The 288358-nt window shown below is 39.7% G+C and overlaps 9 protein-coding genes across 26 annotated transcripts; 6 read left to right on the plus strand and 3 right to left on the minus strand.

The window, feature by feature from the left end:
- The first annotated feature begins 2708 nt into the window (after positions 1-2708).
- LOC128736187 (uncharacterized) lies at positions 2709-14293 on the plus strand. The gene is made up of 8 exons (XM_053830668.1): positions 2709-2847; positions 3261-4743; positions 4805-4963; positions 8885-12632; positions 12716-13077; positions 13138-13418; positions 13482-14104; positions 14189-14293. The coding sequence occupies exons 1-8, from the start codon at positions 2709-2711 to the stop codon at positions 14291-14293; spliced, it is 6900 nt and encodes a 2299-aa protein (XP_053686643.1).
- Positions 14294-21142: 6849 nt separating this feature from the next.
- LOC128737086 (uncharacterized protein MAL8P1.12-like) lies at positions 21143-28831 on the plus strand. Of its 3 annotated transcripts, XM_053831647.1 has the most exons (5): positions 21143-21396; positions 26048-26233; positions 26291-27598; positions 28166-28374; positions 28438-28831. In XM_053831647.1, exons 2-5 carry the CDS (start codon positions 26126-26128, stop codon positions 28622-28624), a joined length of 1812 nt encoding a protein of 603 aa, XP_053687622.1. In that variant the 5' UTR covers positions 21143-21396; positions 26048-26125; the 3' UTR covers positions 28625-28831. The 3 variants fall into 3 exon arrangements, with proteins under 3 accessions (XP_053687622.1, XP_053687621.1, XP_053687623.1); XM_053831646.1 differs by having other exon boundaries at positions 26048-27598; XM_053831648.1 differs by lacking the exon at positions 28166-28374 and having other exon boundaries at positions 26048-27598; positions 28438-28540.
- Positions 28832-35355: 6524 nt separating this feature from the next.
- On the plus strand, positions 35356-44642 carry LOC128734128 (FAS-associated factor 1). Of its 5 annotated transcripts, none has more exons than XM_053828153.1 (14): positions 35356-35484; positions 35555-35756; positions 40757-40825; positions 40892-41192; positions 41279-41317; positions 41587-41813; positions 41879-41982; positions 42044-42394; positions 42683-42807; positions 42877-43022; positions 43083-43237; positions 43301-43437; positions 43496-43971; positions 44037-44642. In XM_053828153.1, exons 2-14 carry the CDS (start codon positions 35718-35720, stop codon positions 44115-44117), a joined length of 2250 nt encoding a protein of 749 aa, XP_053684128.1. In that variant the 5' UTR covers positions 35356-35484; positions 35555-35717; the 3' UTR covers positions 44118-44642. The 5 variants fall into 5 exon arrangements, with proteins under 5 accessions (XP_053684128.1, XP_053684129.1, XP_053684130.1 ...); XM_053828154.1 differs by having other exon boundaries at positions 42047-42394; XM_053828155.1 differs by having other exon boundaries at positions 41882-41982.
- Positions 44643-52280: 7638 nt separating this feature from the next.
- LOC128738729 (rho-related BTB domain-containing protein 1) lies at positions 52281-137178 on the plus strand. 5 transcript variants are annotated; one of them, XM_053834063.1, is made up of 14 exons: positions 52281-52783; positions 109528-109842; positions 119148-119251; positions 119386-119791; positions 119854-120035; positions 120128-120398; positions 120540-120677; positions 129996-130019; positions 130741-130854; positions 130920-131090; positions 131157-131399; positions 131462-131726; positions 132382-132562; positions 137066-137178. In XM_053834063.1, exons 2-13 carry the CDS (start codon positions 109663-109665, stop codon positions 132537-132539), a joined length of 2256 nt encoding a protein of 751 aa, XP_053690038.1. In that variant the 5' UTR covers positions 52281-52783; positions 109528-109662; the 3' UTR covers positions 132540-132562; positions 137066-137178. The 5 variants fall into 5 exon arrangements, with proteins under 5 accessions (XP_053690038.1, XP_053690036.1, XP_053690040.1 ...); XM_053834061.1 differs by having other exon boundaries at positions 52282-52783; positions 132364-132562; XM_053834062.1 differs by lacking the exon at positions 52281-52783 and adding an exon at positions 52858-52988 and having other exon boundaries at positions 132364-132562.
- Positions 137179-151675: 14497 nt separating this feature from the next.
- LOC128738099 (inositol 1,4,5-trisphosphate receptor) lies at positions 151676-239057 on the minus strand. 7 transcript variants are annotated; one of them, XM_053832947.1, is made up of 16 exons: positions 238849-239057; positions 238709-238760; positions 231706-232004; positions 192286-192631; positions 192038-192224; positions 183176-185104; positions 182642-182973; positions 182280-182578; positions 170278-171417; positions 169990-170219; positions 169225-169929; positions 160255-162781; positions 159852-160189; positions 159042-159788; positions 158822-158983; positions 151676-153346 (listed from the first exon to the last, which is right to left on the minus strand). In XM_053832947.1, the coding sequence occupies exons 4-16, from the start codon at positions 192384-192386 to the stop codon at positions 153260-153262; spliced, it is 8784 nt and encodes a 2927-aa protein (XP_053688922.1). In that variant the 5' UTR covers positions 192387-192631; positions 231706-232004; positions 238709-238760; positions 238849-239057; the 3' UTR covers positions 151676-153259. The 7 variants fall into 7 exon arrangements, with proteins under 7 accessions (XP_053688922.1, XP_053688923.1, XP_053688920.1 ...); XM_053832948.1 differs by lacking the exon at positions 238709-238760 and having other exon boundaries at positions 238936-239057; XM_053832945.1 differs by lacking the exon at positions 238709-238760.
- Positions 180167-180533, minus strand: LOC128738101 (60S ribosomal protein L36-like). Its single transcript, XM_053832951.1, has one exon. The coding sequence runs from the start codon at positions 180506-180508 to the stop codon at positions 180167-180169; it is 342 nt and encodes a 113-aa protein (XP_053688926.1). The 5' UTR covers positions 180509-180533.
- A 17242-nt stretch (positions 239058-256299) lies between the features above and the next one.
- On the plus strand, positions 256300-258289 carry LOC128733394 (dnaJ protein homolog 1-like). Of its 2 annotated transcripts, none has more exons than XM_053826953.1 (2): positions 256300-256498; positions 256566-258289. In XM_053826953.1, the coding sequence occupies exon 2, from the start codon at positions 256585-256587 to the stop codon at positions 257647-257649; it is 1065 nt and encodes a 354-aa protein (XP_053682928.1). In that variant the 5' UTR covers positions 256300-256498; positions 256566-256584; the 3' UTR covers positions 257650-258289. The 2 variants fall into 2 exon arrangements, with proteins under 2 accessions (XP_053682928.1, XP_053682929.1); XM_053826954.1 differs by having other exon boundaries at positions 256569-258289.
- Positions 258290-259881: 1592 nt separating this feature from the next.
- On the plus strand, positions 259882-266567 carry LOC128738761 (patj homolog). Its single transcript, XM_053834115.1, has 3 exons — positions 259882-260512; positions 260627-262112; positions 264230-266567. Exons 1-3 carry the CDS (start codon positions 260012-260014, stop codon positions 264994-264996), a joined length of 2754 nt encoding a protein of 917 aa, XP_053690090.1. The 5' UTR covers positions 259882-260011; the 3' UTR covers positions 264997-266567.
- A 9724-nt stretch (positions 266568-276291) lies between these two features.
- Positions 276292-277473, minus strand: LOC128736188 (protein starmaker-like). Its single transcript, XM_053830669.1, has 2 exons — positions 277300-277473; positions 276292-277242 (listed from the first exon to the last, which is right to left on the minus strand). The coding sequence occupies exons 1-2, from the start codon at positions 277471-277473 to the stop codon at positions 276292-276294; spliced, it is 1125 nt and encodes a 374-aa protein (XP_053686644.1).
- Positions 277474-288358: the final 10885 nt, after the last annotated feature.

A 288358-nucleotide genomic window follows, 5' to 3' on the forward strand; every position in this document is an offset into this window, starting at 1 on the left:
GGGGGGGGGGGCGGAGAGGTATGACAAAAACATTTGAAATTATTTGCAATGGCCTAATTGGATTCCACTAAGTAGATTCAACGGTTTAAAGATTCAACGACGCATCTAAGCTGGAAATCGAGCCTGCTTTTCCCTCCGCAAGACGTTTCAATCTGGGAGCATACGCCGCGGCACAAAGCTGACGATGTACAAAACGCTAATCAGACCGGTAGTTCTCTACGGACTTGAAACAATAACTTTTCTTACGGAAGCAAAGCAATACGAGCACTTTTCGTATTTGAACGAAAGGTGCTGCGTGTGGGAGATAAGGATAACATAATAAATAATTATAAATAAATATATATGAATTCCATTAACAGGCATAGGATAATAATAATCCAGTTCCATTGGTATGTTCTGACAATGCTGCCAATACAAAATATAGTCCAATACGGCAACAGCTCGTCAATTGGAAAATATGCTGCCGAGCGATACTATATAAGCAGAAGACCGCCGAACAGATGCTGATTCTTGTGACGGATTTCGGAGAGGAAGGATCACCCTCATGGACCAGCAGCAGAAGCAGCAGCAGGCAGCGAAACCAGTGGCCCCTTTGAGGGTAAAACCACTGCTCTAACGAAGGAGGCAGAACCACACCGGCGGCGCGGTACTCTGCTGTTCACCCCCGAACAGCAGAAGGAGTGGACAGCAGCACTGGCAAAAATAAAGGCTGGCTGAAGGACAGCAGCAAATCTGTCTCGGAGCACGACACTGCGGACTATTTTTGGCAGAGTACAAACGGATAGCGGAGAGTGGCGTAGGCGCATGAACCACGAGTTGCAGGCACTGCTTGAAGAAATTCCCATCGTACACCTGGTGGAAGTTAGGAGATTACGGAGGTCCGGTTAGGTCGCAAGGAAGCCGGGCGACTGTGCAGTGAAGTCCGTTCTCTTCAAGGACCCCACCGGCACTAGAAACAGAGGGGCCCAACGTGCTAGATGGCTCCACCAGGTTGAAACCGACTTGCGTGTGTGAACACGCGCAACGAATCCAGCTTTTCGCGTGCGTAATGGCGGTTGATGGGTACAACTTTCGGAAAATAGCATGCCTTTAGCAACTTTATTCACGTCAAGTTAACATTTCCACCTTTGATTGTTGTTGTAGAAGTATCAAGCGTACGTGAGCGGAGTTGCCAAAAGCAAATAAACATTTTCGGAAAGTGAGTACACTTCCGCCTCCCGCCATTCTAGCCGCCATTAAGCGCGCGTAAAGGTCGATTGGCAATGAGTAGCCCAGGACCGAGTACAATGGAGAGGAATTCTTGATACGGCAAGAGCCACCCCGGCTCTCGTCTATATGGGGATTCCATCAACGTATCCCCCAGGTTGGGTAAAAAGGAACTGCTTCACTTCAATGACCCTATCTTACCTGATTTCCGCTCCTTCCCCTTCACGTCTTGTCACTCTGTTTGAGTACTGTAAACACCATTGTTTCATTGCTTTTTCCTACCGTTTTCCATCCGTCGATTGTAAAAAAAATATGGTTGACCTCTTTTAAGAGAATAACTCAGAAGTTCGTGAGTACTTGTCATCATTAAACCAAATGTCGATCAACAGGAAAAGGTCAATAAGCCAAAAGTCAAACAAACCGAGTGAGAGTTATTTTTTGCTGGAGCAGCATAGGAAAATGAACTCTCGCTCGATTTGTTTGTTGGTTGATTGGCCCTTTTCGACAGCTCCCCTCTTTGATCTTGATGCTTCGCTGGATCTTCCTATAGGGGTATGAAAGAGAAGGAATATAATACAACCAACGTTTCGTGGCGAATCGATAATTTATTTTGGAATTCTTCCGAAAATAAATAAGTAAGAAAACAAAGATAATCGTGATCTAGATCGTGAAAGACAACTTTAATTTCAGGGGAAACCATTTGATCACAGACTAACAGACGTAACACCTCGAACAAATTTTCTAACAAAACATCATTTCAATGACACCCCTAAAACTTGGAAAAAAACAGTAGCATCACCTGGTGCAGTCTTCGCGCTACCCAGAGTAGGGTAACCAACCTATTTTGGGTCCCATCAGCAGCTGTACATAATTTGGACACTTCCATTTGATTTTGCTGTAAGTGTCCAAATTATGTACAGCTGTTGAGGGGGTCCAAAATACGTTGGTTACCCTAGGTTTTTATAAATTTAGCAATGCTATAAATTTACTTGTATATTATCTGACAACAGCGCCAGCGCAGGCTAGCGGTGTTCTCGCGCAGCGACTGTTGTTTGAGTCTTGGCTTGAGTGAAAATTTGAAATGATCGTTTTTATTGACGATGGAATGAGGCTCCAGTGTTACGTCTGTTAGTCTGTGATTTGATCATCCGTTTCGTTTAGATGTGTGAAATTCGCCCTTTTGGTATTTTTATCTAGATTTTTGTTTGAAGTTTCTTCTACTGTGAAATATTTCATCCAATTAGATTTTGTTTTCTGAAAATATCACGTTTTTACTTCAGTGGTTCAAAACAACACGATAAAATATTCATAAAAGCTTAAAATAGATCGTTTTTCGGTTACGCCTGCCGCAACCGCAGTTATTATTAAAAAAGACTTCAAATTGAGAAGCTGAAGTGTGTAAATGATCGGTATTTTGTTTCAAGTTTAGTTACGTACGTTTCTGTAATTGTTTCAATTGTGTGTGGTAAACCCGGTGGCCGTCACACCGGAACAAGTTGACAATGGCCGACAATATAACCGTTTCTATTAAAGTTCGGCCACTGATAAAACGTGAGAAAGACTTGAAGCTTACCTCGCAATGGCGGATCCGGGACAACACGATCGCTAACATTGATGGCAACGGAGAACCGTTTGTGTTCGGTAAGTTTGCATGTGTGCCAAAAAACTGCAAAATTTGCGGAAAAAATTGTCTATAATTAGAACACATTGGAGCAGCGTATACACGGTTTTAAGTAATTTGTTACACCGGCAATGCTGGCAGACGGATAGACGACATGTATTATAATGTTACATGATATTTGCATTTTGATCCTTATAGCTGCTATTATTTTCTCGAATGAATAAGTTAGTCGTTTTTTGTGATACATATATGAATGTGATTACTAACAATTACTGTTACATGTTACAGTTAGTCTGCTAATTGCGAAGAAGTGTTTCCGTTAATGCTTCTTGAATGATACCCTTTTTCTGGTACGGTAAAAATTGACAAATAACCTGTTAAAACGAGTTAGGTAGTTTAGCTTTTAATAAAACATTTAATTTACATTTCACAGATCACATTTTTGATGAGTCGGTTCACACGAAGGATCTCTTCGAACGTGTGTGCAGGCCGATTGTGCATTCGACGTTGAATGGCATCAACGGTACGATATTTGCCTACGGCCAAACATCGTCGGGCAAAACGTACACTATGATGGGCGATGGTGCCGGAGAGCTTGGAGTAGTGCCGTTGACGGCACAAGAAATTTTTCGGCAAATTGAAAACAATAAGGACCGCCAGTTTTTGATCCGTGTCGGATACATTGAAATTTACAACGAGAAAATCTTCGATCTATTGGATAAAAGTAATACCAATTTGAAGATATTGGAAAGTCAGTGTGGTGATGTGCAGTTGAACTATAAGGAAATTATAACGAACTGCCCGGAACAGATAATGAAATATTTAGAGGAAGGTAATAAGGTGAAGCGAATCGGTGATACCAATATGAATGAGCGTTCGAGTCGGTCGCACACGATTTTCCGGATAACGATAGAATCAAGCGACGTTGGCCGGACTGAAGGCGATGAGAATGATGCGGTGCAAATTAGTACGCTGAATTTAGTAGACTTGGCTGGCAGTGAAAGAGCAGATCAGACAGGAGCAACAGGTTCTAGATTGAAAGAGGGGGCTCATATTAATAAGAGCTTGCTTTCTTTGAGCTGTGTTATTCAGAAGTTGAGTGAAAATGCAGATAACCTGACGTACATTAACTACAGAGACTCTAAATTGACGCGCATACTGCAGGCTTCACTGGGAGGCAATGCAGTGACTTCCATGATATGCAACATCACACCAGCTGCGCTGGACGAAAGTTACTATACTTTAAGTTTTGCGATGCGTGCGAAAACAATCAAAAACAAACCGATAGTGAATGAGGTAATATCGGAAGCGGCAATGATGAAGCGTTTGCAGCGGGAAATTAAGCGTCTCCAAGATGAGCTTAAATCCGAACAAAGTAAAAATAGTAAAATAAAAACTTTGGAACTACAGAACGCAATTACCATGCGTGCTAATCAAATTATCAACTCTCAAACTCACATACAGTTTGACAAAGCACGACGGCGTACATGGTGTCCTTCGAGCTCCGGCATCCCTAAACCGGTCGGTTATGCCGAAAGGGATAACCGCCTTATGCCGCCGCCACCGCCATTTTTATCCAGCTTATCCACACTTTCGGGCAGCAGTTTGAATTCGTCCTCCGGCGAGGAGAAATCTCCACCGGCCACCGTTCGGCCCGAGCTGGTCAATTACAACGCATCGGCAGAGCTGCTAGCAAGAAAGGTGCGTTCGACTACACCCACTCGCCAGTATCTGAGTGCTATCGCTAGACCCGACGACAATGGTGACGAGTTTATACCGGCCGAGCTGGTCGATTTTGGAGAACGATCACCGGGAAACATTGCCAGGGACATTCATACGCCCAACGGCTTCAAAGCTAAGCGAAGATCACGTCGGTCTTCTACTGGGGATGCCGGGGTTATGGATTACGAAAAAAGGTAGAGTAAAATTGGACGTTCAAAAAGATACATTGTATGAATTTCTTTGTTTTTTTTTCAGATGTAAAGAGCTCGAACAAGAGTTACTCGAATTGCAGGAGTTTACTAACCTGGAAAAGAATTTAGATCTGGCGAATATTAAACAGCAGCTGTACTCCCGAGAGCAGATGCAGGGTTTTCTGAAAAATAGAGAAGAAAAAATAGAGTCGCTGGAGGAACGGTAAATATTTACATATCAGTTTGTGTCCATCATCGTCTTCCAACGGATTGTATATCATTCTCTTAACAATCATTCTTCAGAATTTCATACCCAGAATGACCCATGGCCCATATTAGTGCGACAGGATCTTGCAAGTGAAGCTTGGTTCGAAGATATCGTTGTTCACGAATAAATCTGTTGTACCGCAAGGCAGTAAAATGGGACCCGGGGGGACTCCGTAGTCGCAAGGTTACCGAGTCTGCATTAATAAGCGAATGGTCGTGGGTTCGAATCTTAGTAGAATCAGACCATTCGATGTCAAGTGACTTTGGCATGAGTTTATTTTCAGGCCCCTCATTACCCTTCCTTCATGGTCAGTTCTACATTACCCCGATGAGACCTCTTGAAGGTGCAAAATTCACTCTTATAGTCGCTGGTGATGAGTGAAAGGTATTTTGATTTGATGCTTTTATTCCGTGCAAGAATAAGACCAGTACGGGGACCTCTGGTAAATAATGTAGCATTCTTCAACTCACTAAAACACTTGTTTATCGGACCACTGGTTAGCAACGAATGAATATTTATTCTCTATAACATAACACGGACCACTTGGATAATGACTACATCTCTCTTCCTTTCCAAATTAATTATAAATTTTATATAATGTATAATCCTGTAAATATTTCGGCTTGCGGGTTCGTCTTCGGTTTCTTATTTCCAATGATCCAGCATTTGGTGAGCTATCCATGTCATGATCGGGAATGTTATTTGCATGGCATAACACATCGTCAAAAGATGCATTAGATGTATTTAATGGATTACTTTAATGCACGGCAACGCACTGCTATTTGCCATATTCAAAAATTTGACTACACTTAATTTTTCAGCGGAATATCCAGAGAGTAGCGAACATCTTCCATTTTCTATGACAAAGAACGTTGTACGATGTGTTTCACTTCCGATACTGATTTCAGCATCAACTTCGCCTAGCACCGTTAGAGGTTGATGTGAACCGTATCCTCGAAAAATTTTATTACTGCCTTTACGTACACCAAATGCCTTGAGTCCTACATGCTTCAGAGTTTTCCAATCTGAAGAACTAAGAATGTCCTCATCTGCTCCTGTGTCGATAACGAATTGAAGTTTCACACCACCCACTGCAGCTTTAATAAACCGTTTACCGTTTAAGTGGAATAATTCCCGTATTTCCACTTTGTCGGTTGTGTTGTCTATCTCTCTTATAAACTTTTGTTGTTTATCTGCATCGTTATTTTGAGCCCGAAAACTTTGTTGAGTTGCATAACCTTTCCTTCCACTTTGCCGACTGTATGGATGAAACACATTACGAGTTTTCCAGCAACAACGTGCAAAATGTCCTTTTCTCCTGCAATTATTGCATACAGAGTTTCGAGCGGGACAATTCTTATTATTGCTGAAATGTTTTCCTGAACATTTGCTACACGTTGTTCCACTATCTTTATCAGTTTTAGCAAATTTGCTGATGGTATTCAAATTTCTATCCTCGATTATCTCATTAGGCTTTTCGCGGAGCTCTTGAACTTGTGCAGATACAGACTCGAAGGTTCGTCCAATCGTTATCATTTGATCTAAGGAAACATCAGCTTCTAAATATTTGGCCCTTAATTTGTCATTATTCTGCGTAGCGAAGACTATTTGATCCATAATGATCTCATCAACTTGATCGTTAAAATTGCACAAATTAGCTTGAACCTTGAGGCGCAAAACAAACTGATCAAGTTTTTCAAATGGTTTGAACACCAGTTGTCGAAATTTATTTCTCTCATAGCGCAATGACATTCTGGGAGAAAAGTAATTGTCTAAAACCTCAATCGCAGCTCGATACCGGTTGTCAAGAATGCCATCAGGTTCTTTGGCATTTTTAGCGATCTTTCTCACATCTGATCCGCCAAAACACATTAGAGCTTTATACTTTTCTTCGTGATCATCAACACCTTTTAATTCCATGTAAGCTAAGAATTGACCTTTCCACTCCTCCTAACGAACAGACGTGGAGCCTTCACCATTCTCATAAAATGATGGTATGTTATACGATAACTAAAACGAGAAATCTTGTGATATCTCTCCATATGCTGTTCTTTCGGTGTTGTTATTAATTTCCACTCGTTGCTAAGTAACTCTTTTTTTTTCACTCACAGCGGACTGGAATTCTATTTCCCTACGCATCATACCTCAATTTTTTTTGGGCAATCAAATGGACTGAACTTTTTCCTTCATTTGATTTTCTAAATGGACTAGAATCAATATTCTCTTCATTTAGATTGCAACTTTTACAGATAAATGGCCTGGAAACTAAATTTCCCTACATTTATCTACCTGAATAGACTGGAACATACGTTTCCCTTTATTCAGAAGACCACAAATTTTTTCAGACAATTAAATTTGAGTTGCAAATTCTTAGCCAGCAGAAATTAATAAATTGTACAAAAATTATTTTATTACCATCGACATTGCTACAGTTTAGAATTTTCCTGATCAATGATTCCAATGAAAATCGTTTCGTCCGGCTTGAATTTGAATTCGATGTGCTGTTTCGAGAACTTGACAAAATAACGACTTCAAGACTTCAAGTTTTACCAGACTTCAAGAAATTCTTCAAGATTTGAGCTTCCAAAAATCTCCAATATTTTATAAAACTTTGCTCCTCGTCGCCAATGTAGCATTCTTCAACTCACTAAAACACTTGTTTATCGGACCACTGGTTAGCAACGAATGAATATTTATTCTCTATAACATAACACGGACCACTTGGATAATGACTACAAATAATAGATGAATGTTTCTCGGACTCGTCCCTATTTATGACAGCTATCACAAATACCTCCGAAAAATGTCGGATTGATTGGGTAAGCCAGGGGCGTAGGGTTAGTAAGGAAATATAGCGAGTACCAGACCAGGTTTGGGTGCCAAAGGAGCATTCTACAATGATTACGGGCAATGATAGAGGTGTTAAGGAAGCAGATGTGAATATTAAGTCAGTTCTTATACTATATTACATTCAATTCACAATAATAATATTTCTGGGGGTCGGCTTTTGGGGTTTGACGACGAATTCCCGTTATAAATACTGCGACTAGCTCTTTGGTCTCGAGGGTTAGGAGGCGGGTGCGACTCTATGGCTCAAAGCTTCTGTCGACTACCGCGAATGCCCAGCTCGTACTGCGTGCAGTTTACCCTATTTTGGGACAGTGCATAAATGCCAGGGGAAGAAAGATTAAATTTGTTCCATGGGTCGAGGCCTGATAAGTTGATAATTACTGATAGTTCGAGAGTTGCCTTCCTATTGCTTCATTTGTGGTTGTTTGTATTGGAAAATTGATGGTGTGAGGACAACCGATGTTAGGCGGCGCACACGAGATCTTCACTTTCTCACTATACTACATTTTACGACTCAAGTAGTACAAAAATGTACCAAGGCAAAGCACATTTTCAAATTCCATTTATCATTTTTCCTCCTATCGTCATCATCATCATCATCATCATCATTATATTTAAAATATGTCATTCCGGCCTATGGTAGAGAGATCTCAGAGTCAGTTCGTGGAGTCCGCGCAGGGCCGTAGGCGTGTTCGGCTATGCTTGGGGCTCTACCTGTGTTTTAGTGGGCGACATTGCCTGTCTCGTCAGGTAAAACTGGTGTTTGAGGTCTCTCTGATACTTTGGTGATGACAACACAAAAGGGCTATTATGCGAGCAGCTGGACAAAAAAAAGACAACTTTCTTTGAAATGGTTCTTTCGGGGAAATGATTTTCTAGAGAATGATTCGTTCTGGGCAATGGTACGTTCGATGGAATGATTTGCTGGAATTCGTGATTTCTCGGGAATGATTTTCCAGAAAATAAGCAGGGTTTCTGGGGGCAATGGTAAACAATCCTTCCAACGAGTTTTATTTCCATTTTTAGTTGTCGAGATTGTGAGGAAGAGCTACGCCAAAAACAAGAACAAATCTTTGACATGGAAAAGGAACTGATAGTTGCTCGCAAAGAGTGTGAAGCGTCCGTAAAAGAAGCAGAACTGTGCCGTAATTTGCAAAATAGTGTTCAAGTTGAATATGAACTATTCCAGCAAAAGGCTAAAAATCGAGAAAAGGAGTTGATCGAATGCCTAGAGGAGGCCCGTGAAAGTAGTTTGAACGGAAGTGGCAAAAAGATAAGCTCGGTTGACAACAATTCGACATTGCTAGAAAGCACCAGAAAGGAGTTGAAAAACTTGGAAGTGCAGAACTACGAGTTGCAGTTGCAAGCAGAAGAATGTAATGTCAACATGGAGAAACTCAGAGTAGCAGTAAATGATGGAGCGGAGAAGATTGCTAAGTTGAAAGAAGTACTTGACAGAGATGTAAGCAGGAAAGATGCAACGAAGCTGTTTCGAATGTTGACTAGACTGAGGAGCATTATAGCAGATGAGGATCTGCTGGTAAATACCAGTATAGGCACAGATGAGCTGGTTGACAGCATAAGTGAAACGAGCTTTACCGACAGTACGGGTCGTTCGTCTCCAACGAAAATTGTGCTGGTAAACGACGAGGGAAAAACAAATGTTATCTATGATAGCAATAACTGCCATACGCTGGACATGACCATCGAAAACGGTGAGCTGATGAAGAAGATAAAACTACTGGAAGAAGAAAGTAAGCAAATTAATGCACTGCTAGTAAAATATGAAGGCGAAATTGAGAAAGCAGCGACTAAAGATTCGCTTTTGAAGCAATTGACTGAGAAGCTAGAGCATGAGCGTGCTGCAGTGGTTGTTTTGGAGCAAAGTGTGCAGAAAAAGAAGTTGGAATTTGATAAGCTAACTAGCGAATACAATGAACTATCGACACAGGTCTTAGACTATGTTCAGGATATCGATAATTACAAGGAACAGATTGAGAGAATGAACAACACGTTGGAACGAAGCAAAGAAATTGCTGCAAGCCTTCAGTCAGAGAAGGAACAGCTTTCGCAGGATGTATTCCAAATTCAAGAGGAAAAACAAAAGCTCGAGGAGAAAATCAAGGAACAAGAAGAGAAATACAAGATGTGCAAAGCTGAACAAGATGATATTGAAAGAAATTTCGAGCAAAAGCTGGAACAAAATAAAGAATTTATCGCCAGTCTTCAATCAGAGAAGGAACAGCTTTCGCAGGATGTATTCCAAATTAAAGAAGAAAACAAGAGTCTCGACGAGGAAATCAAGGAACAAGAAGAGAAATACAAGATCTATAAAGCTGAACAAGATGATATTGTAAGAAATTTTGAGCTAAAGCTGGAACAAAACAAAGAATTCATTGCAAGTCTTCAAACAGAAAAGGAACAGCTTTCGCAAGATGTATTCCAAATTCAAGAAGAAAAACAGAGGCTCGACGAGAAAATCAGGGAACAAGAAGAACAATACAAGAGCTATAAAATTGAACAAGATGATATTTTAAGAAATTTTGAGCTAAAAATGCAAAAACTGGCCGATGACGGTGAGAGTCAATTACGAGAACAGATTTCAGCTGTTGAGAAAGAATTTGACGAGTGCAAAAAAAGATATCAGCAACTTGAAAAACAAATTTTAAACATGCAATCTGATAAGAATGAATTGGAAGCTAAAGTCGCTGAATTTGAGCGAGAAAAGGTCACAGATTCGATCAAACATAAAAATGAATTAGATGAGATAAATACAATGCTGCAAGAGACGGTGGCTAGAAATAATGAATTGCAAAAAACTGCTTTAGATACAGAAAATGAGTTGACTACAAGAATATCACTACTTTCTGAAGAAAACTCTGACTTACAGATGCAGCTTGCTAATATCGAAAATCATTTGAAAAGCACCGCCGAAAATTCCGAGACACAGTCGGAAACATTACCCAAGTTGCAGCAAACCTTGGATGAGTTGAATACACTGAAGTTGGAAAAAGAATCTCTACTCCTACAGTTGGAGGATACAAAACAGAACTATCAAATGATCCTGAATGAAAAGGAAAAAACAGACGAGAAGTGCGATAAATTGTGCAACGAGCTGTCTCTGCTGGTTTCCGAAAAAGAACGAACCACCGAAAGCGAGAGACTTGTGCTTAAAAATGAAATCAATGATCTGCGGCAGGTAAAATACGACCTGGAGCAAACAGCTGCCAGTACGAAGGAACAGATTAGCACTTTAACAGAGAGCCTTGCCGACGCAGATCAACAGAAAATGAAACTCATGTCGCGAGTTCAGTCTTTGGAAGCCGAAATCGAGGAATCCTCCAGCATTCGCGAACACCTAGATCGGGAAATTCACGCTTTAAAAACAGATCTCGGAAATCTGGAGCAACAACTGCAGGACAATAACGACAAGGTTGAGCAATATCAAAAACAAAACGACAACTATGAGCAAGAGCTGATTAAAAAATCCGAAGTCATTCAGCAAGGTATAACAGAGCAACTTACATTGCGAAAATCGATCGTTCAATTGGAAAAACGTCTATCTCAAATAAACGAAAAAGAGTTTAAGCGACAACTAGAGGAAGCAGAAAGTCGTTGTCAAGAACAAAAACAGGTTGTCCTTACCATGGCGAAGCAAAAGACAGACCTTCTAGTACAAATTAGGGATGTCACTTCTGATCGTGATTTACTGAAACAGCAAGTTGCTGAAAAAGATGAACTATTAGAAAAAGCCAAGTTGCAGATAGTCTCGTTGGAAACCAATGTAAATGGCCTTGTGAGTAAATTGGACCAAACTGAAAGCTGTTTCGCCGACGCGAAACAACTCAAAGAAGAGCTAAACGTACTAGAAAAGCAAAAACTAGTAGTCTCCGATCAGCTACAGCAGATCGTCGCTGAAATGACTACATTGAAAGAAGAAGCACAATCTAAAGATCAGGAACTAGAGCGAGCTAGACTTCAAATCATTTCGCTTGAAAATCAGGTAACGGAACTCAAGTTGGAGATTGATTATGCAGGACAGGCTCTCATTGAAGCAGCAGCACTTAATAAAGATTTAAAGCTACAGGTCACCTGCTTAAACTTGGCAGTTGAAGAACTAGAGAAACGCTATGGTGCACACTTAATGGAGACAGAAATACTGCAAGCAACCGTGTCTGAATTGGAAAGCAACTCGCAGCATTTTCAACGTGAACTATCGGAAAAAACGAAATGTCTTGAATTGCGGAAAAACGAATCTGTTGAGATAAATTTGCTGCATGAACAAATTACCGCATTGACAGCGCAATTAAAAAAAGAGAAAACTCAGTATCAAATTGACCTTGATTCTGAAAAGGAACTGTCCTTAAAAATGCAACAATACATTAAAGAACTTGAGCAAGCAAAGTTAGACTTGCAGACAAAAATGAACGCACTTGAAAACGATCACAAAGATCTCTTGGAAACACATTCCGCTGTTATCGAGAAAAACCAACAGTTGGAAGCAACGAATACTAGACAGGAAGCACAAATTGTGAATCTCAACACCGATCTGGTCATTCACGAAGAGAAGCTCAAAGCTGTAAGTCGTGATTTAGCCGCTAAACTAATAGAATTAGAAAAAAATCGGCAAGAACACAATTTAAAGCTGGAACAACTATGTGCCCAAATCCAGGAAAATGTTCAACTTAACAATAGCAATGATCAACGAATAAAAACTCTTGAGCAGGAAAACGACAAGCTGCGATCCAAACTTAACCAATTAATTGACGTTGAGGTAGGTGACCAAATTTTTTATTTACTGGCAAACTTGTTGTTTCAACTGGAATTTCTTTCCATTCATTCCTTATTTCTCAATAGATGGGCCCCTTGCAGTCAACTATTAAGCAGTTAAATGAACAACAAGAAGATATTCAGTCTAAACTGGCACACAGTGCTGAAATGCTGAATCTCAAAAGCTTGGAGTTAGAACAGATGGCGGATCTTTTGAAGCAAGAAAAATCGACTACCGAACAATTGCATCAGCAGCTGGTGGAGGCCAAATTGAGAATTGCGCCAGATGGTCGACCTTCGCTCGGCGATAGTAAAGTGGCGCAAGCTTTGAGAAAGGAAAACGATGACCTACTAAAGCAGTTTAATGAACTACAGAAGACGTACGCATCTAAAACTAGTCAGCTGCAGGAGAAAATCGATGAACTAAAAGAAGAAATCTCCACTATGAGGTAATTTAAGTAATGTATCGTGATTGCTTTAGAGATCCTAATATGTACGTTCATTTTTAGACATGAGACAAGTTTTCAGGAAAAAGAAATACAGATCGTTGCACTGGAAGGAAAGATAAGTCACTACGAGCAAGTTTACGAGGATACAAAGATCAGACATCGATCACTACAGCGACAGAATGACGAGTTGCGAGTCAAGCATCAAAACCTAGTAATGGAAATGGATGATCTTCGTCGGCTGGCGGACAAAGACCGTCGATCGCGGCGACAAAGCACGCACGATGATCGGCGAGGTGTGTGGTTCAACACTAAGGATAGTTCCACGATGACGGACCCAAGCTGTAAGTTGCAATCGAGTAAAATTCAAACTTTCAGTTCAATAATATTTTTTATCCCTTTATTAGCAAGCGACTGCAGTTGTGTTGATATGGATATTCAAATCAAGGACTTGCGCAAGCAGCTAACAATTAAAGAATGTCAACTAAATACAGAGAAAATGATGGCCGCCGCAAACCCGTTGAAAAACGAAGTTGTTGAACTTCGCCGGTTGATAAAAGAACGGGAAGGTGAAATCTTCAAGCTGCATGACGAAACCCGAACGCTTTCGGTGGCGTTAGATCGGGAGCGTCAACAGCTGACTAAAAACTGCAATAACTGCATCCGACAGCAGCGAATGCAATCGCTACGTAGTGATAAAGCAATGAACACAGACCCTGCAGAAAATAACTCGGAAGTTTCTCCATTGTTGCAAAGTACAGCCAAAAAGCTGGAAGATTCCCAGGAAGAACTGCGTAAACTAAACAGTAAATATCAAGATATGAAAAGATTATGCCGGATTAGAAACGAAAAGATTGTTAGTCTTAATCAAGATATAGTGGAAAAAGAAAATGAAAGCAGTATTGCCAATAGAAACGTTCAACAAGAAGTTTCACTGTTGAAACGACAGTTGAAGGAAAGTGAGGATAAGTATTCGCTAATGCTAAGGAAGTGCCAGAGCAATCATTTCGTGAATAAAACAGAAAAGCTGGTACAGACTGATTTGCCTTCGAACGTAAGTATCATCTTTTAATCAAACTCTCAGAAAAAAATATGAACATTCTTTATTTTACAGGATGATGCTGAAATGCTACGTTTTAAGTACGAAAAGTACAAAAGCATGGCCATTGCACTGATGGAACAAAATGAAGAGTTAAAACGGAAGGTGGCTACAACATAGACTAGACTAGACCAGTGCATTGTAAAGGTGACTAGTCTGTGATATTGTGACTGACAGAAATGACTGATTCAGTTTAAGGTAATCTGAGGATGGGGAACTGTGTACTCTTAAATGTGATATTATGTGTATCAAATAATGAAGCCATTGAATGTTGTATTTAGTCACATAAAAACGTATATTGGTGCAACTGCAACACTAGTACTTGTCTTATGAAGTATTGTCTCACTGGAATAACCATTCAATACAAGCTGGTATTACAATTATTTGTTTTCAGTCTAATGCATTTCTAATCACAATTTACTATTTGTTTATTACAATATATGCGCTACATATCTATTATTTTTGCAGCAAGGTTGTTATTTTGAAATGAAATATCACCATCCTGATGTTATGGGACTAAAATTGATGCATTGATGTAAATCAAGGAAGATGCCTATCAAATCATATTCTTTGAGTCTATATGACACACTTAAAAAAACTCCGCAAAATTTGCCACGATTTGGACAGCCGAGCGCTCGGTGAAAATTTCGGGGCCGCAAATCGACATTTACGGATCTTTACTAACGTTTGGTATTATAAAAAATTTTACCGAACGCTCGGCTGTCCAAATCTCGGCAAAATTTTGCCGACTTCGGTGCTTTTTAAAGTATGGACGATATTGTTTTATTGTTATTTCTGGTTTCCTCTAAGGCTATAATATTGGGTGTTCAACTGTGTTTTAGGCTTTTAGGCCAGGAAGGAACATACGCTATCAAATTTAAATTAAGCTAAATTGTTCGCTATTGGTTTACCGTCACACAGCTTCCGTCGCACGACATTTCGTTTCATCAAACATGGCACTTACGTTTTTCCTTCCATAAAGTGAAAGAAAACCAGTGCCATATAGGATTATTTTTTATTGGTCCACTGGTCCACCGGTTTTGCATAACAAAGGGATTAAATTAGATATCTCCACTGCCCACAATGAATTTCACCTGTCGCCAGCACACTTTGTCGTCAAGAGCCCGGATGTCGTTGGCTAAGCTACGTGGCTATGAACTTCTGAGTCTGCCTCTTCTACGCTGCGGATTCCAGTCCAGTGCTTCTCTGCAGTTCTCGTTCGCTCCTTTCCCCAAGGTGTGTCCGATTCACTTCCACCTCCGTTCTCGAATTTCGGTTGCTATCTGCCGTTGATGACATCGACGATAGAATTTCTCGTTGGATATCCAGTTGTCAGCCCACAAGGTAAAAATGGTATATTGCAGGCAGCGATTAATAAAGATTTGTAGTTTTTGCATTGTTTCCGCTGAGATGCACCACGTTTTACAGGTGTACAGTAATACGGACTTAATGTTTGAGTTAAAAGTTCGGGTTTTGGTATGTAAAGTGATCTGGTTTGAGCGTCAAAAGTTTCATAGACTTGCAAAGGCACCTCTGGTTTTGCTGATCCATGTGGCTATATTAGTCCTGGTATTACCATTGGGTGTTGTCTAGTTACCCAGATATTGAAGGGTTTCCACCTGTTCAACCTTTTGTCCCGATACTATGAATATGGCCGTACTTTCAGTCATACTGTCCGCCGTCGATCTTCCTCCAACTTTCATCTGAAATCCACTCCTTCCGTCAGCTGCGTTTCGTCACTGGTCGTAATGAAGGCGTTCTTGATGACGGTCCATTGCTCTTCGACAGCTCCACCAGACGGCAACTCCGAGGCTCGGGATGCAAGTAGTTCGACAAAGGCCCTTTTCACCTCAAGATTTCCCAATCGGCGGGCCCAATTTTATTTTCCCGCCGTAGGACTTGTGCGACGCGCAAACGTATGTGAGTAAAAACAAGATGATGGTTGGATGCAATATTAGCGCTGCGTTTGCATTTTCGGCTGATGCAGATGTGGTCGATTTGGTTTTCTGTTCGGCCATCGCAGGAAACCCACGTGACTATGTGCTGGTCTATGGGGAAAGAGCCACCCCAGTTGGCCTCAAGGTACGATGATAACCTAATAAGCCAGTCGTCGTATGGTCGAATCTCGGCTGGGAGTGGCTGTACGAGTTAATAGGATCGTAGCATTGGCCCCGCAATTGTCCTGTACTCTAACAGCTGGCTGCGAAGTCTGTCGTATAAAAACAGAAGGTCAAGTTTCGATAACGGAATGTAGGCTTTGCTATGGGGAAGGAGCGATCCACCAATGAGCATGTTGTTATTACCACAGAATTCTGTAAACAGCTCCCCGTTTTCGCTCATGTCTCCTAGGCCATGGCGTCTCATGACGCGGTTAAGTCCGCGTTGTTTGAGCAAATCAGCGCGTTGAAGTCGCTAAAGTTGATTAGGATTTCTTCCTTCAGGATTTTCTCATCTTCGCTGCTCAGCTGGCTGTAGAAACTCTTTCACCTGCAGGTCCGCAACATCTGTTGGCGTTGGATTACTGTTAAGTTTCTAACCCGTGTTCTGAATTTGGCAATGATTATTCTTTCGTTTATTGGTCCCCACTTCATCAGGGCGCATGCGAACCTGGGCTCAGTAGGAATACTCTTTCTCGAGTAGCGTTTTCACCTCTTATGCCAGAGTAGAGCAAGACTTGCCCGCTGATATCTTGTATTCGCCAGTACCCGGCCAGCGGACCTCGTTCAGCCTCAAGATTTTAAGCTTCAGGCGGCCAGCTTACCTTACAAGTTGAGCCAGCTTGCCCTACTGGGCAAGAGTCAGTATATTCCATATCCTGACTCGTGTCCATGTTTTTTTGCTAAAGGTCGTTGCTAATAATCCAGATTGATTTCTTCTTTCGTTTTCATTAACTTGTTGTATGTTTTCGACTACAGTAGGTTGATAGCCCTTAGGTCCCTATCTCGCTGATGGGGCCGTCATCTTAAGGTGGACGGGAACTACTGTGCCCCCTTCCCTATAAGCGTACGACAACTGAGGGGAGGTTCCGTCCCTCCGAGCCGGCACCACGTAGAGGTAGGGATAGGAGGTAGTGAACAGAGGTTATGGAATGCATATGTTCATTCATTTAGATACTGTACAAGTGTGTATTAATATAAGTTTCTGAGTATGGGGCATAGTCGTGATACTTTGACGGTGGTATTATAATTCGTTTGTCTAGATTACCTAACAGGTTTTTTTTAGTGCAGTTAGGAGTGTTTTCTGTCTCTGCTGGGTCTAACATATCATTTGTTGCTTCGTCAACAAAAATATGCTGCTGTTCTCCTATTTTTTAAAGATGTGCTGAGGTCCGTCTATATTGTTTGCCATTGTCCTTTGACTGAATTATTGTATCTGGCCCTTTCTTCTGGCAAATGATAAATTTCTCATTATTGAAGTCTCCGTCAAGTTTATTAGATTTACTGATTACCCTGATTTTAGAATCTTTTTTGCCCCACGCCTTTGATCCCTCGTTTCCTAATCCCTGTATATTCTTGAAAAGATGAAGTTCCCAGCAATTTGCTTATGATGCGCCGATTAAACATAACCTCACCCGGAAATTTTTCTATCGTTGGATGTTTGGAGGAATGATAGGATAGTAAATACATGTAAAATTCTTAACGCCAGTCAAGTCCAAGTTCTTGGGCTATACAAAGGCGCTGATAGAACGGTTCTAGCGCTCAACCTCCCCGTTTGCGGCCAATAGGGAATAGTGTTCATAAGCTTGATGCCATTCGCATTACAGAATTATTTGAACCCAGCATTATCTTCACTAAGTTGGGATGCGTTGTCTGTTTTCAATGTAAAAGGAATTCCCTCCCAATTACTGAACATAGTGGAAAGCTGTCTTATGATATCACGCGCAGTTGTGCTTTCCATTTCGCATATCACCATGAAGTGGGTATAGTAAACTATAACAACCATCAGATGTTGCCCTTCCGGTAGAGCACCGAAAAAATCCAATGCTATCGTATGCCACGGATAACTAGGTAACTGACTCGCTGCAATGGCTCTGCAGGTTCTGGTGCGCCTAGTAAAGTGCATTCTCTACAGTTCTTCACGATTTTCTCTATTTGAGTATCCAACTTAGGCCACCAAAATTTAAACCGTAAATGGTTCTTTATCATCGTGACTCCTGGGCGGTCTTCATGAGCGGAGCAGTACTTGTTTTTGGAGAAAGCACCGAATAACAATTCAAACTCCTCGGATAGGGACGCCTTGAAAATCACAAAGTTCATTGGTGATTACACGGTATACGATTGGAAGCTTTTAATTTTCTCCTGATTTCAGTATCCTAAGCACTTCTTGAATTTCTGAATCAGTTCTGCTCGCTTCTCCGATATCTCGTCACATCACCGCCGCTAACATGGGAGTGCTCATAAATGAAGTCCCCGGAAAGGAAAGAAACCCGCAAAACTCTACAGACATGTCAAGGAACAATGAAGGGGTGGTTTATTCCATGTCAAGAAGGAAGATTAACACATCAGCTAGAGAAATCGTAGAACAATATCAGGGGGGATTCACAGGAGCTTGCGCTATTTCTGATCAGATATTCACAGTTCGACAAAGGAGTCTGGAGTATAACGAAACCATATAACATGTTTTTGTCCTTTCGGGGCGCGCAGAGCTTTACGGTAAAGGGGTGTCTGTTCTGTATGTTATTGAACATCATTCATGACATTCAGTGTGATCCGCCGAGTGGGAATCGAAATAAACATATTAGCTATCTCCTAGGAATCCTACTAGCTTCATTGCCATCCGCAAGACATATCGTACAAAAAGCGTTTTCCGCCGCATGGAGTTGACGATATACAAAACGTTATTTAGACCGATAGTATTTTGCGGACTTGAGGTTGTCACTTCTTTTATGGAGAATTCTCTTAAGACGTACGTGCACCTGCCGTACCCGAATGAATGGTGTTGCGGGCTGTTTTAGGTGGAGTACAAATGGAAAAGGGAGAGTTGTGTAAGCGCATGAACCACGTGCTGCAGGCACTCTTTGAAGAGTATCCGTCGTACACCTGAGAAAAGTCGGAAGGTTATGGACAAAATTTGTTCTCTTCAACGATCCCACCAGCACCCGAAATAGACGGTCCAAAAGTGCTAGATTGCTCAACTATATCGAAGCTGACTTGCTAGTGTCGGGACGGTCAAGGAATTAGCGTCGAATGGAGTGGAGACGAGTTCATGATTCGGCATGGGGTATGCTTCAACGGTTGCTTATGATGAATGTTTCTTTTGTGTAATTATTCGTTTAATTATAATAGAGTATGATAGAGTAACATTTGTTGTTGACTACATGATCAATTGATAAAAGATTCCTAAAACCAAAACCGCAGACTTTCGGTTTAAAAATGATGAAACAAAAACAATATTTGATAGCTCTGATGGAAAACTAGGATGAATAGGAGTCACTTCAGGTTGACTGCGTGCAGGCTTCCATTCCATCAATGAAGATTGAATGGACAATATTCGCCGTGAACTTGATCTGTATATAGAAAATGCCGAGCCGCCAAATCTATGGATAGGATTGTTCTGCGTAAACATTCGCATCGATTTATGAACCTGTGAAAACAGTAGCGACGCTTCTATAAATAATGACCGTAATGTTTTTTTACGACACCCCTTTCCAAAGTTTGAATCACCACCAGATGCTTTCGGGGAAATCGTTGGTGTCGGGAAACTCGACTCACTACCAGCTCAGAGACATGATAACTTCTATTTTCTTTTTTTTTCATTATTGACACATATGTAAACAATTTTCTTGTATCGATACTTTTAGTAATGCCAGTAAAGTTTTCGAAATAAACTTGTGACTTCATTAACATATCAAGACCAAAACACGAATTTAAGTCCAAAATGACTATGTTGCTATTAACAGGAAATGAATTGAAACACTGAACTGAAAGAATACAGATAATATCAGAAGTGATTTCAATTCATCTAACAACTGCATAATAACAGAATTATGAATCTCCTAAAAACTCGAACAGAAACCTTGCGTGCTTGGGATAGCATTTTTGTCAGTCTTCTATCTCTTTAGCATTATGTGCTTGCAAATCTCAATAGGTAGCCACAAAACAGATGTGGAAGCAATGTATCAATTAGTGCCAATGAGTGATAGTGATATTTTCCGTAGAACCTGGAAAATAGTGGGCGAGCCCAAAACAGTAAATTGTTCTTATGACCTATGTCGTTGCTGACAGCAAATGGTTTTCAGTCGGGGGTTACAGAAAATAATTATGTATTCCATAAATAGGTACCAGGTTTTAAAAAAAGATTATATTTTTAAAACCGTTGAAACATCGTTAATTTTTTTTAGTTACCGTGATATCCGTCACTTTTTCCAAACGATAACATGAGTAATCCAAAATCGAATGAATGATTACGGCTAGTTCAGCCCAGGGGGCTGATATGACGTCACATTTTCGTTGCTCACATGAAAAAGGCGGCAAACGCAAAGCGATTTCACAAAACGAATTTATCTAACCATTTACACAGTTTCACGTATTTCGCATTAATTGTCTGCCTGAAATTGGCTATGTGATGCTAAAACCTTGACTAAAATCGAACTAAAACTAACAAAATTTAACAATTTATACATCCGACTCGGTTGTCAGCTTGAGCCCATCTATGAAGCTGTCAGCTTGGGCCCGCTCTATGTTGGCTACGTTTTTTTTGTATAGGTTGGTATTGGAAGTGTCATTCCCGTGGTTCAGCCAGTTCAGTGCATTGTATTCGGCGAGTGATTGTTGTATACGTACGTACTCGCTGTAATTCTGTGGCAGTGCCGCACATCTGCAGTCTGATGTCTGACCTCTGCGACGCATACACAAGCTCCACGAGGCCTCTGGATGGTTGTATAATAGTAGGTTGAGAATAGTATACGTAGTGAGTCGCAAGGGGGAGAGGTGTGAATAGATTGTTGATCATCATTTCGCTCTCTTTCTTCAGTCTTGTTGCAGTATCTACTATAAGATCATCGATATTTTATTGCACGATATCTTTGTTATTAGGTATAAGTGAAAGAAAAAACACTCGATATTCGTTACAATAGTTAGAAAAGTGTTTTTGGTGGTCACTATTATCATTTGGTTACCTGTAAAAACTTGATGTGTTTAAAGGTGTGTTCGAAGAAGTTTACTATGCACTTAGCAAGAGAGATGCGCGTATAAAAACAAATCGAGTGCATAATACCTCTATTGGTGAGTGGTGATACAAATCCGTGTTTTGTAACTTTTCCAAAAGTTTTAAGCATTGGTACCTACATTAGTTTCAGTTGCAGTTTTTAGTTCTCTTTTAATTTTATTAAATATTACCACGTGTTAGGTCAATTTATCTATAACAATTTACTGTGGTGTGGGTGGCTAGTGACCAGTTATTAACGCTATCAGTAGGCATCAGTATTGTATACAGTTTAGATCATGTAAACAGACTTTAAAAATAAAACAACGAGATAAGGTAACGTTAGCAGAATGTTGTCAACTCCTCGAAATCAATGATTGACTGACGCTTTATACGATCTCTAATCGATTTATTTAAATGTAGGTTTATTTTGGGATCAGTCTATAATAACGTCTATGATTTGAGGGTAGAGGGGCGGGGGGTATCAGTTTAGTGACACGTTATGACAGGTGGAGGCTCTAGGAGTTTTTTTTTTCTATAATGCGAAAGAGGAATTGATTCGAGTTTTTTGCATTTTAAACATTGCACGTTAGACTGGCATTAACAGTTCTGTTTTCATATGGGAACCTCTTCTCTCCTCCCCTACGGCTTGCGGCTTCACGAAGATGATCATACAGAAACATAAAATGGACAGAAACACCAAGGATTGACGCTCGGGAAATTATTTGAAATGAAAAATTCAAAAGCGAAGTTAAAGAATATGAAATTATCTCGCGTTTGACCTATCTTTTTTTAAAAACTCGAGCGCATAACCAAATGGCGGACATTCAAACTTAAAAATTTGCTTACCTAAAAAATTGACAAAATTTCACAAAAAAAAAATACAAACTTTCAATATCGCAAAAAGGATGGGTTGAACACTAAATAATTTTACAAACTCACAACAACAACACAAAACAAAAAATGAGTGAATCGTTTAAACCTTTCTTGAGATATTTATGACTCTACCGGCTTTAAAAATCTGGCTTCGAGAAAAACGGCGTTGCAGTTTTTATTGGCTCTGTAAATGCTTTGGACATGTTCTGCAAATAGCTGTAACTTTGTCAACTTTTGGAGTATTTCCAAATGACTACACACCTATACACTCAAGACGTTAATTTTTTGAAATAATCAATGAAAAAATCGATTTTTTAAACTACAAAGCTCCTAGATAAAAACTTTATGATAGGATTAGTTTCCGTCTGAGTTTGACCATAATGGATCGATTTTCCTGAACACTACTGCTAAAAATCACATCAGGAAATAAGGAACATCGTATACACACTTGAAAAAAGCACCGACTTCAGTTAAATTTTACCGAAATCTGAGCAGCTGAACGATCGGTAAAATTTTTTATGATACCAAACATTACTAAAGATCCGTAAACGTCGATATGCACCACAGAAATTTTTACCGAACGTGCGGCTGCTCAGTTTTTGGCAAAATTTTTCCAAATTTTTTAAATGTGATAGAACAATTTTTTTTAATAAAGATGCAATCAAATTGTCTCAGCAATCCAGGATAAAATATTATCGGGCTTTAGCCGATATCGGCATTATAGACACGTCATGAATCAAGTTTTTTAGATATATAGACGAGCTCCCTCCGTATGAGCAGCTTTGTATGCTTGTCGATCTGGACACCGTGACTGCCAGACATAAAATAACGGATGTTATCTTCTTTGTCAATGTATTAAATGGTCGAGTAAGAAACCAGGTGTTAAGCGACAAATTGAGTCTGAACAGGAGCCCAGCTGTCCTTCGTCGGCGCAGAACTTTTAAACCTCCTCTACGAAGCAGAAATGATTCGCAACATGAAGCGACATGCAGGTTCATGAACAAGTTTAACGGGCTTCAAAATATAATAACTCTAGATATGACAACGAATATGTTACGACGAAGACTTAGCTTGCACTTCAGAGGTCAATTATATAGTGCTTAGTTTTTATGTATATAGAATTTAGTTAAGTAAATGTTTTTATTACTGTAGTCTAATTAGTGCTTAAGGGCAAAAAAGCCTACAAAGCCAGAACAAATACAAATACAAATAATCAAGCTACGCATAATCATATTTAATACAATAATCTGGAGGCTGGTCATTTATTACTATTTCAACCTTTATGATGCAAACAAGTGATTTTTAAAAGAAATCTTCTATGTCAAGATCGTAAGAGCGATCAGATTCAGATTCATTGATATCACTACTTGTATGCGACAAATACTTTGTCGCGATCTGTACAGATTATGATAAACCTCATGTCATGTCATGTCGGCTACTGCACAGCTGCACACCATTCATCGTGGCCAAAATCAATCTTGTCAGCTTTCCAAGAAAGCCGTTTTCGTCCATAATTTTTCATAGAGCTTTTCAGTCGATAGTATCGTAGGCTGCCTTGAAATCTATATGAAATCTATATAGGTGGTGAGTTGGGATTTGGTTTTCGCAATACTCTTGGAGAATCTGTCGCAGCATAAAGATATGATTCGTTGTGAATCGCCCGATCCTATTGATTCTAACAGCCTCTCCCATTCGGGATTCGGGAACATGCGACGACTGGTTTATTAAGCCAGCATCATACCTCGAGGCCAACTGTAGCTCCGGTAGCTGTTCTGTTTCTCAAATCATGATTATCAGCCGGTGCAGACAAGTAGCCATGCTATCCGTGCCGGTCTTGATAAACTCCGCAGCGATGCCATCTTTGCCAGCAGCCTTGTTGTTCTTGAGCTGCTTGATCGCTTCGATCACATCAAGTATTGTGGGAGTCGGCACATCACCATCATCTGCCGCACTGATATAGCCATTACCTCTATTGTCTTGGCATGTGTGGAATCCGCAAAAAGACGAAAGCCACTGAACTCACTCGAAAGACGCCGGAGATCGCCACCACGTCTTACCTGACGGACTGCCTACGAAAGAAGAGGACGATGGACTTTGCCAGAAAACCGAAGAGCCCAGTTCATAGGAACGCGCTAGTGTTTGTGTCATCTCGATGATGTGCATGTGCTGCACAAGTATCAATGTATACTGATGCGAGGGGGATTGATTGGTGCTTAATGTTAATGAAGAACTATAGTTAACTCGCACTGGATAGTCTCTAAGGTATCCCACAGCCTGCCGTCTCCGCGCCATTCAGGCGCTCATTGTAGTACTGCTTCCATTTTTATCCGACAAGATCCCTCCGTCTTTATCCCGACATGTTTTGGCTCACGTCGCGGCACAAAGCCTTTGCGGAATACGTCCAGTTTCTTGTAGACTTTGCACGTTTCCTAAGATTGACAGAAAATCCATGGCAAAACTGACAAACTGTAATAAAATCATGTGTAGTGTTTGGGCATTAAATCGAAATGTCTTGTGGAGGGCAAAGAAGGTTTGATTTCCAGCTTCAATGTGTAGTTGAATCTCCTTACTGGTGTTGTTGTCGGCGCTGGTCAGAGACCCTAAATATACGAACTCGTCAGCCACTTAAAGTTCATTGCCGCCTAGTAACTATCTGTGGGAGGCTAACGTTGTTTGTTCGTGAACATAGATATTGCTAGTTTTGTTAAAAAGGATAAATTAGAACTACATTTTTTACATAGGCGTTTTTGATTGAAGAATTGGTCTCACCCCGTTTTATTTTTCAATACATGATATAGCATATCTTCAATCTACAATTCTTCAATCCTCTTTGCAGAATGGTATGGCTTTTCTCATGCAACATTTTTAATCGACATATGCGAGCTTACCAATTGGCCGCGAGTCACAAAACTGGTCTAACAAACCAGTCGTCTTATGATTATGAGTAAGTCTGTTGAATAGGAGTAGATGGTCAGGTTCTGTAAACGGAACGCGTTTGAATGCAGTTAAGTGACAATGTTTTCGAATTGCATGAACCGCATCCAAAACAAGTTATATTTGCCTTTTTCATTATTTGCGAAAACGGGTTGTTTCGCAACAGAAGAACCTGAATAAGTAATATACTTGTATCACTTCTACAAATAATCATTTATTGGATTTTTTTGTTTTAGTACAGTGATGGCGCAAATTGCGGTCCTGCAAGATAGATCGTGCGGCCCGCGGACTGATTTGAGAGATTGTAGATTTTTGATTTTTTTTATGACTCAAGGGTCACCCAGTTTTGTCATGATGCCTCGTGCATGTTGTGAATCTGAATGCCTTCCCGTAGAAATATTGTGATGAGCCCTGGAAAACAGTTATGCGCAGAAAAGGCCAAACGTGGCCAAAGGCCCGCGGCTTTCATGGGGTGATCTGATTTGGCCCGCACCTTAACTACAGCAGGGTACCACTATTATAGAAAATAAATAGATACCAAAGCTAAGCCGTTTTTAAGACTTGACACGTATTCACATAACCAAAAAAAGTAAAGTTAACAACATAGTGTTAACGAAAAGTTCAGCAACTTATACGCAAATTATCTATCGTATACTTTCTATAAGAACTCTTACTATATACATACTTCACGAGATAAGGCACTTTTCTTCCAGCAAGATAAGATTTAAGGCCGAGTTTCGATTCGACTTGTTTAACACGTGAGTGGTCGCCCAGAATAATCCCCATTATTTATTTAGATAATAAATATACATAATTTTTCTTAATTTTTATTTTGTCAAAGCGATAGAATTAATTACAAAAAAAACTATAGAAAGTATTGTGACTCTCAACAATTATTCCGTTTATTTAAACTCATTTCAGTCACATAATTGATGCACCATAACGATGGCTTGGCAGCAGGTTATACCTTAATTTCACAAATATATGTGATTTTACAGAATGATAGACATGGAACTATCATCAGCTAAAGCAGTAGAAAGTTGCGTGAAATTAAAACAAATGGCATTTGAAATCGCAGAATTGAAGCCAACACTCCCGATCCCGGAGGTAAGTAATACTTCTCCAGAAGAACGATGTAAGGAGCAAGCTGAATTATTATCTCAGGCAGAACAAAAAATCAAAGACCTCACTAAAAAGCTTGAGCAAGAAACACTCAAAGTTCAAAAGCTGAACAAAAGTTTGCAAGACAAAAAACAAAGGTTAGATAAGAGAACAGCTCAATACAATGAATTATCAGCACAGGTAATGGACAATGTCCAGGAGATTGATAATTATATTGAATACATTCAATATTTGGAACAAAAGCTGCAGCAACAGTCACATACCACAGTAGATAATCTTCTACAGGATTTCAAGGCATTCAAAATGGACTATCCGTTGCCGGTGCAGAACGGGAAAGGTCCCAACTGTACAAGTAAGGTGATTTCAAGTGATGAAATTAGTTCCGAACTAGCCATAAAACGCCTGGAACAGGAGAAGCTTGAAATGATAAAGCTACAGCACTGCTACCAAAAGCAAATTAAACTTTTGCAACATGAAAACCACGACCTGATTGTGGCAGTTCAAGAGCTTTCGAGCAAAATAGTGGCGCTCGAAGAGCAGCTTGTTAAAATAGATGATACAATAAATAATGAAGCTACACACGATATCATTGGCGATAACCTAGAACCAAACTTAATCGTAATAAAGGAAGAAGACGAGCAGTCATTGGTGAATGATGATGTGGAAACTGATAGAGTGAATGTTGGATTACACATTGAAGAAGATATGTGTAAAAATGAGCATTGGATTTCATTGGAGGATGAGATACGGTGTCTCAAAGCATCACTTGAAGAATGCATCAATGAAAAGAGATCTCTAATGGCGAAATTGCAGTTAATGAAGCATGATATGGAGGAATCTTCTGAAGTTCGTAAACATCTAGACCAGGAGGTAACTACTCTAAAAAGTGATATCAGCAATTTGAAGCGTAACTTTAAAAAATATAATGAGAAAGTTGAGCGATTTAAAAAGCGAAACGAAGAATTTCAAAGAGATGAGACTGAATCTGTACTGACGATGTGTAGTACAGACAATCAATTTTTGTTACGGAATTCAGTTACCCAACTCAACCAAGTACATAGCCAGCTTGGAAACGAGGAAAACACTAGAGCCCGAGAAACGGAACAGTCCGTGTTAATGAATGCTTTAAAGATGGAAAACGAGAAGTTGATAAAAAAGCTTCGTGATGCGTCAGAGCAAAAAGAATGTTACAGAAGTCAAGTAATAGAACTACAACAAGAGGTCAAACATCTTTCTTCTCAAGTTACCATTCATGAAAAACAGCGATTGCCTTCTGAACTGAAGAAACCTCTGCAGACGAAGGAACAACGACGGAACAAATCCCAATGCAGTGAAGCAGAAGAGAATCAGGTAATAAGACATAGTTTTATCTATCAATTGGACTAATTCCACACAGAGAACAGACTAAAAACGGTGCTTTAGCGTTCATTTCAATATTCAAGCTTATCCATAAATGAATGCACCTATTGATGATTATTGTTAATACGAATCTGAATTGCAGCTATGAGAAAAACTAATCTTATCTTGGTTCTCTAAGGTTGGCGAGCACTAAAATTCCTAGTTTTAATTTAACGTATTTTTACATTTTATGAATTTAAATTTACCATTTTAATGCTTTTTTCCAATATTACCTAAGTACGTTGAACATTTTAGGCAGTTTTGGTTTTAGAATTTAGTCTTGAATAAAATTATAGTAACGACTAACGACTGAAGGTAATTTTATTTCGAATGATTTATTCCAAGGAATCTAACATTTTTTTTAATTAATCGTATGATCAAAGCGCCACCTTATTATTTACAAATTTTCAAACTTAAATAAGTCCACCCTAGTTTGCAAGTACGTTTTTTGTGGTAAAATAACTTCCATTATTCATATGATATTCTATGATGTTGAAAGATTACTTATGTTTTGTATAGGTGTCTTCATTGACGCGTGATTGTGACTTCTCTGAGCAGTTAATAAACGGAATAGACAACAAACTGAATAAAATTCATCCCATGGAAAAATGTCTGAAAGACGACGATATTCATGGAGTGCGAAGCAGTCAAAAAGAAAGTCCTATGAGGATACTTGTCCAGTCAAAAGTAAACGATACAAATAGCTGTTATCAATTGGAAAATTATGCGTAAATTTATAGATGATTTGTCATATCATTCTCTTGTTAAATTATTGATTTCTATCGTTACAGAACACCGAACGGAAAACTTGTGAATCAGCTACATACGGCAGATAATGTTAGTGGAAACATTTCATCGCAATTAATGAAACATAAGGCTAACGCTAAAAGTGGGAGTAAAAATCGTAAGTCGCGGAGGCATAGTACTTACGATAGAAATCGTGAAATGTACACAAATAACGTCTTTTCGGGCCAATGAAACAAGCCATTTTCGTTGCGGTAATCATTTATTAACACCTACCTGATATGCGTAAAGAATAAGGAACCAAAGAGATAGCGGTAAAAATCTATTGCAAGCTAATTGGTTAGAACTACAATTTCGAATCGTTTTCTAGTCAAGAAAGATGTCTAACAATATCGCGCAATTTTGTGCAGTCGTCTTTTACGAATTTCTAATAAATACTGTCTTCCTATCAACAGGATAGCTACTGTATCTTGTGAACCAGTTGTTTCTTCTCTCATGTATTGGATAATAAACCCTCCTTGCTAATTGGAAGCTCAATTTCTTTTTTACTTGACGCCTTTATTAACTAAAATTTGGATATCGTTTCTTTGACCCATCATGTTGTATTTTGTTCAGAAAATTTCCAGCCCGAAATGTTCCACTACCTATTCGGAAATCGAACCCAATGCCACTATAGAGAGAGAGAGCTACCCAACCGACACGTCGCTATTCGCAGAGCCAACGGATTTGTTGGTTCTAACTCATTTTTATGTTTTTACATTTACCGTGCAAGCCAGAGATGCCATATTTTCTAATAGATCATTACACGGGAGCTCCTAACCACACTTTTTTGACAGCACTTGGTGGTTTGTTTACATGGTGTTAAATTTTGAATTGAGTTTTCTATCTTTGTCCGGCAGATAATAATAAAAATTTATAGTTTTTATTTAAGAGAAAGTGCCGTACATGCATTTTACAAAAACTGATGCAATAATCCTTCACGAAATTTCATATCGAAACTGCTGGATGTGACAAAAAACATGTAAACAAACCACCAAGTGGTGTCATTTGATGGAAAAATGACGTCATCGCAAAATGATCTATGTCGTTTTCGGTTTTGCGGTGTAGCTTGTTTTGCACCAAAACTGTTCATTTTCGATTTTTGTGCTACACCATTGCTACATTTTTTCTGCACCAGCTACACCGGAAAAAAGAGAGTGTGGCTGGTGCAGATAGGAGAACACCAACACACCCATATCAAACTCAGCGGGGTGGTGTGGCTGTCAAATCACATACATTGTCCATGTCCCACTTATTGGTTTTGGTATACCTTTGGTACTGGGACCTACTTAAAGGTTGATTCGTTTTAAAACAACTGAAACTAATTGGAAAGCAGTTAAACACAGCCTTTTAGTTATAATTTAACTATTGTTAGCTGTTATTTTGGATTGGAAATTTTGACAATTTCACAACCCTGATCAAACCATTGCTGCTGCTCCGCGAGCGTTCGCTTATCCCAAAGTAAATTGATATATACCAGGTATGTGACCATCGAGGGTTGCATTAGTGTGTGTAGAAAGAAGAAGAAATAGTTCTGAAATATGGTGGAACTTGCATGAAAATTAAAACTAAATTAATTGTAATTAATGAATGCAGCTATATTATTCCAGAGAAATATTTGAACATTTACAATGAAATGTAAGGAATATATTTTAAAGTCATTTGCACTTGTAGCCTTCTTTATTATGCGTAAAAAATTTGAGAACATGGGTGACTAACTATTTCGATGTGCAATTGAAAAATGAATTAATGTTTCTAATACTTCACGATCAATACGGTATACGGTTGCTTAAATTAAAACACGTTCCATCCAACATTTTGCTTGGATGATGCTCTTGAATATGCCTTTGATGTCTTCTTTTAAAAAATAGTTTTATTCGAATAGATGCTTGTGCTACTGCTTGAAAATCCTTAAGTTGAAGTCACTGTTCCAAGATGATACCTGATTTTTATCATAAATTTACCCGTCTCAACACTACGTAGAAAACCATAAAAAGTAATCTTAGATTGCTACAAAACGGTCTAAGAAGATAATTAACACTTTAAAAGCTTACCAGAAATCAGACGAAAAATATCGCGGGCGGATAACAATGTTGCTCATGCTGCTTATTGAACAATCATGTCCGAGCATTTTAAAAAAAATCTTTTTTGTTTTACTACTTGTAGGAAAGCGATATAACGACATTTCTTTGAGACATCTTGATACCGTTTTGACGAAAAAATTTCCGCTTGCAATTTGGAATGTTGCACTTCATTGTATTCATGAAAATACATACTAGAAATAATGTTCTAAGCATAAACATAAAAACTGTGAGAAAAAAAATAGACAAATCTTGCGTATCCAACGATTTTTTAAAAAAATTAACTAATTTTCCATATAAAATGCTCGAAATCTCAACACTAGTGTAGATGTGTTAGTGCAAAGTGTATATGACAGCTCGCATTGTCATATACCTGGTATATATCAATTTACTTTGCGCTTATCCAGCGAAATGTGTAGCACCAAATGGAGTAGCTACACCACAAAGCAACACAGTTTCTAATGTCTTTTTCGTTTTTGCGGTGTAGCTACACCGAGGCTACACCGGTGTAGCTTTTTTGCACCAAAATCGTTTTCGATTTTGGTGCTACACCATTGCTACACTTTTTCTGCACCAGCTACACCAGCAAAAAAGAGAGTGTAGCTGGTGCAGATAGGAAAAAAAACCCCCATACCACAGAACAGAAGTGGAAGTCCGAACGATTCGGCGATCAAAACTGGTAACAGAGACTTTTTCATTTTTCTTTTTCTTTGGGAAGGTTTTCGCATAGAAGCGAATAACAGCAATATAAGCAGAACGCTCGCTGCCAATCGCATAGCAGATTTCACATGCTTTCGTGTGCATTCGTATGCGTTCGTGTGTTTTCGTGGGAAAAAGTGACCCGCTACCGCCAGGTTCGCTAGTATTTGTAGAAAGTAGCATGTACGTGTTTGGATTTCTACTTCCACTTCTGTTCTGTGCCCATACCACATCACTGCAGCTGAACTGTAAGCGTTCGTTTATCCAGCGAAAAGTGTAACACCAAACGGTGTAGCTGCACCACAAAAACGAAAACGGTATAAAAAAGTTTTTTTTTAAAAAACTGCTCGAACAAACCACGGTGATCTAAACAAAACAAAAAAACAACAATGTAGAATGTTTGTTTTGGGAATGTTATTCAATTCAATACGGCCCGCGATCAATGAGGTTTAAAATGGCGTGGCAGATGAAGACATTTGATAATATTAGTAGCGAAAAATCAGAAAACGACTTCAAACTACAAAAACAAACCGCGTCGGACAATGGGGTTTATTTTTGGAGTTTGACGTCACGCTTCATTGTGATTGGTCGATTTACGATTCCACCCACACCATGATGAAATTTGTCGACCAACATTTGAAAGGGGCGGAAGAGCCAACTGTCAAACAGACCGAGCGAGAGTTATTTTTTGCTGGAGCAGCATAGGAAAATGAACTCTCACTCGTTCTGTTTGACAGTTGGCTTATCCGCCCCTTTCAAATGTTGGTCGACATTTCTTCATTTCACTAACACGACTTAACCAACATTGCCACATCTGTATATATCACATTGGCCCGCGATATGTGCGTTGCTGACGATGTGTAGTAGTAGAGGTGTGGAACAACGTACCGTTTGTTTGTGTTAGCAGCGCAAATGATGTAAACAGCAACGTCAATCTCGCCCTATTCTTCTACGGGCATAAAAAGCATAAACATAGGGCTTTTGCTACACACACATGCAAGACGTCTGTTAGGCACACATTGCATCTTTTCCCATTCGATGCAGCAAAAACGCGTTGGATAAAATGATTATTTTTTCTGAAACTATTCATCCATTCAAAACAATTAATGTTTAAATCAACCAAGAAATGTACCCTGATCAAGGGGTCGGTCACTCGGCACAGCCGTTTTTATGTTAGGCGACTTGAAACGAACCGAGCTGTGCCGATGCTGTACCGAAAGTGCCGAACTGCAAGATTTGTTAAATTCGTTAAAATCTGATAGATCTGGCAACCGTGCGAGATGATTTTGACAACTGGCAGTGCTCCCATTTCATATGTGAACCGGAGGTGTGTAAAGCCCTATAAATGTAATTTTTATAAGGCTTTAGAGGTGTGCCGTTTGATATCTCTGCAGTGCCGGGGCACTATGTGCTGAGTGTCCGACCCCTTGACCCTGATATACATATTAACATTTAGCAACTAATATTTTAGGGAGTTAAGTTAGGGAGTCTTAAATCGGTGACCCAAAAAATCGGACGCAGCATGCCGCATAGCCCAAGTTCAAAATAACGGAATGTAGCATTGATTTCAGTATAATTTATTGTTTTCTTGTCCGAATGTAATCGCTGGCTATTGATATTTGTTCAGTTTTAATCCGCTAACGTAGTTAATAGTTACATTTTTGAAAATTTCTACCGCGTTTTAGCTTGTTTGTTGAAAATAGATTTGTTATTTAGTAAACAGATATATTACCTTGCTATACATGTAACGCAAACAGTAATTTCTGTTTTAAATTAAGAAATTAAATTATTTAAAAAATCTCGCCCTTCCCAGCCCGTATAGTTTATATGGAGCTGTCACTTTTGCCTGCCCAACAGCTCTCCAATACATATGCACTCTGCAAACACCCTATTGTGCCGTACAACGATGATACTAACACACCTACACTTTTTAGCATAGTACGAACACAAACATGCCGCGTTTGCCGTACTTTAGTAATAGTGTACATAGCGTTGCTGACAGTTGCTGTGTTGCTCTATACGGAGTGGCTGTCAAATTCATACATTTTCAGTGTCCCACGCATAGGTACCAAACTGTTAATTTTGACAGGAACCAAAAAGTTTGCTGAAAATTCCCCTTTACCGAGGACCATTTGAAAGTTGCTCTCTTTACTCCTACCCAAGGGGTTTCCAACAGCAATGATTACTACGCACCTTCGAAAAAAATTACTTTTGATTACTTTTCTGATTACCTCTGATTACCAGTGATCAATCTTGCGTGATTACTATAAATTAATCATGATTACCAATGATTACTTAAGATTATCATTGATTACTCTACTGATTACCATTGATTACCTAATTAATTCGTAAATGATTACAAAAGTAATATCTGATTACTACGCACTTATACGCCTTACTGGAAACCACTAGCTTCTACCTGAGAAAGAGATAGCAGCACACCATGCCCTTGGTGTTGCTGTTGAAAGCAGGGGGCTGATATGACGTCACATTTTCGTTGCTCACATGAAAAAGGCGGCAAACGCAAAGCGATTTCACAAAACGAATTTACCTAACCATTTTTACAGTTTCATGTGTTTTGCATCAATTGCCTGCCTGGCATTAGCTATGTGATGCTAAAATCTTGGCTAAAATCAAACTAAAACCACTGACGAACTGACATGACACTTAAAAGAAAATTCTTTAAAAACCATCGTCCTGCACATTTTGCTTGCACACTAGCACCCTCAGTTATGCATATTGCGGAGTAGCTTGCATTTGCAGAGTTTTATGCTGTAGGGTTTTGTACATTTGAATGGTTCTATACTGAAAACTTAAAGCAACACATGCGCGCCGCGGTGTGGCCATGTTGCGAAACATGCTTTTTTGAAAAATGAGTGGTTTTTGATTGGACGATAGAATTATCGCGAGTGTCTCGTCTGTTTGTCTGTGCTAAAACTAACAAAATTTAACAATTTACACATCCGACTCGGTTGTCAGCTTGAGCCCATCTATGAAGCTGTCAGCTTGGGCCCGCTCTATGTTGGCTACGTTTTTTTTGTACAGGTTGGTATTGGAAGTGTCATTCCCGTAGTTGAAAGGGATAGGGTTGCCTGTCCCCTGAGTCAACCTAGTTTTAACTAATGTCGAATGTCGAACTGGATGAACTTTTTGTGTTCATTTGCTCCTATCTGACAGATAAAATTCATCCAGTTTCAACCCGGATGGAATAAACAAATGCGACATAAATCCAACCTATTTTCAGGCATAAAATCATTTCTTGAGCGTTACTTTTCTATTCTAGTACCACAGAACCATAGAATATTCTGTGTGCGCTCTCTGTACTTAAATCTATGGTGCTTTAAGCAATCAAAACAGACCGTCTAGTACTTCATATAGTACGTCATTGCAGCTTTTTTGGGTTCCGAGGAAGGTTGATGTGTTGGTGAAATTTTCCTATACGGTAGTTGTCAAATCGTCCAGTGATGGCAAAAATACAGAAAACGATTAAAATAAACTATTTTATTAATGAAGCTTTTATATAAAATAATATAATTTGATTACAAATTTATATCGAGCTTTTTATGAATTGGCTAAATTGGCGGACAGTGTCAGCATGCTCTTAATCGATTTTGATATGTTATGCAGGAGGAAATCACTTGATTTTGACATTAATTTCATTCAGGTCCAAATCGGTTGCAGTCCATCATTCTACTAAAGCATATAGCTCCATAGATTTTCTTAGAATGGAGTATGGTAAGTTCAAAAACGGCTTGAAGATTACCAAGTTTCCGACCACAGCGGACGATTGGATTAGATAGTGCGAAAAAAGGCGAGATTTTGCTTAAGGAAATAATAAATGTTTCGCTGTTGGTACAAAGCCATGATTTGATATTTTTTAAATCTCAAAAGCGATCCATTGGTCTTTCCTCGATTTTTTAAATGAATATTTCATTTTGATTCAAGACACAGATTTTCGAAAATAATAAAATTAAAAAAAATACTTTGGCAACCCTGAAAACGACATATAAAGTTTATCGTAATGTACGTGCGATCGCTTACGTTTTCCTCGTTTACCTCCTATAGGTTTACCTCTTCTCTCTTCTCCTATATAGGCAAATGAACAGGCTAACGAAACCAATTCCGATTGAGCACTTTGTATGAATTGGACTATCATCAGGGAAGTTCGTTTCGTTCGAAGTGGTAATAGCATAAGCATAGCGAAGAAAGGAAAACTTTGAGCATAGGAAGCAACGAAAAGCGTAGTTTTTCGATTTATTTTCCAGACGTAATTAGGTAAATGTTAGTTGTTAATTATTGTGGCGTGAAAAAGAATATGGTAAATCTTGAAATATTTATTTTTAAGCCTTCGAAAGTGGAGTAAAATCAGAGACAAAATTCGATGAGAACGCGAAATTGAAGGTTCTGTCATAGTGCAGCACAGTTTAGACGTCGTCGGTCTGGTGTTCTATATCGTTTGAAGAAAGAAGAAATTTAGTTTTCACTGGCTTCGCTGAACAAAGTACACAATGTCCGAGAATCGGGAAGAAATACTGGCCAATTTTCAGGTGAGTACAGTAACAAATGTTACACAGTGGGTCTTTGTCATTTATGAAATCGAACGCTGACCTGCTGGGTCCTTGTAGGTATATGATTTTGTTCGCTGTTAGTTCGAAATTAAAGGTTAGAGTTTCAATTACCAGATTGAGTAGGTGTATGCACTGGAGCAAAAGGTATTTGTGTTTTAGTGACTCGCAAAATTGAACTTGTTGAAACATTTTTTTTTTGTTTTTCTTACACCCAAATAGTTTTAGAATCCGGAAACAAAAATTCTTTACTTCTCGGTAATAAAGACGTGACAAGCAATTAAGGGTAGTCTCGCCTATGATTAAAATCAGAATCACCTGTGCATATTTTCAGCATATGCTTATTATTTGTGTTTTAGTGACGTATCAGTTTAAATTTGCTATCCCAATGTTCATGAAACTCAACAAAAGGTATCGATGTAATGATATCGTTCAATTGCCAACTAGACGTAGCACTAAAAATTTACAATTACGGTTACAATCTAAAACGCCTATCAACTGCGTTGCTTTTGAGAGATATCAGGCAGAGGTCTTCATTATCGTCGCTTGAAGTGCGAATGAAGCGACGTCATTTTTTTTTCATAATAGACCAAAATAATGGTCGCAGTAGTAATGCCTGTACGGAAAAAACGATTTCTATTGCATTTAAGCATAAAGAAACTTTGTTTTTTTTTAAATTTGTATCAATTATGAATTTTTTTTCTTGTTGTTTAACGCCATAAACTACAACAATTTTGGACTTAATACTTTGTTTGCTAGCTGATACTATCATACATCTACAGATCATTACGGGTTGTTTTTCACAAAACGCTTTGTTTCTGCGAATCTTGTTGATTTTGCTTCGTTCGGCTCCTTGAACGAACAAAGGAGTATGAATCGAAGTCAGGGTTCAAAACAAAACTGCTTTCTTTGATTCCTCGTTCAGCCATTTGGCATCAAGAATTTTTATAATACTGAGGAACAAATATTTCTTTAAATTTCGATAACAAATCAAAATATTCGATCGGACGAATCAGGTTTTGTATCAGAAATGTCTACAAATTGTGTTCCAAACTAAGGACTTATTTTTATGCTTACTGTTTTGTATGGTTAAATGTTTGAAATGGATTTATGCCCAACCAAAGCAAAGCAAAGCCTTGGGCATAAACGTTTTTAAGACTTGATCTTTCTTTATCGACAGACTTCGCAGCAGGTTATTAGAGTACAGGACAATTATTACAGAATAACTACATGTTATATTATTACATGTTATAACTAACCACATCGATTAACTAACATCGACAAATCTTGTCTGACTTGCAATCGTCGTCAAGTGAAACAAGTCGCTTCAAGTATGAAGCGGGTTAGAGAAAGTCAGCTTCATTTATTTATTTCATTCTTGAATTTCGTCGTAGTCAGTAGTATGTTTCAAGCAGTCGTATCCATTCAACTTGAGCTAATATCCTAGGTGTCACAGAATTTACAAATCACTTGCACATTGAGTCCCTTGCTCCTGATGCTGATGGCGTTGAAGAGAACAGCTACGCTCGACCACGGTAAGCACGCGTATGTCCTCCGTGAGCGGTGTCACAGCTTCAAGTCCATAAAAAATTACCGGTCTAATAAGATTTTTTTATATTGTCAGCTTCGTCGCCGTCAACGGTTACATCCTATTAGAGGCGCACGTTCGTCTCCTTTAAGCCTCTTTCATGTATGTATTTTGACGCATTAATTTTCTGATGTTTGAATTTCGATGTGCGTTTATTTAAGTTGAAAGTTTAATCTTAGAATAACTTTCAATTTTGAGAGAATTACATATTTTTTTTTAATATTTATGGTCAACTGAATGTGTTCCCAAAGAAATAGGTAACTTTCGAAGAAGCATGTTCCTGGAAAACGCAAGAGCTCCTCAAGAGTAGAGCAGATGCGCTGAACTTTCTAGTTCTAAGTTGCAAATGGCAGGCAAGACCTTGTTAACAATCTTTAAATGATAAAGAGAGGACCAATGTCCGATGAAGAGTCCCGTGAATAGTTACTTCACTCTTGCACCTACTGCAGCATCTGGGTAGATAAACCGCTTAGCTTGTCTACAGCCCTGGACTATGCTATTTCTAGCTTCTTCCAGGTTAGTATTTCGCCTTTTACGGCGGATATGAAGGGGGTCGATATAAAGGGTTCGTGACCAATGAACTGCTGAGCTGATCCTTGTCTTGCTAGGCTATCAGCAAGTTCATTACCTTCGATTCCACAGTGTCCAGGCACCAAGAACAATGAACCTTTGTTTTGGCGGGAGAGTACCCTTAAAGTTGTGCTGCACTCCCAAACTAATTTGGATGCACGATTAGTGGTCTTAAGCACAGCCTGACTGTCCGTACAGATACCAGTTTTTGCATGCTTATACTTTCGTTTTAGATACATCTTGGCGCAGGTGTATATTGCATATACTTCCGCTTGGAAAACGGTGGGACATTTGCTCAGAGGAAGAACTTCGTTTATTCCATGTCCGTAGACACCAGAACCTACACAGGACCAAATTTTTCGTGCATCTGCTAAGAAACAGATGGTACCGGATGGAAGAACGGACCCTCCATTGTTCCATACATTACGATCTATATCAATTACACTGTATGTAACATCCATGTTAGGCCGTTATTTCATCCAGTCAAAAATTATCGTTACTAGACGTGACAGATTGAACTCCCTTACGCGAGCTCCCTTAGCACGTGGCCAATTTGGTCCCCTTCAATTATGTTACGACACCTTTGCAACCTTGGTGACCGAGCTCAGTTTCCTTCTTAACATGAAGATGTAAAGACAGCATCCATTGCCAACCATTGCCATTGCCTCCATGGTTGGTTTTGTGCGCATAGCGCTGGTCACTGAAAAGCCTGCCAGGCATTGAACGTTGTTTAGCTTGGCCTGCGCTGCCACCTCGTTCACCTTTGGCCACCATACGAGCGCGGCATAGGTTAGCCTATAGTAGTGTATTAGTAGCCTAATAGTAGTGTGTGACCAACCAGTGGCCAAAGCAAGGGGAGACACCTCCTCCTTGAGGATATCCGTTGATCGTTGAGAACGTGATCGACGTATCTCGCAATGAGGCTTTGATTTCCCTGCTTGACAGCATTACTTGAGTCCAGTTCATTGTCTGCTGGTCATTTCCTTTGTTAAGGAGAGCAGTATTAATTGAAGCGAAGGACGTGTTGTCGAAAGTGCCTTAAATGTCAAGAAAAGCACAAAGTGCTATCTCTTGGTATTGGAGCGACTAGGCGATGAAGTACGGTTTTCGTAAATTTACCACGTTGGTAAGCATGTTGATTGCCTTGCCGAAGGGAAGTTCTTCAAGAACTTATTACGGATGTGATTATCCGTGATTTTTTCCATCAACCGGAAAAGTCAGACTAATTGGTCTGAATGCTTTTGGCATGGTTTTATCTTTTACCTGCCTTCGGTATGAATACCACCCTGACTTTTCGCTAGTTTGCCGGGACATGTCCCAACGTAAAGCAGGCAGAGGTTGATAAGCTCGGACATTAAGGGCTAAATAGAATGATGCGTCAGCGTCAAATTGACATTTAAGCTTTGCGAAAAGCCTTCTGTTTGGCCCTTTACAATCTCGTCCACTTTTTGTTAGAAGATGGGTAGTATGCCATCCGGACCAGGAGACTTCATTGGTTCAAAGGAGCTGAGTGCTCCTTTGATTGAAGTTTCCGTAAGCAATCAACGTGAAAGTAAAACCGAGTCGTTTGGCACATTGCGTGATGACTCAACTTGATGCTGCTCGTCGACGCTTCCTGTGGTCACTGTCGAACATTTTCCTAGTAGTAACAGTTAAACTGCCATTCTGTTTTCTATTATCCTAGGTCATTATTATGTTCCTTGGCTAACGCTTTTTGGAGTCGCGCCGCCTCAGGTAGAGTCTGGATGCTCTCCGGCACCGAATATCACCCTTCCCTTCGCTTCTTCAGTGTACCAACATGCTCCCATAGAGTCGGGAAACCATCACAAAAAATAAAATTAGTTCAACTAACCAGCAAGTCGTAATAAGATCTTGTAACTCCAAGCACTAAACATTGCATTCTATAGGTTCTATTACTTTTTGGGGTATAAATTACACTAAATAATGAGAATTCTGCCCAATTAAAATTCATCATCTATGTTCACTTTTTCGCCGTCGATTTCTCATTAATTTTTTTCGGCCGTTTCATTCGTCACATCACTCGCCTAACTTATCTTGAGGCACAGAAAACTTTATTTACCACCGAAACAGGTATTAAGTAAGATATTACAATGATTTTGCCCAAACTGTTCACTTGAATTGATATCAAAAACTTTATTTCGTTTCGATTGCAATTCCGAGTCCACGACCGTCGGTGCTGTACGTTACCAAGGGAACGGACGTATATATGAAGTGATGCCAACGTAAACATTTGAGCATGAAATTGACCAATTATTTTCGCTATTAAATTAAGGGTCGCAGCAAGGGCAAATTACTGTGGAGGGCGCCCTGGTACTTAACAGGCTCCGTTGCGGCTGAGTATTTATAGAACCTCCTCCACCATTCATCCCTCGGCATGGGTCGCATCACACCTTGGATTAGCGGTTTATACATTCAGATCTTCAAATAATAGCTATTAAAATCATCGTCCTTTTAGGGGCTTTGGACCCACTGCTTTGGTTCTCAGTAGCATCAGGTTAGTTCGAACATGCCTCTACAGAGATCCATCATTTGCAGGCGGAGTTCAAAGCAGCATACGATACAGTTGATCGAGATCAGCTATTGCAGATCATGTACGAAAACGGCTTTCCGAGGAAACTGACGCGATTGATCAGCCACATTGTGTTGATTGCTCATGAGTTGTTTGTTTCCACTTTTTACAACCTTTGGAATGTAATTTTTGTAATTGGTAAAAAAAATAATCCGTTAACTCGTCGTTTCGGCGTGTCACAATAACATTTTTGTTACAGAAAAACATAACAAATGTTTTTTAACTTTTTTTCAGAGTATTACCGCAATTGAGGACGTTGCTGAAGCAATCTATCACTTGGAAGAAAGTAATTGGGATCTCTTGGTAAACACAATCATTTTTCACCTAAGAATTATCATCTATGACCATCTGTTTGTTCTCGCTTGGCAGGTTGCTGTGCATCGAGTATTTCCGCAGGATCCACAAGACCAACGCACATCTGCTGGTGGCAATGGAGGAGGCGGTGGTGGTGGTGGTGGCGGCGGCGGCGGCAGTAGCTCCTCGCTGATTAACTTCAGTAGTGACAGCGGAGCCACGGGATCAGCTTTTGCTAGCTATTCGAATAACTTGAATAACCTGGAAGCGATGGCAAATGTGGAGGAACTTATGACAGCACCCTCGTCCCCCGTCAAGAATGCCCTTGGTCCTGGAAGCAGTGACGCTTCAAGTAATAATCGTAGTCTAGATGCTGGTAAGTTTGGGCATTATATTATACAGATACAGTTGATTGACGTTGGACATATTGTAACTATTGTAACTTTCTCAATGGCAATGCAGACTTTTCTTTTGATGATTCGTTTGGATTTATTGAACCAGGTATAGATGTTGGTTTATAGAATCATTCATCGTGCCTCTCACTGAATACGCACATCATTTCGATAAAAACTGAAATCTTTAGTGTTGTTAGCAGTTTGAATAATGTTATACAATACTCGCGATTGTTGTTGTTGAATTGTTGTTCAATGTTGGAACGGTACTACTAACCAGTTTTTACGTCCGATCATTACATATTAGTACACATTTTTTCATATACCTGTTTATGCTTCACCATTACCTAGTTATAATTAATCAAACGCGATTTTTAGGAGCATCTTCTTCGCGATCAAGCAGCAACAACGATTTTCGCAGTGCACTGAATTATTTAGATACCAAACCGCATGAAGTGGTATTCAGGATCCACTTTAACAACGACTTGCACGTAATCAGCATATCGAATCACGCCACGGTTGGGGAATTAAAAGCCAAGATTTGCGAAAAAACTGGCGTAGCAGTTTGTCGGCAAGCACTGAAGGGATGGGAACAGGGCAAGCAGGTATGTACATTGTTTTATCTTGATTACGTTAAAATTTGTTAATGTTTGACACAAATTATGCACAGAAGGGTGTACAAAATTCCACAACGGTGCTCAAATCGCTCAATATAGGCAAGGAAGTTAATCTCATCTTGACAGATATGACCGTTGAAGGCTTCGTTGGAGAATCGTAAGTTTAAGACACTAGCAAATAAAAAAAACAGTATAATAGTGTTTTTTAATCTTTTTAGCAGTGACCCACTATCCTCGCAGAACAAGCAGATTTACACACTGCACATTAACGTTCAGCCGGAGGCCGGTTTGTTGGTGCTCAAATTTCCTGGGCAGCAGAATATTCTGTCCATCAAAACGGATGTTTACACCATCACGGACATTCCGGTACGGCACCAGGTGTGGTCTGGCTGGCCCAATAACGTAACCAACACCACGACTTTAGCCGAATCCGGCGTTGAAAGGGAACATAATTTGGTACTGAAACGAGCCGACCAGGAGGGGTCGGTAAAGATTACGAACAACAACACTGCAGCTAATACGGCTAGTACTAGTACTAGTAGTAGCAGTAGAAATGTTTTCAATAATAGGTAAGTGGTTGATTTTGATAGCTGCTGTAAATATTATTTTTTCACGGAAGGCTGCGTCCGTTAGAGTATTAATAGGTGCCGTTATTTAAATCGAGTCAATTGGACATGACAAGAATTCATTGGTAAATTATGTTTATTGCTCTTATCAATTTTTACCGTATTCTGATTGATTCACACGAACTCATTAAAGCAGGACCTCTAAACATAGTGTCCTATTTGTTTAAACAAGGATATTTAAACAATTTTTATTGATGTACTATACACCTTTATTTTTGATTATATCTATAGTGACAGCATGCCCATCATTATTGATTCCGAGAGCAGCGGTGAGGAGTTCGAGGATGCTTCTGACTTTAACAATGACGACGATATTTTCACAGAGACGCCCATCAACAGCCACTTAAAGCATTTGAGTAAGCGTTAAAACACGAGCAATTATTGTACTCTTTGAACATAATAACTCATTATAAAACATTCCACAGTTCCTGACAATGTAGATGACGAAACGATCGGGAGCATACAGTTTGTGGAAAACTTTGTAGAACGGTACGGTCCGCAGCATCCGATGTTTTTCCAAGGAAGTTTGGAAGATGCACTGAGGGAAGCATGCCGCCCGTCGGCTCGAGATGTGAGTTTATCTTTGATCAACTTTTTCTAAGTATATTTAGAACCACTTTATATATTACAGCGCAAATTGATGGCGATCTATCTGCACCATGATGGCAGCGTACTGACGAATGTATTCTGTGGCCAGTTGCTTGCCTGTGAAAGCATAATTCAAATGTTTTTAGATCATTTTGTTCTGTATGGTTGGGATCTGACATTCGAAAGCAATAAGAATATGTAAGTGAAGCAACGTGCTTGTTAAAAATGGTTTTGTATGATACCAATGCATTTCTTTTGCAGGTTTTTATCGTCTATATCGGCATGTGTTGGAATGACTGCCTCGATAACAGTCCGGAACATTCCAACTGATAGATTACCAGCCATTCTTGTGATAGCAAAAAATCGCAGTCAATGCGAGGTTTTTCAGGTTATTTATGGTGAGTCCTGTTATTTATTTCGCCTAACAGAGTAATAGCTAAGATGTTTTTTTATCAGGCAATGTCAGCGTTGATGATTTACTATCACAGTTGATGGAAGCTGCGGATATGTATAGTGAACAGCTGAAGATCGAGCTACGCGAAGAAAATGAACGCCTAGCCCGGGAACAGGTTAAATTGGAGCAAGACGCTGCCTATCGCGAAAGCTTGGAAGCAGATCGGGCGAAACAAGAGGCAAAACGTCAGAAAGAGTTGATGATGCAAACCGAACGGCGTCGGCTGGAATCCGAGCGAGCGGATGCAGAAGCAAAACGAGAGCTAATTCGTGTCAATGCCAGAATCACCGTCCCCCCGGAGCCTGACCAGATAGCTGGGGAAAATATAACCAAAATTAGAATTAGACCACCGACGGGCCCGATGCTGGAAAGGCGATTCACGACCGATACTTCTCTGCAAATACTACTGAACTTCATCACAGGGGAAGGGTTCCTGATCGACGAGTACAAGGTGATTTCGAGTTGGCCACGAAGAGATGTAAGTATACTGTAATAATCTGTGAGGTTTACGTTATAATTTTTCCAATTATAAACAATCAACAGCTCACGGCTTTGGACTATAAGGAAACTTTGAAAGCACTCAAATTGTATCCACAGGAAACGTTAATTTTAGAAGAGCGATGATTGCATCACTGAAGATTGCATTATCAAGAAGGCCGTAACCTACCCTCAAAACCTGTCACTGTTTCCGACCCATAATGTACTATCAAGTGACATAAAATAATAGGTTAGCATCGGATTATATTTTCCTCTCAACAATCAGTCGAAAAATAGAAAATTTTCGTCTCAAAATTTGTTGTGTCATCTCTGTTTTGTTGTTCTGAACCTACACAAAAATTACATATTAAAATGATAGCGATTATGAAATTTTCTTCTTAAAATTGATAACATATTTATTCAGAAACGTTTGGCTCTATTTTTGAATTATAATTTTGCACTGGCAGTTTCTCTTCTTTGCAATTGGTTTGTATTAATCAGCAGAAGGGGCATAACTTCCGTTACTGAAATGCAGAACAGACTTCAAGCCTAAAATATAACGCTTAACTTGAAGAAGAGCAGACATCAGATGAAACAGCAGTGGAAAATTTGTACAGAAAAATTAAAGTAAACAACTGAATAAGCCAATCGGGCAGTGCAGAGAATAAACAGTGGTCCTCAAAACATGACTCTTACTATGACTAAAGGTAATATCCGAATGAACTGTGGACTTAATTTTTCACTATACCAATAAATTGTGCATATTTATATGTGAAATCTTGTTACGTTGATGTGCTCCCAGGAATGACGGAAAAGAATCACGTAAACCTTTACTGGGTCCCTGGCAATTGCGGAGTGGAAGGAAATGAAAAAGCCGTTACCTTATCGACCCAGAACCGTTCTGCGGTGTGTCACCAAGTGCACTTAAATCCGAACTTCGTGCATGGGAACACAGAACAATAGAGGAAAATTGGAAATCCTCTGCATGACTAAGACGGTCGAAGCGCTTTATACAGCCAGACCGTAAAAAAGCCTTTCATTGCTTAATTTGAAGAAAACCGAACTAAGTATATAATAATAGGACTATTTACCGGTCACTGTCCGGGCAAACGCCATCTAAAAACGATTGGTAGGCTGGACAATGATACTTGCCAACTCTGCGAATTCGAAAGCGAAACCGCAGAACATCTGCTCTGCCAGTGCAGTGCACTAACTCTTCGCAGACTAAGAACCTTCGGTAAAGGAACAATGGAGCCTTTCAAGTCTGGTCTGCAAATTCCAATAAGGTAATAAACTTCATAAGAACTCTAACTGAGGTAAACAGTATAACGTGGGTAAGAACCGTCTCGCACGAGAACAAAAGTGCAGCACTGACTAAAAGACGAAGAAGCTTATGCTTACAAGAAGATTTTCGGTCGATTTTCTATCTTTTTGTGGGAACCACACGATGAGGCAGACTGCCTCTGTCCGTGAAAAAACGTGCTCCGGTAAAAGTGCCAAATTTCGGTCGTTTGCGCGGCCGTTCTCGAGTATTAGTGTGCCGTTTGTCCATTGTACGACCCCAAAAAGGGGTGAAAACAACCTATTTATGCTTCGATCCCGCATAGGGGCTTCCACGTGGGCAGTTCACCACAAAAATCATCGGCATTCCACCGGCTGTGGCCTGTAAAGGAATCCGACAGTAGGACGTGCGTGACGAATTCGGAAACAGTCAATGTAGTGCACGGCATTCCCGAGCCAAATCAGTCCTAATCTGGCCATAAATCGCCATACGCGATAAAAAAGAAATTACGAAAGGAAAAAACGACATCTCTCCGCGGCGATCAGTGTTCATGCACTGCTATCAGTTTCGTACAGGAACAAGTGCGTGAAGAAATCGTGGTGAAGAAACGCGAAAACGCTCCACGGCGATCAGTGATCGGGTGTGAGAGCAGGTTACTATTCGCTTTCGTGCGGCAACAAGTGCGCGATGAGATACGGAATCCGCAGGGAAATCAGGTCGGTCTACGACAATTAGCGCCCGGGCGCGAGCGCGTAGTGATTCGAAGTCGAAAAATCAGGGTCGAACACTACAAATGCACGGCACTTTAACACTCGCTGACGAATACGGCAATTCATCCACACGGACTTTCAGTGCAATAAGACAGTGGCGGCGCACCGCAGGCAGTTCCTTTTGCACGTTACGGGAGCCGGTTTTGTTGCGTCGGAGGAGCAATTCAGGTTTCCAAGTCGGAACACTTGCGATGATACATCGAAGAGTGGACAACCATTCCTGGCCAGGCGAAGCAGTCACGGCAGAACCTCGGCGTAACCACCTTCGGGGCGAGTCATCTACAGGAGCGCGGAGAGCAGAAAAGGTCAGTAAAAACCACGTAGAGCAAAACTTATTAACAACCTATCCATTCTGTTTAAATGGCTTATCACCATATTTCTCATCAGACAGCCCTGTTTTTGGCCAAAGAGCTCGACTGGTTTAAGTGCACGTTTACTGCCACTAAGCAGTAGACATAGCCAATATTAGCACTACAATATGCCTTACTTTCTAATCAACTTGTTCCGTAATTCAACAATCCGCCGCCTGGTCAGGCGCTGTTGTTAGCCGCTCCTGATGAGGACTCGATGGTCCACCTTCCAATGGTATAACCGCTTCTATCATGTAAATTGGCATGGTTGGAAAAAGTATTTTTTGTACCAACAGTCATCGAAGACATTGCTTCTCTCTTTTGTATCATCATACGACCTGAACAATATTTCCTCTGGGGATAGTTACCCTATCTTCATTAAGGGTGAATACGTAATCAAGCTCAAACTGATTGTCAATATATATTTTCAGTAGTAAATGCTGGTCGGTTCGGACATATTCCGAACGTCATAAGCCAAGCTTATTCACATGGTAAACAAACCGCTTTGGCACGTCAGTTATCTTATGATTTCGATAGATTTTGGGCCAAATAATCGTTATTTACAAAATTTTTGATTTTCTCTCTCATTCGAAGAAAATCACGACTGATGAATTAAGAAACGTGGTGTCTCGGTACTAAAGTTAAGGTGGCAGCTCCATCAAAAGATTCGGTAGTGTGACCCTAGTAAGGAAACATTCCTAAACAATGATTATCACGAACATTCAGGTAATCACGGATCGGAATATTCGGTACCGACCTAGGCGACAAAATAAGGCGACGGAAAAGCTTTGTAGTATTAGGCAGAAGGCGGGATCACGTGATAGATCGGTGATTAACGAGAAGATGTGACTGTCCGCATAAAAGAAGACCGGAAGATGAGAAGGAAGCGTTCTATGCGGGGCTTGAGGCAAAGTACGACAGCTGTTTACCACGGGAGATCAAGATCGTCATCGGGGATAAACCCAAATCGGTAGGGAAGAGGTGTGTGGACCCGACACGAACGATAACGACCAACGATGTATACATTTCGCAGTCTTCTGAGGTCTGGTGATCCAAAGCACCCCTTTGTCACACAAACATATCCACAAAGCCAACTCTAGGTCACCTGAACTAACTTACAATGAAGCAGATTGATCACGTTCTCATAGACGGCCGGTCATCTCTAACATCACGAACTTTTGTTCCCCATGGGGTGCAGATACTGACCCTAATCACTATATGTGCGCTCAAGACTGTCGTCCGTCTCTGCTGATCATTAGGCAACTAGATAACACGCAATCCACTGAGAATCAGGCGCGAATACTGGATGAGGCACTGCCTTCTTCCGAGTTAGGTGTTTCAACCCTCGAAGGTCGGTGGAGACAACATACGCTTGGCCATCGGAGAGGTCGCTACCGCGGTACAAGGTGAAGCATTATAGCAAAAAGAAATGCAGTGCAGGCCATACAGCAAACACCCGGGCGATATCACAATAGATTAATTATACTGGTCCCAGTGATGAGTCCACACAGGAAAAATCAGAGGGGTTGTGTACAAGACACGACCGCATATGTAGCTGACGCAGGACTGCGTAAAAGTCTCTTTGTAGTAGTGATAGTAGCATGTATCCATGCATGCAATCATTCGATTCTTCATGTATACTTAGATCCTACATGCGTTATATGTAACATTTATCAAAGTAGAAACATTGTATACGTCCAATCCTCGATGTATATTTCAGAGTTATTTCTATGTGCATTTGGAAACAATTTAACAAAATCAAGAACACACACTAATGTTTTCCTGTTTTCTGTTACCTTATAGAACTCAAAGATTTTATTACCAATCGTTTCACCACGTTAAAGGAATTTTACCAATTCAATCCCATTTTATCAACAGCACATCATTTCACTACACTTCCAATGAAACGTCAAACATGCGCATCGATACAGAATTAAACTATAACCGAACACTACAGCTGTAGCGCACTTTTCCAACACAGATATCAAATTCGCCTAGGTTTAATCGACTCGCCGTAAAGAATTTGCAATCTGTTGAAACAATGGACTTTAGTTATTTTTTCTGGCACACTTCCCTAACACAGACATCAAATTGGACATGGTTTAATCGCGTTCGAAAGAAATTTGCTGACACGAGAGGGCTTTGTCAGCTCTTTCTGGTGTACTTCCCAAGCAAGGACATCAACATGGTCTAGGTTTAATCGCGGCCCAAGGAACAATTTTTGCTTATTAAACGTTTAACCGACAGCTTTTATTCAGCACATGCTGTATAGCTGCTTTTCAAGTGTGTCTAAACACCTCTGTTCAATGCTTATACAGTTGGTTTTGGAGAATTTAAACAGCACAGTGCTGAATATGGGCGTGGAAGATGCGTTTGTATGACTGTTATGCAACGTATAGTAAAACGTCTATTCAGTACGTGTAGATATGTTTATTAAACTTCTGCTGGTGACACTGAAGCTACGTTTATTCCACAGCAGTTCAACATTTAGACAAGCAAATAGAAAAAAAATATGCAGGAAGTATTTTTATTTTGTGGGTTTCGTTATTTTCATGGCCATTTTTGTATTCACATATTATAATTTAATAAGAGACTTTAGTAGGAAATCATTGGTTGACTCAAAATTCATCAAGCCTGCCATATACTTTTTTCATTTACCCGGATTGGAACTTGCATCCTGTCGGTCGGAAGCCGTCAACGAACACATCTGAGATAATCTGACATATGACAGGCACCGAGTTTTTAGCCGATGTAGATTTACCTGCTTAAGTTTGTCAAGCGTGGAACAAAAATTAGGTTAAAATGCATTTAAGCGCTGAAGAGCAGTTTCTTAAATCATGTTTGGCATCTGCTGTACAAGATTACTTTAGAAGTATTTATTCCGCACATGTTAAACATTTAATAAACTATTTCTACTAAAATAAAGCATTTCGCTTGTACCACCACCACCAGCATTACCAGCAACATAACACAGTCACAACGCAGAGGACTTTTTTCTCTTAAATATTGACGACGGTGAGCGGTGCTACTGAATAAAACTGGAAACTAGAAATTCAGGATGTTCGGCTACTCGGCTCGGTTCGGCTAGTAGCGATTGTTCATTTAGTGATGTGATTAGTTAGCAGCAGCAGTTATTAGTTAACAGCAGAAGTGATTCGTGCTAGTACGACAGAGGAGGATTATTTTTGTCACCCCGTCATTAGTTTACGCAGTTAGTCCTGAGCTTATTGCTGTTTTAAGTCACTCGCTGTCTGTGCACACCTATTTGTCATCGGCTTGGATTTAGTTTTTTTTTTCATCCAAAAAACAAAAAAGAGCAGCGAATGGCACGAGAAGCAGTGGTGTTTCGCGCACCGGCACCGGCAGCGGGAGCTGGTCACACGATTACGGCCACCCGGCCATAACAATTCTAGCGGCTTCAGCCCGACGAAATTCATCTCACTGAGCAAATCCATTGTGAGTTACTCGCAAAGCGTCAACCAGAGCTGCTTGTCTTTGGATAAGTTTGTTAAATTTATCGGTACGACGAGGGATAACAACACGCCGAGGGAAAAAATACACACCGTACAGACAACAACAAATAAAAGGATTGCCACGACCAGCAAAGATTTGCGGCGGCTAAAAGTGGTTATGCAAATGTTTTCTATTCTTAATGTATCAAAAAATAAAATAAAGATAAAGTGTAATATAAATTTAAAGTATAAATTATAAAGTGTAAAGTATAAAGTGTCATTCAAGTGTTATTGGCTGCCATCAAGCACCTTTTATTCCACACCTGCTCTTGGTGGTGCTACTGATACGTTTGTACCACGATTATTCGACACATATTCCACAATTCCTCTTAGCAATGCAGCTGATGCGTTTGGGCAACTTTCATTCCACTCTTATTCCACACTGGCTCTCAGCAATGCTGCTGATACGATTGCGCAACGCTCATTCGACACTTATTCCACTTTTATTCTACACCTTCTCGCAGCAATGCTGCGCAACATTTATTCCACTGTTATTCCACACTTGCTCTCAGCAATGCTGCAAATTCGTTTGTACAACATTTATTCCACTATTATTCTGCACTTGCTCTCAGCAATGCTGCTGATACGTTTGCGCAACGCTCATTCCACGCTTATTCCACTATTATTCCACACTTGATCTTCGTAATGCTGCTGATACGTTTGCGCAATGCTCATTCCACTCTTATTCGACTTTTACTCCACAATTGCTCTTGACTGACACGTTTGCACAACGTCTATGCGATATGCATTTTCATGGTAGCCTTTAAGCGGCCAGTATTCCACACCTGCTCTTAGCCGTACTGTTGATACGTTTGCATAACCTTTATTCGACTCTTATTCCGCACTTATATTACAACGTATAGATGTTGATTAGAAGCTATAAAAAATTAGGATACGACGTTTAAACAACAGACAATTCAGCAACTTCGCTTATTCAGCACCGAATGCTACTACACAACTCTTATTCCACACCTGCTTGTTTAGGTGCTGCCGTTTTGTTCCTTGGGGGTGTTAAGAAATCTTGTTGAGCTGAGGAAGCTTTGTCACTTGTTTTGGCTTATTTCCCAAGCACAGATATCAAATTGGTATAGGTTTAGATCATCATAAAGAATCTTCCAACCAATCACGAAGCGAGGATTTCCAGTTGAGCAATGCTTCATTATTTTCCATTTTCCAATAGTACGTACTTTGAAATCAATAGGTTTCATTATTGGTGTGGATGCGTAGGAGATTTTCCGATCGATTGGCGTAAAAATATTTAAAATCTATCTGGAAACCGCTAAGCTATTAGCGCTCAAAATCTCTCATTTTTCGTGACGTTTGCGTTTTTCGATTTTTTGGAATTACCCCCTGTACCAGCTACCTTCCTGAAAGACGTAGTCCTACGTCAAAAAACTTCAAAGTAGCATACGATACCAGCCATGGCATAATGCACGAACACAATTTTGCGGACAAACTGCTGCATCTAATCAGAGCTACATTGGATCGAATGATATGTTATGTGCGCATCTAGGGGATGCTCTCGTGTCCCTTTGAGACGCGGCGAGGATTGTGACAAGATACCTTGTCCTGCATACTGCATTCAACATTGAAGGAGTGATTCGACGATCGGGCAGCGAAACGATGGCACGATTTTCATCAAAGGTAGCTAACTCCTAGTATTCTCAGATGACTTTGATATCTCAGCCAGGAACTTTACGACGGCGGAGGCAACCTTCGTCAGGCTGAAAGCTGAGTTTAGGAGGGTGGGCTTAAAAATAAATGCGTTATAGTTGAAGTTGAATACATGAAAGGAATAGGCTCAAAGGAGACAAACGCACTTCTTTCATGGAAAGTAACCATTGACACCGTCGAACTAGAAGTGGTAGATGAGCTCACTAGTACACTAGTAAGGAGATTCGAGGCTCCCTTGCCGTCTTTCACCGAATAGCGCTGCGGATGATATTTGGTGCAGTACAAACTGCAAGCGGGAGCGGCAGAGGCGTAAGAATCACGAGCTACAAACATTGCTTGGATAGATTCCCATCGCTCATCTAGCGAAAGTGGCTAGGCTGCGGAGGCCGTGCACGGCGTCAGGATGCCGGGTGTTTTTATATCGTTACGTGTAAATGAGTGCAGTCGATATCGAGTGAGAGTCATATTCCTGTGCTAACGCTGCAGAAAATAACGCTCACGTGGTTCGTACAACTCGCTGCTCTGCATTCTGTAAAAGTTAACGGGAAATGAGGTGTATTCGAAAATGGCAGAGAAAATGGTTGGCATCGCTGCGCCGCTGGGTAACTGTAAACGTCAAACATCGGCTCGTTGTTTTGATTGCTTTGCGAACCGAATGCTCCGTCCTGCTTTCGTAAACCCGTGAACTTCGTGTGCGTAGCTGCGCCGTCATTTGAAGTTTACCTCTCGCGGAGGAAGGTTAGCGCTTTTGTTTACGTTATCGCGCTCTATGTTCGGACAAAACACACACAAAAAATACTAGCAAAAAGAGCTCTTGTTCTTCAGAAAGGAAATTCAGTCGATTGATAGTCAACGTCGGTGTCGTCGTTGTCGGCGTCGTTGTTTTTTTTTTCAATCGTGAAAAGTTCTTTAGTGACGCAAAACGAAGCTTTTGTTCATAGTTTGTTTTCGTGCTGGTCCTAAAATTGATGAAAATTCGAAAGTGCGTTGTTACACTGGTTTTTTGTGCAATTACTGATAAAAAAGAAAAAATACGTGTTTCTGCAAGTGCCCTGACACACACAGAGTGCATCTATTGCGAACAAAGAAAGGAATATGTAAATTTAATCAATTTGCACAGTGCCACAAGTGCACCATATATGAAAGAGTTCGTTTTTATTGATCGAAAGTAAGCCGGAGTCGGGATTTGTGTGCTGCCTTTTTTTCGCTGTTCTCCTGCTGAACGGTACGTTCGTGTTTCATGTTTTTTTTGGTTGGCATAGCGGAAAAATCGAATTTTCATGTTCATGTGAATCATCTTGCTTTGGAAGAAGTGTAAACTGGGTACGAAAAGGTTTAGAAAAAAAAGTGTTGGGGTGTGACGAATATTTCACAGAATTTGATTTTGAACATACATGTGATATTTGGTCTATAAAAATAAAAACACTGACGTAAGTGTCATGTTATCATTGGATATACCTACTGCGGATCGAAATTAATAATATTGCGCCTTATAATACTTAGAAAATTTAGCTCTATTATTAAATTAAGTTTTAAAAATTAATTACGAATTGTCATCGGGAAGAAATAGGTAGTCCTACGTCAAGATACTCCATATTTTTTTACCAACCCTGGTTTATGGTATGGAAAACTTTACTTTTTTATGTTTTATGTTTCACCGGTATCATGGGTGGTCATGGGAGGTTTTATCTCCGTTCAGTTTTTCCAGGATTATCAATGATTGAACGATAGTGATTGAATGTATTAAAAGTATGCTCTAATTTTGTGTGCTGTCATAGGTTTGCTTTTTCTTAGTTTTATTGTTTTTGTGTCAAATTGGCACTATTTCAGAAAGAGAGGAAGCATGTGGAGAAATGCGATAAAGCTCCGTATGCATTGAATGCAGCAAAAATTGCAACTCATAAAATATACCTCTCAGAAGAAATCTCTATTAATATGCAGTTTGTATTGACGGATTTCCTAATATGTAGTAAGCAAAAAATGGTTTTATGAATTTTTGTTCATTAGAAATTAAGCAGGGCTTTTTTCTTTTTTCTGCCAAGACTTAAAACCAAAAAGAACGATGTAACGAGTGTTGGTAAAATCGCCAAACAAAGAATGTTTCCAAAATGTTTCAGTTCTGCATGTCTCTTGAAAGTAACTTTGAAGGCACAGAACGACCAGATTAATTCAACAAAAGATTAAAGAAACCATTTGTGGATACCAGTTTTCATTGATAACTACTATAAAAGTGGAAGTAAGAGTGTTACATATTGACAGTTCCATGATAAAAGCCTATCGAAATTTAAAAGTACTACGATTTGGTTTAAAACTTCTGTACTTGTAATTCCTTTTGGGACCTTTTTATGCTTACGATTAGGGTTTCACCACAAGGTGGGCAAAAATTACTAATTTTGCCCATGACGTTTTAATGAGCTTTTCTACAAAACTGTAAAGATATTCGCCTTTTGTGCTCTTATGAACCAAACCCAAGAAACAACTTTGTTGTGTGAAATGAGAAAATATTTCTTGTTTTTTAAATAGGTGTATGTATAACTTTTTAAAGAAATAAAGTCGCGATGCTGCTATGGAGACGCATGGTGTTTTGTTTATTCCTGAAAAGTAACGATTTTTTCCGTAAAAGAGGAACCAAGAGTGCCTATTCGTTTCTTTGCAGTTAAGGAAAAATATCGTACACTTCCATTGACCTATTTAAATTTAAATTCTTTTTAAAAAAATTATCTCAAAATAAACCTGAGAAAAAATTATGTAAAAATCAGAGTTTGCTAAGCTGGAGTCTCTTTAACACTTACTCTTTGATAACTCGAAAAAAAATTATTTTCAATGCTTTTTAGTTATCAAAAAATCTAGCTTTTATTCAATGTAGTTCCTGAAAAGCTCATTGAAATATTTTTTTATTAAATTTGTACATATATGTGGGATGCACGAGAAGTTGACGACTGTTATTATTTTATTAATTTAAAGTAATTCATAGTTCTTCGATTACTATTTATTATCGGTTATTGACGGGTGGGTTTTCGGTGCAATGTTTCTTCCAGCAAGTGTCCATCTAGATCCATCATACATGCTCAGTTATTAGCTAAGAAAGAGAAGCCAGCTTGGTGGCATATTGATTGTTTGATTTTTTTCTTATTTTTCATGCAGAAAATTCAAATAGTACCATTTAAATCAAGTACACTGTTCAAACTTGAAGTGCCTGCTTCATAGTAACATATATACAATTTATTACCTTGTTGCGTTACAGATTATTTTGTATCCTTGTAGTCATAATTATGTATATGTACATGTCATACACAGCATTAAACATATTTTGCAGTGTGATGAATTCAAACACGAGTTGAAACAGCCTACATATTTGTTTCACCACAAGAAACCAGCGACAGTGATGTGCCTCTCGTTTGGATTGTTACCATCAATTGGATAGACGGTGTGATCAGATTCTGATATTAATTGGCTAGTCCAACATTCAGCAACAAATAAGACGCAGTTTCGAATAATACCTTCGAGTAAAGCTTCGTTTCTCGGCATGCTTTGGAATGGTTAGCTGATTTGTTAATATCTTGAATACATGGGCGCACAAAAAAAAAAGCCAAATCAATACTAAATTGGAACGTGAAGTAAAGTTTGCTCGTGCGTGTCGGTTGAAGTAGATAATTATTGGCGCAATAAGGTATTCTATTAGCCAATTTTTTAAAATTTTGTATGAAAACATGAAAAAAAAAATGTTGACGTGAAAAAATAATTTCCTCGAAACTACACAATAACAAAAATATTCACTCTGGGTAGGATGCTTTAGAGAAAATACATGTAAACCAGTCGATTTCCGCAACTAATGGTTTGGTTGCATGCTAAATGTTGATTTGAACCATTTCTAACATCTGTTGAGGTGTATTAGGTATGTACATTCTTTTTCAGATCTGACAACAGCAAGAGCATGAGTGTGTTTTAGTGGTTGTGGTTTTTTATTCATTTTACCATCAATGTACTTCCTGGTACACGGTCCATACTGCTGCAAGAGAGGGAGAAATATTCTAATTTAAGCAAAAAAAAAAAGGATTCGATGATTTGTACCGGTCATTGTGTAATCCGATTTATCAGGATGTATCCGTAAAACTGTAGCCACCGGACGGTTTGCAACTTTGCTATCGTCTATGGACGAGTTTGGCACGCAGATTAACGAGAACGGTACGGCAACTTAATAGATTTAAGTGTGAATATTTTTGTGTCAGGAATTGGTTTAACTTTTTGATTATCGCGCTTGGTAATGATAAATTTGATTCCCTATATACGTTTTGGTCTACGGTTTTTTTAATTCCAAGCCTACACAAAGACTCGGACCAGCTAGTACCAGTAGCGATCCGAGAGGGTGGAGCTTTTTGTTTAGCACATCGACTGTTTATTAGTGTAAGACATTAGCGAAAGTGCTTGAACCAATTGTTTAAATTTTCCGCCTGCATCTGCGTGGGTTTCCAACGGCTTGTGATTGAAATTATTTCTATCCTGCAATGAATAGGTAGCAGCTGTGTAATTGTGGCATTTTGAAAATATTAAGTATAAAATTTAAAAAATATACTTTAAGCGATTGGAATGAACAGTGTTTTGTAGTTTTTAGTACCTATTGTATGTATTTGATAGAAGCTTATTGATGTAATATTCGGCACTTTCTTGGAATTCTGAGTTAAATCATCGACGAAATTTACAACAGAAACGTAATACTCGAACACAGGTATTTGATTTAAAATTAGCAAACTAATACGGTGTGAAAAATGTCTTGGTTACATATAGGCTACTACTGTAAGGCAATGTCATACTTTAAATAAGCTGCTAATTTTAACTATTCCATCCATGCTTTTGTAATGATTAGACCCAGATACTGTGCAAATTTGTTTTAAACGGCAGTTCCATAAACGAATGGGATTCGAAAAAATGACGGAGCGGCAAGTAACATGCTCACGTTAAGCACATTAATCTTACACGTAGTCATAATTTTCAAACATTGCAGAGTGGGGTTTGTTTCAATTTCCGATGAAATAGAGTTGATCGTTTGAGGACGCAAGACATATTTTTATGAGGATTCCCATGACAAAATTTCGGCACGCGTCTGTTGCTAGCTGTTTTGGTCAGCTAAAAGGCATTTTTTCTGGCATTTTCAATGTAAAGAAGTGCAAAAATTAAAATCTTCAAATTCCGCTGGGATAAAATTGGTCTATTTTCTTCAAAGGAAATTTATTTTTAACTTTATCGTGATCAGAACACTTTTTTTAACGAATATTGTTGCGATAATTTGTTGGTTCTGCCTCCAAGGAAATGGATGTTTTTGCGTAGAGGAAACAGCATTATCCAGGAAAATTCATTTTCTTGCAGGTAAAAACAAAACAGCTTTGCGTTTTCATTACATTATCGTGTCTTTATTTTTTGAGAAAATTATATGTCAAAAACAAAAAATTATACTTTCCATTTTAAGATTTAGGTTAAGGCCAGCGTCACGTAACAATAAAAGATATTAAACCTAATTATTAGCTCTTTAATTCAGAACGGATTTTGATGGTTCGCATATCGTTTAATTTATAAAAGACTAGCTGACCCGACAAACTTCGTATTGCCACAAATTAACCTGTGTTGTACATAAATCATGAATCTCGGATGATCTTTGTCAAAATCTCGAGTTTTGCAAGTTTCTGAGGAGTTCAACCTTAGATGATTCATTTTGGCAGTTACGTAACTATGAAAGCATCCCAGGTAACCAATAAGCATCACCAATGCTATTTAAATGCAGGCCGATAAGCATTTAAGTCGCCTTAAATGCTACTTAAATGCTATTTTGGAAAAATATACAGCTACTTTACTGATAACCTTCTTATAGTGCTGACAATGCTAATTCACAGCTAATTACCGACACGAAGAATTTGAATACAATTTTGAATGCCAATTTACAACACCTATGCAGTCAAAAAGCTAATATACAACAACGTGCAGTATAAAATGCCAGATACGCTGATTTGCTGCTTATGTTAATGCTTATTAGTTACCAGGAATGGGTAGTTTAACATACAACTTTGCAATTTTTCCTCAGAGTAAGGTAGAAAACAACTCCCCTGTCCCCTCATTGCATAGCCAGAAAGCGGATAGTAATATTCACCATGATTGTACAACATTTCGCCGAATATTATTTTGCGAAAAACCTTAAGCGGAATGTATCATTTCACGGAAAACTTTTTTGTGGAAAGTACCATTTCGCGATCCACTCTTTACTCGCTGTCGCTCGTTCCAGGTAGACCCAGGAAAACAAATAAACCTAGACAGTAGTGATTTCTGCGGGGAGTTGCCTCCCCCCAGTGGGCGGCGCTTCCAACGGCGGGTCACCGGCAACACTCGTGGCCGTCTCGTCCTGAATGATCTAGTGTTACTATAGATTTTTTTTTTTTTTTTTTTTTTTATAAAAATATTGTTTATTTAGTTCAGTGATTAAATAACATCTTCAAGCAAATAAAGCATCATCCTATTCTGTGTTCAAAATGAAATCTAGCTCAGTTACATCAATTCTATTGTTAACATTTGCATTGACAAAGTTGATGTATTGGATGAACATTTTTAAAACACCATTTCTTATCTCTCTTGTCATGTGATTCAACGTTGGTCGAACAAGATCATCGAAGGAGAACCTTTGCCATCCGCCGACCGCCGTAGTTAGTCTTCGCTGTATGTATGTCCATGCTGCAGCTACTCGAGGACACTCGCAGAATTTATGTTGTAAAGTCTCGGTAACCAACACGCAGTGTCCGCAACATGAATCGCTCGCTCGTCCGATGACATTCATCAGTTTACGATGTTCCGTTTTTTCATTGATTAGCAGGAAGAGATCAGAGCGCTGATTTGACGACAACCTTCTCGATGATATATTCTTCCAGATTCGTTTCCAATTTAGGCCTGGATTATTTCGTTCTACTCGTGGTTGCTCGGTTTGGTTTATATAGAAGCAATGAATGAGCTTGCTGGAGGGATTTTGTAGGATCTCGTCTGACAGTAAGGGCATTTGTTGGGAGAGGAGTTTGAGACAAGGTAGATCGGCAGGGGCCGGGGTATTTTGGGAGAGAAGTGATTGATAATATGGAATGACATCAATCTCATGTAGGTGACGATTCACCAACAATGCTTTACATTTTAAAGCTGGTAGTTGCAGTTTCAGTCCCCCGTTTTCCTTGCTACGGGACAGTTGTTGCATTGGAATTCGTGCAGGAAGCCCCCGAAAAAGGAAGTTTCCCATCGTTGCTGTTAGTTTTGCCGTGTGGACGCACTGTGGTGGAATAATAGATGACACATACCATATTTTTGCTGTGATAAACGTGTTCAGCAAAATCACTTTCTGTTGTAGATCAAGCGAGCGCATATTATGTAGCCATATGAGCTGCGAGATTCTGGATACTAAGCCATCCCAGTTTAATTTTACCATCTGACGTATTGAATTGGTGAAGATCACGCCTAAAACCTTCACTTGGTCCTTTGTTTGTAATCCTGGTATTACCAAAGGGCTTCCATTCATAAACCCGACATCGAGAGCAACAGTTTTTTGTCGACTTAATTTGGCTCCAGCTACGGTCTCAAATCCATCGAACAGCTGATAGATCCGATCAATTTTGTTTGTAGAGGTTGCTATTACGGTTATATCGTCGGCGTAAGCAACGCACAGGTCACCACTACATACACGCTCTATTCGTGTGAGCAGTGGATGGAGATAGAGCACGAATAGCAGCATTGACATCGGGTCTCCCTGCCGAACGGATCGTTCGATGCGAAACGGCTGTGACAGGTGACCGTTTACTAGTAGCCGTGACGAAGAAGCATCGGCAACTCTGGAGAGCCAGCGAACGAAATCCTCGTTGAAACCCATTGAGAGTAGGGTTCGCTGCAGGAATGCGTGAGAAACCCGATCGAATGCATGATCAAGGTCAAAAGAAATCATCTTCCCTCTCTGCTTACTTGCGTTGAGATTTGCTATACGATCTTTTAGTGCCAGCGTAGCTTGGAAGATAGATCGATCGCAATTTGCACACTTCTGTGCGTTACTCAGTACACGATGAGTTCGGAGTATTTGTTCGACTCGGGATTTCATCACACGCGAGAGAATTTTGAAGTCGACGTTAAGCAGGCTAATCGGACGATACGCTCTCGCTGTCCTTTCATTTCCTCTCTTCTTAACTAACACGATTGTGCCATCGGCAAACTCTGCTGGAAGCTCGTTCGTCATCGCTTCATTGATAACGAAATAAAGTTCTCTGTAGATGATATCGAAGGCTCGGAGGTAGAATTCTATCGGTAAACCATCAACACCCGGCGATTTCCGTCTCTGAGACGATTTAATAGCTATTTTTAGCTCATCGATAGTGATTTCTGCCATCAAGGCAGTGTTGGTTTCATCGTCTTCAGGTATTGCTCTCTCCGATTCAAACCCCGATTGGTCGCTCTGCCTTGTCCCCTCTGCCGTGTATAGATCTCTAAAGAAGCGATACATGTGCTGTTCGATTTCTTGGGAGTTTTGTATTTGCTCTCCATGCTCGTTTTCCAACTCTGTGATGATCGTTTTTTTGCGTCGTCTGTCACCCAGCTGGAAGGTGGATATGTTCTCCCCAGCAACAAATGTTTCGTTGATACGGATGAAATTTTGCGTAAAACGACGTTGCAGCTGCAGCATTTGTGCTTTTAAACGATTTATAGTCGGTAGCATGCTGGGGTTTTGATAATACCCATCATATGCAAGCCTCAACTGTGTGTAAAGCCGTTGGTGTTCCGCATTGAAAATTCCGAATATTTCACTGGATTTCCAACGGAAGAAAGATTTGATTTTTGGCTTTGCATATGATATCCACCAGGTCAACCAGCTGGTGTAGTATCTCCGTTGGCGGGTCCAGTACTGCCACCGAAACTGGAAATCTGCTAAGTTTGCTGCAGTCAGAAGATGAGGACGAAGACACCAAAAGCCCCGTCCCTGTCCACGGCCAAGGTGGGGAAGGCAGATTCGGGCTGTTAAGGCCTTGTGGTCTGTAAAGGAGCATACGTGTGTGGCAGCGCTTCGCAGCTGTTCGCATAGTCCAGTGCTGATGTAGATGCGGTCGAGCCTGGATGCTGAATTGTGTGTAATGTACGTTGGTGCGGGGATTGTGGGGTACAGCTTCAACCACAGGTCGTGCAGCTGTAATTGCCGTACAGTCGCCTGAAGAGATGGGCTTGTGTTTGGACCCGTAGAGTCGTTCGAGCGAAGCACACAATTAAAATCCCCAGCGAGGATGACGTGTTGCGTATTGTGGCGAAGATAGTATGCGATCGTACCGTTGAAAAAACGCTCTCTTTCCGCACGAACCGCTGTTCCGGACGGTGCATAGATATTGCAGAGAGTTGTATTTTGTACACGTATTGCGATGAGTCGACCATCCAGGCTCTTCTCCACGTGTGAGAAATCTATATGATCTTTAAGTGCGATTGCTGTTCCACGTCTTGCGTGATCCACATTACATACCACGTTAAAACCAGGAAAGGAGAGCTGCTCATTCTCTACCTCCTGGAGAAACACGATATCTAGCTCTTGCGTTCGTACGAAGTTGCGAAGTGCGTCAATCTTCGTGGTGTTCGTGATGTTATTAATGTTAATAGATGCAAGATTATAACTAGAGAATTCAGCCATTAGAACAGTTGGTTACTCTCATCTTGCATATCGTCTTCGTCGTCTTCTACGCGGGCCTTTTTGGTTATAGGACGAGTGCGGAGGAGTCTTCTAGAGCTGGATGATCCGACAGAGGAGTCTGTTTCGCTTCCATCGCCTTTAGTGCCAGCACTTCTTCGTACTATACCACTGCTAGCTGGAGGCTGTTGACCTATTAGTGAGGTCATCGACCCACTGTTCATGGGATGCGTCGACATCGAGGAAGAGGTTAACGGGGGAAAATTTTGTTCTGTCAATATTGGTGGTGGCAACAGTTTCTGTTGTTGCCGACGGGGTGTTTGTTTCGGAGGCGGCATATTCTCCGCTTTGGCCGAGTTCAGGTTAGTTTTTGTCTCATTAAGAGGAATTGGTATCGTGTTTGCTTGTTTCGCGGCGAGTGGGAGTTGTTTCTTCGATTTTGTCGATAACGCTATTGGTGCCATCTGCTTTGCGGCATCGGCGTACGTTTTTTGCACCAATATTTTTTTATTCTGCACACAGGTAGCTCCTATGTGTATGTACTCGTGGCAGTGACGGCACGTTTGACGCTGTCCGTAGAACGATACTTGTGTCATTTCACCGTCTATGGTGACCCATGATTCGATGTTACGTTTCACAATCATTTTAGCTACACGGATACCAGTCGAGATGCCAGGGAAATCGACATCAGCTCCATATTGCTGCTCTCGTATTGATAGGACATCACCGTATTTTCCCAAGAAATCGGCAATTTTTTGATCTGTCACGTCCTCTGACAAATCGTAGAGTTTAACTTCCACTGCTCCATCCTCAAGAGTGATTCTAAGCGGATATTTTTTACCGTCGATTGTGAACTCATGCTTGTTGTCGTGCTCTTCACAAATTCGTTGCGCTAACTCTAAGTCAACGACTTTAACGAAGGAAGCACCGAGGGATCTGCTGTTCTGTATTCGTAGCACTTCACCTTGTTTCAGGCCCAATACGGTCGCACAAAAACGATGCACTTTGGCGTTATCTGGTCTTTTTGGCACATTTGCATAGTCTATTCGAAAAGTATTTTCTCGACGGCCCATCGCGGAGTCGTTTGCACGTACGGCGCTACGGAACGGCTCAGCGATGAGCAAGAAGAGAGTCAGAGTACACTGCTAAAGATTTCGTATTCGACTTCCACGGAACGATAGTAAAACGCGTCTGTTCAGCTTGGAAGATGAACGGTATCTATAGATAGTTTATGTGGTCTTGTTATTGACTAATGTTTAATGGAAGAGTCTCGAATTTCTCGAGTTCGATTAGCTTTTGAGTTTCGCAAAAAATCCTGTTTTATTTATCCGCCTACCACAGGGGTGAGAGGTCTCTAACTATCATAAAATAAATTCAAGATCTCCCACATCCCAATTCCCCCTCCCAATTTGAATTTCATTTGTATGGGAGCCCCCCTCCTAAACAGGAGAGGGGTCTTAATTCATCATAGAAAAAAATTCTGCCCCCTAAAAGCCCCACATGCCAAATTTGGTTCCATTTGCTTGATTAGTACTCAAATTATAAGGAAATTTGTATTTCATTTGTATAGGATCCCCCCTCCTAAAGCGGAGAGGGGTCTCAATTCATCATAGAAAAAATCCTGTCTCCAAAAACACCCACATGCCAAATTTGGTTCCATTTGCTTGATTGGTTCTCGAGTTATGAGGAAATTTGTGTTTCATTTGTATGGAAGCCCCCCCTCTTAAAGGGGAGAGGAGTCATAATTCCCCTTGTAAAGAGGGGAGGGGTTCCAATTCACCATAGAATCAATTCTTGTCACCAAAAACACCCACATGCCAAATTTTGTTCTATTTGCTTGATTAGTTCTCGAGTTATACAGAAATTTGTGTTTCATTTGTATGGGAGCCCCCTCCCACTCTGGACTCTTAGTGGAGGGAGGGGTCTCTAAACATCACTAAAACCTTTCCTGGCCCCAAAACCTCTACATGCAAATTTTTACGCCGATTGGTTCAGTAGTTTTTGATTCTATAAGGAACATCCCGACAGACAGACAAACAGAAATCCATTTTTATATATAAAATACAGGGATACAGCAATTATGAGGTTTTCACGAAAAGACTATTTTCCAATTGCTAGATAGTGTAAATTAACAAAAACTTTCAAGGTTAAATTTTCCGTATGATAGCCCTGCTTCCCTGACATGGACGATCGTTACATACACCAAGCGTGTGGCTGCGGCTGCATGAAAAAGAAGCAGAAGAATAAACTTACAGCGTTTGCGTAGCCCTACCTTAGTAGGTCTTTCAGTAAAGACTGCTGAAATGAGATAAAGGGATAACGTGCCTTGATGGTTGTAGTCGCAGCTCAGCAATAAGGAACCAGACTAGAGAGAAAATGTTCAGGCGGGACGGAACAGAATTAAATGGCATCTGAACGACAATCTTATTTTTTTCATAATTATCAATGTGGATAAACCGTAGCGTAGGTTGTCGAATTATTTGAATTTTGGTAAAGCCAGATCAAGTAACGGCTCTTATTATTGTCAATAAAGTATAATTTTGAAGATATGAATTTTCATCCACAATTTTTTTAGTTTTTTTAGTTGTTTTTAGTGCATGAGTAAGATTTCTATTTTGGTGATGGTAAATATATTCGTTTTTGGCATCACAAAATAGCTCACCTATCAAAAATACGACAAAACTCAATACGAAAATTCATGATTGTATGATGATAAACATAAGGCAATAGATTCTATAAAAATAGATATGCTATAAAAACTGTTTTATAATGCTCAATGTTCCGCCTAAAGTCGTTCTACGCCAACTACGCGGTCGTGTCTGGAACACAACCCTTCCGATTTTTTTATTAGTTAATATTAGTTATTATTTCCTAGAAAATAAACATGAAAAGGGAAGCAACAGGAAAAAACGAATATTTTTGATGTTTTTGAAATTATACAATAACTGAAAGTTCAACACTACAATCTGTCTCAGCAGCTGTAATTGAACTCTTCAATCATTAAATCGGGGCCAGTCCCGGTATAGTGGTCACCATTCACGCCTCTCACGCCGAGAAGCCGGGTTCAAATCCCAACCCCGCAGAAGTCATGAATGACACAATCTGTTAAAGTGACTATAATCTAACAAAAAAATCATTAAATCATAGTCAGTTCAGGTTTAAAAAACGGGCTCAAAAGATGCCTTTTGGTTTTGGAGCCACTGCAACTTAGAAGGGATTAGCGCCAAATAAAAATACGGATATGAAATTTTCTAAAAAGGAGCGAATGCAAAAGTTTTACAAAAAATCGGGGTCTTCGGAATTCCGATAGTTGGAATTACTGTACGCCCAATTCTACAATTGTAATGTTTCTGTATTTCTGATTCGGCCATAAGTTGAGTTTTAGTATTGTATTTGTTATGATAAATATTACGGGGAAGTCCACCAATATCAGACTGCTCCCCATATCGGACACTTCTGACTTTCATAGCTCAAATGACGCATCTAACCAGACAGATGTGTTGAGTAGTTGAAGTAGTTTTCGTTTGAGTAGCGCTGACGACTCGTTGAAGTCGAACTAGTGGAAGAACTCGTTGAAGATTGCACAAATTGGTGGAATAGCTGTCTATTGGCTTTATCGATGATAGCTGACAGAACAATGACAGAAAAGTCAAGCTTGAGTCGATCAAAACTCCAAGATCTTTGATGTACTCCACGCGCTCAAGTATCAGATGGTTAATGCAATAATCAAATTCAAAATTTTTACAGCTTTGTTTACGATGGAATCAAATCACGACACAATTATCAATACTGAGCGTCATTCTATTTGCTCGGCACCAATTGAAAACTTTTCAACAAAGACTGAAGACCCTAGCAGTCTGCTAGTTATCCACAACGGCATATATTTTTAATTCGTCAGCATATACCAGTTTACATCTACCGTTAAATAGAATCGCCACATCATTAAAAATAATAGCGTAAATAACAAGGGCCAAGGTTCCTACCTTGGGGAACTCTAGTCTAAATCATGAAAATATCAGCGAACGGTGATCCAATTTCAATTTGTAGCTTCCTGTTTTTCAAATAGGACTCGAACCAACGACCATGTTGTTGAGAAAATCCCAGCTTGGCGAATTTCTTCAGGGCAATATCATCGTCAATTCGATCAAATGTTGATTTAAGATCTGAGTAGACGGCATCGACTTGGTCAATTGTGCTAATGTAACATGGAGTGAACTCTGACATATTTTTATCTACTGATCTTCTCAATGCCTGACAACAAAACGCTTTACTTGGATCAGACAAATTCTTGAACAAGATGAACATCAACAAATGAAATTGACAAGAAAGAAGACATCATTCATACCAGGTCACTATAAATAGCTCTTCGACAAAAAAAGAAGACATTCGATGTTGTGCATGAAAAACTGCCTTGAATTGGTTTATATTATGATTTTTATTAAGTATCCGGTTTTGGAAGACACAATTTTTCAGTAATGATTTTTATCAATGTCTGGTTTGGCTTCTAAAATGGTTCATTAGCAGTGATTAAAATTTTCACTCACATATAGGATAAACGTTTTTCGCTCACCCATTATTCTCATATGACAATTAGATTCTGTGCTTATCTGTTTGTACAAAGCGAACGAAAAACATTTTTCCGCTGCAGAATGAGAGTTGATAATATCTAATTGCATTTTTCCCTGAAAACATTTATCCTCTCACTCAGTGAACCATGAAAAATATAAATCGCAGGTGGAATTAGCGCGAAACTCTAATGCATTACTAGGTATATAATGAAACCCATGGTGATACCCAAATACATAAATTCGGTTGTTTTATATGTCTCTCTCTTGTTGGCTGGTTGCTTGGTAAATTCAATAGTAACCTGTGTATTTTCGTCTCTGAAAAACGGCTGATACAGCTTTATCCTCTCGCAACAAAGAGAGGATAAACTTGTGTTACGAAAAATTAAAAATAAACAAATCATGATCGCGTGTTTCTAGGGATAAAGGAAAATATGGATAACCTGCGCTCACGAGCGACAATAAATATGTACAAAACATTCTCGTTTCTCTTTTGCTAGGTTATAAGTCGTAGTAGGCAAAATTCATTGAATATCGCGCATTTGAAACGATAAATTGAATGCCTGTTCATTAGTAATACAAATACGTGTATCTTATTATTATTTAAAAATGGTCTTCTAAATTACTCTGTAAGTCAATAAAAATTTAAGTTATGCTTTGTGTTGATTTTATACAAGTCGATATCCTTAGGTGTCCGGTACTAGTGGACTTCCCTCTAATATTCATGGTTTTCTTGATCATTGATAGCAATAAAATAAACGTCCTCATCCATTTTGGTAATGCACTGTAGTTTATTCTTTTAAACTTTATTTAAAATAAGACACAATTCTCGAATCATTTATTATAAATGGTTGAATAGCAAAAAGAGGAATACTAACGTTAATTAAACTTTGACAAAACTTTTTGTTCGTTGAAGTATGCAAACACTTGTGTATTAGTCGATTATTGATTTCTGTAAAAGTTTTACATTACTTACGCAACAGCAAAAAACAATCCAAATGACATGTTCACACATTTTCTTTTTATTTTTTTTATTTATTTTTATGCTTAGCTAGCAAATACAAAAAGTCAAACTGCTATCTTCGAGAGATACTATCTATAGTATGAAAATTACTGCACGCGATACCATGACCATGCTCAATAATGCATCGGTAATCTAGAAAATGGCATCCAGGGCAAAAACCTTGCTTATTCACTCTGCATGGAACGCAACTACATAAACAGCTTGAACGCTTTCCACCCTGGTCCGTATATAAACAATCTGAATTAACCTCGTAGCATACGAGCATTGATGGAAGATTTCAAGCGCAAGTGAATTAAGAAATTAATTTGTCATCAAATTGATCTGCCAGTAAGTTTTGAATTAATTTTTTGAATTTGCTGTGTTTTTAATTTCCAGTTATGTATAATGACGATATAAAGTTGCTTTAAATATTCGTTATTTGTTTAAAACGACTTAATTTGTACTTAAAATTAACAGATATTTTATTTTCAACAATTTACTCTAAGTTATTGTTAGTCATCGCTTTTACTGGGATCGACATTTACGCTGAAACGTAGCGCTGATAAATAAGGTTACCGGTTCAACAAACAAAGCTGTAACGCGAGTAACATCTGACGATAAGAGAACCGCTTTGCTCCGATTTTTTCCGCCTTTGGCAAACGTTAACCGGTTTGGTACCTACAACTTCTTTTCGTTTTTATACTTCAATTGATATATGCTCATACCATTATCGAAAGCAGCTGAACCAAGCGTACCGTCCAGACGTGAGCATTCTGCCCATAAAGGTTAATGAGCTGATAATGTACCACAAGCTTCAAGCAGTGCTGATATTAGCTTCGAATGTGGTAATCATAATAAATATGTACATTTTTTTTATTTTAATCTGGTTAATGAGAGCACCGATGCAAACGTTGAATAAAAAAAATGCGCAATAAAATGTAAAAATAGCGTTGTTTACACATTTAACATAATAAGGTTTTGATTAGTAAAATTAAATGGACATTTATTTGACAATATAATGAACAAGAATGAAAGCATTAAGATTGTCATTCATCATTCGCAAAGTCGAATATCAACGCCAATTGTTCGATCATTATGACTCAATTTTGATTCATTTGACAGCTCCGTCTCAGTTGTGTAAAATTTGAAAAAGTTGTTTATGGGACATTTGTAGAACCAATTTGTATCTACAACTAGCTGATTACCCGATCTCACTCGGGGCCCCTTTGTCACTCAGTCACTTGTACATCTGTTTTTGTAACGAAAACGTTTTTACGTTTTTGAATCTCCCCCTTTTTAATGGCCACTGTCTTCCCCCTTCAGAAATAAAACGACTTGTACAACTGCTATCGTTCCAAATGCAAGAGAAACTTACACCTTTACCCATTTGAATCTTTCTCTCCCCTTGTAAGAGACCGTGTCCCGATTTTGTCAACCCCCCGGCATAAGAGAATCATGCCAAAAACTTGTTTGACAAACGCCGTTTGATGAAGAACAGTCCAGGAGTTCCGGAGCTATGGTGGAATATACATTCATACTCACGTTCTTCGTCCCCCTATACGTCGGTTCCTTCCCAGGCAGCTCCCCCTTCTGTCACGTAGTTAATTATGCATCGGTTTGCTCAAAGGGTTATTTACCATATATTCCTCCTCGGTGGAACCCCCCTTTTTTCTCAAAGTCAGTTGCACAACGTCACTTTTACTTATTTAGATCTCTTCCCCCCTTATATGGGATTCCTCCCTTTCGTCAACTTCCCAGTGCTGATTCAGTGCTGATAAAAATACATTGTCCCATACACATTACTTTTACAAACTTTGCTCGGCTGAGAAGGTACTGGCAAATGAATCAAAATTGAGTTAAAGCAGTCGAACCATCCCTGACGCCCACAATTCTACAATCTACAGGATTGTAGAGTTGATCTACGTCAGACTGAAGAGAACCGACAGTTCATTTATTTGTTTGTTTGTTTGTTTGTTACAATCATTTATCTTACCTATAAAATCTTAATCTACTGCCCCTTTAGATCTAATGAAGCAGTGGATCTCTTTAGTTTCGTCACAAATTTGTGTATTGGTTCGTTGAAATCAAATAATTCCTCTACCATTTCGAAGGTCCTAATACATGCGGTGATGGGCTCTTGATATCCGAACGATGTGCGATGGTAAGAGGTTTGTACTAAGCCAGTTAAACGGAGGGACCGTTGTGAGGCTTGAAACTTCTGGAGAGACAGAAGCGTCGGTGTGTCAATATTACCATTAATTAATTTTGCAATAAAAATTGCCTGCTGCCTCTTCCGACGACGCTCAAATGTATCAATACCGAACAGACGGCAACAATCTGTATACGGCGGCAGGTTAACGGGGTAGCGCCAAGAATGCTCACGTAGTGCAAGCCGGATGAATCTCTTCTGGTTACGTTCAATCCGCAAATTCCAACTTAATTGATGCAGAAACCATACCAAATTGCTGTTTTCCAGTAACGAATGAACCAATGAGCTTTTAGATAGTGTGAATTCTTTGAAATCATGGGCGTTTTTGGAGATGAAGCTAAGCTGATGTTAAGCTCTCGGTATCAAAGCGGCGTGGTTTAAGTGAGCTTCTTTCGGATCAAGAAGAACGCCTAGATCATTTACATGGTCGACGAACTGGTTTCAAAATTTATTTGGTGATTTATGAACTGTGTAGAGAGCAGTGATCCAAGTTTGCTCCCCTGCGGAACACCAGAAATGTTGCAGGAAGAATTTCAAGATACTGATCTTCACGCTCAGCCTATTTACGATAGTGTGTTAGATTCGAATATAGTTCTAGATACATACTTGTGTTGCCAACAACTAGTTTACGAGACATTTATAGTGATTATTTTGTGTGATAAATTTTCGTGAAGTGAATAGTATTAGTGGTAGTAGAATTAAATAGAAGAATCTCACATTTACTGATATTTGAGATTCGATTAAACCGCTCAAAAATTTGGCTCCTTTGGTTATATAAAATTTTTCTTGAGACATCGTACTTTTTCTGCATTTCATTACCCTGATTTGCTTAGCCTGATCACTTTTATGGGTGCTTGAGGGTTGGACTTCCTTCAGGTGACTTTCGTAGCACTTTATAGTACTTTCGAGTGGTTTCGGTATTGGAGTAACCCCTCATTCAAAGTTTGTCAGTACCATTACCTTCAAGTGGTAATTATAAGTACGATAGCAATGAATCGCACTCTTAAGAAACCTCTTCTTTAAATATCAACTGAATCATTGTTCATACAGTAATAATTTACCTGTTAAACGTTATAATATGTTGATTTCTTAAGTAAAATATGTTGGTTGAATTAATGGAATTTCCTCAAAACTAAAGTCTTCTGTTCTATTCTACTACAAATTGAATTAATGATTACTGAAGCTTCGTTAAAATTGCATGCCTGTAATTAACTAATGATTTTTTGCGGCAACGAAGATTTGCTACACTTTCTCTCAATTTCTTTTGAAGCATATCATCTTTTGAAGCATATTTTGAAGCTATGCATAGCATAGCATATATATAAGCACATGCTTAAGGCCGCATGCTAACTTCAATGTTATCCATCCAGTGGAACACTGTTATGCCGTTCAATGACGTTATTCCGTAATCTCACAATATTTCTGTTGTCAACAAATGTGCAAGAAACCTTCCATCAGCTGTCTAATAAAAGTATTAAATTTTTAGCATGGATAAAACAGAAACATAGCTATTCTTTTCGGATATCAACCGGTGAATGAGAAAAATCGAAAGTAATAGATTGATTAAATAATGATTTCAAATTGATTATTCATGCATTCCATTTTTCTTGACTTCTATAGACTTGAAGCTCTTGCGAAGCTAATAGATTGGTTTGCTGCTATTAGGGACTAGCTTCCTAGGTAAGAGTGGATCCGCTTGACGCAGCCAGTAATGCAGTGAGTTGTAACTTCTTCCTACTGTCTGCTAGATGTCTACATTATTTAATTTATCATATACAGTTCCCTTGTAAACAAATAAGAGCACTGTGAGCGCACTTCATCCCCAAATAAACCAATCTGGCTTAAAGTAACCAACTGAATCCGGTTTTCCATAAATACTTCCTGAATAGAAAAGGTGGCGTCCGTAAACCGGTATATTCTTGCTGAATCCAGTTTTCGATGCATTATACATAAACTGTATGTCGTAGTCGTTCGTCGCGTGATGTGATCCACGCGATGAGGAGTTCGTGTTGATGGGATTTTTCTCTGGAAGTTGGTTTGCCTAAGCAGAAACCAATTGAAACAATATTGTTTTAGTATGTTTTCATAGATATAGGAGTATCCCCAGACTGCTTTTCCCTTTTATTTTTATCATTAGACTGTTGCAAAATAGGACATTCAGACTATCACGATTGATTACCATGTATATTACGAGAATTTCTATGTTATAATTCGAAAAACTCAACATGAAAAATGAAAATCTTACTCGTAAAATTTACACGCTTTTTCATTTTAAGGGAAGCACTTAGATGTAAAATCAATTTGGTCTATAATAAAATAAAGCAGAGAGAATTTTAGTTTTTTTATTTCGTTTGAAAAACATGTATTCGTATCTTTACTTATCAAATGTTTTGTCGTTCAGAGATGACGTTTACACTTTAATGGCAGCAGAATAACTGCGGGTTAGGTAGCTAGTAAGATTTAGGATTTCACCAAGAATGTAACATACAACGAGTGAAAAATATGAGAAAGGTTAATTAAAATCTAATTTCAACTTGCGCATCAAGTTACCCCGTTGGACGGTACTAATTTGAGTTTGACGCATTATTTCAAATTGAACTGGAATTCAAACTTAAAATTGGACTAGATACTAGATAATTGACCCTGCGGTAAGAAAGCGGTCCAAATTAACTTAAAGTTTTGCTTCAAATCGTACTTAAAATTGGATATTAAAATAGACATCGTAGTCTTGAATAAACTCAAAATAGGAATTAAAATTAGACCTGAAATTAGAAATAAATTATGTTTAATTGAGCTCGAAATTGTACTTGGTATTGGACTTGAAATCGGATTTCAAATTCAGCTTGAAATAGGGCTTGAAATAGGAATAGAACATATATTGGATGAAAGTAAATGAAAGTAAATTTAAAATCAGATTTGAAATTAGGCATGCATGAAATTGGACTTGAAATTGGACCTAAGCTAGAACTATTTTTACAAAATTTATTTACTTGTCGCAAAAATAGCTGCCGATTAAATTTGAAACTGTGGATTGCCGGGTTGCACGAGTTTAGTTGTTTTATATCAAATTCGGCACGTCCTCTGGTGTGCCCCAACCTGGGTACGCCGAAGACGTCATGGCACAGTGGGACCAAACCATCAAAAACGCGTTGATTTTCTATAGCGTAGGCTGCTTTTTCTGTTTTGGGCAGGCCTTGTATTTCTTAAGAAGATTATTAAGGTCCAGAAATTGATGAGTTTTTTTTTGTAAATATGAATCCATCGTATATATTTTTTGAAACCACCCTCCCTAATATTTTACTTATATTATCGTAATTATCGAATTAAGAGAATATCTTACTTACTTTACTTGTGACATGTGTCCATGTCCGGTGATCTGGAAGAACAAAGGGATGAAATCAGCGATCTCCACTGCTGACGTTTAAACACCATGGCCTTTACATGTCGCCAGGACAAGTTCTCGTCTACAGCTCGTCTGTCGTTGGCTAAGCTGCGTCGCCATGATCCTCTGGGTCTGCCTCTTTTACGCTGTCCTTGCGGTTTCCAGTCGTGTGCTCCTTTGCAGATCTCGTTCGCTCCTTTCCTCAAGGTGTAACTGGTCCACTAACACCTACGTTTCTGTTTCTATCGGCCGTTAATGGCATCGATGATGGAGCTCCTCAATGGATATCCAGTTGTCAGGTCACCAGGCACGAATGATATATTGGGGGCTCCGGTTAATGCATACCTGCAGTTTTGCGTTGTCTCCGCTGAGACGCACCATGTTTCACAGGCATACAGCAGTACGGATTTAACGTTTGAATTGTAAATTCGAGTGTTTGTATGTAGTGATCTGGTTTGAGCGCTAAATGTTTCGCAGAGCTGCAAAGGCACAATCTGGTAACCAAAATATTGAGAGTCGTCTACCTGCTCAACTTGTCCCGCAACTGTGAAGTTGGTAGGATTATTTTCAGTGTTCTCTACCATAGACTTAGTTTGTGCTACATTGACTGTGAGATTTGCTGCCTGGGAGCTCTCGGAGAGGTCATCTAACTTGCTCTGCATATCGTTTTGGCGTTGTGCGACCACGATAATGCCGTCGGTTAGGTCGAGGTCATTTAGCTGCTCCGTCGTTAGATGAAATCCTCTAAGGACAGAGCGGCCAAATGACCTCCTTGCAATCCTTGACTTGGTCTACCGTCAATTGCTTCAACTAATATCTCATCCATAACGATGAGAAACAGAAGCGGTGTTTAAATGCATTTCTGCCTCACGGCAGCAGTAACCCTTATAGAGTCGGACAAGACGCTGTTCTGCAAAACCTTGCACGAGAGCGCCTCGTACTGAGCCTTGATGAGATCTCTACGTCTAAGGGCGCCCCAGATGTTTTCGTGGTTGAGTCGGTCGAACGCCTTTTCAATGTCAACGAACGCCAGCAGAACAGAGCCCTGGAATTCGTTGATCGGCTGCCAATATGATGCGGCGCGTTGTGATATGGTCTACACATGATCGGATAGCACGGAATTCAGCTTGCTGTCGCCGGAGAGTAGCGTCAATCTTCTCCTGGATCAGGTCTCTGGTCTTTGATATTTGAAACTCGGAAGAGTTATTCAAAATGTCCAGTCCATCGCTTAAGCTGTTCTGTACGGTCAGTCAGTAGCTGACCAGCTCTGTCCTTTAGCGGCATCTTTGTATTCATCCTAGCACCACTAAGGCGGCGAGAAATATTGTACAACAAACGGATATGTATCACTATTGGCGGCGGCGCTTTGTTCTTGTTCGGCTAGGGAGTTAGTCCAGGGCCAGGCTCCCTTGTCCCGCCTATAAGCTCGTTTAACAGCCCTCTCCAGTTTGGCGTATCGTTAGCGGGCAACTGTCTTAACCGATCTTAACGGATCGCGCTCACTCAATGCCGGCTTTCGCCTCTCTCCGCTCGTCGATCTTCCTCTAAGTTTCATTCGAAATCCACTCCCTTCGCCCGCTGCGCGCTTTGCCGAGGGTTTCATCACTGGTCGTGATGAAGGCGCTCTTGGTGCCGGTCCATTGCTCTTCGACCAGGTGGCAGCTCCGAGGCTCGGGATTCAAGTTGTTCGACAAAAACACTTTTCACCTCAGGATTCTCCAATCGAGGGACGCCGTTACGGCACCCAACTTTCTCCTCCCGTCGTTGGACACGTGCGATGCGCAAACGTATCTCAGCGATAATAAGATGATGGTCGGATGCAATATCAGCGCTGCGTTTGTAGCGTACATCAAGAAGCCTACATCTTTCGCCATTTTTGGCTGATGCAGCTGTGGTCGATTTTGTTTTCTGTTTGGCCGTCGCACAGTGCGGCAGTTTGACCCGGCGCTCGGACACAACCTCATAACTTCTTTCACATACTTCATAGAGCTTTATTGTCTTCAGCAACATTGTATGTTATAAATTTTCGCATCTTTTTGTAAATTTTAAGTAGTTGTATGTTTTTTCCTATAGATGGCGTTGAGATCTAATATTTTAAATAATGACTTTAGAAATGTCGTGTCTTCAGAAAAGTTGTTTGTCCTGTAAAGTTACGTAAGGTTACTGAGCATGCCAAAATTGTAGGACTTACGGGAATCAAGTTATAAATATTTTAAATACTCGATCACATTTTTTTCAGTGTGTAGTCGAAATGGGTAGTCGGATGACCTCCTATGCAAATTATCACAGTCTGTATGAAGTATTCCACCACGCACACATATAAAGATTTTTTGACATTAGCTGAGGCCCTCGCTGAGGCTGTTTGCAGTAGGAGTAATATCAACAACATCAAATTCCAAACTCCCGGATCTTCTCCTCCACTCTTTGCTCCCCTCTCACTCCTACATAAGCGATCCTCAGCAAATGTCATTCTCGTTGGTGACGAAACCGCAAATTACTTCATATCAAGAGTAAGTTAGTATTATTATTCTGGTATAGGGTAAATCAACCATTTGTGGACCTTTCTATAAATTATTTTGAAGTCGTAACGCTAAACACCCAACCGAAGGCACTTCCAATATTAGTAACTTTCTAATAAGCCTAAATATATCAATTTCTGCTGCAAATCTCCATATTTTACATATTTTTTCAAAACAGATTGGAATGTGCATTTTCCTTTTATGGACCCTAGTCGTTCACACTTCGAAAAAATCTTTTAATTTTACGTCACATAAATGCACGTGCACATAAATGGATCATCACAAAGCGTTTAAAATTACGTGTTATTTCACTTAAAGGTTTGTTTATTACGTGTGGATTGATGTAGAAATATATCTTTGAAACCGGGTTAAGCTGTTTACGTTTAATTTAATGGAAAAATGGATCGGATTTCAGTTTACGTCGAATGTGAGATTCATTTTTTCGTTCTGCGTTTACAATAGAATAACGACTGGGTCCATTATAGGAATTCTAGTGTATTTTGCATGGAGAGGGCCCGTTGATGGCGACATTTTTTGCATTGTTAACCGTATGGTGGACCGTCACTTGTTGAAAATGTCGATTTTGAAGCATTAATAATGAAATGCAGCTAAAATTTTATAAACTCAAATGTGTGTTATGTTTAGTGTGTTCTGTTTCATGTCATATATATCCTCAGAAATAAGAAGTCTAAGCTAATAAATACCTAAATTTTATCCGAGGGTTCATTACAGGTAAAGGGTTCACTATATAGGTTAACTTATCTTACTATCTGCTTTAGTGCATTCATGTGTTTTTGATGGATTAACAATTTTAACTGATTTTAGAAGCCATTTCTCATTGCAAAGATGAAAATATTTCATATTTCGTTTGCTCTGTTAGTATTTGTTTTGATTTTTAAAGGATAAATTACGGGCATCTTTGCATATTTTATGGTATGCCTCTCGATCATTTATAATACTAAGTTTCCGTAGTACAATCTCCGTTATATTTGAAATTTTCATTTTATTAGTTTGGCCATACAATACGCAACAGGATACGAGTGGCGAGATAGGCCGTCATCGGCCACAGCCAACGTCTGGCAGAAGGCACAAAACATAACGGATAACTGACAGAGTATCAGCATGTTCCACTCTAAATAAACAAAATGGAGGCTAGTTCAATCGAGCTGAAAGTCTAACCTAACATATTCTACTGCCAATTCGAATTCTCTAAACAACCCCCCGTTTTCGCTCATCACTCCTAGGCCAAGACGTTCTATGGTGTGTTCAAGGTCCGCATTGTTAGAGTCAATCTTCGCGTTAAAGTTGCCCAAGTGGATTCAGATGTCCCCCATTTGGGATTTTCTCAACCACGCTGTTCAGCTGGCTGATAGAAGCTATTTTTCTCCTGCAGGTCAGCAGCATCTGTTGGCGTTGGATTGCTGTAGGCTCTCTAACCGGTATTCTGGATCTGATAACGATTATTCTTTTGTTTATCGGTTCCCACTTTATCAGGGCCGCATGTGCTCCTGGACTCAGTAGGAATCCAACTCTTCTCTCTCGAGTTGTATTTTCACCTCGTATTCCAGAGTAGAGCAAGACTTGCCCAGATGATGTCTTGTGTTCGCCAGTACCTGGCCAGCGGACCTCGCTCAGCCTCTTCACGTGCAAGTTGAGCCAACTTGCCCTGCTGGGCAAACGTTAGTGTATTGCTTGTTCCGATTCGTGTCCATGTTTTAGTGCTAAAGGTCGTTGCTAATAATCCAGAGAGATTTCTTCTGACATTTTCATTAACTTTTTGTGTTCTGGCACAGCAGACTGTTAACCTAAGGTCCTTATCCCGCTGACGGTATCTTAAGGCGGGCGGGAGCCACTGTGCCCCCTTCCCTGCTAGCGTACAACAACCGAGGTTGCGTATCTCAGCCGGCACCACGTGGAGGTAGGGATAGGAGTTGGTGAACAGAGGTTATGGAATGCACTTGTTCACCCTTTGCCAGGCGATGAGAATATCTAAGAAAGTTTATTAATCCATTTAGGTAGATAAAATTGGGGGTTATGAAATGCTTGTTGCGCTATCAAATCAGTATGCTATTCTCTTTGCTGTGTTATCTAGGTGCTTCGTCACTATTACCATGTACCATGCGTCTCCTTTGACCCACATTTTCATACAAATTTCATGTTAATTTTTCTCCAAAAAGCTGTTCAAACTACACCTATACGAGCAGTGCAGTGAAGATGCGGATCGACTGGACTATGGTGTTGTATATGGTTAAGCCCAAAGTCTGTGTTTGAAACGTATAGTTGAAAAAGAAGGCAATATTTTTGTAAGCAAAAAAATTAGCTGCTAAAATTCATAAAATCAATGATGGCTAATTTTACCTACCCATTACTCAAAAGTTATCAATGTATGTATCGTACACAGAGGCAAGTAAGCAATTGCCATGCCATTTGTTTGCCTCTGGAATAAATTTCATTCATGGAATTCCGCACACTGGCACAAGCCCGCAAGCAGTCGAGTCACGTTTGCTGCTCGGGTTTTCCTCGCATACATAGTATATGTTTAGCTTCTTTGAATGTTTAAGCAGTGTGCGATACAATCGATGACGTCTGTCGGCGCGTGCTTTTCTATATCGTGTTGTTTTGTCTGAAATATGCCCTTAAACGAGCTACTCCCTTTTCGGTAGTTTTGCATCGCCTGATTGCCATATTGAATTCCCAATGAGCTAGATTACGGTGTCTAACGAGCTGATGGTTTGTCTTTCCAGTAAAATTAGCTACCAATCTAAAGTGCTTTTAACATTATGGAATATTGTTTGGCTGATGTTCAAATCAGTCATCCTCTTGATTGCTGAAACTAAAATTATGTTAGATTTAGATTTTTGATTGATGTAATACATCAGCCTTGACGCAAATGCAGTGGCAACATTTTACCTGCTTCGCAGTAGCTTAGTCTTTCACCTTTTGTCTACAGTTATTCAAATAGCTAAATAACATATTTAAGTTTGCTAGCAGAGTACCTTGTTAATACATGTAGATAAGAAAATCCGCATCTCGTGCCAACACACTATTTTAGATAAAACAACGAAGATGAATCCCCGGCCACAAAACAATTGTAAATATAATCAAGCAAAAATGTGTGAACCCGGGAAACAATTTGCGTCATCTGCTGGAAGCCAAAACAAACGCCGGTAAAAGTCCAGTGTTTTGAATGGCTCCCAAGAAGGTGCTGTGATTTACGATTCCGGAGGCTAAATAAAGCAGAGGGTTGAGACATTTTTGTCTGAACATTCATATGAATGTATACCCGAAGAAAGAAGAATACCAACCAAGAATGACCAACATGTTGTGGTACCTTGTTCAGCAATGTTAGTATAAATGAAAAATTACTCTGTTCCATATTCTGAATTTCATCTAATGTTTCTTTTTCATGTGTGTGTATTTTTACCATTAAAAATTAGCTAAATAAAGCAGAGGGTTGAGACATTTTTGTCTGAACATTCATATGAATGTATACCCGAAGAAAGAAGAATACCAACCAAGAATGACCAACATGTTGTGGTACCTTGTTCAGCAATGTTAGTATAAATGAAAAATTACTCTGTTCCATATTCTGAATTTCATCTAATGTTTCTTTTTCATGTGTGTGTATTTTTACCATTAAAAATTTTTTCAATATAAATGGCCCGAAAGGATTTAGAATTTTATGAAACTGTAAACGTTAGAAAATTTAATGGAATTATGAACGAAAACAGTAATTAAATAATTCAAGGTCTGTTTTCCCATAGTCCCAAGTCAAATAAGTCAAAAAAGTTAACTGTATTAAAAGAAAGTGGCAGAATTATAATTCAATTCTTTATTCAGTTATCTTTCAAGCCCGCGAAATTATCTAATTTTATTTGGAAAAATAAAACACTAAAAATTATAATCGTCCGATTTTAACACTTTCGTGTTTTAAACTCCCAATCGATCCTGAAACCTTGAATGGTAGCGGCAAAACGGTCAGAATGAGGTAAGAAGTACGGTGTGATGAGACATGTTTTTCGTTGTGACCAACATGGACTTTTGTTGTGGAGAAAGAGGATCGCTCCTATGCGGTCTGTTGCGGCAATATGTATGTGCTAAAAATAGACTTAATCTTTATAATCGCCAATAATTGAACGGAAAGCAGTATTCAAGCTTGTTCGTTCTCAAGCGGCCGTTTATATGTGCAAAACTGTAACAATGACATGAACGGAAATCATGGGTAATTGAATTATGAGCATTGCTGCTGCATACATGACACGCTGCGTGGCTTTTCCTATAACCGTTTCGACCAGGAGTATGAAGAAAACCAAGTGCTTTGGTAGATTGAATGAAAACGAAAGTGCATAAGACAGCCATTGGAGGACGAAAAAGATTACCGCAATAATATATATCTGCTAGAATGATGGGGTCTGCTAATTTATCACGCGCTAATTAAGTTTCCAGGAGGTGATAGAATTATCGTGCAGTCGAAAATGGATTTCTAATCCACGAAAGCACCTACGAAATTGCACCCTGAGAGAACGAAACCATCGAGAAGAAGACAATAAATAATTACCGTCTCGGGTTTATGCGCTAGAGCGCCCATATATTCGCTGTCAATTTTGCATCGGACTCTTTTCTGGGGCAGAAAGCTGCGGACGTGACCTCCACCACGTTGTGCATCGAGCGGTCAAGCGAGTTTGAGTTTCACGTTTCAGCTTTGCGTGTACAAAGTATTCTGTAAAAGCGAAATATAAACAATGCTAGGCTAGAATGTCAAACGAAAATGAAGCTATAAATAAATACACTCCCGATATCAATTGCATCGTTATCGGCGGTATCTTTCTTGATTGCTGCTGCAGATGAGTAATTGAATATCGTTACTTATAATGCAGAGCTGGCAGTTTGTTTTGGCTGTCAGCAAACTAAAACTCAAACTCAAGGAACATTCTGTTTCTATAACAAATTGCGACTTATCAATTTCCAACAATAAATTATGATCTTTTTATGAGCTTTAGAAAATACAATTGATGTGTACTACGTTTTTGGAGCGTTGTTAGATGACATGATTGGCTTGCATTTCTTATTTGTAGGTATTTGGTTTGACGATTTATTTTGTGAACTGTTTTTAATAGAAATGACTGTTGGTCTTTCAGTGGTATCACAAGAGAAAACTTTTTTACTATTGATACAATATTCAATATTCAATTAGTCAGAGAGCATTTTTCCAGACAAGTTTGAGTTATCGATGTAGGACTATGGCCTATTGGTACCCGCAAAAGAGCAAAAGGAAATTTGTTTAACAATTAAGATCAAATTCTATTGCTCGGGTGCTTGTTCTTAACGGTTAATTTATGATTCGAAAAGATTCAATCGAACAATATAGAACATTTTAACTAAATAGCTATTGATTTCAATCAATATCAGCCGTAAGTGTTGCATATTTCAAAACAATGAAGAATCAGAGCCATTTTAAAGCGTAACTAAATATCATTAAAATCAGAAGCATTGCGTAGCATAAGATTTTAATGTCATTGCTGTCAAACAGGGATGATTCCTTCCCAGAGCAAGAAAAAAAGGTTGGACTATTTGCATTTTGCTCAGTTTTCAATACCACTCTGTTAGTTTTGCCGTTGCACACATCTCTTAGCACAGATTGCTGCATAAGCTTCTTGCACATTGCGCAAAGTGCTCATTGAGGAACAACCAAATATTAACACTTTGAACACATCGATGCATTTCATGCTAACGAATGGTGGACACGGCAACGTACTATTTCCGTGCCACTGTTTCTTGGCATGGATCTGTTTGTTTCGATTTTACCGTTACTGCTAACTGCCAAGATCTAACTCGAAAGTTTCTCATCTTAAGAGCACAATAAGAAAAGTGTGAGTATGAGAAAAGTACCGTCAAACGGGGTAACTTGCAACAGCGGGGTAACATGCAACAACGCTATATCGATCCAATTTATTGTACTTTTAGATCTGTTACTTCAATTTTTGATCTATATCAGTCACTGAATCTTATTGCTAACAATTCAAAGAAACCTTAAATACTGCTGTGTTGATTTTCTGCTGTTTTGGTGATTTTTAAAAAATCCCACAATATGCTGTCAAATTCATCGTCAATTTTTCGTCCGTAAAACGTTTGTGTCGCCCACAAACAATTCAAATAAAAAAAGCCTATAATATATTTTTTATAGTACAATGAATAATAAGGAAACAAAATAATTGATTCATGATGACTAGTTTTGTTTATCCTGCTTGTTCCCACATTATTCGTAAAACAATTTCTTAAACGGGGTAACTTGCAACAGCTGGTAGATATAAAAAGCTGTGTTCCGTTAACTTCACGAGGCAAGTTATCATTCATTTTGCATCAAGCAATACTAAAGCACACCTGAAGAGTGTAAGATACTTTCGGTAAGTCGGAAATATGCCAGTTTTTCTCTGGATATACTGAAAATGGCCATAGAAGAGGTCAAAAAGAAAATATCCTCACTGAGAGAAATCGACCAGCAATATGATAGTGTATAATTACGATCACTCGTAACGTAATGAACGTTCATATATTACGTAACCAAGATATCTATGATTTTTAACTCCCCCGCTCCATTTCGTGATGCGATTTTGCATAGTGGATTTACGACGTGTAATGCGTTGTCACACAACTACCGTTCCCCTAAGTGCGTTACGTAATATGTGAATGGCCCTTAAAGAAGGCAGCTCTATTACATCCAGGATCCAGGCACGGAATATCAACTACATGAAATATATAAAAAGTTTAATTCGTAATTTCCATTACGGGGCTTATAAATTATTTTCACTAACGTGACATAGGACATTTATGCATATATTCATAGCAAAAGCTTGAAAAATCGCAAGTCGGATTATCATTTGCAAATTCAAGTCAAAAGAAACTCCTATAAATCATTAAATTCGTTAAATTTCAAAAAAATATTGCTTGTTGCAAGTTACCCCATTAATACATTCTACAACAGCCATTATTGATCGCATATTTTTTTTCAATATGTGAAATTGTTCTATCCTAGACCTAATAACTTTGTATTAATTAAATGTTCTCAAATGTACTACAGATAAGTTTTAACTCGCACTCATAGTTGAGAACTGTTGCAAGTTACCCCGTTTGACGGTACTCCTCTTTAATATTTTTCTTTTTGTGTAGCCGCAATTCACAACTGTTGCAACAGTTTTGCTCAATGTGAAGAAGCGAAAAGTTACACTTTGTGCACAATGAGTGAGAAAATAACAAGCGTCAATGCAAATGCCAATTCCTGTCATGTTTTAACCTTGTGCGATCGAAAAAAGCTGGGACAGCAAGATAATTTTTTAGATCAACTACGTATACTAACTTGTCAGTACTGCATATAGTAAATCCATGGTCACATAATACTGCCTTGAGGCCAATGTTGAAAAATTCAAAGCAGCAAAAACTCAATGAGATTTCAAGCACCATGAAATTTCAACCTTCATCAGAAGCGCCGAACTCACATATGAATTTCTCTCGCTATTATATGCGATGTCTTTGTTGCTATGCGATGCGGACCAAATTCAGCTGTGAGCATTTTGTTTACTTCTTCCACAGCTGGTATTTCATACAACGAACCAGAGAGCGAAAGAGAATTAACCGCCAGAGAAAACATCAGCTGCAAAAAAGCTAGCATATATTCTAAATGAAGATGGCAAACAAATTGGCGGAATTTACATTTTTCCTTCGCGGGAATCGACATTTTCTTAACTAGAAAGTAAAAAGCCTAATAAGAATTAGATAAACATGTAGTTTAAAGTGTGTTTTAGTTTAACTTTACGATTTATTTAGAGATTCCTTCTCTTACGCTCAGTCACAGTTACGTATCGCACGAGAGAATGCCTATGCTGTTCAACAACGAATTTGTATGTATAGGTGTATAGCTCCGGTAGCAGTTGAAGCAAAGCAAAATATGACCAAGTGGGAAGAATTATGTGTGAGTTTTGTGCTTCTTGCTATGAAAACAGGAAATCTCACGCGTGAGTTTTTTCTGCATAGGATCAAGTTGACATGATTCACAGTTGATTTTGATTTTTAATGAGTTTTGAGATTTCGAGTTTTTAACATCGCAGCTTGAGACACTCCAGAAGGTATATTGAAGCAGTACAATTGAAATATTTTGTTATGTCCAGAACCGAGATAGCTTTGTAGTTTTCCACGTTGTTCATGCTTGATGAGGTTCCATATAACTTTCTGGGACTTTAAGTGGAATTCCAAAAAGACGATGGTTCTCGTTTTTCTTCTGGCCTAATTTTGGTTTGGAGAAATAATGGTGCAGAGTTTTGTGATTATCGGTGCTCCGAGCGCCGAGTATTAAAATTAATCGTTTAAAGTGTGCGTTAATTCTTAGAATAGACGATGACGGATCAATGATTTCATAGAAATTTGCATTGTTTACAAACGTCAAACTGCAATTTGTTCCACTCGGTAATCGCTAGGGAGGAATGCAAAACTATTTCTGAATCCTTTCTAAACTAGAACTAGAACACCGCCTCCACGTGATACTAGTCAGGTTATTACGATCACACTTATACGCTGTACTTTAAAGAGGACGGAAGATACGATAGCTACAGAATAACGTTTCAGTATTCCAGTATAGACTACGAAGTGGAAGAAAAATATCGTTTGTTTTCGTTTGTGATCCTCGGACGTTTTGGTAGTAAATATTTGCATGACGGTCTTACCCGCTAAGAGGGTAACCAATTATTTATAACATAATTGTAGTGTACTTGCCGATGAGTCATATTGGGTCTATTAGGTTGGTAGCACCCTCTCAGAATTCAACGAAAATAAACAAGTAGCTTTGCATATTTAGTTTTTCAAAATTGGTCTAGACTGACTTCTAGAAACATTTTTTCTGCGTGACTTTTAAAAAATATCCCGAGTTTTCATAAAAAAATGCCGAAGAAAATAAAAATAAATGCCTACACTGAAAAAAAGCACTTTAAAAATTAAAAATCGATTTTCCGATCGATGTAAGGAAATACAAGTCTTCCTATTTAATTATCTTTAAAAAAAATCAATTTCTGAGATGGCCTCTCAATCTACCAAGACCAAGCTTCAACACGCACTTTCGTCGAGTAATACCTCCACTTCCCAACTTCTACACCTTGATCACAGACTGTTGGCTGAGGCAGAATTCACTAACATGAGCGCCTACATTCCTGAATTGCAACCTTCAAAGCAACAGCAGAACGTTATACTTTTGATGCTATCCAATCCTGTTCCATCACGTCCTAAGGTGTTCTGTCCCGTCCTCCCTGGTTTTCTTAAAATTGATTATCAACAGTCGTGAATGCATGTGTCATTTGTGTTTAGAAAGTGAAGGAAATAACTTCAAAGAATAGTCAATTCGTAAAAAAGTATATGATCGATTGATGCAAAAATCTTCCTTATCCATCAAAGAATGAAAGAGTTTTAGGCGCTCGTTCAGATTTTCATTTTACGCGTATACCGTTCTGTAAGACATAGTCCTACCGTCCTACGTCAAAATACATTTACTCAAAGGAATGTGATTCGTATTTCGAAAAATATTGGACATGGATGCAAACTTACATAGTCCAACTATATTTATAAAGCAACACAAGTTTAGAAAACTTCCTAGCATAATTAGCTTAATATTGTAAATCACAGAAAAGCCTCACAGCCAATGTACCGTGAAAGTCAAACCATAATATTTTCATTCCACACATTAACTTCTAGTGCTAATCTTTGATCCCCCCCTCCTCTACCTACACAAGAGGCATATCGCTGAAGTTTTGTTTGATCGGGGGGTGGTAGCGCCGATGGCGGGTGTGACGAGATAATAAAACTTCCGATGAATGTGTGTTTGACCATGTGGGACAGACAGAACTTGCCCGGCGCTCTGGCTGAACGATTTTATTATTCCGATTGGATTGGTACTTGCACAGCGACGTAAAGTTTTGCACTCTTACTCTCTTTCCCGTATAGAACAACACATTTTCATTTAATTCAATAGCATCGGAAGATGCACAAACAACAACCTACCTACACAAGTAAACTGCTCTTGTTCGAAGTGCACTCTAGCCCCAGTCCCCATCCCCAGTACCAGATGACTTGTTCGTAAATCTGATCTCAAGAGTTTGATTTCAGCAGGGAGCTGAGTGTGCGTGGCAGCAGGCAGGTCATAAACCGGCAGTAAATTTGCTGTACTTAATATCTTGAAAGAATATTTGCATTTGCGGGTTAGATTTAAATGATCGGCTTATGATCGAAATAAATCGCTTAATGACGAAACTTTGAGGTCCCGAAGGTTCTTGTCGTATCGCCTGTTTTGTGACTTCGAATTAATTTTTTTAACAGAAATATACTCAATATAATTCCTTGTTTGGATAAACAGCCAAGAGCCGCACTACTATTACGTAGTGGTCGATTTAGATTATCCATCAAGGAAACGGTACGTTATGAATTTTAATACACGCTTTTACATGAGTGAGTAGAGTAAAGTACTGAAACATAAATGTAACAGTTTGAATGAAAATTACCGGCAATTATTCACGTTCCGTTGACGGTGGTTGATGTCTTATGTGAATCGATCTTAATTCCGTAACGTGCGTGTACGAAGCAAACTCGTTTAGCAATGCAGCTTGTACGATGTACCACAGTGTGGACTGTGGAAACTATCTCGCGAGCCGAAGCGGATTTTATTACTCGCCGAGGGCACTAAACTTACATCAAGTCAAGAATCAGCTTAGTGCTATATTGATTCCGGATCGTTTAATAGGCACCAGCAACAAATATACCTTTATAGATTAATGCGTTAAATGCGTTAAAAACGCATAGCCTTTCAAACAAGAACCTACTGAATCGTATAATTTGCACACTAAAATTTTGACATAGCTCGGGCTCGCTAAAGTTTTGCAGTAGCAATAATATCAGCAATAACAAATTCCAAACACCCGGATCCTCTCCTGCACTCTTTGCTCCCCTCTTACCTCTACATAAACGTTGTTATAATTCCTGTGCTGTGTTGGAGCTTATTATTTCTGGAAACTGCCGAATTTTCTCTAAGATAGCTCTCATCCGTTTCTGGCATTTATCGAAAGATTATTTCTTTTCACAGTTTTGTCTGGATTGTGGATTCCAATCCAGAACCCGAAAGTCAGGTTTTGGGTTTCCGAACAACACTCCTGTAAAATTACGGTGTTTTGGTGATAGTCGTTAGTCGTATTTTTCAATGTATCTTTTGGAAGAACAGAAAATAGTATCGTAAAATTTGTTTTATATCGATGTAAAAATAGTATTCTATCGAGTTGTCCTATATCGAGGTTGCTTTATGTCAATGTTGTCTTATATCGAGGTATCCCTGTATTGCCCTTGAGATATTTGAAATTTATGGTTGTAGTTGTATTGTTGTTAGCTACCACCGATTTTCAACTGATTAAGGAAATCTCGGATGATAACGATTATAACGAGATTGTATCTATCTCTCTCCGATGTGTCTGTTATCACACAAGAATTACAAGGGCAATCCTCTTACTGGACAATATTTATAATCCCCGATTCCATAAAGTGTACAAAGTTTTTTACTACTATGGAAACCTTGAAAAGTGTTCGAAAAAGTTCAGCGTAAATCAAAACCGAATAAAAAATCGTGTAAATTCAAAAATTCCCTAAGACCGCGTAACTCTACCATGAAATTACTATATTCTACGCAGTTAGGACATTTTTGTGATTCTTTCGCTATTATAAGTATACTAGACTTATATTAACAACGTTGAGAGCGGCAACGTGTAGTGCTACGGTCTATAATATCAGGTAAAAAATAAAGTATTAAAAGGCGACCAACATTTCAGTATGTTTTCCGTATTGTAAACTTATCCATGGTGCCTATTTCTACGCACTTTATTGCATATGTTCCTAATTCTGCGTACCTAAAAAGTAACAAAAAATGGTTATGCTATGCTGTTTATACCTTTAAACGCTGAAAGCACACCAAAAATCCGGCATTAGCCTTTACTAGAAGAGCTATCTTTTTGATTGGCCTATTTTAAATTATTTCTTCTCGATAACGTGAACTCTCTGACATCTTTATGAAGTTAGTCATTCAAAAAAAATCAAGACATGGTTCCAGAAATTGGCGCTCGTAGGTATGGACCCCGAGATGCTGCACAGGATTCCAGTCAATGTAAGTTAAAGGTTCTACTTGATTTCTCCTGTCTCTATGCCTCAGCCATTTGGGTGAGGTATTCTTTCGTGTTTTCTTCCGCAGGATACATTACTGCGCATAATTTGGAACACTTTTATTAATGTGCTTAAATCTGCGCAATATTACATCGGATTTTTCTTAAGAAAACACTGCATACAATCACTCTTTGTGTCTGACTCTTTGGTTAAAACTATTATTCTTTCTAATAATGCTGGGTAATTTGATCATTGCAGTGAATATCGATCATAAATTTGTTAATTTTCTAGACGGACAGTCTTAGCGTTGCAGCTAATGACAATATTTTTTGACATATAAAATACTTTCAGTTGCACTTTATATTATTTCGCAGTCAAATATTATGGCCCTTTTGTGAATAATGGAGTAATATTCAACAGGCATTTATAAAAATAAATAACGCAATGATTATAGTTATGCATAACTATGTTAAAACATACGTATACAACGAAAAATGCACAGAACTAGGAGCGGTCACGGTACTAGCATCTAGCTCTTTGCTTAGAAAACTTTTGCTGAAAATTTACGCAGGCTGGAGGAAGAATATGCCGAAGATGATTTGTCCAGAACGCAACGTTCAGAAGGCAATCAGTGAGCTGAAAACCGGTAAGGCTGCTGAGAAGGACGGTATCCCGGGGAGCGGGGAGTGAGCGGCTGCACGAAGCAATCCACTGGATCACATTCAGGATCTGGTAGGAAAAACAAATGCCGGAGAAGTAGTTGGGTGGCCTCGATCGCCTTATTTTTTTAAAACGGACATCGACTCGAGTTTAAAAACTTTGGAGGTTTTACATTGCTCAAATCTACCTTTAAGGTGGTTTCTCTCGTGTTCTGTTCTGTAGACTAAGACCGTTAGTAGCGGAGTTCTTGGTCTGAGAGTACCAAGCTGGTTCTCGTGCGGATCAGATGTTTACCCTCCGTCAGTTTTAGATAAATCCCGAGAGTACAACTTACGAACTCATCCTGTGCTTGTGGACTTTAAGGCAGCGTACGATTCAGTCAAACAAAATGAGCTGTGGTAGATAATGCTAGAACATGGTTGGATTGACGCTTTCTTCATGATTGCAAAAACATTTGAAATATACCTATGTTTTTTCGACCTTTCATGGAAAGAAGACTCGGAGCAAACCAGTTTTTTTTTTTTTTTTTTTTTTGTTAGATTATAGTCACTTTAACAGCTTATGTCATTCGTGACTTCTGCGGGGTTGGGATTTGAACCCGGGTCTTCGGCGTGAGAGGCGTGAATGCTGACCACTCCGCCGAGACTGACCCCAAAAACCAGTTTTTAAATATTGCTCTGAAAAGCTGATATTGTATTGTACAACGTAGAAAGACATTATTTTTCGTTTTTGATGCACAATTTCGAAAAATAAATAATTAAATGATTGATAATGGAGCAATGGAGACGCGTGATGAACTGGCAAGAACATACGTTTTGGCAAGTAAATTGATTCAAGGATTGAATTTACATAATTCGTGCAAATGAATGTAATTTTCCCTAAAAATTGTTTTTTTATTTCGTTTTTTAGCCATTTTTTCGGTTGGAATTTTTTTTAAATAACTAAATTGTTGAATAATTTTATTAATTTAATTCAATTTTGTTTGGATATTAGTTACAAATATTAAATAATATTAAAAAAAACTCATAAATATAGTCAAAGTCGCAAGAAAAAATAGCATTTTCCTTTGATATAGCATGGATACAACAGTTTTGCGTTGCCAGGTTATAACAGAAATCAGTATTAAATATGCATCTACAAAGGATCTGTTTATAGTTTAGCTAAAGGTAGGGCGCGCCGTTGAGCTATAATTATGATGACTTTTACTATTTATTCAGTCACTGGCGATATTCCTTTCACCGAAATTGTTTCTTTTCATTAGCCATCGATAAATAATTCAACCAATTAATATGGAATGTATATAAACCTATATAGGTTCGAGGGTTTCATTAGTGCACCGAAGCGATTAAATTCGTATTTGCAAAAAACGAGAAGTTTTTACTAACACCAACCATTTGCATTCGTCCGCCGCTCGTAAATTGTTTTGTTAGTTTTAACTGTTTGAAATAGTAATTTTTTCAAGATGATTTTTTCATACTTATTTGTATGACATGAGTGATAGGCAGACGATTCAAAAGACAACAAAGAATCACGTGAAAGAGTGCTGAAAATTCAAAACAACTAAAAAAACCGAATCTACAAACGCACCATTATTGGCTATTTTCGATTCATTGTGAAACGCTTGACGGCTACATTAAAAGTGTGATTCGCGTTATCATTCAATTTATCAAATGCGAGTTGAAAGAGCATGTCGTTGCTCCGCAAGATTGAAAGATTAAAAATCGATTGTTTATGTTATGAGTAATTTGCGTCGATAGTTGCTATTTAGCGCTGGCGACTGACGGACAGGACCTGCAGTACGAAAACCATCCATTACATCATAGGCTGCAAATAACTCCCAGGATGATCCTATGAACCGCAATAATTTTTGAAAAAAAAAAAAACAGTGCTGTTAACAGCTGTCAAATGCCATATGGCATTATGTATTACTACAATTATAGTAGACATCATATCACATGAAAACCAAATCCCTTCATATGTTAACTAAAGTGGTTCAAAATTTCCAAAATTTGCTACCATATTCGTTTATCGTTTATATAAGACAGATTTACCTTGAGATGAAATGAATATAAATCTAAATTTCTACTTGTATTTAATGTTTATAACATCAATCTGGTTGTTAACAGTGAATCCGACACACAATATAGATTTTTTTCTGAAACATCATGAAACTCACTATCCTAGTTGTGAAGCACACTAAAAGCTATATATGCCATGTTTTTGCCACCCACGCCGAACGCCCCAAATGGGTGGCTTTTATGTGTCGACATTTGTAGGGGCTCTTCTGTCCTCGTTAGTTGGGGCGAACATTTAGAGACTTGTTTTGCGGCGCCGGAACGATGTGTTTGGTAATCATGGTACATTTCACATAAAAGTGCTCTACCTTCGCTCGAAATGGAACAGTGCGCCCAACAGTGGATAAAATGTCATAGGAAATGTCATCTGTAGAAGACGTTCCTTAATGAACATTACGCGTTCTTCATATCTCGCTATCTGTGGTGGCTCGGTATGAATGACCAACCAAACAGGTAATCTAAAAGCTTTTTGTCTAACACTTGGAATTCCAAGCTATATGAATGAGTACATTCGGTGTACTTCAAGAAATACGAAGCCGCTCATCCTTCAAGTGCTAGACCAACAAACAATAATATCAGTACGTACATATTTCTAGCTAATGGTGTCAAGTATGAAGCTGAACTCTGGTGCACTTGTTTAAGCTGGACTATTTACCGATAGAAAATAACTACACTATTGTAAATATTGCTGATTAACCTCTGACCACATAGGAGGTGGGTGGGCCATTTGCATTGATGCGGTTCGGACATAATCACAATGGAGGGGCTCTGTAGCAAACATCGGGAGAGAAATATAAAAAATTTCTAATCTACCTCTTGTGATTTGACTGAACATTTTCATACATTTTTTTACTCTATTTTATTTATTCATTGTTCTTAATGATTTTTTTTCAATTGGCGCATATAAAAATCGAAAAAGTGAAATGAATTATCGACTAACTTCTCTAAAATAAATTGTTATTGACAAAATTATAGATAAAAAAAAATTGTAAAAATTTTTCATTGTTTTTGCGGAAGCTGCCACCATTGTTATATATTTTTCGCGAATCGGTTGATTCGTTCGAATATCGCTTCCAATCAATCATCGAGATAAGTCCTTTGACACAGCTTTTGCTGTTAAACACATGTGAAAAACATCCAGTCACAGCAGGTGAATGCCTTTTCTCGAGAGCTGAAAATATTGAGTACACCCTCCGTTTCCTTCTTTCTACTGGATGTCGACCAATTACTAACTGTTAGTGCCTATAAATACTCGTTCAAACGAAACGCTCGTCATGCCTGCTGCTATCTTTCAATTATTTACATTGCAATATCACCATATCGCCTCAGCTGCTTTGCCTCAAGCAAAGGCCCTTTCTAGCTACTTTTATTTGTCGCCGGAGGCAAACTGCGTGCTTATTGGTTCGCATTTATTTGACTAGATAGACAATATTTCCGTTCGAATTGCTGATCTTGTTATATGTCTATACTATACTAGGTATATAGCGATGTCAATTCCAGTAGTAAATCGATTTAATAATCTCTTGCATGATAGAAGTACTTTGAGTTTCTCAGACGTCGCATGATATAGGATGCTGATCTCACAAGTCCGTTGTGAAATGTTCGAGACTAGACTGCGGGTCCCGTATATGTCCGTGTCATTAGTATGCAATTATTGTTATCATCTAAAAATTGTCTGCCAGCTCAAAGAGAACAGAAGGTCAACTTACGGCAGTAAATTGAAGTACCAAGACTTTGCTTGGCTGTGCTAGGATTTTGGCATATTATTTTTGTTTTAGATAAATTACCATATTAGAGTTATTGCTCATTCGAAATAATTTTTAGAATTGGAATTAACAAACGGCGTTATTCGTCCCAACTGATTTCAACTAAATAATTGCTGCCGACATCGCTATCGGTAAGATTTTCGATGGAGTATGAAACCTCTGGTTTAATTCAATTAATTCTGGTAAAAGTTTTTAGTGGCACTCACATTCATTTAAAGGGTGTTTCGAACAAAATTAGGTCAAACAGGAATAAGTGTAAACTGATTTAATTTGCTATTGAAAAAATCAAATTGTCAAAATAGCATTATTTTGACCGGTTGGCCAAATCCGAAGTTCCGGGTTTTTTGTTTAGTTCTGTTTGATGATGGCTCAATATTTCTCGATTGGGCGGAGCTCTGCGGTGCTGAAAGTGTTCTTCCCAAGCAACCAAAAATTCGAATTTCACATAAAGAACGAACTTGGAAGTTTATATTTGGTTCAAATTTCGTTCCGCAGAACTTTCTTGCTGAATACTACCTGCTGAGACACTACATCTGTAAACCGAACTTCATTCTCAATAAGTACCGTTAATATCCGTAGCAACTTGAAAGTTCAACGTGCAGCTTGAAAGTTTAACATGTAACTTGAAAGTAACTAAGAGTTCGGATAATAGTGTCTAAGGAAGTCACAAGCTTTATGTCTATGGATCTATAGCTTGCTAAGCAGGTTTACCTGTAATTAACCGAACTCCAAAGTTGCCTTGAGTTCGCTGCATAAAGCGCTAAGCAGTTTCTAAAGAAACTTTGTCAAAATTTTATAAAATTGCACTTTATGTTCTATTTTCATACTTTTCTATTTTCTACCTCCTCCTCCTAACTTTTGTAAAGTCGGTTCATGCGAATTAGATAGACCATCTAAAAAACCTCTAACTAACACCTACCGCTGCTGTATTTGAATTCGAGCGTTCCGCGTTGCAAACCTATCCTGATGCATTGCGCCATCTCTGACGCCGTTAGTGACATGAATTTTGCCGATGAGTTGTTCTTGAATGAGTTAATTTCGGGGCTGTGATAAATGAGAAATTAGCGCATCGAGTAAAATCGATGCAACTCTACATCTTCTTGGTACCATCCGGGATACGTTCCTTAGTGGAAATCGGACAACCGGTGGAAACTAGGGTCGTATGCGGACTGAGAAGGGGGCATTTATGCGAAGGCTGAGTGTAAACTCTCCATCTGCAAGACGGTTCTTGTAGGAGGTATGACTACTAAGAACCAAAGCAGAGGGTCCAAAGCCCCTAAAGGAAGATGGTTTTAATAGCTGTTATCCATGGCTATTATGTAAAAACTTGAATGGAAAAACCCCTAATCCAAGGTGTGACGTGACCCGTGCCGAGGAATGAATGGTGGAGGGGGTTCCATAAGTTATCTCGCCGCAACGGAGCCTGTGGAGTACCAGGGCGCCCTCTACAGTAATTTGCCCTTGCTGCATCAAGCCGGTCACTGATGCAGTGGACGATTTCTTACCGTGCATGTTCTCTCTGCCGAAAAACAAAGAAACGAAGGAGGTGGAGAGAAGAATAGGGGAGGAACAGGACTTCAACGATGCGCTAGCGGAGGTTCAGTCCTGATCCTCGTCAATCCTCAACACGCCAACTTGTTGTGAGTCGACAAACGAAGATGTGGCTCCAATTCTCTACTCACGGGTCGAGATTCATTCTGCCTGATGTCTGACTGTGTGCTGGAGGGTGGGCTGAAACAAAAGGAGAGCCGAACAGTTATGGCCAGTAGGATGGCTGTACAATCGTTCAAACAAACTAAAAATATATAAAGTCAAGTATGAGGGTTAATTAAAAGTTGCTGAGTCTCAATAAGAGAGATCTCAGCAAGCTAGAGTTGTGAATTGAGAAACTGGTCATGTCACTCAAAAACTCGCATCATTAAACCAACGACACTCACTGATTACGTGAAACGTGTGTCGCTGGTTTAATGATGACAAGTTCTCGCGAGCTACTGAGTTGCCATGGTCAGTTTTGACTCTACAGCAAGCTTACTGGTCTTGCGACAGGACATTGTCCGCGTAAATATCATCTTCGGACTCTCGGTTTCGTACAAGATGATATTTAACCTCGGATGACTTGCTCTGCAATCGTGGAGCACAAATAGTACGCAGACTGCAGTATCTCAAAAAGGGGAGATCTGGTTGGCGTCGGCGATCGTGTTCTGGCCGGTGTGTTTTGTTCATCGTCACGATTTGATAGCTTGGCTCGTTTTTCAGTTCGATGTAGGCTTATAGAGAACACTCCTAGGAATCGACGGTTCTAGGGGACGCGACGGTCCGTTATCCAGTACTGTCGGTTTTGAGTTGCCGTTCTCCAATCCCCTCGAACACTAGCTGAACGTGCATCGTCCTCGACTGCGCACATTTATCAGGCGCGGGGTCTGCCCTGAAGTCTACGGCCTCTCTCTTCCTGGTTCTTGGTTGAAAATAGTTTCGACTACTCTTTCACCGGGCATTCTGGCTACGTGCTCAGCCCACCGCAGCTTGCCACATTGTACCACCTTCACGGTGTTCAAAATACCGTTTTAAAAAAAAAGTAGGCCATTCAAACAGAAAATGCCAGTTGGTTTGTCTTGCCATCTTACACCTCTGAGCCAATTTTTGAAAAAATCGATCGACGAATTTTTGAGTTACGCCCATTTGAAGTTTTAAAGGGCAGATTGCTCATATAAAGTAAATAAAAATTTTCAATTACACTTCCAAAATGAACGTAAATCACAGCCGGTATTGATTTTTTATGCAACATATGCCCATTGCCGACCATTTTAGGAGTTTTACGCTATATTGGGACTAACCGGAAATGTTCCGGATTAAGTTATTGCTGTGGGAAATAGCCAGTATCGAACATGAACAAACACTTATCATGCGACACCCCAAATTACGCCAGAATTTAAAAACTATATCACTGACAGTCAAATCAACTACCTAGCACCACGTTGGTTATATCTGGACAAGTTCCGGGGACTTCCGGGAACACCCAGACGAGTGGCCAATTTCGTCCATAAACAAACGCTTATCGTGCGGCACCTTAAAGCACACTAGAATTCAATAACTAGATCAATGGAAGCCAAAACTGCTATCTAGGGTCAGATTTGGTCATATCTGGACATATTTGTGGGGCTCCGGAAATCCCTAGGAATTCGTCGATCGATTTTTTTAAAAATTGGTTCAGAGGTGTAGGATGGCAATACAAACCAACTGGCATTTTCCGTTTGAATGGCCTATTTTATTTTTTAATAACAGTATTTTGAATACCGTGACCTTCGCTATATAACCATATTTGTGTACTTGATAAGTTTGTGGTTCATGCATCTGCATCACACTCCATTTTGTATTTTGCCATAGAGTATTGATCGTAGAATTTTTAAAGAGCCGTTTAAAATCCCCGAGCAATTGTCGATCTGCTTCCTTTAGCGTTCATGATTCATGTACACTACAGTGGGAGGATTATTATTCTATAGAGCTGTTGCGGCTTGTTAGCTTTGCAAAATACATAAATCGCAAATTACTTATTTCTTTGTTGATGTTTGTACTTAATCTTGCTAAACTTAAACACAGACACGCTTTGTTTTGTTTGCGTTCATGCCAAGAGGTGCTCCTCTTTTGATTTCAAGTAACAACACTGATAAAAAAAGAGCTTTTGGCACCCAAAAAAATCTGTACCTATCTGTACTTTATGACAAAAATCTGTAATCTGTACTGTACAGAGAAAACGCAGCCAGGTGTTCCTAAAACTCATTCGGCAGTGGTGACTCTGTTAAAAAAAAACACGAAGTTTTGAAAAACAAAAAACTTAAGGAGGCGTAACGTGAAACACAATCTGAAAGTAAAGAAACACTCAAGGAAGCTCTACAAGAATTTGCTGACAAAATACGATTATGTCGTTATTGATAAGGATACGACCTGAAAGCCCGTTCTCAGACAAATCCGTGGACAGCAATTTTACATTTCGCTCAATCGATAGACCGTTCCGCGGAAGACTGCAAAATAAAAAAGGGGTCGAAGTTCACAAAAAAGTATTTCGTTTGGCAAGTAATCTGCAACTCCCCCGTCAGTACCACTACAGTTGGATTATGAATCACAATATATTCTATCTTTTTTTTCGACGACGACGAAATATAAGAGTGAGTCATCTTTATCATTTAGTCTCAGTTTGAGCAGACCTTGATTTAATCAACAACAGACACACTCTAATTACATTAGTAAATCTTCACTGCTCCTCCCACGAGAAATTTATTAAAAACCCATCTGAAAATCAAAACTTACACAACCATCTGAATAGCGCTATTGTGGTACACTTGGAAAAGGATAGCAAATTTATTGACGGGAGTGTGTCTTTTTCATGAGATGTTTTAACGGGAAAAATAATGTTACCGGAAATTCTTCATCATGTTTCCGCCAAACACCCATCCTATCTGTCTGGTCCATAATCTTACTGGATTTCGTGTGATTTTTTTTTCATGTCGCCGAGCGTCTCGTCGCTTCATGTCGATGAAAAAACACAAAGCACTTTTCCTCTCGTCCTTGCACGACGCTGTGTGCTGCGGCTACGTATAACGGTTCATTATACCGCGTTTATATATAAACTGGCAGACAACAGTAAACTCATAGAATTGCGTCTTGAGTAAATACATGGTCGCCGGAACGTGAGATAAAGAAGTGGATGTTACGGTGTGTTAAGCTGATAGGAGATTTTTTTCTTCTTAAAACTCCACTATTACAAAAGTATACAAATTTCATCTAGTAAAATATGATATATTCTATTATAGAAATTTATTAGCAAACTAAAATTGAGTTATTAAGCAACTGATTACTGCTCACAATAACTTTTCTCGCTAATCAACATGAGCAATTAAACAATCTTCGTAAAATAAAAACTCAAATAATTACTGTGTGCGACTGTCATTTACCGACAGAGACAGTACCGTTCAATAATAGAATAGCGGAACGACGATGATGATGATGATGATGATGATGAGATAGACAACATATTATACGTTCAATCACCACAGCCTATTTATCTAGTGTGAATTAATCTGCTCACATGTGATGGTGTTGGATTCAACTATCCAGAACCACTTTTGATCACAAGACGATCACCTGCGGGTAAATGTCGGTTAACCGGTTGCCATAATTACAAGCTCTAAACATGGTCATGTCTTTGAATAGCACGGAGAGAGATTGCGAACTATGGTGATGAATCTCAGCGAAAATGAATAATACAGACAGGGAAGGTATTCCATGTTTTCTATAGCACCTGACACTATGTTCTTAAAACAGTAAATTTTTACATGATTAGTTTGGAATGATGCAGTACAATAGTAGGTACATTACACACTGTTTTTCAATCATCTCTTTTAGTTATAATGTTAAATTTTGGGCCGTATGAACAAGTCTGAAGAAGTCTGCTAGATTTCTCCCATGAAGTCGACGTGGGAAAAGTTTTATTCATACGAGCTAAATATTATCGAAAGTGTCATAACAATAAAAATCCACATTAATGTCTGTGCATGACAGTAAAATCGTTTGTTAGAATCCATACCGGATTGCATAACCGGTTTCATGCTTCCTCATTTTGGAAAAAATTACCGATGGCAACACGAATTGAATTCAAATCGTATCTGGTGTACAATAATCGTATCTGGTGGCAATAATTCTCGATGAAGTATTCCGCAGAAGTAGTATGAAATGGGAAAGTTACCTGGAAGGAGCAACAAATATAGCTCTAGCTCTAGCTCTCTCAAGCCGGTACCTAGCGCCACCTCGAAGATCTAAGTCAAACGATGACGATCTATGGCCATACCTGGAAAGGCTTCATGTACATACTGGAGTAGCTAAGCTAGAAGATGCAAACTAGAGCGCTTGTTCCTTAGGTGAGGGGCGGCTCAAACAGCGTCTGTCTCGCAGCGGCGGCCGAATATGATATGCTGTATCCCGCAAGCTAGTCCTAAGATGGCAGATACATCAGCGGCATGTAAGTATTGGGACCCCGCCCGGTAAGGTAGTATACCGAAACTCTTATTTACCACGAACAACGAAAATGGAAATACGGAACAGATCATTCGGTATGGGACACGACAAAGAACGAGGAAACGATTAAGGGATAACGGAAACTTGGAAACTTGGTACTTGCTATCAATTCTCTCACCAGATTTGTTTACGAATTAAGAAGATTTGACCACATGTCAAATTTTTCTAAATTGATTCTTGTTACAATTGATTGTAGTTACAGGGAATATTTGAATTTTAGAATTTGCAGTATGACGTATAAAATACTAAATCACGCTTCAGTCTACTTAGAAGAATTTTTTACCACAACAACACTTCCTGGAACGCTAAACTTACTACTTCCAAGGTGTGAAACTAATATTTAGACTCGCTCTCAGAGCAGTAAAAAAGGGAAGAAGATATAAGTGGGCTGTGGAGGAACCTGTCTGGTGCCATTAATACAACTGCATGCCGAATGCCGGACAGTGACAGATGCGAAGAACCAGACCAGAAATCGCTGCGGAAAAAGGACTCACCGGCTAAAAAACGCGAGTAGGAGGAGCACGTGCTTGCCGGGTGGCGCAGAAGAGATTCATCAAGAACAGAATCATTACGAAATCTCACGTGCTTCTTGGTTTTACGAATGACGTCACGTCACGAATGACGTTTACGAATATGTGCCAAGTTTGGTGGAGAATGGTCAAGGCTTTCTGGAGTTATGCCGGAACATACAAACATAAAAACTCACGCTCACTTTTATTTATATATACCTGCTGATTGCATGCCTCCTAGTTGGCTTCGAGGTATGACGCTGGTTTAATAAACCAGTCGTCGTATGTTCGAATCTCGACTGGGAGAGGCTGTTAGAGTCAATAGGATCGTAGCAACTGGCCCTGCATTTGTCCGCATTCTAACAGCTGGCTGCGAAGTCTGTCGTATAAAAACAGAAGGTCGATAACGGAATGTAGCACCTAGGCTTTGCTTTGCTTTACCTGCTGATTGCATGATCTTACTCGGGTCCCCTTTGCCTCTCAGTCACTTGTACATCTGTTATTGTAACGAAAATTCTCATAATGCAAGAAACAAAACTCCTTTTTCCCTTTGTCAGTTCCGCTCATGTTGTCCCCCAGCCACTTGTAAATCTGACTTCGTCCCGGTAATCCCTATAAATCGACAAAAAGTCTTTTCTACGTTTTTGAACCTCCTTTTTGTTTATAAACACCTTATTCCCCCTTTCAGAAATCCAGCAACTTGTACACCTGCTATCTTTCCAAATGCACCCCTTTACCCATTTGAACCTTTCTCTCCCCTTGTAGGAGATCATCTCCATCTTTTGTCAACCCCCCCTGCGCTGATTCTTTTATGCCAGAATACATGTGTTTGACAAACGACGTTTATTGACGAACAGTCCAGAAGTTCCGGAACTATGGCGTAACATACATTCATACTAACGTTCCTCGTCTCCCTACTTGATGATTCTTTCCCAGTCCGCTCCCTCTTCTGTCACGTAGCTAATTATGGAGTTGTTTTTCTCTATGGAAATCCCTATAATGGAAACGAAAGAAAGATCTTTTTACCATATATTGCTCTTTGGTGGAACCCCCCTTTTTTCTCAAAGTCACTTGCACAAGTGCAATCGGTTTAAATGCAAGAGAAACGCAACCACTTTTACTTAGCCCTTTGTTAGGGCTCCCCCCTTTTGGCAATCGCTCACGTTTATATACAGACATATTGGATATACAGGGGTTAGACAAAATGTTCGGGACAGGCAAAATTTTGATGAAATTCAAACGGCCATAACTTCCATAAAATTGCATCCAATTGCATTCGACGGGAAAATCTTCATAGTTTTTCTAAAATATGTCAAGATTCACAATAGTCAGCGAGCAACGGAGATATTCCGGGTATCTGGGGGTATGTCAAAAACTGATTTTTTTAATCACTTGTATTTTTTTCTGTCATGGAAATTTATTCATATTTATATTTTATCCAAAACTAAATTTCGTTTCCAGTCGATTGGTCGAAAAAGAACGTCATTTTTGTAAAATCACCACTAGTAACATCTATTGCTCTGGCCAGTTTAGGACATGACGCAAACCATGTCAATATGAGCATCAAACGTTAAAGTTTTATGAGCCACTTACACTGGAAGCATTTTCAGATCCACAGCGTGCCATGGCAACCCTGTAGCAGGTTCTAGGTACCCCGGTGGAAGTGGTCGTTCCAGGGAATATTCGAAATCATGTCAATATGGGTGTCATTCTTCAGGATTTTCAATCCTCGTAAATTTTTGAAGTTTGAAATCCATATTGGAATGGTTTTGGTCATGTTTTAAAATGGTCATAAAGGTAAAACTTTACTGGCAACATTTCCAGAACTGATTTCACTAAAATGACCATATCTCGGTTTTTTCTCGTTGGATTTCCGTTATTTTTCAACCAATCGACTGGAAATGAAATCTAGTTTTGGGATAAAATATGAAAATTAATAAATTTCCACGACAGGAAAAGATACAGGACATTAAAAAAATCAGTTTTGACATACCCCCAGACAACCCGGAATATCTCCGGTGTCCGCTGACTATTGCAAATTTTGAAATATTTTTGAAAAACTAGGAAAATTTCACCGTCGAATGCAATTGGTTTCATCTAAAAATGTTCAATTTTGTAAAAGTTATGGCCGTTTGAATTTCATCAAAATTTTGCCTGTCCCGATCATTTTGTCTAACCCCTGTACATTCATAAATTTTGACAAATTTATGCGAAGGTAAAGATAAGAAAAGATTTACGAAAGCTAAATAAAAAAATTACAGCAAATTTCATTCGTGATTTTCTTCGCCGATTTTCTAGTTTGCATTTAATTTTTTCGTCCCGTAATAGGTAAAACTAACAATTTTATTTAAAAAAAACTGTATCTGTCGTACACAAATTAGCATAGGGTATTGTCGTTATCGTCGGGCCACTGTTATGGTCGGGCCATCGCGATTTTACAGTTTTAGTAATTCATAATATCTATTATACAACCATTGTGAAACTTCTTATTGTGATAGCTAACTTGTCACAATATTGCGAGTTTCAATCGTGCATTCAAAACACCCGTACAGAATTCAGTGACTAAATCTTACAAAAAAAGTTTTCCAGGCGCAATGAACTTTTCTTCAAGAAATGATTCATGAAATGTAATTATCGAGATAAATTTTGAAAATGTATGAAGTGTGTTGTGCTGCACACGAAGTAGAAAAATCCCCTCCAGTACGGTGTTTGGGGAGGCTAAGGTGAAATACTAGAAAAGCGTTATTTGTAAAGGTCGGGCCACTTGAGTAGTCATGGTTGGGCCACCATAATTTTAGGCACAGAAGCGCAATAATCGCTAGAGAATGTCAGTCACGTAAAATGTAATGAAATAAAGCAAAATGAATACGATAAAAACTTAGATTTTTGTTGTTTTTTCATTGTAGTTGTACACTTCGGAAAAGGCGATTGTAGCAATATTGATTTTACAAGATCGCCAAAATTTTGCAAAAATGCAATTCAAAATAGGGTATTTGTCCCTATATGAACCGTTTTTTACGAAATTCATTCTTTTCATGTCTCTATATAGAATTTCAATACGTATGTCTTCGATTTTCTGCGGTGGCCCAACCTGTACAACATGGCTCGACTATGACAACGTTTTTTGTCTTCACATAAATGCCTATAACTTTTTTATTTTTAAAGCAATCAGTTCAAAGCTTTCCGGAAATATACCTTATTCTTAGACCTTAACAGCGATGTATTTAGATTTCCAAAATTCTTTTTGAAACGAAAGTTATGAGCTAATTGCAAAACGTGGCCCAACCACGACGACACTCCCCTATTTAGTGTATTTAGTCTAGTGTAAACATATCGCAAATTATCAAGAAATAAGAAAAAGTAACGATTGCATACAAGTAAGTAGATTGTATACAGGGTGTGCATCGTGCTCGTGTCGGTGTCTTCGGCACACTGTTTCGTTATAATCCAAGCATAAAGTACACCGAAGACACCGAAACAATTTAACGTGAAACCTCACTTTTATCAGGAAGTAGGTACGCACTTTTAAAGAGTTTTGAAATGTAAACAGCAATATAACTACACAATACGTTTGCTTGAGACGCTGACGTATTCAGATAGCTAATCAGGTACAAATGTAATTCAATCCTTTTGCGGGGACGATTTTGCACCTGTTTAAAATAAGAAATATGCGAATATAAAAAATTGAAAGTAATTTTCAAAATAATACTTTACGAAGTGAATTAGATTGAGTTAAAATAAATTTTAAAATGCATTTTTTTATTGGCTGTGACGTTCAAACCGATTTAGTTAAAGTAAAACTTTGTGATGTTGCTTGGTAAATCTACGTAATACACAACAAAATATAATAATGGGTTTGTTTTTTTTCCTAGAAAAGTAAGCAATCATTGGATAAGAAGTAATCAAAGCCAACTGCAGTTGGAATTAAAATCTACAAGTCTCTAATAATAAGCCAGAGTGTGTTCTTCCAGATACAATATGATCATAACGGTATATATTGCCTTCCATACTGTCCTGTTACAGACTGTCATGTCTATCGTCCAGCACATTGCACATAGTCAATATTTTTGGTCGAGTGGGATGGACATGGTTGACAAATGACATGTTTTCCAGTCGTAATGATTGTCCAAAAATTTATACGGTATTCAATGGCTTATATTTCATTGTTAATTGGTTGTCGCATTTGTTAACGTAACGTACAACAATTGTTAACATAACTGTTTGGATTAAAACCTCCGATAACTGACCTATGTTAACCGGAAAAGTAACGGTGCCCACATGTCTTGTTGCGTGTCAATGATGTTTTTATTGATTTCAATCAACTTTTCACCGCACATGATACCACGTTGGCGTGGGATTACACACCACGATGAACGTATAAATGTAACAAAGCGAAGCGAGCACGGCCAGCTCGCGTAAGCGCACAGCGAGTTCACAATAATAATGTCAGGAAGCTCCCGTCAGTCTCCATCAAACTCAGCTGAAAACTGCGACCAGCGCGAACGGGTAGAAGAACGATCTTGGTAGTGATTCCGCCGTATAGAGACGTGATACAATGGGGGTATATGTCAACAATAACAGAGTCGTAATCATCAATCAGCGTTATCGTGGCATATATGCGCGGTCCAGCGGCCGGTTCTAGCAGCGATCGACACTAATAATATTGTCGCTACTCTACCGGCACATACATATAAATAAGCACGACGGCGTCGACGCGGATGGCGACAACCGTTCGACCATAGGCGATAAAACCGGCTACTTGCCGGGTGGTAAGCGTCGAATGATGAACAGCGGTTTCACGGGGAGTTTACGTTTGTGTTTACATCTTGCGAGTTGTTATTAACCCCTCTCCATCTGAATATTTTTTTATTTACCCAACCTAAATGCGTTTTTCAACTATTTCGGGACCGATTTCGAGCATCAAACAAATTGACAATTTTTAGCCTTGTTTCTTGGACTTTTCGACAAACTGCATACCGGACGGAGGAGTTGCGAAAACAAATTCCATATTTTTCCATGTGTTGTACTTTCGAAGTGGACGCATCATACTTGGTGAGCATCGGGTCGGTTCAAAAAGTCTTTTGCGTTCACCCTTACCAATTCTAACCGGTAATAAGTGCAAATTACTGGTTTTGTTCGAAAAGACATCAAAACAACAGCGTGAGATAATTCGGCGTGGTTTTTGGTCGCGTTTGCTGTTTTGATAAACAAATGGCGTTTTACATTTTACCGGCTATTTTTAGCTCCACGCTTTTTTTTCGGGTGTGTCGTGGGCTGATATACAGTAAACGCTTAATTATGAAATACCGAAGAAAATGGAAACAATCATCGTTCGGTGGCTAATTATATTATAAACAGACTAGGATTAAACAAGCCCATACTTCCGACGAGCGTCATTCTTGATGTCGTCATCAAGCAGATCCTCTTCGTTTATATACAGATACACACTCCAGTTAGTCGTTAATTCGTTAGTTTAGCCAATAAACTACACCTGCTACTGTTACCATGAAAAAAAATCACATGCGACCAATAAGAGGTTCCATCATTTTATACAATATTATACTGAAAACCTGTATTTATCCACTCATTGTAAGCGCTTTAGCTACGTTAAATCACGTACGATATATTTAAAATCTTCGCGATCAGTATCATTAGGTTTGTTTGTTTAGAGCAGTGACATACGACAGCAAACTACTGGACTGATCGCAATAAAAATTGGTGTTAGGGTTTGTTTTAGTATCGCACGTGTTTCAGCTTTCGTAATTTTACTCATTATTATCATGATAGTTTTGATCAGTAGGAGGTTGGCTCAAGACTGTAATTACTTTTGTTACTTTTACCCATGTAAATAAAATGTAAAATATATTGTTTAGCTTTTACTTTCTGTGACTTTGTGCAGTGTTTAAATCAAAAAGCATTCTAGGCTACGATCAAAGTTTGGTCGAACAAGAATGCATATAATGTAATTAAATTTTCTTTAATCAAGTTTAATTGAGCGCAAAAAAACTCCGTCAGCGTTTTATAGTTCCGGTTGCAATAAAAATATCGCTTTTCAAGTCACAGGTACAGATGATCTGCCAAATCAGTTGTTTCTTAGCAAGCTTTGACAGTATTATATGGTTGAAAATGCCTGCCAACGCTTCTGGTTGTCTTCCGGTTCTAGAAACTTCTGCACAGAAAACTATTTTAAGTGTGATTTTGCCGTTGGTTCCTTCGTCCATTACAACGTATTTGAACTTCGTCAGCATCGTCGTGACAGCTTCCGGGATTGTGTTTTGGTTAGTTACACTTACACTTTACCAGCCGACAGCCGAGGTGGCTCATGCCGTATCAAGATTTCCTCTCAATTGTATTCGGTCCTGGGCTACTCTTCGCCAATTCGTTGCGCGTCTCGACGAACGTATGTCGGCTTCAACCCGGTCGAGCCATCTAGCACGTTGGGCCCCTATATTCTTGGTACCAGTGGGATTCTTGAAGAGAACCGATTTCACTGTACAGTCGTTCGGCATTCTTGCGACGTGGCCGACCCACCCTAGTCTCCCAAATTTCGCCAGGTGAAACATGGGAACCTCTCCAAGCAGCGCCTGTAGCTCGTGATCCATACGGCTCCGCCACTCTCCGCTTTCCGTTTGTACTCCGCCAAAAATAGTACGCAACACCTTTCGTTCAAATACGGCGAGTGCACGTAAGTCTTTCGTAAGCAAAGTTACCTCAAGTTCGTAGAGGACTACGGGTCTGATTAGCGTTTTGTACATCGTCAGCTTTGTGTGGTGGCACATGCTCCTTGATCGAAGCGTCTTGCGGAGGGAAAAGCAGGCTCGATTTCCAGATTGAATGCGTCGTTGAATCTTCTTACTCATAGCTTTGATCAGCCACGTCAGTTTGTCCGGAAAACCGTGCTCGTTTTGGTCGTCTTGTTTTGTTTTTAGTCGCGATTTGGACAACCTTTTTACATTGGCGGAACTAGGGGCTGAACTTTTCCTTTTCCATGTTACTATTCTGAAGCCGCTTGCCGTTTTTATAATGGTTTTATTGTGATATTAATCATTTCCTCTGGTTTTATTATGATATTACGCAATACCAACATGATACGAGTTTAAAAATACGTTCATACGTTCATACGTTCATAAACTGTTCATAAAGTAAGTTTATTGTGGTTGCTTATATTATCACAATAAAACTAGTTCGCTGCGCCACGTCTCTTATAATATTACTTTAAGTGATTCTTTGAGAAGGCGTAGCAATATAATGGCGTACCAATACATAATTGATTTTATTGCGGTTGCTTGCCATGATTTAATTCGCAATAATTCTGTTAGTTTTTTAGTGCTTGAACAAACAGATTTATTGTTGCTATAATGAAGAATAACGGGTGGCTACTAAAACTTTGGAATTTATTGCTCAAGCTGTCAAAAAAGACAAAGCTCTTTGAAGGAGATCTATTTTACGGGAATTAAAGATACATTGTCCATTGTTGAAAAAAAGTGAACATATGGAAACGGTCCGTTATCGCCTGTTCGGCGAAGCTTCCGTTTGATGTCGGACCAGGAGCGTTGTACGGCCGTCATGTTAACTTTGCGAATGCATCTCTTGATTCTACCAATGAACTATCTACAAATCGTTGCTCTCCAGTTATTTTTGCACACCAAGGAGCTCAAAATTCCGAAGATATCTTTGATTGGGCGACACTGAGGCAGATTTGTCGCGCTGTAGTTTTCGGGTACAAACGGGATCGAATGGGTACTCAGGAACGATTGTGTTTTTTGGCGTAATGCAATGTAGCTTTATCCGGCCAAAACACGTATTGTCCATCTGCATAATGTTTTTATAGAAACGAGATCAAAATTTTTTTCAAAAATTCGTTCTGGAACACTTCTTGATTGATACCAGAGGGCTTGAACTATTGCTTAGAAATACCTCTCTCGGAAATGTTAATGTACAGCTTTCTGTTAAAACTTGTATTTTAATGTGCGTCTTCGAAAGAGGGAGGCAACGTTCAGCGTCCAAAAGAAAGCGTTTTCTAGAATAATTTTTTATCAACCTGCGGCATTGGGATTTCAGTGTCGAATTTGTCCCTCAGTGTATTTCGGGGCTCTCATCCTCTTTATTCCGACTCTTTTCAATGTTTTGCAGATGTACTGGTGGAAACAATTGAACTTTTTTGAGGCATCCCGTTGGCTCACGGAGTCCTTGTTGGCTGGTCTTCTACTATCTTGCATGCGTGTAGTTGTTGGGGATCTTAGGATATAGCAAATAGTCGAAGCCGCAACATTTTCGTTTTTAGAATGTTGTAACGTATACTTTTTGTCGAGATCTTTGTGCAATTTATAGAAGTATACAACCAGCTCGCGAAATGCTTCTTGTTTTGATGCCATTTTGACTTAAACTTGGCAAGTATCAACAAAACAATAACACTGATAAAAAGAGGAGAGCGAGAGAGCTACCTCATACATACTCTCATTTCTCTCTGAGGTCGTTTGTTGTTGTGCATAGGGGCCTCAAAAATAAAAATCCAAAATTTTATTTGCCACCCGTTACTAGAGTTCAACACCGAAAATATTTTTTATGCTAGGCTATATTGCCATCTTGCCATCCAGCAAAAAAGCAAAGCCTTGGGCTTAAACATCTTTCTAAGACTTGACCCTTCTTTATCGACGGACTTCACAGCCGGCTATTAGAGTACAGGATAATTACGCATCCAGCATATTGAGCATTTTGAACTCGCTGCTAGATAGAATCACTAGGATCGTTGCACTAGCCCCTTAATTGTCCTGTACTTCAATAGTCGGCTGCGAAATTTGTCGATAAAGTGGGGTCAAGTCTTAAAAAAGTTGATTTACTTATTTTGTTTTTGCTTATTTTTGAGTCCACAAAAGTTCTTGCCAATCGGTTTTCATGTCACAGGAAGCAACTTGAATGTTTTTTCTAGAAGATTGTGAGCTTTCTAAGTTTAATTGAAGGGGTCAGTCTCGGTTCGGTGTATTGGTTAGCATTCACCCCTCTCACGCCAAGAACCCGGGTTCAAATCCCAACCCCACGAAATCACGAACCTAAAAGTGTTAAAGTGACTATAATCTAACAAAAAAAAAGTTTTATTGAGAGTTTTTTAAACTAAAAACAATCTGGATTAAAAACAATTTGAAGAGTATAATTAATCTTAGATTGTTTTTTGGGTTGATATTATTACTAGCAACTTTGGAACGACGAAGGCAATCTACGTCATTCAAAAAATGGAGTAGGCCAATCTCGTGTTTTTGTCTTGACCTTCAAAGTTTCCGGTTAGTAAACAAGTTAGATCAAACGTAAACGAAGAAAGGAGAACCATTTGCGTCTAAAAATTACTCAACCAGCCAGTATTAGTAGAGTTTGAAGTACGTTGCAAGTTTAATAAGGAAGTTGTGGAGTCTCTCTTTTGTCCAGTCTGCTGTGGTTCAAAGGATCATCACTACTATTTACTATTTCCATCGTACATCTGGCAAAAGTCGGGAGGCTACGGTGCGGTGGGTCGGTTTCGTCGCAAGAATGCCGGATGACCGTGTAGTAAAACTTGTTATTTTCAAGAACCCCACCGGCACCAGGAATAGAGGGGTCCAATGTGCCAGATGGCTCGACCAGGTTGAAGTTGACTTGCCAATGAAGACGAGTAACATAGCACCAAGTTCAATGACACAAGTAATTGATACAGCAAATGTTGCTAGGGGAGGAGGAGATGGTGGTACTGATAAACACTACTGATCATCATGAACAAAGGGTTTTGCTTTGGTTTGGTAATGATTTTTAATTACCTCACAAAGTTTGAAATTTTCTTACATGATGTTAATGCATAATGCATGCATAAAGTTTTGAAATTTCAATAAACAAAAAAAAAATAAAAAAATAAAAAAAAAGTTGTATTGAATTGATTGCACTGTTGTATTGAAGTGACTATTTATTAGATTTTTATTCGCCTTCGTGAAGATAGTAAGAAATGAGTACTATTAATGTGTATTCAATTCAAGAGTAATGCTTTAGTTGTCATGAGACGTAATGTTTTTTTTAACTGGAAGGACAATAGGCCGTATGCATAAAACAGTTTGCTTTGCTTTTCCTGTGTAAATTTTATGGGAGAGTTTGCTCTAACTCTTTTATTCATACGGCCTAATATTTACCGAAAGAGAACGCCGTATTAAGTAATGGTATTTTTCAATGGATCTTAGGCAGAGTAAATAAAACTGAGAGGTGTTATTCGCGACCAAAATTGGTTCCAGTCGATGTCCTTCGCCTGTATTGGGAAGTAAACAAGCTGCAACTGGGCAAAGCTAACTTTACTGTTTTGACTAGTCAATTTACTGTCTGGCAGCACTCAATTTTCTGTTTTGGCTATTCTAAACCAAGGCTCATCTAAATTATGAAAATAAATATATTTAAATTACCACAACAGTCTTGTTATGATCACATAATGTACACAACTGCCCTTTTGTGACAAAATTTCTCAACAAATTTACGCGAATCCAATCAGAAAAGGTCTCTGCTTTATGCTTCCATTTGCGAGTTAAATTACACCGTAGCACAGCGGTAAACAATCATTTGCCCAATTTAGAAATCATCAACCGGGAGCGGTCGACAACAATCAAAGAGGCGTCGCTGACCGAAATCTGTTGCCAACGTTTCACGTTGCGTACGGGGGGGAAATGGTGTAAATTATACTGCGATGAATACAGCCGAAGATAACGTATCACAATTTTTACCGAATACGTGAAAAGTGATATGCATGGTTGGTTATATCCGAACACAAATTCATAATACAGGTCATTTGTAGGTTAGACCTTGGGGGTTCATTTTATATCTTTTGTCCCTACGTGAAATGTATTCATTATATTGTCCAGAAACGCTGGAATCTGTTCAAAAGAGACCGATACAGTAGCCGGTACTCTCGCGGATCTATTTTTAGAAATGCCAACTACGCCGAAATCCTAAATTGCTTGTTGTGGTTTGGATATTTGTGCGAACGCTGTTCGGTATATATGTACTGATTAATCCGGTATGCTTTTTCAGTATTAGGCAATATGCGAAGCAAGGATATTTTCAGTATGTCCGCCGAATTCTCTGTTCTGGAACGAAGCATGTGTAATGTTTTCGTGAGTATTGGATTATTTAAAAAATTGTGATAATTCGTGAAAATTATTTTGAACATTAATTAATTTTGAACATAATTATGAACAATATTTAACTCAAAACAAAGATTTTTTTTGTAAAAAAATTCGCTTTGAATAATTCTAAAGTTTCAGTAGCAAATATATTATTTGAAAAAGTTCTACTATTCCAAAAATCATGTTACATTCATTAAAAACTAATCATCAATCGTTTTGATTTTCATCCATTGCAGAATCGTCGATCCCTCACAGCATCGTGAATCACTTTAGGTCGAAGCGCTTATTCAGCACGAACGAGGATAGGCTAGGCTAGACTAGGCTAGGCTAGGACAACCGTTACTGCGACACATAGCTACACGAATGGAAGTATGGATAACGAGCAGCCACACCAGGAATTGGTAAAATGTGTCCTCGTAGGCGACACTGCTGTCGGCAAAACACGTCTGATCTGTGCACGGGCCTGCAATAAACATGTATCACTTTCGCAGTTACTCAACACGCATGTGCCAACCGTGTGGGCCATTGACCAATATCGGATATATAAGGATGTAAGTACACTTATACTGCATTTATACGCATCCGGAAATGCAGCGATTTCCTTAACGCACGCAACCTTCTGTGCCGAATTCAGAGCACGCTTCGAATGGTTGAAACGTTTGGATTTTTATTCTTCATCACAGTTTCATTAACTCATAGCTATACTTACATTTTTGCGTTTCATTTGTGCACTGTTGTTCGGAGGCAAGCCCGTGTGACGTCAGACTGCTGAGAATTGTTGCTCCGCTTCTAGCTCGTTCATTGCGAACGGAATGAATGCCGGTGCGGCTCAAAAGAGTGGGGTTTTATTGGCTAGCTCGATTGTTCTTTGTTTGGCATCAGCAAAAGCCGTCGATGTCATTAATACTTAAAACACTTAGTATTAATACGTTAATCAAACCTTTACCATTCTCGTATGGAAAAGCAGTGAAATAGTTTATTCAAGAGCGTGCTTACTTGCTTAGATTTTTCTACACTTTGTGTTAGTTTGGGCTAGATAAGTTTTGGTAATCAACTTACAAATTTAGTTAAAATGTAAAACCTTCTTGAAAAAAAATTTAACTGTTAAAAACATACCTAAGCAGGAGCCAATACCTCATCCATACCAAATGAATATCAAATTCAGTTATCATATCTAAATTTGATATTTATTAGTTATCGCATTTTTATAAAGGACTAGCTGACCCGACAAACTTCGTATTGCCACAAATTAACCTGTGTTGTACATAAATCATGAATCTCGGATGATCTTTGTCACAATCTCGAGTTTTGCAAGCCCCCCAGTGGGCGGCGCTTCCGACGGCGGGTCACCGGCAACACTCGCGACCGTCTCGTCCTGAATGATCTAGTGTTACTATAGATAGTTTTTGTGGTCTTGTATTGACTAATGTTTTATGGAAGAGTCTCGAGTTTCTCGAGTTCGATTAGTTTTTGAGTTTCGCAAAAATTTCTGTTTTATTTGTATGAGAGTCCATATCCCCCTACCACAGGGGTGAGAGGTCTCTAACTATCGTAAAATAAATTCAAGACTCCAAAATCTCCCACATGCCAAATTTGGTTCCATTTGCTTGATTAGTTCTCGAGTTATGAGGAAATTTGTTTTTCATTTGTATAGGAGCCCCCCCCCCCCTTAAAGTGGGGAAACCCATAGAAAATATACCATAAAAAATATTCTTGCCTACAAAAACACCCACATGATAAATTTGGTTCCATTTGCTTGATTAGTTCTAGAGTTATGAGGAAATTTGTATTTCGTTTGTATGAGAGCCCCCCCCCCCCCTCTTCAAAAGGTAAGGGGTCCCAATTCATCATAGAAAAAATGGTTGCCTCCAAAAACAGCCACATGCCAAATATGGCTGCATTTGCTTGATTAGTTCTCGAATTATGAGGAAATTTGTATTTCATTTGTGTAGAAGCACCCCCTCTTAAAGTTGGGAGGGGTCCTAATTCACCATAGAAAATATTTTTGCCTCCAGAAACCTCCACATGCCAAATTTGGTTCCATTTGCTTGATTAGTTCTCGAGTTATGAGGAAATTTGAATTTCATTTGTATAGGAGCCCCCCCCCCTCCTAAAGTGGGTAGGGGACCCAATTCATCATAGGAAAAATGTTTGTCTCCAAAAACACCCACGTGCCAAATTTGGTTCCATTTGCTTGATTAGTTCTCGAGTTATGAGGAAATTTGTATTTCGTTTGAATAGGAGCCCCCCTCTTAAATTTGGGAGGGGTCCTAATTCACCATAGAAAATATTCTTGCCCTCGAAAACTTTCACATGCCAAATTTGGTTTCATTTGCTTGATTAACTCGAGTAATGAGTAAATTTGTATTTCATTTGTATTGGAGCCCCCCCTCTTAAAGTGAAGAGGGGTCCCAGTTCATCATAGAAAAAATTTTTGTCTCCAAAAACACCCACGTGTCAAATTTGGTTCCATTTGCTTGATTAGTTCTCGAGTTATGAGGAAATTTGTATTTCGTTTGTATAGGAGCCCCCCCCCCCTCTTAAACTGGGGAGGGGTTCTAATTCACCATAGAAAATATTCATGCCCTAGAAAACTTTCACATGCCAAATTTGGTTCCATTTGCTTGATTAATTCTCGAGTTATGAGGAAATTTGCATTTCATTTGTATAGGCGCCCCCCTTCCTAAAGAAGGGAGGGGTCCCAATTCATCATAGAAAAAAAATTTGTCTCCAAAAACACCCACGTGCCAAATTTTGTTCCATTTGCTTGATTAGTTCTCGAGTTATGAGGAAATTTGTATTTAGTTTGTATGGGAGCCCCTCCTCTTAAAGTGGGGAGGGGTTCTAATTCACCATAGAAAATATTCATGCCCTAGAAAACTTTCACATGCCAAATTTGGTTCCATTTGCTTGATTAATTCTCGAGTTATGAGGAAATTTGCATTTCATGTGTATAGGATCCCCCCCTCCTAAAACGGGGAGGGGTCCCAATTCATCATAGAAAAAATTTTTGTCTCCGAAAACACCCAAATGCCAAATTTGGTTCCATTTGCTTAATTACTTCTCGAGTTATGAGGAAAATTGTGTTTCTTTGGTACAGGAGCCCCCCCTCTTAAAGTGGGGAGGGGTCCTAATTTACTATAGAAAATATTCTTGCCCTCGAAAACCTTCGCATGCCAAATTTGGTTCCAGTTGCTTGATTAGTTCTCGAGTTATGAGGAAATTTGTATGGAAGCCCCCCCTTTTAAAGAGGAGAGGAGTTATAATTCCCCTTATAAAGAGGGGAGGGGTCTCAATTTACCATAGAATAAATTCTTGTCACCGAAAACACCCACATGCCAAATTTTGTTGTATTTGCTTGATTAGTTGTCGAGTTATGCAGAAATTTGTGTTTCATTTGTATGGGAGCCCCCCCTCTTAGTGGGGGGAGGGGTTTCTAACCATCACTAAAACCTTTCCTGGCCCCAAAAAACCTCTACATGCATATTTTCATGTCGATTGGTTCAGTAGTTTTCGATTCTATAAGGAACATACGGACAGACAGACAGACAGACAGACAGACAGACAGACAGACAGACAGACAGACAGAAATCCTTCTTTATAGGTATAGATAACTCGTGCATATCTCGATGAAATATAATACCTCAATATGCTATTAATAAGGTTTTTTTTACATTTTTATACTATACCAAAAGAATTACAGAATCAGCTATGAAGCTACAAAGTATGACTTGTAACTGCCTCATTGATGTCCCGTGTAGCAAGAACATTTGATATTATTTAGATACTTTAATAACAAAACCAATTATTTAAGTGTTTGTAGAACATTTTTAGCTATTAGCTCGTCAATACCAAATTCAGACATGCAGTTATTCGCCACCAAAAAATATCTGCATCAGGTATTTTCCACCCATTTTCTCCTGCTCGGGTAATTAAAATAAAAAAAATTAATGTAAATTCAAACAAAAAGATACACAGTAATGTAATATCTTTAAAACATGCGACATTTTTCAAAACACATATTTTTTGCTTTTCCACACAATTACTACAATACGCCTGTGTACTATCAATTATGACTCATTGAGTGGTGTCATATCAGGGGATTATTCAATAACATCACACAGGTTTAGCCCGAAGGGTCCCAGGATTGCATGAAATTTAAAGAATTGCTTTCGTTCATACGTCTGTAAACTATATCTGTGTATAGAAATTTATAAAATTTCGGACCCTTCGGTGCTAAATAACTAAACGATTATTCTGAAAAATCCTAATAAATGTCTGAAGTCATCTGTATGTGATCTCGTACTTTTGACCGTGCATTTACGGTCGCTTTTTTCGATATCAATCTTTGGTCTTGCGTCATAGTCATTGTTGCGAAGCTCCGTAGCAGCAAGGTTCCCGAGTCACAAGCGAGTGGTCGTGGGTTCGAATCTTAGGTAGAATCAGGCCACTTAATGTCAAGCGACTAGTATGGGTTTATTCTCAGGCCCCTCATTACCCTTCCTTCATACTGAATTCTATATTACCCCGATAAAGCCAATTGGCAGTGCAAAAGTCGCTCTTATAGTTAAGTGTACTCACAAGTAAACCCCCATTACTCGCAAGCACGCATAAACTTGATAAGCGTTCACTTACTAGCAATTGTAGAAAAACGAAATGCAATGCCGGTTATACAGCAAACCGGGCGATATCACAATAGATCAACGTACTGGTCGCAGTGATGAGCCTACACGTGGAAAAGGAAGAATTAGTCATAGTTTTTGCACCAACAATTTTTCAGATTTCACTTGCTTGGGATGCGTCCGTAATGTACTACTTCAGCACATCCTTTGAATAGTGACATGAAGCTAGACCCCGCCAGAAGATCGCAGGGCCCTCGTGTGACTTCAACAGAGGAAGCAGACGCTTTTGTAGACACTCCTTGAAGTAGATCTACCCATTTACAGTCCCGGTAGTCACGAACGGCGCGCTCCGTTTGCCACATGAGCAGATCGCTTGCCAAATCATGTATTTCTTGGCAAACTTTAAAAGTCTTTGTGTCCTTACTTGCTTCGGAACATCAAACTTGTGCCGGGCGGTGACCACAGTAGCCACGGAAGCTGCCGGAAGTCCGCCTTGACGTAAGTCTCATCATCCATGATGAGATAATGAGTCTTCGTCAGCATCTGGGACGGGTGTACAGTTTCTGAGCCCATGACTCTCCCACCATATTTTGCTATTCGTCACAATTTGCAGCCTTCTGCACTTTGTACGTATGCAGTTCCTCCCGGTACTTTGCTCTCTGCACGAAAGACTTGGACTACATACCAAGTTGATGCTGTAATTAGTGCAGCGAGGTGGTAATCTCAACGTTGGATTAGTCTGCAGCGCTACTGGTTGTTAATCTGTCCCAATAGCGCGAGGGTGATCTTTCTATCTTGTAGGCTATCCACAATAAACAATGTCCTCGATTCCTGATTCTACTAAGATTTGAACCGACAACACAACCATTCGCTTGTCAAGGCAGGTACTGTATCCTTATGGCTCCACCCCCCTCTAAGTTGCCGTCGTTGGAGTAGAGCAGAAAAATCAGAGGTCCTTGGTGGCTTCCTTGAGGTATACCTTTCGCGGCTAGATAGTTATTGGACCGATAATCTCCAACGGCAACCACCAACTGTCAACCGATGAGATTTTAGTGAAACCATTGCAAAAAGTTTTGCAATTGTGATGGTGTGGTTTATCTTGTCGAAGGATGCTTGAAACATTCGTTTGAACCCGTTGGTCCACAGCTTCCAATATGTATTTGCGCTGGGAGGTGACGCCATATTGATCAGCACTTGGATAGGGTTACCTACGAATGGCCGAATCACAAATGGCCGAATCACGAATGGCCGAAACGCAAATGGCCGAAATAACAAATGGCATAATATAGCTAAAGACCGAATCACGAACGGCCGAATCACAAAAGGCTGAACGTCATATTCGGCCAAAAATAACCACGGTACCTGCACAAATTTTGGGTATATGCTGTCCTTACTCGCTGTCGCTCGTTCGGACTTAACTAAGGGATAACTAAGGGATACTAGTCAGTAAACATACTAGTCTACTACCTACCAACTAGACAGTTAGCGTACTAGTCAGTAAACCTAGGACATTTTCCTAGGTTGCACCTGAATAGTAGTGGTTTCTGAGGGGGGGGCTGCCCCCACCGCAGTGGCCGGCGCTTCCGACAGCGGGTCACCGGCGCACACTCGCCCTGAATCATCTAGGAAATAATTGCTACTGACACGATCAATAGACCTCGCACCCTATAATAAACGTAAATCATTCGCGCTTAGAGAAAGAAACAACTATCAATATATACTATATCTAGCAAAATAAAAAATAAGACGCAGAGTAATTCTTGTTCTTCTGAAACTAAGGCACAGAATGTTACGAAAAGCTTTTTTCCTTCACCTATCAATGACGCGGATCATCACTACAGAGCTGCGAGTGGAACAAAAGGCAATAGAGGGGAAAATTTTAAAGGGTTTTCAGGGGGATGTTTCAAATTCGTGGAGAGAAATAGATGAAAAAATTAATTCAAAATGTGTAAGGTCTCACAAAATGAGCAATAAAAATGTTGTTGATTTAGGCATTCCGGGAAAATTCGGCCTTTCGTGATTCGGTCTTTCGTGATTCGGCCTTTCGCGATTCGGCCTTTCGTGATTCGGCCTTCTGTGACTGTTGTTGGAATTCGGCCATTTGGATTTCGGCCATTCGTGATTCGGCCATTTGTGTTTCGGCCATTCGGTACCAGCCCCTTGGATATTACTTACAGTGTCAAATCTGAGAAACAGATTGTTTGTCTTAGGTCAGAAATTGAAAATCAAATTTGACGCCCGTTGGACCTCCCCTCGATTGATGGGAGTGTCTCCACTTTGAAAGAAAACACCCGTAATTTTTTTTATCTCCGGAAATATTAGGTTTAGAACGACACATTTTCAATAAAATTGCATGTGGAATTCGAAAAAGATGCTATTTTTTAGCGGCAGTGGTGCCAAATATTCTTTAATTAGACTAGAAAATTAAATTTATACTTTTCGATGGGTACAATACAATTTGATCGGAGAACTTATAATCCCATCGTGTTTCCCATCTTTTTCACATTAGAACCACCCATTGCCATCAGGTATTCTGTGCCGATCCCGAGATACAGCGTTTTGAAGCAAGCAACCTCTAATTTTTTATGTAAAACCAAGAGCAAAATTACTTTTTCCAATGAAGTAAAGAAGTAATGAATCTCTATGCAATGCAAAAAAAAACCTTTGTAGTCTCGTGGAAGCAGTTATACTGTACATAATAAAAATTTTCTCAACAGGGACCAACATTACACTGCAATATATTTTGCACCCTTTTGATGTAAGATTTTTATTTTCTGACCTAAAACGAGCAATCTAGCAAAATTTTGTTCAAATTCGTGATGTCCATTCCGCGTTTGAACTTTTTCTTAGTCATTTGACTCATATATGGTCGCCTGGTCGGTATTAAGTCCAACCATATAAAAGTTAATCTATGTTTGTATGTACTGCCAACTGCCATACTCCGGAACGCTTGGGCTATTCTTTATAAACCTTGGTATGCAAGGTCCTTGTCATAAAGAAATCAGAACAGTGTATGATTGCTAAAAGAAGAGGTGGTTCCTAACATGAGTAGGACGTTCTTATGAGGAAAAAGAGATGTACAAATGGCTGAGAGACACGGTATGGATCTAAACAGCACGTGGATAGAGTGCCAATGACAAGCGAGGTTCCGAAAACAAAAAAAGACTGTCTCGCTTTCCGAAAAGAAGACAGATTTACAAGTGACTGGGGGACAACAGGGGGAACTGACAAGAGGAGTAGAGTCGTTGAAATGGAAAAAATGAGGTTTATTTCTTGCATTATGAGAAGTTCCGTTACAATAACAGATGTGCAAGTGACTGAGAGACAAAGGGGCTCCGAGTAAGATCGGGCACTCTGCTAGTTGATTGTAAAAACTCCAATTAGAACCTAATAAAATATATTTTGTTACTTGGGGTCTATTATTTTATAGTATATATTTTGTACTAACTAATTGTTTCTGAGATATAAATGATATTCAAATATCTGAATAATAATTTAGTCAATGCAAAAACCAAAACGAAAAAAGCAAAGCCATGGGTATAAACGTCCTGTTGAGAACCCTTCTTGACCCTTCTTTTATCGACAGACTTCGTAGTCGGCAATTAGAGTACATGACAATTACGGGGCTAGTGCAACGATCCTACTGACTCTATAGCAGCACCTCCCAGCCGAGATTCGAACATACGACGACCGGCTTGTTAGGTCAGCATCGTACCCCGAAGCTAACTGGGCCGACAAAACATAATTTTTGATATTTTCGCATGAAAATACTAACCATATAATGAAAAAGAAGCTTCCAGTATTAATAACTGTTCTATCGAAGTTATATAAAGCTTTATTACAGAGCCACAATCGACCGGCATTGAATAAATGTTCGAGCCAAGGTGCAGCCCAGAGACGCCATTTATTACCGGATTATTCCGAGTGTACCTAAAAACGAATTTTTCGTTGCCTCTATCGGATCGCACACAAAGTGAAAGCATATGCATCGGTGGGTGGCTCGATTTTCCTTCCCCTCCATGGGTGTTATTTATTGGCGAATACAGAAAGAGCGCCTGGAATACGACTATTTTTAGAACTCAATCGAATTTTTATGTTTTTACTTTGGTACCTACGCCATTTCATTCATTATTTGCGCGTCGTCAGGCGGTCTGACTGGATCTGGATGATGCGCGGTGGGGGCTAGGACGTATTTCCTTTTCCCATGTTTCCAAGTGGTATGTTGAAGTGTTCAACCAGGATGATAATGGTGGTGTTTTGCTCTGTCATGGTGTGTGATTGTGCGGCACCTGTGCTGTGCTGTGACAGTCTGGGTACGAGTATCTAAGATCAGTTCGACGCCATGTGACTGCCGTTGCAGTTGACTGAGATCTTCTTTTTGTCTTCCAATTGCCGTCGACCAAAGTGTGTTTGGTTGTCACGAGATTACGCTGTTCTGCTGATGAGCACTCGGAGCTCCAGACAATGATGCAGCATAGAAATCGTAGAAGAGTACGTGCAGTTTGCTCCTTTGTGTCTAGCTGGGATATACGTTTTCGTACAGCTTACTAATTTATTTCTTCTTGTACAAGTATTGGAGAAACTGTGGGCTGTCTTCTGATTCTATTGAAAAATTTATCTCATTCTCTTAAATGCTAGAAAAAAGTAAGAGGTTTAACAAAAACATCAAATTGGTTCAAAGCTATTTTTGTATTAGTAGATACCTAAATAAGGTTTATCCACTATCCACTCACCGTTTAATGTACACTGTTAAATTCTATCAAGTCTTAATAATACGGAAAGTTTTCTTACAAGTCAACCCCTCTATTGCCATTTAGCAAGATTTTAAATTTAATTTAATAGATTTCAAGTCTGCTAACTGCTGTATTACTTTTGATTAAGCCTTTTTGGTAAATGAAAATAAATTATGTATCTGTTATTAAAGCTAGCAGATCAAGCAAATTGTGGCATGTTTTTCCATGAATATTCTTCTAGCGCGTGTTTGTTTTTACGTCTGCATCAGCTGTAGGGGGGAACTTGAATTTATAAGGAATATAATTTACGCGGCTTCAGCAAATTACTAATAAGTACTACATTCACCGATTTCCACTGCTAGTCGGATAAGGAAGCGATTGCATCATCGCCTCCAGTGTCCACTGTGCGCTTATTTTCATCTCCCGCAACCGGTTGTTTATCGGCCATTGTCGTACCGAATGAATAATGGATCAAATTACTTCTCCCTTTGTGGTTTTCAGGTGCTGGAGCGATCATGGGAAATTGTAGACGGCGTCAACGTCTCGCTCAGACTATGGGACACTTTCGGTGACCATGACAAGGACCGACGGTTCGCTTATGGAAGGTAAGATTGATTTAATTATTCGTATCGGAAAAATAAAATACCTATTTATACAGCAATCGATATGTCTGAGAAAAAGATTGATAAGAGAGTAAAGTGAATGACTTTTCGATTGTGGTAATTTTTTGCTTTTACAGATCCGATGTGGTGTTGCTATGCTTTTCCATAGCAAATCCGGTGTCGCTGCGCCATTGTCGCGCCATGTGGTATCCGGAGATACGCAAATTCTGTCCAGATACGCCAGTGATTCTGGTGGGATGCAAGAATGATTTGCGGTATATGTACCGTGATGAGACTTATCTGTCCTACTTCGGCGATCGGAGCCCATTTGTTCGAGCAGCAAGAAAAAGTGATCTGGTCATGCCGGATGAAGCTCGGGCAGTGGCCAAAGAGCTTGGCGTTGCGTACTATGAAACAAGTGTGTTTACCTACTTTGGTGTGAATGAAGTATTTGAAAATGCAATCCGAGCCGCCTTGATAGCGCGGCGTGAGCATCGATTCTGGATGACTAATCTAAAACGGGTGCAGCGACCTCTGCTACAAGTGAGAATGGTGTAACTTTTCCGATATGCTTATGTTTCTCTTAAAATGCGCTTTTGTTGCAGGCTCCTTTCCGACCGCCAAAACCTCCACCACCGGAAGTAACGGTGATAACCGGTAGTCACACTAAAGATATGCTAAACATGTTCAATTCACAGTGCTACACAGATTTAGTATTAATTGTCGGTACTATACGTTTTTCCGTACATAGATTTATGTTAGCTAGTAGTTCTAATGCATTTCATAGGTTAGCATTGACCACCCGGGCGCCTGATGGGCGCGAAAGTCCTTTGAGCCAGTTGCAATACTAAACATGTTCTACCTGTTAAAATACCGTAGGTTACTAACGATGGACATCTCTGACATGGGTGCCCGCAGCAGCAGCGAGTCCAGTATGGTCAGTTCCACATTTGGCGAATCGACTACGGCCGACTTCAACGAGGACACCGAGTGTCTGATTCGAGCCGACCAGAACGCCCGGAATCCTAACAGGATGTGGGAGCAGCTGAAGCGACGATCCAGCTATCAAGCGCTGCCAACGGTAGAGCCGAAGAAAGATCTTTACCGGGAGCTGCACCATCCAGTTTTCCAAAGTATTAGGATATTCCAGGTATGTTAAAACCACCCAAAGCAACAGAACGGCTAATAGCGTGTTATTTTAAACATATGACAAGCATTTATTGCAAGTTCTTTCAGATTTGAAATTTACAATAGTTTATCTACATATTTATAATGCCTTACCCTTCTGTAGATCGAAAATGGAAAACACAGCTACACTCAAACGCAAACTATAGTAGCTGTGAGTAAGCTAATCACTCCTCAAGCAATGCAGCAGTGTTTAAAATTCATTTACACGGGAGCCATCGACCGGGAGTGCCTCGATTTGCAAGTAAGTGACCACTCGGTGGTTTTCAGTAGATATTGTCCATGATATGCAGTAAACTTCGATCATAGTCGCCACATTTCAACTTGCTATTTCTTTCATTTCTATATCTGCCTTTCGATACATTAAGTATCTACTCACCCTTCTAAAGTCCTTTACTCGTCACCAATTAATCAGTCATATATTACTAAACTCAATGAACTCATAGTCTATAGGTGTTTTAAACTAAATTTGTCTGTCTGCTTTATCGCATCAATTTCGTTTCACTGCTTCTTTCGTTTCTCACTAATCTTCACGTCAATAAATTTTTAAATTTCCTTTTGTAAGCTAAACACAATCTCAAAAAAAGGGAAAACCCAATCAATTTTTCGTTACAGAATTTCTAAATGCTTGCATCTTTACTTAGCTTTCCTTTCTCCTAGTGCATTTGTTTAATTTTCTTAATTCGTTCAACAGCTCATTTATTTTCTTCCTGTCCGACCCCTTTCGTTTTGTGAAAAACTACCGATCGAGATTAATTGATTTAGTAATTTTGTTGTGCCATGTTTGAAGTGTTGTTGCTATTCAGTTGTCAATGAAATCATTTGTGTTGTTCAGTTCATGTTTAGAGAGTAGATTGAACCATTTTCATGCATTCCTCAGCCATATATTCAACTTAACCATTATTAAGCATATAACCTCTACAAGCGTTTTAATGCAATTGGTACAATGTAAAACTGATGGTTCACGGAGCAATGCTTTTCAGATACTTTCAAGGATTGATGTGTGAAAAGTGGCAAACAAGCCCCATTGAGTTTCATCAACTTCCGATCTCACAGTTTACCGCGAACCGCGTTTGAGCAAACGATCTGTATTTAGTACACTACTGTTTGACGCAATTTTGCAGACAGCAATGCGTTCCGTGCTGCCCGCTTGTTTTCCCGCGATGCGCAGGATCGATCCGACGGACGGCTGATTAAACCGGAAAAATCTCAGTACCTTCACAATTTTCGGGAGATGATGCCGCCAGTTGGTGTGTCTGTTTCCCCCGATTATTTATTATCACTAGCTTTCGAAATTGCCATTGCACCCGGTGGCAGTCTATTTGCGTTTCGTTCGACCATTGAAAGTTTATGTTTTTGTTTTGATCCACGGAGGGTATTTGGAGGGCGAGTTCGATTGATTTTAAACATTTTTTTGATGTTAGCATATGCGCTTATGCTGTGCACTGGGTTGTGGGTAGATTTTTGCTGCATTTTGAAAATGCTTCGTGAAGATAGTTGAAGATAATTGTGAATTTAAAATCAGGTAAAGTCATTAGTTTATCTTAGCAGGAAATCTGAGATTGGGGAGCCATATGCCATTATTTACAATTATAAGCCCAGTCGATACCGTAGAGATTTTTTGTGACAATACGAATACATACTTTGTATTTTTACAAGGAGGGGCTTCCTTAAATAAGTCGGAAAAATTGGATTTTTTCAGAGTTGTGACGTATATATTACGAAATCCTTACCACCTAGAACGTTGCTTTCTTCTACAAAAATATACGCGAACACGAGATCTTAAAAGTTACTTGTGACATTTTACAGGATTTTCTCGCTAAGTGGAGTTTATCTGGACAAAATCTTTTTTGGTCTCAAATTTTTGGGTTCTACTCGTGTAAATCGTTCTTGTTCGCGCTAAAGTTGATTAGATAAATTAGATATGAAGTGAACATAGTCCGGTGGTATATGAAACCTTAGTGAACGGTTCAGAATTCATCCACCAGGTGGTGTACGTGTACCATTTTATAAATATTGGTCGCAGCTCGTAGTTAAATAAGTTGATGGCATGCAAGTATCTTGTCTTCGGCAAAATTGGTTAGATGGGCTAGATTCATTTTATGATAGACAGTTTAGCATAGTATTTAATCACCAGACGGCGGTAGTGTGCTTTTTGTTTTGATTTATTTATTGCGTATAAACATATTGTCTCGACAAGAGGTCGTCGTCTTCAATATTAATTTGCAAAATGAAACCAGTAACAAGTAATGCATCGATTAAGCCAGGATGTATTTTAAAACGGTCCGCAAAAATTGCATATAGTACCGGAAGAAAATGAATACATCACTAACGTCACCTGGCGAGTGAATTTTGCACCAAAATATTCAGAATAGAGCGACTATTTGAACAATTACATCTAGTCAGTATTCTAAGCTGCGACAAAAAAAAATTAAAAACAAACGGAACACAAATGCCACCTAGCGATCAAATTCTGAATCGCACTATTAGCCATAGGTTTGATCTGTCACAAGACCAAGACAAGACCATATTTGTATCGGTCCTATTTTTCCACGAGCAAGAACGATTTACACGAAGAAAATTCATAAATTTAAGACAAAAATAGTTGATTATTCTCGCATTAACACCACCTAGCGAGAAAATCCTGCAAAATGTCACAAGTAACTTCGAAGATCTCTCCTTTGCGCATATTTTTGTAGAAGGAAGCATCATTCTAGGTGGTAAGGATTTCGTGAAATAAACGTCATAAATCTAAAAAAAAACCAATTTTTCCAACTTATTTTTTACTAAAACCCCTCCTTGTAAAAGATCTCCCCCACCAAGTCGTTATTCATAATTTTATCATTTAGGGTTAACTTAGTCGTTGGTCACTATTTTCGCCTCCCCAAAATGCAGCGATTCTCCTCTCCCTTGTAGATTTGGTTGTTTGATAGGTAAACTGATGCTCGAATATTGGGTGTAAATATTGGACTAAACACTGTTTAGTCATGTTTGAGATTAAAAATCTCTATGCATTTGTGTAATATTTTTTTAACGTTTTCAACAACGGTGTTAATAAGATTCTGATTAAGGTTTACTAGCCCGTTCGGGTAGCTAATTGGAAGTTTGTTTTGGAGCCTTGCCACTGTCGGAGTGCCATAAAATATGCACCGAAGTCTTGGATCATCTTCTTAACACTTTATTATACTTGGTTCAGGCTTTCTTATATTCAGTTCGATACGAGGTAACTATATTATTATTGTTCGCTTCTTGTCCCTGTGATAGGAGAGTCGAAGTCCTAGCTTTTTTCTACATTGGATTGAAGGCTGGACTTCATCTGTTACCAGTACCCATATTCATTTGAGATCTGGGGTTTGCTGGTCCCGTAGCGGCCAAGTTGCTCAGTATCACACGTCAGAACGTGTAAAGACACAAACAGAAGAAGATGCAGCGAAACCAAATCTTCCGGGTTCCGGGAGAAAATGCGCTGCCTGGAAGAGCAGGAATATGCAGAATTCGACAGCTGCGTCGTTCTCAGAAAACGCAAAAGTTCTACCAAAAACTGAACGGATGCCGTAAAGGCTTTGTGCCGTGAGCCGAAATGTGTCGGGATAAGAATGGCAGTATTCTGACGGACTCTGTGAGGTGACCGATAGGTGGAAGCAGCACTTCGACGCACACCTGAATTGCGCCGAGGCGGAGAATCATAGTGGCGGGGAAAGCGATTTCGACGGTGCAACGAACGGGAAAAAGATGCAGCCCCAATGATAGGGGAAGTTAAAGAGCCTAAAGAACAACTAACTCTAGTTGGGAAAGATGGCATCGAAGCGGAGTTTATTAAAATGGGACCAGAAAAGCTGGCCGTTTGTATGTACATGCATATTGTTAGAATTTGGGACACGGAATGCATTGTATGCTGCTCTGAAATCCACGAAAATATGATGCGTGGGCACGTTGTACTCTCGACATTTCTGGAGGATTTTTCGGAGAGTAAAAATTTGATCCGTAGTATCACGGGCCCCAATAAAGCCCGCTTGATACTGCGCTACGAATTCTCTTGCTATTGGAGATTGAAGACGCAACCAAATCTGGGAGAACTCCTTGTAGGCGGCGTTGACCAGCGTAACGCCGCGGTAATTACAACAATCTAGCCGATCGCCCTTTTTGTAGATGGGACAGACTACACCTTCCATCCACTCTTCCGGTAGTTTCTCCTCCTCCCGAATTTTTGAAATTATCCAGTTAAGTACCGTTGCTAGCTGTTCATGGCTATTTTTGAAGAGTTCTGCGGGTAGTTGGTCCTTTCTGACGGCTCTATTATTCTTCACCTGATCGATTTTTCGTCAGATCTCTTCGAGTTCGGTAGCCGGAACTTTGTTGTAGTTTGTAGGCACTCCTAGGTTAACTACCGTTACGTCTCCTTCTGTATACCGCTGTTGAGATGCTCATCGAAGAACTGCTTCCAACTACCGATCACCTCGCGCTCGTTTGGAATTAGATCCCTTCCCTCGTCCCTACACATGTCATGTTTAGAAGTGTAGCCCTTACGAGTGGTGAACCAATTCTCGTGAAACTTGTGCGTGTCGTTAGCCCAGAGTAGTAGTTCCTGCTCCTTACGATCCCTGTCCCCCTTCTGGTGCTGTTTCTTATTCAGGATCGTGGTCAACTCATTCCACGCTCGTTGATACTTGCTCAAATTTTTCCAAGCTCTTTTTCTCCCTCTATCGATTGTTGGCATTCCCCGTCAAACTAATATTTTCGTGCGCTCGAGCTTTCCTCATCTAGCACCGCGGTTGCGGCCTCGTTGACGGCCCAGTGTATCATATTCCATCTGTTTTTTCGAGGGTTGAAGTATTTAGCTCCACAGAGGAAGGCAGAGCTTCATCCAGTACGCGCGTCTAGTTTTCGGCAACTCTGATTACCAACGATCTGATTACCGGTAACGGTCTGATTACCGAATATTTAACCGAGGGGAGGCTGGTAAACGGCTGAATAATGCGTACCGTCGGTGTCTTGTGCACGTGCAGGCATAAAATAGACCATACAGTGGTTCATAGCCTCTTATTCAGCAACTCCTATTCCTACCTCCTCGTGGTACCAGCCGGGATACGAGCAACTTTGGTGGAGATCGGGTGACCAACCCCGGTGGAAGCCAAGGTCGTATGCTGACAGGAAAGGAGGGCTCTTTCGAGCTTCGTTGGCCCTCCGGCGAAACAGGGGGTTGGTCTAGCAGGCTTTGCAAGCCGTCACCGCGAAAAATACTAAAGCACGGAACGAAGAACAAATAAATTCTTACTGGAACAATCGGAATAGACCCACGCGACGAAAAAGGACTATGGATTGGAAACTCGGGACGTGGAACTACCGATCTCTTAGCTTCCAAGGGAGCACTCGAGTGCTCCCGACGTATTGAAGAGCCGCAAGTTTGACATCGTAGCGCTGCAGGAGGTGTGCTGGAAGAGCTCAACGGTACGTACGTTCAGACATACCATCTACCAGAGCTGCGGCAACACACACAAGCTGGGTACAGCTTTCATAGTGATGGGCGAGATGTGGAAACGGGTGATTGGGGGGTGGCCAATCAATCCTCGAATGTGCAGGTTGAGAATCAAGGGCCGATTCTTCAATATAAGCATCATCAACGTGCACAGCCCTCACCGCAGAAGTACCGATGACGACAAGGATGAACTCTACGCGTAGTTGGAGAGTGAATACGACTGCTGCCAAAAACATGATATCAAGATCGTCATCGGGGACTTCAATGCTCAGGTCGGCCTGGAGGAGGAATACAAACTGGTGATTGGAAGGTTCAGTGCACACCAGCGGACCAATGAAATGGGCCTAAGACTTATCGACTTTGCCGCCTCCTCGAATATGGCCGTACGTAGTACCTTTTTCCAGCACAGAATCCATCACAAGTACACCTGGAGGTCACCAAATCAGACAGAATCACAGATAGACCACGTTTTGATCGACAGTCAGCACTTCTCAGACATTATCGACGTCAGATCCTATCGAAGCGCTAACGTTGACTCGGACCACTACCTAGTGATGGTTAAGATGCGCCCAAGACTCTTCGTTGTGAACAACATTCGGTACCGACGCCAGCCTTGGTTAGATCTCGCGCGGCTGAAGCAGCCAGACGTCGCCGCAAACTACGCGCATTCACTCGAAGCTGCGCTGCCGGAAGAGGACGAGCTGGACGAAACCCCTCTTGAGAACTGTTGGAACACTATCAAAACAGCCATCAGTAGTGTAGCGGAAAGCTCCATCGGGCATCGGGCAACCAATCGGGCGGAACGATTGGTTTGACGATGAATGAAGGAGGGTGACGGATGAGGAGAACGCTGCGTAGGCGGCCAAGATGCGCAGTGCCACACGTCAGAACGTGGAAAGACACAAACAGAAGAAGATGCAGCGAAACTAAATCTTTCGGGAGAAAATGCGCTACCTGGAAGAGCAGGAATATGCAGAGTTGGAGTGGCTGCATCGTTCTCAGGAAACGCGAAAGTTCTACCAGAAACTGAACGAATCCCGCAAAGGCTTTGTGCCGCGAGCCGAAATGTGTCGGGATAAGACTGGCAGTATTCTGACGGACGATCGTGAGGTTACCGATAGGTGGAAGCATCACTTCGACGAACACCTGAATGGCGCCCAGGCGGAGAACCATGGCGGCGGGGAAAGCAATTTCGACGGTGCAACAAACGGGGAAGAGGTGCCAGCCCAACGATAGGCGCAGTTAAGGAGGCCATCATGCAGCTAAAGAACAACAAGTCAGCTGGAAAAGATGGCATCGTAGCGGAGCTTATTAAAATGGGACCAGAAAAATTGGCCGTTTGTCTATATCGACTAATTGTTAGAATTTGGGATACGGAACAGCTACCGGAGGAGTGGAAAGATGGGGTTATCTGCCCGATCTATAAAAAGGGCGACAATTTGGACTGTGAGCACTATCGAGCGATCACCGTTCTCAATGCCGCCCATAAAGTGCTGTCTTAAATCATTTTCTGCCGTCTATCACCAATTGCGAATAGATTTGTGAGAACTTATCAAGCCGGCTTCGTCGAAGGTCGGTCTACAACGGATCAAATATTTACACTGCGGCAAATTTTCCAAAAGGGCCGTGAATACAGAGTTCCCACGCACCATTTATTTGTTGACTTCAAAGCCGCATATGATACCATCGACCGGAAAGAGCTATGGAAAATCATGGACGAGAACAGCTTCCCCAGGAAGCTCATCAAACTGTTTAAATCTACGATGGATGGCACACAGTGCTGTGTTCGGATTTCGGGTGGATTGTCAAGTTCATTCGAATCACACAGAGGGTTTCGTCAATATGATGGTCTTTCATGCCTGCTGTTCAACATAGCGCTACAAGGTGTTATGAACCGAGCGGATATCAACACGCGGGGCACGATATTCAACAAATCTAGTCAATTCGTCAATTCGCCCTGTACAAGACGCTTATTAGACCGGCTGTTCTCTGCGGGCATGAAACATGGACAATGCTCGAGGAGGACCTGCGAGTGCTCGGAGTTTTCGAACGACGACTGCTAAGAACGTTCTTCGGCGGTGTACAGGAGAACGGAGTATGGAGGCGGAGGATGAACCATGAATTCGCACAGCTTTATGGCGAACCCAGTATCCAGAAGGTGGCTAAAGCTGGACGGATACGATGGGCAGGACATGTTGCAAGAATGCCGGACAACTACCCTGCAAAGACGGTGTTCGCCTCAAATCCGGTAGGAACAAGACGACCAGCAGCGCAGCGAGCAAGATGGTTAGACCAGGTGGAGCGAGATCTGGCGGAGAGTACTCGGTGTCCGAGGAATTGGAGAGCGGTAGCCCTCAACCGAGTTACATGGAGAAACTTTGTTCAACAGGCTTTGTCCTAGGACGGCAAGCCACCTAAGTAAGTAAGTTAACCGAGGGGAGCGGCTTTGTCACGAAGTATAAACCGTTGATAGTTTTGGGCGCAAATGTACTGCTACTAGATAATGGCCCAAGTCGATATTACCATCACGTAGGGAGCGTACTTTGGTGATGTTCGAGAAAAACCGGCAGTCGATATGGTTTAAGGTTCATTGGTCACGTGATCTTCAGGTGACCTTGTGGAATGAAGGTGCTTCTGATCACCAAACCTCGGGAAGCTGCAAAGTAGATGCACCGTTGGCCGTTATCGTTCGTGTCGGTGTGCAGGCTATGAGGCGCAAACACCGGTCTATACATTGCTTCTGGTCGTTCATATTCCCGACGACGATCTTGATGTCCCGTGGCGAGCATCTGTTGTACGTTGCCTCTAGCTGCGCATTCGTGGTTTCAAAGTGAAAAAAATGACATACAAAACTGCTCGCCAAGTCGGGCTACTTTCAAACTTTCTGGGAATAAACTACAACATTAGGGTTAGGTTAAGTTATTAAGGTTATTGAATCTCCTTTCCATAGCCGAATATCCGCTCCTTGACCTTGACACTATTCATAGGGTTTGTGCATCTGTGTAACCGAATTCGACCTACTGTTTCTTCAGATCAGCTAATTCTATCTCCAACACTTTTTGTGTTTTACGAAGTGTGACCAAAAACTTAATCAGGCTAAGTTCCGACGCGTTCTGTGGGTTGCCGTCTCTTAGTAATAAACCGAGATTGTTATCACCAGTCTAACACCGGCCATACGTGATGGCAGGAAAGGTCCGACCAAAACAGCGTCTCGTCTCCGTGAGACCGCAGCAAGCGGAGCAGATGCTTCTGGAGGCACTCGTTCCGGCATAGTTCTCCGTTGAAAGTACCCGTAGTGATGTCCGACCTACCAAACCAAGAACGGCCGATGCTTAAGCAGATTCAACAACTTTCTTATATTCACCAGGTGAGCTTCACTTCGATTTCTTGTCACTGCCTGACCGCTGGTGGGTTGTCTGGATCTTCTTGAGTGACTTCACTCGACACATCGTTCCATGGGTTTTAGTTATACAATGGTTGGATAAGCTACTTTTAAACAAAAGTTTTTGTTGGGAACTGTCTTCCTTTTAGAATTTTAGAGGCTAAGCACCCTCTACTTTAGTTTTTATATAACAGTTTTAGTTTCATTCAAAGCTGTTACTGCAGGAATCGATCGTTGCAGGTTGAGTCTCGGGTTTGCCTGATTCTATTTTATCCTTGTTCTGAGATAACTTTCTCTAGAAAAACTTTTCGTTTTTAAAATGCTTTTAATTCTACTATTACGAAATTCACAAAATAGTCACTTGACAAATAATTCGTAAACAAAATCTTCAATAATAAATAGTTTGTAAAACAAAATATTCACTGGCACAAACATTTTGCACATACGTATTTCGGTTGTTTGCAACCTTCCGCGGTGCTCTGGTGTTTCTCACCAAATTTTGATTCTACACAATAATTCTATATACCCAACAACTACCGATAAATTACAAAAAAAGTATCTGAAAAGCATGCTCAACAAGAAATCGCGGACAAAATTATCAACAAACAGCAAACCAACACCGACAAAACCTATATTTTTCTGACCACTCTTTGGTTTCGTTTTTCTTATGACCGTGTATTTTCTCAACTTGTTTTTTATCGCAGACGGCTACAATAGGATTAATACTGGTAAATAATTATTGTACAAGAAAGTATATTTTGTTCATTGGTTACATGAGTTGGATTACTTTTCCTAACGTAAGAATTATATTAGTATAATAGTCTAGCGAACAGTTGGGTCAGCAAGCAGTCCCACAGGGACAAACCGCTAGCTCACTATTGGTACCTAAAGCATTGGAACGAACATGCTTACAGAAAGTAAAATCATAGTTATAATATTAACAGAATAGTAAACTAAGCTGCTAAGTTTGTCCCGTTATGTATGTTAATGTTGATTGCAACGTCGTTTTGGTCAAAATATGAAATGCTTACATTTGGTTGGCTGCTCTCTATTTTTCACTTCGGTTTTCTTCTATTTGTGTTACTCTCTTACTGTTGAAAAAATATCTCAGATAATTTTTTTATGAAATTGATATCAACTACTAACATCCTTTTTTGTGGTTATTTTACGTTGATGTTCCTATTACCGTTTTACAAACCGAAATTTCAATGCTAAAATATTATTTTACTGTTTTGAACTATCCAAAATTCCAATTTATTGTGGTACTGAACTCCTCATAATCTAATGCCTTTTGGTTATTCGAATAACACTAAATAGCACTAATATTTTTCCAAACACCAGTTCTTCTAACTTTAGATTATAATGTTTCGCTTTATTTTATTCGAGAATTTAGAATCATTTTTCTTCTAACCGAGCGAAAATATTTATTCATTCGTTTGTCTATCTTAGGAAATACGGCAAGCAGCCGAATTCTTGGAACTCCCTCAACTGATGGTACTTTTGTCGAACACGCAAGCAAACCAGAGTTTCATGAACGATGAAACCCTACAGCACTATTCTACGGTTAGTTGCAGCCTTTCCGTCTCAAAACACATGTGTTAACATGTTTTTTCCTTGTTTTTTTTCAGTGCATGAAGCAAAACCTAGAGAAATATTGTGTTCAGAATGGGATCTTCGGAGATATAACGTTCGAGCTGGACGATGGACACATGAAGGCTCACCGGGCCATGTTGGTAGCACGGTGCGATGTCATGAAGGCGATGTTGAACGGGGACTTCCGTGAAGCCCATGCCAACTTGGTAATTCGTCATTTGTCAGCCAGCTAGTGACTTGGAATGTAACCAATTGCTTATTGGCTATTGCAGATTGTACTTCCAGGCGTAACCGAATACACATTCCACAAGTTGTTGTGCTATCTTTACACGGATGAGATACCGCCGATTTCAGCGGACAAATGTTTGAACCTTCTAGAACTAGCGAACAGACTGTGCTTACCACGATTACTGAATTTGGTCGAATGTCGAGTTATAGAAGATCTCACGAGGATGTCACAGAATGAAACCAGTGAAGCTGTTGAGCATTGTTTGAGGTTACTGGAACCGGTGAAGGTACGTTTGAATTGCTATAAATTTTAAAACAGATGCATAATGGAATATGTTTTGAATTTTAGCTCCATAATGCGCATCAATTAGCCGAGTGGTGCATGTCGTATCTTTGTGTGAATTACAACAGCATTTGCAAGCTATCTCCGAGGAGTTTGAAGGGCCTGCATCCGGATAACCAAGACTACCTACGAGAGCATCGATGGCCTCCGGTGTGGTATTTGAAAGACTATGATTACTATCAGCGGTGTATGAATGAGCTCAATCGCGAACTGAATAATGGGAAGAAAGACTGTACGGCAGATGACAAAGGTTGTCTATGCTTTTCTGGAGGTAAATAACCTGCATACATTCGGTCCTTAAACAATAAATTGCATAACTGGTTATGTAAATTTCTACTGAATTGTTCGGAAATGAACAAAGCGTGTGTAGGAATTTACAACACCGTATTCCAAATTCGTTTATTGGTATTTGTCAATTTTTCCAACCTATGAATTTTGATAACCTTTGGAGTCATTCACGCACAATCATTTGAAATTTGAGTTCGCTGCATTTCATTGCATATCCGCCGAACTTCCTTGCATGTTTAATCCTTTAGTTATTGAACTAAAAATTATGCAAAAACCAATAAACAACGTATTTCAGTAGAAGTATATAATTTAAACATAGCTTCCAATGCACCGTGCTAGTTGAGTTAATTTTGTGTTTTACTTTTGCATCCCTGTTTCTTTCTCCTTATTTTATGTCGTCATTTCTTTTCTTTGAAATGTATTCTCTTACACTTTCCCATGCCTTTTCGCGATTTCCATACCGAACATGTTCATCATTGCATCCCCGTTCCCTTTTGCACCCTGTTACCATTACAAATTCGTCGATGCATCCGCCTATTGATTACCGGCTGGTTCCCGCCCTGCACAAACCCTATCCAATCACAACCCGCGCGTTTACACATGCAACCTATTGGGAAAAGTGTTTTTCTGGCTACTAGGTAAATCGAAACGCTCGGCAGCGGCAGCCAAGTCGACACTGCAAACTGCAATCACCGCCAGTTCAGAGCACCAGGACGTGGTCAGCACCAGTCTGTTCCAGTCCAATGCCAACTCAGTGAACCAGCTTGATCCGGAACATGACGGAGCGGATCTCTGACATTTGGCTGACGGACCCTGGAGGTTAGTTGCAAAATTGTATTTCGATAATTAAATGAATGTTCTACTTTGCGTTACCTTCGGTTGAATTAACGGGTTAAAGTTTTTCAATTTGTTTGAAACGTATTTATCTTATGTGCCTTACAACCAAAAATCAAAATGTATTTAATTTATTATTGCTCATATATTATTATCTAGTATTCTATTATCTAACATTAACAAAAATTTATAGAACGCACTTTGTGTTTTGCCGTACAAAACGTATCTGCCACTTACTATGAAATGTAAATGGAAAGAATCATTGTCGTTACAGTTTGATACATTTAGGATTTGGGACATTTAGGACATTTAGGATTTGGCCGTTTAAATATTTCAAGCAGTCGTCTCCATTTAACTCGGTCTTGGACCACTCGTCGCCAATTTCTCAGACGTCTAGGAAATCACAAATCAACTTTCACTCGATCGAGTTATCTCGCATGTTGGACCTCTTTGTCCTTGGTCCCAGTGGGGCTATCGAGAAGAAAACGATTTCTAACACACTATCGTCCAGTATACGTACGACATATCTGTCCCAATATAACCTCCCGATCAGGCGTATATTGGAATTGTCCCCAAGCAATGCATGTACCTCGCAAGGTATCTGTCTCCGCCATTCTCCGCTTTCGATTTGTACTCCACCACAGAACAGAAGTGGAAGTCCGAACGATTCGGCGATCAAAACTGGTAACCGAGTCTTTTTTGTTTTTATTTTTCTTTGGGAAGGTTTTCGCATAGAAGCGAATAACAGCAATATAAGCAGAACGCTCGCTGCCAATCGCATAGCAGCTTTCACATGCTTTCGTGTGCATTCGTATGCGTTCGTGTGTTTTCGTGGAAAAAAGTGACTCGCTTCCGCCAGGTTCGCTAGTATCTGTAGAAAGTAGCATGTACGTGTTTGGATTTCTACTTCCACTTCTGTTCTGTGACTCCACCTTAGATCGCCCGCAGCACCTTTCACTCGAACACGGCAAGGGCACGCATATCTGCCATGAACAGCATTACTACTTCAACCATATAATGAACTGCCGGTCTTATGAGAGTTTTATGCATTGTTAACTCCGTACCGTGACTCGTGAGCGGTGTGTGCTTCTTGATCATAGCGTTTTGTGAGGGACAAAGTAAGATTTCCTTTTTGCATGCATCGCTAAAGGAATTTGGTCCCGTGGGCTCTCCCTTCCCGTAATAAAGTCTTCTATGTGAACGATTATCGATCAATTTTTCAAATTTTTACTAAATGACAAACGACTCTTTCGGTCCACTCCTGCGGCAACGTCTCATCCTTTCAGATATTGGAAATTTCTTAGTGTATTACCATTACTAGCTTTTCTGTCGGGTTTGTAGAGCTCTGCTGTCATTCCGTCATGCTGCTTTGTTAGTTTCCAACTTTCCATTTAATCGCTTGGAGATCTGAGGCGGGGACACTTGTTTCTTCCATAAGCACTCCAGAATTAACTTTCGTTCCACCTCCTTGTGTAACTTAACCATGAAAAAAGCGCTTCCATCTGTCGACCAGCTCGCACTCGTTTGTGAACCGATAACCCTAATCCGCGCACACCTCGGGAAATATTTCGATGTTGTAGTTTGATTCAGGTAGGTTCCTTACTAGGGACACGCTACCGAATTTCGTAATGTGGCGACCATCTTGGGTTTAGCGTTCGAGACAACATATCGCTGCCATGAACTGCTCCTAATGTGGAGTGCAGAGGTTCACTAGGTTGAGAAAACGGTGTTCTGGCCTGCAGTGGAATCACCGTCAAGAGCCGCACCTGACATGTGGACAGACGCTGAAGGTCGGCAACGCTATTTCTCGTACCACCACTCAGTATTCACTGAGTACCCTCTTCCCTGTTAGCATGTTTGCATCCAGCTCATTGGAGTGGAATCAATTTCCTTTCTACAGGCCGGATTAATTTAATTTTCACTTACTTCGGGCGGTTGCCAAAAAGCTGATAAGGTTCGGTGGATCTACACATATCTCGCACAAGGTGCTAGGGGGGAAGACGGAGTAAGACGGCCCCTCTAAGCAATTAAATTGCTAGCATAAAATGCGTTCGAAAGTTTGCTTTTTGTTGTACCACACATGAATAAGCATTTATTTACCTACCATTAAATATTATACAATTATTTGTTTTGTGTATTTTACCACGATTTTTCGTTAATTTTTAAACCGTCTAAATATCGCGCGTCAATTTTCAGGCGGGGTAAGAAGGACCACCAAAGGGGTAATACGGACCATGACGGAGTTATACGAATCGTGGCAGTTTTTATGCGTTTTTAGAGTTAGTAGTTTAGAGAAAACTAACTTCAATAGTATTTACTCAACAGAAACAAATTTTTTAAGGATTTTTCATAAAATTAGCTTGTAACCAGTGTTGAAAAATTCATAGCAGCAAAAAATTCAATGAGATTTCAAGCACAAGAAATTTCATCTTTGATCATAAACGCCGAATTCACATATGAATTTCTCTCGCTATTATATGCGATGTCTCTGTTGCTATGCGATGTGAACCAAATTCAGCTGTGAGCATTTTGCTTACTTCTTCCACAGCTGGCATTTCATACAACGAACCAGAGAGCGAAAGAGAATTAACCGCCAGAGAAAATATCAGCTGCGAAAAAAGCTAGCACACATTCATGAATGAAGATGGCAAACAAATTGGCAGAATTTACATTTTTCCTTCGCGAGAATCGACATTTTCTTTACTAGACCTAATAAGAATTTGATAAACATGTAGTTTAAATGTGTGTTTTAGTTTAACTTTACGATTTATAACATAAAATTAAGTTGTACAGCTCAGCCAACTCAAATGCCAGTTCTTTGGTCATACTGAGTCCATAGAACCGCTCCTCCAGTTCTAGCAAATGCTGAACAAGTTCAAGATCCGAGCCTCATTGTTGGCGTATTGTTACGTACTTTAATCTGCCGACGAAGAGTTGTCTTGGGAATTCCGAATGTGGTAAATGCTGTCCTGATGGACATACCTTTATCAATGGCTAACTTGGCCTGATTCATCTGATCCGCCGTCTACTGCATCCGTGATGTTTTTCTAATATGATTTCGAGGCATCTACGTAAACAAAAACGAACACCACACAGGAAAACCTTCAAACAATATTAGCGCTACAACGCATGGCCCTTTTACTCTGTTAAAAATGGCCCGTTTCACCTCTAGTTTACAATCTTCACCATTTTGCATTTTTCACTTAAGCCGTAGTATTTTACATACCTATTTCGACACACACAAAACAGGAATCGTTTTACAAACGTCAGCGATGAATCGTCGAAATACTCCGTTTTTTTATCAACAACACTTACTCCACTGACGATAGCGGTAAACAACCGCTCTGGTACGATGTATGCATGCATTGTGCCACACGAACATACAGGTTTGCAGCGCCTTCCTGCACAGTCCGCTTACGAGGCAAGTCAATGCCAACAGCTCATAAGCGCAACGGCTGCGCTAGGATGTATGTATACAGACTACAGGCTACTATAGGCTACAAGGTCTATGGCGGGGAGATGATTAGGGACATGGTTCGTAACGGATCGTACAAATATAACCTGGCTTTCAAGCAACACCGCAGTATTCGGTCTTCCGACTTCAAGATAGGGCTTCGGGATAAATTTTTATGCTGATTGAACCGTGTCCTACAGTCTTTTCTCAGTGCAAGGATTGAATACATTTTCCAGTAGAACAAAACTGACCTAGAAGATTTTGAGAGGATGGTGAGAATTCATGTAAATCGGTAGCCAGGAAGCAGCGCACTGCCTGGATTTTCCAGGATATGTTGCAAAGAAAAAATGGCACATAAAAGGTTGCTAAACCGACATCGTGTCCAGTGTTCACAATAAGACCATCATAAGAACTTTTAAGATTTCCCTGTTGGTAACAGTGAGACATCCATCCTCTTCTTTTAATCTGTTCTAGACCATTGCTGTGGTTTTGGACAACATTTTTACTGCCGCTACTCGCATAACAGTACCATTCATATAGGAAACTCCATAGAAAATGGGACTGTTATGCGAGCAGCGGCAGCTTAGGAGTCGCGTAGCTTTAGGTAAAGTTTGAATAATTTTCGCAACTGATAGTTTTTATTGTGAGGCAAATATTTTACGTTCTAAAGAAATAAGGACTTCCTTACATAATGTTTACCAGTGATGAATACTAACTGCATATTTTTGTATTTGTTCCTTGTCGTCTTATCGTTGCTTGTATTTTGTTGACTCAAATTTACGAGATCAACATACTCGTGGTAACATTCTAGTCGCTCAAGTGGGTCAAAATGTTATTCTATACTGCTGAGTTATTGTTATCCTTCCAAAGTTGAGTGATTTAGTTGAGGTTTTATCAATTTTGTTGATAAAGGTAAAGGTGATAAAGGTAAATAGCGGGAGCTAAGATTTTTTTAAAAGATTTGTTTGTTTAAAGTTAATCAGTTATAGAGGCCCAAATTCATAATTTAAATAATCTCTGTTTTCCGATTACAGATCGCTTCGCTTCATCGTAATTCTGCCGGTGTTGATCTGCTTCATCTGCACTATCCTGAGCATCCTGATAATATTTCAAATATACACCTAATATTTGCTGTCGCGGTAGCCACCGTTGGATGGCTATTGATAAACTGCTGGATTCTGAACTCTTTGCAAACCTTACGTCTATAGAATAAGGATACTCGGACATTTTTGCGTACCGTACTCTACTAGCAATTGAAAACACACAAAATGCGTATTTTAAAATCCTCACTCTGCCAGTCAACAGAAGAATTAAAAATCCAAGCGGAAAACGAATACTATTATTAAAGCCAACATTAGATGGTTGGCGATTCCGGCCAACGATTTAATGCATTAAATCAGTAATCAGCAAAACCAAGAAAAAACGTTCTCGTAGGTAACGTCAAATTTGCTTGTAACTCTATAACCGAACCAGCCAGTATACTATACATATAGATACTAAGAAGAGATGATGGCAGATCTTTGATTAGCTTGTAACAAACAGCAACACAGCCGAATTCCAGTTTTTCGTGCAAAAATATTATGTATGGATCTCGAATCTAAAAAAAACGTATCGTATCGAATTCATTCGTCGACCGGACGTATAATTTCATACCTGTCTATAGTGATATTTTTACACTATACTTTGTGAAGCAATGAACTCAATCATTGTACCGAATGTAGAGCAGATTGCTGAACGAGTCCGATACGTTACAGGAATAAAGTGATTGACGAGTGAAAGGCGAAAAAATACTCCAGGGTCTTTTAAAATGGAACACTAGCAAAACAAAACATTAGTAGACGAAGTTTGAGCAACAAGTAAACAACAAACTGTAGACGTACATAGTAGCGAAACAATACAGGCTAAAAGCAAATTTAAGCAAACAAAAAAAACGTGACAGAATTTTACCCTCAAATTTTAGAGTGTTTAATTTTTCGCACATAGCTGTTGATGCAAGACAAAGAACAAAACGTAAAACGGTAGTAGGATTTTTGGCTAACGTCGAACAGGACGTTGCAATTTTTGTTTTGTAATGTATGCTGCAACAAAATTGTCATTTTCTTCAAAAATGCGCTGTGTGATAGTTCAACGCTTAGAGCTTTTTTTATTGCGTTGGTGAATGAGATTACTGGCGGCGGCATTTATGATTATTTTTGTGAAAGAAATGACATGTTGGAGCAACATGGTTGGTTCCGCTTGATGAGAGTGATTGTGTCAGAGACAGTACCAAAAGATCAAACCGTTAATGTGAAAAGTCTGTTAGCATTTATCAACAAAGCATTATATTCAGTAACTACACTAGGAAACAGCCTGCGTTTAGTAGTTTTGTACACGATTTATTCGATAGCAGTTTCGCAAGATGTTTCCGAAGCTATTATTATTATTATCGATACGTCGTACTGGCTTAGAGTAGCAGCTCAGCTGATTTTATTTACAATGGTATAGAAACAATGGAAACCAAAACGCGTTTAAAAGCCTTAAGGATAAAAATTACGTGTAGTTCTCGTTCGGTATAATACAGTATCGTTATTATTTTGTCTCGGACGCCAGAGAAAATATATTATTTTCTTATTTTCAAACACTTAGCCGCAGTCGAAAATTTGCTGCTGTTCACAGGCAACAGAACAGATGGCTGGTGGAACAAAAAAGCCAATCAAAAAAAATTGTTTGAAATAAAAATTGTTTTTTAGAGTTCAATTCTTCTGATATTTTGAATATAAAGGCTATGCTATTAGACGTAAACAAAGAATTTGGCAAACTCGTTTCAATTCCCAAGCAAAAAAAACTATGCTGTGTAAAGGTTACTATTTCCTAACATTCGATGAAAGATTGAAGAAGACAAAACAAACTCAAGCCTAACAAGACCTTAAAAGATACAGAAACTATCACTGCGCTATTTTCAGATTTATTCTAGTGGTAAACTAAAATAGAATGGGAAAAAATCGACAAAACATTATTTAGGAACATGCAACTTAGAGCAACAACAACAACAACAAACAGAATCGAAAATAGCTTAGCTACTCTTTTCGCAAAAAATAAAGGAAACCTTTGGAAACGATGGTCGCAGTAGTTTTGCCTACGAAAACGAAAGAAAGTTTCCTATCCCTGCCACAGCGAGGCAGGAAAAATGCTTCCACTGCATAACTGAAATAACGTCAAAATAGAACTTTATCTGAAGTTTTTGGTGCGTCTTAATAGAATACGCAACCTGGAAATTATATAAAAATAAAACTTATACAATTTAATTATACTGCACTGAGAAAACTTTTCGTATAGTTTCTATGTGTACCACATATAGATTTTTCCAATGTGCCCAGTAAATGATCTTTATGCGCCAAACAATTATCATTTATGTGCACGCGAAAAATTGGCACATACTATTCATATGCGTATTTTTAAGTGTATAATTGCACATACTATTCATACGCGTATAATCTTTATGCGTATTTCTGGGAGGATTGTGTTCATATGGAAATTTACTATTAGTTATGTGCAGAATGTTTCGAGTGTATGTATACGTGGTAGAATTAATTTCCAGGTAGAATTTTATTCTAGTTATTCGGATATCTTGATCCCACTTTAATGTTGAAGGTGAAATTCACAATATTGTGAAAAGTTAACTATCACAGTAAGAAGTTTTACAATGAGTGTATCATAGATATCATAAGTCACTAACACCCCCATTCTGTATTTTGAACGGATCCTTATTTCGTTCGATTTGTTTCGAACGAGTTGTTTTACCCATTTGATTTTGCTGGCGGAATGAAGAATACTATCCACTTTCGTTAGAAAAACCAACTTGTTCGTCGGGCCACTGTTATGGTCGGGCCACAGACAAACAGACGGGACACTCGAGTGAATTCCATCGTCCAATCAAAAAACACTCATATTTCAAAAAAGTATGTTTCGCAACATGGCCACACCGCGGCGCGCGGGTGTTGCTTCGAGTTTTCAGTATAAAACCATACAAATGTAAAAACCCTACAGCATAAAACCATGCAAATGCAAGCTACTCCGCAACATGCATAACAGAGGGTGCTAGTGTGCAAGCAAAATGTGTAGGACGATGGTTTTTAAAGGATTTTCTTCTATGTGTCTTGTCAGTTCGTCAGTGGTCGGGCCATCACGATTTTACAGTTTCACACCTGTATTCTGTATTTCGAACGAGTTGGTTTTTCTAACGAAAGTGGATGGTATTCTTCATTCCGCCAGCAAAATCAAATGGGTAAACTCGTTCGAAACAAGTCGAACGAAATAAAGATCCGTTCGAAATACAGAATGGGGGTGATGGTGTCCAATATAATCACCTCAACCAGAAACTTCAATCTCGTTCGACATTGACCTTAAATACAGATTTTTGCTGTCGCCAGATGTAAATTCCGCTACCGGTTTTAGCCATTACAACCACGATCGTTTTTTATCGAAGGATTGTTCACTTCTTACAGAATGTGTCTTACCTCTAATTCTTGAAACAGAATCAGGCCATAGATTGAGGGAAAATACCAATTCACAGTCAGATAAATCAAATCAAATTGCGAAACAACCAATGGATTATTGATTATATTTTCAAACTCAGTAAGGGAAAAATTGCGAGTAACGCTTTCATAATTTTTTCTATGGCAGATAGAAAAGCGGCCTATGCGATAGTGAATAATCGTAGTCCTACACACTTGTGTTCAGTGCGCTTCGTCATCTGCTGAACACAGTGGAATGGTTGATCCGAGTCACATCACAGCTACAAGCTCCTGGATATCCAGCACAATCACGTGCTTTGAATAAGGCGAAAAAAAGAGATATTGCCAATGGTTAGGACGAAGCATTTTAAGAGGCATATCAAAAAACCAAAGATTCGAGGAACTGGTTCTTCCAACAACAGAAATATGGAGGAAGTGGTTCTTCCAACAACAGAAATATGGCACTATAACTTCTGACTGATCCAAAACATTTTACAACTACCCTGAATATAAATCAAGTATTGGTAGAGAACATTCGGCTAATCGCCTGTTTAGCTCTATTGTCACGAAAACTATGCGAATACAGAGCAAATGCTCTACTCCTCAATTGAGAAACAAATTTAACAGCCAAAAAGTTTCCCCAATCAGTTCACGATCAGTTCAACTACCACTACCAAAAATATGGAAGAGGTCTTCCCGCAGGTAAAGAATTATTTGTTTCGATTAAACCAAGACCAAGTTGATGTCCTGAAAGTAAACAATATTGTGAAAGAATAAAACTACTCATTCTCTTCAATCAATTTTATCATTTGAATATGGAAGCTAGACCAAATTGATGACTTGAACGTATAATAGGCTCGTAGAAAAGAACAACCATCCTTTTCTTTCAGCCGATTACCGTGCTGCATCAATACTTGGACACTTAAAACTAGATTTACCATTTACCAGATTCATGAACGGCTGGATAATGTGCAACACAGACCACATAGTGGCGGGGCTGTCATTCGCTCACACTATGCGCTCAATGGTCCAATATTATGCCTTGTCGCACAGAGCGATTCGGCAACACACCTCTACAGCTAACATGCACACAGCGTACGAACGAAAGCGGAGTGGGAGCGAACGACAGCATTCGGTGAAAAGCGTTCAGTGACTGATCATCCAAACAGCACTTGGTGCTGCCCTTTGCCACACTCCGTGCGGAATTAACGCAAAAAAATTGTTTTGTATTTACAAATTTTCTGCCCTTTTAAAAGTGAAAATACACGCTGCACTGAACAACTAATATGGTCTATGTTAAGTTAGTACGGATCAGGCGACGCAACAGTAAAAATGTTTTTTTTTTTCAATCACACCACTTCAACTGACCCAGCGCAGGGTGTACAATCCAGCCGCGCAGAGTGCGGCTCTTGGTGTGGTAAAGTACGCAGCAAATTTATCATTCTGCGTTTGCGACTGCCTTTTCTTGGTGCGCGTAAAACACGAAAGAGCGTGTTTAGCAAAAGAGACACTGAAGGGAATTTGTGGGCGAACACACACCGCATGGCGAGTGTTGTGTTGTTTAAGAATGTGTGTCTTTTGGTCTGCGCTGCGGTTTATGCCACCTCTATGATAGTGGTCCTTAGCCTCTTATCCAGCCATTTCTATTCCCACCTCCTCGTGGTAGGATAACTAACCTGTTTTGTACCTCATCTACAGCTGTACATGGACACTTACATTTGATTTTGCTATAAGTGTCCAAATTACGTACAGCTTCAGATGCTTCTGATGGGTTCCAAAACAGGCTGATTACCCTACCAGCTGGAATACGAGCAACCAACCCCGGTGGAAACTAAGGTCGTATACCGACAGAGAAGGAAGCACTGTGTTGTCTCGCCATTATACGATGGCAGCCCCATGATGAGACTCGGTAGCATAGCCCTAGTAAGGCAACCTTTTCATATCTAAAATACTACGAAAAATCAAGAAAATTCGACTCGAAACATTTAGCATGGACAAAGGTGACTAAACAAGGATTTGGAATACATGCTTGGTACCTGGAACCGTAAATCGCTAAATTTCGTTGATGGCCACAGGGTGTTGCTCGTTCAGTTAGAACCGCAAAAGTTCGGCATCGTGGTACTATAGGAGATCTGTCGCAAAGGTGGGAAGGTGTGAATTTTATCAGAACGGCGGAGCAACCAACGAGCTGGGAACGGGCTTCGTAGTGATGGGCAGAATGCAAGGTCGCGTAATGAACGGGAGAGGAGGGCGAGCAACAAGGTGATGAGGATAATAGGCCGTTTCACCAACAACACCATCATAAACGTGCACGAAGGTAGACCCGTCGACGAGAAGAAAGCGTTCTATGTATGTCCAGCCGGAGGAAACGTACGACAACTGACAGCTGCTGGCCATGCGATATCATCGTCATCGGGGACATGAATGCTCAGATCGGCAGGGAAGCAATATTGTTGTTGCAGTTGAAAACCGTAATAATCGACGTGCGATATTCGGTTTTATTCTTGTTCTGTACGTCGCAACTACGTCGCAGGTGGTGCGCTGTATAGCACATCAATGTTTTTGATATTGAATAATCATTCACAATTTCAATGCGAGATACCTCGTTTATAACGCTTCAATATAAGCCACGGTTTATAAACACGTCAATGTTAAGTGAGCCCAAGCAAATTCAAAATGACTTTTAGAAACAACCGCTGCCGGAAAAATGCAACGAGCGAGGCACAAAAGCAAACGATGCGAAATTGCTATACGAAACGACACTCGGTATGTAAACACCAGTTATATGAGACTGACCTTCGAAAATTTTCTAGTAAAGCCAAAAAATTACGAACATAAGATACCGTCATCCGGGGCGAGATTGTGCCAAAAAAGCATATGTTTTTGTTCTTTAGCTCAGTATACACGTAATTTAGGAATTAAGTTGATTTCAAACCTATCAATATATACTAAATTGTTCAATTAACAACTACCGTAGAGATGGTTTAGTTACAATGAAACCTAATTTTACTGGAAGTGCATGAACTTTGGCACAATCTCACCCCTTCTAGGGGGTGACATTGTGCCAAAAACATAAAGTTGAGCTAAAAAGCTAAACTGTGAACATTACCAAGTTTATAAACAATACACATAAATATCAGTATAAAGTAGTTCATATGGGGCCGTCCATGAACTAAGTAGACTATTAGGGGCAGGGGGTAGGCCAAAAACAACGCATCATACAAAAAGTATGAACGAAAATAACCCGGGGAGGTCTGAAATAACTAAAAATGAGTCCGTACTCAATGGACAGCATTTATATAGCCAGTAGCGTTTCTAGGGTTAACAAGGGGGAGATATATGAAGGGGTGTATCCTAAGGGCGCATACCTATTTGATCATTTAACAAAAGTAACCACTACTTCGTTCGAGAACCCGCGGCCGCACAACATGTGGCCTATGCCACCCCCCTCCCCCATCCTTAAAATTGGCAGTTTATACACGGTATAATATATTCGTCTTATATTAGAGTGTTCATTCAAAGCATCTGAAATTCCAAAGCAAAAGTAAAAATTAGTTTAAATTACTTAACAGACCTATGACGCTATTTGCTCCAAAATGGATGATGTAATCTAAAATCTGTCAAAATATTCTGCTCAATAGTAAAGAATGTGAGTGTACAGGTGTATTCTGACGTATTTTTGTTGTGCATGTGAAATTCATAAATTGGATCGATCTACGGCTTGGCACAATCTCACCCCCGTGAAGCTCGAAAAGTATAAAGTTTCGAAAAAATTAATTTCGTAATCAAAACTTATCCAACGCATAATAACCATTCAATACATTGTAAATGATTACTTTATATACCTTTAAAAAAGCAAGTTGATGGGATTTCTTGTTTGGGTTGGTTTATGCGGGACATTTTTTACAAGCGTTATTTCCGCGTATTTTTGATCGCGAACTTTGAAACCCTGTTTAGGCTAAATAGTTTGCTAATATTATCTGTATTCCATTCTAAGTTATGAATAAATATGTTATGTTCATCATCATTTTGAATTGAGGTCACCAGTTTCTATAGATATAATAAATTTTCACAAATTAACATTTTTGGTTTTTGGCACAATCTCACCCCGGATGGCGGTATATATATATATATATATATATATATATATATATATATAAATTTAATATAATGCACATGCGAGATTTAAAATGGTTCGAAAACCATGTGGCAACTTAAATTTATTCTACCTGAGAATAAAAATCAGGCATAATGAAACATTTACTCGTATAGCTATTAGCTATTCCCTAAGTTGATAAGCATTTCCTCTTACCAACGCTAATATGAAGAAATAAAGCGCCCTACACACTTAAAAAAATATCAACATTGTAATACATTGAAATTCATTAATAAAACATCAGGAATATGTTGTGCAAATGGCAAAATTCAATTATCGAGATTTAATTCTCCATCAGAAACATTGCGCTCACTGCTTTCCGGATCAACGCCGCAATCAAAATAATTCTTGGTGAATATCCAAACATATAATTCGTGCTTTCTGATGACTTCATTTGGTGCAACGAATGTTATCAGAGATAATTTTAAGCCAACTTCTAAGGTAATTCTTCCGTACGGTGTAAAGATGTTAAATCTTGCTAAATAAAAAGTGTTTAGTTTGTAATTTTGCGCAAGTTTCGACTGTAAATCTGACTATTTTACCTCCACGTTTTAAATCCAAGGGCAGATTTATCATAATGTAGGTTTGTTGTCGACGAAAACCGTGAATTTCTGCTAATATATTTTATTTGTAACACCAACGATGAAATTAATAAACGTTGTGAAATTAGTTGCATCACAAGAAGAGATATAAAACAACTTCAAATTCTTCATCAGAAAAATGAATTGGCCCGACTATTTAAAACAGCCTTTGATAGAATGCCTTAAAACGCTCTATGTTGCATGATTACGATTAAGCCAATCTTAAGCATTATAAGTCCTCCATTTTTTGAACAGCGTAGCAACGCACGCCGGGTCCTCTAATAAGGATATCTTAATGAAGGTGTCCGGATATTGGTACATGGAATGGTCAAGGTCTGCAAGCCAATGTATTTGGCTACATTCGAGGAGGGCGAAAGAAAAGTTCGCAATTTAGCAGCCAAAAAAATTACTAGTGGTGGTATTGCTTGTGACGTCGACGATAAGCGAAGGAATAATTAATGTTGCAAAACGGTGAGCAAGTCATTTCCGACATACACCAGTCACTATATCTTACAAGTGAGCTTAATATAATAAAAATGAACTTAACTTTTATCGCGTATAATACTTACCGATTAATTTTCAAATCTTTTAATTTATCATACCGTAAGCCCAAACTTGCCACGTGTGGTGTTTGCGATTCCTTACGTATGAAAATCAAGATAACTGAAGATGGCGAAAAGGAAAAACTTGCTAGTAATCTGGAGCAGCACCAGCTTAGTCCTAAGTTAATTTTTGACGAGACAAAAAGGTCATTGCACAAAGTAAATTGGTTAATACAGTCAGAACGGCTTCATTCGATTTGCAAAAACAACTCGCTACTTCGCATGTGACATGCGGTCAGGCATTCTATTCTCGGCAATTGTATACCTTAAATTTTACCGTGTACGAAACGTATAATGGCGTAATCACCACCTTTTGTTATTTGTGGGCAGGGATGGTTCGATCACTTTGACTCAATTTTGATTCATTTGACAGTACCGTCTTAACGGGGCCAAATATGACAAAGTTATGTATGAGACATTTGTAGAACAGGTTATTATCTATAATTTTGCTGAAAAAAGTTTTGCTGTATCTTTTGTAGTTCCGACGTTACAATGCTAGTATCTTGTTAGTGACTAAATGAACGTTCATTTAGTCACTGATGAGTTACTAGCGTTGTAGCAACGTAACTACAAACGATACAGCAAAACTATGTTCAGAGAAATTATAGATTAGAACTAGTTCTATAAATGTCCCATATATAATATTGTCATATTTGGCTCGGCTGAGACGGTACTGTCAAATGAATCAAAATTGAGTCAAAGTGATCGAACCATCCCTGTTTGTGGGACGAGACAAAGGCCCGACGAGGATCTCAAGAGGATTGTTGTACACGCTTGAATTATACGATTAATTCTAACTTGTGTTTGGTGGCACCGCAAGTGTAATCTTCAATTTTCGGCTGGAACCAACCATCGTTGTGTGAAGGAGTCACAACGACAACTTGTTAAGCGTAGCTACCTATTACCCCCTCCCCCCCTTCCTTTCCACTCTTTCTCCTCCATTCCCAAAAAAACCCTTCTTCATTACTTTCCCTTACCGCCCCTTCATCAATTGTAGAACCATCGTTTCAAAAAAAATATTAATATATGAATGACGCATATCAACTATCAAGGTCATGACTAAAAATCACGAGGTTTGGTAAAAAAAAAACTATGCCAATCTGACATTTGTGCTTGGTAAGTATGCCAGAGTGCAAAACTACCCCTCTTCTTCAACCGCTAATTGTCGTCTCAATATTGAATCTAGCCTAATTTGATGTCCTGAAAGTAAAGAATTTTGTTAAAGTATAAAACAACCCCTATCTTTCAACCGAGTTTATCTTTAAACCTTGAATCAAGTCCAAATTGATGTCCTGAAAGTGAAACGACATAGAAAAGCGGACAGTTCTCCTTTCCTTTTGCCAGATTGTATCCATATAGGTATTGCAAGAATTTGTTCGAAACTGTTGCTTACACGGAAACAGGGCTGAAGGAATATTTGTGCATGTGACGTGACGCAGCAATTCTCAAGGCGAGGAACTTTAACTTACTTATATAGTAGCTTTCAATTATGAAAATGAATAAAACCATGTAAAAAAATATTGTCTTGCAAAAATTTAACATAACGAACATTTGACATTTAACAAACATAAAATTTTTTTGATGTCATCAAAATACATGTATACATGAGTCATACAAAATATATGACAAAAATATGTTATTTTTGTCAATTTTTAATAGTGTGTAGAAAAAGATTTCCACACTCTCCCGTTCTGACACTACCATAAAATCGACATTTGAGGTGTTAACTAGTAATAAGCAAAAAATTAGCTGCTACTAGTTGCGATGTTCGGAGATATTTCGGGAAGTTTTTTGAAAACATGTTTTCCGGCCTTTTAGGGTACAAATTAGAAAATGCGCGCGCCAGTACGAAGTTCATTCCTACTTACTTACTTACTTAATTGGCCTAACGTCTTATGACAAGGCCTGCGCAGTATAATTTCTCCATCTGTTTCGGTCCATGGCAACTGATCTCCAGTTCCGCGGGCACCCAGTGCTCGCCAGATCTCGCTCCACCTGGTCTTGCCACCTCGCTCGCTGTGCCCCTCTTCGTCTTGTTCCTACCGGATTTGATGCGAAAACCATTTTTGCAGGATAGTTGTCCGGCATTCTAGCAACATGTCCTGCCCAACGTATCCGTCCAGCTTTAACCACTTTCTGAATACTTGGTTCGCCGTAGAGACGCGCGAGCTCGTGGTTCATTCTTCGCCTCCATACACCGTTCTCTTGCACTCCGCCAAAGATGGTTCTTAGCACCCGCCGTTCGAAAACTCCGAGTGCTCGTAGGTCCTCTTCTAGCAATGTCCACGTTTCGTGCCCGTAGAGGACAACCGGTCTAATTAGCGTTTTGTACAGTGTGCACTTTGTACGGGGGCTCAGATTGTTCGACCGCAAGTGTTTGTGGAGTCCGTAGTAGGCCCGACTTCCGCTGATAATACGTCTTTTAAGCTCACGGCTGGTATTGTTGTCCTCTGTTGCCAGCGAACTCATCCCCGTCGATTACCACGGTGCTGCCCAAGCGAGCCCTGTCGCGCTCGGTCCCGCCCGTCAGCATATACTTCGTTTTAGACGTATTTATCTGCAATCCAATCTTCTCTGCTTCGCGAAGTTCATTCCTGTTGTACGCTAAATAGTCCTGCTTGTGTATCTAACTCACGACGTTATTATCGATATGAGATACATTGGAGTAGACAAGGAGAATTCAGGACTGTAAAGGCGACTACTCCCCTCTCCCCTTAATCAGCCTTATTCTTGTTTTCGTTCGAAAGTTAAGCCGATTCGTATTCTTGTTTTCGTTCGAATCAATTCGAACGTTCGAACCAATTCGAACGTTCGAACGCCCCTTCCTTTTGCTCATTCGAATATGAGAATTCCTGATTCGAAGCAAACTATTCGTACGAATACAGGATACGGCCGTAAACAAGAATAAAGGTGATTGTATACGTCCGAATTATTGTTATGTGCATTTGGAAATAATTTAATAAAATCAAGAACACAAACTATTGGTTTTCTGCTACCTTACAGAAATTAAAGATATATCGTTCGTGAGTGACACATCGATATTAGATTTATAGATACTATTTACGGCGGCATTCTGAGATTAGGAAATGCTACACAAGAAAGGGATTCATACGAAGATTTGAATGAAATAAAATCGGAAAGCATGATGATTTTTGTGGCCATTCTAACTCAGAAAGGGATACCCTAAGCGTCCAATAAAAAATATGTGTGCGTGCGTGCGCGTGTGTGTGTTTGTGTGTGTGTGTTTGTGTGTGTGTGTTTGTGTGTGTGTGTTTGTGTGTGTGTGTTTGTGTGTGTGTGTTTGTGTGTGTGTGTTTGTGTGTGTGTGTTTGTGTGTGTGTGTTTGTGTGTGTGTGTTTGTGTGTGTGTGTGTTTGTGTGTGTGTGTGTGTGTTTGTGTGTGTGTGTTTGTGTGTGTGTGTTTGTGTGTGTGTGTGTGTGTGTGTGTGTGTGTGTGTGTGTGTGTGTGTGTGTGTGTGTGTGTGTGTGTGTGTGTGTGTGTGTGTGTTGTGTGTGTGTGTGTGTGTGTGTGTGTGTGTGTGTGTGTGTGTGTGTGTGTGTGTGTGTGTGTGTGTGTGTGTGTGTGTGTGTGTGTGTGTGTGTGTGTGTGTGTGTGTGTGTGTGTGTGTGTGTGTATGATACAATACATCGCCCGCTGACCGGCAGCGCTTTTATGTAAAAAAACCCGAATTAATCCACCTAGCGGCGTGACTTGGCCTTTCTACTAGATCAGTTTTTATTTATTAGTTTCTGAATATGTATTTATAATTCAGTTAGCCATATTTTAAACTTCAATTTACTGCGAGCAACTATTGTATTTTCCCTATTAGACTCCAGAATGAATATAAATAGTAAATCAATAATTCAAAAACCAAAGTGCCACTAACATTTCCGATTGCAGGTAACAGTGAGAGAAGAAAATTACGATTCAAATGTTTTAGAGCAATTCCTGCTTAAAAGCGCTGGAAAAAGAGCCATTTTTGTTTCGACTATTTTTGATTGAAAAGAAATTTAGCTGAGGTGTTGCCACGTAAGGATTCATTTTCTATGAAACTTAGTTTTTGTTCATCAAGCGTAATTGTTCAAAAGGGCTTATTTAGAAATGAGGTCAATATTTAATATATAGCCTAAATTATGCTCTAAAATCTGGTGAAATGTTATCGAGACTGATACTCCTTCGAATTTGAAACAAATCTTTAAAATTTGATAAATTTTTCGAAAATACCCTAATTTTACTTTCTTTTAATTAAACTCAAACAAAATCAAATTCTACGTATGATTTTGAGCAAAATATGTCACATAAACTTTTTTCTTAGGCCTAGCCGTTCTCAAGTTATTGTTAATTCAAGTTAATGTTTAAATCTAAGAATTATGTCCTAGGGTAATTCTACGCGAGGTATCCAAGAACCGTGTAACGGTCCCCACGGCTGATGGGAGCACATCCTTTTCACAGAAAAGAAATTTTTGTTAAACCCTCTTAATTATTTTGCTTATATCTCCGAAAATATTTGGTTTAAGAAAAAACCATCTTTACATTTCCAAAAGAAATTGACCAATAAATCCTAAAAAATATTATTTTTTTATACTTATGCTTTTTAATTCGATTTGAAATTTCTTTTCGGCAGCTCTTCACTAGATTTTAAAGTATAATTTAGGCTATCTTCAAAAAAATATGAGACAAATCTGAGGGAACATGTTTTGAGATAATTCTCATTTTATGATTTTTATCATGGTATTTCATGAAATTTTGAAGTTTTCTCTTTCAGTTAGGCCATTACAAATATTTTATAAAGTTTTTGTCCTTCCGCTGTTAGGCCACTGAAGGGGGGGGGGCGAAAAAAAAACAAAGAGATTTTTTTAATCGAGCAAAAAAAATTGATTTAAGGCATTTTTACTTAAAGTTTAAACGTGATCTATTCTTGCTTTTAATGTATACGTTATTATTTTCCATGCGAAAATCTATGAAAAAAGACAAAAACGAAAGAAAAATTTTTCGGCCGATTTTCGGAAATTCCGTTGTTTGAATTTTCATTTCTGTTTCGTGCTAGAGGCATCAACTCAACTCGTACACTCATTTTTCGAGTTTTTCAGGCTGTAGAACCCACAGACAATTGATTTTATGAAAAAAAATTAACTCATATCCTACAAATTATTTTTTTGCCCCTCGATTTTTCAAGCCAATTTCCAAGGGGGGGTGACAAAAACATTTGAAATTATTTGCAATGGCCTTATTGAAAATGCACTTAATTTTCGCCTATTTTTTATTTGATGTCATTTTGAACAAATAAGTAGGTTTTGAGATATGAATTTTTAAAACCATAATAATCTCATTTCTAAATACGCCCGTTTGACAAATTACGCTTGACGAAAAAAATAAGTTTCATAGAAAATGAATCCTTGCGTGGTATCCAACATATCAGCAAAATTTCATTTCAATCAAAAATAGTCGAATCAAACCGTTTTGTTAGTTGAGCTGGAAGTGCTCTTCATTACTAAATAAAATCGTTGAAACAATAAAATGTGGTCTTCTGTTTCTTTTTTCTCTGGTTGTGCTTTATGTACAAAGCTCAAAAGTCTGTTCCAAACCTATACCAACAAAACATAACAAAAGTTTGTTCCAATACGTTGTATAATTTCTGAGAAAAAGGTACATAAAATTTGGAAAAGTTGCACAGGTTTTAGTTTCAGCTTTGTGTGGAGCATTTAGGAACCGTGCTGCGATTCTTGCTACGAAAACATGATGTCCTGTCAAGCTCAAGGGTCAGGTTTTCGTTCAAATTCCTAGCTTAAAATAATTAAAATTGACCGCGAACGGTTTCAACATATTTTATTGATTCATAGTGTCGTCTCAGGTTGCATTTTCAGCGTAATATTTGATGCCACGATTCACATATCATTCCCATGAAAGTTATTGAAGCCATATGGAGAAAAATGTTTTTTAATAATTTTTACTATTTAATGATCTTTTCCGTTACTCATTTAATAGGGTATTTGTAAAGTGTAGCTAAAATAAAGACAATTCTTGCAGTTAACACAAAAGAAACCCATATTATCAAATGGGACTGATATGAGAATAGGGGCAGAATATTTGCTGAGTGGAGCAGGTAGATTCACATATCATTAACTGGTAGAGATAAAAATTTTTTGCTGCCTCGTCGATCGTTCATCAGCGAGTGATTTAGACAATTAAACTACGGCCAGTAATAGTAACAACATCTGAGCTATGAAATTTCTCCTAGAAGTGCTTATCTAATTTTTTTAGTACGTGATCCTTTTATAAATATTTCTAGAACTAGTGTAAAGAATGACCTAATCGTTAGGTGGGTACACCTATATTAGAAATAGTTACTTTCACAAGGAGCGTGTTTTGATTACGATTCGATGGACACAGTTTGCACGTTATACGCTGAGCTAAATTCTGTCCCTGTGGGACAAAACTATTACTAACAGTATAGAAGGGATAATGTATTCTAATAACAATTTGCAAAAGAAGTTAAACAAATTTTGTATGTTGCAGACATTAGAGAACCGAAAACCGTTACCATAAATTTCATACACATCATAAAAAATATCACATGGAGCAAGATAAATTTTGAATTTAATCCCGTAGAAAATATGAATAAAATGATGAAGTTAGGTAAATAAACGTAGAAACAGTCTAAGAAGAATTGTCGTTGGTTACACAGTAGACCGGTTTTTTGAACTACTCTAAAAGATTGGTAAACATACTAAAAAGTTAGTTAAATGATAGCAAGCTAGCTCGACAACAAGTTTCGTTGGTAAAGTACAGTCTAAAGGTTCGAAGAAGTCATTGATTAAGTTCGCCTGTAAGTTTCAGTATAATTCTATGGCTTAAGTCATAAATACCTAGGAATCTAACTTTTAGATACGATAATAGCATTTCGATCCAGAATATATTTTTTAAGATGAACATAACATCATCTATTTACTCGGTGAAGTGATTGCTAGTCAGACTATACTATTCCTCTGTCAGCAGCTGAGCAATTTGTTGTTACTTATTGTATTGTACACCAAATAACTGTGTGTGCCGTTGCTTATGGAAATTTATGATGATGACGAGATTCCTTTATGGCTCAAATAACAAGTTGGACTCAATTGTGCCATATACGTGTGTACTTCAACCTGAATCTATATAAAACAACATCAATTACACCTTTTAAGTTTGAGCTTTTCTTCAACACTTTCTACATCGTACAGAATTTTCTAATACAAGAAACTATCATGCACGAGCGAATCTGGGGATTCGAATTGCGTAATTTAGATTTGCAGAAGAGCGAATGATAACAGTATGCCAAATTTACATATAACAAATTCCAAACAGGTTGGACGATCAGTTGTTACTTTCGTTTTTGGTGCAGTAGCTCCGATGAAGAACATCACAGTTGCGGGTAAAACTGATAGGACGCTGATGTGGTTGGATTCAGTAAAGCATGCCGTTGACGTTGTTTCCGCTGCTCGGTCATCTGGAGGAGAAAAAATGAAGATCAGATTTCATACTGTTTAGACATGTTGATCATTGATTAATTATTGGTTAACTCATTCAGGAAACACGACTGTATAAGTTAAGGAGAATTTCACAACAAAAACGCATGATGATAAGACTTCATGTTCAAAAAGTAGCATAATTAAACGGATCAACCAAAACACAAATATGACAGAGAAGTTGTACAAAACGTCCGCAAATCATTGAAACTTACAATATAAAGGAACTGAAAAGAAATGAAAATATTAAATAATAATGTCATTTGAATTTTTACAAAATAACATTCATAAAAAATGAGAGAAACATTTTTCACATCTGAAATCTAATTGAATTGGTTTTATTTCCATATATGGCTCGATCTCGATTATCCGGAGTCTTCACTTTTGTTCGATCCGGAGAATCGAATTTTCCGGATATAGAACCATATTTCTGATAAAACTTTTATATGCCATATTGTTTGGCTTTTGGAAATCATAAAATGCTTATTATTCTGAACTATTGAAATCTGAATAATCGTCTCACTGTCTTATTTCTTTATTGATTATTCATCTGACTAGTCTTAATAAATTTAGGGAAAAGCCGTGAAGGCATAAAAGCTCTTCTCTTCGGTGCTAAATAACAATAAAAACATACAACTATTAGTCAATGGTGTAACGAAGAATTACGTAAAAGTTCAAATTAGTTCAAATTGTAGCTATAAAATAGATCCACGAAGTTCCTCAGTCTCTTCTTCGGCAATTTCTATCCCTACCTCCTTGTGGTACCATCCGGAATGCGTTCTTTAGTGGAAATCGGATAACCGGTGGAAATTCGGCGGACAGGGAAGGAGGCACTCATGCGAATGCTGAGTGTAAACACGCCGCCTACAAATGATGGATCTCGGTACAAGCATGTTCGAATGAACCTGGAAATACTGACAACCAGAGCAGAGGGTCTAAAGCCCCTAAAAGGATAAACTTCTAACTGTTATCCATGGCAATAAAGTAAAAACCAAGGTTCCATGCGACCAGTGTCGAGGGTGGAATGGTGGGGAGGGGGGGGGGGTTTTCTATAAATACTTAGCCGCAACCGGAGCCCGTGGAGTACCAGGAGGTCTGATGTGACGGACTTTTCTTCCCCCTCAACTCGTGGAACTTTTCATGGACAACAAAATAAAAAACTCATAACTTTTAGCACTGTATCTCAGCAAGGGATAACCAGGAAACTGGACCTTCGCTGTGTCGACCAGCAACCACAACGTCTCGAGCAGAGCAAGCGGCAACGGTCGACGGAGACTGCGTCGCCAAATACCAGTGCAAAAGATCCAAGCACTAGGCGACCTAGTGTGCGCAAAAGTAAAAAGCCATCTGCGCCCAAACTTCAAACAGGCGTTTCATATAGTGAAGTGGTGGATGTCTTCAGCATCGCAATCACGTCGAGTGATGACCCATCCACTATATTTACTGAAGATCAGCTAACGGCTATTCGCAACGAAACCGTGAACTGCGGGAACAGGATTCCCTGCTTCAGATACGTCGGTAACGGTTGCGCAGGTTCGCCGCAAGGGGGTTCTGCATCAACAACCAACCAATATCCGCACGTTCACGATTGTTCAGAAGGTTCGCAAGGTTTCCCGAAAGATAGCTCTGCATCAATCATAAATGCGCCAACCACTCGCACAACACAGAAATGACCGAAAAGCACAGGACGTGATTCGGTCGCCAGTCGACGACGGCCACCGAAGTTCTCTGATGTAGATGATGTAAATTAACAAAAGCCGTTCACGTCATTGGCAGCCGTCCGTCAGTTTTAGAGTCTAACGACTCTGCCAAGGACGGCAAACCACAACCATAGAGGGCAGCCTTCACTGCGTGCAAGCGAACCTTCATCATGTTAAGGGCGCTTCCAGTGTGCTTGGTCGGAGGTTCGTAAGCCAGCAGCTAACAGCTGCCTTCATTCAAGAACCTGCGATTCATGGCACAAAAATTCTCGACCTAGGAAATTACGGTAAGTTAATCAGCTGTAACACGCAGTCCAAACCGAGGACCGCAATTCTGTTAACGAAAGAAATACAATTTTCTCCCATTACAGAATTCATTCAACGCTATGTCGTCGCTGTCAAACTGGAAGTGCCAACAACTGCGGGGAATCAGGACCTGGCCATGGAGTCCGCATACTTCCCGGGTGATAAGGACGATATACCGCCATCCGAAGTTGCCGCTCTCATGTATTTCTGATCGTCTGCCATGCCAATACCTACCATACGATTTGGGACAGCACGGATGTAAATAACAGGGGTGAGTACCTACTTGAATACTTGACTGCTAACATGGTCAATGTATGCAATGTAGGGAACGTCCCCACTTTCATTAATGCTATCAGAGGTGAGGTCCTAGACCTCAATCTGTGCAGCACTTCTATAGTTGAGAAGGTCAAAAACTGGTATGTCTCTGATGATCCTAGTTTATCAGACCATAGGCATATCATTTTTGATATTAAGGCAAACTCTCTCAGAAGAGAAGGTAGAAAACCAACTGGTGTTCGTTCAGAGATAATCTGGTAGCTCTCGGAACTTCTGTCTTATTAATATACGCACACCAGCTGAGCTGGATGTTGCAGCCAATGACAAACAGAGTAGCATAATTGATGCTTATACTGCTAACTGTCCGTTAACCATGCGGATAGTCTACCGTGACGTGACCTGGTGAAATGAATTGCTCAACAGCCTTCGTCGGGAGGCTAGGTATTTATTCAACAGGGCTAAGATTACGTCCAATTGGGAGACCTATAGGGTTCACCAAATATAACGTAGAGCTTTGCAAAACCAAAAGAAATTCTAGAGTCAAGTTGATGGCCTCTGCATGGCAATCAACATGTTTACCTACGCGGTCAATCTACGGAAACCGCACTTCATTGCCTGGTGACGCTGATACTCCAATACCAAGAGACGGCACTTTGTGCTTTTCTTGACAGTGAAGGCGCTTTCGACAACACGTTCTTCGCTTCAATTAATACGGTTCTCCTTAATAAAGGAACTGATCAACCGACAGTGAATTCGATTCAAGCAATGCTGTCAAACAGAGCCTCACAGCCTCATCACAGCCTCATTGGGAGAGACGTCGATCACGATCTTAGCGATCAAAGGATGTCTTAAAGGAGGAGTTCTCTCTCACTTGCTTTGGTCTCTAGTGGTCGACGCACTTTTGCACAAGCTATCACAGCATGGTTATGAGGTCATTGCGTACGCCGACGACGTAGTACTTATTGTCAGAGGTAAATTTGACGCAGTGCTGTCTGGTCGTATGCAAGGAGCTCTAAATACCGCTATTTCGTGGTGTTTACGAGAGGAGCTTAAGGGGAAACCGAAAATAGCTCATAGATGGCTGGATAAATGGCTACCGTTCGATGCATGTATTGTTTTGTGCCTTAAAAATGCATCTGTATTGGAAGAGCGCGTAATCAGTGCCTCCAGTGCTGTTATGATTTCCTAAAACTTGTCATTCCATTTATCGACCCGCTATATATCAACAAACGCTCAGCAAAACATAATTGCTAATGGAAAATAAATTCAGCGGATCATATAGATCATCACGTGTTCATAAAACGTATAATCTGGAATTAGTTAATAAGTAGATATTTGATTGCGTACATATATTGTTGCCCTACCGCTTTCCGAAAAAACAGCACCACGGGCTCAAAGTTTCGCCACATCAATGAGCTTTTAAAAAGTTTTTTGCTTTTACAGCATCGATTAGCTTAGAGAAAGTAAACAAACTATAACAGCTGACCAGCAATCAAAAACTCGCCTTCAATGCAAACGAAATTAGCCATCCTATTGATCCTATGCATTGTTCAGTTGCTGCTGCAAATCTTAGATGAATCGGAATGTCTTGATAAAGAAAATAAACCATATTTCGGGAAGTTCGTGGTCGGTGCGGTTGGCTGCGGATCAGCTGTGTTTATGCTTGCAAGCTCTACCCATTTGACATATATTACCAATACTTATGCAGCATTCAAATAAACGTTTAGGTTTTTAACGAACACATGAGATGTACAGTACAGTGTGTGTCGCTCTAACACAATAACGTTAGCCACTTACGGTGTCGCCTGAATATAAAGCTCACTAAAAAGTCGTCATACCATTTACTAGGCGGAGGAGACATATTCTTACTTTCCCTACACTGAATGGCGTCAGACTAAGCTTCAGCAATCAAGTTATACATTTGGGTATTATCGTGGATCATATATTGAACTGGACTGTTCACCTAGACTATGCTGTCAAGAAAGCAACTTTAGTCATCTGGGTATGCAGTTCACTGTTTGGCACAACCTGGGGACTGAAACCTCCACTAGCCCTTTGATCATACACTACTATTGCACGACCTAGGCTAACTTATATCGCTCTTGTATGGTGGCCAAAGGTTAACAAGGTGATAGCGTAGTCCAAGGTAAATAAAGTTCAACGTCTGGCATGTTTGTCAGTGACCAGTGCCTTGCGCACAACACCAACTGCAGCCATGGAGGCAATGGTGTGCTTGCTACCTTTACATTTTCATGTGAAGAAGGAAGCCGAACTCGGTGCACTAAGGTTACAAAGGTGTCGTAACATACTTGAGAGGGACCAAACTGATCACCTTCGCGAACTAAGGGAGTTCAAACTATGACCCCAAGTGACGACAATCTGTGACTAGATGGAGGCACCGCCTAATATGGAAGATTCATATAGCGTAATTGATACTGAACGCACTATATGCAACAATGGAGGGCCCGTTCTTCCATCCGGTACCATCTGCTTCTTTACAGACAGATCAAAAATTGGGATCTGCATAGGTTCCGAAGTCTACGGAACCGGAATAAAGGGGTCCGGTGGACAAATGGCCCACCGTTTTCCAAGCGGAAGTATATGCAATATACATTTGCCAGACAGCCAGGCTGCACTGCTGGCCCTCAAATCCAATTAATGTGCATCCAAATTAGTTTGGAAGTGCAGCATAACGTAGCATAACATAGTGTTTCAATTATTTGACTACCGATTAATCTTTAAGTATTGTCTTCCGTAATTAATTAAGTCAACTTTTTCTTCTGGTAGTATTCTATCAAAAAATAATCGAATATTTTTGTTGTTGTACGATTAGCTGAATTTATAACCAAATTATTCATAATATTTCCATTGAACTATTCGATTAATTCCACCACTTGCGCTGGCAGTATTCGATTAAAAATCATATTTTGTTATTTGATTTGTTGAATTAATCCAACGACTACCGGACATTTCTAGTTACACATCGAGTGCCGGATTCTATAAATACCCAGATAACAATTGACATCATGAATATATGTGACAAATTTAAGGATTTTACAAATTTGAGAATTTAAAGATTAAAGGGAGTGTCGTGGAATTCGTAATTCGTAAGCATGTTTTTCGACTTGACGAAGAGTAAATACCTGCAACAAACGAATTTAAAGCTACACCTACCTTATTTTCCAGCTCCATAATTTGCGCTGTAAGTTCTCGAACGGCTACATGATTCGTTTCCAGAAGTGTTTTCAGACTTCTTAGCTCGATTTGTTCTCCATCGCCATCAACAGCTGCCAACGACATTGCACGCAACCGTGGGAACCAATCTTGGATGTTTGCCTGAAAAAAGTTTATTTCATTTGCAAATTCAATCTAGCTTATTAAAGGAACTAGCTACCTTAACCATTGCATGCACATAGCTTTCCGGTCCGGTGAACTCTGTGGGATCCTTCACTTTGACCAGCACAATGAAATACAAGTAGTGCCACATGTTGTGCTCATTTTTGATATGCTCCTCGAAGCTAACCGTTTTATTGTCGAAAGCTGACCGGTTTAGACCGCAAACGAAACATGTATTTTTCAAAATTAACTCTTTCTGTTGCTTTTCGCTTCTCAGATCAGCAAACGTATCGATGATAACACCAAAGATCAGATTCAACACAATAATGATGACGATGAAGAAGAACAGTAAATCGTACACCACTCGCGGTACGAAAAGGGTTTCCTTTCGACTTGGAGCTCGTAGAATGTCACCGATACCGCCCCCATTGCGAAGACCTTGATTGAGCGTTGTAATAATGCACATTACCATTGAATCACAGCCACGTTCCTTGACTTCCTCGGAGCCACCGTCATTAGTCTGTTGAGCCGCCTGACTGCAGTACTCTTCCTCACTGCCTAAATCTTCCGGAAGCATTCGACTTCGTGAAGGTACCACACAGTCAATAGCTTCCGTTTCGGGTTCTACAAAATCTTGATCTACCGGAACAAGGAAATCGTCACGGAAAAACATGTAACCGATGATCGAGAACATGTACACCAATATCAGTGCAAGGACGGCAGTCAAAATGATCGATCGACCATTTCTCGTAACTGAACGAATAACGTTCAGTAAAGTTTCCTCCCGGTAAACCACGTCAAATAGCTGTAAGATAGATTTCCAAATATTTGAATGAATTGAAAATTCGTTTTGAGTTAGGCAACTCACCAGTATGGAGAAAAAGAACGGATGTAGTAGCACTCCGAACACACAGAACCAAAGATAACCGAAATGATAGAGCAGTTCAGCATCCGTTATGATCGAAAACAAGTGCTTTTCCAGCGTTCCGTAGTTGCCCATTAGACTAATGATGTGGACACCTTTCATAATAACCGTAGCACAGCCAAGCAACCAAACAGTGGGTTCTGGCCCACAGGAAAATATCAGCCGTAGTATTAGTGCCACTACCAGCGTTCGGATACCAGATTTACGAGGGAGTGTGACAACTATTACCAGTGAGACCACAATCACGATCCAAATCAGCGACGACAGATGGAAACTGAGTTCTGTAAGAAGACAGATAGTTCAATTCAGTTTGTGAATTCAAACAGATGCATACTTAACCACTTACCAGGTACACCATTCTCAAAAGGGTAGAAAAACGCCACTATCAGGTTCATAAGTACAGCCATATTGAACAGAATATTGCTCCACAGGGACATATAGCTGCTGACCCAGAAGAGAGCCGGTTGTCCGCGGAGTTTTTTCTGCCATTTCATTTCGTTAAACATCGCTTCGTGCCGGTCAAAGAAATCGGCCACTTTACTACCTTGATCATCGCGTTCCGCCGTATTGAGAACTCGCACCTTCGTGTCCTTGGTCAGATACTCGCAGATTTCCGGAATCGGGAACACTATCTGCTCTAGTGTGCGATCGTGCCGAACGATTTCAATTTGTGCCGTATGAGTTTGGTAGTAGAGCAAGGCTTGATTAGTTTTAGTGCTGGATTTTGAAGGACTTGGGGCGATTGCCGGCGTGACCCCACTGGTGCTAGCAGTACTAGCACTGCTGCTGTTATTTGAAGCGTTACTGTAAGTATCGATTTTAAGCAGATTAGCCAGTTCTTTGTTATGTTGCGCCAGCTGATGGCATAGAATGTAAATGTTATGACCAACTTCCTTCGGCGAAACTCCAACGTCATCATCATCATTTTGATCTTCTCCGAGCTCGTGTTTCGCGTTGTAGGTATCCTCGCCGCTTCCATCGCCTTGATTCAACAACAGCAGGATATTTTCGTCCTGATGGTATGCACGACACGCTACATCTATCAATTGCTTTGGATTCATATTGGCTAGGATGCGTTCGGCATTTTCGGTATCTCCTCGGGACTCCATGATGGCTAACAGCAGTTTAGAGGCATTATTTTTCAACTCCAGCACAAGATCCATTCGGTTCTTTCCTAACGGGTTTATGTCATTTAGTATCAGTGCGGTGATGATGTCCAATCCGTTGGATTCGTGCGTTGCTATGCAATTTTGATTGTCATGGCATGGACCCTGGCAGTACTCGGTTAACGTTTCCAGAGTTTGGTTAATTAGTGAAACGTTATTTTCGTTTATGTAAAGACCTAACAAACCGAGACCACCGGTAGTTGATCCACAAATACAGTCAAGGAACATTAAGGTTTCTGAGACGAGATTGTAGTTAGTTTTATTGTTTTGATTTCGTAGAAGATTTTGTAACTCAGGATTATGGTTTTCACATAGTAGTTGCAGGAACCGAAGAATTGGTTGCATTACTAGTACTTTATTTGAGAGCTTATTGTTTTCGTCCTTATCTTTATGCTTCTCCAATTTTTCTGCTAAAATGTCTTCGAGTGCGGATGATCCTATGCTCATCAAAGTACTGTCGTCTCCATTCTCTGAGCTCGTTCCATCGGAAGCAGCCGCCAGATTTCTTGCATTTATGAACGACTGCTGGGTCATTAGTGCTGCGTTTTGCAGCTCTTCCTTAAATTCATCCGTTATTACGATTCCGTTGACTTTGTTGACATTCTTGCGCTGAACTTTATCGTAATCCTTGCCATCCGCTTTGCTCTCGTTGGCTTTACTGGCAGCCATATCGGAAGTGTTGACAGACACAGTAGATTTAATCTCTTGCTGGGAGTCTTTCATTTTGTCGAAAAACACTTTGAAAAAAGATTGACTCAAATCGTTACTGAGGAATTTATTGTACATTCCTTTCTGAATGATCGGATTGCCACCTTCCAGCAGCGCGATACCCAGTGCGATTGCTTCCACAAAAATTGAAGGTGAGTTGATGGACTTGATTACTAACTCGATCACCAGATCACTAGCTCCTTCCTTATCCAAATCATTTTGAACTTCATGCAACGTCCGACCCGCTCGAACAAGGTATTTAGCTCCTGGACCATGAGAAACGGTTGCTACCGGCAATCCGGCAGGTGGCGTTTGATGAGGCATATGTTGGGAACCTGTTTTCTGCAGATCGCCACTCGCAGCTCCTGGAAGAGCCGGTTGCGTAAAGTCATGTCCAAAATAGCGCTTCAAAAGAATGTTACGCAAATGGTCTCCTTTATCACCATAATCGCAGTCTATTGTCATCATTTCCTTTAGTGTTTTTAAAATTTTAACGCACAGTTTTTCCTCTTTCTCTTCGAGCAACTTCTCTGTGTGTTTTATTAAGTGCTGGATAAATTCTCCGGTTTCGCACTTCTTTCTGGACTCCGTGTTCAGCGGAAACAGTAATTCTGACCGGTACAAAATGTCAACCAGCAGGGACTGCTCTGCTTCGACTAACGGCTTCAGTTTGTCCTCTAGTAGGGAGACAATATCCTGCAGGCCCTCGATAATACTGCGATCCATGCGCATGATCTGCGACTGAGAGCGTTCGATTTTCGTCTGTTTCGTAGCCAGCAGCCATTTACTGGTTTGGCGCGAAAGTAGAGCCGTTTTGTTGAACATTTTTACTACTTGATTCTCCAGATCGATCGGGATGGCAATTCCGCGTGGTTTCGCCTTCTCCGACAGGGTGCGGATGCAATTTTCCACGTTGAAACGTTGCGACGGCGATAGCCATTTGCACTGGGTTAGTTTGAACGATGATTGCAGGATTTTGACGAAGATTAGTTGACGTTTCTGGAAGGGAAATTCGTTTCGGTTTAGAACAAGATCGGTAAATTTTAGGTTGTAATAATCACTGCTGGCCTAAGATTTATTTATACTAGCTTAATGTTTGCATAGATTTCAATATACCTTTTCGGTTTTATGGTGGTCTGAAAAAATTTCAATATCTCAACTTCAATAACTAGAACAGCACAAACGGGTCCGGAACATGCAAAACTAGATTTTCCGCACAAAGAACGAGATCGGTGGAAGAATTGTACCACGCAAACAACACACGAAACTTCTACGAAAAGCTCAACAGCTCGCTCGCTGGGACGAACAGCGTTTACCGGAGTTGTGAATGGAAAAGATGATGTACCCAATTGAAGAAAGTAGGCGACAAGCTGAGTTCCTGGTATAATTACACGAACACGCTGTTGAGCACCACCAACAAGGTATTGTATCAAATACTTTAGCCAGTCAGGATTTATCCCTACTAGCACAGTTGCTATAAACTAGTTATGGTAACCGATTAATGACTACTTGGGATGGGTGCCCGAGCGACCGCAGGTCAAGTTTGCGCGACGTAATAGGTACTGTAGAAATAATATTAATAAAACGTAGTGGCATGCCGCACATCGACAATCAGTCAACATTAGCAATGGATTTACAGATAAATTGGAGCTATTAACCAAAGAGATTTTTGAGTCCTAATCTTGCAGAAGGGACGAGCAAAATGATGTGGTCGAGCGAAATGACTTATTATTTAGCACTGATAAGACGGATAGTCCGACCAAGTCCGATCGAACGACCAAGAAGGGTACAAGATCGTTGTAGTCAACAGCGCAGCTGCTAGGCTCCGCCTGGTTGGATACCGGAGCAGTTTTACCGGATGCTAGATTATCTTACTAACGAGTCCATGGGACGTCAATTGGTGGTCATTGGAGGCGACTTCAATGTCTGGGCAGTCCAGTGGTTTACCCCTTAGCGGACAATGCTTATTGGAAGCTTTATCCAAGCTGTACGTAATTACCCTCTGCCATATCTCGCTCCACCTCTAACCGTCTTGCTCGCTGCACCACTAGTCATCTTGTTCCTACCGGATTTGAATCGATCATCATCTTTGCAGAGTAGTTGTTCGGCATTCTTGCAACATGTTCTGCCCATCATGACCGCCCAGTTTTAGTCAGTTTTAGACAGCTTTTGAATACTGGGTTCGCCATACAGTTGTGTGAGTTCATGGTTCATGCTCCGCTTCTATACACCGTTCTTCTGTAGGTTGCCGAAGATCGTTCTTAGCACTCGTCTTTCGAAAACTTCGAGTACTCGCAGGTTTTCCTCGAGCATTGTCCACGTTTCATGCCCGGAAAAGAACCGGTCCAATACGCGTCTTGTTTAGGGTGCGTGTACGAAGGTCTATATGACAAAGTACGTGGGCAAATATCATCGATTCAGCATGGGTTTCTGAAGGGTAAATCAGTCGTAACGAACCTGTGTGAATTTCATGCAACCGTGACAGATTACATATCAAGAGGATATCAAGTAGACTGTATTTACACGGACATGAGTAAAGCTTTTGATGCAGTAGGAATTCGTAGTGTACTCGATTTCGATTTCGGCATTAGAGGCTCACTGCTAAACTGCTTAAACTCTTATTTAACATGCAGAACGCATTATGTGAAAATTCAGGGCGAAGTTTCACAGCCGTTCACCTTAAACTCAGGTGTTCCACAAGGAAGCCACCTAGGTCCGTTACTTTTCGTACTAGTGATGAACAATCTTTCCACTTTCATCGTAGAAGCAAATATTCTGGTATACGCCGATGATGTCAAACTATTCTTACCAGTAAAGTCCACCAAAGAATGTTTTATCCTGCAACAAGATCTAGTTAACTTTGGCAGATTCTGTGCTGCCTGTGGGTTATCAGTAAATCCCAGGAAATGTTCTGTTTTGACGTTTACAAGAAGATCAGCGCCAATTGTATTTGATTATAGCTACGAAGAAACAGATATCCCGCGAGTGACAGTGGTACGAGACTTAGGAGTTATATTCGATGAAAAGCTCTCGTTCAACTGTCATATAAATAATTTGGTTAAAGAATGTTTGCAGATGTTTGCACTAGTGCGCCGATTTGGACGCGAACTTACCGATCCGCATGCTTTGCTAGCTATATTTATCGGCTTAGTCCAATCCAAGCTGGATTTTGCGAGTACCGTCTGGAGGCCGCAGTACTCTTATCAAATAAACCGTTTGGAAGGCATTCAGAAAAAATTCGTGAGATTTGCCCTAAGGAACTTAGTACGGAGCAACGACCCCCTCCCTCCATATGAGCAACTGTGTATGCTTGTCGATCTGGATACCGTGACCGCCAGACATAAAATAACGGATGTTGTCTTCTTTGTGAATGTATTGTCTGGTCGAGTAAGAAGCCAACTGTTAAGGGACAAATTAAGTTTCAATAGGAGTCCCGCTGTGCTTCGTCGACGCAGAACATTCGAGCCTCCTCTACGAAGCAGAAACTATACGCAGCATGAAGCGACATGCAGGTTCATGCACGAGTTTAACGGACTTCGAGAGATTATAACTTTGGATATGACACCGAATATGTTAAGACGAAGACTTAGTTTGTACTACAGAGGTCAATTATATAGTGTTTAGATTTTATGTTTTTATAATTATTTAAGTCGATGTTTAATTTATAACTAATTCAATTATTGCTTAAGGGCAAAAAGCCTACAAAAGCCAGAACAAATACAAATACATCGTATGTTCGGCAGGGGGTTTAGTCTGTTCGACCGCAATTGCTTATGAAGCCCATAGCACTGACGAACTGACATGACACATAGAAGAAAATCCTTTAAAACCATCGTCCTACACATTTTGCTTACACACTAGCACCCTCTGTTATGCATGTTGCGGAGTAGCTTGCATTTGCAGGGTTTTTACATTTGTATGGTTTTATACTGAAAACTCGAAGCAACACTCGAGGGCCGCGGTGTGGCCATGTTGCGAAACATGCTTTTTTGAAAAATAAGTGGTTTTTAAATGGACAATGGAGTTAACGCGAGTGTTTCGTCTGTTTGTCTGTGCCCATAGTAAGACTTTCGCTGATAATATGCCTCCGAATCTCACGGCTAGTGTCCGTCCCTAGTGTCCGGTGTTACCAGGGAGCCAAAGTAGGCAAATTCATCGACCACCTTAAACTCATCACCGTCGATCGTTACATTACTGCCCAAGCGGCGTCAGTCGATCTCGGTAACGCTGACCAGCATGTGCTTTGTTTTAGACGTATTTGCTTTGAGGCCAATCTTTTTTGCTTCTCGTTTTAGTTTGGTGCACTGTTGTTGAAAATCGTGCCCTGCGTGTTGATTTCCGCTCGGTTCATAACACCTTGTAGCGCTATATTGATGAGTAGGCATAAAACCATCGCCTTAACGAAGCCCTCTGTAGACTTGTTATAAACACTGTCCAGTGCGGCAGGGCTGCTACCCATCAAGATACGCACCGCAACGGGTGCTTTTAATAATAGAACACACTGTCACTGCTACATATTGGTACGCTCCCCAAGAACGCAACAATCCGAACGAGATGCTTTGTCTTCGGCTAAGCACCGATGAGCACGGTACCAGCGACGGCTGGCACAACTTTGTTCTTCGCTTTCTTTCTTTGTTATACGTTCAAGTTCAGTGTACGGGACAGAGTTGTTAAGAAATTCGGGCCCCGTGCTCTAGTACGATGCCGGCTGCCGGTTAGTAGGTATAGAATATCTTTGGTGTAGATAAATACACAGCACAGGTAGATAGCACAAAAGAAAAAACAAAAATTGAATAAGGTGCTCGGCTGTCGTTTCTTGACCCGGAGCCACCTGGAGCACGCCACACACATATAATACTGTACTAAACAGAAGAAATCGGCACTGAGGTGCGGTATCATATTTGTTCGAATGAGAGTTAGCGAAATGCACTGAAACCTGGTGCGTGTGACCTCTGAACGGAGGGGAATGTTTTTGCACGGTTAGCGGAGCGGTGCGTGCTTTCACAAGGCTGGCTTTCTGTGTGATTTAAATGAACTCGACAATCCACCCGAAATCCGAACACTGTACTGTGTACTATCAGTCATCCAAACATAGCACTGTGTACCACCAAACAGCTTGATGAGCTTCCTGGGGATGCTGTTCTCGTCCATGATTTTCCATAGCTTTTTTCGGTGAATGGTTTCATATGCGGCTTTGAAGTCAACGAACAAATGGCACGTGGAAACAGAGCCGTAGCGTGGCATTGTGGCACCCTTGGCGGAAATCCAATTTGACGCCCACTTGTTTCTCAAATCAGTGTTCCAGGTTTAACATTTTTTCATATTCGCCTTTTATCCAATACTTCGCTACACTCAACTATGTACTGAAAAAATGGACTAATTCACTAATTCCTATGGCGATGAAGCCTTTTATAAAAATGCTTTGCCGCCCTGCCAGGTGGCTTTACAGCGGTTCACCGGAGCCTTCGCGACGGCGGGTCACAAGATAGACATCGGTAGACTCTTCAACTCTTTTGTGGCCTTGGCGATCAGCTGCTTCTCTGTTTTGGCTACAAAATTATTAGAGTCAATGCTCCGTTTGAGCTTCGTCTAAAACATTTTCATTGGTAGCAGTTGGGGAACGTTGAGAGAGTTGATGGTCGTTTATCTTCAGCCGGTTTATCTCCATTAGTGATGTCTTGACATGTCCTGCGCTCATTATGACCGCGACATCTTGCTTCGCCGGAAAGATGTTTTTTTACCAACAACTTCAACCGTTCGCTGGGCGATTACATGCTCCTCAGGCACAGCCAGCATCGATTGACGATTCCGCATAAAAATGTCCATTTTCACAGAGTATTTCTTCGCTGTTTAGCCGGTTCCTCCGACCTCTCGGCCCAAGCGCGGAATGATAAGACCACCTGACTCTAGGTCTTCATCTTCAGCTTCTGCTGAACGTTAGGGCCGCGCAGCACTGTTGGGTGACCGGAACGAGGTTTCCGTTCAACGCTTTCGCCTTTCTCGTGGGGGAGGATTATGTAATTGCCAGATTGGCTCTATTTGGCGGATATGAAGCGCTTCACCGTGTCGAACTTCTTCGCTACGGGGTGGAGCTGGCAGTACGAACAAAGCATCGAGCGTATCTGTTTGCTTTACTGAAATGCAGGTCCTTTTTGCCTCCCCCACGGAGCTGCGTGAGTTTACTGTGAGTTATAACGGTTATAAATGGTGCAACGACAGGGTTAAACATGGCTTCAGTTTCAGAATCGAACAGGCAGTCAAGGTATAAGCAGCTTAGGATTAGCCGTTATAAGTAGAATGCTTAAACACATCCTCCCTCACGAAGTAATAGCTAACGGTGGTTCCAGGTGAAGAGGGGAGCTATTGGGGAATTGCAGAGCTGAAGAGTTTTTTAGTACGCAGACGCAAGTTAGCACCTTGTGAATCCTCACAACGTCGCAAAGATGTTGTCTTTAGAAAATTTTCTCAAACCTACTATAAAAAAGGGGCGGATAGGGATATGCTTTGCCTTACCATCCAGAAGAGAACGGAGTCGTTGAAAGGAACAGAATAGAAATTGAGAATGCCAGCCGAGCTGTGAATACACCAACGTTAGAGGAGCTGAAAAAGAGCTGAACAACGGCGAATCAGTTGGGAAGGATGGTAAATCCGACAGGTTTTAAACAGTTGTGAGCGAGTACCATGCAAGTAGTGGCTACCTAGTTAGCTGCGAAGTTTGTCGTATCAAAAACAGAAGGTCACGTTTCGAAAGCAGAATGCAGAACCTTAGCGTTGTATTGTTTAAGCGATCAACTATCAGCATCTGTGGGTCGAGCAGCACGTTGCTCGCAGTGTTCGGCCGTATGAAGTTTCGAGAACCTCTTTGAGTGTAGGTTATTGCAATCATTTCTGGGTGGCATCTAGCTTGCATGGGTACATATTTGCAGATATAATTTAAAGAATGAAACACGCCAGATTCCACTGACCTAGACATATAGTGAGAAAGCCGCATGAGCGACTACGAAAGGAATAATAAATACTTACCCAACAAACATTTTTGTTTAACAGTAGCTTGTTCGACTATTGTATAGCTAATACCAGTTGAATATGGGCTTGATAAGCTGTTATACAACAAAAATGTTCCTTGGGTAAATACGGTTCATACGGTATAATCTACTTTAGCAATACACACTGCAAGAATTTAGCCTAAAATTTAACGCAAATGTGAGTTTCACGAGGAAGAAGTCTTGCCTGGGTAAAGCAAAGCTCCTTAAATGTTGATTGCCTATCATCACCCCAGCTATTTTGTCGAAGCAACCGAGACATTTGATATCTCCTACCAGCCAACAAACGACGAACTATTTCTTCCCCTTCCGATGGCGCACGTTCTAACTGAGCTTTCTATTTAACATCGAAACGACAATTATTGACGACACTCGCAACGCAGCGCAACGTAAACTTACCTGCAAAGCCGTACTTTGATCTGAGAACTGACTGTTGAAGAATGTTGTTAGAATATTCATAATCTCGTTGCAAACATAATTCTCCAGTTGCCGGTTCGTGAAATTGCCTCCTTTCACCACGTTATTAATATCGATGAGGAACGATTTCTCAAACAAACACCACATATGGTTGGAGGAATAAATTTCCTTCACTTCCACTTCCGTATCAATATAGCAATGGCACAGAAAGTCTACGTATGCGACCTTAACCTCCGGAATACAATCCGGATGCGATATCATAGCCACAATATCATCCAATGCCAGCAAACTATTGCATTTGATTTCAGTATAAACATTCTTTCCCATAGTACAGCACGCCAGCAGTTTGACAAGCTCGATGTGATACATCAGAGGACTCGGATCACTCAGCTCGCCAGCACTGTACGTCCTCATTAGCTCGACAAAATAGTTAAACGAAGATTTATCGTTGTAAAATATCAACACATCCTCTCCGGCGTTCACCAATTCCTGCATCACCATGTCTTGGCACTTGCGAATAAACTGGTTTTCCGCTTTAATGATCGTTTGCAGGAACTTTAGGTACTCCACGTGTCGTCCGTGGATTTCGATGCAGTGAACAAAATGTTGTACCACCTTATCGCTCACTTCGTTGCACAAATTTAGATTGTCTTTGAAGATGGCACATACAGTTTCGGCTTCAAGTATCTAAAAAATCCGAAAATAAATTATCGGTTGAGATCTGTCGGAGATGTTGGGAATACTTACGCCAGGGTTAAGGAACAAATCAAGCTGTTTGTGGAGTAAAATTTGATTCTGCTGATTGCCAAGGCAGAAGTTTTGAAGAAACTCATGGGCCAGTCGCATTAGCTCATTCATCCGGTAATCGTCCTTTTCATCATAAGGAATTTGGAGCAGATCCAAAACAACAGTGTGTACCCCAACATTACGCAGCAACCGCTGTTCATGCTTTCTAGGTTTAGTCACATCACCGGGACCTATAACAAAGAAAAACTCTGTATTTTCAATAAGTCGAGAAGTACCTCGTATTTCTACCCGAAGTAATGCACAACTTATTCATCCGGATCAAAATCTGCTGAATCTTCTTGTACTCCATCGACTGTTCCGCATTCAGCTCTGGTCCTTGATCAAAGTTAAGCTGAGATTCATTTTTGACAAGCAGCGGTTTTGGTTTTGCACCTGTTGAACCACCATCGCCCTTCTCCTGTTTCGATCCTTCACCAGCATCCCCGCCAGACTCGCCACCCGCTTGCTGCAGCTCATCCGATTGTTTCGATTTGTAGACCCACAGCTCTGACTTTTCAACACTTTGCCGTAGAACGTCCAAATCCGATTTGATTTGTTTGTACGATTCGACGTCACTGTCTGATACCAGCAGCTGTACTTGTCGGAATGCATGCAATACCTCATGCCGTTGACTGAAGTGTCGAAACAGAAGATGCAAAGCCCCGGACACTAGTGACGGATATTCGTGCATGATCAAGTGTAATAGAACGCGTAAAAACGTTCGCCCGCCCTGACCGTCTAGGTCCAGCGGATTGTAGGTGTCCTCATTGCACCCGAAAATTCCCTCCGCTTGGGTTCCGATCGATTCAAGATCTATATTCTTTTGTTTCAAGTTGATGTTTTCCGGCGTGGGCGGACCTAAATTAGTCTCGGGTTTTTGTTCCGATTTTGGTTCCCCATTCACGGTGTTGTTTGAGGGTTGCTGAGATTCACCGGACTCGGATTCTAGGGTTGTTTCCGCGGTAGAAGTTGATGTGATTGAAGTAGTTTCTGGATTAGAATCCGCATTTGTGCCATCGGTTGGTGTGATGACGGACGGAACCGGCGGTACGACTGAACGAGTGGAAGCATTCGTCGGCGTTTGTTGCTGCTGCGACTGTGGTTGCTGCATTTGGGCATTGGCCGTTTGCTCGTTTTCATCGAATTCTCTTTTGAAAATAGACAGCAAACAACTGATTCGATAATCCAGGCGAACATCCAGGATGAATTGAAGAATCTCGATGATTTTTAGTTTGGTATCCATAACGAGCGGGTATTCTCTCATGTAGTGGGAGACCGACTTCCGTTGCTGAATGTTGGGAGACACGATGGCAGTTGATATTGGGCCGAGTGTAAGGGAAGTCATAACTGCTCCCATGTCGCCGATGCGTCGCAAAACGCCACCTTCCGCTGTAGGACGAAAAATCAAGCATAGACTTTAGTTAAAATCGGAAAATATTGATATCAGAAGGGATTTATTAAAAAAAGGATTATCCTGAGTCATGGCTGGTTTAGGAGTCAGCCAGATATCGTTATTGGGATTGTTTAAAACCTTCCGAACGAGTCTTACCTTCAGATGGCGGAGCATTCAGTTTCCCCATTAAAGTACGCAATATCAAACGACGGTTTTCTATAGCGTTTCGACAGCGTAAATGATTGTAAATTGTATGAAAAAAATTAAATCGAAAAATTTGAGAATGTAGCGGAAGTAACTTTTGGCCCGTTTTAGCTTTTACCTACACATTATTTAGGGAGAGTGTTCCATGCGTTTTCGTCGAAAGATTACGTGGTATGTAAAAATATTGAAGTACTTGGAGGAGACAGTTAAACCAATGCAGCGGATCAAGTTCAGATAAAATTTGGTGATCGGAATGAAGTGTTAGTGAGAGAGGTGATTTTTAAAGTTATACCGTTCTGATTCAAACTTCGAACACTTAACTTAACACTTAAGTTATGCTGAAACTTTGTTCGAAGAAAAATGCTCGACATTTTGTTATTTTACCCTCTCAAATGGTTTAACAGCATGACAATTCAATCATGTTTTCGGGAAAATGTTCAAAATGGAGATAAAATATAGTTTTACATTAAAAACCATAAAAAGCTACAGTTTGGTTTTGATTCAAACTTCGAACACTTTCATGGTCGACATTCGAAGGTCGAATTTTTCTGTCTCAGATATCGAAGACTAGTATTATTTTGATAAATATTAATGTTTTTAGTGCTACTCAACTTAAATGAGTGAAATTATATCCTTTTTCTAAACACTGTCTTTTTAAATCCACCCAATAGTGTGATTTAAATTTTTCACATAACAATTAGTTACAATCTGCACTTCTGTAGTTAATTGCTAATATTTTCGATCTGCATGTAACACATCTTATGCAAATTGACTTTTTACAGCTTTAAAATCAAGACAATTCATTTTCCGGAAGGAAAAACGGGAAAAATCTAAGATTATTCGTGGCTCACTCCTCAAAACGTGATTCAAACTTCGAACACTTTAATTTATCAAGTATCTTTGAAATAATGCATGAAATATTGTATTTTATGTATTGTATTTATCTAATAATCGCGAAATAGGAAGGTAAACGTTCTAAAACTGGTCAAATAATGCAAACGAAAAAACAGCTACTTTTATACGAAACGCTAAGAGTTAACGACCCAAGTTAAAATCTGAGTTCTCACTTTTTACCAGCGCCTTCTGATTTCTTATAAGAAGCCCTACAGTTCAATGTCATACATCACCGGATAGAGGACATTCTAACGAACACGGTGATGTAGAACAAGCATAATATTTTATCAAATTAACGATACTAACCAGCATTTTAATCCGAAGTTTTCAAAGTGTGAGACTGTTCTAAGTTTGAATTCGAACGGTATAAAATTTTATTTTACGGTTGTCATAGATGCAATTTCAAACCAAGCGAATCTCTAGTCCTTTAAATCAATTTTTAATACAGGATATCATGAATTTGTCTCTTAATAATAGTATTAATCAATCGTTAAATTGAGAGTGTTTAGAGAATTTCAACATGCAAGAATTAGTCGAATTAAGAGTTTGCTTAAAATTTTTCGTTGCCATCAACTTAACAAAGATATTATAGAAGAAATTGTGACCAGTGATGAAGCCCATTCCTCCAATGCCACGTTACTGTCAAGCTCGCTATCGATCCATGTTCATCGCCTTTTTTTGTTCCAAAAGCAAGCCTTGGATTTGGCTGATATGAGGTTTCAATAAGACGGCACTATTTGTCACACAGCAAACGAAACATCTAGTAGGCGTGTTTGGTGAGTAGTTAATCGCTCGTTTTGGAAGAGTAAATTGGCCGCCTATTACGGGTGATTGGAAGGGCTGGTACCGAATGGCCGAAACACAAATGGCCGAATCACGAATGGCCGAAATCCAAATGGCCGAATTTCAATAACAGTCACAGAAGGCCGAATCACGAATGGCCGAATCACGAAAGACCGAATCACGAAAGGCCGAATCACGAATGGCCGAATCACGAATGGCCGAATCACGAAAGGCCGAAATTTTTCGGAATGCCTACATAACTACTCAATAAAAAACCATGAATTGGCAATTAGTTAACAAATAACTTTAATCACACAAAAAACAAACTACTACTATTGAACAAACAAAACATGCTTTACGAACGCTGTTTAGCGCTTAATAAAAGCGCAACTGCGTCAACAAAATTTTTGCTGCTCATTTTGTGAGCATTAACACATTTCGAGTAGATTTTTTCGTCTATTTCTCGGCGCGAATTTGGAACATCCCCCTGAAAAAAATCTAAGGATGTTCCCCTGATCCTGGTCATTGACAGGTGATGGGAACCAACAATGGTTATCCATCGTTGATGCCATGCTTCCAAGCTGTTTGTGGTCCGCGGTAGCTTGTCAATGACAGGCTTAAAATTTGACCACAGAGTGGGGTGAAACAATGGCCTGTTGTTCCGGTTCCTCCCACTTATGTAAGTATTCTGAAAATATGTAAGGCAATTCTCCTAATCTTCAGGAATCGTTCCTTCCATCGCGTCGTACGCCTCCTGTATCCGATTTTGCGGCAGAAAAGACAAGGCCTAGAATTTTTATTACATTATAAAAACATCAAATAAAAGTGCTTTATCAACAAACCTGCAGCCGTTTTACCGCCATGAATATGTCTGTATTGTCGAGTAATATTGTTTTAGTTCGCGTATATTTAATTGTTTTATTATGTTTTGTGTGAAAAAAAAAGCATAAGAAGCATTCCGCTTCTGTTTGTTTTTTTTTTTTGAATAGTATCCCATCAATGGAAAGCATCGGTTTTCCTCTCTGCGACAATACAATTTTAACGACAAGTGCACTTTCTTCGTTGTTGAAGCCAGCAATATCGGATGAATCACCGGATACACTCTTTTTTCACGGGACAACTACCAACTACCGTGCGGAAAGCAAACCGTGTTCAACAACAATAGACACAACTGTTGGCTTTGCTATGTGCGGTCAACAAAGATGGATATGGCGGGATATTGAATGAAATGTTTCGGCCGCTTTAGTAATAGGGTAATAAACTTGTAGTTTACTGCATTTACTTCTTTATGAAAATCCATGACAGTAAGAATAAGATTACAATTATAATATAAGCATATATCTACGAAAGATAATTTTTATACTGGCTTTTACCTCATATTTCTTGATTATAAATACATCTTCATTATAAGGTGGGAGACGTATTTACCGTGTTAGTAGCAAATGTTTCCTAGATGATTCAGGGCGAGACGGCCGTAGGCCGCGAGTGTGCGCCGGTGACCCGCCGTCGGAAGCGCCGGCCACTGCGGGGGGGCAGCCCCCCCGCAGAAACCACTACTATTTAGGTGCATGCATTTTCCTAGGTTTACTGTCTATTAGGGATTATCCCTTAGTTAAGTCCGAACGAGCGGCAGCGAGAAAGGACAGCATGTACCCAACGTTTGCGCAGGTTGAAGGCTATGAATATTTTCGGTCGAATATGACATTCGGCCATTCGTGTTTCGGCCATTTGTGATTCGACCATTCGTGATTCGGCCTTTTGTGATTCGGCCATTCGTGATTCGGCCATTTGGTAAATTATGCCATTCGTTATTTCGGCCATTTGTGTTTCGGCCATTCGTGATTCGGCCATTTGTGTTTCGGCCATTCGTAGGTAATCCGATTGGAAACCCATAAGCTGTTTTTAGTAGAATTACAGATAGTCCCTGCGCAACAAATAAACCACCTGCAGCAATGTCCCAGATATGATATCTCGCATTACTTCTCGAAAGATTGAATCTCACGAGAGAGATTCTCTTCAATATCCCTCTCTTTTGATTATTACGGCGACATAAACGCATTTCAAAGCAAGATTTCTTAAGGATTAGTTAGCTAATGATACCAGCAACCGATTCATGCAACGCAGATCATTTAAGTACATTTGTGACTCGACAGAGCATTAAGAGAGGCAAAAAGTATATCTCATTATTATAGTGGACCTTTTGAAAAGTTACGCGAGAAATTACCTTCAAAAAGTAAAAAATTTAATTTAAATCTTAAGCCCAATATATTTCGTTTTGTTAATAAACGATGCCTTTGATTTGTAAACGTCTGGCTAATGCATAAAATTAATGCCTTGCGCATTTGTAGGCATAAAATAGACCTTACAGTGTTTCATAGTCCTTATCCAGCAACTCATATTCCTCTCTTCTAGCGGTACTAGCTTGCATACGGGTAACCAACCCTGGTGGAAACTTGATCTTATGCTAACTGGGAAGGAGGGTACTTTCGAGCTTCTGAGTGTCTGTTCTCCATGTTGAAAGCGACGCAAAATGGTGACTAAACTTTATATTAGTCGATCTCTCAGAGAGCGCTCGAGTGCTGTATTGAAAAGCTGCAATTTCGACGTCGAAGCGCTGCAGGAGGTGTGCCGAAACGGACCACCATTCAATGGTCAATTAGTCCTCGAGCGTGCAGGTTGAGAATTTAGCATCATCAATGTGCACGGCTGTTGACAAGGAATTCTACGTATTGTTTTAACTTAAATACGATCATTCAAGGCAGTGACATAAAGATCGCCAGCGGGAATTTTAACGCCCAGGTTGGTCAGAGTGAGGAATACAATTTGGTGATTGAGCAATTCGTGGTGATTGGAGCGTTTAGCATACAGTAGCAGATCAACATCCCGAGGCTTGGGCTTATTAATTTTGCCGCACCGCCTTCAAGAACAACTTCCAGCACATGCTTTTACGCAAGTGTACCTGGAGTAGGGCTTCTACTTATCCTTTTTTGTTGCAGTAGTTAACACCATCGTTCATCCAATTCCATACCGTCCATTTATTGGTGGAATACTGTAGTTAGTAGCATAGTTAGTACAGCCGGTACTTTGTGTAGTTATACCATCAATTGTACAATAAAACGAGTGTGTTCTGATCTTTTTTTACATCTTCGTTTCGATATGTGTGGACCAGCCCAGTTAGTTTTGAGGTACGATGCTAGTCTAGCCAGTAGGGATGCTATACCGGTTTTACCGGTATTACCGGGCTATTTTCCAAAATCGAATTACCGGTTTTTCCATGATCAGAAACCGGTATTTTCGGTTTTTTGCATGATCAAATAATAATTCAAGAAGCCTAAATCGCTGGTAAAACTTGTGAAGCGTGGGGTAAACTTAATTTCATGATTGAAGGTTCTACAAATAATAACTCAATTATGTAGTTCTAAAGGGAACATCCCGAAATACTTCACCGTTGCCAGCATAGAACCAGAGTGCCTCGTGTTTTTCAAGCAGTCGTCTCCATTCAACTCGTTCCACTCCTTGGGCTACTCGTCGCCAATTTCCCATTTGTCTCAGTAGTCGCAAATTTGATCGAGCCATCTTGCACGTTGAGCCCCTCTGTTCCTGGTGCCGATGGGGTCGTTGAAGAGAACTGTCTTCCGGCATCTTCGACGTGTCCATCCCACCATAGCCTATCGACTTTCGTCAGCTGCCTGCGCCTCTGCCATTCTCTGCTTTCAGTTTGTACTCTACCAAATATCATCTGTAACATCTTCCTGTCAAACACGACAAGGGCGCGTATTTCCACCGTGAGCGATGTCACAGTTTCAAGTCCGTAAAGAACTAGCGTTTAAATAAGGGTTTTGTACATTGTCTGCTTCGTACGGCGGCGTATGCTTCTTGATCGTAGCGTTTTGCGAAGAGCAAAGTAGGTCCAATTTCGTGCTTGTATGAATAATTAAGAATATTGCGTAATAGAAGAAATGTGCGATATCAGTGAAGCCGTTCAGAAAATCTGCAGTGAAAATACTCTGTTAACTCTAGAGAAACGTCAGAGCACAACACGCAAAAGAAATTCTTTCGGTTGCTAAGAGAAACTGGAATAGAAATAACTTTATGTTTAGTTAGAATAACCTGTTGGCAGGGCTGAGACAATTCTGCGGGCCTCAGTCATCGCTTCGATCGTTTCTGTCCGATCTGAGAAGCAACGATAAGCTTCACTTATGCGATGAGGAATATATGAAGAAAGAAGATTTTGTCGCAGTGCTAGAACCAGTCTGCTGCTGTCGAATTGCTGTACCGGAAAAATTGCAAACTTTACGAACTACGAACTCTAAAACTACTCTCGGAACACGTTTCAGGTACCGCACAACTGCTGTTCGAGTTACTGTTTCGGTAGAATTTTAGAGAGAGCTTGTATATTTAAATTCATTCGTTTTATAATTAACCGCACTATTCGGGATGACTGTATTATTCTTCAAGGCTTCAAGGATGTTCTGAAAACAAAACTCTGCAAGGTTTTATTATTTTAAAAGAAACCGAGTAGGCAGAGGAACCAAATCAACTGAACTTTCAGTTATAAATTATCATAAATGTCAGTATTCAGTAAACTCTTGAACAAGGGTTTTCCTAGACACATTTCTAATTTACCACTAGGAATTGTTCTTTCTTTCTCTGTGGACACCAAATGAAGATTCTCTGCCTTCGGAAGATTTTCATTAAAATTTGTTCTCGTTTAAAAGATGACACAGTAAACGCTCTTCGCATTGTTAAATATTATTATTTTAATGAACTAGCTCAATTAAAAAAATTGAGCACCATTGATTATGGAAAGATTCTCTTCAAATCATATAACTTTTAAATGCAGTTTTCAAATGTTAACTTTTACCAATTTTTTACCGGTTTTACCGGTATTGCATTTATCAATACCGGAAAACCGGTTTTCAAAATACTCCCCTTTATTGGCATCTCTACTAGCTAGTCGCCGTAGGGTAAAGTGGTGCAGAACGCACCGCTTAAGCAACATATTATTTTGCAGAGCAACGGCGTGTTTGTTCCACATTTTTCAACTTCTAGAAGACTTTGGGATCTTTTTTACACTTAATCCTGGTGAAATTTCCTAACAAAAACCAGTATTTCTTGTTATTTTTTGACGATTTTTGGCAAGAGTCAAAATCATTATGTGGCGCAAAACGCTAAAGCCCGTGGGTAATACGCACCAAGTTTGCCCAACTAGGCGTTAAACGCAACCAGCAGATTTACATATAATCACGTGTTGTATAAACTCCTAAAACTAGGCTGCCGAAATGGCGGAAGCATTCGTTTTAGCGTTTGTTGCATACGCTTGTTTGCCGGGATATAATGGGTTCATATCTCAACATAATTGGCAATAAAATTTAATCATCTATTTTTCTCCATCTGATGTGTGATGAACTATTGTAAGTTAAACAATGTACAATTAGGTTTAAGGCAAATTCTAAGTCCTATACAATACATAATATTGCTACATTTTTAATAAATAATCCGAAACAAAAGATGTACTGCAAATTAAAAATATTTTATAACTGTTCGATCCCGCTGTGATGCATTCTACCCCTGTTTTGTATTTTGAAGTTTTTTGCAATTAATGTGAAAAACATGCCTAGTTAATGCCGTTTTTGTGATGAATAATCGAGTATGACAGTATATCAATTAGATAGACTGTGTTTATTATGAAATTTGCATGCCGACTAGTGGTAAAAGCTTAAGAGAAAACCGTAATTTCTTACATGTGGAATGAGATCGCGGATAATCGCTTGATTTAATTGGATGTGGCTATGTTTGATGCTTTTACATGGTACACAATTATGAATTAGCTTGTTTCACACCAACATAAAATGCGCATTCATAATTTTACCAAATAGTTTCCGCGTTTTTAAACAATTAATAGCGTGGGCCATTCCACCATCCGCCACGTATAATTGCTCATTCCGACCCCACAATTAATTTCCCAAAGTTTTGTATGGATTGAAAAATTCCCCTTGCAGTGACAATTGTCCTTACCATGTGCCAGTGCTTAGAAATCTCATATTGTGTATAAATTGAATATGACTACGCGACGAGTAACCAATTGTATACGCCTTTTTTACTGTTTCTAGTACAGATGAAATAAACTCAGCATTGCAAACCTGAAATCAACGTAATCACTTGCGTTCTCTACATTCATTCATTCTCGACAATAGTGAATGAAATCAAATTTATTCATTTTGAACTGCCTACAACGGCAAACGAAATTAGAATAAACGTGCACATTACTCCAAATTTTTAATTAATTTGCTTCAGCAAGCTTTTGGTTGATATTTACAAGGTAGTTTAAAAAACAAAACTTTGAGAACTTAAATACCGGTCAAGAGCTAGAAAATTGACTGACTGGTTAGTCGTGCATTCATTCAGCACTGCAATTGAATGAATGAATTATTTGGAAAGGTAGAAAACTGAGAAAGACAAATATTGTGAGCAGTTCAGTACTCATGTTCATGAGCTAACAGATAGAAAAATACTATCAGGGGTAAAACCGTATGCGCTGAATGCGTTTTATATTCGCCTTCATGAAGGGCTGTCAATTTTTTCGAGCATTGCTATGTGCTTCACAAGCAATTACGGTCGAATAGGCTAAAGTCATGTATAAAGCGCTCATTAGACCTTTAGATCTTGTCTATGGACAGGCGCTCATATGATCATCTCTACGGACATGAAACGTGAACAATACTCGAGAAGGACCTGTGAGCGTACGAAGGTTTTAAACGTACTTGATTTATATTTATATTTACGACCTTTGTTTTCGTATCTTGTAAATCTTACACAAATAATGCGACCGAACTAACCAAAAACACCGCGCAACAACAGCGCTTACTTGTGGACGGCCTTACGCATATGGGCGAGAATGTTGGACAGTTCCTCACGCACCCTCTTGGCGCGGATGTGCGTACCGAGGCGACGCTTCAGGAATTTAAGCGCACGCTTATCCTTCGACACCTTCAGCAATTCCATACCGCGCTTCTCGTACGGTGCATGACCGACAACCTCACGTACCAGATCGCTGACGAATTTGGTGTGCTTGGTCTGAATTCCCTTAGTGCGAGGCGGGCGGATTCCTTTGACCTTGCGATCTCCACGGTACTGCAGTTGCTTTATCTTGGTGGTTTTGTGGCCCTTATTGAGACCAACGCAGATTTCGTATCGCGGAGCCATGATCCCCTGATTGTAAATGACAGCCGGAAAGGAATGTTGAAAATATTGCCCAGCGAAGTACTAGATTAGCGTACCGGAAACAAAGATCGCGGGACTAATGCTAATAAAAACGATACTCGGTGGCATACCGACGAAAGGAATATAGATGCTGATGAATGTACCCATGAACTCACCTAACCCTACGGCGAATTCAGCATTTAAAAGGTGGCTAAAGCTGGTTGTTTCGATTTATTGACCAAAGAGCGGATTCAATCGATTCAGTTCTGAAAGTTTTTGGCACTACCCTTTTCGATTTTATTCAAACCAAGGTCTGTCAAGAGAGGTTTTCTGACTTTCAAATTTGTTCATTACCCCTGCTGGGTGTCACCCATGCCGTTCACCTTGAATAAAACTTTGTTTTACAGGCTTCATCTTAAATTGTGCTGTGTTGTGTAGTCCTATAACAAGGACTTATATGTAGGTACCTCTTGAAATCTTTTTTTAGCATTTCTTTATCTTTGTTTCATTTAATTATGCTCCGAATTTGATATAAAACGTAACGCACTCTTCTCTCGATTCTAGAGAAGGCTAGGTTCAAGATATCCACTTGGACTCTAAGAAACAAAGAAAGATTGGGAAAAAATCAGTATTTTTGGATTCGAATCTAATGTTCTAACCTCTCCGGAAGGACAAAGTTATGTAAAAACTGCAAACATCCCCCCCCCCACCACCAACAGTCTCTGCGTTTGCATTTTTTCAGCGTACCGTTGCGGGACATAGGGACAAAATTAAGAATACATCTCTGCGATTTTTTCTTAGTTGATCTGAGACAAAACTTTCCTGAAAATTTTAGCTTTTTAGCTTTGCAGGAAAAAGTATGGGGCATAATGTAGAAAAAGAAATTTATTATATAGATTTAAAAAATAAACTTGAAAGCAAATTTAAAAATAGTTTTGTTTTTTTCTGGACAGCTTAAAAAATCATTTCGAATCGTTAAATAAATCTTGTTGAATCTTGCATTTGGGAAATTTGAGTTTAAAGAAAGTGCATCAATATTTTCAGGACGCTTTAAAGAGTCACAGGCGAGTTTTACTGATGAAGACGCTAGAACGACTATCCGCATTTGCGCTTCGCTAGTAGCTGAAGGAAGATAGAAAGACAGACAACTAGTAATACAATAAACCAGAAAAACTATTTTGTGAAACTATCAAAAACGAGTCAAGCGAGGAATTGAAAAAAAGAACTACATCTAGCAAATGAACATTCACCGGAAACCGTACAATCAGCTTCCGCCTACGCTCCGGGAAAATGGACAATGTGACCATCATGGGCGATGTTTTATTTCCGCCGCACTTACCGCTGGTCGCCTCCGCGAGACTGTCGGAGCGATCCTTTGCCTTGCTAGCTTCCACAGCGGCTAACACTGCCACCGTCGAAGCCGAGCGGTTCAATTTCTTCGGCATTAATTCATTAGTACCAGTACTTTCCTTTCGTGGTTGCAGTTCCTCCTCGTTAGCTGCTGTTCCCGGTTATGAGTTTTATGTAGGTGAGCATGAGAGAATACGATGTGGTAACGTTTAAGTCACAGAAGCGAACGAACAGCAAATTAAATTGAACATTATCGGACGAAGACAAAAAACTAAACAAGAAGCCATTCGAATTCAACCTATACTGCACATTCGCTCACGGAAAAAGCGTTTAAATGCCAATCATCTAAATCAAACCATAATCAATCTCTACCGTTTTGGCAAGGATGAAGGAGAATATTGAAAAGCGATTTATAAGTACTTACAGTCAATGTGTCCTGTTGGCAAACCACGGCGGTCTGTTTCGCTGTTGGACACACAATCCAAAATATTCAGCAGCGTTTTTGTTAGCCGCAGTAAATCGCTGAAGCTATAGAATCCGAAATAAATTAAATCGCGTGCAAGTTTAACAACCTCGAATGTCAACTTGTTCTGGTCCTGGTCAGCGAACCACATTTTCGAAACCACATTGTTGCACAGGTAGTCTTCGACGAAGGCAATGGTTTTATTGAAGCGAGCCCTGACGGCTTTCTTATTGCTGTCCGGTTGTTTCTCCACGTCGTAGCTACACAAGCAAGGAAAAAGGAAATTGCAATAAATGGTTTAATTCTAATCGTGTCGAACCTACTCGTTGATTGACATAACGGATGGAATTTCCGACCAAAGGCGGGCATATTTGACTGGCGTTACCGGTTCCTGTGGGTCACGGTCGACGTGAAGATGCAACATCAGCCGACAGAACGAGGCTCGCAAATCGTACGGGACCGTTTTGTCCGACATACACCGTAGTATGAGGTCAATGTCCAGGTGGGGGGACAGATTATTCAGTGCTAGATACTGCCGGTTTAGACACATGTTGGAGAAAAGATTCAGCTGGTGGCGGTAGTAGTCCAGGATGGCAATGTCGGTGGTGCGACCAATCTTCAACCCCTGGGCAAGACGACTCATGGATTTTGATTGCTGTGCAAATGACACAATGTGTAATTAATAATTGAACGCAATAACGCATTACTGGGAATAAACTAGGTCAGCGTTTATGTATGAAAGAAAAAAATGACGTTAAGCGAATATGTACGTTGTAAAATATTCTGTTTTGCTCGAATGCAAAATATTTAAATTTTTGATAATGTATTTCATTTTTGCCAGCTGTCTTTTTACTCACCGTTCGATTCTGCCACATCAATACGACTTCATAGCGTTTTTTGTCATCCAGTTTTTTCATGGGACTTCCTCCGTTGGTCAATCCAGTAGTGTTGTTCTTCTCACGTTCCGCTTCCGTCTCGGAGGATTCATCCACTTCTCGAATCTCCGTGAACTGATGGTTGCCTCGCTCCAAATCATTTAAATACCCTAACCGTTCATCGTCTACTTCCCGTAGGAATGTTTCAATCAGTATGTCTGCATTTTTGGAACTCAGGACACTTTTGCAAATTAGTTCCTGTGTTACTGCGATGGCTTTCTTGTTAGATACGCACAGATCGGAGAGGTAGTCTAGGAACCGCGACTGCCAGTTGTTCATGTTTTTGCGAACCAATCCAACGAAGGTTTCAATTTCCGCAGCTGTTATGTGTTTCTCCAGTAATTTGCGATTGTTGTGGAGCAGAGCAGTGATAGTGTCCTCCGCAAGGATGTCGTAGCCAATTTGCTTCTGCATCAAACCGAAGTGTTTGGCAATGTATTCTTGATTCTTTCTGTAATCCGACTGACTGAGTTTCAATATTCGATAGCAAAGTCTAAAGATGTTTTTGAACGGTGTATTTTTGGGATCACTCAGTTCGTCGATTTTCAAAAATGGACCATCACTGTTTTTAGTTTCTTGAAAAGGACCTTGCAGAATCTTGAACAGTTGTTTTAGAATATACTGCTCTCGGAGCAACTTCTGCCGATCGCGGTTTGGATTGTTGATAGTTAAGTCCAAAGCATCGCTTTTATTCTGTTCATTCTCTTGACCAGCTATGAAGAAAACGATGTCTTGAAGAAGTGCGATCAATGAACGTCTTTCGTTTGGTGATATTGTTCCATTTTCTAACTTTGTACTCATGGCCAGAAGCAGCTTGCAAGCATCATTTGCAAAGTCCAAATCCCGCACCTCTACTGGAGACACAGGAATCAGCTGGAAAGCTTCCTTATCCTCTTTGATCGCTGAACAACCCACTTTGGACATTACCGGTTTATCTTCATCAACGTCGATGGGTGAAGATGTGGCATGCACCCATGTGTTCGAGCAGAGGTGCCGCATCCGCACGTAACTGTTTTGAGGTACCAGCCCCTCCGGTCGTGTAATTGTCGTGGAATCGAGCTCAAACACAGAGGCAATGTCCGTGGAATGTGGTACGGAGACCAATCGGAAAGAGTCGCCCTGCGGATGACTAGAGTTGCTGGACTTCTCCGTACGAGAAATGTCATCATCTATTTCAGCTGCCAGATAGTAGCCGGTTGCTAAATGTTTGAAACGGAACAACGAGTTCCAATGGCCAGCGCCTCCACGACATGAGTCATGCTGGACGACTTCGATTTCCCAAAGAGCTTTACTGCTGGTGGCTGCCGTAGCGCTTGTTCTTCCCGTAGTCCGCAGGAAGACATGCTGTTGCTTTTTGTATTCGTCCATCGTCAAAAACTTCTCCTGCTCGGCGTGAAACAATCTTACTACATCGCCACCTTTCAAAACATCCTCTTGGTTCTCTCGATGTTCCATAAACAGCGTAATCTTCCATGACGTAGAGGAATTTAAGACATTCACCTCTTTACTACCGGGATTATCCAACAGCTCATAGTTGGCGGCTACATGAAGATTCTGCCGGTTTGCGTTAACTGGTTTTAGTATAACCTTATCGTTGACAACGACGTTATCGCCGGCGGAACGCAATTTGTAGAACGGCATAATATAGAACCACGAACCTTCGTTTCCGTTGGCGTCCAGATACACTCGCATCGCGTTCTTCTCCAGCAATGCCGGCAGTCTGATATTGACCGTAACATATTTGTTTGATTTGAGATGCAGAAGCTGAATAACGCTGCCATACTGGACCACCGTTCCGAGTAGTTTTTTGTTTTCGGAATCGTTCTGCTTTTTCTCGATCTCGGCGGCGTGCTGCATGGAAAGAGTGCAAAAAATTGCAACGATTAGCGAATTGGATACCGGTTTTTGGTGAAAAATAAATTAGCATTACCCAGCGTACATTAGTATGTTCCTCTGCTATATCAATAAAAAGCTTTAAAGCCTTAAAAATAAGAAAGAATTATCAACTAATAATACAGGAGAGAATTTAAGTGAGCGTGCCAGAAACAAATGAAAGTTAAAATAAAAAATTGTTAAAACGGTAACGAGTATAAAAGATGGGAACATAAGTCAGCAAAAGTAAAATAACATGTATTGCACTAAAGCATATGATGATAATGAGATAAGGTGAAGAATTAAGGCTAGTTTGCACTTTTTTGTATGTGAAACATGATGCAAAGTTGAAGCATAGTTAATGAGAGCAAACAGCGAATGTGTAACAGATTTAAAAAACATTAAAGTAATAGAGCAAACTATTTAATTGTGTGTGATGAACATAAGTTTAACACTTTTGCAGAAAAGACCATTCCGAAAAATACGCTTACATTTATTTTAATATGCTTAAATTATTCAACCAATTTTTGGTTGCGTTCAGTTGTTTATGTACAAATGGAAAAAAAGTGTCAATTTTTAACATTTTGCACGGAAGTTGGATATTAGGCCAGTTTACTTTACTTCCTCCATAAGGTTAACACGGGAAAAATAAAGCAAACTGTTTTATTCATACGGGATATTGTGAGGGCCTACGATCTGGCTCACTAAAATCATAAAAACGGGCAGAAGAAACGAAAGGCATTTTCCTTTCTAGTCAACCTCGCGGATGGATTCGTCAAATCTAATTTATTTCTTCATATTCATACGCCTAACGCTGAGGCATGATGGTGACAGCGGTAGGATTCACGTCATTTCTGACAATCGCATAGACTATCTTTCGAGATAAACAAACATATTGTATTGGTTTCTAGCAATGACAAGGTCATCTGTGGAGGCTAGAAGTTGGCCTCTTTTGCCGAAGATCGTTCCACTCGTTTCGATGCCCACTCGTCGGGTTACACGTGTATCATTTACGAGATTGGTTCATTTTACGCGTGTGTTTAACCCGGAATAATTGTTCTCGTACTCGCGTCTTTTACTCCTCACGATTATGGTCAACTCATTTCGTGCTTGTCGATACCTGACCAAATTCTCCCTCGTGGCAACGCTTCTCTCCATCCCTTGCTGCCATTCCCCGTCAAACCAGTCATCTCGTGCATTTGAGCATTGCGACGTCATTCAAGGCCGAACGTATCGGTAAAAATTTCGGTGGTGCGTACCGACCACAGAGGGGCCGGGCCGGACAAAAATGCCAAAATCGATTTTCGATTTTTATTGTTTTCATATTTTTTCTTAAATGTACTATCATTGAATATATATATGCCAGATTTTTAAGTAAATCGAGTAAAAACTAAAGTTTGTAGAATTTTTTGAAGATACCAAAATCAGTGAAATTTGTTGAAATTCGCAATGCGAAAACTTTACACCCTGTGATATTCAATTCGTTTTAGTTAGTTTAAAATATTGAACACCAGTCCATGCAAAGATGTGTTTTGATAGGAAATTTTCTTGGGAATACAATGGAATTTTTAGATTTCACAAAACATCATTGTTATAAAAGTTACAATATGAAATACACAAATACACGTTATTATTTGATTTTTAAACAGTGTTTCGGTCTGTAGGGCGCCATCTACTTAGGAGTGCATACTAGTGCATCGACCGCTCATGTTTCATTTTACAGGAAATTTTATCTAGTGTTCAAAAATCATAGTGGCATCTTGCGCCGTTCTGCGCCAAGGTCTCAAATTTGATGAATTCTGAACAGGGTTGGCACGATCACTTTGACTCAATTCATATTTATTTGACAGTACCGTCCCAATTACGCAAAATTTGAAGAAGTTGTGTATGTCGCATTTGTAAAGCTAGTTATTATCTACAATTTTGCTGAATAAAGCAGGGTTGTATCTTTTGTATTCACTGTGCTGCAATGCTGCTGCCCCGTTGGTTGGTAGTCAAGTGAACGCTCATTTGGTTACCAACGGGGTAGCAACCATATGGTACCGTAAATGCAAAAGATACAGTCTAGCTTTATTCAGCAAATTTGAAGATAATAACTAGCTCTACAAATGTCACATACATAACTTTTTCAGATTCTGCTTGATTGAGACGGTATTGTCAAATGAATGTGAATTGAATCAAAATGATTGTGCCATGCCCGATTTTTTATTATTTCTTAAATATCATTATCATCTTAAATATCTGAAATCGAATGTTGCTTCCATATTAGGTCATTACTTTTGTTATCCATCAATATCTTTCAAATTGCTACAAATTTTCAAGGGTCGCAAGAAATACTATAGCCATAAAAAACAGTTTTAATCTATTTCAAAACATACGTGAATATGAAATAATACTTCAGATTTAAACACAGTTATGTATTGGAAACATGAGCTTGCCCAATTTATTTTGATTTTAGTAGTTCAGTTTGTTGCAAAACACTAAGAATAGATAAAAGGTATTTGCAGAAAAATAAAGTATATGATTTACAGTATTAATATTTTTTTAATCAACCATAGACGTTCATATGATAATTTTAGAACATTTTAGATGCAAAAATCAGATTCAGCGACCCAAAATTACCCTTAGGTGGTATTTTCAGCATCTTTCGACAACTTTTTTATTTTTGTCCAGCTTTTGTATGGAGAGGAGCCACTGTGCGACGTTTACGGATTATTACAACGTTTGGTGTCATAAAAATTTTACCGAACGCTCGGTTGTCCAAATCTCGGCAAAATTTTGCTAACTTCGGTGCTTTTTTTTGTGTGTGTGTGATTTAAATTTACAATTTAAATCAAAAATTTAAATTTTAATAAATTTGCATTAACTGCTCTTCATATGAGTAATAGGTTATGGGCCCAGCGCGGCGATAAACTTGTCCACCACTCAGTGGAGACTAGAATTTTTGATAGATTAGGTCACTTAATCTTAGGGAGCATATGTCAATATTCTTTTTTAATGATTTCTTTATTAGAAATATACAAGAAAATACACTGGCAACATCATCAACAGTGTATGTACGCGGTATGAGTGTTGGTTGCTAGAGAGATGTTACATTAGCAACTTAGTTTATTACCTAGTAGTGATAAATTTATTACGTATTCTAAATAAAGAGAAAAAAACATTTGTTACCAGTTGCCTGATCGAATAAGATAAAAGTTAATTTTGCGAATTGAACCAATCAACCCAATTTAAATATATAATCTTGTACGATCGAAATTATCCAGTGTTTAGAATTAAAGAACGAGCCTGGCAACAGAAGATAGAAAAAAGTCCAGAGCTAGAGCAAATGAACAGAAATCTTGCACCTAAGCAGAGAAGATTCGAAGAAAAGACTAATCTGCATATTCTAGTATTCTGCATGCAATTGCAAACAAAACGGACAAAATCCGCGAGGCACAGCGGAAGATTGAAGTTCTTTTGTTGTGCAGTTGAGTAGAATTTGAAAATCTATTTTCTACACATGATAGGGTTCTAGGGAAAAAACCATGTGGTTTTAACAATGAATATTTCCTAAATCATTTGTAACTCAACATTTGTAGGACCAATGAGAAAAGCAGCGAGAGAAGAGTTGTTTTTCGAATTTATCTGAACGTAGCAAAAGAAGACGAGGTGCTGAACTTTTTTAAACGATTCAGTTAAGCATAATGCGCCACCCCCCCCCCCCCCCCCCCGTTACAAGAATGGCTTGTAAAGCAGCAAATTCGTCAGTTGAATATTCTGCCAGAGAGCTTTGTGATGACGAAACTTTATGTAAAGGGAAATATGGGAGGAAATAATAGGCTATGTATAAAGCCTTGGGCTGTAAAGGTCTTTAAGATGTTGTCATTCGGTTTTGGACCGATTCCGATACAACTGTGCCTCCTCCAAAGAATTCACTTACCCTATATTACCCAGGAACAAAAATCAGTGGAAATAAAACTCACAGCATGTAATAGCATCGCAATCAAACACTCTTCTCAGGTATCTCTCGAGTTGTGAACGAGTCCTAGCGTCCTAATCTTGAACCTATACGAGCTTGATGTCCTGAACGTAAAAAGTGTTCGTAATAAAGAGCAACCATCACTTGGTTATAACCGAACATTTCGAAATATTGAAATAATCTACATATTCGAAACTGAAGTCTTTTTATGAAAACAAGGTAGACGGAATATTCGTGCATACGACGAGACGCAGCTATTCTCAGAGTGAAGAAGTGCTTTCAATTGCTTAGTGAAAAGCGGAAAGCTGAGAAAATTTACAAGGCATAGAGAACGTTAATTAATTAATGAATTTTTATCCGCCTTTATTATTAACTAGCTAGCCACATGGTGTTTGAAAGACAAACACACTTCAAAGCAATCTGTCACAATGAATGGTGTTTGCGACTATTTTCCAAGCGGATCAGTTTTGTAAAATAAAACTCAGCTTTTGAAAAAAGGGTATGAAATGGGGAAGGCAACTAGGAAGAAGCGCCCAACATAGCTCTAGCCATCCCAAGCCCCTACCTAGCGCCTCCACGTGGCCATACCTGGAAATACTTCAATTTGTATAATTGAGTAGCCAAGCTAGGAGGTACGGGGTCGTGCGGTTTTCAGTTCCTAACCTTACAAATGTAGTTTTAGGCAACCATTAAACCACACGACTTTATTTTCAAGTATTATATGATTTAAACTAATATTTTTGGCAAACTAATCTATTTTCAGAGAGCGAAATAAGGCGCTATATCCTTGGCCAATTGCAGCCTGGCTTCTGGTCTAAATACCATTAGTTCATCCCTGAGGGTCCGGAGTATCACTTAACCTTTATTAGCAAAGATACTCCCAACGATTGTAAATAAATCATTATCTATGTGTACGGGAAGCGTTTGGTACGGGAGGTCTACGCTTTCTTCCTTCCCCTTGATTTCAAGGAGTTAAATGGAATTAGATATTTTTTCTGGTTCCACTTGATTCCTTGGAATTCTCTCTGCGGTACATGCTGCGCAGTTGGCCTGGCCGTTGACAAGAAAAATGATTGATTCAAGTAATCGTCATTTTCCAGGATGCCTTCAAGAATTGGCTGCGTTAGTGTGAGATTAGATTAGATTAGAGAAAACTCAGCTTTTGAAAAGAAGAGAAAACTTTTGAAGAAATTTTCCTCGATTTTATAATTTAACGTTTCCTAATCAGAAAGCTTTCTGGCAGAATACTCAACTGACGAATTTGATACTTTCCAAGCAGTTCTTATGTGCGTTTAAAAAAGTTTAGTTTAATTCTTTATTTATTTCTGTTTAACCGAAAGTTTTGAGTCTAATCACAAATATTTTAAGTTTTGAGCAAGTTCGTAAGCTAGTTAAAGTATGTCGTTCATCAACTAGCAAGCAGTTTTAGCCAAATTATCTAAAGGTGCTCACGCAAATCACGCAAAACTCTCCATAATGCGATATTTTAAGACATTCACATGTACTTAATCAAATCAATCACATGTAATTAATCAATCAAAAATTGGCTAACGAATTGTTGAACGTTTCAAAAATGTCAAGCTTTATCAAATTGTATATTTATTTGTAGTTTTACGCAACCACACGTTCGTGCTTCTAAATAGGCACAACCCTTTATACTTTTTGTTCCTAAAAATTAGCTTAGAAATGGAATAAAGATTCAAAGTAGTAGTAAAGTAGTGATAACTGGTTAGTTAAAGTTCAGTGTAAGTGTTATAGATGGTATTAATTATATTTAAGTGTTAACCATATTATCAAAAAGAACCCGTATAGGAACGGGACAGGTTTAGTGAAAGATTAGTCATCAGAATAAGGTAAATTATTAAATCACTATTGAACAATTCTAGCTCAGAACGTTGAAAAAGGCCAATTTTGACTCGACTACTTTTGATTGGAATGAAATTTTCTGGACGTTTTGGGTACCACGCAAGAACTCATTTTCCACTAAACTTGATTTTTTTCGTCAAGAATAACTTTGAAATGAGATTACTTTTTTTCAAAACATCGTATCTTGAAAACTACTTATTTAATCAAAATGGCGTCAAAGGAAAAGTTGTAGGAAATTAAGTGTATTTTTAGAAAAAAATTACACTGAAAGAAAAAACTTTTCAAAACTATGATAAAAATCATAAAATGTCAATTATCTCAAAAACATCCTCTCCGATTCACCTATTTTTTTGAGATAACTTAAATTATGCCCTAAAATCTGGTGAAGAGCCATCGATGGACACTCTTTGGGATTTTTTTTTAATTTTGAAATTATGCCCTAAAATCGATGGACACTTTTTCGGATTTTTTTTTAATTTTGAAATTAGGCAAATTTTTCAAAAACATCCAAATTTTATTTTTTTTGTAAAACTCACACAAAATTAAATTCTACGCATAATTTTGAACAAATTTTAAATTTGCAATAAACTTGAATTGCTCAATTACTTTTTTTAACTTTGAAACTTAATAATAACCGAATCGCATTAAGAGCTAGTTGCAAATTCTAACGAAACGAAACACTGGTTTTCAAGCCGAAAGCTATGTTTCCTTTGAGGGCAAGACAGAAGTAATCTATAGAAAGGAATTTAATAATAAACGGGTTTTTATTAGTATAGAAGAGAATTGCAAGCGACATGCTAATAAAATTATAGACCCAAACCTAAAATTACGTAAATGCTTGTTGATGATTGTTAGTTTAAAACTTTGATACCGCGAACAATAATTTATGTTATTCAACTGTAATTTCTACGGTCATTAGCGGAAACACCTTCTAGCGTCACATACGTTACGGAAACCACACAATGACTTGCAACGTAAATTAAATATACATGCAAAGTAGCTGCAAATTATGTTTAATATTATATTCAAATACTCATAACCACTAACGCGTGATTCAAATGAATCTTAGTTTGATGAACACTTACGTGCAGTCTCTTAAGCAAACTGGTATCCGTGTTGGCCGATGTGCTTTGTTTGGCAGCCTTCCAGAACTGCTTCTGGGCCGAGTACCGGTTCATGGGACATATCTTGATAAGACAATCTCGAAATTTCTCCGGTGGATCGTTTAGGTCCCCCGCGGCCGGACAAACAACCGTACGGTCGTCTACCAATCTGGAAGATGATTCGTCGTTTCGAAAACTATAAGCAAACTACCAAAAGCAACGCAACTTACCCGAGGGTGCTGAGAAAACCGCACACATTTCCCTCCGAGTACAAGGACACAATGTCCCCCAGATGGAGGAAGCTGACCGATCCCATCGAACTGTCTACCATTTTGGACGTGTGACACTATCGTTAATTTCAACACTTACGTACACACATACAGACAACAGAAATACGAAAAATCTAAACCTACATCACAAATTTTTCACTCACTATCAAAATCACATGCAGTATATTCTTCAAAGATGATTTAGTTCTCAATTTGGCTGGTCCAAGCGAACCGGCTTCAATGACCAAAATACAGAATTTCCAAATGGCATATCCTCAAGTGTGTTGAACGGTCAGCAGGCTGGCATCTGTAAATAAAGAGAGATGGAAGCAAAACTATTGTTAGTCATCGTTAACCGATATGGCTAAAAGAAATACAGAAATAAATCGAAAAGCGATAAAGTGAATCGTTCTGTATGCTCTAGACATACATATATGGTGGCAGGCCGGCAGATATTGGAAAATGATTTTCCGCTTCGAAATGACACAAAAGGCGCAATGAGAAGGTGCCGAAAGGCATCACTTCAACGGGTATAGCTATATTTAACCATTTTATCTGGAATACTTCTTATTTTCTCATTAGTTTATGTCACTAAATTGTTCAGCGATTATGCTTTTTTTTAACAAAAACATATGAAGTATCAAGTTAATCAAAATTTAATGACTTAATGACTTTGATGACGGATTACTGTTTATCACACTTATAAACATATGATACAATGCCTATAGTGCGTAACGCCATGAAATTCAACTTATCTAACGTAACGAGCAGAGTGCCACACTTCTAAGGACTGCTAGCTGGTTGTTTCAATGTGGGAGAAAATGGTATGATATGCCCTCCATTACGAATAAACGGGTATATCACAACTAGTTAGAAAGTTTCATATACCCGATCAAGCGTCATCCACTCGAACGCAGCAAGTATTCTGGTACCACCCAACACGGCATACAAAATCATCTTCAGCAACTTATTCCCCAGATTAAGATCCTCATTAGAAACCTTTACTGGCGAATTGTGGTTTTCAGGAGGAACGAAAAAATGGTGGCATATCCTCGATAAATTCCGGGAACTCAACTTGCATAGACTTCAAAACGGTGAACGATTCAGCTTAGCGGAATGATGTATGGCGAATTATATTTGAATAGGATTTACCTACGAGCGGATTAGGCTTATACATGACATCCTAGATCGTTCCACATCATAGCTGTTCAACATTATATTGGAAAGTGCTATTCGAAGACCTGCAGAGGACCAGTCTGCAACACGAAATATCATATATGCTGTAAGACGTCACAGACGATATCGATATCAAGGTGAGTTAAAATAGGTGATCTAGTTTTCACAGTTTGTAGAACAGGAGTGCGCGGAACGACTGGTTAGCAACCATCGACGTTGTTTATACATTCAACAGTTTCCGCTTTGAAAATTTCGGTGATCGTCAAGGGCAACCCAGAGGGGGTGAAAAACAAATTTGAACATCAGAAAACCTCTCTGGACTAACCTTGATCGATATTATCAATTTTAGCCGTAGAACTGTGAAAGAGACTTGAACCAAATATATTATATTAACAATATGGTTCACTTCGCAAAATCCCATATATATCCGAGGAGTCGCAAAAGTAACACCCTCTTGCGGACAAAAAGGCGACTAAAAGCTTTTTGTAATAAAAATTTTTAAGCGTGCAACCAATACATAAGAAAAGGTGCGGTAGACAGAATGTGCTATTTCTAACGCAATGACGTCATTTTTCTAGATCGTACCGTTAGGTATAAAAATCAATTGTACACATGTTACTATCCATACACTGAGAAAACTTTTCGTATAATTTCTATGTGTTTCACACATTAAACAGTTACCATTTATGTGTTTTCTAAATTTATTTTAAAAATTTGCACATACTATTCATATGCATATAATTTTCATGTACTTCTGGGCGGATTGTGTTTATATGTGGCACATAATAATCATAAGGATTTTCATATGGAAATTTTCCATTAGTTATGTGCGGATTATTTTGAGTGTACCATACTGGTTCCTTTGTTTACATAACAAATGACAGAATCCAGCAAAGATTCAGGTGTTGAAACGGCATGTTTGAAAGAAAATACTCCAAAATGTAAACAAAGATGCCACACCGGTTTCTGTCAATTGACGGCATAATGAATTGGTCTATTTCATGAATGCAAAAGCGATAGAGCTTTTTAATCGTGAATTGAAGATAGAACCAACAAAACGGCGAATGTCGCAAGCGTGAACAAATCGAGCGAGAGCTGCTTTTCTTAAGCTGGTCCCTCTCCCGTTTTGTTTACATTTGCGACTTTCGCCCTTTTGTTAATTCTATCTAGAATTGGCTAAACTCTATACTGAAAGTTGAGTTGTTTCCGATAGACGTGTCGAATTTACTGTGTACATTGGTAACCCTTTATGCCGCTATGGCGCTAGTAGTCGTGTCTCCAGGATTGTAGAAGAGTGAACTATATTGTTAATATATTATATTTGCTTGAACACAACTTAAGGAAGAAGTTTCGGGGTATGGGCTCAAAGTAAAGAGTCGGCTAGAGGCTGCAAATAGCAACTTCGTACAAAACTCGCACTCTAACGTATGTATTAACAATAAACTAATTTTGGATGGCGGTAAAAAGTTAAAATCAACGTCTATTAAACCTTCTACAATAAAGAGAAAAAAAAACCTTCTACAAGAATGCTTCACCGCCGTGCCGCACGACCTTACAGTAGTTGGTCAAATTCTTAGCGCTGTCCGATGAAAAGAACTATGTCGGCATATTTTTCATATCTTTCGTGGCCTTGGCGATCAGCTACTTCTCCGTTTTGACCACAAAATTATTGAAGTAGATTCTCCGTTTGAGGTTCGCCAAAAAAGTTCTATCGGTCGCAGCTGGAGGACGTTGGGAAAGTTGCCCAAGTAACCAGTGAGCACTTAAAGAAGCAGAAATCTAGCTTTTTATTAGCCTATGGTGCACACCATATCGTGCAGCATAGTTCAATATGCCTATAAAAAGCTGCTAGAAAGCCGGTTTTGGCGAAATATCCGGCTACATTAGTGCTTGGAGCTTTACAAAAGTCATAAAACGTAACGCCTGTTGCGTAACGGTAAAACGTCAAACATAAAAAAATGCGAAAAATATATTGTACATCCTTTTTTATCTTCCCTCTCTGTTATGCTTATATGGCGTACTTTGTTGACGTTTCAAGATTGCTTTTTGTTATTTTCTTTTTCGGTTAGAATTGAACCGCCAGCCAATCTGTCGATAGGAATAGGAATAGAGGAGTAGGGCAACGTCTTTACCAGTTGATCTGTAAACGGTAGTTGCGAGTCAGCTGCCAATAGCTCTACTTAAATTACCGAAATTCTTAACTCGTATTCACATATCTTCCATAAGTTGCGCTTTGGGAGAATTACCTACCTTTTATTTTCTTTTTATGTGATGGCATACATGTATAGAAATATTTCTTGCACATTATCCGTATGCATATGCCCTATAGATTCGTGTTGATGTTTATTTAATCGGCGGTGCAGGATTTTGCGTAAGACAAAAAGAGAGGGAAGCATTTTTTCTGTTATCACGCGTACGTTCGCAAGGAGATTTCCTGCAAGTGTGAGCAGTGTTCAAAATCTCTTTTGATGCCGGTAACGGCAATAAAGCTTGCTTAGAGCATCTAATCAGCTTTTCATAGTGCTTCAAGTAAATATTAATTCAGCATTGAGAATGCCATTTTAAAGCTGCTATGCTTTGACAATGCTGAATTATATCTGGCAGCATGTAACTTGCAAATTTAGAGCAGCTTTCAAGCTTAACTCAGTGCTTAGCGGATACCTGGGTGGCCGTCTTCAGCACAAAATTGATTTTTAGCCGACCCATCTCCTTCAGTGATAATAAAGCATATTGGGCTGACGCCAGGGCCAACCAAATGACCAGATACTTTTTTGCCTAATACTTCTTGATGAAGGCGGCCACTTCCGACACTTGGTGCTACCTTTCTCCCCGTTCACCGCAAGCTTTGAAGGAAAGAACAGAGGTTTGGTTAGCTACAGAAGAACCTTCTTCTGTACCTTGATATCGGGGATATATTTGACGTCATTATTTATCTCCTTGGTGGCGGAACGTAAGATACCCGGTCCCCTGCCGCTCGTTGCAGTCCAGTATCAAGTAGGTCATGAGATCCTTTATGGCCCCAACGTCACGCTTCGCCAGAGAGATGTTTTTAACAGCACTTTCAGTCGCTCCTTCTCATGACCGGCTTCGACTGACGCTCAAACGGTGAAAATGTTCATTCTCACCGTCAGGCCGGTTGGTCTAACCTCTCGGCGCGGAAGGCCGCCTTCCTCACGATTTTCCTCTTTAGCTTCTGTAGACTTTAAAGTCGCGTAGTTCTTTCAGGCGGCCGAAACCCAGCTTTCGATTGTCACTCTCGCCTTTCAGCAGGAGTTTACTTTTCATAATTTTCATTTCTATAGAAGGATGTTGTAAATGCCGGATCGACCATATCCAGTGGACACAAATTAACTCACGATATCCAACTTCTACGCTCCGATGTGGAGCAGGTAATACGAACAAAGCATCGAGCGTAGTTAATTGACTGTTTTCGTCATGGCTGCTGCAAATCAATTGATTACGCTATCAATTATTTTCAGTACACGACAGGTTTGCTACCGTCGAGGAATGCAGTGGTGGATTCATCACTAGGTAGCAGGGAACTCGCATGAGAAATCGCCGAATTCAGTCTATTCTTTCGCATACTTAAGGGTGTCCCACATCAAATTGCATCACGGAAAATCGCTGTAGAAAATTACCCATTGGGTACTTTTTCTTAAGTAGTTTAGAGTGAAATGTTTATTTTTATCACTGTCAGTTTTCAAAAATTGAGAAAAAAGGCGCCACCCGAAAAGCAACGTCGCGAATAGATTTTGCGCAAGCACCTGGAAAATCCTCAACTCTCTCATCGGGACGGGACGGATCATAATGGATGTTTTATTAGCGATCATGATCACAAGCGTCTCGTGAAAGCGTTTAAGCGGAATCTTTCGTTTAGAGAGCCAAGGACATCCGTTGTATATGTACAAAGTGATCAATTTGAATACATTCTCCAACGTATAAAGTGTAAAAGTCTTCAAATCGTGATGATGACGAAGTCTCATTGCCTCATCATGGACGATGAGACTTACGTCATGGTGGACGTTTGGCAGCTTTCGGAGCAACTGTGTTCACCGCCCAGCACAAGTTTGATGGCCCGGAGGAAGTGATTAAGCAGAAACTTCAAAGTTTGCCAAGAGATCTGCTCATGTGGCAAACGGAGTGCGCCGTTCGTGACCACCGGACTGTAAAAGGGCAGATCTACTTCAAGGAGTGTCTGCAGCAGCGTCTGTTTCCTCAACAAGAGGGTCATACGATCTTCTGGTCGAATCTAGCTTCGTGCCCATTGGCGTAGCTAGGAAATTCCCCTGGAGGGGGCCTAGGGGATGTCTTCAAAAAATTTTTTTCTTTTTTCTCTGGCTGTCATCGATAGCACAAGCTTTTGTAGGGAAATACCAGGCGAGCTTGATGAGGGTTCGCGCAATTACCAGAAACGTCGGGAGTACAGCCTGTCCGCACGTCACATCTTTATTGATTTCAAAGCAACATACGATACAGTCGATCGAGACCGGCTATGGCAGATAATGCACGAACACGGTTTTCCGAATAAACTGACGCAACTGTGCAGAGCTACATTGGAGAGAGTGTTGTGGTTCGTGTGCATCTCGAAGATACTTTCGAGTTACTTTGAGACGCGGCGAAAGTGGGACAAGGTGACGGCTTGTTTTGCATGCTATTCAACATCACACTTGAAGGGGTGATCCGACGAAATCGGAATCTAGGACGAGTGTTCTAAACATAAATGCGGCCAAAACCAAACACTCAAAGGAAACAAACGCGTGCCCCTCGCGGACGGAAACTGTTGATGACGACGAACTATAAGTGAAAGATGGGTTCGTGTATTTGGGATTACTGGTGCACACGGACAACAACACTAGTAAGGGGATCTAGTTACGCATTCAAGCGGGAAATTAGGCTTGCTTAACCCTTCGCAAAACGCTACGCATACGCAATGTTCGAGCGGAAGGTACTGCGGACGACATTTGGCGGAGTACAAACTGAAAGCGGAGAGCAACGGAGACGTATGAAAGTCAGTAGGCTACAGTGCGACGAAAACAGTTCTCTTTAACAACTTCACCAGCATCAGGAACAGAGAGGCTCAACGTGCAAGATGGCTCGACCACGTTGAAAGTGATTTGCGACTTTTGTGACTGGGAAATTTGCGACGAGTGGCCCAAGATGTAGTGACGGAGTCGGATGGAGACAAAATAGAGATGAACATTGAAACAGCATGAGCCGGAGTGGCTACTAAGCCACTGGCGATGACGACAACTACGCTTTTGTGATGCCTAGTGAAAAATAAAATATATACACAGCGGGAACATATACACTGAGTTTTTTCTCCGGTTTCCAATTCCAATGAGGAAAATTTCTGGACGGGGCCTGCAGAATTCTGGAGGGGGCCTGGTACCCCAGGCACCCCCTCTAGCTACGCCAATGTTCGTGCCACTATTTAAAGGAAGCCCTGGAGTGGGACGACGGCAACAGGATAATTTTCGTACCCGAAAACTGTAGTTAAGCGTAAGATGCAAGCATGCGATTATGATATTGAAGTTGAATGAAATAAATATGCCAAAAGCATACAAATGGTTTATATATGTTATGAAAAGGATCGGTCAACTAGTTAATTTTCTACAGCGTGATACAATTTGATGTGGGACACCCTTTAACAAAGCAAAGCCTTACGTATAACTGTTTTTAAGACATTACCCTTCTTTATCGACAAACTTCGTAGTCGGTTATTAGAGTACAGGACAATTATAGGGCTAGCGCGCGATCCTACTGGATCTAGCAGTACCACCCAGTCCAGATTCGAATATATGACGACTGGCTTGTTAGACTAGACCTATTCTCACAGTCACCTCACCTAACTCTGGCACCAAGGCGACTCTGCTCAAATCAAATGTGGCATGTAAGGGTAGGTGAGGGTGACTTTAAGAATAGGGCGTATGAGAGAAGTGAGGTGAGTGAGGTGACTGTGTCCAACTTCAGCGAATATTGAGTTTTATTCTGCGAGGCGAGTGACGTGAGAAGCCACATTTTGCTGCGCTGTCATTCGCATTTACTTCGGTGTTTTGCGAATCGAGTCACATGCCGCGAAAGATTCGTCTTAAGCGCCAATGTCATTGGATTCGATTCGAATTAGGCCGAAAGGAGCAAGTGTAACTCAAAATAATGTATAGAAAATTACGCATGTTTTGTGTTGTTCCACTTTTTGAGAAAGTGAGTCAAATTTTCTGAGCGTGTAGGCCGGTTCCATCTAATATTAGGGTTTCTCGTTAGTTTTGCATTTTAGTTTAGTGCGCTAGTTTAGGGAAAAAACGAAGTGGAGCATGTTGGCCAGGTGGGCCGGGGGATATTATACAATCTTCCGTTATCTTTGAGAGCGGTGATTGCCGCTTCTGTTGATATAAGCAATAAAAGCTGGCGGTCTTTGCAGACAGCAATTTAATCGAGTTATTAATTTTTTGTTCTATATGTGCGCGTTTGTAATTTAATTTAAATTTTGATTTTCATTAAAAATAACAATCTTCACAAAAATACAGGAGTAAGTTCTTGTTTGTGTACTTGTGAGTCACACTGTCACACTGCAGAAAACCCGCATGAAAATACTCTACTGAAAATGATAACGACATTTCAATGGTAATTGACCTGCTTATATTTTAGGAAAACAACTAGAGAAAGTAAAGCAAACAGCTAAATCTGTCGTTGATGGGATATTTTCTATCATACTGGGTACAGCTTTGTACAAAATATTATACAGGTGGTGGCACAGGTGATCGTTAATAATCTGACGCTCCTTTAAGATTCAAAACTAATACCTATAGCTACATATTCACTCCAATGAGTGTTTGAGAACAAAAACAGATAGTTGACGGTACACTACACACGCTAGCAGGTAGCGCAGTTCACGGAGACGATTACTGAATATAAATTCACTCATCACTGCACTGCACGCAAACATCACGTACTCAAACCATTTGAGAAACGATTGTTCTGAGGACAGCATCGTTTTCTAGTTGCAAATTGCAATATTTAGGCCGCTCGGAATAAGTTGTTGAGTGCATCAAGTTATAGCATCAAAAATAATAAACTGTAGTTCGAATATTCAGATATTCACGGTGATAATGTTACTTTAATTATATTATTCATGGTAAATTTTACAATTGAATCAACCGTGAATCGACGTAGCACACTGCCGCATACTTACGTTATGTGTCTGTTAATGTGGGAAAAATTAGCATCGCTCGAACGGTGATGCCGAGTAAACAATTGCATCATTAAAGTTGATTGATCGATCAGTCAAATATGTAGGGGATGCTGTCGCAGGGTGAGGAAATTCGATTATTTTTAAACGAGTGTGAATAAAACCCTAAACCTCACCCGATGTATATATAAGCCTATACTCATATTTAAGTCGATTCATTTGCTTTTGCGTATTTTTGAAACGTTCACCGAAATTACCGTAAATATTATGTTTTTCAAAAGTAATGTAAATACCTTTCCAAAGGTGTTTAAGACCCATAATTAAGACGATGTGATCAGTTCTTATGGACCAAATACAAAATCAGTCTCAAAATGTAGTATTTACCCCTATAAACTACGTACAGACGGTTGTTTAAGATCCTTGCCAGCGGCGGCGTGCCGGTTCAGGCGGAAAATTAACCGACGTGTTGGCTCTCGATCAACAATGCTTGATTGAGCAATCATGAGCAATTAAAGGTAAATCCCACAGCCGTATGTTGTCAGCAGAGCAATGAGATTATTAAAGTTGCAAAGTCCAGCAGCGACATTCGATCAATTTTCCAATCAGTTGCTTTTTCAACTGAAATCGTGAAAAGTGGAGACGCGTGGTCATTTAGGTGATCTGATGGATAACTTGGTGGGTTCAAGCTGGTTCAACCGTCTTCAATAAAAGGAACAACTTGAATTTTAAATATTTTTTAAATTAACAATACCTGATAAATCGAGCTTAACTAATGTTTTAGCAGTTAGATAATATTATTCGTTCAAGAACGTACAATAAAGGTACGATAAAAAATTACCAACTGATTATGTACCGTCGTTAATCGTACGTTTTCCGGCCATAACTCAAGAACAAAAAATTATGCTGTGAATCGTGAATCTGTAAACAATAAAATAATAAAATTTGGGCAAAAAATACAATGTTTGGTAAGTTAGATAATTTTTTGAAGCAGGTTAATGTTCAGCGAAATACAGTTTTGTCTACAGTTCAGATAGAACAAAAAACGCTATTATGAAATTTTTGTTATCAGCAAGAAAAAATATTTAAAAAATTCTGCCTTAGCTAGAACACAGCTTTTCTGATTTTTCTTTGGAGTTTCGCACCACCGCAGGAAGTTTTGAGAAAAGATTTTTCCAGATAATATTATTCCGGGATTGCTTGTAAATTTGCTTACATTTTTATAACTGCTAGACAAGTACTGGCTAGAGCTAGATGAAGTACTGCTAAATGGCTACGTCATTGATTTATTGCCCCCTGCTCCCACCCCAAAATTCCGCGCCTATCCCTTGACTTATTTTGGAATTTTGGATAGTAGTGGTTAAAGAGTGTTAAAAGGGAAGGTGTGATTTTTGGATAGTAGAGTGATTTATGCATTTTGGACAGGCGTTACGCGTATGCTATTTTGGACATAAGATGGTAATAAAGAACGGTTGAAATTTTTTAGATTCTTCTTCTTTTGTACACACTCGGGAGCTGCAAACTTTAAGGCAGCAACATAGTATTCCTATGTCAACATCATCCATCACAATGTAGAACAGTTTTGTGAGCCACTTCCTGTACGGTTTCCTTGCGCAAGTTGTGGCCACCGTGTTTTGTTTGTCATTTCGGTTCGGTGCATTCTGATCTTCGTACACTTGTTTTCTGCATAAAACAAATCGAAGATTTCGCCTTTCTTGCCGCATCACGTTGGGTTCACGCTTAAATTGGTTAACTACAGTCCGATCCTTCTTTGGATCTGCGGTGCAGTGTTTCCTACAGCTACAATCCTTCCACTTGGCAGTACTTTCTGCTGCTGAAAAGGAAACACGAGGCATACCTTTCGACCGCACGAATGACACTCCATGTGCTGCGGAACTTTTTTCAACAATAAACCGCTGGTTGGAAAATACAACAGGGTTACGGTTTCAGTTTTGCTTAAAACTCATGAGTTGACATGCAAAGTAAAAAAAATTACCCGCTGCAAACAATTTAATTCATATGACTTCATGGGTACTTATGTACTATTTTGTTGAAAAGCTTTGACGAAAATAGATTCGTAGGAATTCATGCTTTAAAATCTCTAAACAAATGTCTTCGTCGTCATCGTTAGAATAGAATCGGAGCGGCAAATGCTGTTTCAAGCAGTCGTCTCCATTCAACTTGATTTTGGGCCACTCGCCTTAAATTTTCAAGGCGTCTCAGCCCGAGCAGGAGCGAAGAGCAAAATAATACATAAACAATATCAAACTGTGTTATAATGGTATATTTTGTTATTGAATAGATATGGAGATACATTGATAACACATTTTGTTATTTAGTAGATATTTGAAACAGTGGTTGTAAGATGAGTATAATAACTGATTTTATTATCATGTCTTATTCGATATATTTCATACAATTTTTTTTATTGATTAAAGAAATTTTAGATTATAAATATTTTATAAAAGGATTTTTGAATATCTCATATACTACTGCATTTGTTATTTAGTACCTTAATAATCCTAAAATATGTTATTCTAAACTCTGAATACAGTCATGTTATTGCTTTGTTATTCAAATAACACAAGTAGTTATTCTTTTAGCCTTAAAGGAGTAAAATTTTGATATTATTTTTTGTTATTTTACCAACTATGTCAGCCAAAACAAGACCAAATTTTGATATGAGTTATTCGATTTCCAATAACACATTTTGATATTATTCGCTCCTGCTCGGGAAGACTACAGTTGTAAGATCAGGAACTGAAAGCCACACGACTTCGCACCTCCTAGTTTATACAAACTCATACTCGGATATTCGATTATTTCAATCGAGTACATGCTGCAAATATCGTAAACTGCTTCGTCAATCCCAGTAAATGAGTTATTTATTCATGTCGGCTTATTCATGTCATCGAGACATATTGAAATCCTGACTTTTCTTTTATAAACCCAATACGCGCGCGTGACTGTGATGTCATCGTAAGTTTATTGCATCGACAATGAGAATTATCCGTGAACGAGAACGAATTCGAAGGCCGCCGGCCCGAAACAACATGACATGTCCCATAAATTCGAATGCACGGAAACGAATGCAAAAACTTTTTTGAAATCCTCTTCATTCCAATAAGAATTAAATACAGATAGTGTGAAATAGCGCTTCAAGCGACTGCGTTCATACATGCACAAACTAACACATTCTTCTTGGTGAGATGTATTGTATTGCTCCAAATAAAACACTAGAACTCAGCACTATTTGCGTTGAAAAACACGATATTTGATTATAAATAGATAACAATGGTGCTTTTTACGTGATTACATTTGTATTTACTTAGCTTAGCTTAGGTAGACTGCCAGTAGTTGCACTCCGTGATTGGCCGAATCAGTAAGATTGCACAAAGAACCAATTGAGTGGTGCTTGGGAGTAGCATGACATTCTCATTGTGCAACTTCAACTGATTCAATTTGTATTTACATTTGTATTTACAGTACATTTGTATGTACAGTAGCAAAAAAGTTTATCCACTCTCCCTACCAATTTAAACTATTTTTTTTGTTTTTCTGGTAAAAATCAGGTTAATTTGATGAGTGTGAAAATATGGTTTTCATATCTTTTCTTGAGATTTTATGTGATGAATTATGAAAAAGGGTAAACAAATACACAAAAAAAGGTTGTCCACCCCCAAACGGATACTACAATTTAAGTGTGTTTCACAGAGTTTTAGTGTGTATTCTGCAACTTTCTCAAATGTAAACATTGTGTTTAGCTGTCATTTAGTACTCTTAAAGTATTCGTGCTCAAAATTTCAGTTCCTTGTTCAAAATTGGAAGTTATTTGTTGCAAAATGCCCAAAAAAGCACAAATTTTGATCAGCATCCAAAATCACAAAACTGGCAGCTACCGTGATATTGCCGATATTGTCCAGCTTCACAAAGATACGGTCGCTAGGATTGTGCAGATGTACAAACAGCGTGGAACCAGCTGGCCGAATTGAGAGAGCAATCTTGATGAAGGCGGAGCTGGATCGGGGACTATCAGCTCCGAAAATTGCGAAAGAGATTGAAAGCGAGCATTCCATTCTTTTGACATCACAACCCGTACGAAATCGTATTCATAAGAAAGGTCTTAAGGGCAGAGTAGCACTCAAGAAGCCATGGTTGTCCGCAAAAAATATCAAAGAAATTGAAGTGGGCCCAGAACCACATTTCATGAAACAGTGATGACTGGGCAGGTTAGGTCTGATGGTATCAAAAGAAAATGGCGGCGAATCGATGAAAGTTTGATAAAGGAGTGTTTGCGGCCTACAGTCAAGCATGGCGGTAGTAAGTTACTTGGTCATGGTATGTGGATCTATGGCTACATCCGGCGTGGGAAAACTTGAGTTCATCGATGGGATCATGACCAAGGAAGTTTATTTGGACATTTTGAAACGAAAACTACCAGTGTCTGCACAAAAGTTAAAGTTGGGCCACCTCAAAGCTGGTTTCGCAGTGGTTCAAGGAAAAGCGTATCAGGGTTATGGAGTGGCTAGTAAAGTCTCCCGACTTTAATCTGATCGAACGTCTCTGGTCAATATTGAAAATTCATGTCCAGGAGCAAAAACCAACAAGCTTCCAGTAATTGCGGTAGGTAATCTCAACTAAATGGGACAAAATCCCGCGAAAACAACTGCTAAGCTTGTTGAGTCGATACTACGACAATGCCGAGCAGTTATTGAAGCCAAAAGTGATCACACGAAGTAATAAAACGATGAGAGCCAGAGGGGTCGATACTTATACTTTTTTGCGTTATTTTTTACCCTTTTTCATAATTCATCACATAAAATCCGATGAAAAGATATAAACGCCGTATTTTCAATGACAATGTGTTAAATAAACATAAATGATAAATAAACATAATATCATGGAGAAACACTCATCAAATTAACCTGATTTTCACCAGAAAAACAAAAAAATGTAAATTGGTAGAGGGGAGGATAAACTTTTTTGCATACTGTACTGTGTATCCCTTTGTATTGCAGACAGACAATTCCATTTTCAGCGGAATTTTAATTCAATCACTCTTTACTAGCACTTGTTCTTACTAATAATCTTCTAACTGTTGAGGACACGTCAGCCAGATAATATTTGAACAATGGTAGTTTTTCTAGTTACCTTGAAACCTTTTCGCGGAAGTTTTCACCGCATATGGCCGCATATTTCGCGCAGTTTTCAATGTGTCATATCAAGTATAACAGTTTTCCTCCCTTGATCAGCTTTTCTGTCATACTCATCGGAGGCTGTCGTTGCACCACCCACTTGTACCCACCCTTAGCAGTCATTAACTTTTCGTCGGAGAGCCCAATTTCGGAAGCAGTTTTTGGGCCCAAAAGCGGGGTTCTGTTTGTAAATACAGTATCCTTCTTGTCAATCTAAACACAGCGAATATATTTTCATGAACAGAATTTTTTTTTCAAACAAAAAGGCTGCTTTTGAATTTGGCAGAATCGATGACGACTAATTTCACCTTAATATTTGAGTGTGTAGAAATTTTTTAATTATTTTTTTATTTATTTTACTAACCTAAATAACCTATTTTAACAAATATTTTTTTTACATTTAACTAACCCTACTAACAATAACCACAGAAACGTGAAAGTATACAAAACATTTAAGCACATATTTAAAACAAACAAAACAGAAATCGGCTCTAGCTGTACACAAAAATAGGAATCATTCATTCGACTGTGAATGTGACCAAAAACGGCAGCCCATTAAATATTAAGACAGATGATCTGGTTAGTATTGTATCTTATCATTTCAGACAGTTCCGAAAGCACACTAGCATTGATAAAGCAAACCAAATTGCCGCCATGCCCGAATGCTCAACCAAAGCCCACGTCGCGTGCCTAAAGGCAACGGAACGGGAACTATAGGCATAAGTGCCGTTAACTCGAGCGGTCCTTCCCGTTTGTTATGCTCTGGCGTCGTCTCCTAGTGCAGTATCAGCATGGATTAAACGTTTCGAGTGGTGTCCATTTGTCACAATTTCACAGTATATAAATTACCCTACGACCCGACGGACGCCGGCCGGCCGTCGGCACAATGTTCATTCGCATCGCTGCTGCTGTGTCTGCCTGTTGCAGTTTGCGCCGCGCCGCAGAATATGAGTGACTCCCTAAATGTCGGTCATAAACAGTAAATTTTATGAGTTTATTTTTGTCTTGCCTCACTTGCGTTACGAACATTGAATTTCAATTGGTTGAATTCCTTCTTCATCGTTCTTTACTATGGTGCGACCTTCTGCTGGAAGTGGACGAGGTGGGCGTTATATTTTTATTTGAATATCCAGGGGCCAACCATCGTATCGCACCTGACGTTAGCACATACCTAGCAAGTTGGCGTGTCGTTGCTTTGAACATTAAGAGGCCGTTTGAAATACGTTCTTTAGTTCTTTTTTTTTTGGTAAAATGCTGAATGAAACTATCCACATTTCTTCAATTATGACGAAAAAAATATAACAACTTCCAACAACCTGAAATTATTCAACCCAATACCCAAAGAGAATTATCTATGACACCCATTAGGTAGAAAGTGAAAGCTTCCTGGCGATAATTTATTGTAGTCATGCAAACATTTCACATTCGCCGCGGCACAGCTGATCTATCGTGTAAGGCATACAGAATCATACGGTGGTATGCGGGTATATTCTTTTCGTTACGTGTTAGACAACCGAAGAAAAGAACGGCTTCGTTTACAATAGGGATGAATGAAAGCGAATGTGTTTTACATAAAAACTTCGGCAAATAAAGTATTTAAATTTACATGACACCTTAGAGTCGTAGGCAATAATTAGCTCTTAGCCGCTCCTCCTCGTTTCATAAATTCTTTGGTACTAAGAATCATTTAATTGTCCTAAGTTATACCAATATTTTGCATAAAATATGGCAATTTATTTCATGATGTATTTTTTTCGAGCTGTCTGAATGAATTGCGAAAAAAGTGTAATTCTGAAACTTTCCTAATTGCCAGACTTTTTCAAAAACCTGGTATTTCGTATCAATTGAAAATAAATCTTATCAATTAATATTTCCCTAAGCGGTAGATTGAAACTTCAGCTGCTCAACGGGATGATTTAAATTTCTCTCATTTGGCCATGTTAGAACCAATACCACTAACGGAATAAGTACCAGCGTCGACAGACCACGTGTTTTTTCCGCGTTATGTAAACAGATCTTGTTTACACTATCGATAATACAGAGAGCCATACAAACCACGCGCTGATATCGGTCATTCCGATTGATGCAAAATTTTACATAAACAACCGACAAACGGTTTGCGATTTCACAGTACATTTAGATTACTTTCTTTATATGTCTTGTCGAGTTTAAATCATCAGCTTAGATTTATTTCATCGTCTTCAACAGTGACGTAGGTACGTATTTGTATATATTTATTTCTAACGCAGTAATTTGATCGTAATCAGCGCTGGGTTTAGTTCCCTAAATCGGATCGGATCGATAAAAGCTTGGACGAGCTTTCACGTTGTGCTGCCACAAATAGAAATACTTGGCACCGCTTGGTATCCACCGGTGCGGGATCTCCTACTAGTGACTGGTGTTATGATGTGTGAGCCGAGCACGTTTTCTCGTTACGTCTAATCTTGTGCTGAACTATACAATCAGTGCTCTCGATGGGTAATCTTATTTAAATTGTATTTGTATGTATTGTATTGTATTGTATGTATTGTATATAGAGAAATAAACTTACAGTTGGCTTGGCATTTCTTTTTTGATATTAGCTTTCAAATATGGTTTAAATCATATATTCAGTTGTCCGAATCATTTTCGTTGTTTTTAATAATCTTGAAAGAAAATAAACGAACATAAGAAGTAATTCAGATGTGTTTAGAACTACTTCGCGTCAGTTAGGGTTTTACCTTTGTTTATACCTCCTGTTTATTGGTCATTAAGGTATAGGCTACAAGCCCGTTGCCAAAATAACAAAGTTTTAGAAATTGGTCGAAAAACACGAAGTATTCCGAAGCCCGGAGAGCCGTGTCACATATAACAATAAGGTTCGACGAACTGAGTAAGGTCTGTGTGTACGTGGGAATGACTGTGTGTGGTAATCGAGTTTAGTCGTCTGTTTCTCGGAGATGGCTGAACCGATCCGTTCGCTATTCCGTTTATTTGAACCCCGGAACCACTGAACCGATTTCGGCAATCTCAGTATCAAATGAAAGCTCTTACTACTGCAAAGGTTTCTAGAGAGTTTTATTAGAAACAATCAAACAGTTCAAAAGTTATGCTTAAAAATGTGGGTTTTCAAAGTCGAACGTTTCTCAGAGATGGCCAAATCGATTTATGCACTACTAGTCTTGTTTGAAAGATAATATATTTACTAGTGTTTTTCTATTGGACGTTTAATTTAAAAGTTATGACCAATTGTGTACAACACAATAAAATCTATATATATACTAAAGTGAGCGTGAGTTTGTCTGTTTGTATGTTGCATCCAGGGTGGCAACTACCTGAAAAAACCTGGAAATCTTGCAATTGTCAGGGAATTTGAAATGACCTGAAACCCCTGTTTTTCCTGCATTTTTCCTGTGGCGTTAGTCGAGTCAAATCGAATGACATTGGAGTTTACGGACGGACCATTTGTGGCAAGTGACTCGATTCGCAGAACATCGAGCTAAATGCGAGTAGCGGCGCAATGAAATTTGGCTTTTCACGTAACTTGCCTCGCAGAACAAACCCCATAATCTCATCACAGACGTCTTCGAAACAAAGTTTTATAGAAGAATTGCAAATCGACTATCTTAATGGAATTCACTAGCACATGCACAGGGACTTGCCTCACTGAAGAAGGTTGTAACCGAAATACGTGTAAAATCTCTAAAGATCGTATTGAGTAGTAGAAGTAAATGAACTCCTGCAAAATTTTCCGCGCTAACTGTTTATATCTAGTATTCTAGACGTAAAACTTTTCCATTAAACTTTAGCTAACATCAGCTCCAGCAGGTATGAAATTTGCTAATGGTCAACTTCAATCCTAAAGGTATTTTTTTCCGGTTTCGCGGGAGGAATTATATAAGTTTTGAGCTGAAAATTGCATGAATTCTAAAAAGCTTTCGAAACTGGAAGCGGTCAGTAACGAGAAGAACCTCATGTTTTCCAAAAGTATCATAAAAGGTTTTAACGTCAAAGAAGCGTAGAAATATCCGGAACATCAAGAGGTAGGAACTGCTGATATGCAAACAATTTTACTTATGTGTCCATGTTCGCCGGTTCGGCTGAAAAAAGGGATGAAATCAGAGATCTCCACTTCTGACTATTACGCGCGATTGCTTTTACCTTTCGCCAGTACAGGTCCTTGTCTACAGTCCGGATATCGTTGACTAAGCTGCGTCGACTGGTGTTATGATGTGTGATGTGTGATGAGGCCTCTGCCTTTTCTACGCTGTCCTTGCGGATTCCAATCGAGTACTTCTCTGCAGATCTCATTCGCTTCTTTCCTCAAGGTTTGTCCGATCCACTTCCACCTACGTTCATGAATTTTTGTTGCTATCGGTCGTTGATGACATCGACGATGGAGTTCCTCATTGGATATCCAGTTTTCAGGCCACCAGGCACGAATCATATGTCGCAGGAACCGATTAATAAATACCTGTAGGTTTTGCGTTGTCTCCATTGAGACGCACCACGTTTCGCGTATGCCTGCAGTACGAAGGAAGAAGAGGATAGCTACGTGATGCAAAAGCACAGATGGAAGTTAGTAAATTGCCGGAGAAAATTTCGGTAATTAGGAATTTTTCTGACTTCCTCGTTGATTGAAAAATAATTCAAATATGAATGAACGAAACACACTCTCTGTTAAAATTGTATCGCAATATGGAACCTGGAGTTTTATTAAACACAGCAAAACGTGTTTTTCGTATTGAGCTGCCACGCTGCGGCCATAATTCCATAACGCCTTCACCGTTCTCCACTAAACTTTACTCACATGTTTGTTGACATAAGTGAATCAGCAGAGGGGGGCTGACAAAAGGGAGGGGGCCCCTAACAAGGGGGGAGGTCCAATTAAGTAAAAGATGTTGCGTTGTCTTTTACAAGGGGGGAGGAAGGTTGAAATGGGGAAAAGGGTGCGAATATCGCCTCCAAAATAGTACGGATATGCCAAGTTTGCGCATGAAATACGATTTATTTAGCATGTATATCTGTACGTAATGCTGATTTTTACCTTTTTTGTACATATGGAAATGCTAGCTGAGTGAGTACACGTGCTCGGACAACACTATTTTCACAAGCAATTTTCGATCACTTTTTGACGAAGGACTACGTCTTTATTTACTATACTGGGACTGGGTAGCACTTTGTGAAAACGAAAAGTGTAACATTTGAATGAAAGATTTCAAATGCTAATAACTACTAAAGTACTGAACAAAACTCAATAATTTATAGCAATGAGCAATTTTATGGAGGCGGTAAAAGAGCAATTTTATGGAGGGTGTTAGAAGGGGGGGGGTCTACTATTCAAATGAAACACAAATTTTCGTAAAACTTGAAAACTAAGAATTTTTTCTATGGTGAATTGAGACCCCTTCCCTCTTTAGTAGGGGGCTCCCATACCAATAATATACAAATTTCCTCATAGCTCGAGAACTAATCAAGCAAAATGAACCAAAAATTGCCATGTGGGGGTTTTTAGAGGTAAGAATTTTTCCATGGTGTACTGAGACCCCTTCTCTTTCTAAGAGGGGGGGGGGCTTCCATACAAATGAAATACAAAATTTCGTCATAACTCTAGAACTAATCAAGCGAACGGAACCAAATTCGGCATGTGGGGGTTCTAGAACGCAGGAATTTTTTCTATGGTGTACTGAGACCCATCCGCCTTTTAACAGGGGGGCTCCCATACAAATGAAATATGTACAAATTTCTGCATAACTCGAGAACTAATCAAGCAAATGGACTCAAATTTGGTACGTGGGGTTTTTTAGAGGCATGAATTTATTTTATGATGGTTTGAGACCCCTCACCCTGTGGTAGGAAGATAAGGACTCTCATACAAATAAAACAGAAATGTTTGCGTATGTGCCATATTTTCTGCTATGTAACAAGCGGTAAACTGTGAAAGTAAAATCTTCTCGAAGCAAAAGGCAGTGAATTGACGCCGCTAACTTACGCGCCTGTTGCCATTCATGTCAAAAGAGAAGGACATTCGAATGGCACGTCATATTTGCGATGAACGTGCTTTGGCTTTAATGTTATTTGTAACCAATGACCCTTTTAAATGCCACAAGCGAGTTAAAGTAAGATTATTGAAATATGTCAAGCTACGCATAATCATATTTAATACAATAATCTATGGGCTGGTCATTCATTATTATTTAAACCTTTATGAAGCACACGAGCGATTTTTAAAAGAAATCTCTATGTCTCAATGTTGCTGTTGTTATTAGTTTATTAGGACTTTTTAAACGCAAGGCGTTCATTCGAGTCCTCTATATCTAAATGGTTGCAGGCGTTGTACTTATGAACCCCCGTCCATGTTTTTTCAAAGCCACCATTGCATTCAATGAAGAATTGAATCTGAACATTTCGCTCTTCTCTTTTAAACATTCGCTTAAACATTGGCACTCACAGATTCTTATAAACATACATATGCCAGAAATACAGTTTAGATTGAAAGAAATATAGAAAAATATAGTCTTTGATCTAATGATCTGATATAGTCCTTCGTCACCCTTTCGTACAACCCTTAGGACTGTATACCTTGTAGTTTTTAATTTATGCTATATTTTGGCATAATTAAAAAATGGAAGACTAGATCTTCAAATACAATCAAAATTTGATGTGATTTGAATAAAATTTCGATGATTCTTCGCGTTTTCAACACACTTTAGCGGGCCCACTCTAGGGTTAATCTGTCGTTTTAAGAGTATTTTTTTCCTGTATGGACTTATCATGCGACCAGTAGGGTAACCAACCTATTTTGGACCCCATCAGCAGCTGTACATAATTTGGACACTTCCGTTTGATTTTGCAGTAAGTGTCCAAATTATGTTCAGCTGCTGATGGGGTCCAAATACGTTGGTTACCCTATCATTGATCTATTGTGATATCGCCGGGATGTTTGCTGATTTTACGAATTGCTTGGAATTTTTTTCGTCAAAAAACACGATGTTCGCAAATTGAGCACTTTCGATCAAGTGAAGCAACTCCTTCGCTTCTTCAAGTATAATTTATTGCTTCTTCGATGTAAGATCGGATGTTCCAATCAGATATAGTAATGACCCGATTTTGTCACCCCCATGATGAATTTAGGGACAGTGACAAAATCGGGTATATTTTCAGTTTTTATTTTTTTGCAGATAACTTAGAACGAACTACATATATTTCATTCTGATCACTTTTAGGACATTTCGCACTTCTCTCTACCGCTCTGTGGACATTTGTCACATGTTCACAGCACAGGTCCCACAGGTATGATAACACGCGTTTTTTAATTGGTTGATTATACTGGTTAACTATGCTCAGAGAAATTTCACAGCGTAAAAAGCTCTTTCTTATGGTATGAACGATTCTTTGATTAACCCCCCCAAAAGTAAGATAGAAAATTTATTTTTCAAGCAGTAAGAGATAGAGCAAAACAATGTTCTACAAAATTTTTGAGAAGATTATTATAAAGAACTTTGCCAAAGAAAGTAACCTTTTAGCTATTATAGTTGTGGAGATAAGAAACAATTTTTGAGGAAACTCCACGATAATCAACACATTTCTTTTCAAAATGTTTTAACACATTTGATATGTTTGAAAATGATTTTCAAACTAAGCAAACGTGACAAAATCGTGGGTGACAAAATTGCGTCAAAAACTTGACAAAATCGGAGTGACCAAATCGGGGAGTGACAAAATCGGGTTACCACTGTATTTACATTTCTTAAGCCATTTGATTGGCACTCCGTCGTGAATTTCGCTAAAATCAAATTCCTAAATATTGTTTTCTTTCGGAAGTCCATAAACGGAGCCCTGTAAAAAAATTCTGGAGCCCTTCGAACCAAACCTATGCAATAATACCCCTTGTAACTCTGGGATAAAGGAATCTTGAGTGTATTCAAGCGGATTGCAGCTTCCCGACTATCGAGTTATATGTGCGGTGCTACAGTGTGCTGTGTATATGTATCCATATAACTGTAATCATATATCTAGTTGCACATCCTTTGGGAGCCCGTTGCCTATGTAAAGATGAGCAAGGCAACTCCCGCTGTGTCAGCAAGGAATAGAATTGCAATCGGAAATGTGTCAATTGCTTTGTTCACTAGCCCGTAGCTGATAAAACGAAAGTTTCACTCTGGTGAAACATTTTATTCAAACCACAGCAAGTAGGAGTACAAATTGCCAATAAGCATTTGTCAATCAGTTGCCTTCTTTTCAAATCGATATTTTAATACAATGTATGGTTATTGATGAATTGCTAACAATTTAGTGCTTTTAAGTTAACTTTTCGAGCTGTGTTTGGGACCTGCTTCAAAATTGCTAAAAATAGATATCAAAACGTCGGTGAAGTTCTTTTGAATTTTCTGCGGATATCGTCCCCAGAACTGCGGGTTTGTCCTTGTAGTTTAAAATGTTAACGCATCGAGCAAGAAGTTGCACTTTAATGCATCTATGTCGTTTCATTCATTTTAATAGCATCAAGTCTAATGCCGAAAAAAGTTTAATTGCGTATATGCCATATGGCACTACCTTATATAAATAATGGTTTGGCTGAGCTAAGCTTAAATGATTGTTGGTATTGGCACATGATGAAATAAGACACCAATTAGTTTGGAGGCATTAAAAATAATGGTTTTGTTGTTAAAGATACAGCACTTTTTAAGGCAAGACAAATAATTAGTAGCGTTTTTTCCGAAACATTGATTACAAGTAACTAAAGGGCCAAACAGAACACTGCGTCAACGCAGCTGTCAGCATCAATTTGGCAGTAAACCTATAGGAAAATTGTCAGAAAAACGCTGACGGATGGGTCGACGCAGTATTCTGTATGACCCTTAAGGTGAAATTAGTCGTCATCGATTCTGCAAATTTCAAAAGCAGTTTTTTTGTTTGAAACAAAAATTTTGTTCATGAAAATATATTCGCTGTGTTCAGATTGGCAAGAATAATGCAGTGAATACATTTCTATAAACAGAACCTGGCTTTTGGGCCCAAAAACTGCTTCCGAAATTGGGCTTTTCGACGAAAAGTTAATGACTGCTATCTGTTAATTTTCCGTTAATTATTGATGGTAAATGCCAACTGCGGTCGTATTTACGTTTAGAGTAAATTTTACGATTGCGCTACAGTTTCGAAACATTTTATTATTTATCAAATTTGTTGATTATTTTTGGTGAAATGACGACAACTTTGTTTTGTTTTGAAAATTTTAGGTTTCCTAATGTTGAGAGACTATATTTCATAATTAAATGGTGCATGGATTAGGAATGACGATACAGATTGTTTTTCTTTATTTGTGTTGTCACTGAGACGGCTAATACCATCGTTGGTCCATCTTGCTATTTTTTTTCTTGTTGAATTTTTGCACAATATATGACTCGTACGAAAATAATTGTGTATAGTATACACATTTGCTGAGTACCACAGAAAGCTTATTTAAATTGGAACATTATAAGCAAATAATAATTTTCAAAAGTGATTATTGCTTATAGTTTTTCAATTTTAAATCAAGTAACCTTTCGAAATATAATCTTTCACGAACTAATCAAATTAAAAATCAATTAGTATTGCTTCCAGATAGAAGTCGCTCATGGTGCTCGTAAACGATGTATAAACATAGCCGCGGCCAGGTTTATTTGCACAATAAAAAAACCAGAAAAATCTGTAACCGCTACGTCCGACTTCGTGCGGTTTCAAGCCCCGAGAGAGACGGAGCGATTCGGAAATCATCAGCGTTCCTTTGCACTGGCACTGGTACCTTCCAGCATTCGCACGTACTCGAATCGAACCTCGAACACGCATATTCAGTGATAGCTCGTGCCGCTACAAACAGGGTTGCCACATGCACAGATTATTCTGTGTTTAACAGATATTTGAAAGAAATCGCCTGTACAGAATCTGTATGCACAGAATACAGATTTTCGCCAAACTACACAGATTAAACAGATTTTTGAGCTTTTACATGAGAGTGAAAGAAACGGAAACAGTCAGCAAAATGACGCTCTATCTCTTTCACTCTTATTGTTTTGCATTGGACAGATTTTTGCACAGATATTTTTCCTCGCCGTACAGATTATCAGATTTTTCCAACAAAAAACACAGAATTATATGTGGCATCCCTGGCTACAAATGCTCTCTCGCTGCTTGCTGATGTATTTATTTATTTACTTATTATCAACGCGCTCGTTCGACCGGTTGAGTGTGCACTGTGCAGCAAGCAAGGCTGGTTGGCGATCGAACTATGTCTAAGTCTGAGTAATCTACGCTACGAAGAAGCCGGGCCGGGGCCGCCACCGCCACTGTTGAACTCGTGATGATGTTTACAGTTCCCATGTGAAACGGTAACGTCATCATTGGCAGCGGGTGTATGATGCAGCACGGGAGGTTTACTTCTGTGGTTTCGATTGTAAGTCACCAACTGGATGTCAAATGATGGAAACAATTGCGTGCATGCTTAGTCCAACGATGATACAGAAAAAGACAACCGCTTGGAATTAAACGCTGTATAGTGTTTATGCTGTTGTCAGAAGTTAGGCTTATACAAATTTGAAAAAAAGTTTATGTCACCCCCCCCTTCGAAAATTTTCAAAATTTGAAGGGGCGAAAAAATAAAGTGCAATAATGTTGCATTCTTTATTGGTAAGCCGATTTTTACAATTCAACAAGTTTACATCTCTAAATTACCCAATTCGTGCAAAGTTGAAGTAATTATCCCGTTAGTATCGATCAACTATCCTACACCATCTATGTTTTCTGATTCCTGCTACAGGTCACAGGCGACTATTGTGCTTACCCTTTAAGTTCCGACGCCAAAAATTGGGGTGCTTGGAATTAGACTTCTGGCTCCATTTACTTTAAATTTTGTTCCATTATAATTCAACTTGCTTCCAAAGAACCGAATTAGATTGAGGCATCAATCAACTAAACAATGTATTAGTGAAATTTGCTACCACTTTTTACGGAGATATTCCGAATTGCTGTGGGATTATATTTTGCTGTCATAGGTATTTTATTCCGTAGTGTCCATGTACCTACCCTAATTTTGGATGTGAGGGACGAAAAAGTTAAAGATACAATTTTTTACAATGCATTGGATGCATGCAGAAAGGATGTCACTGAACTGTTCGAAACTTTTCTGACTATTGTCATGTTGTGATTATCATTGGGGCCAACGGTGGCCCCGACCATTACATCAAATCAAGCCATGTTAAGTCATATTGGTTTTTTACTGAGCTTTAGTATGGAAATGTACGAAAGTGGAATTAAATTGGAATGATATTTTCATTGCTAGGCAGTCGAAACAGTTTATCTCTCCACACATTTCAATAGTTCGCAAAGCCTAGAGCTTTCGAAAGATCTAAAAGAAAGATCTAGACATTTATACTGATCTTATAACAGGACATTGTCCAAACCGCTATCATCTGAAGCTTATGGGGAAACTGCAAGGTGATATATGTCGATTCTGTGGCACAGAAAAAAAGACTCGGAACACCTGTTATGTCGATGTCCGGCATTTTTCAAGGTTCTTCGACAGAGGGCTGCTAAAAGCCCTGATATTTGGAAAACAACTCCCAGCATTCAAAGTGCAGCACCGGACTGGATAAATGCTATTAGTCAAACAATGACAATCGCTTTTGATAGCGGTGCGTTTGCATCCTTAATATATCAAAGATAAACACGTTATTGTTGAGAACCAGCATCAGCTGAGGAATGGGCTGATATTCATATGACTAAAAGGTTGACTAAGAAACAAGCGGTTTCAAACGTGAATGGTGTCAGAGATTTTTTTTCTTAAAAAATGTCAGTAGCATAGCACATGCGTTCCAAGTGATAAAGTTTTAGGGACCTAAATTGCCATTTTTACGAGAAGATTAGATTCCGATACTGTTTTGTGGTTACCGAGTTCTGAACTAGTAAGTGACACAGATTTGAATTATTCTAAAATACAAGGTAACTAACCGAGTGATATGCAAGTAAAAAACCAAATTCAAATGAAGGTCAAGTTACACGTTTATGGCTCTCTAAGGTGATCCTGTAGCACTCCACTATTTTCAAGTAGATTCATCTCTGCCAGAATACTTACTTTATGTGCTTGGATCAAAAAATTTTGAAAGTTGTTTTGGTTTGAACTAAACTTTAAGTACTGTACAACTTTTTTGTATCGGACATGTATTAATCTGGAAAAATATACACTGGTTTCTTCTCCTTTGTTTAGTTATTGAAGGTTTGATGTTATTATTTTTTACTTGCCCCCCCCTTGAACAATATTTCGAGACCAGGACATAAACTTTTTTCCAAATTTGTATAAGCCTTATTTAACAATCGTAAAACCATAAGCGGAAGATAAGTTGAGCAAACGTTAGTATCATATAAGTTCGTAATTACCGTTGCAATAATATAACTGAATACAGAACTGCAAACATAATCTAAATTAACAGTCTAATCAATACCGCGGTACCTTTACATGTAGTCTCGTGTATAAACACTGACTAATGAATTGCGACCAATACACAGCGAGACCGTTGCGTTGAGATGGAAATGTAAGAATAGTTTACACCTGAATCAAACCAAGTAGTTGAGACTTGGTGCATACAATACATTCAACGTATTCAAAGTAGCAGTTAAGCTTATTTTGGTATAGCTTTCCGCCTTTGCCTACGAAAGTATTGCATCCCATAAAATTTAGTATTCAATCTTTTTTCCGTGGACGGCCAGTAAGGCAAAAATTAAGCCTCTGGTCCTCAGCACCGCCTTTTGGCGACATGGATTCTTCTTCTTTACCAATCGAAAGCCGGGGTGGCTCTTGTCGTATCAAGAATTTCTCTCCATTGTACTCGGTCCCGGGCTACTCTTCGCCAACTCGTTGCGCGTATCTTGACACACGTAAGTCGGTTTCAAACTGGTCGATCCATCTAGCACGTTGGGCCCCTGAAAATTTGATCATAAGGCCCACCTGGTACTATCCTACGAATTGTCTTGCTATTGGGGTCGACGTAACAAAATCTGGGAGAGCACCTCGTAGGCGGCGTTGATCAGTGTACTGGGAGTCGATCGTTCACTTAGCTACTAAAGAGCTACTAGCATTGTAGCACCGTAACTACAAAAAATACAGCAAAACTTTATTCAGCAAAATTTTAGATAATAACTAATTCTACAAATGCCCCATATAAAACTTTGTCAAATTTTGCTTGGCTGGTACGGTACTGTCACATGAATGTGAATTGAGTCAATTTGTCGTGCCATCCCTGATTGCGATATGCCCTTCGAACAACTGCTTCCACCTGTCAACCACTTCGCACTCGTTTAAGACCAGGGGTAACATTGCGATTCTCGTTTCGAGTGATTTTGGTTCGTTTCGACCACGTTAAACGAATGGGCGAAACGAACCAAAATCACTCGAAACGAAAATCGCAATGTCACCCCAGAGGTTTCCCTTCCCGACCATACTCCACACACATGTCAGCCCAAGGAACCTGGAAGATCGGACATCCTCAACCTTATTTTCCCTCAGAACCAACGCTCGTCTCATTTCGTCTCGTTGACATCCAGTACCCGTTAGTTTTGTTGCGAATCCAAGAATGGCTGCGTGTTCTACCGATGCCAGAAATACGAAGACCTTTTCCTGAAGGACTGGACGATGCTGGAGGCTTCGGCGTGTATCCTTTACGGGATTGGTTCACCTTCTCATAGAAATTGCGCGTCTCATTAGCTCGGAATAGTTGTTCCAGCTCTTCACGATCACTTCGTCTTCCTTCTGGTGCTTTTTCCTTCTCAGAATCGAAATAATCCTTAATCGGATTCAGGGAAAAATCGGAAGTGCTCATCTGTGGCAGTTAACTGGATTTCGTGCAGGACAATCATATGTGAACCACATCACGACACTCCGTATGCTTTTGGAGCAGATCAACGAATGCCAGGACTTTCTTTTGCTGGCGTTCGTTGACTTCGAAAGGCATTCGACCAACTCAACAAAGAAAACATCTAGAGGCGTAGATGTGTTCCAGATAAGCTATTCCATCTCATCAAGGCTCAATACAAGGCGTTCTCGTGTAAGGTTTTGCACAACGGCGTCTTGTCCTACCCAATACGGGTTACTGCTGGCGTGAGACAGTTTCTCATCGTTATAGATGTGATATTAGTTGGAGCACTGGACAGTAGACCAAATCGAAGATTACCTTGGAACCCTATAACGATGGAGCAACTAAATGACCTCGACCTAGCCGACGACATTGTCTTGCTCGCACAACGCCGAAAAGTTATGCAGAGAAAGTTAGATGACCTCTCCGAGAGCTCCCAGGCAGCAGGTCTCACAGTCAATGTAGCAAAAATTAAGTTTATGGTAGTGAACGCTGACAATTCCACCAACTTCACAGTAGCGGGACAACAAGTTGAGCAGGTAGACGCCTTTCAATAGCTTGGTAGCCAGACAACGCTCGATGGTGGTACCAAGCCTGATATAGCCACACGGATCAGGCAGGCTAGGGGTGCCTTTGCAGGTCTGCGAAACATTTGTCGTTCAAGCTAGATCACTCTACGTACGAAAACCAGAATCTTTAATTCAAACGTTAAATCCGTACTGCTGTATGCCTGCGAAACGTGGTGCGTCTCAGCTGAGACAACGCAAAAACTGCCGGTATTCATCAACCGGTGCCTGCGATATATCATTCGTGCCTGGTGGCTTCCCAAGTAACAATTCTAAAGCCACTTGGTTTTAGTTGAATTTTATAAAGGTTTTATTGCGGTATTAATCATTACCTCTGGTTTTATTGTGGTATTGCGCAATACCAAGCGGATACGAGTCCAAACACACTTATAGCTAGCTATAAAACCATAATAAAACTGTTAATAAAGCAAATTTATTGTGGTTGCTTTTATTACCACGTTAAAACTTGTTGGCTGCACCACGTCTCTTACAAACCTACCATACGTATGGCGTATCAATACAAAATGGCGCACCAATCAAAACTGATCTTATCGCGGTTACTTGTCAAACCGCAATAAATCTGTTAGCTTTATAGAGCTATTAAAACGGTAACACCCTGACCAAACAGTTTTTTTGCTGCTATTATGAAGAATACCAAAGTTCTACACCAAAATCATTTTTTTATGCGAAGCCATATTGCCATATTTTAGTATTTTGTTTTAGCTCGCAAACAACAATTCATCAAAGCAAAGTATTTTGCAGAAAGAAGGTCATTATCAATGGGTTTTCCTGTCAGAGGAAGCAACTAAAATGATTTTGCTAGAAATTGAGATTGACTAACTGAATATTTTCAATTTGTTAAAACAACCAGTTTTCGAAAATTGCAAAATTTCAGTGGCGCACTGATTTTATCGACCTATCATATCAATATGCACGATGAAATTAAACGCGCACATGCTGCAAGCCAATGATATTGCCTAAAATTCAATAAATATTCTATGGGATATTTTATTCTGATCGGTATAAACCAAATCGTTCAGAATGATATGTCAGTAAACTTTTCTTTTCACAGATATATTTTCAAGTTGACAAAGCTAGTGAACTTATTTAGCTTTTGCCAGAAAAGCGAAAAGCGAAATACGAAAAGCGAAATGCAAAAAGCGAAAAGCTTTTTTAAATTATGGCGATGGCTGTCAAGCAGCGAAAGCTTAACCGGTTTTATTGCTGCTTTGAGCAGAGCGTGATACGGCTACTTGAGCTTATAGCTTGATTCTTATAGCGGTTATGAAAACATTCTGAGGAGTGGGCCACTTGGTCAGAAAGCAGTTTTATAGCGGTCATCAGAAAGTTCTGGTGGAGGTCATAGTTTTATTGGCGGTTTTATGAAATTGGTCATGAAAACCACTATACGAACGTAATAAAACTTGGAATTGTTACTTGGGTTGACAACTGTATATCCAATGAGGAACTCCATCGTCGGTGTCATCAACGGCCGATAGCCACAGAAATTCGTGAACGTAGGTGGAAGTAGATCGGACACACCTTGAGGAAAGGAGCGAACGAGGTCTGCAGAGAGGCACTCGACTGGAATCCACAAGGACAGCGTAGAAGAGGCAGACCCAGAGGCTTATGGCGACGCAGCTTAGCCAACGACATCCGGGCTGTAGACGAGAACCTCTCCTGGTGACAAATAAAAGCCATGGCGGGTAACCGTCAGCAGTGGAGATCTCTGATTTCATCCCTTTGTTCTGCCGAACCGGCGGACATGGACACATAAGTAACTAAGCAAGTTCTTCTGAAGAAATTACATGATCTTGATTTGGCTGACGACATTCTGTTGCTCTTCCAACGGCGCTGAATGATCTCTTGGGCGGTACCAAGAGAAAAAAGAAATCGACAACATCAGGTTGAGGAGCATTTTGCATATCTTGGTAGCCAAATAACGCCAAACGGTAGTACCAAGATTGGTATACTCATACTTGGATCTTCAACTCAAAACTCAACTAAATCGCGACATTTGTCCATGATGCCGAAGGCAGCGGTCGCCTTTTCCATGGTTTCGGGGTTTGAGGCAAACCAATATAAATGAAAATTCAGGATAGTTAGAGGTGGATCGGACATACCTTAAGAGAAAAGCAAGTGAAATCTGGACGGAGGCACGTGACTAAATGGAATCCGCAAAGACGGCATAGAAGAAGTTTCCAGAAATTTCAGAAATATGTAGTGATACGCTTCTACTCTCAAATTTATAGTAAATTTGTCTCAAAATACCCTCCAATATTATTAGTCGCCTGATCAACCCAGTTAGCTTCGAGGAACGATGCTAGTCTAACAAGCCAGTCGTCGTATGTTTAAGTCTCGGCTAGGCGGTGCTTGCTAGAAAGAGTCAATAGGATCCTTACACTGGCTTCGTAATTTTCCTGTACTCTAACAGCCGGCTTCGAAGTCTGTCGATAAAGAAGGGTAATGTCTAATGACGGTTTAAGCCCAGGACCTTGCTTTGATCAACCCAATTCGGGCTTTACAAGCTAAATTGTTTTAAATGAGTTCAAATGATAGTTGATTTCAAAATTCACGGTCAAACAGAGTTGAAATCATCAAGAATCTGGATGCATTATTTTTGCAGCCTAAATTAACGTACGATGAATATATTTTTTAAAGTTATGGAAAAACTTTCACAGTTCTTGATTTTATGTTTTGCGCTACAAAAAATCCATTCATTGTGTGGCTGAAAGCGGTCTACTGCGCACTTGGCAGCACGCTTATTGAATATTTATCGGTGGTATGGGCATCTTTGTGCGAGAACAATAAAAACCCAGCTATATTCTGCTTTCCGTTTCCTGACTTGGTACTATGCATTACATTCGCCAAGTTACGAATGTCATTGTCATTTGGCTGCGTCCTTGAACTGGATAGTTTTGATGGAAACACACAAAAGCCACCTTTACTCTGGGTTTATCTATGTCTAACATATTTTCCGACCTCTAAGGAAAGTTATAGATTTTTCCAGTACAGCGCGCATTTCCATTCTGCTAATAAAAAATGAATGAAGAAAAATCCTGAGAGAATTTCAAGTTTTCCACATAACAAACGTACAGGTAGACATCGCTTTTCCGGTTTTTTATGAATTGCTAGAGTTTTGACGATAACAAAGTTTGTAGCATATAAAATTATTTTGTTCGAATTCATTCTATGATAAATCATTTAAAAACTGTAAGAAATATTGACACACGTGAACCACCTCCAATCTGATGGATTTTATTTGTTGAAATGCTAATAAAAGTTCGTTTACATAAGAGTTCGCTGACAGGTAACCGGAACGTCGAAATTTTAGCAAAAAAAACTGCAATTCTCTGTAATTCTAACACGTTACATATGACTCAGCTAATGGAACACTATTAATCATGCTTACTGGTTGCCCTTCAGTAATTCTAATACTCTCTAATACAGGCAAATGGAAACCTTGATTTTGCTTCATAAGACCTAGGTCCAGAGAGGTCACTGGCTTTAACTGTTTGCGAGCATTATACCTACCTACCATTCCCTTATCCGGTGTGTTCTGCAAGCTTCTGCTGCTCTAAATTTTCAAACAGGCTAGAAGCCATACAAACAGCATGTGCTGTGCTAATTGTCGAGAAATTTGCCTTGGCAAAATCCTTTGGAATTAAGGCGGTAAGCAACGAGCGTTGTCGCTTGTTTGATACGAATAACTTTAAAGAAAAAAGGTGGAACGGATAGCAAAATTGGGTCTTTTGTATCAGCCTGTAAAATAATGTAAATTTAAGCCCTAAAAGTTTAATAAAGGTAGAAAACTTTTTCGAGATAATTTTCCAGGACTGTTGAGAAAATCTAATTTTATTTTCATACATCAATGTTTGCTCTACGACACTTTACTCATGACACTTTACTCATGACAATTTTGAATTGAATTTTGAACTAGGTAAATGTTAAGGAAAATTGATTCGATTAAAACGGAGCATGACAGATTTTCAGCTTTCCGGCTGTAACAGATTATGAATTAATGAATAAGAAGCAAATATCTTAAAAATTTACCGGACACTTGAGGTCCAGATAATCTGCTTGAATTCACATATACTTAAAATGTTAATTTTACGACACTTGATTATTTGAAGAATTTTGAATTTTTGAAATGAACATTTTAGTATAAAGTATCTGACCATACAGCTCGGGGTACTGTGATGTCCTGCGGTACACCATCTAACCCAAATTGACTCATCCTCATCCCATTTACGCAGGAAGCTGTTAACCGACCCCGACACTTCCTTTCTGTGCCAGTTACACGCCACCGACAACTACCCAAATAATGTGTCATTGATACACATTGCACATTCTAGACAAATCCTCTAATATGCTATAAATACCATGATGCCACATCCTCCCCCTGCATAAAATGATCTGTTATCGACAAACTAAAACTAAATGTTCTAAATTTATTTCAATCATTAATTCTAATTCAATCTAATTCAATTCTAATTCAATCTAATTTATCACTCTACTCAATTATCAACTTAGTCGGCTCTAGTGGATTGATTAAACAGACGAATCAGCCTAGATCCTCCTAATCACTCATTATATTTGTTGTAATAATCGAGCGATTCAGCCAACGCGAACGTATCAGCATCAGCATCTTTGGCTCGAGCAGCACGTTCCTCACAATCATGTGGAAGATTTGTGCCAACGCGAACGTACTGAACAGAGGAAAAAGCAGGTGGAATTTTTTATCGGCCATGTATTACTTTAATAACAAATGGAGTCCGGCTAATTTCGTTTGTTATTGCGACTGCAATCATCCACCTCTTTTAATGCGAAACGTTAGAAACTCGATGAACGCATACGCCCAGCAAGAAATGTCGCAACCAAATGCCCAAAGAATGCAACACTTCGATGAACACCTGAATGGCGCCCATGTGGAGACGGGGAAAGCGATTTCGATGGTGTAACAAATGGGGAAGATGTGCTAGCCCAACTACAGGCGATGTTAAGGAGGCTATCATGCAATTAAAGAATAATAAATCAGCTGGAAAGGATGGCATCGGAACAGAGCTTATTAAAATGGGCCTAGAAAAACTGGCCGTTTGTATGCACTGGCTAATTGTTAGAATTTGGGATACGGAACAGCTACCGGAGGAGTGGAGAGATGGGGTTATCTGGCCGATTTATGAAAAGGGCAACAAATTGGACTGTGAGAACTATCCAGCGATCACCGGTCCCAATGCCGCCTATAAAGTGCTGTCCCAAATCATTTTCCGCCGACCAATTGCAAACAGATTTGTGGGAACTTATCAAGCCGGCTTCGTCGAAGGTCGGTCTACGGATCAAATATTTACACTCCGTCAGATCCTCCAAAAGGGCCGTGAATATAGAGTTCCCACGCACCATTTGTTCGTTGACTTCAAAGCTGCATATGATACCTTCGACCGGAAAGAGCTATGGAAAATCATGGCCAAGAACAGCTTCCCCAGGAAGCTCATCAAAGTGATTCAATCTACGCTGGACGGCTGTTCTCTAAGGGCAATGCTCGTTGAGAACCTGCGAGTGCACGGCACGCTTCTGCCGTGCTCTGCAAAATATCTCAATTCTCGGCGTTTTACTGGCAAAGCGCTGAAGATGAATCGATTTGCTCTCTCTCAGTCTGATGTTACCTTCTCCGATGGGACGAGCTTTGTTTTGATTTTGAAGTGCTTTGCTGCTTTGCTCTGCCGGCGAGTGAGCATCAGTTTGGTTTCATCTTTCTTTTTCTGCCGGAGCGCTACCGGATGCATGCTCTCAAGGTCACGGATTACCTATTACCTATCGCATATTCTTGGTAGGGACACGGAGCGAATAGTCTCGTGTCTCCAGTGTGTGAAGAAAATATTAGCTCTGCTTGTCGTTGTGCTTCCTCTGCGCAAGAGCAGTGGTCGTAACTCGTAAGAGAAAACAGTATTCAGGCATCGTTCGGAGGGAGAGGAAACGGTTGAACAGAAAACGAAAGCAGTTGGTCGTTGTGAGAAGAAGATTGCTCTGCCTCAGCCTCTGTATGCATAAGATGAGCAAAATGAAGCCTGGTGCACGGAATTTTTGAACGCGAGTGCAAAGAACGGTCTTCGGCGGCGTGCAGGAGAACGGAGTATGGAGGCGGAGGATGAACTATGAACTCGCACAGCTCTATGGCGAACCCAGTATCCAGAAGGTGGCTAAAGCTGGACGGATACAATTGGCAGGGCATGTTGCAAGAATGCCGGACAACTACCCGGCAAAGATGGTGTTCACCTCAAACCCGGTAGGAACAAGACGACCAGGAGCGCAGTGAGCAAGATGGTTAGACCAGGTGGAACAAGATCTGGCGAAGAGTGCTCGGTGTCGGTGTTGGAGGAATTGGAGTGCGGTAGCTCACAACCGAGTTAACAGGAGAAACCTTCTTCAACGGGCTTTGTCTTAGGACGGCAAGTCACTTAGGTCAGTAAGTAAGTCACGCTGACAGACTGACAAGGTTATTGCGCAGTGCTACAGCATTCGTTTGACTGCCTCCATCTCTTGCGGTATACGACCTTAGTTTCCACCGGGGTTGATTACTCGATCTCCGCTAAGGTTGCTCGTATTTCGGCCGGTACCACGAGGAAGAAGGGATAGAAGTTGCTGGATAAGAGACTAAGGACCACTATAGGGTTAATTGATTATGTTAATAATTGATCGAATTTATATAAATTGAAACTATATGTATATCTATACTATAAAAATGGATTTCTGTCTATCTGCCTGTCTGTCCCTATGTTCCTTATAGAATCAAAAACTACTGAACCGATCGGCGTGAAAATTTGCATGTAGGGGTTTTTGGGGCTACGGAAGTTTCTCTCGATGGCAAAAGACCCCTCCCCCCACTAAGAGAGGGGGGCTCCCATACAAATCTGTGCCTTTAAAAATGGATTTCTGTCTGCTCTATGTTCCTTATAGAATCGAAAACTACTGAACCGATCGGACTGAAAATTTGCATGTAGGGGTTTTGAGTGCCAGGGAAGGTTCTTTTGATGGTTAGAGATCCATTCCCTCACTAAGAGGGGGGGCTCACATACAAATCTATACCTATAAGAATGAATTTCTGTCTGTCTACCCGAATGTTCCTTATAGAATCAAAAACTACTGAACCGATCGGCGTGAAAATTTGCATATAAAGGTTTTTGGGGCCAGGGAAGGTTTTTATGATGGTTAGAGACCCCTCCCCACTTCAGGAGGGGGGGCTCTTATACAAATGAAATACAAATTACTTCATAACTCGAGAACTGATCAAGCAAATGGAACCAAATTTAGCATGTGGGTGTTTTTGTAGGCAATTTTTTTTCTATGGTGAATTGAGACCCCTCCCCTCTTTAGGAGGGGAATAATGAACCCTCTTCCTTTTAAGAGGGGCGGCTTCCATACAAATGAAATACAAATTTTCTCATAACTCGAGAACTAATCAAGCAAATGGAACAAAATATGACATGTGGGTGTTTTTGGAGACAAGGATGTTTTCTATGGTGAATTGAAACCTCTCCCTACTTAAGGAGGGGGGCTCCCATACAAATGAAATACAAATTTCTTCATAACTCGAGAAGTAATCAAGCAAATGGAACCATATTTGGAATGTGGGAGGTTTTAGAGGCAGGAATTTTTTTAATGATGGTTTGAGACCCCTCACCCTGTGGTAGGGGGATAAGGACGCTCATACAAATAAAACAGAAATTTTTGCGTAACTCGAAAACTAAACGAGCTCGAGAAATTTTAGACTCTTTCATAAAACATTAATCAATAACAAGACCACCAATAGCTATCAATAGTAACATTAGATAATTCAGCGCGAGACGGCCACAAGCCGCGAGTGTTGCCGGCGACCTGCCGTCGGAAGCGCCGGCTGCTGCGGGGGGCAGCCCCCCGTAGAGATCACCTCTATCTAGGTTTATTTATTTTCCTAGATCTACTGATCTCTATTATTTTCCTTCAGTTGGGTCACCCCTGCGAAATGGTACTTTTTACGAAAAGATTTTCCGTGCAATGGTACATTCCGCGTAAGGTTTTTCGCGAAATGGTATTCGGCGAAACTCTATATTCCGCGTTATGGTCAACCGAGAATTGGTGTTCCGCAAAATGGTATTCGGCGAAATGGTTTGTAATGATGGCGAATATTTAAATGCTATCCGCTTTATTTTATCATGCTAAGCAATGGGGGGAGTTGTTTTCTACTTTACTATGAGGAAAATTTGTATATTAAAACACCCATGAACTCCCCAGAAACTTGCAAAACTCAAGATTGTGACAAAGGTCATCCGAGATTTACGATATATGTACAACACAGTTTAATTTGTGGCAATACGAAGTTTGTCGGGTCAGCAGTGTTGCATATGCAGTGTTGCGAAACCCACACTCGTGTGGTCTAATTTTCTCACAACTGCGTACTCACTCTAACGAACACGCCGGCATAAGCATTTCTTTCTGACTCTCGCTGTTATTTATTCATGAACTGCGACAATTTTTGCGAGTGTGTATTTAGCTAATAGTTACGGTCGTCACTCTTGTTCGTCATTGCAGCCCGAGCTGGTGATACCGTTTACTCACGAGTGCTTTTTCTCCCGCCCGTGAGTAGAATCGGGGGCGAAGATGAAGAATAAAAGAAAAAGTAATTCTATCCCAGTGCGCCACAAACCTCACGGGCGGCTGATTGCTCACAAGTTATTAGACTCGCGAGTAAACTATACAGAAAGGCGATATGATGCTGTGCTTTCACGAGTGTGTAGGTTGCAGAATGTCTGCACACAGTAACGGCGACTGTTTGTTTTACGCATGCGTAAGAGTCATAAGCGTTGAATGCTAGTATGCTCATCATACTCTCTTGTGTGAGAGTAGGCATCGTTGGCTTCTCGCTCGATTGTAAAATTACCCTACAAATTTCGTTTTGATCCGTTGACTACAAGAGTAAACTTGAGCAATTTATATAGAGCAATTGTAGTAAACTTACTGTGTTGCAGTAACTCCGTGATTGCCCTTTGTAAAGTAATTTTGCCTCCCAAGCCTTTGGTCGATCCGCACCTGCAGCAGCGGGATAAAATGTCATCACAACTTGTTAGAAACAGATAAGCAAAGAGAAGCAAGACAGGAAACCGATTAATGCCGCAGCGATGAAGCCCTTTCAGATTAGGCATCTTTATTTGATTAGATTTTATGTAAATATGTGGCAAAAAACGCAGAGTACAGCTAATTTACAAAACAATGTGAGCTTTGTTATAAATATTCAAAGCACAATAAAGTACATAGTATAAAGTACTTCAGCAGAGTGGTTATTTCGATTCTTTGATATCGAATAACGATAACGAGCACTCTCTTTAAGAGAAAAACTTTGAAGACGAAGAATTTGCTTCAGTAGCACGAGCTACCCTTTCCTTTACATTGCAGCAAAGGCTTTTTAAATACCAAAAAGTCAAACTTCGTTGAAGAACAGGAATGAATCAAATAATACAAAAACATGACATAGAAGGTAACTGTTTGTATAAGTTTCTTTTTTGTTTCACAATTAAGTGGCAACCACTTTTCTACTACTTTGCTCTAAGTCAATTGAAAGCCTTTGGCTGGGACGCTGTTTTTTAGGAGACTTTTTTGCTGACTGCTTTGTGGTGTATTATATCGACAAGGTGACGTGTCAATCTCACTAAAGCCAAGTCATCGTTAGTGTATGTTGTACAATATCACTGCTTTGTTCGCCTATGAAAGTTCACTGAATTGCTCCTATTTGTATCGATTGGACTGCTTTTTTTATCGGGCAGTATTTGCTATTTGCTGTTTATATTTAGGCATGGGAACGTACAATTTGGCAGCGATCTCGATTTCAACATTTCGATTATTATTTCAACATCCCCTCGATTGACCCATTTCACTGACGCATGAAGGAGGCAGGCAGTATCCGTCTCTGTTCGTTCGCAATTTTGCCGGATCTCGAAAACGGGTTCAAAGTTCAATTGATTTTGATGAAAACTGGCGGTGCGTTTTTTTCAGGTGCTGTTGCCTTAGAATAAACGATGATCTACAGCGCTGTGAATATAATATAATTTAGTGTTTTGAGCCTGGTGATAGGCTCAATCAGACTATGGAATACTTGAAATCCGGGTTTTTGCTACTAACCCTCAGCAGCAGTGCACAGCATCCGAGAGCAGATAAACAGTCGGCTCCCGGCCATAATCCTTCAACAAGTATCACGGCCCGCTGGCGTTGCCACAATCGAGGTCTGTCAATGTTTACTCTCGCAATCATTATCATTATCGGCAACTTTTCCGTACACAATAATCATTGGTAAACACGAGGCGGAGGCGCAGGAAAAAATGTAAGTACTAGAACGGGCGCCGTCCGGCACAGACAGACAACGGCAACGACGATTATTATTAGGAGGTAAATCTAGAAGTGCTGTGTTGCGAGGTTTGTTGTTGTACAGCGGGGAATGAGCGTTACAAGTTGTGCAGACAGACACACAACGAAAAAAGGCTACATTCAGCGCGATACTACTGAAAGTGCGTTCATCAGTCATCGATTTATGTGATGAACTATGGTCTTGACGTATGCAGCTAAACTTGTGAGCTTGCACTGTCACTACTGCCAGTTCGTCTTTTCGTATCGCACCGCAGTCCTACAAAACTGAAATTCATTCGACTCTGAAACTTTATGAATCCGAACAATATTTGTTTCTAAAGTGTATATTTCATTGCAATTTGCAGACAATAGAAACTGCGAGTAGTGTAAAAAAGAAAACACACAGGTTCGTGGCCAGGCTCCTTTTTGCTCATTTTTTCTATGAAGAGGTAGAGAAACCGAGATGAATCAAATCATTATGATGACTTTTCAGGCTGTTTCATTCAACTGCTTGCTGTACCCTTTAATGATGCCAAGTAGGCGCGCTTAATTTTGCGCATTGTTCCTAATTTTGCTCACCGCATATTTTTTACTAAAAATTGAAACATTCTCAAGTTATATGATTAAGTTTAAGTGATTAATTTAAAACAATTCAGGAAATGGTTAAGTTAAAACTATTCAAGAATTCGAGTTGAAGTTTGACTGATACGCAGAATTAGAACGCAGAATTAGAAACCATGCACAGGAGTTGGCGCGTTTACGGTATAACTGAATACGCCAATGGTAGAGTGATCAATATTGGTTACAGTGAAGTGAAACAGCTGCCAAAGTGATAAACCTATGTGTTCATCGAGTTGAAAGATAAATGAATAGAAATGTTTGAATAAGAAATAACACATGGGAAATAGAGATTAGAGATCACAAAACGTCACAGCTGAACGCTGGAAAATTCGTGATAAAATAATGCTTACCAGCTAATAAAATAATTATAAAAAGCAAATGACAATAGTTATACAAGTATTACCTACCTTAACTGGTGCTACAGATGCGTTTTAAAACCTGAATCTCACGTACAACTCCCATTACAATGAGGCAGCAGTTGCGTTTGCCGTTGCAAAAATTGCACGATCGAATGATCCTGACTTTGTTCACCTTTAGTCTGCTCCCGGTCCGATTGCAGAAGATAGACGACACTGCACGACGACACGGGAACACACGGTAGCACTCTGGATACACTTTCGATAGTTGTTTTGTGGCTACGCAGACACTAACTTTACTCTAGAACCGGCGAGGCGATCCTTCTGCCATCGAAACTCTCTGTTCAACTCTGTTGGAAACGAAAATACACACAATTTTCACGCTGCTAAACAAATTAAAACAATCGAAGGCCAATCATCCGCACTCTTGTTGGCATCCGAATGCGAATAGATTTTTCACTGATATCTTCCTTTTCTTTTGTGCGCTGCTGCGAGGCTGGAAAAACGTTTGTTCACGCGTGTATTCTCACATCGCAATCTTCGCTACTGAATATCAACAAATGGCCGGACCTCGATGGTTATTTGATACACGTGGTTACTTGTGTATACAATATTAGTATCATTGACTCTTTTTTTTTTGCTGTTTCGTCATAACACTGCGTTTACTCAACAAGAGTGTAGGATCTGATCTATGGTTGTGCTGCTAATTTTTTTTTGAAGAATGTGTGGAATTTCTATCGGTTTTTTGTTACTTATTGGGCGTGATTGATTTCAAAGTGTATGGGAAATTAATCCAATGTACATGTTTTGGTAAACTTGTTGGATAATTCATCACTAAATTTCTTTTCTTGGACCCCGGAAATGTCTTACGTTGCTGTGAATAAGATTGGCTCTCACTACAGTTTAAACAGGATTAAAACTAAAATTAATGCTCAGTTTGCTGTCCTCATAACTCATAACTAAGGTTTGTTACATATGAGGGAAGCTGATACATAGATGTTTTATACATTATTTGATAAAAAGGAATAATGTAATTCATTCAGATATAATTCAGTACATTTATATTTTTAAAAAGAAAGAAAACGTTCATTACGTATAAAAAGAATATATCCCAAAGGAGAACCTTGGGGTACTCCTGGTGTAATTTGATATTAGATAGGGGTTTTTATTTACGCAATTTTATCATTTGCTGACGATCAATCAACCACGATTCCATCCATTTCTAAAGTTTTGATACAGTCTACGTTTTATCCAATTTAAGAAGGACCATTGTTATGTCTATAGGAGAAATGACTAACTAAAGTCAGTAAAATACAGAGTACTTCCACACGGGATTCACATTTGTTGAATTCAATAAATAGTCTATGGTTGGTAGACGGCTGGATAATGCGTACCACCGATGCCTTGCGCTCTGGACATAAAATATACGCTACAGTCAGTGGTCTATCGCTTCTTATCAATCTAGCAACTCCTACCTTCTCGCGGTACCAGGTTTGAGGCAAAGGAAGATAAATACGTGTAAAACAAAGTATATCCTGGCAGGCAGAACTGAGCGCGACTGTATCGGCTTATCAGTACCGCTTGTAGTCAACGAGAATTAGTTTGAGGTAGTCGGCGAGTTCGTCCACCGTGGCTCACTATGGACTTCACAAAAAGTTAGGGGCGAACAATACGAAGACTCCGTATAAAGTGCACATTGTACAAAACGCTAATAATACCGGTTGTCCTTTATGGGCATAACTTGTTGGACATTGCTCGCGCGTCTTGACAGCGAACCAAGTATTCAGAAAGTGGTTAAAGCCGCGCGGATACGGGCAAGGTAGCAAGTCCAGGTAGATCTAGTTCTGACGAGCACTGGGTGCCCGCGGAACTAAAGTTCAGCTGCCATGGACCGAGTTATACTTATACTTTACCAGCCGAGAGCCGGGGTGGCTCATGCCATATCAAGAATTCATCTCCATTGTACTAGGACCTGGACTACTCGTCGCCAATTCATTGCGGGGATCTTGAAGCGAACGAATTTCACTGCGCAGCCGTTCGGCATCCTTGCGACGTGGCTGGCCCATCGTAGTCTACCAACTTTCGCCAGGTGTACGATGGTTCATACGTTTGTACTTCGCCAAAAATAGTTCGCAACACCTATCAGTCAAATACGGAAAGTGCAAGTATGTCTTCCGTAAGCAAAGTTACAGTCTCAAGTTTGTAGAGGACTATTGGTCTGATTAGCGTTCAATTTTGTGTCAATTTTGTGTGACCTGCGAGTGCTCCTTGATCGGAATTGATTTGCGGAAGGCTCGATTTCTAGTTTGAATGCGTCGTTGAATCTCCTCTCTCGTACTGTTGTCGATGGTGACCAGGGATTCCAATTATATGAATTCATCAACCACTTCCAGTTCATCGCCTTCAATAATCACTGTCCGTGGAAGGCAAACATGGCTTTCTCGGAAGCCTCTTCCTACCATATATTTGGATTTCGATGCATTGATTTGTAATTCTATCCTTCTAGCCTCCGTTTTTAGTCTGGCGAAGAGTGCCTTCGCCATCCCAAGATTTCTAGTAATGATGTTGAGGTCGTCTGCGAAGAGTAGGAGTTGGTTACTCTTGTTGAAGATCGTTCCTCTCGTTTCGATGCTCACTTGCCGGATCGAAGGTGTGATCCGAATAGCGATATTGAATAACATACAGGACAGTCCATCCCCTTGTCGCAACCCTCTGTGTGATTCGAAAGGACTCGAGATTGTCCCCGAAACGCGCACCTAGCACATTAATAGCACAAACAAAGCACAGGGTAGCTTTGATCAGCCGCGTCAGTTTGTCCGGAAAACTGTACTCGTGCATTATCTGCAATAGCTGTTCGCGTTCAACTGTATCTGAAATCCTCGAAAATATGATGTGTGGGCACGTTGCACTTTCGACGTTTCTGGAGGATTTGTCGGAGAGTAAAAACGGGCACGGGCCCTCATAAAACCCGCCTAATACTGCCCTACGAATTCTCTTGCTATTGGAGACAGACGACCCAACAAAATCAAAACAAAATAATTCAAATTACCCTGGAACGGAGTAATTATGTTACGCAGGCCTTGTTATAAGGCGTAAGACCTGCATAATTTTTTTGACTTGGATTGACAAATTTTTGATTGATTTGTCAATTAAGTTTTAATTTTTCATCAAGTTTTTCGCATGATGATTATTTTATCCCTGCGACCTTTTGTTTGCTCTATTGTTTTATATCCGTAATTTTATTCTAGTTCTGTCGTCTAGATCAGGGCCCAGCATCGTCGAAACAAATAAATGAAACTGACCTTCTCTTACCTTCGCTTCATACATGAAGTGACTTGCTACATTTGTAGAACAGAACGTTTCAAGCAAGCTTCAGTTGAAGTTGGCGGCTGTTTCAATTAACGACGGCAGAAAGTCAGGTACGATTTGTCGGCTTTGACTAGGTTAACTTTAATATGCGTTGCATTGTAGGAAATATTACTCAAATTCAATTCATTTGCATTCAAAGTTGCTGGTCTTCTTCTAAATATTTGATAGAAAAGTACAAATGAAAAGTGAATGAAATGAATGGCTGTCGGTAGCACCTAATTTGCACGGCGGAACATTCGAACAGGGTAACGATTGAAGATGATAGACATGCTCTGAATCCACCAACTTTGGACGAGGTTAAAAAAGGAGCTAGAGAGCTGAAAATGGGGCTGGAAAGGACGACATCTCTGCCGAACTTTTGAATGTCTGGAGCGAATAGTTGTGTTGTGCAACTCATCAGGTTATACTCGAGATATGGACTGAGAAGGAACTACCTACGGACTGGTTGAAGGTCTCATGTGCCCAATTTACAAAAAGGGTTATCGACTCAAATGCAGCAATTATCGAGGCACTTCTCTCTTCAATTCGGCATTCACAAAGCTTTCCCGCATCCTGTTTCATAGACTGAGGCCGTTGCAGAAAGATTTGTCGGCAAATATCAGTGCGCTTTTCGAGAGGGACGCGCTGCGACGGACCAAATGTTTACCTTGCGACAAATGCTCGATGAATTTCGGGAATTCAACTTGGAGACTCACGCATTTGTTTACAGACTTCAATGCGGCGTACGATTCAGTTAAACGAAATGTGCTATGGCGGACTATTTTTGAACTTGGTTTTTCAACAAAACTATTTTACCTTTTTTTTCAACAAAACTGATTAAGCTGATATGTGCTACTTTTGATGCTTCAAAATCAAGCGTCAGAATTGTGGATGAGATAACAGAATCCTTTGTAACGTTGTGATAGTTTGAAGCAAAGTGACTAGCTACTAATTGATAAGCTTATTGCTGACATTGCATTGAAAGGTGTTATTCGAAGAGCAGGCGTGCAGAGAACCGTTACCACCATCGCGAAATCTCACATGCTTCTAGAGTTTGCGGACGGCATCCATATCATAGATTGGCGTGAACCTTAAAGGTGTCGAAGAAGTGTACGTGCATCTTAAGGGAATATCATAAAGTATATGGTGGCTAGTAGAGCGTGGTAGCTCTTCAGGTATTGGAACTGCGGTAGTAATAGGTGGAGATACTTTTGAAGTGATCGACGAATTTGTTTACCTTGTTACGTTAAATACCTGTGACAACGATGTGCGCCGCGAAGTAAAAAGGTGGATAGTGGCTGTCAACAGAACATTCTACGGATTACGTAGCCAGCTGAGGTGTCGCAGCCTACAACTTCTTGCGAAAATCACACACTATAAGATATTAATTCTGCCAGTGGTACTTTACGGCCACGAAGCGACTGACGAGCACCAGGGGTTTTTGAGCATAAGATCCTGCAATCAAATCTTCATGGCATATTTGAAGAAGGAGTCTGATACCAGTACATGAATCACGAAATATACCAAATAAACAATAAACAAAGATGCAGTTATTATGAGGTGACTAAAACACGGCAGGCTACAGTGGGCTGGCCACATAGCAAGGATGCCGAATGAGAGACCAACGAAAACAACATTTAGTCAGCGGAGACCGACGACTTCGAGGTATACCCCGTACCCATTGGTTGAGCGCCGGTGTTAAGGGAGATTGACAAAACCGACAAACGGGAAGACGGCTACTAAATTCGATAAGCGTTTTTTCACCGAAAAAGTAAAATAAAGCAAATTTAAGAAGCATGATGGAGGATTCCTGGACCAGTGACTTCTGCTGTCACTTGATTGTTCATTGTTGAATCATATGTGTAGAAAACAATCGAAGCTGGGTAAAGATCAGGACCACTATCTTCTCAAGAACCATGCCTTGGTTTAAATACACGAAATATTTGATTGAAATAGTATTTTTTTCTCCATCCTGTCTGAATTATTAGTATGATTAGTAGAGATTTTTTTCAATTGATTATAGTCACGTTAATAGCTTTGGTCATTCGTGACTTCTGCGGAAATCGGATTTGAGCTTGGATCCTAGGCGCGAGAGGCGTGAATGCTAAGTACTACACCAGGATTTACCTCCTACTAGGGAATTATTACTTTTTTGAATGCTGAGATGACCTGTCAAATTCCCTAGAAGGTTTATAGATTTTTTGATCCTTAGAGCACTCTTTTCAGCTTCGAATTGTATGACCTGGTGCAGTGGAAACATGTAGAGTAATTTCATTAATTTTTCCAGTTTTTAGCAGAATAACTGATAAGTAATCAACCTGAAGGATGATTTGGTGATAGTTTTGCCCGTTTTTATTAGCCTTAGAAATGAACGTGACCCGTACTTGTCGCCAGTCTGCTGGATGTTATGGATGCATGTTAAAAGTACCTTGCCCTTCTGTACTAGGTGCAGGAAAAATTGCATTCCTACCCGGTAATTTAAAGGGTTCAAAAGTGTGAATCACCCATTCAACTTTGCTTTTCGTAAAAACTTTTTTGGCCAAAGTACAAGCAACATTCCTCTTTCTATCTAACCCGGCCATTTCATTCACCATTTCATGACATATCTATCCTGGTTTCAAGAGCAATAGTTCTCAATGCCGATGCCGAGGTCTTCGCAAGAGTTGATAATTGCACAGGAAAAATGTGTTCTCATCATTAACTGCAATGTTGCATTAGTAGAAATAGTAAAAGAGACATCCTCATTTTTTCAGAGATACCTAGTCCACTTGAGTGATCCTTAGTGAGGATTTTCTGCAATCTAGCCGTTGCGTACTTCAGTATTCAGTACACACATTTCAAAAGGCTTCATTGTAAGTAATGAGAATTATGTGTGAAGAAAGTATGTATAGGATCCTGAGAATAGACCTATGCCAAAATCGCTTGGAATCTGAACCTGATCGGGAATTGAACCCGATTTCAATCTAACGCATGTGTGAGAGGGCGTCAGCATTGTGGCCGATGTGTTTTACTACCTCTCTTTTATTCATTATCCAAGCATTCATTTTACATAGGCATTATCGTTTGCGTTTAGTCACATCTTGCTATTGACTTGGAAACCAAATAACTTCATGCGATTCAATGCGATTACTGGTATAAATACAATTTGCATAAATTATCTCAGATGAACCAAATATTTTGAGACCTGATGTCAAGGCATAATAATCTGAACTAAGGCAACGGGTATATAACATAACAAATTTCCTTCCTTTGAACCATCGAAGAATATTTTTCTGGTACACTTAATACAGCACTAAACTGGATTTTCTCGCCATTGCAAAAAAAAAACAAACTTCCAGTGACGAGAAAAAAACTGGATTGCCAACCTGCAACGCACCCTGTTTACGACAAACACCATGGCATTAATTATTCCAATTTGGCAGTCACTTCAGCGCTGAATACAACATCGTGAATCCCTAAAATATTCCGTAGCAGCAGATCTCTGGGTCAGCTGGTTAAGTATTCTTCGTCTTCTTCCACTTTCGTCACTTCACCTTCCACCTTTGGAGTACACTATTCCAATCATCCAATCACGTATCGGTAAATTCACTCCATTCTAATAGATGGACAGACTGCCCGACACTAATGGGCGTTCATGTTTCGCCCTTTTCTGTCGGAAAAACTGGCTCTGCTGAAACAGACTTTCACACTATGTTATATCACGCACCGGAAACTACACCTGGACACCATACAGCCAATCAGATTGGTCACGAAAATGGCTAAAAATCACAAATTACATTCTTGAATCTAACCGCATCCAAAGAATTTCACACTGAAAAGCTCCTTTGCTCTCTCGTTCTGCCGTACCGTGCTGATGATGGCTGAATGTAAAATACGTGTGCGCTCGGTGAATAACAGCAACAACCAGGCGGTTGAACAAAAAAAAAACGGCACCTCCCGTCGTCTCCCACTGCCACCCTCTCACTTGGGCAGTGTGTATAAAGCGATGGAACAACTTTGCGAGAGAAGCTCCACAGCCCGAACTGAGCTCAACCGAAAGCTACATCCAAACCGTTTGACACCTTGTGAACAACTGGCGAACTTTGCTGTGGCTGTGGCGAATGGCGATGGCTGGCAGCTGGTACAAACAAAACACGCAAACCGAGAAGACCGCTTATGTGCTATGTGTTGGTAGGATTTTGTGCTTTTCTGCGGGGGGATTGCCAACTAGAATTGAGGGTGGGTGAGAACTTAAGCTTTACCAATAAGAAAATACCGAAAGCGAGGATATGCCGAAGATCGTCTTTACAAATTATGCTGCTTAAATCTTATCAGAAAGCATTATTTTGTAGCATAAGCATGAGCCTGGCATGAGCTACACGAAACCTTTTAGATCATTGAGAGAGCAGTAAATGCAATCATGGATTGGTAGACCCCTTTCACATTCTGATAAAGATGTAAACACTGCGATTCACGTTCGTAACCAACCGGTAGACAGGGCTAGACCTAGGATGTCCGAAATGTGAATTTATCCATTTTCCAGCAATTATTGTCAATTGCAAGGAAAATTGTACCATCCAAAGTGCGATATCGCTCATAAAAGTGCTATTTTAGCTTAAATCGTTTCGGTCTCTTCGGCGCACTTATTGCTGGGAAGATAACGAAAAAGTGCGCCGAAGATACCGAAACGATTTAAGCTAAAATAGCACTTTTATGAGCGATATCGTACTTTGGATAGTACAATTTTCCTTGCAATTGACCATATTAAATTTATATGAATGTTTTGATAACGTTTGAGAAGAGCTATAACTATAATTATAATATTAAACTGTAACAGACAGCATAGTACAGTCTCAAGCGGGCTGGGAGGTACTATAGTACGATTAACATTTTTAGCCGCATCACTTTCAATTTGCATAACATATATATTTTAACTGGTGTAGATGAGCATACCGATTTTTCTAAAGCAAAAAATGCTTCAAAATTCGATTTGATGGACCTGGTAAAAGAAACCTCTGTTATAGAATTTTACTTGTTTGAGATAGAAATCGACACGTCTTTGGGCATAATTCAACTTTTTGTTAACGCTGTGTTAGTTGGTTTAATTCAAATTCTAATAACAGATAATAAATACTAAGAATAACCTTTCATTTCTAGAGGCGAATGCACAAAAGTGTAAAACCTCTCCAGTAAAATAACAACAACAACAACCTTTCATTTAGTATTGATATCATACAAAATAATTGAGTCGTTCAAAAGTTATGATTAACTTTTGAACCATATTTCATATTGGTCGGACTTTCAGCTCAAAAGTCATGTATAAAAATACAAAAAATATGTGACTTCATTTTCTCAGGGGTTCCTCAATTGATTTGAACAAAATTTATTGTAGAGCTTTTGAAAGTCATAACTTCCAAATTTCATGATGATTGAGATCGTGGTTTGAAAGTTACATAATGAAATATATATAAAAAAAAAGTATTTAATACATATTTTTGCTGCATATAAGTATTTATTCAGTCAGAAAAATTCTACAATTTATTGAAAATTACCCCTGAGATCTTTCAAATAAAACCAAGTTATTGAAAATCGGACGATACAATCAAAAGCTATTCAAACTTAATCATTTAAGTACCGTATATTAAACTTTTAACGTGTAAAACCAAAATACCTATATAAATCAAGCGTCGATTGTATTCAATGAATATGTGACGTACGTGTGTGTATGTGTTTATTTGTCTATGTATGTATGTATGTATGTTTGTGTATGTGTGTACATTTTGCAAATAAGCAATTTGCATTGACATACAAGAAAAGTGAGAAACATTTTAATTGTCATTTTCTTTACCTGCTGTTACTCGGACAAGATAAGCAGCAAAGTGCAAAGCAAGCAGTTGATTTAAGCATATATGTATTATAGTGGTGTATAAGCAAGGTTGAAAATGCTAATATGTTGGTTTTCTCAAATAAATATACTAAAATTTTCAAACAAATTTTGGGCATATGGGACGCCTCATGCATGCTAAAAGACAAGCACTTGAAAAACAATCATATTACCCATCATCAAGCATATTTATGCTGCTATTTCTTAAATCTCGACAAATTGTCTTAACCTTCTAACATGCAACATCGTAAAAATGATGCGATCTAGCAAATGGCTATTTTTTCATGAAAGTATATTCAGAAGAAGCTAAATTTTGATATTCATGCAAAAATAATTATCTGAATGCAGCTAACAAATTTCTATTCTTTATTGTCCATATTTAACGTTCTATCCAGTATTTTTTTTCATTTTAGATTACAAAATTGAAGTCAAGCATGTAAATTACTCATTGGAAAATTTGGCGGTTTGTTGGAGATATCGTTTTTCTTCAAAAGTAAATAGGAAAATAGAAATTTTTGTACTTAATATTTTTTTCGGAATTTTTCTAAATTCTTGTTTTTGAATGATGATAGATAACTCGTGAACGCATGGACAGAATATTGCGGTATTATTATCAAAATATCAGGAAACACATATTCAAATTGTCAATTTCAAAAAAAAACTTCGTAAACGGCACTGAAGCTCTAAAAGCTTAGCCCGTGTACATCTCGACTGGTCGGCGCCGCTATAGAGTTAATAGGATTTATTATACAATACTCTAATAACCGGCTGCAAAGTCTGTCGATAAAGAAGGGTCAAAGCCGTTTATGCCCATGGCTTTGCTTTGCTGGCTTGAAAAATTATCTTTTGTGTTTACATATATGTTTCTATAAATCTCGTAAATATTATAAAAAATAAGGTGTTAATAAAATAAATTAAATGACGCTTACAAATATTCACACATCCTTGGAAATAATATAATATTATTTCACGCAGTACGTTCTTGTGAGTTTTACTGTTAAATAAATAGTTGGAGGAATAAGAAACTGATATTTAAAAATATAGTCAATTATACAGTACCACCAGGCTAATCCGACAAATTTATAATCGGATTATCGAATTTTGACTCGATAATTCAGCACTTAAACTAACGTCAACGGGCTTGAAATTGGTTTTTGTTTACATCCATACGTATACAAATCCGGAAATTTTTGAAAATATTTGTTGTAAGTACGCAGTAAGCTTGTTTTATATTCAGTAGTGCGCAAGCTACGGGGAGGGGGGGGGGGGGGTTGGGGGTTTAATCCTCCCCCCCTCCCAGAAGAAACCTGGTTCTGCCCTTTGAAGCTTGAAATTTCTGCTACCAACTGCTTAGAGCACAGAAACATTTACTAGTACCGTGTACCCCCGTTGGTATGACCTTCTTTAATCTGAATAATTTTAATCTGTACCCCGGTGGTATGAATGCGTTCACATTAAAAACCGATCAAGCGTCATACACAATTGACGTTAAAGTTGACCGGGTAAATTGAAAAAAAAAAAAAAAAAAAAAAAAAAAAAACTTAATGCGTTTCCTCTTGCTCCAGAGCTTTGGCAATATAGCTCATATGGAACTTACCTTCCGCTAGCACTCAAAATAGACCATTTTAGTCGAAACTGCCGAGCCAATTGCCTCTTCGACAAACCGGACGTTTAGAATTCGCGCATGTTTGAAATGTTTTCAAAATGTTTGTTTTCGTCAAATCAAAACAACAAGTTCATAGGGTGCGCGTCTTGCGCATATACGAAAATGAATAGAGTTACCAAATATTCAGATAAAAAATGAACTCGTCCAATCTGAACGAGGTGTTTTTCATATTAGCGGGGGTTGAGTGTAGGAGGACCCGGGGCAAAAAGGACACCTTAACTGTTTTCAATTAATTACGGGTACAAAGAACCAATTGAGTTTAACCTGAAATAGCCTAAAACCTAGATGAGGGTATAGTCTAAACAGTTTCAGTGAGTTCAATATCAAAATAATATAAATATAGAGAAAAATAACTTTTTCATTTCAGATATTTTTGCGCTCGATATTAATAGCTACGGGGCAAAAGTGCCACTATGGTGGGGAATGTGACCAAAAGTGAAGAAATGTTGAATTTTAAATTCTATCTATAGGAATTAGGTCTAATTAATGTGTTATGCCAAAATCTATACCTATAAAGAAGGATTTCTGTCTGTTTGTCCGTATGTTGTTTGGGGCCATGCACTAATTACGGCATAATGGGGGGAGGGGGGGTTCCGCGAGATCTTACAAAATCTTATTTGGGGGAGAGGGGGGTTTAATCATTTCTTACGAAAGATTTTCACACTCGAAAAAATTCATATTTTTAATAGAAACTCATGTTACTTGTTACAAAAATTTTTAAATTGATGAGTTAAGTTGTGAAGTGTCGAAATCCTTCATGCTGCAAGGAAATGCGTAGCAACCTGCTGAGTATTTTAGCTATGCCCACTTAGGGAACCTGCAGTTGCCTTACTTGTTCCAGAGCCATCTGATGTCATCGGTTTATGCTATTATTCCAACATATTTCGTTGCAATTGCCTATTCCAATTCCGCAAGGCAGCCGCAAAATCCCTTATGATATCACGAGAAACATTTTTGTTTAAAAGTAGCTTATTCAACTAATGTATAGCTGTACCAATGGAACAAGTGCTTAATAAGCTACTATACAACAAAAATGTTTCTTGGGATGTATTGTTCTTCTGTTCCCAAAGATCTTGCCTGCCGCATGTGACCAGAGTGGGGTCGGTATTTTGCGTCAAAGGACACCGCGGATGGTCATTACAGATCCGTACATTAGACGCAACGGTGTACCGATTCCAACTTAAGACCATGTCGCGTGCCATCTAGAAGAGGCAAAGAAGTTCTCTGTACGCTACTTAACGAGGACACGTGTTCAGACGATTTAGAGTGGATCAATGCGAATCAAGTGAACGTTAGTGAGTTTCTGAGCATACACCAACATTTATTGTCAACCTCAATGCTGAAATACATTCTGTTTGTGAGTGGGCCATAAAGGGATTTACAACAGATAATTGATATTATTTGTTTGTTTATGAATTTGTTTGAACTTTGGTTTTAATGAACTTGTTTGAACTTTATTGACTGTTACAATGTTTTTTCAATGTCTAACTTTTTAAGTAAAACTTGAATTTTGATGTTTCAAAAAATCTTACTAAAATTTTTTACGGGGGGGAGGGGGGATTGGCCAAAATCTTACAAAATCTTATATAGGGGGGAGGAGGGGTTCAAAAATGAGGAAAAAGCCCTTACGTAATTATTGCACGGCCCCCTTATAGAATCGAAAACTACTGAACCAATCGGCATGAAAATATGCATGTAGAGGTTATTTGGGGCCAGGAAAGGTTTTAGTGATGGTTAGAAACCCCTTCCCCCACTAAGAGGGGGGGCTCCCATACAAATGAAACACAAATTTCTGCATAACTCGACAACTACTCAAACAAATAGAACAAAATTTGGCATGTGGGTGTTTTCAGTGACAAGAATTTATTCTATGGTAAATTGAGACCCCTCCCCTCTTTATAAGGGGAATTATAACTCCTCTCCTCTTTAAAAGGGGGGGCTTCCATACAAATTTCCTCATAACTCGAGAACTAATCAAGCAAATGGAACCAAATTTGGCATGTGAAGGTTTTCGAGGGCAAGAATATTTTCTATAGAAAATTGGGACACTTCCCCACTTTAAGAGGGGGGGCTCCTGTACCAAAGAAACACAATTTTCCTCATAACTCGAGAAGTAATTAAGCAAATGGAACCAAATTTGGCATGTGGGTGTTTTTGGAGACAAAATTTTTTTCTATGATGAATTGGGACCCCTCCCCGTTTTAGGAGGGGGGATCCTATACACATGAAATACAAATTTCCTCATAACTGAAGAACTAATCAAGCAAATGGAACAAAATTTGGCATGTGAAAGTTTTCGAGGGCAAGAATATTTTCTATGGTGAATAAGGACCCCTCCCCACTTTAACAGTGGGGCTCCTATACAAACGAAATACAAATTTCCTCATAACTCGAGAACTAATCAAGCAAATGGAACAAAATTTGGCACGTGGGTGTTTTTGGAGACGAATTTTTTTTCTATGATGAATTGGGACCCCTCCCCACTTTAGGAAGGGGGGCTCCTATACAAATGAAATGCAAATTTCCTCATAACTCGAGAATTAATCAGAGAAATGGAACCAAATTTGGCATGTGAAAGTTTTCTAGGGCATGAATATTTTCTATGGTGAATTAAAATCCCTCCCCACTTTAAGAGGGGGGGAGGGGCTCCTATACAAACGAAATACAAATTTCCTCATTACTCGAGAACTAATCAAGCAAATGGAACCAAATTTGACACGTGGGTGTTTTTGGAGACAAAAATTTTTTCTATGATGAACTGGGACTCCTCCTCACTTTAGGAGGTGGGGCTCCTATACAAATAAAATACAAATTTCCTCATAACTCGAGAGCTAATCAAGTAAATGAAACCAAATTTGGCATGTGAAAGTTTTCGAGGGCAAGAATATTTTCTATGGTGAATTAGGACCCCTCCCAACTTTAAGAGGGGGGCTCCTATACAAACGAAATACACATTTCCTCATAACTCGAGAACTAATCAAGCAAATAGAACCAAATTTGGCACGTGGGTGTTTTTGGAGACAAAAATTTTTTCTATGATGAATTGGGACCCCTACCCACTTTAGGAGGGGAGGCTCCTATACAAATGAAATTCAAATTTCCTCATAACTCGAGAACTAATCAAGCAAATGGAACCAAATTTGGCATGTGGGAGATTTTGGAATTTATTTTACGATAGTTAGAGACCTCTCACCCCTGCGGTAGGGGAGAGTCCATCTCTCATACAAATAAAACAGAAATTTTTGCGAAACTCAAAAACTAATCGAACTCGAGAAATTCGAGACTCTTCCATAAAACATTAGTCAATACAAGACCACATAAACTATCTATAGTAACGCTAGATCATTCAGGACGAGACGGTCGCGAGTGTTGCCGGTGCCCCGCCGTCGGAAGCGCCGCCCACTGGGGGGCTTGCAAAACTCGAGATTGTGATAAAGATCATCCGAGATTCATGATTTATGTACAACACAGGTTAATTTGTGGCAATACGAAGTTTGTCGGGTCAGCTAGTAATCACATAAAAACAATAAACAAATAACATTTCAGTATGCTTGTTTCCGGCATAGCCATTAAAATTTTGTGCAATCATTTCAAAATCATTTTAATGTCTGAGTTTATATTTTTATCGATAAATTTTCTCATAGTACAGTCAACTTTCGTTCGTTGGGCTATCTTTAGGTGGGCTACGTTTTAATCGGGCTCCCGTTAATTGGGCTATAGCCCATCTAAAGCGAAGTCAAACGTCATTTCTGACAGTGTATTTTTTCTTGCGTGGGGCTCTTGAATGAACTATTTCAAATGCACAAAATAATTTATATAGAAAATATTAAAATTAATTAAATGGAATACAAATGCATAATATCGTTTTCTGATTATTTTTGAACTTGACTCTCCCTTTTTAGCATCACGGCAAAACAGCTAAAAATGCCAATATATGTTAACATTGTTGTATAAAAATCCACTGTTTACTTGTTAAATAATCTATAAATAAATTTCAGCAGCGAAAAGATTAAGTCCCACTTTGATTGCATATCCAATTTTAGGAATATTTTTTTATAAACCTTTCTGCGATAATTTCGATAAAAACAATCGATGTATCCCTCGGTTTTGACAGCTCAGCCCAATTAACGAAGGTCTTTCACTAAGTGGGCTCAGAGCTTAGTGCAATTAGCGAAAGTTGACTGTATATTGTAAAACACTTTAGAAACCATAAAAAATAATCATATTAAAATTCTTCGTCGTTTTCGTGGAAAACTGAAGAGTGGCACTTTTGCCCCGGGTGGTCGTCTTGCCCCTGCCCCCGACTTGCACCAGGTTTGTTGCTCTTGATTCATATACACTCAAGTCTCGTTTTACGTCCACAATTGGAGGACGGAAAAAAATTGGTCGTAAAAAGGGAGGGCGTGACTCAAATTTTAGATATAAAACGAGACAACGTTAATTCAAATAAAAAAGCAAAGCCTAGGTGCTACATTGCGTTATCGAAACATGACCTTCTGCTTTTTATACGACAGACTTTGCAGCCAGTTGTTAGAGTGCAGGACAATTTCAGGGCCAGCTGCTATGATCCTATTGACTCTAACAGCCTCTCCCAGTCGAGATTCGAACATACGACGACTGGCTTATTAGGCCAGCGTCATCGCTCGGAGCCAACTGGGAGGTAGTTAATTCAAATATCGGAGGTAAAAATGTTGACGCAAAAGGAAATCACTTAAAATGAATGGACGTAAAAGAGATTCTATAGTGTACCTACGCCGTTCTCCGTTTTTAGTTTTTGCTTCGTCAAACATCGACCGCATGGGCTGGCATGTCCTTCGTGAGCATCGTCAAATCCTTAAAAACTGCAGGTTTAATAAGGGCTGTATACTTTGTCAGCAACGTACGGTGGCTATCGTTTGCTAGCAGATGATTACGTTTTGCGAATGACAAAATAGGCTCGATTTATCCGCGGCTACCAGCGATCCCAAATACATAAACTCATCTTCTACATCTGGTTTATCACTGTCAATGATTACCGTCCACGAAAAATGCACATTCGTCTCTTTGAGTCTCTATTAATCATGTATTTGGTCTGCGACATATTTATTTGTAGCTGAATCCGACTAGCTCCGTTTTCAGTGTAGCGCAGATTGCCGGCTGTTGCGAAGTTTCGGCCTACAATATCAAAGTAATCTGCGTAGCCAAGAAGTTTGCTTACTTACTTACTTTAGCAGCCGAGAGCCGGGGTGACTCTTGCCGTATCAAGAATTCATCTCTATTATATTCGGTCCTTGGCTGCTCGTTATCAATTCGTTGCGCGTCTCGTCACACGCAAATCGGCTTCAACCTGGTTGAGCCGCTCTATTCCTGGTGCCGGTAGGGTTTTTGAACCGAACGGATTTCACTGCACAGTCGTCCGGCATCGTTGCGACGTGGCGGGCCCACCGTAGTCTCCCAACTTTCACCAGGTGTACGATGGGAATCTCTCCAAGTAGTGCCTGTAGCTCGTGATTCATACGCTTTCCGTTTGTACTCCGCCAAAAATAGTCCGCTACACCTGTCGTTCAAATACGGCTAGTGCCCAGTAAACCATTTGGTTTGTATATCTCGATTGCAACTGAGATATACGAAATCATATCTGAACGAAAAAGTTATATTTCACACCATATAAGAACATATATGTACCAAAGTGGAGGCGATATACGTGCGAAAATTTTGACAACTATTTGTAATTCTATATTGCGTAGTTTTTATAACATGCAACTAAATACTCCTGAATATATGATTAAGATATAACTTAATATTGCAATCGTCTATACTGCTTTATAATTCACAGTCATGAATTGTATATGAAGACACGCACGACTGCAAAACAACTTATTGTTCACTTCGGTTTGACATACTCTAATCTTTATACAATTCCAATGTGAAATTGACATGAAAACGATTTAATGTGAACTTTCTATTACGATTTTGTGTTATCTGGGTGCACGTATATCTTCCGTTAGCAAAGTTCATCCGTACAAGACTACCGGTATGATTAGCGTTTTGTACATCGTCAGCTTTGTGCGGTGGCGTATGCTCCTAGATCGAAGCATCTTGTGGGAGTAAAAGTATGTATGATTTCCAGTTTGAATGCGTCATTGGATCTCCTCATTCGTATTATTGTCGGTGGTGATCAGAGATCCCAAATATACGAACTCATCAACTACTTCCAGTTCATCGCCGTAATCCCAGTTCATCACCGAAAACGTTGCTTTCACTGGAGCCTCTTCCTACCATATATTTGGTTTTTGACGCATTGATTTGTAACCCTATCTTCCTAGCCTCCGTTTTTAGTCTAGCGTAGATTGTCTCCGCGGTCCCAAGGTTTCTAGTAATGATGCCGAGGTCGTCTGCGAAGGCTAGGAGTTGGCTACTCTTGCTGAACATCGTTCCTGTCGTTTCGATGCCCGCTCGTCGAATCACACCTTCAATAGCGAGATTGAATAATATACAGGACAGTCCACCCCTTGCCGTAACCCTCTGCGCGATTCGAAAGGAGTCGAGAGTGTCCCGAAACGCGCACGTAGCACATCACTCGCTCCAGAGTAGCTTTGATCAGCCACGTCAGTTTGTCCGGAAAACCTTACTTGTGCATTATCTGCCATAGCTGTTCTCGTTCAGCTGTATCGTATGCTGCTCTGAAATCCAGGAATATATAATGCGTGGGCACATGAGAGTACATCTCGATATTTCTGGACGATTTGTCGTAGAGTAAAAATTTGATCCGTGGTAGCACGGGCCTCCATAAAACCCACCTGATACTGCCCTACAAATTTTCATGCTATTGGGGATAGAGGGGTAAGACACTTCATAATATTATCATTATATTAATATATTACACGCTTAAAAAAAGTACTGAATTCGACAAAATTTTGCCGAAATTTCAACAGCCAAAAATCGACAAAAATGTCAATGGTGCAAATCGACGTTTACGGATCTTTAGTAACGTTTGGTAACATAAAAAAATTTGCAGAACGCTCGGCTACTGAGATTTCGTCAAAATTTTACCGAACTCGGTGCTATTTTTAAGTGTGTAGGCCCTATTAAAGTCCTATAAATGTATACCTTTATAGGGCTTTAGGTTATATTAAGGTGGGAACGGTAAATATATTAAGGTTGATAAAATATTTCCATAGGGAAAAGCACCTTATTGGCAGGCAACCATGTTTTGGGTGCCAACATGATAGCGTGAGCAGAAATGAGATAGCGCTACGTTTCACTCGACTGCCTCGACAGTGTTTTGGGCCCGCTGTCAAATTTTGAGCCCAGGACATTCAGTCGCTTTCACTTACTGCAGCTCGATATACAGATGCCAATAGGGTGGGAAAAAGTAATATATTTTCAACCATGTCTTGCCCCTCGTTGGCGATAGACGACGCAACAACATCTGGGGGAGCACCTTGTAGGCGGTGTTGAACAGCGTAATGCAGCGGTAATTACAGCAATCTAGCCGGTCGTCCTTTTTGTAGATGGGACAGACTACACCTTTCATCCAGTCCTCCGGTAGTTTCTCCTCCTTCCAAATCCTTGAAAGTATCCAATAAAGTGCCGTTGCTAGCGGTTCTTGGCTGTTTTTGTAGAGCTCTGCCGGGAGTCGGTCCTTTTCAGCGACTCTATTATTCTTCAGCTGACGAATTTCTCACCGGATCTCTTCGAGATCGGGAGCCGGCTCGCTATTGTCGTTTGTAGGTATTCCGAGGTTAACTTCCATTGCGTCTCCCGCTGCTATATCGCCGTTGAGGTGTTCATTGAAATACTGCTTCCACCTGTCGACCACCTCGCGCTCGTTTGTGATTACATCCTCTCCTTGGTCCTTACACATGTCAAGTTTAGGTTTGTAGCCCTTACGAGTTTGGTTCACTGTCTCGTAAGACTTGCGCGCCCGGAATAGTTGTTCCAGCTCCTCACAATCTCTGTCCTCCTTCTGGCGCTTTTTCCTGCTCAGGATTGTGGTCAACTCATTCCGCGCTCATCCATACTTGCCAAACGTGGGAACGTTGATGATATTTCAGAAAAACCGGCCCTCGATGAGAATATGGTCGATTTGGTTCGAAGTTCGTTGGTCAGGTAAGCTCCAGGTGGCTTTGTGGATATCTTTGTGGGGAAAGAAAGTGCTTCTGATCACCCATCGTTGGCTGTTATCGTTCGTGTCAATGTACCTACAGGTTATGCGGCCCGATCACCGGTCTATACGTTGCTTCCCTGCCGACCTGAGCGTTCAATTTCATATTGACCGATAACGAATCTTGATGTCCCGTCGTGAGCAGTTGTCATACGTTGCCTCCAGCTGCGCATAGAACGCTTCCTTCTCGTCGTCGTGTCTACTTTCGTGTTGACAATGCACGTTTATGATGATGTAGTTGAAGAAACGGCCTTTATCCTCAACAAGTTAAATTGAGATAAACTGAATACACGTGAATGTATATGATTGAATTAAACGCATGAATAAACATGTTAAGAAAAAATAAAAAATCAAGAATCACGGATTGCTGACACAGAAATCTTACTGAAGTTTTATAGAGCGTCTTAGTAGAAACCGGTAGAAACCTGAATAAATAAAAAGAAAACTATTTCAATTAAATTCTAGGGTAAAGAACTAGTTTTAAGCAGTCTAAGCGGGTCACTGATTGTTTTACCTTATTACAAGCGATGGGTTGACTAAGTGGGGGATATCAGCATACCAATCTTCTTGCTATCTTTAGTTCTTCAAGCTGTTACCATTGGAAGACACTATTGTTGAGCTAAACTTTTGATTTTTCGCTTTAAAAGTTGGAGCGGCGGAACTAATTTTGAACACACCGAACCCATTTTCACCCGCAAGGTGCTATTTTAAGCAATCCTGAAATCTGTATTTTTTTACGTCCCGTTAAAAAATCCCTCGAACTTTTCCCCCTATTCAGTAAGTTCGCGTTCCTATCCGCGACCTACTAATCGGCATCTGATGCGTAATCGGCATAGCGTATCGGCATAGATGCGTAAAATGCCATCTGTCTAAATTGTTTATCGGGGCATACACTCACCGCACCGTTCGGCAAACGGTATTCGTCGTCTCTTTTATTCTCTGGTGTTCTTATGGGAAACTGCGAGTTTGACGTCTCACTCGCTGTTCATAAGGATGGTGGGAGAACAAAAGAGGTAAACATATAGCAGTACAAACGATCAGAACAGTGTTGTCAAAGCAAATAACATTGAAACACATCGTTGCTTTATTAAATCACTGAGAAAATATTCGAAAATTATTGAAAAAGCTGTCTTTTGTGTTGCTTTTAATAAAGAAAAATTAATTATGAACATACATTTCTCTTGAAAGTACTGAACCACGTTTTCACCAAAGGAGGTTTCAGGTAATTTCAAACTTAAAATTCTTATTTCCAGAACCGAAACAGTGTCTTGGCAACACGATAGTTCATCAGTTGTGCTGCAGCTGCTGCTAGTGGTGAACAGGTTCCGTCAATTCAGAATTTGTTTTCAGTTTTGTTAGAAAATAATAAAACTATTGGCTAGTGACAAAGCCTTAGATAATAGAAAAAAAGAGACTGAATAATATGGTATGTGACAATTGAGTGCTTGACTTTCAGAGTGGTTGTAATCAGTGCTGAAAATTTGATGAATTCGTTAGTAGCGAGGTGGCGATTGCTGAAGAGCAGCTGAAAAATGTACGTTTTTGGACAACAATTTTTAATTCATCATATTTCTTGTCGGAAACCCAGTAAATTGTGTTTGTGTGAATCAAATGTATGGTTAAGTGATTTGTGAAGATGATCCTATCAAAAGATTTTGAAAATATGAATAAAAAAGTGCATTTTCGGATCATTTATGTTCAACTGATTAAAATAGGTAACACTGCTTAACTCGTCCCAAGGAACAAAACGGCAGCACCTAAACAAGCAGGTGTGGAATAAGAGTTGTATGGTAGCATTCGGTGCTGAATAAGCGAATTGGCTGAATTGTCTGTTGTTTAAACGTCATATCCTATATTTTTTCTAGCTTCTAATCAACATCTATACGTTGTTATATAAGTGCAGAATAAGAGTCGAATAAACGTTATGCAAACGTATCGGCAGTACGGCTAAGAGCAGGTGTGGAACAATGGTTGCTTAAAAGCTACCATGAAAATACATGTCGAATAGACGTTGTGCAAACGTGTCAGTCAAGAGCAATTGTGGAGTAAAAGTGGAATAAGAGTGGAATAAGCATTGCGCAAACATATCAGCAGCATTACGGAGATCAAGTGTGGAATAATAGTGGAATAAGTGTGGAATGAGCGTTGCGCAAACGTATCAGCAGTATTGCTGAGAGCAAATGCAGAATAGAAGTGGAATAACAGTGGAATAAATGTTGTACAAACGAATTTGTAGCATTGCTGAGAGCAAGTGTGGAATAACAGTGGAATAAATGTTGCGCAGCATTGCTGAGAGCAAGTGCAGAATAAAAATGGAATAACAGTGGGAGACAGTGTTATACAAACGAATTTGCAGCATTACTGAAAGCAAATGTAGAATAACTGTGGAATAAATGTTGCGCAGCATTGCTGCGAGAAAGTGTGGAATAAAACTGGAATAAGTGTGGAATAAGCGTTGCGCAAACGTATCAGGAGCATTGCTGAGAGCGAGTGTAGAATAACTGTGGAATAAATGTTGCGCAGCATTGCTGCGAGAAAGTGTGGAATAAAAGTGGAATAAGTGTGGAATGAGCGTTGCGCAAACGTATCAGCAGCATTGCTGAGAGCGAGTGTAGAATAAGAGTGGAATTAAAGTTGCCCAAACGCATCAGCTGCATTGCTAAGAGGAATTATGGAGTATGTGTCGAATAATCGTCGTACAAACGTATCGGTAGCACCACCAAGAGCGGGTGTGGAATAAAAGGTGCTTGATGGCAGCCAATAACACCAATAACTTGAATGACACTTTATACTTTATACTTTACACTTTATAATTTATGCTTTAAATTTATATTAGGTACACTTTATTTTTATTTTATTTTTAGATACAATCAGAATAGAAAACATTTGCATAACCACTTTTAGTCGCCGCAAATATTTGCTGGTCGTGGAATTCCTTTTAGGTGTTGTTGCCTGTACGGTGTGTATTTTTGCCCTCGGCGTGTCGTTATCCCTCGTCCTACCGATAAATTTAACAAACTTATATCCAAAGACAGCTGGCTGCTTGACACTTTGCGAGTCACTCACAATGAATTTGCTCAGTGAGATGAATTTCGTCGGGCTGAAGTCGCCAGAATTGTTATGATCGGGTGGCATAGTGGCGATACCACCACCACTGCTGATAGCGCCGTAATCGTGTGACTAGCTCCCGCTGCCGGTGCGCGAAAACACCACTGCTTCTCGTGCCATCCGCTGCTCCTTTTTGTTTTTTGGATGAAAAAACTAAATCAGAGCCGATGACAAATAGATTTGCACAGACAGCGAGCGACTTAAAGCAGCAATAAGCTCAGCAAAGTACTAGCACGAATCACTCCTGCTGTTAACTAATCACTGCTGCTGCTAATCACATCACTGCTAACTAAATGAACAATCGCTAGCCGAACATTCTGGATTTCTAGTTTCCAGTGAATTTTATTCAGTAGCACCGCTCACCGTCGTCAATATTCAAAATAAAAAAGTCCTCGGCGTTGTGACTGTGTTATGTTGCTGGTGGTACAAGCGAAATGCTTTATTTTAGTACAAATAGTTTATTAAATGTTTAACATGTGCGGAATAAATACTTCTAAAGTAATCTAGTATAGCAGATGCCAAACATGATTTAAGAAACTACTCTTCAGCGCTTAAATGTATTTTAGCCCATTTTTGTTCCACGCTTGACAAACTTAATCTGGTAAATCCACATCGGCTAAAAACTCGGCGCCTGTCATATGTCAGATTATCTCAGATGTGTTCGTTGACGGCTTCCGACCGACAGGATGTAAGTTCGAATCCGGGTGAATGAAAAAAGTATATGGCAGGCTTGATGAATTTTGAGTCAACCAATGATTTCCTAGTAAGTCTCTTATTAAGTTATAATATATGCAACATGGCCATGAAAATAACGAAACCCACAAAATAAAATAAAAATACTTCCTGCATATTTTTTTTCTTTTTGCTTGCTAAATGTTGAACTGCTGTGGAATAAACGTAGCTTCAGTGCCATCAGCAGAAGTTTAATAAACATATCTATACGTACTGAATAAACATTTTACTATACGTTACATAACAGTCATACAAACGCATCTTCCACGTCCATATTCAGCACTGTGCTGTTTAAATTCTCCAAAACCAACTGTATAATCATTGAACAGAGGTGTTTAGACATACTTGAAAAGCAGCTATATAGCATGTGCTGAATAAAAGCTGTCGGTAAAACGTTTAATAAGCAAAAATTGTTCCTTGGGGTTCCTTATACAGCCTGAATTCGTTAATTGGGCCACGACTGCACTCCAGCTGATTCGCTGATTGGGCCGACTGACAGTTGTTAGAAATTTCTAAACTCGAAAATTCCATACAATTTTGACATTCAAGTTGTCACATAGCCCAATAAGCGAACACCCAATTAACGAACCGCCCAATTAACGAACCACCAATTAACGAAACTTAGCTGTACTATTTATATTTTTTCGAGACAGATACGAACGAGTTCGAAAATAAGCACTGATGAAGCCTGCAAGTCGTAGGCGAAATACGTATCTGTCGCAAATAAATATAGATAGTAGAATTTAATTAGAATGGTTTTCTTTATTTAATCTCAGATAGGAATCTGTTTTGCTGTATCTTTTGTAGTTACGGAGCTACAATGCTAGTACCTTATTAGTAACTAAATGAACGTCCACTTTGTTACTAATGAGGTACTAGCAAGGGGTGTCTCACTTCGCAATTTTGCATTAGCTTTTTACATCATTTGCATTCATTGCAAAAATGCAAGCGAGATTTTTTTGCTGCAAAATTTTATTATTGGCTGCAACCGTGGATGCAAAGCGATATTTGCAGTGATTGTATCATTTGCAGTGAATATATTTAATATAAATCTAGTGAAACGCCCCTAGGGTACTAGCATTGTAGCTCTGTAACCAAAGATACAGCAAAACTTTATTCAGCAAAATTGTAGATAAGCTTAACAAATGTTCCCTATTTCGTGATTGGACCATCCCTGATTGCTTCAAGTTGTTTAAAAAATGTTTTATTTAGACTCAAAGCAACTAAGTTAATTTATCTATTTTGGACAAGCGTTACGGCAAAATGCCCAATATAGAGTACGCATCGTGGTACGCTTAAAGCATGCCCAAAACCAAAATAGTCTAATGACTCTATCACAGACTGTATGTTAATTTTGAAATAATTTGGAGAAAAATCATATGCATTATAGAACGTCGTGAAAACACGGAAAACTAAACACATCACATACACAACTAAACATTACGATTTTACGAACTGTCATGTTGAAAGGTGATAAAAGTAAAAATACTTTCATCTCTTTTTTGCTATCACAAAAACCAAACGAATATCAACAACAGCGCAGTCGTGAATCTCAAGGTATGTAGCCAAGGAGATAGTATTACGCTTTGACTCACACTACCTCGCTTGTGAATCGTGCATCCGACGTCTTCGTTTGTTCTCTTCACCAGCGTTTGACGTCATAATTACTCACACAACCGCTAAGTGCGATTTGGCGTTCACCTAATGTCAGTTTGTTTTGGTTTTGATTTTCTAGACCGATTTGCTTCCAGAAACTTCTCGACCGTTGATCTGGAAGTGTTGATTTTTATTATAAAGTGAGTGCTGTGTGGCATTTCGCGTTTAGTCATAGCAAAGAAATTCGAAAGAGAGCAAGGGTTTAATATATACTTGAATTAGTTCGTGTTTAGTTTGAATTGAACAGATAGTGGTGATTTTCTGAACAGTTATTTGATTATTTGCTGTTGAAATTAAAAGTATAAAACAAATTTCTCGGAAAAAGGTAATTTATACATAATCATCAAGAGAAAATACGATTTGCATTGATGACGTTTTATAATTTCTTCTAGAAGGTACGAACAAATCACAATGGCAAAAGATTTCTATAAGATACTGGGAGTGTCGAAAGGAGCTTCTGATGACGAGATCAAAAAAGCATACCGTAAGTTGGCTCTAAAATACCACCCAGATAAAAATAAGAGCCCTCAGGCGGAAGAAAGATTCAAGGAAGTGGCCGAAGCTTACGAGGTTTTGTCGGATAAGAAAAAGCGTGATATCTACGATCAGTATGGAGAGGATGGCCTAAAGGGTGGAATGGGAAATGGAACCACACACGACGGCAACGGATCTTTCTCATATCAGTTCCACGGAGATCCCAGAGCGACATTCGCACAGTTTTTCGGTACGAGTGATCCGTTCGGAGTGTTCTTTGGCAACGATGGAGGATCTAATGTATTTTATCACGAGATCGGAGGAGACATGGATGATCTGCTGGGATTTGGAAACCGTGGTGGAATGGGTGGTTTTCCCGGAGGAGCTTTTCGCTCGCAATCATTTAATGTACAAGGTGGCTCGCCCAATCGAAAACATAAAATGCAAGATCCACCGATAGAGCATGACTTGTACGTGACACTGGAGGACGTTAATGGAGGTTGCCAGAAAAAGATGAAAATATCAAAAATGGTTATGCGACAAGATGGATCCGCCCGGAAAGAAGAGAAAATTTTGAACATCAATGTGAAACCAGGTTGGAAAGCTGGAACAAAAATTACTTTTCCGAAGGAAGGCGATCAAGTTCCTGGAAAAGTCCCTGCCGATATAGTGTTCATTATTCGAGACAAACCACATCCGCATTTTAAACGTGAAGGTAGTGATATCAGATACACTTCTAAGGTCACATTACGCCAGGCACTGTGTGGGACAACAGTGAAAGTTCCAACATTATCCGGAGAATACCTAACAATATCAACGATGGGTGAGATTATTCGACCAAACACAGTAAAACGACTGCAAAATCGGGGGTTGCCCTTCCCGAAAGAACCATCGCGTCGAGGAGACATGTTGGTGGCTTTCGATATTCAGTTCCCAACCCAGCTGAATCAGAACGCAAAGGACATTTTGTCGGATCTGCTCCCGATAGACGGAAATTCCTAAACGTACGGGAATGTTCTAGAGCAACGGAAAATACGTCGCGTATGAGGCGCGTGACGAGAACTCTCTCTCCCTCTCTCGTGAAGCTGTTATTGATGCATCTGGTCTAGCTGCTGGGCTATCCGATTGCGCCAACACCGTGAATGAGCGTAAAAAAGTGAGAGAGAATTCCCCTTTGAAAATATGTACCGTTAGCGGGCAGTGAAGATTGTGAGTATGCTGGTGCTGTAAATAGATGATGAGTGAGCTTGTGAATTTTGCAGTTACAAGAGAACGAGAGAAGGAAGCATAATCATATTTTTTTTTTCGTTTTATCGGGAAGTTTTGTTTATACACCAGAAAATTTATAACCAGTAAAAATTGTGAATGAAAGGTTTAAGACTGAATGATAGTTAATGAGAAACGCGTTTTATGTAATGAACTTAGATTAGTTATTTCGTTTCACAGCATCATATTTCAAGGAAAGTATTTCTTGAAGCTTGATGCTGTTCAAACTGTTTGGTAGTGTTATGATAACTATCGGTAGTAACATGCATAAATATGAGTGTTGTAAATAGCTAAATAAATAGCGTAAAGCTCTTAAGCAGCAAATGTTTTTCGTACGTTATAGTACAAATGTAAAGATATATAAAATAAAATAAAAATGTCAAAATATAACTTATGTTTTTCAATCAAATATCACAGCTGTTAAAGCAGGTGTTCTTGTTTAATCGAATGTGTATCAAGGCTGATACGTTCAGTTACGCCCACTTACGCTCATTGGAATAAACATTGTAAAAGTCGTAGCATTTTTAGAGCTGAGTGTAATATCGCTCATAAAAGTGCTATTTTGGCTTAAATCGCTTCGGTCTCTTCGGCGCACTTATTGCTTGGAATGCACAGTGGTTCAAACAGCGAAATACGTGATCGTGTGATATTGCGCCGAAACGTGAAGTTTTTCGCATGTAGTGTCTTTAGGAACATTTCTTGGTATAACAGGCCCCTTCTTGTGAGAGAAATCTTTGGGTGATTAATTCCCTTAATAGTGAGATACGAAATTTATTTTCCCGTATATACGAGATACAGGTGTGGTACTTTCAGCAAAGTTGTAGTAGATATTAATACAAACAACTTTGTTAAAGACACCATACTTGTATCTCTTCTTGGAAATTATCTATAAAGCGTTATTCGTGGACAAACCCTTTAAAACAGTTTTTAAACCCTAACTTATTCTGGTCAATTTTTACGTGTTCATAGTATTCTAGAAAGTTGTTTATCTTGCTAAAATCAACGTTTCTGTAGAACATTATTATATGTTATTTTCCAAAGTTTCGGAGATTTTGAGCTTTTTTGGTGAAAAATAGTACCTCTTTGAGCTTAAATGTTTACCAAGGTGGCAAGTGGTGGCAGATCAAACAACTCCTACTTTAAAGTACAAGAAAACACCTGTAAAAGCAAGTGTCAATTGACTGTATCTGTTTGTATCCTCAAAAGTAATAGTTGTTTTAAAAATTCATCTCAGTCATATTTACAGAACAATTAAACTGTACTTCGGATGCAATAAACGCCATTTTGTTTACGTTGACAATCGCTTTATAACAAGTTAAGTTACCAGCAATTTTTTCGCCTATTTTCGAGTCGAAAATGAATGTAGACTTAAAATTATTTGACGCAATTAATAAGAGAAAAGCTTCCAAATAACTTACTTATGCCTATATCGTCGGTACCAACGACCGATAACCACAGAAATTCGAGAACGTATGTGGAATTGGATCGGACACACCTTGAGGAAAAAAGCGAACAAGGTCTGCACTGCAGACTCTGCAGAGAAGCACTCGACTGGAATCCACAAGGACAGCGTAGAAGAGGCAGACCCAGAGGTTCATGGCAACACAGCTTAGCTAACGAGTAACAACATCCGGGCTGTAGACCTGTCCTGGAGGCAGATAAAAGCCATGGCGGGTAACCATTCGCAGTGGAGATCTCTGATTTCATCCCTTTGTTCAGCCGGAACGGCAGACATGTACACATAAGATTTTATTTTCAAGATTTCCAAGGATATTTTTAAGGCTGAAGCAAAGGCTGAAATCTTGGCTGAAATAAATAAAACTTGCAGAAAAGCTTGCAACCAAGTTTGGAATAAGATATGAACTTAATGTTTGGTTACTTTCAGTTTACCGTGTGCGGAATTTTCACTTTTTAAGCGATGTGTCATCTGCATCATTAAGGTGCTGTCAAATGTACGAGTTTCTTCCTAAACTGTTTAATTTGCACGTAAACACTCTGAAAAAGGTGAAAATTCTAGGAAAAATTGAAAAATTGGATTCGTAAAATCCATACGGATGTCGTACAAGTGAATCTGGCTTCGCATAAACGGGCAGCCAAAATGCATCTATCTCAGGATGTGTCCAGCGCGCTGCAGCAGATCGAATTCGTCAAGCAGACGGTAGAGGAAATGGATTCGAGTAAGCTGCAGCTAAATGTGATGGACGATCTGAAGCTGGTTATTGATCTGCTGCAAGATCCGGTTTTTCGCAACATTGTCCAAATTCAGGACTCGTTGGCTGAGTTGAACCATCAGATAACGCAACATCCGTCGATTCTGCCCGGAGATTTTGATATTGCCAACAGTGGCGAATTGGTGCTGAATGTTCCGCCAGCTTCGGATTTGTTTGCCGAATCCGATTTTCCGGACGAGCAGCGTGTACCGTCAGCACAGATTTCACCCGGAAGTCCAGCTCCGCCAGCAGTACAGTCGCAATCGCAGCAAAAGTTGATCCTAATGGAACATCCGTTGCAGAGTAATCAGCAAGGACTGCTGCAGGCACAGCCATTGCATCCAGCTCCTTTGAAACGAACGAACGAGCTCATGGATGTGTCTGGAGAGGTGGGTATTGTTGTTTAGATTAACTTTAATCTCATTCGTTTACATTGTTACCTGTTAGATTTGAGGCAAAAATGTGTAGGTATATTTTAAATCTTACTTTTTCTTCGCTTAAAGAACCGTCAGCAGCACGATACTCAAGAAGATTCACTCATCCATCCGGGTTTGTACGATACACCAAAACCTGCCGTGGATGCCGCGGAACCTGCTGAATGGTCGCGAATCTTAGATATCGAATTGGTTAACGATGGAACCGGGCTGGGATTCGGCATCATCGGAGCTCGTGCCACCGGAGTGACAGTGAAGACTATTCTGGTCGGTGGTGTGGCGGATCGCGATGGAAGACTGCAGTCTGGTGACCAGATTTTGCAGATTGGGGATGTCAATTTACACGAAATGGTATCCGAACAGGTTGCTTCGGTTTTGCGGCAATCTGGAACGCACGTTCAACTGGTTGTTGCCAGACCAATCGATGCAAGCAACGGTGCTATTGAAGAGTTCGATAATTCGGCTATCGTCCCTACGGTTTTGTTGTCAAATCCTTTGAAGCTAAAGCAATATCTGGCCGACTCCGGATATCCGGAGATTTTTAGCGTTTATTCAGTCGGTAATTTGGACAAGGACGCATTTGACAAGGACAGTCCAATCGATTTTCCGGAGACTGAAGTTTTCACTGTGGAACTGATAAAGGATCAGAACGGTTTGGGTATCACGATTGCCGGTTACGTTTGCGAAAAGGAAGAATTGTCTGGAATTTTTGTGAAGAGTGTCTCGCCAGGAAGCGCGGCAGATTTGAGTGGAAAAATTCAGGTTAATGACCGAATCATTGAAGTAGACGATCAATCACTGCACGGCTTTTCGAATCACCAAGCCGTTGATGTTCTGAAGCAAAGCGGCCATGTAGTTAAACTATGTTTAGAGCGCTACCTGCGCGGTCCAAAATATGATCAGTTGCAGCAGGCCATAGCTGCCAATGAGATGAAACCTCCTACGCCGGCTACACCGCCACCCGCACTTCCTATTGGTGGTACCGATTTATCTAAGTATGGGAACAATATATTGGATATTGTTCCCCGAACCGCTGGAGTTGATAAGCGTAATTTTTACGACGAAGATGACGACGACAATCTCATGATGATGGGTGATCCGGATCAACAGCTGGAAACAATGATGGCACACAAGAAGCTTGCTCGTGCCAAGGATTCTATTGAAAGTCAAGAGTATCGAGAGAAAATGAAGGATGCCTCTATCATCCCTCCGCCGGTGTTATCTTCTGGAGAGGCAGATTTGGATTTGTTGCTGGCAGATAACTCTGCCTTGGGGCTCGTCAAGCACGGTAAACAGCGCAGTTCGCTCAAGATAACACAGGAGACGGAAGCTTTTATCGTAAAAAAATGGAACAACATTCTGGGCGCGAATATAAAAATAATTGTTGCAAATATCCGAAAGTTTAACGCCTGCAGTGGACTGGGTATTTCTTTGGAAGGAACGGTTGATGTCGAGGGAGGCAAGGAAGTACGACCGCATCATTACATTCGATCGATTTTGCCAGAAGGCCCGGTAGGGCAGAACGGACTATTGCGCTCCGGCGATGAACTGCTAGGTGAGTCATATTTAAATAATTTTTTTACTGTTTTTGTCTGGAAATTTAATATTTAATGTGAACTTTACATTGAAGGGCTATTAGAATTTCATAGTTGTTTTATAAAATGCTTCCATTTTGGTTTGTTCCAAAAAAGTTATCTTTCTATTTAACGTTTACGGAAATTAGATTTTCCTATTTTCTTTGAAATTACAAAACTGCCACTAAAAGAAACTTAGTCAAAACAAATGGCTTAGTTTGCGCTGAAGAAGGTTAATACAACACTTGAATGTTGAGAATTTTTATGCTCAATTTTATTTGCCACAGCTCATTTCGCTCGACTGAATCGTACGCCATCTTGAAATCTACAAACAGGCGTTAGGCAGGTTCCTAAACTTCTCTAGGATTGGCCGCAAGGATGAATATTTGGTCCGGCTAGGAGAGATTTTCGAAAACCAGTTTGGTTTTTGTCTACAAATAGTTCTGCTAGCTTGGCATTCAGCACTAAACCAGTTTTTACACGCTCTTCCATGCATCGTGCCTGCTACCCCTCTTGCAGTTATTACAATGGCACCATGGATGTACCTCCTTGCTTACTTATTTGACTTGCCGTCCTAAGATAAAGCCTGCTGAACAAAGGTTCTCCACTCGGTTGTGAGCTGCCGCTCTCAATTCCCTGGTGTACTCTCCGCCAGATCTCGCACCACCGGGTCTAACCATCTTGCTCGCTGCGGATGTACCTTCACGACCCACTTCTATATTTTTCCTGTGTATGCTGCAGTACCAATGTCTACGTCGTTAGCGCAATAGATATATTGACTGAATTTATTGAAGATCGTGCACCGCACGCGTTAAAGCCCGGCCGTCTCAATGCACCTTCGCGATGTTGAACAGGAGGCAGGAAATACCATCACTCTGTCTTAATCAGTCTTGTCAGCTGTCCGAGGAAGCAGTTTTCGACCATTATTTTCCATAGCTCTTCACAGTCGCGTTGAAATGTATGAATATGTGTAAGGACTTGATATTTGCGACACTCTGAAGGATCTAACGTACAAAATTCGCCTCTATTCTACGTACCGTCTGGACCCGGATTCGATCATAAACTTCGGGTCGATCAAAATGTCATGGATCTTGAATGTTTTATGACGTAGCTATTCCCGTTGACTCACTGTTCCTGTTGTCCACTGTTGACTACTCTCCCCTATCCATAATTCTCATAAAAATCTCCTAAAAATCCTTTGTATAGAAGGGGCGGCTAGCAATTTAATGTTACTCAGGGTTGATAAGCAAAGTTGCCAGATCCGGTTGGATATCGACGAAAATTCTTACAATAAATGTGAATGCAAAAATTCATGTTGATTTTTATCCTATAATTCATAACTCATTCTAATGATGTTCCTATTTAGGTCAAATAAGATTTTTGCTAATGCTGACCGAAGTGTTCTAGAATGTATTAGGTAAGTCATTTCGATAAGCAAGGTAATTCAGGTAAAGTTAACCAGGAAGAGGGTGAAAAGATGTAAAGTGAGCCGCTGAAGAAAGATAGAAGCAAGAAATATTAAAAATTTTAGTGATTGGTCATTTGACCGTATTATGCAGTTGAAAATATATATCTATACAGGCTGAGGGGACAGCGGAGCGCTCTATATGTGATCGGTTTTTGAGCTTTGACGACGCATTCCTGTTATAAATACTGCGCACTGGCTGCCTGGTTGGGAGGCGGGTGCGACTCTATGGGTTAAAGCTTCTGTCGACAACCGCGAACGCCCACGTAGTGGATGTAAGATGAAATTTGTTCTATGGGTCGAGCCCTGATAAGTTGATAACCATTGATTGTCCGAAGATTGTCTTTCTCTGAGGTTCGTTTGTGGTTGTATCGAAAATTTGATGGCGGAGCCACGGTTTAGGGCCCGGCATACAGTGGAAAGGCCCGTTGTCATTTTCTTGTTCTGCGTTGGTACCTCGCATTGATAAACAGAAGTAATGCGGATTTGTTGCTTAATTTGGGTGCCGCAACATTATCATTTGTCATCAAATGTTTTACTATATATATTTCATTTTTGCAATGACGAATCAAAAATATTATAGTTCTTAATATTAACCTGATATCTAATTGTTTTATGAATTCCTTTTTCCAGAGGTCAACGGACAGCGGCTTCTCGGAATGAACCACTTGGAGGTGGTTTCTATTCTGAAGGAACTGCCGCAAGACGTGTGCATGGTGTGCGGTCGTGGTGATCAGGAAATGTTGCAATTCACTGAGGAAGCATTGATTAGTACTTTGGAGGAAGAGGTAGCAAAGGGCAGAGCCAGTGCCAGCGGCGGCGGCAGTGGATTGCAGAGTAGTCTGACACCATCGGAAAGACTAGTTAAGGCCAAGAGTGATGGTAGTTTGGCCACAACGGGCGGTACTAATGATGGGTTTTCAAAGATCAAATCTAGAAGCTTGGAACCACTGACTGGGTTAGCCATGTGGAGCTCGGAGCCACAGATAATTGAGCTGGTCAAAGGGGAACGTGGGCTTGGGTTTTCTATTCTGGATTATCAGGATCCACTGGATCCGAACGACACTTTGATTGTTATTCGGTCGTTGGTTCCAGGAGGAGTTGCACAGCTGGACGGCAGATTGATTCCAGGTGATAGATTATTGTTTGTGAATGACACTGTTCTGGAGAATGCCTCGCTAGATCAAGCTGTCCAGGCATTGAAAGGTGCTCCAAAAGGAGTGGTTAGGATTGGAGTTGCGAAACCGTTACCGATGCAAGATTCTTCGATAACACCGTTCGAGGATAAAGATAACGATGTGGTAGGTGGCAATTCAGGATATGCAGCTAACGAAATTTCGGGACGAAATGCTTCCGGTACTATGTTATCTATGAATAAACCGGATATTATAATGGAATGAGTACGGTTAGTCATAAGCAGAGATGAATTTCAGCGCTGTTCGACATTATTTAGGCAGCTAACGGATCTTTTGCAATTTATCGAAAGTGTTAGTTCGTTTGCAAACGACAAACATTTGGTTTAGGTTTCGATTTCTTGGGGAAATCGTTGCCGCAATGTCTATTGTTCAAACGATAGCTCTCAAATTATACGCTGTTATTCGTATTCATCAAGGCGCGTATCTGCCACCGGCGTAGGATGCAAGCAAAACCCTACCTTACCCGGTATGCTTATTTGTGTTGAGTTTTCATCGATTATCGACAATTAGATGTAAAAGTTTTACACTCCAGAACATCTTTACTTACCACTCCTCATCCGACATCCAATCTTATCGCTTAGTTTGATATTCCGCTTTCTGTTGTAAGCACTTTTCGAGCACTTTCCAGCTTCCATAAACGTTTTTCTTTTTATCTATGTATATCAGATCAAATCAGCGTTTGTCGATGGTCCTTCGGGACAGTAATAAAAGCGCTTTCGCAGTTCAATGTACATCAGTAACTAAAATTTGCCACCAAATGCGATACCGTATACTACATTCTTTATACAAATTCCAAATATGGTATGAGATCATCACATCACCTCTCGTAAAGCATCAAACATTCGTGTCACATTCAGTTTCAGTTTTGTTACAACCCATTGGCCCATTTTTGTATCTGTCATGATTTGCGCTTTGAATCGAAAGAATCCACGAATTCGTTTCTGACTTATGACGTTAATTGGAAATGATGAATAAAATCTACCAAAACAATGAAAGCAAAATATGCAATCAACTGAAGAAAAAAAAGTTGTCCAAATTAATTATTTGCGTAGAGTGTTCTACTCTACGATAAAAAATTTGCTGGACCTAGGATGTGTCGGTGTTTAGAGCAACAATAAAAAAGAAGCAAAACATAACTACATGCAACTGCCGAGTAGACAAAAGTAGAATTTCGCTCGTAGTGAACAGATCTGACTAATTAACGGATCAGTTTCTTCGGAAGTAAGCTTCCACGTATGCAGCTTAGAGCAGTGCGAGTAGAATAGTCCATTAGAGAATTGAACCCAACGTTTGACTACAAGTTTAACAAATACGAAGCTCAGCTCGATCGATGATATTTTGTATAGAGGAAAGAAAAACGTTACTTGATCAATTATTTCTTGTGAACAATCAGCTTAGTTAGAATATATGGAATTTATCCAACCCTGAACTTAGTATTGCTCATTCCCTCCCATTGCTCAGATAGAAATATTGATAGAATGGTGGTGGTTTAATGGAACAAATTCGAATAAGAAAAAAATTATATCGTGAAAAAATTTATTTCCACCCTTGCACTAAACAAAACACCAATCTCTGTCGCTGAAGTAATATGTTAAGCAATATTCCTACAAAAATAGTTTTCAGATTTGTTTTTTACAATCTGGAAAGCAAAAGTTCCGTTTGTTACAAAATAATTATGTGCAGTGTTTAGTTTATTAATTCACTAATGGTAGTGACTTACAGATTTTATCATCATGAAGTATTTATCTTATTATATTTTACTTAAAATTTCATATATAATATTTTCATCTGTTCTAATTTTTAACCGCTTAGTTAGAACACTTCATGATCTAAATGCTCTACTTTTGTTTTATTTTTTACTGACAAAGATGTAACACAATAACATAGAAAGAAGTGAAGTCAAATCAACTTTTACTAGCGTTGTTAGTGCTGTTAAGACGATTTTGTCAGAATGACAACCTTTGCTTCTCGTATCTACTATTAGAAATACTATACTATATAAATGCATTCCGTTTAGACTGTAGAGATAATAACTGAAGACATTAAACATACCCACTACAAGTGCAACATCCTACAGATTATTAAATATATATAATGAAACGTGTTTATTTATATACAATGATTAGAAAAATTCATTCCACTTTATTTGTATAAATAATATATGAATAATAGTGAAGAAACATTTATTGATGGTAGTAATAAAAGCATGCAAATAGATTTGTTTGTAACTTATACTGTAGAGAATATCACTGTAATGATAATTATGTCTCTTTATTGAAAATATTCTGATAATATTCTTGTAGGTTTTTTTGTATGCCAGAAGAGCATTGGGTTAAATGGCTTGTAGGTAGGTACTACATACATCATTAAGAGGAGGTGGACGGTCGCTGTCTGTTGTAGTCGAACAGTAAAATATACTATAAAAAGCGAGATAATATCATTGGCGGAACTAGCGCTCATTTCTAGGGGGGGCTATAGCCCCCGGCATTTTTTCGACCATTTTATTTCCTTGGCATATTAAGATTAAATGTACATTGATGCACAGGAACTTTAAGTTGTGATGCATATAAAAATTACTCTTAGGTTTTATTATGTAAAGTTATCTAACTATAGTTTTTCCTTAAATTTAAAAATCCAGCCTTAATTTTCTAGGGGGGGCTAAATGTCTTCTAGGGGGGGCTTAGCCCCCCCTAGCCCCCCCTAGTTACACCAATGGATAATATAGTTCGGTTTAATTACCCGATTACCTGGAAAATCAGCGTAATTCGTTTCAACTTAAGTTTTTAAAAATGAGAGGTATATCCGTAGCCGGTGTATTCGATACTGTACCCAGTTTTTTAGATTGTAAAAGTCAATATGATCGTAGCTCTAGCCTCGCAATTATCCTGTACTGTAACAGCCGCCTGCAAAGTCCGTTGTACAAAAACAGAAGGTCAAGGTTCAAAAAGCGTAAAGCGTACCGTCGTCGCCGCATCGCACATAGGAGTCTTTGGCCCAAAAAGATGGTAAAACTTCATTATAAATTAGTTATCTTACATACAAAAATACAAAAATCATTGACTAATTCCCCGTAATGTGCAATTTGTATCTTCGTCTTGTGTTTATACATAACACATTTTATTACAAAGCCGCGGAATCTGCCGTTAGCTGAAGTGAGTCGGGATAATTATGGTAGTATTTTGACGGATGATCGCGAGGTGATCGAAAGGTGAATAGCGCCTAGACGGATAACCAAGGCGGCGCGCCAAATGCGAACCCCAACGATAGATAAAGTTAAGGAGGCCATCATGCAGTTTAAGTACAATAAATCGTCTGAAAAAAGATGGCATCGGAGCGGAGAAGCTTATTAAAATGGGACTGGATATTGGGATACAGAACAGCTATCGGAGGTGTGGAAAGATGGGGTTATCTAGCCGATCTACAAGAAGGGCGATAAGTAAGTCGTTCTCACCGTTCTCAATGTTGCGAACAAAGTGCTATTCAAAATCATTGCCCACCAACTATCATCAATTGCGAACATATTTGTGGGTATTTAACAAGCCGGTTCCGTAGAAATACGGTTAACGACGGATCAAATTGTTACTAACACGGTCAAATGGCTGGAGCAAACGGCATCTACTTTCATTCCGTGTGAAGGGGCACAGCTACGGGCCTACGACACGGAAAACCTGCCGAAAGCTCATACCTTCATAGGGTACTGTGTCGGCACCACAGACGAGAGAATTCTTGTGATTCCTTCAGAATCAGAACGACAACTTCTCAACGCAAGCATGGAAGATGCGTAATCGCAATGTGTTTGGAAAGAATGTTGAACTGCTGATGAGGGTTGACTAAAAGTTAGGTAGCCAAATCGCTAAGCAGCGCGTTATGTTAAACTACATGGCAAAGCACGCATGCAACAGGTTGGCAGAGGTTCGATCAACACAGCGGCAACAGCCTCTGCTGCAAAGACGTGAACGGTACGAGCGGAACACCCTTTTGAGTGTGCCCCGCCATCACCACGGCAATGCAACCCAGCCAAGACTGGGAGGGCGCCGCGAAAACCTTGCAAAAGACGTACGCAGTAACCACCAGTCAACCTCAGAGGCTCAATTTGCCGTTAAGTGCACGTCGGACATTTTAGCCTGTCGCCTGTCGTGTGGGTGACCCACCCGCTCAACTCAGCGAAAACGCTGCTGGTATCCGTTCCCCAAGGTTCGATCCATCATTGGATCAAGCCGAAAACAGCAATCCTGCCACAAAATGAGCAACTTTCACTGCATTTAGCTGAACCTCCACCATGCCAAGGGCGCGTCTAGTGTCGTATGCCGGAGGTTCACCAAAGAATAGCTGAGCGCTGCTCTGATCCAGGAGCCTTGAATCAACAATACCACGATCCTCGGATTATCTGGCGCCAATGGTAAGTTTATCTGTTGTAGTACACAGTCCAGGCTGCCGTTCTGTTAAATAAGAAAATAATATTTTCTCTAATTACAGAATACATCCAAAGCGATGTCATTGCCATTACGGTGGGAGTCCCGATGACTAGAGGGAAGCAGGAGACACTCATTGCATTTGCCTACTTTCCAGGGGACAAGGACGAAATACCACCGCCGACCGCCCGAGGTTGTTGAGCTCGTGTGGTACTGCAAGGCAGGCAACAAGCCGTACGTGATAGGCTGCGACGCCAACGAGCAGCACACGATATGGGGCAGCGCGGATACAAACAACAGGGGTGAGTATCTACTTGAATATTTTACTTATAACGATGTCAATGTAATCAATGTAGGGAATGAACCTACCTTTGTAAACGCTATCAGACAACAGGTCTAAGACCTTACTCAATGTAGCGCCTCCTTAGCCGAGAAAGTCCAAAATTGGTGTTGTTCATACCTAAGGCTGGTAGAAAAGAGAAAACCACGCATAAGTCTTTCAGACCGATAAGTCTGATTTCAACGCTTCTTAAGCTGATGGAGAGAATCACGATTCACTGTATATGCAATGTGTTTTTAAAAAACTCTGCTGCATGGAAATCAACATGCATGATTTACCGTATTGGTAATCTACGGGAACCGCACTGCACTACTTAGTGACGTTAATTGAGAAATCGCTCAAACATCAAGAAATGACACTTTGGGCTTTTCTTGATATTGAAGACGCTTTCGGTTACACGTCCTTCTCATCAATTAATGCGGCTCTCTGTCAAAAGAGATTTGATCACACTGCAATGAGCTGGATTAAAGCAATTCATTCGAGCAGAGAAACCACGCCATCATTGGGAGATACGTCGGTTACGATTTCGGTGATTTAAGGATGTCCTTGCACCGGTGGCCGACGCCCAAGCTTTCACAGATCACAGATAATTAATTATTGTAATGATGTGTAACGATAGTTGAAGTATCTACATTGACGGTGCTGCAAATGTTGTTATGACAATATCCCGTACTGTTTTAACTAAGCCCCCCAATTTTAAAATTCAGATTTAGAATGGAATTGAAAACTCTTGATATTAGCCTAATAATATAGACTAAGTGAAGGTGAGGTTTGAGCGCACAGTTCTCAATCCCAATTGGGTATGTTATTATGTCACAATTTTGATTAACAAACTATGCTATGCAATACTAACTTTAACTGACACGGGTCATATTGAGGAAAATGGGAAAAGTCAGTTATAGATAGCTACAAAAGAGCCATTCCCAAATCGGCATAAAAACCCGTTGTCTTTTCACATTAACATTTACATAATTCATTATACATTTTACATAATACAAATATAGATAACCATAGAGGCGCTGGACTAAAAGGAAAGGAAAGGTACAAGTACCAGCGAACCACATGCCCTGGAGGGTGTTGTGGGTTCGAATCCGGTTATAATCTCAGATTACAGCTTGGTTCGACTCATGCACCTTCCAGCATTGGACAAAAGGTAGGAGTCAAAATGACTACTTGTCAAGCATAGCTACCAATACCCTCCCCCCTTCCTTTCCGCTCTTCCCCCTCCTTCACCAAAAAATTTTCATTTCTTTCCCCTACCGTCCCTTCATCAATTGTAGAACCATCGTTTCAAAAAAATATTAATATATGTATGACCTCATTCCAAGGTCAAGACTAAAATCTTGAGATTAGTCAATTACACATAAGCTTAACCTAATATGTCACTATCACGGATTCATTGTTCAAACTAGTCTGATGAACACGTAAAATCAAACAGAGGGCAAACAGAAATTAAATTACGCCATATTACTTGTACCAAATTCCCCCTTTAGCAGTTTAGCAGCAAATGCGGCTCTCGAAACATCTCTTCTTTTCAGTGTGTCAATATTTACGGTGGAGGATTTGCCGGACCCGGCCATGGGAGAAATCTTAATGCGTCCCTGTGGGGCCGCGATTCTAGATATCCGCAGGTATGCATATGGGCTCCAAAACAAAAAGGTCATATCAAGAATTAATCGAAATCAACTCCAATGTCTTTAACACGATCTACACGTTGTAGCAGAGACCGTTCGACTCTATATTCGTATGCGATTGGAGTTTTGCTTCTAGTAAACGTGATGACAGAGTATTTGGGGACACTTATAGCGAGATTGTTCATACCACACTAGTTGACAAAACGATCAACAAAATATGGTAGCTGCTTGCAGTCCTTTATGGATCTTATGGCTAGGAAAATTTTTAAGCCACCCATCTATAGCAGTTTATATCCCGTTAGAATTACACAGCACACGTCCTTGAATTAGATGAGGAAAAGTATCGGTCCTAAATTACTTCCCAATGGAACACCATACTTATTGCAGAAATTGCAGGACTCAGTAGAGCCTAGCTTTACTGAAAGGCTACGGTTCGTCAAGGATGTTTAAAGCCAGCAGACGAAACCTTCAGAATCTCCTAATCGGTGATACAGTAATGTTCCGATTTTGTCAGCCCCATCCCTACTAGCACAGTTGTAAGAAAACAGTTGTAACAACTGAAATGCGACTAATTCTGGTCATAAATAAGTTGCTGCAACAAAAAGTGTCAAAAGTGTGCTAATTGGGATGTTGAATTTTGAGCTGACAAAATGCGGAAACTAACGAAATCGGGATATATATTTTTCAAATTTTTTTTTCAAAATTCAAGACTTAAGACCTTGCAATATCGAAGACTTGTACTAAAAATTAAATTTTAACCCTCAATTGGTCAACCGATAGCTCACTGAACCGGGCACAGCACACTGGTCCAGGATCTTTTTTGGTGCGCATTAGTTTTGAGCGGGAAAACTTGATTTTAGGTTTATGGAGCCTTTGGAAGAGTTTCTTATAATTATTATAATTATGTTATAATTATGTTATGTGACCATTCCTTACGCCGACGACGTTGTACTTATTGTCAGAGAAAAAATTGACGCAGTACTGTCAAGTCGCTTGCAAGGAGCTCTAAACACCACTATGGTGCTATGGTGCTTCTGCTTACAAGAGAGGCTTAAAATGTAAACCCCACCAAAATTGTCGTTATACAATTCACTGGGCGAAGCAAACATACTGTTACTGCCCCTGTACTGAATGGTGTCAGGTTGAGTTTCAGTAATGAATTCAAACACCTCAGAATAATTCTCGATAAAAAACTGAACCGGGCTGCCCACCTACAGTGTGACACATATGTATTCGAACAAAAACAAAGTCATAGATTTTTGTAAATAAAGGCTTTATTTCGAAATTTCGTGTTAGAAGTTGTTGACTCATAGATACAGAACGCAACTAAAAATCTACTCTAGTCTACTAAATCGCCTTTTGCCTGGATAACGCGCTTCAAACGCTTTTTGAAGTCGTTACAAGCGGCACGCACTACTTCCATTGAAATATCATCTCATGTCTAGTTGATAACTAACTTAAATTCATCCAAATTATGGTATTTATAATCTTTGAGCTTCTGCTGTGTGTACCACCATATACAAAAAGCCAGTGGGTTCAAATTGGGAGAACTTGGAGAGGCCATTCCTGTTTTAATATGAAATCGGTCAGGTTGGCTTTGCACCACGTCTGCACAAGATTTGCAGTGTGGGCTGTCCATGCTGTTGAAAGCAGTAATATTCTTCACCATATATTTCCCGAACGTAAGACATCAAATTTTATTCTAAGATCATTTCTAGATAGTATTTTGCATTAACTGTCACACCCCTTGTCAATAAATACAAGAGGAAGTTTCCCTTTTTTGAAATGCCTCCCCATACCATGACCGCTGATAAATTTTGGTATCGTGGTACATTCTGTTTGTGCTTTGGAACGTCCATGATCGAAACCGACCACAACCGATCATTTTGAGCATGACGCGGAGTTTGAAGAACAAACAACTTCTCATCAGAATAGATCACTTCAGCTTCCTGTCGTTTTTGTTTTGTTGTATCCATTAATCCATAGATTTTACCTATTGTGAATGCTTTCATATCCAGATCTGCTTTTGATAGAAATTTCCTTTTGATATTCAGCTAACTGCGACCAATTGGCTCTCGAACAACCTTTTTGACCTCTTCAGTTCAAAAGCTTTGTTTTCTTCCGGTTTTTAAGGTTTTCAACAGATCTCATTTTGACAAATCTTTTTACTGTATAGTATATGAATCCTCTTTTTATGCCGAGATGTTTGAGGTCCCGAAAAATAGTGCCGCATGTAGCACCGTTTCTTTATTAATTTATTATCAACGACCGTCACTCAAATTCTGGTACGTGCACACCGAACGAGACACAATAAGAAACTGAAACTACGTCAAGTAAGACTTAAGTCATGATGACATACGCATGGTCTTAGTTTGATCATATTAATTGAATATGCCGCTGCAGGCATAAAATGATTTTTGTTCGAATATATATGCGTCACACTGTAGTTTATGCGGTTAGGAAGCAACTTCGAATATCTGGGTTTGCAGCTCACTGTTTGGCAAAACTTGGGGATTGAAGCCTCAACTAGCGCTTAGTCATATACTACTATTGCACGGCTTAGGATAACCTAACGCAGGATAACCAGTGCCATGCGTACAACTACTGCAGTCATGGAGGCAATGCTATGCTTGCTGCCTTTGCATCTTCATGTGAAGAAATAAGCTTGGCGCACTACGGTTGCAAAGGAGTAAAACCTACTCGAAATCGGTCATCTTTGCATACTGCGCGAGTTCAATTTGACATCCTTAGTAGGGTATTTCTAATTCCCGTCGTAATAAGTACAGCCACTCTAATTTTCATCATTTCTTGTATGGATAGAATGAATACTCCAAAAGTTCTTGCGTTGATTCGACTCAAACACACTTACCTTCTGATCCGTGCAGTGAATTCAAAACTAAAAAGCGATTATTAAAGCATTTTATTAAAATTATACAAATGACTTTATTTCTTAAATTCGTCGTACCGTTTTAAAATCCGTCCATTAACACTTTTCATCGTCTGAACTAAAAATCACAGTAGCGTTTACGAAATTAGCGGGCATGTATTTGTGTAGGACGGCATGACCAATATTATTCTGCAAAAATGTCTGCTGGTCATGCAAGTTTCCCGGCTGCAGACAGGGATGCCACATATAATTCTGTGTGTTTTGTTGGAAAAATCTGACAATCTGTACAACGAAGAAAAATAACTGTGCTAAAATCTGTCCAATGCTAAACAATGAGAGTGAAAGAGATAGAGATACATTTTGCTGACTATTTCCGTCTCTTTCACTCTCATGTAAAAGCTCAAAAATCTGTTTAATCTGTGTAATTTGGCGAAAATCTGTATTCTATGCATACAGATTCTGTACAGGCGATTTCTTTCAAATAATCTGTGCATGTGGCAACCCTGGCTGCAGAATAACATGCGTTGCGTAAGTTATTTTCATTTTATGAATGACGGAAATTGAAACAATTAGACGACATTTTCTTCTTCGTCGCACGAAAAAACGTAGGAAATTTAGCTGCTAGTAATTGTTGAATGAAAAAATAGCATTTAAATAGATCTCGGCTCACTTTGATTGATCACGTATGATAGTCAACAAACTAAAATATTGGGGAATACCTAATTTTGCGTTGTGTGTGTCATAAAAAACGCTGATATTTTTAATAATTTGTGTTGGATAGAACGGGAATAGGCAATTACGACAAAGCAGCAACATACTCTAACTTCAGTCTCTGCTTCCATGAAAGCAAGGCCCAATATAAACGTTTCATATGAGGTGACTGAAACAGATTGCTCAATATGGAATAATGGAAGACTCGATCTTCCATCTAGAACCATCTATTTTTTACAGATGGTTCAAGAATGGGGACCTGCACACGCTCCGGAGTCTACGGACACGACATCAGGGTAACTATCTCATTAGAAAAGTGGCCCATCGTTTTTCAAACTGAAGTATATGCGAAATCGGTATCTTTGTAGGGTAGCTCCGAGCTGTAAACTGTAAATTTTAATGTGTTGTAAACGATTGCTCATAATTGTCAAATTAAACGTTCAATTAAAAAACAACTCAATAGTGATCTATAAGGCTATATGACCTTTCAGTGAGACTAATAGCGCATAAATCGATATAGCCATTTCTGAGAAACGACAATTATTATCTAGTCAAAACACGTTTTTCAGACATAACTTTTTAACGATAGCAAGAACTTTCATTTCGCACTAACCCGTTATGACCCGGGTATACCTAAATTCGGACCAAATGAAGTGAAACTATGTAATCCATTATATTATGGCTCGAATGTGGGAAACCCAAAATCGTCATTTAGAATGGCCTCAAGGCCAAAACATTGCAGGTTTTATATTTCATAAGCTCAGTTTCAAACAAACAAATTACAAAGTTGTTTACATATTTGTTACCGAATTTTGTGATAGACTTTACATATAAATATCATTTTACATTTCAGGTAATGTTTCGTCACAAAATGTAGACTTTTTCTTGCGTCTTGGAGACAAAGTTTTTTTCGCCATTTTTTCAACTTTTTTCCACCATTTAACACAATTTTGCACTGTTGAAAATACAGATGATATGACAAAAACTGATTACCAGATTATACCAGATTATCTCACACACACATCAGATTGATGTCTTACCTCTCTTGTAGTGATATATTAACAATGCTGACTATTGAAATTCAGCAGTAAACAAGTTTTGAAAATGGGGTATGATATATCATACGCTAGGACAGGCCGAAGCAGCGGAAGCATCAAACCGCGTTGGTGCGATCGAGAAAGATAGCATTTTGAAAATCTTAAATTTTTCTTAAATAACGCTACAACATCGTTTTTCGAATACATCATAGTTTGTAAAACCCGTACCTGATATGATATGTCACTACAGTAGAGTATTCAAAACCATCTAATAAAAGCACGCTCTCATTCAAAATTTTGCTTCGTCTTTTTTCTCTTTCATGTTTTAGACCAATTCAAAAATAAAATCTCAGTTGAGAAAATCTTTAAAGAGTTTGTAAATGTTTTATTATTGACATATTAATTTTCATCATAATTTATATCGAAGTAATTGCATCAATTTCGTCATAATTGCGTTTGCATATTACTTTTACTAATTTTACAAATAAGCTTTTGAAGGATTCTTCACGATTGAAAATTGAAACCAACGAAATCCAATGGAATATGATGGTGGATGAGCTTTCGGTTTGCGGAAAGGACCTTGATTTGAATCATCGATTTCATTCGAATGGATTTGGTCGGCTAACTGATTCGATGAATCGTTATCGGAGTCACCGTCCTGGTCAACTTGGTCAACTTGTTGTTCCTGTGCATCATGCTCATCATTGTCACTAATATCTTCTGAATCTTCATCTTCATCACTTGCCGAACTATTGGAATCAGCTAGGGCATCCAATGCTTCTTTCAAAATATGTTCTACATCTTCTTCCCGTAGCTCTCCTTCCTGATTAGTTATAATTTGTTGAGCTTCATCACTTTCAACATTTTCGGAATTTTCTTGATCATCAGGCTGTTCATCAATTGAATCTTCTTCACTGTCACTACTATCTTGTTGAATTTCATAACTTTCAATACTGTTGGAATCAGATTGCTCGTCAGACGGCTGACCTATAATTTGCTGATTTTCATCACTTTCCAAACTGTCAGAATTGATTTGTTCATCAGATTGCACACCGAGGAAGTTTTCGGAAGCACCCTGATCATTGACATCTTGTTGAGCTTCATTATTTTCCAAACTATTTGAATCCGTTTCATCATCATCTGATTGTAGGATGTCTTCTTCCTGAGCAGAGTTACTTTGTGGAATTTCATCCGGATTATCTACTTCGGCCTGGCTTTCAGATTGCTGCTGCAAGATGTCTTCCTGGTCAGCCTGAGAATCATTTTCAGGATCAACGAAATCTTCTTGATTACCAAATTGCTGATCTACCGAGTCTTCGTCAGCACTGGAATCAGCGGTATCTTCAATTTCCGCTCCAGCCGGAGCTTCTTGGTTTGAATTATCCGGATCAGGATAATGCAAAGCAAAGGCATCATTTATTTCCCCATCCTAAAAAATCAAACGATTAATATTGAACAAGTTATAAACTATCATAATATTGCTCACTGCTAGTAAACCTGGTAGATGATCGTAGCCGGAGTTTTCTAACAGCCAAGCACGTTGAAAGTTCGATTGATCATCACCAGCTTGAGGTATGAAATCATCAGACTCGAATGGATCCAACGGTTTACTAATCACTGTGCTCACTGTAAAAAGGCAAAACACCAGAAGAACCTTCATTTTGTAAGTTTTAGTTTATAAAGTCTGATACCGACTGTTCGATTTCTAATGAGGCAGAAATTTATATTCGTTTAGATTTCTCGGAAACCTTTAGTGTCTCAAGTACCAATGTAGTTGATAAGTGTTTTCGCTTGGGGAAATAGTAAATATATCTAAAGTGTAGTGAAAGACAGCATGATAGTGCAACAATATTATCTTTCTAATGTGAGTCATTCAAAATGAAAAGATAATATATGGTTCTTTAAAAAGCTAAGACGAAATAAAACTTATTCGTATGTTGCAATTTCAACACTTATTTCATTAAAACAGCAAAATGAATGTTTGAATGTTAATCAAAAGGAGTATTTGGTAGCCTTTTGTAACTTTGGTATGATTAAAATAGAAATGCAAAACAATTATCCCCTTTCCATTACTTTTGATTCAATAAATCTGCAATTTCATTGTGATTTGTATACTTGGGTATAATCCGGATTATTTTGCAGCAACAATGTTATTATTTGAATTTATTTCGTAGCAGGATGTTTTGCCCAAGAACCAACTCAACTGGAGCAAGCATATATTGAAATGAAAACTCAGCTCTCCAGCACCGTCATATGTAACGCAGCCCTGGTCCTCCCACCCTGGTCCAATGACGATGGAAACTCGTAAAAAGGGGACAAATGAAAAACATACATTTAATTAACCACCGCCTATCAACACCTACAGTGGATGATGGTCCCCTTCGAGCCGGCAGACGAATCGTGATGGGAGTGGATAAAATAAGTGTATCACTTTCGAGCCAGCGAGCGAGGAGCGGCCGCTGGTCCGGTGTCCGATCTACCGGTGACAAACGGCAGGGAAACAGTAAGCCGGGATAAAATATGATTTATAAACAGGGAAGCGATGAGCGATATATGAAGACGCGTTGAGGATTTATCGTGGTCGTTTTTCTGCAAGCGCTGGACAGTTGATATTACTATATAGGTTTGTTGTCATATGGGTTGCCCTGAAGTAAATCTAATTTTATTGCTTGCTTTTAAAAAGATTGAAAACGAAAGATGCGAACTTCAAACCGGGGGATCAGTGCCAAAAAGTTAACTGATAATTCAATTGATACCATTATCCGCTTCCTTTCAATCAATAAAGTTGCAGTGTTTCCTAGTGATTGAAAGTGGAACAGGGCAATAATTTTATTGTTCTGAAGTTTAGTAAGAAACGTGAAAGTACAGTAGGTGGAGAATCAATTCGATTTTCCAGGATCCAAGACGTTCTACCATCGTGGCGAAAAAGTTTATGCAGGTGGACCTAAAGCCGGAAAAAAAAATTGCACACTTAGCGTTTGAGAACTAATCGATCTAAAGCAGGGTTTTTGGAACATTTCCTAGTGATGCAGACATTGTGCATTCAGTGACCAACGCGGGGGACTCCGTATGCCAGAACTTGCCATGCCCTGACACTGACAGAATCTGTGCCAGGTGGAAGTTGACTTCGCGGTGGCGCCTGTCGACCCACCCGGATACTTCCGGGATAAGTCGATGTGACCACCGGCCTTTTTTGGAATCAGACCATGCCCGCTGCCATGTGGTCATCGAGGCCGATCTTGTGGTATTCTGTATGCATCTAGTTCCACGTTGGTTGAAGCACTCTACGTCCTCACTGGTGATGATGCCAATAGGCATCATACCCGCTAAGACGCAGATTGCGTCATATGAAACTGTGCGATACGCACTCGCCACTCTCAAGCACATGAGACGATAGGTACTTTCCAGCTTACCTAGGTACCTTTTGATTCCTAACGCCGATCACCACACCGGTCCGCCATACCTAAGTGTGGACTGGACCACGTTGGCTCACTTGAGCATCGACCATGACTCCCAGGCGTTTTAAAAACCGCGTTGATGAAATAGTGCAGTCCCCGACGCTGATCTTTGCTTGCTGCACCGACTTGCGGTTGTTCACCACGATAACCTCCGTTTGATGACGCGCTAGCTCCGGTTTTCTGGAGCGCATCCAATCTTCGACAATGCTTATAGAGTGGGCAGCCGTCAACTCAACCTTTCTAATAGATTCACCGTAGACTTCCAAGGTGATGTGGTCCGCAAAGCCGACTATCACAACCCCTACCGGGAACTTTAGCTTCAACACCTCGTCATACATGACGTCTTACAACGCCGGGCCCAGTATGGAACCTTGCGGAACTCCTGCGGTGATTGGAACGCACTTCTGAATAACCCTCTTCAGCACCTGACGAGGGGACACCCGGAGGCTTTCTCGGCTTCGACAACAGGACTAGATTCTGTCGCTTCCATCTGTCCGGGAACTGGCCATCTTCCAGGCATCTACTCATTACTGCTCCGATTATTTCGTGAGCCTCCAAAATAGCCACTTTAATGGCCATATTCGGGATTCCGTCTGGTCCCGATGCCTTGCTCACCTTTAGGGATTTAGCGAGTGCCTCGTTCGTAACCGTCGCTTCCTCCCCGACCTCTAAACCGCCGTCGCCCACGTTACTTTGGATGTTCGGCATGGAGCATGATCCGCTCCAGCATCTCTAGCGGTCGCTCTGTGGGCGCCATCATGCCCTTGATCTTTGCCATTACGACCCTATAGGCATCACCCCACGGGTTCGCATTGGCATTAGCACATAACCTTTCAAAGCAGGCTCGTTTACTAGCTTATATCCCACTCTTAAGCGCTGCGCGTGCTGCAACAAGTGCTACTCGCCATTCAGCCCTTGCCTTCGTCGGAACGAGCTCTTTGCATAATTCTCCTCGCACGAAAGAACGCTCCGAACCCCGAAAGTTTGGCATCGTGGCACTGCAGGAGATCCGTTGCAAAGGTGAAAAGGTATGGCGGATCCGTAGCGGCAAAGCCCAATTTTTCCAGAGCGGATGACGAGAAGGAAGCGTTCTATGCGCAGCTGGAGACAACGTACGACAGCTACTCATAACGGAACATCAAGATCGTCATCGGGGACGTGAACGCGTAAGTCGGTCCCCATAGCCTGCACACCATTACCAACGTACGCTCCATACGGGGTGCGGATAACGTCTCGGACCATTACCTAGTAGCAGTACACGTGCGCTCAAAACCATCGACGGTTTATACCTCGTGACAAAGCTGCCCTCCTCGGTTACTCATTCGCCAGCTAAACAACCCGCCAGTTGCCAAAAACAACGCGCGCATACTGGCTGAAGCCCTTCCTTCCTCTGTGGAGCTGGATACTTCGACCCTCGAAAACGGATGGAGTGTGATAAGCTGGTCCGTCAACGAGGCCGCAACCGCAACCGGTGCTAGGTAAGGAAAACTCAAGCGCACGAAATGACTGGTTTGACGGGGAATGACAACAATCGATAGAGAGGGAAAAAAGAGCTTGGAAAAATTATCTAAACACATCCACGAGAGCGAATTTGGCCAAGTATCGACGAGCGCGGAATGAGTTGACCACGATGCTCAGGAGGAAAAAGCACCAGGAGAAGGACACATATCGTAAGGAGCTAGATAATTATTCCGGGTTATGACACGCGCAAGTTTTACGAGATGGTGAACCAAACTCGTAAAGGCTACACACCTAAACCTGACATATGTAAGGACGAGGTCGGAGATCTATTTATAAACGAGCGCGTGGTGGAAGCAGTATTTCCAAGAATACCTCAACGGCGATATAGCAGAAGGAGACGCAATGGACGTTAACCTCGGAGTGTCTACAAACGACAACAGCGCGCCGGCTCCCGATCTCGAAGAGATCCGGCGAGAAATTCGGACAAACTGGCGCGGCTGATCAAAGCTACTCTGGAGCGAGTGATGTGCTACGTGCGCGTTTCGAGGACACTCGCGAGTCCTTTCGGATCGCACAGAGGGCTGCGGTAAGGGGATGGACTGTCCTGTATGTTAATTAATATCGCAATCGAAGGTGTGATCCGGCGAGCGGGCATTGAAACGAGAGGAACGATCTTCAGCAAGAGTAGCCAACTCCTAGCCTTCGCAGACGAACTCGACATCATTACTAGAAACCTTGGGACGACGGAGACAATCTACGCCAGACTAAAAACGGAGGCTAGGAGGCAATAGGGTTACAAATCAATGCGTCGAAAACCAAATATATGGTAGGGCTCCAGAGAAAGCAACGTTTGCCTCCCACGGACAGTAACTATTGACGGCGTTGAACTGGAAGTGGTTGATGAGCTCGTATATTTGGGATCACCGCCGACAATAATACGAGTGAGGAGATCCAACGACGCATTCAAGTTGGAAATCGAGCCTACTTTTCCCTTCGCAAGACGTTTCGATCAAGGAGCATACGCCGCCGCACAAAGCTGACGATGTACAAAACGCTAATCAGACCGGTAATCCTCTACGGACTTGAGACAGTAACTTTGCTTACGGAAGACATACGTGCACTTGCCGTTTTTGAACGAAAGGTGTTGCGGGCTATTTTTGGCGGAGTACAAACGGAAAGCGGAGATTGGCGGAGACGTATGAATTACGAGCTACAGGCACTACTTGGAGAGATCCCCATCGTGCATCTGGCGAAAGTTGGGAGACTACGGTGGGCAAGCCACGTTGCATGGATACCGGATGACTGTGTAGTGAAATCCGTTCTCTTCAAGAACCCCATCGGCATCAGGAATAGAGGGGCTCAACGTGCTAGATGGCTCGACCAGGTTGAAACCGACTTGCATGTGTCCAGACGCGCAACGAATTGGCGACGAGTAGCCCAGGAATGAGTACAATGGAGAGGAATTCTTGATACGGCAAGAGCTAGCCCGGCTTTCGGTTGAATAACTAAGTAAGTAAGCTAGTTTTCGACCCACTGCTGAAACATATATCAAATAAATTCCTAAGGAAAAAGTAGAGAAAAGCTATTATTTAGGATACCTATTGTCAATGTAGTTATTTTGCTAGAGATTTTTCAATAGCTCACCAAGATTTAGATCTGTATGTCCAAATAATCAAGTTTTATTATTTTTAAAACGGTGGTTCTACAATTGATGAAGGAACGGTAGGGGAAAGTAAGGATTTTTTTTGGTATGAAAAAAATAAATTAATATATATGCTTGACCGCATTTCAAGGTCAAGACTACAAACACGGGGTTGGTCTATTTCATAGGAAATAGACGGAGCCTTTCCCCCGAAAACCCGCGCTGAGAATCGCGGCTAACACGCTGACAGACGAACAGCGTCACGCGCAGTACCTTGTAAGTCGCAAGGGCCTGCATAGTGTGCATCCTGCCAATAAAAACAAGTTAGAATAAAACTTCTCGGTCGGTGGTTTCTACAGTAGACGGAGGAAGAGACACAATTTGTGTCTATAAATAACTCAACCAGATACGTTGCTACCTTAATAACGGGGTTGTGCAGTCTCCTTTTGTCCAGCGCGTATGTGGTTCAAATGTACATGAGTACCGGCGAGCCACACGCTCTGGCGGGTGTTGTGTGTTCGAATCCGGTTATAATCTCAGATTATAGCTTGGTTCGACCCATGCACCTTCAGCATTGGACAAAACGTGGGAGTCACAACGACTACTGGTCAAGCGTAGCTACCAATAACCCTTCCCCCTCTCTCCATCCCCTCACCTTTCCGCACTTTCCCCTCCATTTCAAAACATGTTCATTACTTTCCCTTACTGCCCCTTCATCAATTGTAGAAACACCGTTTCAAAAATATTAATATGTATGCCTGGTCGCATTTCAAGGTTAAGACTAAAAACACGAGGTTGATCTAATCAAGTTTTGTAAACTGGAACTGGAGTTCGAATGTTATCTTTTCTGTCTAGTGCATTTAGAAAATTTCTTGTTGCTAATTGTGAATAAAGATGCTTTAGCAGGTTATATATATTATTGGAAACGGAGATCAATATACTTGCTCCACGAACCCAGATATTTTTATTTCATTTACTAGATAGAGAAAGGATGACTCATGGATGACTAAACAAATAGCTTGCGATTTGGGAGGTTAGGATTGGTGAATTTACTCTCATCGTTCTATTCACTGATAAAAGTTCTAAGTCAAAATACAATGTCGTATAAAATGTATCTCCTTTCATTATAAATCATAGCACGGCATTGTTTTCCCAGTATTTTAACTCGAATTCTATGAACAAATTGAATGCAAAAGTCCTTCATGACAGCTAGAATTGTCATCAATTGCACTGTCCACAGATTGGACTGAATTCACATTGGTAGACCAACTAAACGGCATCGTGGATTCAGCATACCGTTTTCCGGGAATTGAATCTGTTTCACAAAGCGTAAAATATAGCTCGGGGTCATGCCCTTCTCAGTTAGGCTTTTCCCGAAAAATGTCCAAAATCCCCGTCGGGCGACGGAAGCTATGAAAATGACACCGTAGAGCACGGTAATGATGGCATGGCATACAGCCCTACGGAATTGCGTCCTGCTGTGTTGCTGTGCTTTCTGCACTGGGAAAGATATAAATTTTATTGGAATATCAAGGTACAATATAATCATAATAATAGCAAATAGAAAATAAGCCGATTTGCATTGCATGTTGACAACAACTGGCTGCTGCTACTGCTTCTTCTGCTAACTGAAGCTGCCCGGTGACGATGGTTTCGCTCTCGATGATGATCTCGTAAGGATGGTCCAGCCGGTGCCGGTAGTTGGGTGATAAATTTATGAGGGTATTGGATATGTCACCGCGTGGTGGGGACCGGAAAAGGAGATCAAGCTGATGAGGTCGTGCACGATGTGCGATGCAAGGGGTGTGGAAACGACACAATCAGGCACTTTATAAACGAGAAGTAAAGCCGACCAAAAGGAAGCTAATAATAAAAGGGGTCAACAGTGGAATAATAAATATTTCCTTTTGCGTTGGCTCGAACAAAACGCTTCGGGTTACCGGGAGGACGAGCTACAGTGTGTCTTGTTCACGGTGGCTTACCGCCGGACTGATAGCGATTAGCTGCTGAGTGCCAGAAATCAAAACCATAAGTGGCATACTGGAAATTTATAATGCCGTGCCGGATAAACTACAATCGGAGAGATTTTTAGCGCTTGAGGGTTTACAAATTCGATATGAATTTATTGGCCAAATAAGTAGGTCATATTCAGTGGTTTGCCCGTTTTTTATTGTTTATAAAGAAGATGAAACTCACTTTGAAAATATCCGATATATACTTAGAAATGTGATATTTTCTTTTCTTACACAATCATGGCATCACACTCTTTTTCAATTTCTTTGCAAATAAATAAACGGCAATGAATGTCTCGAACAAAGCACACCTACTTCAATCTGGTTTTACACACTATACAATATTGTTAGACTCATTGTCTACCTAGCAATGGGTATTTCCACCAGTTTTAAGGTGTCTTGAAAAATATTGTATCTGTAAAGTTTAGTTTATTGAATAATCTTTGATCGTAGTAATAATCGCCTCTATTCTACATACTTTTCGAATATTTCGAAATTTCGCTTCGATCGGAATACAACGTATGCTATAACACACGTCGATCGGGATGTTTCTGATCGGAACAGGCCCGATCGGAATGTAGAATCGAGGCGATTAATTGAACTGAATTGCAATGTGAATAAGTAAATAGATAGTAAGTGAATCTAAATAGAAAACAGTTTTGAAGCAAACCGGTTTTATTTCGATCAAGCTTAACGGTTCGTTGTTCCACTCCTTCGCCAAGTTTCGTTGTCGGGCATTGATTACCCAATCAATTACTGTTAGATATCATGACTAAATCATAATTCACCATCGGCCTAATCTCGTTTCATTGTCACAAACTTCAAGAAATCATAAAAGTCTCCTTTTGCTCACTAATTCCGACTTAAATACTTTTCCTCCAAAAACAATCGTCTGACAAAGTTAAATGGATGGATACCAAATTTCACGATCGATCCGTGGAAAATTGCAAACCACACAAATGTCCCCGGAGCAAGTCATTAGCGATGGTGGCACCCTCTGGTTTGCGTCGGGAAGCAGGCAGGAAATTTAATTTGTAATCAACTTCTGGTGGTGCGATTGAGTGCGGCACAAAAATATTCTGCTAGTAGAACGCTTGTCACTGGCTGACTGTTCCGTACCTACTCGAACACGAGCAAAACGGAAAAGTTGTACACATTGAAGATCTCTGTCGCGAGAGTCCTAATTTAGCGGTTACGGCACTTCCTTGCTGTGTAATGGAATCCGCGGCGCGGAAACTCATTACGATTATATGATTATGAAACAATAAAAGTGGAGAAAATTCAACTTGATTTCGCTGAAGGGAGTCAAGGTCCTATCGTGAGTGCGAGCGACGGGGGTTACAAATTGTTTCCTTCCTATCTTGTTGTTGAATGGTTTTCCAGAAGGAAACGTTTAGCAATAAAACTGTAATGGTTTTATTGTACAAATAACAGTTTGACAGTTAAAGTAACCTCGTTTGGTTATTTATTTTTGTGTACAGTAATGGTGACATCAGGATGGAAACAAACTTTATTCTGTTTAATTGTGTGTTTATCAGAACAAGTAGAATATTGACTTTTTTCAAACATGCGAAATGTTAACATAATAAACAGTATTTCCTTATTGCGACAGTAAATGTAGCCGTGGAGACTGAAAAGAAATTGATTCGAATTCTTAACACTGACGAACTGACACGACACATAGAAGAAAATCCTTTAAAAACCATTGTCCTACACATTTTGCTTGCACACTAGCACCCTCTATTATGCATGGTGTGGAGTAGCTTGCATTTGCTGGGTTTTATGCTGTAAGATTTTTACATTTGTATGGTTTTATACTGAAAACTCGAAGCAACACTCGCGCGCCACGGTGTGTCCATGTTGCGAAACATGCTTTTTTGAAAAATGAGTGGTTTTTGATTGGACGATGGAATTAACGCGAGTGTCTCGTCTGTTTGTCTGTGTTTTTAATGTAGATTTATCGAAACTATTGAATATGTTTTGTTAAATTTTTTTGCGCATTGTCCGGTCTTAGATTGCTATCTTCTAATCGACCAAAATACCTGCTGTTTGACCAATCTCATCAACAGCGCACAACTAACGAGTGTGGGAACTGTCTTTTGTACGGAACTACAGAATTGCCTAATTCGTAGAAGGTTCTGTATGCAGCGGTTATCCGCCTCATTACTTCACCCGAGAGCCAGTCACATTCTATGCCAATCACCGTGGACCCTCTCTTGGCGTTGGCAGTGTTTAGGATAAGCCCAATCCGTGCAGCATCCGTATCAAGATGCGTATACGCCTCTCTCCCAGTTGTACGATGTATGCTGATAATATCGACAATGTCCGCGAAGCCTGAGAGCGTGTGAGATTTTGTAGTGATGGTGCAGTCATGCACTCCTGCCTTAAAATTTTCCAATACTATTTATGTTGAACAGCCTTGCTTCATACTATCTAATATCATAAACGAGTTCGATATCTTACTCACTATGGGATGAAATAATCGATCTGTATTGCCGACGATCAGTTTTATCTGTAGCCATGAAAGGTTCTCGTTACCAGCTTGGATTCACGAGTTTCGGATACTATCGCCCAGTTAACTTCAAGGTACAATGCTGGTCTAACAAGTTAGTCATCATATGTTCGAATCTCGGCTAGGGATCTGTCGATAAAGAAGGGTCAAGTGCTAGAGACGTTAATAACCCTAGGCTTTTTTTGTTGCTGTCAAGTTTCACTTAGGATCCAGTTATGATCAGACCCTGAGCCGTACTTACTGACTTATGTGTCTATGTCAACCGCACCGGGAGAACAAAGGGATGCATTCAGAGATCTCCACTGTGGACGGTTACCCGTCGTGGCTTTCTCCTGTCATCATTTGCCAACAGTCGGGATGACGTTGGCAAAGTTACGCTAATATTTTTTTGAAACGATGGTTCTACAATTGATGAAGGGACGGTAGGGGAAAGAAATGAAAATTTTTGGTGAAGGAGGGGGAAGAGCGGAAAGGAAGGGGGGGGGGGGGTATTGGTAGCTATGCTTGACAAGTAGTCATTTTGACTCCTACCTTTTGTCCAATGCTGGAAGGTGCATGAGTCGAACCAAGCTGTAATCTGAGATTATAACCGGATTGTTACGCTGCCATGAGCCTCTGGGTCTGCCTCTTCTTCGTTGTCCAGTTGCGGAATTCAGACAAGTATTCTTCGGCAGACCACGTTCGCTCCTCTCCTGCAGATGTTGTGGGCATTACTGTCTACTCCAACAACGGTCAGTATCTCGCCCGAGTGGCTTCGAAGCGTGGGTAGTAGAGTGTCCCAAAATAGCACTATGCCAGAAAACCCGGGGGCTCACCCCTCAAATAACACAACAAAACTTTGGTCAACATTGGTTGACGCGATTTAGGGGTCGCGCATTTGAGTTTTATGAAAAAATGGCATTTTTTAGGACTAAAATCAAAAAAATATTTTTAGAGATGAGTAATTCTCGCTGAAACGGGTTCACTACAGACACGAGATCTTCAAATGTTGAAGCTTTTGCGCTTAATTGGTTGAAAATGGTTAAAAAATAAGAATTACACTTTTGATACCTCGAAATAGTAGACCCCTCGTTCGCCAAGGGGCCTAACGGTTTTAAAAAAATTGAATTTTGAGCAAACCTTGAGGTCTATATCGTTTGATATTTCATAAATTTGCCATGAAACAACCAACAAATGGCCCGGATCTGTAAAGAAGAACAGATTGAAAGCTCTCAAAATAATTTTCATGTCGAAATTACCGAAAAAGTTATGTGAATATTTTCCATCCAACTTTTCCCGTACTATTTACGTGAATTCCACGTAGTTTGCATCAGTATGCGTGCATTTATGTGGAAATCAGATAGATGTTAAGACCACCATTGGAAATCTGAGAAAAAAATCAATAAGAAACATTCATAAAATTAGGCGTGCAATGGCATTAACTGAATAAAAAAACCAGTTATTTGTAGTAAGGTTCACAA

Source organism: Sabethes cyaneus, chromosome 2 (assembly GCF_943734655.1).
Source record: "Sabethes cyaneus chromosome 2, idSabCyanKW18_F2, whole genome shotgun sequence".
Lineage (NCBI taxonomy): Eukaryota > Metazoa > Arthropoda > Insecta > Diptera > Culicidae > Sabethes > Sabethes cyaneus.

Excerpts from the sequence above, each read along its gene's own strand:
- LOC128738099 (XM_053832948.1), bottom strand. The coding sequence starts at position 192,386 with ATGGTAGACAGTTCGATGGGATCGGTCAGCTTCCTCCATCTGGGGGAC. Across the intron at positions 182,974-183,175 it reads TGATGTGGCAGAATCGAACG|CAATCAAAATCCATGAGTCG; the intron begins GTGAGTAAAAAG and ends TCATTTGCACAG. Across the intron at positions 171,418-182,279 it reads GCCAACAGGACACATTGACT|CGGAAGGTGGCGTTTTGCGA; the intron begins GTAAGTACTTAT and ends TTCGTCCTACAG.
- LOC128736187 (XM_053830668.1), top strand. The coding sequence starts at position 2,709 with ATGGCCGACAATATAACCGTTTCTATTAAAGTTCGGCCACTGATAAAA. Across the intron at positions 4,964-8,884 it reads ATAGAGTCGCTGGAGGAACG|TTGTCGAGATTGTGAGGAAG; the intron begins GTAAATATTTAC and ends TTCCATTTTTAG. Across the intron at positions 13,419-13,481 it reads CACGATGACGGACCCAAGCT|CAAGCGACTGCAGTTGTGTT; the intron begins GTAAGTTGCAAT and ends TCCCTTTATTAG.
- LOC128737086 (XM_053831646.1), top strand. The coding sequence starts at position 26,126 with ATGATAGACATGGAACTATCATCAGCTAAAGCAGTAGAAAGTTGCGTG. Across the intron at positions 27,599-28,165 it reads GTGAAGCAGAAGAGAATCAG|GTGTCTTCATTGACGCGTGA; the intron begins GTAATAAGACAT and ends TGTTTTGTATAG. Across the intron at positions 28,375-28,437 it reads TATCAATTGGAAAATTATGC|AACACCGAACGGAAAACTTG; the intron begins GTAAATTTATAG and ends CTATCGTTACAG.
- LOC128738101 (XM_053832951.1), bottom strand. The coding sequence starts at position 180,508 with ATGGCTCCGCGATACGAAATCTGCGTTGGTCTCAATAAGGGCCACAAA.
- LOC128736188 (XM_053830669.1), bottom strand. The coding sequence starts at position 277,473 with ATGAAGGTTCTTCTGGTGTTTTGCCTTTTTACAGTGAGCACAGTGATT. Across the intron at positions 277,243-277,299 it reads ATCTACCAGGTTTACTAGCA|GATGGGGAAATAAATGATGC; the intron begins GTGAGCAATATT and ends TTGATTTTTTAG.
- LOC128734128 (XM_053828153.1), top strand. The coding sequence starts at position 35,718 with ATGTCCGAGAATCGGGAAGAAATACTGGCCAATTTTCAG. Across the intron at positions 41,193-41,278 it reads TAATCGTAGTCTAGATGCTG|ACTTTTCTTTTGATGATTCG; the intron begins GTAAGTTTGGGC and ends ATGGCAATGCAG. Across the intron at positions 41,814-41,878 it reads GATGGGAACAGGGCAAGCAG|AAGGGTGTACAAAATTCCAC; the intron begins GTATGTACATTG and ends AATTATGCACAG.
- LOC128738729 (XM_053834061.1), top strand. The coding sequence starts at position 109,663 with ATGGATAACGAGCAGCCACACCAGGAATTGGTAAAATGTGTCCTCGTA. Across the intron at positions 119,252-119,385 it reads CGACGGTTCGCTTATGGAAG|ATCCGATGTGGTGTTGCTAT; the intron begins GTAAGATTGATT and ends TTGCTTTTACAG. Across the intron at positions 131,400-131,461 it reads GGTTACTGGAACCGGTGAAG|CTCCATAATGCGCATCAATT; the intron begins GTACGTTTGAAT and ends TTTGAATTTTAG.
- LOC128733394 (XM_053826953.1), top strand. The coding sequence starts at position 256,585 with ATGGCAAAAGATTTCTATAAGATACTGGGAGTGTCGAAAGGAGCTTCT.
- LOC128738761 (XM_053834115.1), top strand. The coding sequence starts at position 260,012 with ATGCATCTATCTCAGGATGTGTCCAGCGCGCTGCAGCAGATCGAATTC. Across the intron at positions 260,513-260,626 it reads TCATGGATGTGTCTGGAGAG|AACCGTCAGCAGCACGATAC; the intron begins GTGGGTATTGTT and ends CTTCGCTTAAAG. Across the intron at positions 262,113-264,229 it reads CTCCGGCGATGAACTGCTAG|AGGTCAACGGACAGCGGCTT; the intron begins GTGAGTCATATT and ends TCCTTTTTCCAG.